The sequence below is a fragment of the Hylaeus volcanicus genome, chromosome 2 (genome assembly GCF_026283585.1).
Source record: "Hylaeus volcanicus isolate JK05 chromosome 2, UHH_iyHylVolc1.0_haploid, whole genome shotgun sequence".
Lineage (NCBI taxonomy): Eukaryota > Metazoa > Arthropoda > Insecta > Hymenoptera > Colletidae > Hylaeus > Hylaeus volcanicus.
This window is the reverse complement of record NC_071977.1, coordinates 24507232-24753321: the sequence shown is the minus strand read 5'-3', so window position 1 is coordinate 24753321 and position 246090 is coordinate 24507232. Positions and strand designations below refer to the sequence as shown.

Sequence of the window (246090 nt, the reverse complement as noted above, 5' to 3'; positions counted from 1 at the left end):
TATCATCCGAGCGTTCCGCATTATCGACATAGCAGTCTGCGTTATCGTCCGAGCGCTCTGCATTATCGACAGAGTAATCTGCATTATCGACCGATGGTTCTGCATTATCGACAGAGTAATCTGCATTATCGACCGAGCGTTCTGCATTATCGACAGAGTAATCTGCATTATCGACCGAGCACTCATAAATTCATAAATTTTTGTATCTGTGATCATTGCGAAAACCTCTCCGGTAGTAAAATGTAAGGGGTTTCATCGATTTCATCGGTTTCAGGCCAAACATTCGTGAAATAGTACGTTTTTTGCGATAAAAAGTGATATAACGTGGTAAAAAATAAAACAAGAACAAATGTTTTGTTATGGGACCAAATGGCAAATGCTCTTTCAGATGCAAGAAGTTTCAATCTGATTGGTCCATCCGTCTCGGAGTAAGAAGCAAGACAATGTTTCTGTTTAAAAAATAAACGGGTAAAAAATGACAAATCACAAAATGTTTCTTTTACGCGACCAACGGGAAGAAATATTCGACAAGATGCAAGAGGTTTCACTCCGATTCATCAAGCCATCTCGACGTAATCGATGAACAGACATTAAAAAAAAGAAAAAAAAAACATACATGTCGAATTGAGTAACCTCCTTCTTTTCGAAGTCGGTTAAAAACAGGACGATGCTCGGATATTCGACATTTCGAGTATGTTCATAAAGCTGAAACATAACAAGCATCGTTCGAATTTATCGAACGAAACGAAGCATTGCAACTGGATATATCTGGACCAGTCGCGCGTGGCATCCAATTCCAAAACGAGTCGAAAGTTCATACATTCGCGAAGACTAATTGGGAAACTGACAATAACACAGCGATAGTTGAACACGATAATTTATTGGCTATCCTGCTGAACGTAATAGCTGACGAGAATATATGTAACTAGTATGTTCCACAGTCAACCATAACGAATAAGTAGGGGTTGAAAATACATTGTCGTACTCTTATTTATTTACGTTAAAATCCATATACAACAGATACTCCTGTATTGCTTAATAATATTACAAATGCTTGGGTATAACTCCGAATAAGTAAAGGAAATATAAAAGTAAAATAAAAATTCGCAAATTAATTAATTCAATTTGACGTTAAACAGTCGAGGGGTTTAAAAGGGGGTTCAAGATGTAAAACGAGCGTTTACCACTCTCAAAACCGAGCGAGAAGTGTTCACTCAACGTAGATCGATATCCATGCAAAAGTTAGAAGTCTCTCTCCCGAGCTTCATCTTCAACCGGAGTACCAGCACTTTTGCGTCCCTCCGAGATCTCTCTCAGGGAACGCAAATTTTCGTTTCCCAATTTCAAATGTAGGACGGTCGATTCTCTGCCAATCTTGCGGGTCTGTCTGCAAATTTTAGCGTCTTTTCGCGATTCGACGGAGCCGAACGAAGTTTTCGTAGAATCCAACGTAGCAACTTAGAATCCTGCATCTGTTCTAAATCGAAGTATTCGACGCGATCGACGTCTCTGAATTCGTAACACTCGAATGTCGGATAGCTGCCCCAATCTACGATGACAAAGGGGTTTAAAGTACGGAATCCAGTCATTGTCTCCCGCGTCCGACGACAATCCGAGCCTTTTAATGAAACACGAAACAATCGTGACAGTCGTTAGAACAGGATCCTCGGAGGGAACGGCGGAATGCGCGAGGGAAGTGCTGTAACGAGGAAAAGAAGAAAAAAATGGATCGGAAAGGGTAAAGGCCCGAAGCAATTCGCGAGACTTGGTCGGGGGGATAAGAACAAATTTATTTAAGAACCCCCTGGCTGGTGCAGGGGTTGCTCTGGTAAACTTTAATTCTGTTCTCTTTAAGCAAACGTATCCACCTAGCCAGTTCTCTGTTTCAGAGATACCCTCCTTTTTTTTTGCTTCTATGCTCGGCAACAAGCCGCTCACGAGGTCAGTAGTCGGCGACCCTTCGAGATTAAATTTCGAGGAAAAAGTTGATGGACCGGAAGATTTTCTTTTTTCAAGTCGGGGCCCCCCCCCCCCCTCTCATCCCGTGCTCGGGTACCACTCTTCCGAATTGCAGCGAAAATATTTTCGATATTTATCCTACACTGGCTATCCCTGAACGTGGGGTCTATTTTGCCCATCGTATTCGAAATGAATGCATCTTCTAAAGTGCACCTAACTACCCTTTTCGATGATTTAACTTAAACTAACAAAAGTACGTATATATTTCAATGGAGGCAGGTCACGTGCTCCGCTCACGCGTTGCCATCTCGCTTATTCTCGGCCCTGAATTCGAAATAAATGAATTACCTTAGCACTCGCGCTGTGGTTATCCACAGAACTCGAGTGAGTACGATTGAAAGAATTGGCTCCATCTCTCGTAACCGCCCCCCCCCCCCACCCCCCACCACCACCACCACCCAAAAAAAACCAGTCGCAACGCTTCATCGGATCCACTCCGTATACTTTCTCGTTCGAGGTGTCCAGAGAAGACTTGGACCTTTCGCAACAAGAAAAAAGAGCAATCTATCATACAAGTGGGTTCTGATGTTAATTAAAATTTCTTGCGGCCGCCGTGGACACGGTGGTTCATTCGCGACGTGGTCGCGCAACGCGAGTGCCATTAATCATCGGGAGTATAAGAAAACTGGTAGATGGTAGCCAAGGGGAGGCGGTCGTTCTTAAATAATTCTTCAATCTGTTCACCATAACTTCGAGGGCGTGATCCCATCGTAAAATTCGTCGAAGCAGAAACGAAATTGGTTGGATAAACTGCGACCACTCGGGAAATCGCAATGACCCCTCGATCGGGACCAAAGCGGATAATAAATCCATAGACTTTTATTGGTGGTTCGCAGCGGTGCATTCGTCTCTCGCTTAACGTTCAAATATTTACAACGCAGGAGTGCATCGGCCGATTTAAGCTTTCTTTAACGCGACAATCATAAAAAAACATCGATGTCCCGATGTCCCGAGCAGCATAATGGAATGTTTAATAATTTCAGTCCCGACTAGCCCACCATCGTAACGTCTCGTTCCATTATTCATGGGACACCTTCTGAGACGTTCTGGCAGTTAAAATCGCAAAATTTATCGCATTCATTTACGAAGGTGTAACCGTCCTTTTCCGGTTAAAAATTAAAATATTTAAATTATCTCCGAGGACTATGCTCCGAATACTCTAGAAGCTCGACAGACGTGACTTTGAAAATTTTATAACATCCAGACGGATGTCACCCCTTAACCGTTTAAACAGATTCTACAAGCTGTCACGAAACGTGGTCTTATCAGAGGGGAAGAAGAATCGAATCTGAGGTTCCGATTGGAGGCGTTAATGGAAAATTCAAGTCGTGTCAGGGAAGTTTCCAGGAGAATGGCTTGAAATTTATCAGACACTCCCCGAGACTGTTTCGTTCCTGACTCAGCTTTCGAGCAGAATTTTGAGCTCGAAGGAAGCAACACGTAGGTAGCAATGCTGCCAATAGTAGACTGATGTAGATAATCCAATTATTGCCACCTCAAGAGGCTGGACTCTCGGTTACACGTTTCACGAGTTTTACGAAGTTTTCCATCGCGCTTCCTATGATATTTTACGGAGGATAAGTGAGTTTTTACATTTATTTTCTACTTATCGTGTTACTAGAAAGTCCTCTAGGCAGCCTCTCTTTTTTCCGATGTTGCACGTAACGAGATTTCGTGCCAGTCTCATTTACGGTGAATGTAAAGCACCGTAAACATCCGCGCACCCGGTTTCATTAGTACGTTCTAGCAAACGTAATGAAGAATTCATGCGAAAGAGTGCACTATGAGCGTGCACGGACGGAGATTACAACTATTTTATTCTGATTCTGCGCGTTACAAAATTACGCCATGTTTCACTATAGCGACTTTGATCTTTTCTTGTATTTTCTTGTTGGATGTATGCTTTGCCTGAAGGCTACCATGGTTTTGTTAGCGTTCTAATCGATAAGGATACCTAGCAGGCCTTTCTTTTCGACTCTGTGACGTTCAGAGATCGGTTGAGAAGTTTATATATAGGAATCGGAGGTGGATCATGTAAGGTAAGGTATTGCTACCTTGCTTTTGTCTTCTCTCGGCCCAAACGAAGCAAATAAATTTTCCTTTTAAATTCAGTCTCCCAAAAGGGATGCATCGCTCAGGCGTTCGTGATTAGCTAATTGAAAAGCTTCCCGTGCATTTGTTACACAAAGCCCCCGGTGTTGTGCAATTCTCGCTCATCGAAGAAGTAATTATCGGAACGAAACACGTATTGGTAAATATTTGCCCGAGAACGATCGATTTTTACGTAATAACTTTCATCCTCGTCACGTGGGAATGCGCGCACGCGCTGCATTTAAAATAACAGATCGAACAAGAGAAACGGCAGTTGTTGCCATCATAATGCCATTGTTCGAATCCTTTCTCCAGAAAATGGATTCTTCTATATAATTCGCCCCGATCCGTGCAGCTGATTCGTTTCCGAAACGAAATTTTTTTCTATTCGTTTGAAAAGTGACGTCGTCTGTCGTCGATTTGTATGAATCTTTTCTTTCTGCAGAAACGACTGAATGCAACGAACACGCCTTTTGTTTTTAAACAGACAAAAATTCAATCCTATTAATAGCGTAATTTCTGTTTGTGAAAACGAGTCGGAATTGGCAGGCCATCGATGCGTTGAAAGCTTAGACCGCTAGAGGTTGATCATCGCGCGTTGGAACTCCGGTTATGGTTTGCGGTAGGCAACGACGTCCGCCGATACTGCTGTTCCGCGTTGCCCACGATAACACGGTCCGTCGGCGAATCACGCACCACTTGAATTATTTATAGTTACAATTTATTCCGACGCATGTGTCACATGGAGTCTAGTTCGAAGCGATCGATGAGCGTCGTAACACGAAAACGTTCTCTCGTCGAATGCTTTGACGCCACGAAATGTGTCCGCGAAGGTTCCAAAAATCCGTCAAGGAGCTTCTGCGCTCGTTACGTGTAATTGCACGCTCTGTTCGAGCACGATTCTTGCGCTGCATTATTAAACACACCGGGAATCGGACTCGATCAAATTTTTGCGTTATCTCGGGGATTCGATTGCGACTAGATCGTATTTTCATTAATTAATGCAGTTACGGACGAATAAAGAGTCTCGACTAAGGCATCTGTAATTTCGCGGGTTTGCATAAACGAACGGTAGGAATTTTATCGCGCTCATTACTCGGGAAACTGGGACGAATTCACGCAAGTGTTGCTAACGGTACACGGGGTGCGTGAAAGTGTGAACGATAAATATTTTAGGGGTGAAGTAATTTCTCCTACGTCAGAGCATGGATGATAAGGGCCTAGGGTGGAAATTGAACAAGGTTTGGGGTTTAAAGCAACGACGATCGTACGCTATCGGAAGGGTACTCGCGATTCTTTTAACTGAAAAGTAAATTCTTTTAAGTAGGGGAAATTCCACACACTGGAATTTAACTGGAAGCACTTTAAGTTAAACGTCTGTTTTTACTTTTCACTTAAAAATCTCCGCCTGTTACATTAAACGAAAGTTTCCTCTGTTGAAAGGTATCGGCTACCATTTATTTGCAGTCCCTTTGAACACAATCTTTAGAATGACGAATAGCTTTTCATCTTTGATCCGATCGGCAACGTACGTGATACGAATAAAAAAAGAAAGCTCGCTGAAATCGATTCGAGAGAACGCGTTCTATGTAACACGACGTAGGCGTCGAAAAAAAAACGATGATGTCCTACATAATTTTTTACGCTGTCGTTGGTCGCGTCACGGAGACCAGAGGGTGGAACGATAAGCCTAAGAGGGAACCCATCTCCCACGGACCCAGGCGTGCATGGGCCAAGATGGTAAAACGCTCTGCGCTTTAAAATGCTTTGACCTTACGTGGGTGGTCCAGAAGAGATAAGCAAAATTTTTGTCTCGATGACAGAAACTTGGATAAGGTATTTGCTCGATAAAAAGTACACTAACTCGTTTTTCTGGTGCATTATTTGTTTCATGAAAAATACAATTAGAATTATGAAATTAAATTGTCTACGAATAAAGGCTGAGTAAATGTTGGATAGAGTACAATTTTGCCACGGTACACAACGGAATCGTTGATAACGTTTTAAGTCTGTTAGATCACTCCCCTCGCGTTTTCATTTTTCGAACGAAATCGTTGTATTCTTCTTTTGACTATGGGGACGTATAATCTTCAGCTTTTCGCTGCATAATCCGCTTTCAAATGAAATTCTGCGTTTACTCGCGGATGACCGAGAAGGAAATTGCGTTCGCGGTGTTATAGCGTTAAAAAAAAAGTTGCTTGAAGATGAGACACAAAACACAATGTAAGCAGCACGACCTATGGAAAAGCATTGACTTTTTACGTTTGCGTGCTGCAGTTGATGGTTCTTCGTTGATTAAAAATAATGTATACACCTAGATATTTGTATTTCGAAAATGGCCTATGGCTCGACGTCCAAACGTAGACGAATCGAAGTTTATTATACTTGAAGTGACTCCGAATGTGAGTTCATATTAAATGGTCGAACTTAATCGCGTAAAATATTTGGTTGTGAATTATTCCCGTCGTTCTGCGTTGTATGGCCACAGCGCGGGTAATTATTGAAATTGACGGAAACGATGTGTGCGCGCAGCATCGATAATTGTGTCTCCAGATTAGCGAGCATCGAATAAAGCGTTATTATTGCAATATGCCGACGGATGCGCGTTAACTGTCTCTCTAGATAAATAATAGAAATATATATCAAACGGGATTACGGAAGAATATCAAAAGGCGAAGTAAATGGCATAATTGTAGAGCTTAAATCGCGTTGAATAAAATTCAACGAAATATTTGAAAAATACGGTTCGAGTGACGTAACTGACGAATTGTAATGGTATTTCGTCAAGTACATTCCAGCGTGCCTTTGTGCCTCGCAATCTCTGTGTTGTAATCAAATGTACCATGAACTCAGAGTTTTTCGAATTTTAAAACTGTTTTCCAGAAAAATAAACAATTCAACAAATGACATTTTAACAAGTTTTATTTAATTTAAATTATTTCAAATTTTTCAGTTTAAACTTCCTACGCGCAGTTCGCAAATATTAACGCTGAACAAAAAATATCTATAAAATGCTTTTCGAAGAGGGGCTTTGGGATTTCGTTTTTTTTATAAAACACAGGTGGTACGGAATACACTCAATAGTTTCATTTTGAATAAAGGTATACGGAATTACAATAAAATATGGAAAATAGAGGTCGAAATGTAATAAACAATATCTACGTTTAACTTACAAAATAATTTATTACAGAAAAAGCCGTAAATCGTGTTTCTTATTAGCGATTGCACGAAGAAAAAATTCTTTTACATTTATCGTAGCAAGTGAAAGAAAGCCATGAAATTTGTCGTGATTTCCAGTAGTAGCGAAGTACGATTTCTCTTACGCACGCTCGTTCGCATGCGTGTAAAGCATAAAAATTTGTCACATCAGATCTAACGAGATCTCACACCGAGAATTTACTCCTGCAGATATCTCTGGGATATCCAGTGGACTCTTGAATCACGTGCATCGAAAGGAGTCGGATCACGTTCTGTATTAATATCTGTTTGATTCGGAATGTCGTCTTTAACGAATACGCGGAACTTCTGAATTCGAGGAAAACAATTGCCCTGATTCTAACGGTATATGATCAAATTGCAAAATCTACAGAAAAAATGAAAAAAGTAAATTATAATGATAAATTTAATAAAAAAATTAAATGAATATTCAATCGAACTATTCGTGTCCATTTTCGTCTCGGGTGAACTTTCGACCAACTGTTGCAATAAAATGATATAAACATGTTTCTATTTTTCAATTCATCTTTGCAGCGGAGAAAATAACTTATTTAAATTCTACGCGTATTTTTTCATGCAAACGTATTATTGCTTAATTTATATACAATGGAAGAATTCCCGATGAATAATCATTATGTCTCTTAATCGACAGTCAGGAATAGATTGCTTCAATCATTCCGGATTTAAAATAAATTTATTTGCTACAATTGGTATACGAGACCGTTTCAAAACAAATACAAAAATTACGAAACCAAACGTGCGCAAGAGAGTTTCGCCTTTCACTTTATTTTACATTGGAGAAGTTTTGTAACGATTTGATTTGTTTACTACTGCTCTGAAGGCAATCGTAGACTCTCAAAATTTAAAGGTTTTATTTCGCAGAAAACCATTTACCGAGCTGGCAATATTAATTTCGTTTCATTTTCGTTGGTTTCCAATAGTGTCTAATTTTCTTTGATATACATTATTTACGTATCCGTTTGTCGCCAAAAAATTCAATTTGTAACGATGGAAACCTACGGAACGTGTATTAATTTTTCTCTAAGTTGGTACGCGTCGCGACAGAAATTATTCGCAGGTGAGTATACAATAAGCTCGTTGTACCGCGGGTAATGCTCTTACCTCTTCGTTTTAGTTAAGTCGGATTTCAACGAATCCGTGGCGTAAATAAACGGAACTCTGCTCGGCGTTCACTCCGGATGAACCAGCAATTAATCCAGCGTGAAATAATTTTCCTCCCGTTTCGTTCTTCGTTCCTCGTCAAGCTCGCGTCTCGCTTCGTCGCTTCGTTATTCGGCCGAGAATTTTCCTTCTTGCGTGCGAAATGAACGAAACACTTTCGCCTTAATGAAAAATATTCCACCTCGTTGTTGCGTCGCGACGCGGGCCGTCATTCACAAAACAGAGGGATGAAACGAGAAATCGCTGGCAACGTGGACGTTTGTCGCGTCCAACGTGAACAGAGCACCGAATAGTTCGAAAACTCTTTCGCTCGAGGAAGCGACTAACGAATCGAGGTTTCATATCGATGCGCGCGACCTGGGGCCGTATTATGCGATGAATCTGAAAAAATATCAGAATTGGTCAGTGTCCTTTGCCGCGCAAAAAGGATCCCCCAGGTACTCGAAACGTGCAACCCCGGCAAAAAGCTTTTCGGTCAAACGAATAGCGACGCAAGAATGTGAGAACAGAAGAAATTATTTACATGTACACGTTGCAGATGGAAATACCACTGTACACTTGTAACAAAAAATCGAATGGAAATGTTACATCTTATTCGAGGAACGAACACGAGAAAAATGTGACAGGTCTGTTACTCGCTTAAAAAGCATGGGACTATCTTTTTGCTGTTACTATTACTAGGTTCTAGAGATGACTGAATACCAAGAATGAGCTCGCTGATAGCTCGTTTTAGAACATTTCTATAGAAAACGAACCATTTGTTTCAGCTGGAGGCGTGCAGTCGACTTCTGTGCTGCGTGCAGAGGCTCCGCAGAAGCGGAAGTGCAGGGGAAGACGTCGAGCAGCGGCTCAACAGGGGTCGAAGGGGCGCACAGGCGGGCCCCGAGCTGGAGGGCCCCTCAGGCTCGGAGGATGGCATCCTCCCTATACCCGTCAGCCCTAGTCCTGCATCCACGTCCTCGCAGGAAGATGCCTGCAAGCCGCCGCCGCGAAATTGCTATCGTCTCGTTATGCTCGGTAGCGCGCGGGTCGGGAAAACCGCCATTGTAGCACGGTAATTATATATCCAGCGCGTCCCATCTCACCTTTCATCAGATTTACCTCTGCATGTCACTGTTTCCTGGCTAAAGCACTCGCCATATGCTTGAAATCGCAAAAGCACGAGTTTCCAGCTACGGACACAATCCAGAAGGACTCTATATCCACGCGTGTTAGGTTATACACGCGATCCTTGTTCTTTTCGTTTGCTAGCGATTACCACATGATAAATCATAAATGAATTAATTAGTTGATCAATGGAACAATCAGAAATATTAATAGTCTGGAAAGTGGAACAACGAGAATCGATAGCAGCGGGTTGCTTCTTTTGCTTGATAATACTCGAATAAGTTTTTGTTAAATGTCACATTATGTTGAAATTTTTAATCGTATCAGAAGATCCCGATCTTCCTATTGCACCCTTCAGCCCCATGATATCATCTCGTATTATGCTGATACATCGAAACAAAGTTAGGTTAGCCGTCGTATTACATGAATTTGGAATGACTTTCAAATTAGCTAATCAGAGTTCAAAACAGTCTTCGTGGAAGTCTGATTCGTAGTACGTAGTAGTACGTAGTACGTACAAGGCGGGCAGATTGATGAAGGTCCACGAACGTCAGAAGCAGACTTTTGGGGTACGGGCTACGGACGAATGAAGCGGTTAGAATCGATTAACGGGATTAAGAATGTTACGGTTGATACCGTTTGAGACTTATGGTTCCACGGCGCGTAGTTTCCCAGGATGTTCCGCTGGTAATGCAGGGATAGATCCATTAGGGCATCCTAGCTGATTAGGACTGTAATTGGTTATTGATGAACTGTGACGTCAGTATGAACATCCTTAGATTGACTACCGTAAGGTGTCCGCCAATGTCGATGCTTACAAAATTTACCAATGCAAGCAATAAACAGTATCATACAATTAATCCTATAAATATTCGTTCCCTCTATGTCTATCGAAGCAGTTTGACTAAATTAAATAATAGTTTTAATATTACCAAATAAACTTTTCAAGCTTATACGTGTATATATTTATATATATATCAACATATTTATATAAGCATACAGTTGGAATCATCAAACCTGCTATTTAATTTAAGCAAATTTCTTCAATAGACATAGAGGCTGCAAATATTTATGAGACTGACTGTTCATAAATATACAATAATAAAATTCGTAATTCCATTTAGAGATTAAACGCAAGTGTTGCAATTCGTAGAATTACTCTATTCCCAGTGTCGACACCCACTCTTCGTGTCTTCGCTTCTAACTACAGTTTGCCTCGGTTTGTACCTATACTCGCTATGCATAGTTAAATATTTTGTCGAACCAATAGAGATCAATTGGCTGTTCCCTACTATGAATCAAGCCCGAATATATCGATTCACTTCCGTCCCCGAAACCATAAAAGCTTTCAACAGGGTGATATTTTTAACCTCGATAAAGGGTAGGAGACAACTGGCAAACGCCTGGCGACAGACAACGTGTGTCACTGATTCTGCGGAATGTGTCGCGTCTATATTGAATTTTGTCGAAAATCCCGTCAGTTTAATCAAATGTTCCGCAACGTTCGCGATGCGTTCGCTCCACCCATCCGCAGGGACTCGTTCTGCTTCGAAGCTTTCACAGATAATATTCTCATATATATTTCTGACGTGGCTCAAAAGAACGAGATTTTTCGACCGAACTTTGCCCAGACCTCTTCGGAGATACCACTGCAATTAAAATAGATATCTAAAGTAACGTTCAAAGAAAAAATTAGGAATAATATAAGTAAATAAAAATTTGTTACTTTTTTATATTAAGTTGCTTTATGGAATCAATCGTATTCCTTTGTTTGTGTACTTTATGCGGCATCATGATAACTGCAGTTGTAATTCTGAATCTGCGAGCGAAACGCGGTAATCTTAGTAACAATCCATGCAACGCTGGATGGATATAATGTGCGTCCCATTGTCTCGGTGTTCATCAATCAGCACGTGTACCGACGTGTTTCGAGGCAAAGTTGCTAATGGACCCGCGGTACTAGTACGCACAGTTTCGCGTCCAATTTGCCCGATGATTTCATCAACCACCGCGATCGTCTTACATTTCGCAAGCTTCCACGCCTAATTTTCATTCGAAAGTTTATAGCGATGGACGCTGGCCACGAGTTAGGAACTCCAATCGAGCGAAAAACGCGTTCGCGCTGCGTCATTCTCGCTCGATGGAGTACCTACTAATTGCGTTTCGCGAGCAGTTGCGCGAAAGCTTTTCCATCGTCGATCAGCGAGGATAGTTTCAACTCGACTAGACAAAAATACGTTGTAACAAATTCATTGTGCACGCTGCTCGCTTTGCATGGTCCTCCTCTCTTAGGATTCGTCAACTGAAGAGAATAATTAATACATTTCGCACAGAGTCTTTAGTTCTCTGCAATTAGTTTGATTATATCGATATTCACAGCGGAAAACACCACGTGCGTTTTAATTTTTATCTTTCGTTATTTACTTTGGGTTTCCGCGTACCGAAGAGGATTGGTCATTCGGTTGAAAATATTATGGGATATCCGATATTAAATATTGTGTTCACCATGCGAAAACTAAACGTCTAAAAACAAACTGTATACCGCAATTATTGACGTTTCGTGGGTTGGGAATTTTCGACGAACCGTGTGGAAAATGTTTGCACAATGTCGGAAAATGCTTGGCTCGAGAGGATCGCAGAAAATTCGTGTACGCGTATTCGTAGCAAAACGTCCAGCGCGGTCGGTCGTCGAAGCGGGTTTCGCTTCTGGAACCCGCATGGTTCGATCGCTGCTAATGGGACAAACAATTTAATTCCATGCGAAATCGGATCTGCGGTGTTGGTATTAGTGTGTCGCGTTTGTCGTACGAGTTGTCGAGTTCGCTAGGATCGAGATATTAGTTTAATAAGGGAGGGTTGCCTAAATCCGACAACCACTCGAACACTGTCTAAAATTATAACGATAATTATAAACGATAACGCTCGTCATTTCTCTATTCCAAATTCTATTGAAATTGCTTGTATATTCTTTTGTAATGATGGTGATCTTTCACGAAAGATAATGTATTAGGTTGTCCTGAAAGTTTCTTTCGCGAGTTGCACTTAATTATTTTATGTGGTCGTGTTTATATAAATAGACAATCTAATTTCATAGATATTCATGTTGTAACAGTAATGGAGCAAAATGAATCGTGCACAATTCAGTAATGTAACATAAAACATAAAATATTGTGCATGTATTACTTATTAATAAAGCGAAAGAAACTTTTGGGCCAACCTAATAAAAAGGAGTGCTTTTGATTTAGATTTTTGTCCAACAAATTCGATGAAAGTTATACACCGACCATCGAGGACTTCCACCGAAAACTGTACAGGATTAGAGGAGAGGTCCATCAGCTTGACGTTCTTGACACGAGCGGGAACCATCCGTTTCCCGCTATGCGACGATTATCCTTCTTAACAGGTAAGTCTGTCAGCTTTAATCTATAGAAACGATCGCACGGTGCGAGGATTGAAAGATAACGTATCACCGCTTGCATCGAACTGCTCAGTTTAGAAGTCAGTATGCCCTCCCGAACCGCGCTTTTCTTTTTGCTTAAAATAAACGAATGTAGGTCGTTCCATTTCAAAATAATCACCTTTTGATCTCACCGTCGAGAATTTTTGTGAAATTGAAATACGATGTAGCTCGCCTAAAATTACAGGAAGTTTAATTCATCGTTTTCTTTTTGCTTTTTACATCTAAAAAATACGATTTTACGATTCGTACCTAGTCGAGCGAAAACGCGCACTACCTGCGAATGGATTTTTAACTTCAATCGGTTTGGCTAGCCATCGAATCGACTCGTTATTTCCTTTTTTACTTTTATCGGGAAGGATTGGCTTTTCGAACTGAATTTTCGTTTGGACGGAAAAGTCGTCTTTGGAGCGGAGAAAATTGTAAGCGGTATAGGTGTATTTCTTGAAACTTTTTGCGCAAAGTAAAGTTAACTCTGTACAAGAAACACGCTTATACTTTTTCGAATTTTTCATGAAAAAATTCATTCCTAGAGCACGTTCCCGTTTACATCGACTACTCAGCCCCATGATTGTGCGTGATTTATATCGTGCTTCAATTCCCCAACGGAATCCCTGACATTCGACTATAAAAACTGATCGATTTGGCGAGAAATAACCCCTGCACGATCATCGTGACCGCGCATAAGTGAGATTAACGTGCTTCATTTGAGAGTTAATGCATAAATTTGATCTTTCATTCCCTCACGGTTGATCCAAATCGTGAATCCCAAACAGTAAGTGTCGCTGAGTAGGGGAGATTACGATGGATTCCCTGAATCCAATTCGAAATTTGATTTTTCCCTCGAAGTCTACGGTTGGGCTACGTTTTCTCAACTTTCGTCGTTCGAAAGACAATTAAAACTCGAGCTACACAAGCGTTAACGTTAGACTTGGAATTTCGAGTAGACTTTTCAGGATTTTATTGCTCTGCCAAGAGTTTAATTCAAATTGATTTTCCCGGTTTCTCTGCCACCTCTGGACGGCTTTCCTCGTAGCGTTTCTCGTTCGTTCCACCCAGAAATTTCACTCGTCCTTCTCATTTCCCGTTTTCCGTGTCTCCCAAATGAAGATTGCCCGCTTTCCATCGCGGCGCGGTTCACATCAACTCACCGTTTGTCGCTGATACGTCAACTGCGAGTACCACAAACAGAAACTCCGTGCCACGAACGGTCACCATCGCGTTCAATTGCGAACCGTCTCCGCCTTCGGGCTGAAAGCCATTTGCTTGTGTTTCCCGTTTGACGGTTATTGCACAACTGTTTCGTGATACGCGAGCTACTCCCCTGAGAGATAACACTCGTGTCCGCGAGAAACACTTGGACGGCACCATTCGTGTTCGTAAATGTTGATGGAGATTTCGTAAATTATTTATGTTTACCCTGGCGACTGGGTAAAGTTAACGATACAAGCACGGGAATCGTCTATAACGGCACGTTTCCATTAAACAGAAATGCCACTTTGACGCCGACATGACAGAGGATGTCGTTGCGAAATTTTAATGTCACCAAGAATTGAACACAACTCCAGCCATCGAGCATTTATTATTTATCGTTGTTCTCGACCTCGTTGTTGGTTATATTAATATATTACATCGATGAAACATCAATTTAGTATCCGAGTTAATTATCCAGACATCATTATTTACTTAGAAACGAGGGTGGATATCACACTTGCATCGTTGTAAAAGAACAAAGTGTTGTATCTACGACCGATAGACCGTATCACTGGATTGGATATTTTCCTGCATCGGTATTTTCCATCCGCATTTGAAAATGAGCTATACCTTGTCCCAGTTTCTGCCCAGTTCCGGTATTTCCCGCAAAAAGCTCAACTTCCGTGTGCAAATATTGACGCCACGCGTCTCACACAGAATTGCAGAGGAACGATGAAAACGTGGCGTGCATCGGCGAGCATGCCACGTATAGCCGTTGTTGCTGGTGGATTTTTATACCCATTTGGAACGAGCCACAGCGAACGGAATCCCACTCGAAAAATAGTAACGATGTGGGCGTATCGCGGAAGGAAAGGTAGAACAATCCTGGATTAAGGAGGAACGTGCAGAGATTAGGAAAATTCCGATCAAGACTTTCCTCGTATTTCATCCTGTCGAGACACTCCCCTAAAATTGTTCGCTCTCGTAGTCGAGCATTTGTTAATCCATCTTTTCGCGAACCCTACAGAGGTATAACGCGCCATTGAGCCTTGCGTGGTTAACCCTTAGCAGTTCCATGTCGAGCGAGGCTCGACAAAAATGTATTCAAATCGAAAAGTATGGACCGCAAAAGGGGAAAAAGATCGATAATCTCGTGAAAAGACGGATTTAGCTGAGAATCGATTCGCGATCGAACATTCCACTACTGCTGCCAGCGACTGGAATTTACGTGGTAGCGATATTTCGGGAGGCATTGGGGGTCAATCGAGCATGGTCGAAATTCGCTGGAACTCCGTGGAAGCGAGTCAGGCGTGGTATCGAAGAAAGGCTACTCAACAAGTTGTGGATGGTGACTTTAACAAGAAGGGGTGAATGCGGACGGGATCGAACGCTGATACGAGAGCCATGGGTAGCATGCTGAAACGTGTTTACTCGACAAAGATGTGATTCACGAGCTCCCGAGTGACGTCGTCGTCTCGATGAAACGTGGGCGACGATTCTGAATGGAGCAAGGCTATTAGGATCAAAGTCGAGTTTGATAGATATCAGATGTCTGTTAGGTAACCTCGTTTTTATTATCTTATCGCTATCGTGGCAATTTTTTTTGTAAATAACGATAAATTTGTATATAAGCTAGGTGTGCATTCGTTACTCTCGTTGTTTGTTGAAAAATCACTGGAATGGTTTTACAAACAAAAAACAGACTCGCAACGCGGTGTCTCACTTCAACACTCTGGAAAAATGCATTTCCATCACGCGTGTCGCACGTGACTGACAGACGGTAAATAGGTGCCAGTAAGTGATGGTATGCGTAAGGGTATCGATCATTCGATTTTGAACTACGCACACGCATCACGTGTTCCGCGTACACTGCGCAACCACGTGAAATACTATAAAAAAGGAATATTACACGAGTCGTTCATCCTTTCAACGGAAAAGTATTGGACTCGAAAGTAACGTTTAGAATCCACGTTGTGGTAAAAGATAAAAAATGAAAATACATGATGTCGCGGTATCGTAAACCTGATGGAGTCGCGAATACAGGCAATGGTCACAAGTGTATAGCTCTTGGCACGAACACACGCGTGCAAAACACGCTGTAATGGACTTCGATGTGAGTGATGTCATCAACTGTCACCATCCGATGGCGTATAGACGACAGTTTATTTCCTGGAACTTTCCATCCGCAATTTCTCGGAGTCTGCGTCTCTTTGGTCTTAAACAGCTACCGCCAATATAGCAAAAATGGATCATATACCTAAGATAGTAGATAACTCATTGGAACGACTGTTAAAAAAAATAGAGATTAGAATTTTCGTATGGAGACTTTTCAAACAACCTGAGTCATATTTATTTGTTATAGGGATGCGTCGGGCGATTTAAACGATTCAACCGTTTAAATCGGCACAGGTGTTTGCATTTTATGAATCGTTCACCATTGACTAAATATCCAAACCTAACGCTGCGAATCAACAGCAATTAACTACATTCGTGTAAACGCTTCTTTGGCCAGATGAGAGGGAAATTAAAATTAGCAAACACGAGCCAGTTCGTAACATTAGCGTTAGATCCGTGCCACGAAGCCGCGATTTTCCAGGTTCAATTTAACATTCTCGTTTTTAAGCATCATTCGCTCGTGATTAATGAAAATGTTCCAAGGGGAACGTTTATCTGCTCGTGAAATATCATCCAAGACGCTGAACGCCCTGTTTCACAGTGAATTTCCGTGATTATTGCGCGTAACTAATTACCAGCTTCAGCGCTCGTAGCCCTGTAATAAATAACGTTTAACAAACGCACGAACGACTGTGCAGCTTGTCGCTCCATCCGCGAAGAGATTAAAGCGTATCGCTTCAAACCAGACCCGAGCAGTATTTCATTCGAATAATACGTGATGAATAAAAAAAATCTTTATTTCATCGTGAAATTCAGATTGTAATTTTTGTTGGACGAATAATTCATTCGAGATTGTTGATTTATTTATAACTTCGCCACCGTCTCCCATGCGAAACTAATGTTCTCGGATCTGGAATGCTCGGGCGAAATCTATGGAAACTTCTCGCTGGAATATTGATCCACGCTGAAAAAATATCCCTGGAAATCAACGGATTGCGGAACAGACCTCGCTATGACTAAATAATACTGCATTCAGCGTTGAAATAGACCAACCTCGGGCTTCGAGTTCGAAAGTGTGTTTCAAAGTTCGACCATTTTTCCATTGGTGTTGCATTAATGTCTACCGATCCATCTTCCGCGGTGGAATATCATGGAGATTCTGCTTTGAAAATGCAAAGCTTCCAGGAAGTTTTTATTCTATTTTGTTCGACATCTTCATTGCGCGAGCCCTTGTGCATTCTATGTGGAAGGTAAACACTATTAACCTTCTATAGTCAAAGTATTCGTGGATTATAGAAAAGATTCTACGATGGGAACATTGATAATCATTAATAACAAGATATAAAATACCGAAGAAATCTCGCTGTTAGCAAATAAAACTGCTTCGAGCGGTAAAGTAAACTATTCGCGAAGTAAACTAAAGTTGAAAAACATCGTAGAGATACCGCTTTGAAAATGCAAAGCATCCATAAAGTATATATTGTGTTTAACGACTTTATTACACAAAGCCCTGGGGTGCATGTAACGTAAACGTTATTAAAGAATATAACGTGTGCGGAGAGGTAAAGTGCAGCTGAGGCTGTTGCGGTGTTATTTCTAAACCTAACCTGGATTCTTAGGTAAACTATGTAAAGGTGTTATTTCCCTTGACGATGTAATGCGTAATGCGTTAAGAAAGGTTTACAAAATTCCTGTCTGAATACAAATTTCGAATGATAAATGAAAGATAAATAACCATCCACCCATTTCTCGTTGAATGAAAATTTCAATTTGCATCGCAGAACGACATGTGTCACGATGGAAAAATAAAAACTGGAATATCGAATTGAACATAGAAATGGAGACGATGGCGAATAAATTCAAGATAGTTTTGAATTACTGGGCGTTGATTCTATGCGTTTGTCAATCGCAAGCCGGTTTACAATTTTTAATGATTCAAAGTTTGTGAGAATTCCTAGAAGATCGTAGATCCCACACAGTCTACGCGTCCTAAGTGCACCAACTCCTAAGGGAATTTCAACTTCCTAAACTTCTTAGGTGTTCAAACATTTAACCAGTTCACGTGGGTCTACATCTTTCTTGCGCATACGACCAACGCAAACACGTTCCTCGGTTATGTCAGAGTTCACGAGAGCGAGCGTTACGCGTAGAAATAAAAAATATTTAGGAAAAAAGTCTTGGACCGTTAAGGGTTGAAATTGACAGCGCAATCCAAGCTATCATCTGGTGGGCTGAAATTTCCTTGGCTCCTAGAATGGAGGACACCTGCCGGCTGCAAGATACTCTTCGTAATTTCAATTAACGGAATAAATTCAGAGCGGGCAACGTTGCAGGAATATTTAGAGCACCTGGCAATAAACCGCTTCGTAAACCGAGTAGCAAGACGAGAGGACAGCAGCTCCAATTGAAACGGTGAGAACCAATATGCCTGGAAAGTGGCACAATGCATGAGGTGGTAGTCAAACGACGTACCGAACGACTCTGATTGCTGTGACCTGGCCGGTTTATTGTTCACTCTTCGTTCTCCAGATCGTTCTCGAAGCATGAAATCAGCTGGCCGTTGAATACTAATTGATTTAATAATCATTTATGAATAAGAAAACAGGAAGAAAACAAGGTGTTTCGCGAAAAAGACTAACATGGAAAGGGTGGAGAGGAATAAATTTCGAGGATACGTGTAGTATACATTATACATTTCGTTCAGTGAATGTAAGTGATATACTTTCTAGCAAAAGTGGTTTGATTTTTCACTAATTTTACGTGAAATATTCTGTTGCTGCGTAATTTGAAAATTTTCCTATTCTAAAAATTGGACGTCCTCTAGCTCTATCTTCCATCGAGCAAAACGCGACGACATTTCGTTGAACTCGACAGAATAAACGAATAGAGGCTGCAGCGTGCAGTAGGGTAGCATGAAATGTAACGAAGAAGGGCTGGAAAATGTATTAAACGAAGGGTGAGTAGAGGTTATTGAATCCATGGGGAGACTCTGGAAAAGAACAGTGAGGGCAGGGAAAATGGAGGGACCGTCCCCTCTACCGGGTCAAAGGCCGCAAAATGAATAAATCGGGCGCGTAAATAAGCAATAAACTTACTGCGAGGTCGAGTTTGAAAAATCGTGATGTAACTCGAAACGTATCGATATCCTCGAACGGGAAACCAAGATACGGTTGAAGTGTCGCGCTGTATGAAGGGACGTTTCGCGCAGAACCTGGCTTTTCCATGAAAAATTCGATCCCGACGAGTCGTACGAGCAACCTACGTGCCTCGCGAGCCTTCGTACAATGGACGGTCACGATGCGAATATTTGCGAGGCGACGCATGAACGCTCCACGCTATGCAAAATAGGGGAAAAAAGAGGTCTGGTTATTAACTTGGCCAAGTCCCAGTCATCGAGATTACGCTGCACGTGAAACCGTTATTAAAGTCGGTCTCCGGATTATGATTTCCAACTTCGTAGAGTACCGATACCAGATAACCGGATCGTTGACAATGAGTATTTCATTGCCGTGGTAAATTACTCTGTACAGAAGCAAGGAGCTAATTTACCGCTAAAGCCGACTCTGGCGTAAGATTGATCACCGCTTTCCCTGCAAAGTTCGCTTCGAGTAGCTCAATTTCAAAGCCCATACCGAATCGTAGCTTGGCATCTCTCAAACTTTACCCCTTAATAAATGAACACTTTCGACGCACCCTCTAGGGTAGAATTCAATTATTATTGTAGGAGTCAACGAAAAATAAGGCACGGAGATTCTAACCCACGATCCTCGGATCGACTGTCGACCGCTTTTCGCACGCGACCAATCCCGCACCCTACGATTCGCGTTTTCCTTTCATTCCTTATTCTTGACCATAGGGGGGCGCGATATTACATTATTTATTCGATATCCTAGAAACTGTTGCTTAAACATTTACTCAAGAATTTATACCGTTACGCTTCGAGAACTCAACGAACACGTCTTTCTCTGACGTTACGAGATGATGTTACAAGTATTGTTTACTAATATTATAAAGAAGTAAATCTTGTTCGTATGTATGTAGGGGGTAATCTCTGGAACTACTGAACAGATTCTAAAAATTTGTTCAGTAATAAAAAGCTACACTATCCCCTAGCTAGAATAACTAAAAATTAATTTCTGACAATAGTTATTAACAATATTTGTTCAAGCAATGATCGAGAATATTAACTTCTAACCAATAAGTAACTAGTTTGTGAATACAGTCACCAACCATTTACGTTTCTTTTGAGTAACTTCGTGTGCGGATGGCCTAATAGTTTCCGAGATATTGGACCACATAATAAGTTTTGTACCGCTAGATCGCTGAAATATCACACTGTGCGTCGAACACGAACTACATAAAACAAATAGTATTTTACACGGGTGAAACTGCAGGGTGCAGCTAGTTTTTAATGAATCCTTGCATGGCATGTTGGACATCGCTGTCGTAATAAGGTTCGTCAACCCCATCGCGTACGAGTTGTCTTGAACAAGCAGTACGCTTTGGTACACGGACGGCGACCCGAATTCAAAGACAATGAGAATCTCGACGCCGGCCGAGGTGAGAGACGAGGAATCCTTTCGATTCAGGAACACAGACTTCACGGTATAATGGCTGACACGTATTTCACGGACGCAACAATGGCCAACTGCTGCGTCGTTCCTGGACGGAGCGAAGCATCCTCCCGAGGAAAGTTCGACGCCGTGGATGCGAATCCGAGTAAAAGGATCCCTCTTGTCGACGGAGCGACAGGTTAGTGTACATTCGGTAGCGTAAAAGTCGTAATGACGTCACGGATACACGCAATAATGCAATTATTTTCATCGTGGCGTGGAAGGAGAAGAGAAACGTTACGTTGCAAGGAATTGCAACTGTCGTTTTACGGATTTCGAACGGATACATACGAGGGATACGAATTAGTGAATTTAAAAGAAAAAGATTATTACCAGACTGCGGATCTTTGGGCATTTATAGGAAGTTTGAATGTGCAAAAAACTATAAAATCCACACAGTATGCAAGAATATAAAATAGCATTGAAAGCGAAGTTCATATTATAACATTTGCAGAGTAAAATAAATTCCTGTTTAAGTTCAATTTTTATGAGTACGTTTACTAAGATTTTATATTGCATAGAGGTACACAGTCTAACTATTACATAAACAGTGATGTACTATAGTCCCAAATCGACGTCACATATTTCTATGTACAGAGCTATTGCTCAATTCAATCGAACAGCAATTTATCACTGTTAACGATCAAACGAGTCTGAAACGATAGGATATCCGCGGCGCAGCATCGCCAGCTGCGCATCATCCCCCGTAACCATGTTTCGAAAACCCCCGTCGAAACAACGTTATCGACGGCCCGCGTCTAGTAATTTCGTCACAAGCAGATTCACCGCCAGCAGCGAGAACCCGTTTTAACGAATTCCTGCATTACGAACGGAGTCTCGTGCAATTTTCTTTCAAAATCATCATGCGAGCACGGGAACCTGCCCCAGTCGCATTGTTCCTCATCATTGTTCACGAGTCTCGCGTTGTTCCCTGTTTCAATTTCTATCCCAGCTGCGTTCTCTCCCTCGTTCGCAGAGAAATACCAAGCTCTCCGTTCGCGTTTCCAATCCGCGTTCTCGCAAGCTCGGTTTCCCTTCCGTTTTCGCGGATCCATCGACGAATCCCATAACAATCGCGTCCGCTGAGATCAACTTTGCGCTCCAATCTGCTCGATACCGTGATCGAATATCGACGTTCCTCGGTGACGAACGCTCGAAAGTGATTGTGGCGATACAGGACTGAATGGACCACCGGTTGCGTTCCGGGAGGACATTGTTATCGCCTCGGAACGCTCGTTGAAAAGTTACCTTACTAGCGAAGCAACAAGGTGCGCGAATTAGGCCGAAGCGTCTCCAAGTTTCGCGATCATATCGAACCGTTTGCGAATGGTTGGAGTATTTATAGGGATCGTAAAAGTTTTATCGAATTTTCAAGAAACCGTGGAAAAGTAGCGGGAAAAGACATCATGGAGCGAAAGTAGAATATAAAAAGAACGTGAGTAAAAAAGCTTCTGGTAGGTAACCTGTAGAGGGAGATCACGATTGTAGGTCAAAAACGTTACATACATATGTGTACGTGTGCGTATAGATTTCTGAAAGCAGTATACTTGAGTTTAGCTCGAATTTCCACAAAATTCGAGGATTCCTTTAATTAATCCTCGAGGATTCTCCACGTTTTATTAAATTTAAAATAAATAATTTTTGAGCAACTATCTTCGAGGCTTCGTACAGATTTTCAGGTCAATGTTTATTCCACGCTCCCGTTCCGAACACATCGCGCCTTGAAAGTTTGACAAGTTTTTCGCGCACTCTGTATAGTTTGCTCGTCGAGAGATAACAATTTCCTGACAAACAGAGGGACGACTGCCAACGGCAGAAAAACTTCAACGTCCGAAGGAGGATAAGCGAAGCTTGGGAAGACGTTCCAACGATCGCGGACTCGCCAATTTTAACCGCATGGCGAATATCGCTTCGAGAGGAAACGCTCGCTGGACGTCAACAGCTTTTTGCCCGAAAGCCCTTCAAATTTTCCTCAATTTTACGCAAGCAATAACTCCGACGAAGAGTAATTAGAATTTACTTTTGCCCGTTAAAGTTGAGTAATATTACAGGAGCGAAGGTAGCCGTTAATTACAAGTTAACCTATTTTTGGTTGTTGATAGCCTCGTGCAAAGCATGCCCCACTTTTTCTCGCGTAGGTCGATTTTTTAATTCAAGTTAGCCAAGAAAATATTATTAAGAAAGATGTCTAAGTGAATTTCCAGGAAATTAACGACACGGAATGTAATTCGTTTCGTTAAACGTAGGGAGCGGCTCGAAAGAAATCCGTTTAAAGAAACGTTCTGCTCTTAAGTTAATTAAAGCGGTGTCTCGTCGCGATTAATTGCAACGAAAGGCGATTAATTATGTTCAATTGTTTCGGATACCGGGCAAGACGACGATAATTAGTCGGAACAAGGAAACTGATTTCATCCAAGATTCCATTCCACCCGAAGTCCACCCTTTACGAAGGAGATTCCCTTTCATCGTATACAGGTTGACGTAAAGCTGAACGACGCCACATATTTGTACACCAAAATGACTATTTATTTTTTTGATACGCATAACGATCATTTTGTCGCGAAACATTTGGAATTCTGCTGAGAAAACGAAGTATATAGTATCACAATGGTTACATGCTTAAAACATGAGGACACGCTTCACAGAATTTTCCTTCAGAAATACGTACTAGTGTACATTCCGAGACCACACCTGAACATTCAGAGAAAGAGAGAGTGAGAGTGAGAGAGAGAGAGAGTCGTCTGCAGTTTACAATTATGCATGGGATAAATAATAAAAAAATCAGTCGTTTATTTTTATATCGCGTTAAAGCGCGCTGAATGTAACACGAGAATCGTTTTGCTCGTTAGTTTGCGCCGTTAACGTCGTGTTATTGTTACCTAACGGGATTCGTTATCGAGCCTGCTACGTTGATTGAATGCTATCATACTGGATTATTGCGTGTTGTTTCAAAGTGTATCGCAAATTATGCGGTACTTCGAACGCGGAAAATTGGTTTCTACGCGTGTGTTCAAACGAATGTTCATACCAGCCGGTGAATGCAGTGAATAAATCAAGCTTTGTGGAAACAGCGTAGTCGGAACGACGGTTAGACGGGCGAAACGCGGAACGTTCGAGGGTCGAAGGAAGAAGTTAAAATTCTGGTATCACCGTTCATGTACAGTAAGAAGAGAAAATAAGAATATCGTCCACTTGACAAATATTCAACCTGACAAATATCAACAAAATAATTCAAAATATTTCTCCTAATTAAAGGGAACATTTTTATAGCAACATCTCTCTTTATTTTAATGTATATGTATTTATACGTGTATACACATATATACTTCAGGTCTCCGCGGCCCAGTTTTTCGTGGTTGATACTAACCGAGGCTTCTAAGTGTAAGCCGTGTCCTTTAAGTAAGATACTAGCGGAGGCTTCCAGGCTTAAGCCGTGTCCTTTGGATAAGATAATCCGACGTTTCGCCAGCATCGCAGCTTGTTTCTTCGGGGTTCAAACGACACGCTGATATCAGAGTGCGTGGTATAGCGGTGATCTCTTTAAGCCATCAGTGTTCCTGTCACGGTTCGACGACTACCAATCACCGGGATGATGACACGGTTCAACGATCGTCAATAGAAGTGCCTCTTCTGATCGTTCAGTCGAACGATTGAGAACCTGAAATTGTGCGGTTCAGATAAGGTTCGCTGTATCTTTTTTTATATCGTTGAAGTGTCTCAAAATTTCCAAAGATTCAAGACACCTGTTACAAGCATCTGACATATACATGGAATGTTGAAGAACACAAACCTCGACGGTGCCTCGAACATCAGGTATACAGGAAAGACTTACATCCTGAACCCTCGGCTAGCATCCACCGCGGAGGTTAACTCTTTTGCGAGAAATCAATTTTTACGAGAGAACACGAAAGTACAATGAAAATATTAAAATGGTACCTATCCGAGAGAAACGTACCGCTAAGAAGGCACAAACGTTTGCTTTCGCATCGCGAAAACGGAGACACGATGCTGTTCGAATAACATATTCAAGGGAAACGCGAAGCAAAAATCCCGCGTTATGTATTCACGTCGCGTTCGCAACGATCCATTTGCCCGCGTTAATTTTTCTTCCGTGCGCATCGCCGACGGAAACGACACGGAAACAAGGCAGCTGACGTCCCGAACGAACATCCATACATATACACGGGTAGCGAATACCGTGGAGGAATAAGGTTTTACGCAGAAACACGTAAAAGGGAGACCGTGCTGGAAAGCCGAAGGATATTTCAGGATTTACTCGGCGCGAGTGTTCGGCGCTGAACGTTCACGATACCAACCAACCAAGTTCCGTTGGAAGTTCGGCCAAGATAAAAGGATCTAACGCGATCCACGTTCCGTTCTTGCCGCTGTTCCCGCGTGATCGGCGATGCATCACGGCAACGCTGATCCGCAAATAATAGAAACTTTCCAACCGTGCTTGAAACACGGGGACAGACACCTGCAACCGCACAGTTTCTCGTGCGCTCGGTTCCTGGGAGGCGTAAAGATTTTTTAGCGAGCTCCACCGACACTGTTAGGCTAGTCAATAAATTCGTACCTATTTCTGCGAAACTTCGAAACGAGGCGACTACAACGCAATTTATTCTTTCAATCTGCGACAGGTTTTCCCGCGTTGCGAACAACTCGCGACCATTTTCCTGGCGACTTTCTAACTCCATTTCTGTAGATGGACTCTCCGATTATGCTGCAAGAAAAGGTGGAAACTGCTCTTTCGTTTTCGTCTTTCTCCTTTAATTCTCTTCCTCGGAAAATGTTTTCGGAGAGTTGAGAATAAATGTGCCGTTCACTCCACAAACCGATTAACTTCGCTTTTTGAAAAATCTTAAATTTAAGTGTCAAAACACTTGGTATACTCATAACTTTTTATATTTATAACTATCTCGAATAATAAAGATTAACACCATTAAACGACTAAATTTTGTTGGACCTCGAATAATAAATAATTTACTCGTTATGTTCAGCATCGCCGAACAGTTAGCGGACACATGGCTTTTATGACTTGACCTGGGCCTACGTCAACGAGAGAAACTCGTAGCCAAAATTACAAGCTTCAAAATACAATGTAATCTGAATAAAAACTTTGAATCGTGAACAATTGCAATTATATATCAGACACAAATATGCAAGGTTTCCTTATGTATCGTTATCCGTGCAGCCTCGCTGCGAAAAGTAGACAGTTCCAAAACTCGAATCTACGAAATCCTGACGTGCTCCAAGTTCCCTCGCGATACACTGATAGGGTTCAGGGGTTTCCTCGTTCGATAAGCCCGTGGTGTCTGACAAAGTGAAAAAGTCCAAGCACCTCGATGTAAAATGCAAAGCCGAAAGTTCCACGGATTTACCAACTTGACGTCTACGGAGTTACAAGTGGAGGGTCGGATGACCATAAAAAGCGTCAATGTGTTCGTGAACTAGCGAAAGGAGCATCTGTTCGCACGGTGGATCGTCCCGGGAAAGTTGTTACATCGGCAAAGATTTCAACAAGTAGATCCAGCTCTGAAAGTGTTTTTTGTCATTTTAATGACACTGCCGCCGAGACTGCAATCAACGAGGACCTTTTCGCGAAGTTCTGCTCGGACTTGTCCGGCAAACTTGAGAAAAAGCTCGATTCCTCTGTTCGGTGAGAATTTTTACACGAAGGTAAACTCGTTAAAAGTCGATCGCGGGACGAGAAACTCGACGCCGAGAGGCGTATAAATAATCGTGTTCGTTGACGATAAAAATAGTCACGCTCTTATAAATATTCATAAATCCCGCGCACGCTGTGTATTATTCAGATGATCATCGGTTACATTATACAGGGTATATCCCTTGTACGGAGTTACGAGTTTTTTTTTCTCAGAAGCTAACGAAGATATCGACTTCGTCATTCTTACGGTAACATTTTATACGTAATACCCTGTATAATCGCATGTGCACCCGTTCGCGTAAAGTTACTCGAGACGACGTACGTGACAGGTTTTTTTACTACCACCATCTCGGACATTTTCAATTTTCAACGGTGCGTTTAATAAAATTTATTTAGACATCGTATTCCATCGAAAATTTCAAGCGGATACGTTTGATTAAAAAATTCAACGAGAAGATCGTTCGACCCACATAGGGGTTCTCGTATGTTCCGGAATTTATGGTCGAATATTTTTATACCCGGGATCGCTGGCGAACGTAAAAGGTACCCTTGCCTTAGGAGTTAACAAGATTCTGAATAATTTGCATGCAAACGATAACCAAATACAGATAAACGGTCCTTACGTTGAACTTAACACCGCCGTTTTTCTCGCGAAAGTATAACACTTTGAAATTCAAATATTTCAAGACGTCCGTTTCGTTAACAAACTTACGCTGATTTTATACAATGCGCCGAATACGGTTATTAAGTACGGCTGTAAATGTTCATTCAAACGAAGAAACCATAAAGTTTCTCGCAACGAGAATTTGCTCACATGCTAGCCTCCGTACGTTCTATGAAGGGAATGATCAAACAACACTCGAGAGTTTAATACCTCTTCCTTTGCTTCATACCGTGCGATCGCGTAAAGGGCAAAGGGAAGCAAAAGAGGGAAAAGGGTGGCAATGCGTGTTACTGGGAATGAATTTATTGAAATACATCGATGTTACGTATAAGTTCTCTTACGTTTCGATGAAATATACAAAGTTCCATACATCTCTGTTACAATATATTTAAGAAACTATTCCAAGTTCGCAGTCTATCGCTGAATCTTACCCCTTAGTCCGCAAGGAAACTTTATTCTGTCGAGTTCTTGGAATCTGGGAGGATCGAAGAGAAAGTATGTTTGCGGCATAATGATTTCTAATGGCGTAGACTTCTATATTCCAGTTCGCTTCATCAATCGTTCACTTTGACTCCTTCCGCATCCTTAGTTGAACAGTCTTGACTGAAAGATTCGCGAAATATAAAGGAAGATTGATGAAGCTTTGATTCCGTTTGCAAATCTCTCTCTTTGGGTCTCCGCTCGCAGCAACCTCCTCGTGGTGAGACCTGGTAATCGGTATTACTGGTCGCTATTGTCGCCATTAATACCGAGCTAATAGGCTGCGAACGTACAATAGCTTCTTAAATATATTACAGGAAATTTCTGTAACGTGTAAAGATGTATGGAACTTGGTACATTTGAGTAAAACATGAGAGCATCCATGTAACAGTGTTCTGGTTCGAAAGATGTATTCCTGGTAACACTATTTGCGAAAGGAATGGTATTCCACAAAATTTTATTTATCGAATCATTCGTCCTTTTTCATGTTGGAACGCAGGAGACCTCTTCGTGGTGGTGTTCAGTTTGGATTGTCGGGAGTCCTTCGAGGAGGCCATCAGGTTGCGAGAATCGATCCTGGAGACTAAAGTGAGCGCAACCCAGAGCGCTACGAAAAGCAGGAGCAAGATCAATTTGAAGGTTCCCATGGTCATCGTGGGAAATAAATCTGATAAGGACGTAAAGTACGTGCACTGTGCATAAAATCTACACGAGTAATTTAAAGTTTAGTTTACTACTACATACACGAGGTTCTAACGTTCCTAAATAAAAACATCTGCAGGCAGAGATGGGCAAACTTTTTATCCAGATACAAATTTCGAATAATTTTCATCAGTTATTTGTTAAATACAAATTTGAACTATACAGTATATCGAGCTGTTTTAACTCGCTTTCACAGAGCTTTCTGAAATTACCGACCTTTTTATTCTTTACCTCATCATCTAATTGTCAATATAGCGTGTCCGAAGATTTGCATGAGTAATGCTCGATATACACTTGACCTTTGGCTACCCCAGTTTCATACTCTTGATAGGTCAAAGCAACATTGCATGTAGGAATAACGACGCTGTTTCGCTAACGACCTTACAGCATTTCGCAAAGTGCCAAAGTAAATCTAGTTACAAACACGTCGCGCGTGTTTTCACAGAACAGTTCAGATAGAGGAAGCTGAAGAGTACTGCAATAGTCAAGACGATTGTTGCATTTTCGTGGAGGCTTCCGCGAAGAGGAACTTTCACGTGGAGGAGCTTTTTTACCAACTTTTCGTAGTAGCGGGCTTACCCTTGGAAATGGCACCGAATCATCACAGAAAGGTTCCCCTCACCTTTGGCTCCCCGACTATGTTACCACCATCGCAGGTAAGCTCTCAAATTTATCATATACGGCAAGGCGTTAACGAAATTAGGCGCGCTTACCCAATGCCAAATCGGTAAATCGGCCATTTCGAGATTTCCTAAGCTTAGAAATTCCATGCTGGAGATCGTTGGACGGCTGGCGATCCAAAATTAATTCGTTTTATACGTCCGGAGTTCGCGAACTGAAACGGTCAGAGACGCTTTCAAAATTTCCGTGGCAGTGGGTCAAAACCAGGTGCAAGCTGAAGAGTTTTGTGGAGACGTAAATAACGCTCGAATTCGGGAATGCATGAAATTGGACAGTTAGTAGCTGGGGCGTGCTCGTGTTAAGTCGCGAAAAGCGATTACCCTTTTCCGTCGACTCTTTTTATGAAAGTCTCAAACAGCGACAATTTGTTTCCAGCCGAAGCACAAAGCCACTCTGAGCATAAAGCGTCGGCTGAGCGACGCCTGCGGCGTCGTGGCGCCCAATGTGCGACGGCCCAGCATAAGAACGGACCTGATGATCATGAGGACGAAAACGTGTTCCCTCGCAGCTGGGGCGGAGAACAACACGCCAGGATCGAGGATCACCCTCAGATCCGCCGAAGCCAGAAAGACGTGCTCCATTCAGTGATATCTCTCAGAGGTCGTTCTGAGATGAATCTGAATTTGAAAAAAAAAACAACGGAACTGGTTTCGTGGGCGATCTTCGCTTTGACGCTTATTATCGCGCACAAAAGTCGTTAGGCGAGAAATCAGTGTTTCTCGCCACGATATTCGTCGACGGCGGAATGTTTGTACGATGTTAATTGTGAAAATCTATGGCATTTATACACAAAGTGTTTACCTAGTGGTGGATACTTTACGGGGTGATTCTACAGACCAAAATTAAAAACAGAAAAAAAGGATATCACGAACAACGTAATTGTGTTCGAGGATTTGTGTCCGAGCTATTAGTTGCTGTACGCTTAGGTAGGTATGAACATATACGTAGTTACAAGTATTTCTTATTTAAGTATGTTAATAGAAATAGAAAAGCCAACCCAATATTGTCATTTCTGATTTTCGTCTTAGTTTGACCTATAGAATCAGTCCCAGAAATAGTTAGCGCTAAATAAGACAAGAAGATGATCACAGATCTATGGCAGGGATGGGCAAAATTCACATCTAGAAACGTCAGAATTTTAATTATAAAATGAACTATTTATAGATATTTTGCCCATTCTAATCAGGGGGGGAAACCATTTGTCGTAGACGAAACGTTCTGTCGCAAAAATGTTTAAAGTTTAGAGTGAAAGAGGTGATACATTGCGCGCTGTATACGTTCGACCAATTAATCTTCCCTGAGAGGAAGTGCAAGAAAACGTGAATTAATGTTCAGTTTTTACGTTATCCGTTGAATGTCGCGGGTAACTGAAATAACATTGACGAGAAGTCGCAAGCGAAGATCGTCGAAGAATGAAAAATGTTTTAAACCGACCACGCTGCTCGCCTTAATTAATTAAAGGAATAGCTCTAGCATAGCGTCCCGGAAGTAACGTGTACTACTAAAATAAGATATAATTGGGGATCGAGTTGTTAAATTAATTAATCGACGACGATTAAAACGGGAAAAGTTCGGTGTAATTAGCTGAAGCCAGAGAAACACCGTTTCCCCGATGGTTTCTGGGGCTCTTGGTGAGCCGTCGGAACAGTCGACCGTTTGTACCCGAAGATGAGATAGTGTTACACATTTCTTTTAATTAAATCTTCTCAGCAGAAGCACCGTTGACGTTCAATTGTACCAAAGGAAACTTGACTCCAGCCAGATATCGCTATTTTATTATCAATCCTCCATTACGTGAATTTAATTCTACCCGCCTTCGATCAGCTCACCTCGTTATCTGTACAAATATTGGAATAAAAATGACATAGAACAGTTTTCGGTTTCGTATTAAAAACCAGATTAGTTTCGCTTAGTTTAGTTTCCATTTAAAGTACGGAAATCGAAGTCTTGTATTTTATTTTTGTTTTAAATATCGCTCATTATTCGAGGTGTATAAAATCGATGTTTGAGATCAGCACAGCTGTACGCTCTACGATGGTCGCCAGAATGGTCGACTGGTCGTGAAACTTCGATTCTGTGTAAGCATAATCGTGTCCAGCCGATACGAACCAAATACCGTATACATGTATATAGTTAATTTATTCATATGGAACGGGAAAGTACGCCATTGTTTCGACCATATATGTACGAACATCCGATGCGTCCATCGATTATCGCTAAGCTTCGAGTCATGTCGAATATCGTCCGAAATTGGGAGTTTCGGAAGCTTATTTAAACTCGAAAATTCAAATTTCGTTTAGTATTAATTTGTAACGAGGAATTAACAATTGTAGCGTCAGCGCCAGGAATAAATAATTTCAGCTTACGAGTGATCGAGTGAAAAATTAGGTAAATAATTTCTTCGTTTCGACTTTAGACAATAATAGACATGATGAATTCGATAAGCTACCGAGAAGCTGCTAATTTTCGAACTATATTCGATTCGTTCGGAGAATAAGGCTGCTTCTGTGACAAACAGTAAGGGCTTCGAATAGTGTTGTCGCATCACCGCGCATATGTGCTATTTAAGGTTAAGTAATCGTTACTGTAATAATCAAAGCGCATGGAAACAATACGTACGAAAAACGAGCTCTTCTCGTAAAACCTCACCCCTAATTTTCGGACCAAAAACGTTCCGTTTGTCTTGTAATAAATTGCGTAAACGATTCCGGCGTTCTTTCATTATCAACGTACCAGTTATCGCCGAGCATCTCGTAAGATACCATAATTACAGTCTCGTTTCATTATTAGAAAACAGATTATTGGATTTTCGTTGGCACTTCGTTGAAAAGAAATTAACAGCTCTGCGACTGGAATACTAACGATGAAGATTCTTGAGAACCGGGGAATTCTTCGCACGACGACGTTCAACGAGGTAACAGGAGCAACGTAATTACGATTCTAGGGGTGTGCAACCGTCAGGTATTTAAAATGCCGTGAAATTTGAATCGCCACTCTTTATTTATGCAATTGCGTGGGGGTATCGCTTTCAGGACAACGCCCTCGCAGCATAATGAAAAGACATCTTCACGGTACTCCCTGCAGATTAATTAACCTCTTCCGCTGCTGGCTAGGGGCGGAACAACCCCCGCAGGTTTTCCTAGGGTGAGGCCAATTACTCGACTAATACATTAATTAATTTTTCTGACCGCTGTAGCCTCGTTCTAGAATTGCGCGTTACTCGAATACACGTAGGTATCATAAATTGTGGATTAGTTATTCGTTGGCCTTTCGGACAATCCTCGTTTTGAATCCTCGTACAGAAAGGAACTAAGGTGACGTCGAACGGTTATATTTACATTATTTAAACAGATTTAGATTAAATTTTGTATTTTCCAAGGCGCGCAGTGCGAGGAAAGTTAGTTGAAAAGGATGAAAAGATGCTCGCGTGTTTGGTATTATCTTTTCACTAGCTCTAGAGTATTCGCGCCACGCTTTCTAAGGCCATCCGATAGCTAATCGAATTCCATCGTCCTGTAGATTCGATGGTCGATGTCTTATACACTCCGACGCCCTTTCAGCCGTCGTTTCTCCAGCGATATTTTTCCTCTAGACAGCTTTTACCGATGATTCGATCTGCCCGAGAGGAAATCACCCGCGGAAGCTACGATTGAAATTTATTTAAATCGAGTCTACGGCCACTCGCCTCTCCAAAGGTGTCTTCGATTGGCGCTCCCGAGCAAACTGGTTGCCGTATTTCCTAACACGCTTTTTACATTGGAATTAGAATCTGCTCTCAAATAAAACGATGGCATCGGTTGCAACAGAATAAATATGAACTTTTTAAAAATAATTATAAGAAAGCAACCTTCAATTTGCTTGTTCAGTCAACGAAAACAAAATTTATTATTCGTTTGATTTATTATTGCCGACAGAGGCCGAAAGTTTAAGGCCGAAAATATTTTAATCAATTTAACGCTCGCAAGAACAATGAATAGCGACGTATGTTAATACTATTTACGATTGCTGGCGATGGATATTTTAATTCACTTTAACGAATTTAATGAATTCAAAATAATGCGAACTAATTGACCTTTTTTTCATTACGGATTCACTTGGAGTCTATACAGAGGCGATTTTTTGTCGGCCTTAAATAAAAATGCATTATCCCTCAAGAAATATATCTTTAAATATTGTATACTCTTATTTGGTCTGTAGATTTCCTACTCATTCTTTTTCTGTTTTTAATAATATTTTGGTATCGTGCTGCCGTAGCAATCGAATCGAAGGCTGCATTTGCAAAGTAGAAATACTTTGCAACTGATAAAAAGGAAGAAAATATATCTTATGACGCGAGAACGCGTAGTCGTCGCGAATTAATCGTCCAGGGAAATCCAGTTGGACAAAGCCGTCTCCATAAACGAGGCTGTTTGCAGCATCTGTCGTAATTTCGCGAGACGGGGCGCCGATATCAGGGAAGTTTTGCAAGAGAGAAACAGCTGTTGTACATAAGAAATTCCAATTTTCAGGGTTGGGGGTGGACGAAACAAGGTCTGACAAAAAACGTCCAAGAGTGGTCGCGTCGGCTTTGCGGCGTCGGCTCAAGTATCGAGGCTCGGAACTCATTAGAAGGAGTTTCAGTACGGCGACGAAGAGGTGACCACAGAATTCCAAACGCGGGGAATGTTTAATTAAACTCCGCGAAGAAGCTGGGGAATTTCGGACGAGACGCCACAAAGCTCGTACATCGTGCGAGTGTCTCCTTTATCGCTTCCGACGAAATATCGACGCAACAATAATTTTTCCACGAACATATTCGACTTTGTGCGTTGCACAAATTTGTTCGAGCACATTGTCGTATCGCTTCCGAAAATTAAATGTGCTTTCGTTTGATTAATTAAGGGCGTTACATGGTCCTTTTACCTATCTGAATTAGCGAAATCGTGGAATAAAGAACTTCATTATTCAAAACGACGATCTCCCATTGGCGCGTAAATGGAATTTATCTGGCGTGAAATGATGAACGAAATGTTCGATTCTCTTATCTATCGCGAGAAGAATGGGTCGTCTGCGGAAAGTGTCTCGTTCACTATCGCCAATCTGTTCCCTTGACGTTTCACTTACGAGCGATCTTGGTAACCAAGGAAATAGCGATACGATTTCTGAATTACTATCCAATGAATTCGACGTTCCGCTAGACGTTTAGTTTGTACTCCTTGGATGTGAACAAACAGATCTTTGCTTCTCGTGCCTCGAGGACGAATCGTTCTCTCGTCACACGAGGAATTGCAAATTTCAGCTCGTTTCGATGTTCCGCAACACCTTGTGTACACGACTAAACATTTCCATAAATACTCTTCTCGTGGTCATCATGTTTAAACGTTCATCGTACAAATAAAGATAATAACGACTGTGTAACTGTGACATTACTCACATCAACGGTGACATCAAAAGTTACTTAATGGACGAACAAGTTCTCGAATTAATTGAAATTCTTGAGAAAAGAAAAATTATTTCCCTTGTCTCTGGAGAACGTGAACCATCCCGTTTCTATGCTCTTTCATCGTAAAGAAATCCAAGCTGCAGTCTAAAATTTCTCGTGAGGAGTTCTCGCGGCGTGCACTTGTTTGAAAAAGTACTCTCGCTGGCTGAAGAAAAACGTAAGAAAAATGAAACGTAGCGTGAATCACTTTTCGTGCGATCGACAGGTGAACGCTTGTGGGAACCATGAACCACGGGAGCTCGCGTTTGCGAAACGTAAGGGGTAGATTTCATTTTAACGGTGGAAATTCGAGAGCAGGTCTGCGCCCCTAACGAACTCCTGGCACGTGAACTCCCAGTGGGAAAATAAATAGGAGATATCTTGAAACGTGCAAGCGATAACCGCGAACGAGCTGTGAAATTTTGCACCGGTTAGGAGGTTCCAGCTTCTGCGTCAGAATAATGCGTCAGGGAATCGGGTGAGTTATGGTCGCTCTGCTACAGCCATGGCAGAAGATGGGGATTTTACGCTGGTAATTTATATCCCACGGTGTCTGTACTCTATCCTCTGTTTCTATTTCGGATAATTATCGACGCTTTAAATCAGTTCATTCGTTTCATTCGAATGCTTCCTGAAATGCAAATTAAATTTCGCAAATATGAAATATATATTTGTACAACATTCAACACTCATGTTAAAGTTATCGGTACTCTTCTACATTACACATTTATAACATTTATAAAAGGCATAACAACTTGAACATGTCTCTCCAAATTCAGATTGTACTCGCGTCCAACGAGCAATTGTGAAAATTATTCGTTTATCGTGATAACTTTATCTCGCGTACAACTTGATATTGTGACTTTGTATCGTCGCCATATAACGTTTTACAGTTTCTGATTGTCTCGTTTCATTGCGTAACTCACGTCTGATTCATACACGAAGTCGTCGCAACAATCAAACTGAAATTAAAGACGGTAATAATCTAACCTACGCTCTTTCAAACTCGCCCGCGTTTCTTATAAATTATTTGCAATGATAGAGCAGTCGAGTCGCTTGCGAAACTCGTAGACGCGCATGCTCGCGAATCATACGAGCTAGCTCCACCATCGACTTCTCGAAATACTGTAGCTACCGCAAGCGCGTGAACACGCGCAAGCGTATTATCAGCCGTGGGGCTTTTCATGGCTGAAGTAATTTTATCGGTCGCATCTGCGTTACGATAAAACGAGCTAAGACGTGGAACTGTGGCCTTCCGATCCGCGGCTCGAAACGCGTCATTCCAATCGGTGCTCGCGATTGGAATGCTCAGTTGTGCACTATCCGCGTAAGAGGAATGAGCGAAACGAGCCAGCCGCGTGTATTGACGAAGGCCGTCTTCTCGTAACGACGCTAAACGTGAGTCGACACGTGGATTTCTCTTCTCGACGACGTTACAACATTTTTTCCTCGCCAGAGCAAGCGTACTACTCGTCGAGCGAGGACGTGATCACTCGGCGTGCCACTCTCTCGGACATCGCGCGGTTGAACAAGCGTCGACAGTGTTCGCGAGGTATACACAGAATGCATCGTCTACTGTTTTCATTAACCGTAACTTCTTCGAGAATAAAGTACTTGTAGTTTTGGTACCACAAACGAGGGAAATGTTTACTTTTTTATTTTTTGTTTTATAGAGCAGAAACCTAACGTTAAATCTATGGAATATTAGTTATAAAGACTTGGAACGTTGCTTGGTTTAAAAATACTGGTATTTTTCATAGAAGTAGCAAGTAATAAACTAAAGTAATTGGTAGATTATCGACTGTGGAGCATACCTGTAGAAACTCCTAAGCAACTGTCTTCAAACTTTCTTCGACAGTTGTCGACGTTAATGAGAATTGTTTGCATAGTTAGTTCGCGGTGCACGGCGTGTTTCTCGGTGATGTTAATTAGATTACAATTCGCGAAACACTAATTTTAATCGACAATGTTCGGGTTGATACAGCCCCGAGGCAACCGTGAACGAAATTTATAATCGAGACCTGGTCACTCCGATTGATTAATTAATTTTTTTATATCGTCGTGCTGGATGAAGTTACGATATCTCGTTTTCTCGCGATGACATTTGCTCTTTTATCGATAATTTGCTCTCATAAAATAAAGTTCACAGATGAATATAAGAACACGTGTCGCACAATTTCTGCGATGGGAATCAACGAGAGTGTGAACTAACGTGATTGCAGTCATTAACTGAAAAAGTTTCCAAATCGCCGAGTTTGAACTACCTGAGGACAATGGGAGGCGGAACGTATAACAGAAGCGTTTTTACTTACGAAACGCTGGTGCATGCCATATCAGGGGCTGCGGTAAGTACACGTGATTTATATAAATATTGGAAACCAATCGAATCGTGAATACCATATTAATAAATAATGATTATTGTTCCACAGGGTAGCGTCGTTGCAATGGCAACGTTTTTTCCGTTGGATACCGTGCGAAGCCGCTTGCAACGTGAGTGTATTAAAATTATTTATACGCCATTTTATTCGTAATGCATAATTTATGATTGCCATAAAACTAACGAAGCTTCAGCTTCGAGTCAACCCATGAAGGCTTTCAAACGTTCGTTATTTATCTATTTATTAATTAAATTATTACTCGGAAATATAGAAGACAAATTTGTTTTATTTGTTTAAGAACGATACAGTTCCTCCAAATAACTCTCGAATCTTATTCAAAACTGAATATCTTGAAAACTTATCGTGAACGAAATTGTTGTAGTATCTTAAACCACAACGGATATGCTTGCGATAATCAATGGTAATCGAAACGATGGATCGGAGTACATTCAAGTGTTTATCGCCAGAAAACAAGCATATTACCTCAGTGCAATTACGCGGGGCGATTAGGTATACGGCACGTCACGCGAATGCGGTGACACGCGCGTATTTATCTAGTATACGGAGTACACGCGGTATTATTAGCACTTTTCTCGTAAATGATTGGCGTAAAAATTAATGTTTCACGCTATCCTGTGCATAAAAACCAATTACTTAAATCAGTTTCTAATATTATAACAAATTATGCTGCACAAGGGGCTCCTTCCTCCAACCGTGGGTAGTGTCTTCTACTCGCTTAACAGGTGACAGGCTAAACAGAAACGAGAATAATGAATTTTTATATTTGTATTTTAACAGGCTTCGCGAGTTCTATATTTAGCTTCCTACGCCCTATCGGAAACGCTTCTACAATGCACTCGCTGTACCGTCAATTGTATAACAGTCGCGCTTTTCTGCTTTTTTTTATAGTCGAAGATGGCCGAGATTCGAAGAATACACTCGCAATGATTCGCGAGCTCACCGAAAAGGAAGGACCGTACGTTGCATTTTGTAATAATTAAACCACATACGAGTGACAGAGCTTTTCACCGAGGAATTTCAACGATTAATTTTAAGGGCTAAGTATTAACGAAAACAAATCTGGAAAGAAATTGTAAATTTTGATGAGAATACAAATATAAATGTTAGATTCTATAGTTTTCAATTGTCTCGAGGCAAAATTTTAACCCTGTAGATATTTCCATGTGAATCACTCTGGCAGTCAACTTGTTAAATTACTTGAAACAGTAAGTGCACCGCGCTTGAACTCACCATTTACGTAAGGAACGTTTAACGATTATCTTCTTTCAAGGTACACCTTGTATAGAGGAATGGTACCCGTCCTCCAAAGCCTATGCGCCAGTAATTTCGTTTACTTCTACACGTTCCATGGCTTGAAAATGCTCAGAACCAGAAGAAATCAGACGGCTGGAAACGATTTGTTGGTCGCATCGATCGCAGGTACCTTTTCGCTGATACGGAAGATTAGATATCAGGGTCGACTAATAAAGTGTAGCGAATCGACCGTGGGAGACCTATTTTAATGATATAAGAAATAATTTTAGGTCCTCGTTTCCTTCTTTATACTTTATCACCACTCCTATCCAATTTCATTATTTAAAAGTGGACTCGATCGAATTGTTTGTTGTCAAGGTGTTATCAACGTTCTCACGACCACACCGTTATGGGTGGTGAATACGAGACTAAAGATGAGAGGCATCGGTCAAACGCCAGAGAGGAACAATAACGAATACAATACGTTGTATGGTATGTGTAGTCCTTCGTTTAGAAATTGAACGTTGTAAACGGTACTATTAATTTAAGACTTATACTTAAGTAACGTTTAAACGGCTGCAAACATTAATTGCATACTTGCGTGTTTGCATAAGCAAGGCCTACTACTTTCTTGCTCAATCTCGAGAACCTCGTCCCTTGTTCGAGTCTTATACTTCAGAAATCTCAGCAGACAATTATTCCGTGACGCGCAAGACCGAGTGTTTTCTCTCGTCTTAACGGTGTTAGGTACACACACCGCCCACCTTTTAAAATCACACGCTGCGAGGCTGGCATGCTTTTTCACAGATGGCCTTATTCACATATGGAAATACGAAGGTCTGAGAAACCTTTGGGCAGGGACCTTGCCGAGTTTGATGCTCGTCATGAACCCAGCAATTCAGTTTATGACTTACGAGAGCATCAAGAGGCGGATCAGCGCATCCATGGGTGGGTCGCAACCTCCTGCGTGGATGTTCTTCGCTATCGGCGCCATAGCGAAGACGATCGCCACTGGGCTCACTTATCCGTTGCAGTTGGTTCAATCGAAACTCAGGGTAGGCATTCAGTGTCTCTCAAAATAATAATTGGAATAATTGTTTATTTCTATAAATTGTTTATCCTAAATGAGTTTTAATGATTTAATTGTAATACCGTTTATTATCATCTTCAGCATGGTCACAAATACCCAACCCTTCCACCAAATGCTGGTACACTGGAAATTCTCCTCTACATTTTGAAGTGAGTATACCACTTAGGAAAAACGCTGTAACACACTGGCGTAAGCTAATAATAAATTTGTTGTCCTTATAGAAAACAAGGGATAGCAGGGTTATACAAAGGAATGGAAGCCAAGTTACTGCAAACCGTTCTAACAGCGGCGCTCATGTTCTTGGCTTACGAGAACATTTCGAGATTCGTTTTCCGTGTTCTCTTGCACAGGCCCATCTTGAGATAATTATTTTTCATTCTCTGAACAGTATTACTCGTTGATTAGGTCCCCGTGCCAAGTTTTATTTATTACGGTAGATTCAGGGTATATAAATATGTACGATTTACGAAGCAAAACAGTGTTTCCATGAAATGTAACGAGAAAATTATGTGTTAAAACGTTCAGATTCGATTCATCGTTAACCCTTTGTTATTATACAAATCTTTGTACGCTAACAACTACTATGTCATAACTAGATACGTACAGATTCAAAGAAATGTTCATAAATGTAAATTTTTCTGCTTACTTTTCAATTAAAACGAAATTTGTTAATGTAAGTTTTGTTATGCTCCGTAAAAAAAAAAAACACTAGACTAGAAATGGAGAATCTAAATTTTGTTATGTACTGTAAAAAAAAAACACTAAACTAGAAATGGGGAAGTGATTCTTTATTAACAACCGATCCAAGGGGCATTGAAATCTTCTGCTAGCGTCTTTTGTTTAACCAAGAACGACGCCGAAGAACGCAACGATGTGTTTCGCGTTTTCGTGAACGTCTGGAAAATGTGAGGTCAACCAACAGGAATACTGGCGAATTTCAAGAAACCTCGGTTCCGATTCCAGTCGCAGTTCCGTCGTAAACCTAATCGAACGACATCGCCTTCCTCGGCGCAAACGCGAAACACGACCTCGAAATGGAGCGATAAGCTGGCAGAACGAGTAACCTCCGTCGACCAGCAAAACTTGACGTTGAAGAAAATCGAACGCAAATCCTCGAAGGCGTTTCTAAGGCTCTGGTACAAATTGAAGCCAAGCAAAGGCGCAAGAAAGCGGTTAGAACCCAATACGCGCGAGTCGGTGGCTTCCGTGTAGGTTTCGATATGGAAATCAGTGCTGCATGATATTAAAGTAAATTAAATTTCGCAAATAAAATCACGCTGTAAAAGCGTTCCGCGTGTTTCGACTAGCCGTTGGCCTTCGAGCGAAAGCAGATTTGCACTGTATTAGACAGAGATTAGATTAAGTTGACATCGACTAGCGATAGAACAGGGGAAAGCTCTGATTTGTATCTAAAATATCGCAATATTCGTCAGATGGAATTCTAGTCATGTCGAGAAAACGATGAGCGCGAGATCGCAACGGGAGATAAAGGAAACATCGACGACCAGAAGAAGCTTCACGCCTCGTGTCACCGGGAAGAAACGTGCCCCGAAACCAGAGATAATTTTCGAATATGATGTCGCCATTAGCAAACCTGACTTACCGAATTTTCTCGAACTCAAGAAGAACGGCCGCTACCCGATGGTTAGTGGAGTTCCGCTTAAAAAGAGAGCCCTAAAAACTCGCGTAAGAAGCCGACTTATGTCAAGGAAGAATTTTCAGACAAGACCACGCGTACTCGGGACGAAGTCGAGTACCCAAAGAAAAGGGAAAGTACGATCTCCGGACAGCAAGAACTCGAAAGGCGCGAAAAATGCAATCTCGTCGCCTGGAATCTCCGACGAAGAGAAGAAAACCGGTGAAAAAGAGAACGTCATCGACAATGGCACAACCGACGGCGATGAATCGTCGAATTTGTTAAAGGTTTGCTCTTCTCCTTTCCGTGTATCATAAATTGTACTAACAAGGGGAGGCCGCGAACTGGTGGTCACCGATTTGAATCAGCTTTTTAACATAGTATAGTACTCTACTAGGAGAGTCTTTGAGCAAAGCAGCGAGCCGCAATACTTCGGCGTTTTTGAGAAAAAATTAATATAAAAAAACATAACGCCACTTCGCTGCTTATCTTCTGTTCAGTTAGATTTGTTCACAAGATGACATCATAATTGTGTGCGGATAAGATCGCTTGAATTGGATTCTCTTGTCCGGTTTGAATTTTGTGATTGAAAATCATTTACAAATAGTATGGATGCATATCTGAAAAATGTCACACTGACGTAATTTGGAACAGTCGACAGTATGGCTGCATGTCTGAAAAATGTCACACTGACGTAACGCTTGATAATAAAGATGTTAGAATAAAATTATGCTATTTTATGTTTTACTAATCTAACGGAACAGAATACAAGCCGATACAACGTTGTATATTTGAAATTAAATTTTTCGTAATTGAATGTGAAATTAGAACAATCCAAATAAACTCCAACAAACTTTATTTATATTTTACCAACATAATGAATTGAAACGAAATATATGTTGGTAAAATTGCGCCTTGTCGCTTTGCTCAAAGACTCTCCTAGTAGAGTATTATATTGTGTTAAAAGCTGATTCAAATCGGTGACCACCAGTTCGCGGCCTCCCCTTGTAAGATGTTGTAAAAGATTTATTATACATAGAAAAACAAGCCACGAGATGGCAGTAATGTCAACGATGCGATAGAAGCGATAAAGAACATTGATACACAACAAACTTCGGAGAAGAAACCGAAAGATGAGAGATCCAGCTGCGAAAGTAGTCCTGCAAAGTCGCCAGTACTCCAGATCAAGGGCAGCAGAATACCACGGGCAAAGATCCTCGCATTTCCGATTCATACGGTTCACGAGTTTCATTCGGTAGCTAAGAACTTATAGAAACCATGAGAAAAATAATAGTAGTCGAATTCTGACTGACAACGAATTACACAGGCCAAGAAGGTAACCGTAAGCGACAACGCGAAGGATCCAGCGCGTTCGAAAGGTCCCACGACGTCTTGCATCGCCGACAAGTTAGTTAACACACTGTTGACCGATCACAAGTTAATTCGTGTTTTCATGCCCAAACGTTGTTGACCGGTCACGAGTAAACTTGTGTTTTCACTTCCATTATCTATTTTAATTTATGAAACCCAGGGAGATATACAAAAATTCTATAATTTTGTAAGAGATATGTATGTAAAATATTTCGTTTCAATTCATTATGTTGGTAAAATATAAATAAAGTTTATTGGAGTTTATTTAGATTGTTTTAATTTCACATTCAATTACGAAATAATAGCCGGTGACATGAAGTCGCTTCTATGTAAAATTGCCGGTCAACAATGTGTTATGAAAGTAATCGTCTATAGTAGTAGTCAGCTAATTCTCGTTATAAATGGAGACAGTGACGAATCGACTCGACAAAACACCAATTTTTAGCGTCGAAACGCCAGAGAACGATTCAACGAAGAAATGCGGTAACCGAGCCACCTGCAAAGAAGAATGTTTGAAACCGTGTCAGAAAGATGCAAAGTTAGTTGTAACAGCGCACAGTGGGACAAAACTGCTCGCGGTGATAAAAAAACAATTTTCCTGAATTCGATAGAAGCGATAGAGAACATTGGAAATGGAAAAACATCACGAATGGTACAATATTGAACCACGAATAATCACAAATTTAATAGACAGTATGCCTTGTAGATTACAAGCATTAAGAAAAATTTACAGATTTCACGACGGGCGTAAGAATCAGGTGATTGACAATGAATCCAAATTAAGTGAGTGTAACATTTTTCAGATATGCTCCCATACTATTTGTAAATAATTTTCAATCATAAAGGTAAAGAAAAGTGGACGAAATACTAGGTTGAAACCTTAATTCGTCGAGTATAATTAAAGTGCAAATCTGTAAACATGGTTTGAGATCTCTATTTTTGTAAAATGTTCTGCACAATATGAATATTAATGAAAATAAACCATTAAATTTCGTTAATCAGATGCAGCTTGTAATTACTGTTACCTAATCTTTACCGATCACTTAAAAAATTAGTCGTATTATCGCCTTCTACATAAAATTATCTCATCTATAAGTTATTTTGCGATAAGATTAGATATATACATATATATATTATCTAAATAATTTATAAATAATGCTTTAAGAATTATTTAATATTAAAGTGTTGTACAGCTATTATCCTCCAAATTTCATTAAAGTATTTCCAGTAGAACTAAAGTTACAGATTTTTGATCGCCGAGAGCCATTTTGTCCCACTGTGCGGCGTAAACGAAGACAGATAGAAAAGCAAATATAGTTATTCGCGTATCACGCAGGGTAGCGTGGGACGACGGGAAAATTTCGGAAACAGAGACAGACGACGAGGCGGAAGGCGATCAAGATGAATCACCAATCGACAACGTCGACGACCCACGTGTGATGAACATTTTGAAGAATCTGAAACTGACTTGTCCCTGTAACTCTTGTACCGATCACGAGCCCCTTTCCACCAATCGACAAGAGGACGACAGCGACTCGAAGAGTTCGTCTCCAGAAGAATGCAGAAAAACGAAATGGTTGGTATCATAGTCGCTATAAACATCTTAAAATTTGCTGCAGAGATTTAAAGTTTAAATTAACGTGTACTAATATAACTAGGCCGTTAAAGCGTCGAAATTACGTCGACACGAGTTCGGAAGGGATGGATGACTCGTCCGATAGGAACAACGCGAAAAATCAAAAGAAGAGTAGGAATCGGATGAAAGCGAAGAGTCCTGTGATTCTTCAATCCAAGTCGAGCTCGTTGGTGAAAGGATCCTCGAAAAACTCGAGTCGTCACAGGTCCAAATTCTCGTTTTTCAACACCCTCTTCGACATCGTATTTTGGCCTTATTTATTTTTGAAGACGAATCGTTGATCACCTCCCTAGTTTCGTTGAATTCGTTATTTCGATATTTCTGTATTTTCTGAGAATTGTACAACTTCCTATGCAACTTATAAAATATTATAGGAAAATGTATGCCGAATAGAATACATTGGAACATTTTCAAGATAATATATTTTTCAGAAATCGTAAATTCAACGTATGTAACAACGTATGTGTACAACGTCTTAAAAAAGGGTTTAAAAGGAATGATTGCATACAAACAAATATTTACAAGATGTTGGGGACGAAATATTATCTTTTATCACAAGTTTCCGTAGAAGATATTCCAAAACATGGACTCCGCAATTTTCCTACACGCCGACTGCTGAAAGCATCAACAAGGATTATTAACTATTTAATCGAATAAAGGTTAAAATAATTTCACGATTACCTTTTTTCATGGGTGTTGTATACTCCTGCGGAGCTTCTTCGAGAAAAACGATAACGTCAGTTTGTCGTAAAGATTATCGATTTCGCTCACTGTATTTTCTAATATCTCTGTAAGAGCTGTGTCGTTCTGCACCAACGCCTTATCAGCAACCAAAGACATGTGCAAGTAACCCCGATAAGTTAACAACGAGCATCCGATTCCTGTGTAGCTCCTACAAATAATTACATAAAAAGACTAAATCAGGACTACTAATAATTTTATTTCGGTACATTGTAAAATAACTGCGAATATCGAGATAAGAATTGTGGCCTCTTATGTCTCTATCTTTACGAAAAACAGGAAATTTTTACCTGTTTGGTATCCAGAAAACGATATTCTTCAATGAGTGCCCTAAAATTTTAGCTTCCTGAGGGCCGACCAAGTTGCTAAACACCATAGTACATTGGCTTTCTAGCATCGGCCGCAGAAATCTCTCTGGAAGTACGGCTGAAATGTACTTCATGACTAAAAAGTTGGCCAAGTAGTCAGGACTTGTTCTCAGTGCGTCGTTCGCACTTTTAACGTCCTCGAGACGTTCCAAAATTTGCGAGTTCTCTCTTGGATCTGTGGACGGTTTGCCATTTATCTGAGAAACGCATAACGGCAATATACCGACCGAGAAATTATTCTGCAATGGAAAATTTTCGCTCCACTCCTCCAGTTTCGTTGGTAGAATAACGCTCAATTTATTCGGTGTAGGTTCGTTCATCTGCCCAATTACAAATTGTTCGATGAGAGTAGATAGAAACGAACTACCAAAACCAAAAAAGAGAAACCGATGGTTACATACATTAAGAAAGTACTTGTGCAGACTTGCGGACAGAGCAGCCAGGAACACGTCCCCGAATCTTGCACCCGTGATACTTTTTATGTTTTGAATCTTCGTGAAGAGCTTCTGATCGCTGGCGTTCTTGAAATCGTCCTCTAACCAGTAAGAGACTAACTTTTCCCCCGACAATCCTGCCCCGTGGAGAGCGCTGCAATAAAAATACAAAAGATGGCTCGCGCAACCTTCTACGGAACCATCTTCTATACAATAAAAGACCAAAGAAACCTTTTGTCCATGCTACGAAAAGCCTGTTGAACCAAACACGCGGGAACACCGACGAGAATCTTCGCCATCTTCAGCCATCTCTTCACCGTTTTCCAAACATCAACCAAGATGAAAGCTTTCAATCTGCCTCCTTCTTTTTTCGCGAGTGCTATCATTTCCCGTTTCAAATCCTCCGCAGTGACGCTCAGAAGATACTTCAATCCATGCCCAAATTGTCCCCTCAAGTATTTAACGACATCGCAGAAGACGACAAAGTGGGTGAACGGCATAGAAGCAGACATCAGGTCCTTTTGAAAGTACCACTGCAAACGTCTGTTTCCTATCTCGGGCACCGTCGTAGCGATCTCCTCCGTCCCCTCGTTGTTCGTTCTGAAACTCGTGTATTCCAGCTGTAGATACGTCTCTCGAATCGGTTCCCCGTCGACGATGACCTCCCTGAAGAACTTCAGCAGGGCCATACCGTCGCCCAGGGAATGGTGAACGCGAAACAACACGGGAATACGGATTCTGCAGGTCAGACGTTCCTCCAATCTTCGCAGATAGTGGTGGCTCGATCTGGGACAGAGTTGAACAGTGTTTATTTTGGATCATCATCGATGGTTCCTCTCGAATAGGATTAAATTACTGTTTCTTAAATGTAATTTAAGATTTTTGTAGGTTTTAAGTAGCTCCATATTTTTTAACTTAATGTTTTACACATTGTTTACCAGCGTGATGTTCAAGAATTGAATTACTGTATTCGTTCGAGTCTTCTCGGGATTTATTTAAAAGTATATGATATAAATATCGTTATCGAGTGACATTTCAAAAAATGCTTGTTTCTTGTCTTTAGAACGATCGGTACTCGTAACGATGAATTATGTTTTGCCCCACCACTGACCTGGGGCAACATTTTCCGATCAGAATCTCCCACGAGGCGGTGTGACCTTCGGGTAGGGGCTGATTGCAAACGTTCCAGAGAACCCTCTTCAGATGACCGCTGTAAATACTGTCGCAGGACCCGTCGCAGCTCGTACGCTCATATTCCAGCCATCTGACTCGTTCAGTTAGATCGATATCGTCACTCCTCTCCCAGAAATGGTAGCCAAACTTATTCCTCCTCTTATACAGCAGCTTTTCGAATGGGGAGGCGAGTATGCGATTCTTCGCCAGGTTGCGAAAACTTTCCAAAAAGTTTGCGTTCGAATGACGAGCGTCCTTTTCCAGAATCAACAGGATATTGTTCACTGAGAGGGCCGGAGGATCCTCCACGGCCCAAATTCGATCGGTTCCATCCATTAGGCCAACGTATTTATCTTTAAACTGTATCCACAACAGGACGTCCACCAAGCGTCGATAGAGGTACGAGCATAACAACACTAGGGCAATCGACGGAGCGAAGACGAAGGTGTAGATCGTGACGATCGTTTGCCAGATCTTCATGATTGTTCTCCTTGATTGTACACTTGTTGAATCCTTATCTGAGGTTCCTTATCTAAGTCATCCTCGTTACGGCTTTAACTGTGCAAATTTGTGGCGCCTGAAAATCGGCGAGGTATTAAAACATGCTCTATGAATGATTTTCGATACGGATGACAAACGGTGAAGCAATTGCTAAAAATAACTGGACTTACATGGCGATCGAGAGGAATCGAACCCTAAAGTGGTCTCGATGCTGTCCAGCACCAAGTAAGACGACTCTCGACAGAGTTGCTCTTTTTATAGTGAAGCACTACCCATCGATCGGGCCTAATCCAATTTGTCGTGACTCTTTTATCCGGTTATTACTGTTAGATAATTATATAATATCCTTAAACGTTGGCCCCACGTCGAGGAACATGACCCGTACACCTGGTCGTCTTCTTTGTAACCCTTTCGCTGCGTTAAAACTGACATAAGCGCTGGAATATGAATTCCAGGGAAGGAAATAGGTATCAAATAAATACTTGTATGGAAGAATATTAATTTATTATGTCTTTCTGAGTTATTTAGACAATCGCGATCACATTGCATACGATCCATCCGATACCTCTAATATTAACTTGATCTTACACTATTCGACACGCGATGGGAGTTAGGCCGTCCTTTCGAAGGAAAGGGTGCTGCTTTCGCTGGCATTGCACTCATGTCTCGCTTCCTGCAACAAAACTCTCAGAAGAGAGTTCTCGTAGGCTAGTCGATCGCTGCGTCGAGTTTCTCGAGCCAGCAACGTATCTTTGCTTGGAATCAAAGACATTCCAGACATTCCTTTTTTAGCCACGCTGTTTGTTTTTTTCAATGAATCCTAAATTTTACCACGAAATCTTTTTACTTTATTAGTTTCATATTTTCACCGACTATAACACGTTTATCGCGCTTATTCTCCAGCTACTCGAACCTGTAGCGTTTCGATGGAACCGCGTAGCAACATCTCCTGTTCGTCTTTTCGCTTTTTCAGACTCAAATACTTTTTGCAAATATTTTCCACGGCTTCATTGCGCTCGATAAGCTTGTCTCCGAGACTTAATAATTTCTGCTGAAGATCGTCGATCTAGAATTTATTATACAGATCCGTGAAGTGGAAATAGGTATACACTTATAGGCTTCGATAAGCGTACTTCGTTCCTTTTGTCTTCGAGAAGAAGATTCGCGCGCGCGATGTCATTCTTTAACTGCTCGTTTTGCGCTAACAAAGCGTCGTACCTGACGGGCCATTTGAATTAGAATGGTTCTCTTTCAATGAATTATTAATACGTGTAAATGTCTATACTTTTCGTGCCAAGTTCTCTGCACTTCTCTTTTCAAAGACTCTGGCAATGTAATTTCACTGCCAAGACGAACGTCTGTAACGCTTTGTCGAAATAAATCTATAAAATGTAATAAATTTGTAACAGAAAATAACATCGACATCATCTGCATCGCGCAATTAACACCTCGTGTACGTACTCAACATGCTTTTATTGCGTTTATTCGCTTTCTCGAGATCATCTGACACTACTTTATTCTTTGCTTTCAAAACCGAATACCTCAGCCATCGTTCAGCCTCCAAATGTCGAGAAATCGTCACGCTCTCCTCCAACGAATTTACGATATCGCGAATACCGTCTACCTTCCTAATGTATTCCTCTACTGAAATAACAACTTTCCGCGTGCGTTTACCATCCATAACTCTCTTCCCACACGCCTTGTTAACCAACGATTTAAAAATATTAACTGAAATCGCCCAGGAAATGGATAAAAAAAAAAAACACTTGAACACCAATATCTGACATCTTTATTATTAAATATTGTAGTGGCTGACAGGTGAATAACAGAGACTCAGGTACTAAGATATTAACTTTTATTAAAAAGGAGACGTTCGCATGGCTGGTCTCTATGACTTCTGTTACAGGACTAGCTTACGAAACTAACCATTCGTTCGCTCAAGCATCACAGACATTCTTTCTTCGCTCTCACATATCGCTTGCACTCTGTTCAAACAAACGCATTCACCCCAAGGAACATTTTTTTTTTTTTTAAATAACTAAAGAGATGTGGCTTCAGGTATTATTTACATTATAATATAAATAACATATCACATTAGTATCATTAGCGTAAATCGTGTTCAGTACATCCGCTTAGTCAGTCTTTCGATGGATTCAAATTGGAATCCAATTTAAAATTGTACGACATTCTTGTGAATTTGAACAAAATCCATGGAAGTCGTTGTGCAATGGACGTTTACAATTAAAGTGAGGCATTCGTTTGTTCGTTATTTGATCGAAGAGCACGGCTTCGCCATGTATCTTTTGAAACTCTCGTGGATAGACCTCAAATGATCGAGACAACAACGTGCGATTTCACTTAAAATGTCAAACGCCTCGTTCTTCCAGTCGGTTCTCGATTCAATTTCATTCATTCTTTTTAGAAGCGCCAAGTTTAACCCAGCAACGCCGTCCAATTTTTTCACCTTTTCCATGACTGTCTTGATCCGAGATTTTACTTGGTGCTCCTTCTTTCCCCTGAAAATAATTCGATAGCATTAATCAACGATCGATTAAATTTTACTTCATCTGTAATCTTACGATGTTTTGAGGTATTCGTCGCAGGTTTCGTACAGCTCCACACAATCGTAAAACTCCTTTGTGCTATTTTCCTTTATGTATTCTTTGAATATCTTCACGCCCTCTTTGTCTTCCAGAGTGTTCTTTATATTATCTGTCACCTTGTCTAAATGGTCGCATTTTAATTTGTAATTGCACTTTCCAATGCAGTCGATCGTTTGGCTCGAGGAGGAGGGCTCCATATTTAATGCTGCAAATAGAACAAGTCGCTTCGTTAAAGTAAATGCGACCAGATGCGTCCATTTTATATATCGATCACAACTGTCAGTGTATTCGAATTTATATCGAAGTATTTTATGTATATTTTCCCTTCTTTCGTTGAAAAAGAAATACATTTCAATCTGTCGTACAAAAGTGATCGATTTAAATGTACACTCGAGGAAGGGAGAGGGAAGACCGTTTCAATTTGCAATGTCTAGCATTGGAAACATGATGTAACGATAAGAAGAAATTTATTTAGAAAGAAATATTATCAACAAACGAAGTGAAATATGGGATTTTAGTAGCTATTGTGGTATCACGTGCGTTCATCGATGTGTACGAAACGACTGACCTTATATGTAGATATACTGATGAATATGAAGCAAGTCACCGTAACCAATGTGTATTTGTGTGTTATCTACGACTACGGTCACGCAACTATCGCGCGTTTCAAGAAATTCCCACGACCGCAGAAGGAAACACTAAACAATAGACTGTGCCAATTATGGTTTGGATATCCGTAACACTTTAAATGAAAAGAACTGTTCATCTTTTGTTAAAAATCCGAAATTTTTGTTTTATAAGGTACGTATCCACCTCCGGTGTACTTTTTCGTTAAAATTGCGAAAATTACTAATCCACGAAATAGATGAAGTCACACGCGTGTCTGCTACCGACGTAAACATTAATTTTTAAAGGAATTATTTACCCATTTCGCAGAATACCTCCACTTTTGCGATTCAGAGATGACCGTGCCAACCGAAAGAACGACATTCGTGTATCGAAAACGTGTTCACGTGTTCACGAACGTAAATGGGTTATTGGTGTTCACGAGCGAACGAGCGGTCTCAATTATGAGACGCACGCGAAAGTAGTGCTGTGAATTAGTTATCGGTCAATTCACAGTTTTTGAAGGCACGTGACATAGTTACACGCACAACACGAGGGACAGTAACAGTTGCTCTAACCTAAACAGAGAGTTATTGATCGCAACTTTTGCCAAACCGGATTCACAGTGGCTGGCTATCTTAATCGAGGGCTGCACGAGGTCTTACGCGCACAAGCGATATTCTCTATCGCCAACAGTTTGCCCGAACTTCTTAAACTCTCGCGATATTCGATATTCTTCTCATTTCGATAATAACGCAATCACAGTACATCAACTTGTATTTGACAGTTCACCTTCGGAGACAATCGTGAAGTAATATACGAAATAACGTTACCTATTTTCGTGGAGTTACGAATCACGACAACTCACTGTACTAAAGCGAATCCACTCGTTCGAGACACTAGATGTTTACGCGATGTAGATGTTATTTTTAAACGAAACGGAAAACACCCTACAACGTTACTCGTACAGCGCTGAACCTCGACTGTCTCGTGCTAGTGCGCTCCAAAAATATATATACGTATTCGAATATATATACGCTTCTTGGAAATACAGTGTGTACAGTGTGTTGTTTAACGAACTAAACATAGTATTTAACGAACCATTGTATTAAGCATATTAAATATAGACTTCCTTATTACTAGTTTCATTGGATCACTAACCGTTTCTTTCAACTCCTGAAGTTTAATTCCACAATTTGGTGGCTTAGCCAGGATGGAGGGTTGCAGTGGCGACTACACCGAAGAGAACCGTCGTCAGTGACGACGAACAACGATGACAAACGAATGACGGTATCGTGACGTGTTGATCGTGTTAACAGGCATATATGTAATACTACTATATGGCTAATCGTTCTATGCTACTTATATATTTCCCTCTCTTTCTAACCCTACACCGAATGATATGCGCATGAGTCAAATTGACCGTCTCAGCCAATAGGATAGTGAAATTCAAATTAATGATAGTCGTCTTTTTGTTTTGAAGCAGTAACAGGTTATAATTGCTAAAAGTGTGAGCTATACCTTGTAATCGATTTTCCTATTGGCAGAGCCGATCAGTTTGACGGATGTGCATATCATTGAGACACAGAAATCGAAAAGACGAACATTCGAGGGCGAATGTAAATTCAAGATGGTCGAGTGTAGTATCCGCGTCTTCCATACCCATCACTAAGGAGTCAAACGAGTATACGAAATGTAGGGTACGGGATTGACTGCGTTTGACTGTGTATACGAGAGTCGTGGGTTCGAATTCCCGTGCCTTATTTTTCGTTTAGACTCTTACAGTAACAAACATTTATTTGCAGTGTTTGACGAAACTATGTTACGCTTCGTATAGTAGGAATGTTACGGACATTTAGTTGAGTCCGTTCCGTGTACCTCGAATGGTCATTGTTATTCGAAGCACCGTCTGCAAAATAACTACACGTTACTTCGAATGCGCGGCGCATGCTTCATGTGAAAAAGCAACGTACAATAGAGCGTTTACGTAAGAAGTTGGCGAAGATCGTAAAGCCTATTTACTCATTTCTTTGTTACACGGTTTAATCTGATAAACATATATAAATGACAACTTCGAGTTTAGGAATACATTTTTTTGTATTTTTAAAAATTCACAAAAACTTTTCGCAAAGTAAATTCTACTATGCAAATTTGAAAATGACCCATATTTACGATTTCTTGTTATATGCACACGCTTTGGATAGAATCGTTATCGACTACATTGTAATATTCACCCCGCAATGCATTTTAAAATTACCGCCAGAATTTTGAGGTTTGTGGCTCCATCTCTATCAACGGAACTAGTGCAACTAACTAAATTTAACAGTTTATTACAGTTTCAATCGATTCCATTGGCTGGAACACTCGATATTCATGTTTATGTCCAACCAGCGGCCAGCAACTAGAAGGGGCACATTACATAAGTCCGGTTAGTCTCCAAACATACAGAGGCGTCTAATCATGCTATACCATATTTCGCGTTGAAGCCCGTTTTAATTCTCGCCCGGCGCTACCGACGGCGCCCAGTGTCATTACAACCACATACCATGTAATCAGTGACATACACACATGCGCAAACAACAGGATGGGTCCTATACATGTAGTATTTATACTTGCTTTCAAATTAATCTGAATAAAAAAATTATGGAAGGAAAAAAAAGGAGGACAAAGAATGTTTCGAAAGAAAGAATGATAAAGAGAAGGAAGATGCGGTTCGTAAATGATGTAATGTAAGCAAAAGTTCTTCCTTATGTACATTATATAGTTTATTATTTATTTATACTTGTATGTACAAAAAATACCGTCACAATCTTTCTCGTGAATTATATACTACTGAAATGATAATTATATACACAACTATAATAAAGTATAAACATTTGAATTCAGCGAGAATCGTAGAACCATGATTCTCGCTGTCTTTAAATGGTTATATCTCGTATATATTTATATAAAATCTATACAATAAACTCTACTTACACGCATTTTATACATTACACTCCACATACACACACACACGTGCATACATATTTACTTGCAAACTGAAAACATACAAACAAGTTACTGCCGGGCGCATTCACGATAGAATAAACTTACACAGAATATGAAATCAATAGTACGTAAAGAAGTGACACTAGCGTCGCCGATAGCGCCGGGCGCGAATTAAAATAGGCTTCAAGTTCATAAGAGTAGAGCTTGTCGGTCCTGGTATAGCTTTACTGATGAACCCACTAACAGACCTAGGACGAAATGCCTCCCACAAAGAATGTATGATAGAGAAGAAGAAGCAGCAGCTGTGGGCGCTCAGCACTCTGGACGAATCAATAATAAACACAACAAACCTTTATTTCTGTTAGTAGACCGTTTCACGTCTCAATTTCGTCTCTTCGAATATTTTTACGCACGTTCGATTCTCCCGCGCGTCAATTGTTTCTCTCCACTCCTCGGGGAGTCGTAAAGGTCGATCCTCACACAGTATGAATGTAAGTGACCTCTGGAGTTCCAAAATCAAACAGCAATTCAAAAATAGAAACGGAACAGAAGACGGTAAATGAAATCCTCTTCTGGATCGATAAAGAAGATACGGCTCACAAAGCGTCAAAGTTCAGGTGATAATCCACTGCTAAGTCGATAAAGAAGTAACCGTTTACCAGGTGATCGCCCAAGTATTATGTGAATGGCGTCATCTATCAGTAAGAAACGAAACTACTCGAGGAGAAACTTAGACGTTTCCCCTAATAATACGTTGATCATACTCTGAAAATAGTTCAGTATGTCACCGCTAGATGGCAACAGTAATTTCCCGCGGAAAATTGGAATTTCTTTATATTTAATTAAATTAAAGTTCATGAAGAGCATTTGTAGATACTGTTGAGTAGTTTAAAAGTCTTTTTCGTATAAATTAATACGTTAATCAATTTATGTTTCACTGACGACCTGTCTCGACATCGCCTGGGAGCACTTCATTTGAGTGAAAACACTAGGAACCTACAAGACAAACTGTGATAGTTTAAAACTTTAAAAAATAAGGTTAATTGTTTATAAAGTAATAGAGTACCTACAAAACAATTCGCAATGTATGTCTTCGATTCTATAATGTCCTCCGTTATTTACTTTTTGGAAATTCTCGAACTGTAACAACTTTAGTAACAACCGAATAATTTATGTAACGCAAGTGTTTCCGCATGCAACTGTTTGACTGATATTTACAGCTGAGATTGAAATACAAGGACGTTTTAGAAAATCGATTATGTAATAATACCTCGAATAGTATTCTGCCATGATTACGTATCACCTTGGCCACCGTTCCAGACGGTACTTGGAAAAATACAAAAAGCAATGTTCTATTTAAAGAAGTTCTTTAGCTAGTAACGAAGTGTTCGCTTCGATATTAGAGTGCTATCGGGATTGTAAAAATTGAAGCAATCTTTTTCTTCGCGAATCATGCCTACTTAATGATATTTCTTCCTCTGCGATTAAAGCGAACAACTGTGTTTAATACACGTACTGTGCATGAACGTCCACAGTCCACTTATGTTAACGAATATTGTAAACCTTAAGCCTTTACGAAGGATTTAATTCCTTGAAAATCATTGTGTTATTGATTTAGCGAGACTGGATTGTTAGAAGAACGTACCGATACCAGGATGGACATCGCGAAAAAGATTGGAAATTCTCCCGTGGAGTTTTTCGCGCAGACAATAGTGGCGTTTCGGGGTATCCTCGAAATTTCAAGCTCGTCTTCCTTGAAGCCAGAGGCTACTTCGCCCGGTGTCGTGTATTGAAGGACCCGGGACTGAGGCGACCCCGAGGCGATCCAGAAATGGAATATAATCAAGCCAGAGCTCGACGGAGATGGAGAACGCGTCGAGAGGCGGCTGGTAAAATGTCCAATAGGAAGCCAGAGGAGGATGGAGGGTTTTCGCGACGAGGAGGAACCGGAGAGGACAGAGACGAAGAAGACGGAAAACCATGGAGAGCGCCAGAAGGGGTTAGCCACGATGAAGGAACCACGGGGATGTGGGAGATGCAGAGGTTTCGGAGAACTCTCGTCGTGGAAGGGAAGAGAGAATTGAACCCGCTCGTTATGAAGTGATTTTAAATACACTGGATCTTGAGTGGGTAATGGTAATTCTGTAGAAACTAAAATGAATCGCGATTATTGATCAAAGCTTTGTTGATGTTTCCTTGTAATACTTTCCGCGTTTTTTTATATTTTGTTTTCGCTATATATTATAAGTCCTTTCGCTATTTTTTCTTCTGCACAATTTATATTATTATGTTTCTAATGTACGAGCACACGATGTGTCATTTAAATTTTTTGTATTCAATTTTAGAAGCAAATCTCTGAAGAAAAGAGAATTATCGGGTGAGGAAACAAGGGAGTTGAGGAAAGAATAAGACGGTCATGAGGAATATGACGGAAACAATAAGGTAGGAAAGTGCAGAGAGTGAGAGAGAAAAGGAACATAGCAGGGTGGAGCGTCGGTTCTCCGCTCAGCAGGTTCGAGGGATGACAGCCCGCGGCCCATGCTACCCTCAGGCGTCGCGGATATTGAGTTCACGGTAACCATGGAAACAGGGCCCGAGGCAATGACGTTTGTGCGCTTTATCCCTTATTCCCGCGGTTACGTGATCAACGCGGTTCCGAGCTCTTTTGCTCTCTCCTACTCCTCCTCCTCTTTCCTTTCCTTCTCCACCCTGAAAACCCTCCTACCTCTTCTATCTTCTCCTCGTATCCCTCTTCTTCTTTCGCCATGATACTCTACTTCCTCTACATTTTCATGTTGGGCTAGACAAATCTTTTGTTAGTTAAGGGGTTGTAAAATTTCTTCGACTCTGTCTTCTCGAGTCATTTTCAACCCTGTAACTCTTCTTCCAAATCGATTATTTTCTTACAAAACTCTGCCTTTAGTAAGAAAATCGTGGAAACAAAGGTTCGCGAAATTAATTTACTTTCAAGCGCGGAAAATAATTAAGAGTGAATTACGCGAAATTTATTCTTCACGTTTGAGCGCGGATGAAAGGACGTAAATTGAAAAATTAGGTTTTTCTTTAGGTTTCTTCTTTTTTTAATTTCTTTTTCGCCCGCGTTCTGAGAGATAACGAACTCCCCGCAATTATACGGCAGAAATATGCGATTACGAAACTCATTGGAGCCAAAGGTCGCTGGGTGCACGGGTTTGGACGCGGGTGTTGGGAAAAGTCGAAAGCAGATATCACGTAACCCGTTTAAAGCCTATCAAATTTTTATGCAGGAAAGCCGCGGAAACTGCATTGTCCGACTAATGATTTCATTCCGTCTGGTTGCACGGCAGATTTTATTTTTGTTCTCGAGACTTAACCGAACAGAGCCGCCCCACGGCGAACACTCGTTGCTTTTTCCCCCCCTCGTATCGCGAGTCGCTTTGCACGTTTCCGGAACAATATTCAACCGTAGCCTTTATTCGGCGTCGTTTTGCCCGTTAATACAAAAATTCAATGTTAATCGCCTAAAGCGTGTCGGCAAATTTTTTCTGAAAGTCCACTTTGAATTCAGTTCATTGAATTTTCAAATGTGTGAGTAGTTGCAGCAGAGAGTAACATTAGCGTTTTTTCTTTTCATCTTTAAGGTGAAAATAAATGACGAGTGGTGATAGGGTTTCCAGTAATAAACATTTTATTAAATCAATCGAAACGGTATTTATCGCAGTAAGTGTTCTGTCGATTAGAAACTATTCTTCTCCGTGTAAATCATAATATAACCGAAACAACCGAGCCGGAAGTCACGCGAGACTTCGACAAAGTCTCGATCACTCGGGATAATCTATCGATAAACTCGATCATTGGTGCTCTTCGATCGATCCTCTCGTGTTTGATTCGCCAATACTATGGAGACGGGAGTTCAATTTCTTCAAGGATACATCTACGTTTAGTGTTTTTTTTTTCAATTCCCATTCTGGCGTAAACACTTTATCAACGTTTTCAACGAGTCCAATTAAATAATTTTTCTTCAATCCTGATAAATTCGTCCTTGAAGAGATGAGGTCGACAAATCGATGAGATCAACGCGAATTAATTTCGTTGTCGAGCGTTCCCGCGTCCAAGTTTCGGCAATAAAGTACATAGAATATTTATATTTATATATATAATATATATCGCGGTATTTACAGTAATTAGTATGGCATTTAAATACATATAGGTACACCTTATTAAATAAGATCAACGCGAGGACCGGCGCACCCGAGGTTCTTAAGCATAAGTGGGTCACGTTCGTGCGTAATGATACCGTTCGACGACATGTAACTGCGACGATTTCGTTACCAAACCCAATATTCGCCGAGATATTGAAACAATTTTAACGGTAATTTCGTCATCGCGAATTACAGACTTCGCAAATTCCAGCTCTGCGTTACCGTACGCTCGAACTTCCGGTAACGAGAAACGTTTAGGCATTCGATTCGCCGGAAACCTGAATCGAGGGAAGTTTGACCGTGTTACGTGCATTATTTATAAATTGAGTTTCAGGCGATCTTGAATGCCCTCTAAGAACGCGATGATTATTTAATCTAGTCGTTCCGTCAGTGAATCAACCAGGTATCCAACAAAAACGAATAATGATACTTGACTAAATTTACGTACATTCACGAAACATGCATAAATGTATGTAATAAATGTCAAACTGGTATGTTTAATAGTTTTCTTAATCAGTCATCTGTGATTGACGATTATACTCGTCATGCGTAAAATTGATTTACCATTGGTTATTTAAGAGTATGTTTCACATATTAATTTCAGTAGCAGAAACATAAGTGGCATGCATTTTTGGGACGACCTGATACACAGCCATCTTTGCGATCCAATATTACTCTGTGTTTGACGACTATACCTATCGTAGCTTGATTCTCACGATACACATAGATGCGCCCTCTAAAAAGAGGACGCCACAGCCGACTGGTTAAAAAAAAATTCAAATATCACTCTAATTTTCCGGACTCCTAGATTGACTTCTTCATTACCTTTTTGAGCAGCTATCACGGTAGTGTAAAACCATGGGAAAATTATATTAACAATATAGTTTCCTTCTACTCTGTCGTAAGATTATCAAAAGGATCAAACAATGCAACATATTTTTCCTACAAGGAATGATCCCCAAACCATTCAGTCAAACAATTCTTTTTCCTTCCTCGAACTCATTCATAAGATACAGTCCCTTCCATCACCTGTCTCGACCTGGGGAACGAGAACAAGCGCACGATTGCGACATCAGTCAAACGATCCCCGAAAGCTCAGTATCGTCGCCAGAAACGATCGAATCATTAGCCCGTGACGCAGTCTTGACGAGTCTTCTCCTGGACAACTCACTCGGGGTCGTGGTCGCGTTGGATGCAACGAACCGTCCTCGAGCTCGTTTTGCGCTGGTGCGCAGTGCTCCGTCAGGTGTTGACGGCTTGTCGGACGAACAGGTACTCCGAGAACTGTTGTCCCTCGACGCCGCCGCCGTTGCTGGCCACCACGCGGAAACCAGCGTTCAGAAGCCTCGCGATGGCCTGGACGGAGTTCAGCTTGCAGTATCCGTTCAATGGGAACCTGATCACGTGACGGGCATCCTGTTGGTGCCAGGCGACTCCTGACCTAGCGTCGATCACAGCTTGGGTAGTTTCTGGGAACACCTCGTCGAGCAGCGCTCGACCTCCCGACAGCATCACTCGTTCGCCTAAATCTGGGCTGACGTGGAGGGCGACGCACTCGTAGTTACAATTTCCGTCGTTGTTGCGAAGCTTGTCGGTGTCCCGGTTGCAGGGCACCGTCGTGCACCCCGTTCCGCGGCTACCCAGTTGGTTGGACGGCGGTGGACTCGGCGAGGACGAGGACATCGTCGTCGTCGTCGTCGTCGAGCCATTTTTTATGCGCTCCTTCTTCATCTGCTCCAGCTGCCTGCACATGGCTGCAACAGAGGATCGTTGGATTGTATTTTGGGCTAGTTGCATAGTTTGGGAACGTCGTGAGCTAAGCTACCGTGTCTGTCCATGACTCGCTGTTTCTACTTGCATTAGGCCTTTACCACGCTTGAACTCGATTTGATTGTTCGAGTCGAGTCGAGCGTTTGAATTTCCGAACTACTTGAAATCGACGGACTGTTCGAAAAAAATGCGAACTACTCGAAAAAAAATCAAACGGTTCAAATATTTGAGCCCTCGTAAAACAAAGTCGATCTTTAAAAAGTTATTCTAAAACTTCGATTAATTACTTCACGAAGAATTATTTCCTTCACTCATACGTCCACAACATACGCAGATAAATATTTCATAAATTAACATAATAATACCAACAATTTATTTAGCACAAGTGCGTATCTTTTGCATATCCGTACCTCAAAGGCAAACTATGTTTACTGTATACTTCGGGGACCGAGTACCTTAAATAGCAATGAAAAGTATAACATTAGTTAAGCCACTCAACGTGTTTATCCCTAAATTGAAAAATTACCTTTGGAACGCCCAGAGAAAGTGGGGCATGTTGATTTAACGAGATCGAACGATACAACAGTTATTGCAATTCCACGACTACGAAAACGTTTGTCATGATTCCCCGTTATCGAGATATTGGCGTTTAATGCGGTATAATATGAATTTCCTGAGCTGCTGGTATTGCCGGTTAATGGCAGGAAAAATGATCCAAGGAGAGATTCCGGCGCTCAGATAGCACGATTTATCGACTTTGCACGGTGATCTTTCGCCTGGCTACAGAAGCCAAGGAAGTTGTCTGTCTGGCGCACGGTGTCCAGCAACCGTTCAGATTTTCGTCCGAGATTAAATAATAACGGCTTTTCTGGATAACGTCTTTTGTTCAATTTAACGGTATGCTTTCGTAAAATTAATTACAAAAAGTTCAAGAAATTTTCAATTGTCAAAATAAGATTATTCTTCATCTGTAAGATCTTGTTAATTAAAAAATGTTCTACAATTCACAGAGAAGTGTACGAATGATCATTTTTGGACAAAATAGATAGAGAAAAAGAAAAGAAATTCTCTTACGTGCAATGTCGAAGTACCGCGCTTCTTCCAGCAGCAGATCCAAATCGGCAAAGTTCTCCGGTATAAGGAGACGGGAGTTCCTCATAAAATTCAGTATGTGTCTGAACATCCCTCCGTCCCTGTCGATGAAATAGTGCTGCTTCAGGGAGTCTAGAACGATGGGGATGCTGCCATTGAACAATTTTGCTAACCTCGATTCCGGATATCTGCGAAAAAAACAATTAAAAACTTAACATCTTGAACAAGTTAATCAAGAACAAAGAAGATCATTGTTTTCTTAAGAATTAACGCTAGTATCCTCTAGGAATAGTAAATAGTGCTCCTTCTCAGAAGGATATCTTCACTATAAATTTACCAAGAGCAAACAAAAACAAACAACAGAACGTCATAATGAGTTACCAACTCATAAGGGGTATCTAATACAACGTTAAACCGAAGGCCTCCATTCAATAAATCATTGTTTTCTTATTCCTTTCGCAGTTGGAGTTATTGATTTCCTCAACACGTTCACATAAGTTACCCAAATGAAGCAAGACACGCGTACAATAATTTCGCGTTTATAGTTCCATTAATAATTCTTATATCCCTGAGCGAAGGAACGTTGTTCGCGAGCTTGTACGGCCCGTGGCATTTCGTATCGTCTTAAATCTCGTTGGTCGACTGGCAACGATGAATCACCAAGTTGTTTCCCGGAGGATCGAATATTCCGTGTAGCGACATATAAATTACGCTTTCGAATTGACGAGGTTCTCGTTGAGATGGGCAGGTGCCGATGGCCACCTGCCAAAATCGCTCCCAGTTAAAGACGACGCCTCGGCTCAAGGGTTCCGCAGCTGTCGCAGTTCTGAAATTTTTAACGAAGTCGCGTCCACGGTTCGCTTTAATTGACGATCACCGACACACCGGGACGATTAACGTCACGTCGTAAATGCGCCGTTTTGTCATGGATCGTTGCGCCGCTAAGTAAAGGGTATCGATGCGACGGGCCCTCGACTTATTATTTTATCGAATCAATGAAAATGTAATGGTGATTTCTTCAGAGAACAGTACAGTGTGTCTGAAAGAAAATGGCAGTTTCTCGTCGTAAACCAGAAAGTGATCTAAGTAGGGGGTTCTCACCTGCTCGCGTCGCTTTTTGATATTTTTCAAACTTCACACGGGAAGTACGGTTCCAATCAGGTAATACATATTCGAGCAGTGTCCCCTACTCGTACGACATATAAAGAGTAATTTTTAACCTTGTCGGGTAAAGAAAGCCCTGGGAAGAACGGGATCTTGCGAGTGAAACAAGAACAATCAAAGTTCTTAAGTTTTACAGTTAACCCTTTGGTCTACAACCACTAGTGAGACTCGCAGTAAGAAATCCATAAAGAATAAACACGAGTCTGACTCTTGGTACTTTGTTCGGACTTCCTACCTTCCTATTTACTATGGCTCGAGCAATCGGAAGGTAGCGCATTGGTCAAGGGGTTAAGTCGACTTCGAAGATCTGTATTTTTTTTAAAATGTCGAGATTCATGCAACGATGACTTAAACCCCTCCTAATTTTACATGGACTGCGTCATAATTGAATCTCATGAAAATCCTTCGAGAGAAACGGCCAATTTAATGAGGAATGACCCAGACGTCAAATGAACCGCAGATACGATCGTGGCGCACCGTGTAACTATTATATATTAAAATACCTTCGCAGCCTGAGATTATTACGCGCGCGATTTCGATCGCTCAATCCCGTGGCAACGATCGATTATCGTCATCGCCGGCTTCGAATTTCATCTCTTTATTGCGGCTACCACGCCGCGGGACTGGGAGAGACGTAGCCATCATTTTCGTGAAAGCTGGCGGATGCCTTCTGAAGTATACGAGACAGAGAAAAAACTGGCATCGAGGAATAAGGAGAAGCGTTGCGAGAGGAGAGCTTGTTGAAATCAATGAAAGAAAGGAAACGAAACATATGAGAAAAGAGTTAAACATTTTGGACTGGAAGTTAGACACCTTGGAAGGCTGGAAAGTGTCTCATCATCGATGGAACGTTTAAGAAACAATGCATTACATAACGCATTATCGTATTTGCATTTGCCCTCAGGGGCTGTAGCTATGTTTGATTGCAGCTACAGTACGGGTTTAGCAATCCCGAGGTACCCGAGCTATAGAGGGCCAGTGGGCCCCGATAGACTACTGGCATATCTAATGAGAGAATTATGAAGAGATGGTTGAAAGTAAATGCAAATACAAAGTTATATTAAGCAAGAATTACATGAATGTAAAGAATGAACAAATGTAACACTGGTACGTTAAGTTCCTCAAGTTATTCAACTTTGCACCCTTATAAGTAGAACTTCCTCACTGACTCACTCATATTTGCATGACAATATGCGTCAGATTTGTACAATTAAACAAAGCAGAAAGTGAAAAAGCAAAATAGATTACAAATAGTCGAGAAGCTCCCAGTTGTGGGCCAATCAAATAAAATAGTACTGGTTTATCAGTTGCCTCCGGGTCAAATAAAATCTTTCGAGGATTAAAAAGCATCGATGCAGCGGATACGGATATGTAAATCTAAATAGTCGACGTCGGATCGCGCCACCTTTTCCGGCTCCTTTAGAAAGTCCCCGTGACATTTTCGAGCGCGTTGCGTCGCCGACCAAGAGCTCGACTAGTCTCGCACTCGATACGTCGTATCTGAGAATTGCATCTCGATATATAATGACACAGAGACAGCGAGCGTTGCAACCGCGATGCATAGCTGTTGCGATGAGTTTCGTCACGAGATTAATCTCGCAATAAATTGACGCCAACATGCGTGAATTAATCCTAGTCGCGACGGGGAATGAAAGACGCGATACGATTCGCGCTCGTTTGAACTGCAAAATACGTTTGTGGGTAGGCGATCAGGGGTTCCCTGAAAGTGGATCAAATTTTAGTGGTATAACAGAAGGCAGACACACGATAAGATAGAGACGTTGTTGGCTCGATTAAATTTGATTTTTCTTTGCAAATTTCACGTTAATTATTTAAGGGGATAGAATAGTGAAAGGATTATAAGAAGAGAGGTATTTTCAGGAATTCTTTGTAAAGAAACCGTACGATGAAATGTTCTCAAATTTTCGTTATGCTTTATGGAAGATTTAAATGGACGAAAAGAGATCTCACAGAGACATAAACATTGGGTTAACGTTGGTGTTCGTAGCAAAAGTGCATATTCGAAATAAAGAAACGCCATGATGTTCCTCAGTTGAAGTTTAAACTTAAGGGTTCCCAGTGTTCCCACACCTGAAGTCCGTGGCTAATTTTTGAAACGTTTCTTAACTCAAAAATTTCACAGTGCCATTCCTTCTTTAACACATTAATCGCCACGTCACCCATATATGGGCGACAGTGCTTTTTGCTGAAGAACTAAAAAAGTTAATTCTGAATGTTGAGTGTGAAAGAAAATAAATTTTAACGAAATCCTTGAATTTCGATGAAGTTACAAATATAAATACCACAATAAATGTTTGATTACGTAGTTTTCAGAAGGCTGCAAAAAAAATGTAATCACAGTAGAAATTGTCGAGGGTATTGTCCTGGCAGTCAACGTGTTAACTTGTCCAACACTAAATTTATAACGAAGTTCCTCGACACCAAATTATCATTCTTCGAGCCGATCGCGAACTCCTGCGCTGATCGTGTCAATAGCGAGGAGAGGAGGATACATCGATGCATTTTTCGATACCAGCCGGCACGTTTCGCGCTGCGCGGCCGAAGGTCGTCGTAATTTAGCATATAATAGACGAGTGGCCTGGAAAAAGGACGAGGAGGACAGAGAGAGAAAGATAGAGAGGACGGGGGCGCTAAAGAGGAAGGCCGCCGGGAGAATCGAGCTCGGAGAAGGAGAGAACAAGAGCCCCGGAGAACTCGGGGTTCTCTTCGTGTACCTCGACGGTGCGTTATGGCACAACGAGGGGGAAATACCGACGTAGGTATCCGGTGCCCCCTCGGGCCGGTTCCCATACCTTCCACGGCGATAACATATAATAACGACGGCCTCGTGGAGCCCGTGGGCGATCTGACTTCAACGGGGTGGGAGAGAAAGGGAATACACCGCGGGGTAGGTACGACGCTATACGTGTACACAGACGAAGAGGATAATATCACGGTCCCTCTTTCTCTTTCGCTCTTTTCGATGCCGCGAATCTCGGCAGCGGACGATGAAAGCGCTGGTCGACCGAGAAAATGAAAATTCTACGAATCTCGTTTCGAAAACTGCGCTGTAAAAACACGGTATCAAATATTAGTCGTTCTGGAACCAGATACCAACCTGATTTCCTGCTCGAGCAGGCTCTGTCGCGGAAGTACTATGGAAAATACAAAGGGAGCGACGATTGGTGTCCGAGAGATATACACTGGACGAGGAAGAACGGAAGAAGGGTGGCAGGATGTGCGACTCGAACCTCGCGGGACCCCCTCAAAGAGGATGGCTTCTGGCGAACCACCTGTACTGGAATTAAATTGTCGATCGGGAGAAATGTGTATTTAGAGGTCATGTTTATTTTTTCTCAAATCTATATAGGAAATTAGAGGAACCTCAGGTTCCCGAATAGAGTGAAGTTGCTGGTCGAAAATTACCTTGAATTCAGCTCAACGACTTTCGATAAACAATTTCAAAAATAGTTACTTATTTCAAAGAATAAATTAGTAGATAATATTGTCTCTCTTCTCCTCTCGAAACGCCCTCAAAACATTAATCTCTATATCACGTGAAGTACCACAGGGCGCTAACCTCGAGTTGTTCGAGAAAGGAACATTGTAGCAAGTTTGGGGTCACAAATTGGGCATGGGTTCACCCGTCTACATAATCGCGGTTGTGTAAAGCCAGTCACGTAGGACACACACGTACGTGTGCACGTGTACCAAAAGCAGAGCAGGAATCTGAGTGATGTGAGCCGATCGTTTAGCGTTTTCCCATAGCGAGCGGATCTGACCCGGGATCGGACCTTGGTCGGTCGGTGGGCCCAAGAAATAGCCTGGGGTAATCACGGCGCTCGTCCTCCGCCCCTGGTACCGTTTCCTCCCCCGCACACCCACCCTATCCGCGCGAGGATAGCCACAAACAACGCGCTCTTCGCCTGCGAGCGCATACATCCTGCTCTTCCTCCCTTTTGTTACCCGTCCGTTTTCTCGCTTTTTTCACCTCTCAACGCGGCCGAGCCGCATCTATTCGCTGCCATCGTTCTTCGTCCTCTCCTTTTTCTTCCTTTTCGTCGCTCCGTTCGTCCTCGAACCCGATCTTGCTCTGTCAGGATCGTCCATCGCGCAGGATCGTCGGTATTAATTGCATTATACGAACACATTGGATTTTGGGTCTCTGCTTTCGACTATTAAATATGGCGGAAGTTCTGCGATGGCTTGACATAGTTTCGATAGGAGTGGTTGTATTTCTGCACAGGAGGTGCTGGGATGTTCTAGATCATAGATGGAGAACCTTAGGCTTGTCTATGTTCATTCTATTGGCTAGTTACAAACAAGATACAATTTTCTTTTTCTTTTTTCAAATGGAATCTTTCTGTAATATGGCCGTTACGGTGAATGTGAAAAACTGAGAATTATGCATAATTCCTACTAAAGTTGGTATGTTACTTAAAATAACCGTTAATTGAATTTTTAGTTTTAAATTATAAAATATTGTGATTCGCAGTCTCTCGCGTGATAGTGTCCAACAAAAAACTAGGACCAAACCCACTCAGACAGTACTTCCGTGTAGACAGCATATGCATTAACAAGTTTATCGCATTCCCCATTACGAGTTGGGGATTATCACCAACTTTAGTGGGGATTATGCATAATCACCGCATTGATCACATTCACCGTAGCATAGCTATAAGAAGTGGCAAGAAAATGTCTCGAATTTAGCCTTCTCCGATATTCAAATCTTCCTCCACCTAGTAACTACTTGTTGCTCTTCTCTTCCACTCTAATTCTTACCACAGAAACCATTCTTCCACTCTTCAACCCCTTCGCAAATTTCTCGTGCCAACACTCAAGACACCCCTGTCGAGAACGTTTGTTCAAGAAACGTTTCTTCACGCTGTTCTAACCACGCTCAGGTGCACCATCGACCTACTCTCCTCGCATTCCCAAATATCTCCCAGGAAATTTTCCAACAGGAGGTTGCTTCAGCCGGTAATTTTACGCGATCCACGTCGCGTACGCGCTCGTGCAAGCGATGCATAAAATATATGCCGGCGTGTTCCATCCGTGAGAGGCAACAATGGATGCACCTTGGGCGCGTGTGCGAGGCGCTCTGACCAATACAAAATCGCTTTGTCAGAGTCGAGCAAATTGCACGTGCCGGACCGAAGGGTGAGGAAACGAGGACTCTCGGTTGGATCTCCATGGGATACCCCGAGGGGCCCGGCGAACTCTTTGCCAGGACTTCGCAGGATGATCGACGACGTTTTAGGGATTACGCGATACCGGAAGCGCAAACTAATGATCGTCGGTTACGTAATTCCTGAAAATGTCCACGGTGAAACGACCGCGCCAACACGTAACATTAATTTCAGAACGGAATAACCCTTGAAAAGATGGCTAATACGATGATTCGACTTCGTTGCGGGTTTTATTAATGGCAGCCCCAACGGGTTACGTCGGAACGGACGTTTTCGCTGTGAAATATGAAGGGACGAACGAATGCGGATTCCGCGCTCCCGCGAGTGGTCTTCTTTTGCAGAAACGATTCTCTGAAGGGCGAATATTGTAATACAGTAATTCGAGACAGCCGCGTCGAGTGAGATTTATGTTACGTCGGATGATTTATCGAACGACGCGAGCAAATGGTCGCTTCTGTAGAACACCGTACCTTTGACGTACGCTGTAGGCATATGAAGTGGGTGTGCTCGCGTTTGTCAGTTTAATATTTGCAGTTTTACGTGGTTTTTTCGAGTAATTAGAGCGCCGTCTATGTATGTAGTTTCTTGTTCCTTATGATGCGCGGTGCTCGCGAAACTGCTCTGGCTTAGATGACATTTACCGTCGCGATCTCTAAGGCGGGACGTTGGTAATTAATTATTTCTCGCCCATTCATGTTGTAACGGTTGTTACGAACCGATTACCTTCGGGCATCGTTCTGGTGAATTACGAGAAGGTTAGAGCCAGAAGTGGACCTGTATAAGATCTCAGTAAAGATAACGCGCAAGAATAAAGGAAAGGAAGTTAAAAGGAGCGAATTGAATTAATCATAACTATTGTAGAATAGTCAAAGGCATTTGGCGTTAACGATCCAATTTGTATGATTACTAATGTACATTTCTTCCTATTTTGTTGTTTCCAAATTTGATACCATTATATTTTAATGATTTACAAATAATAGGAAGATACACTTTTATCTTCGTTTCTGCTGTTCCTCCAGTTGTAGCAAGAGCCTGAAACGCAGTCTAATTTAACTTCAACTATATTCAGTCCCATAAATATTCGTACCATCTAGATCTATTAACGAAATTTTATATTAAATGTAAAGTAAATTAAAAGTAAAGTCTATTTCTGTATAAATGCATAATGAAGTATTTATTTGAAAATATTAAACCAATCATTTAATTTAGACCGAGTTCTTCAATAAACTTAGAGTATACGAATACTTATTGGACTAACTGTATATCCATGATTTTCTGTGCCCCTTCTTGGGCCTTAACATTGCATTAAACATCGATGCCGCAAACGATATTGATAACGATATCATATCGAATCCCGTTTCTATTACATTTTACACGCGAACCTTTCTATCTCCTCGTTTTCTCGATTATTCATGACGCATCATTGTTTTAGTGGCACCGAGGGATTCAAGAATATTTTCACGATAGCTTGCGTTTCGCGACGTTGTAGCCTTATCGGTCCGCGATCACGGCGCTCGATCATCGTTATTATTGTAGCCAATTGTCGTTCGTTTCTCGAATGGCGTATAAATTCTCGTAGGTGTCTCGACGCCGAGGTACGAGTATCTTCGATGCGATCTTCGCCAATGTCGTTACGCGTCGGCGATGATTTACCCAGCGTAAATCAATTTCGTGAGTAACACGGGTGTGAGAGGGTGGGGCATCGTTTTGCACCGTTCCCCGGATTGCTAGATCGCTGTTGATAGCTGATACACGCATCTCCATCTCTAATTGAATCGATGATCCTTATCTGTTCGCGAGAAAATTGATATTTACTGCTTTCGTAGTCCAGTCGAGGGTTTCGAGGTCCCGTTGCAATTGCCAGGGCCGATTACACTATTTTTTACTCGGGTTTCCAACGCGATAATTATAATATTTCAGTCCTCTCTTATCCTGCGATATCCAGTGAAATGGATTACAAGAAATTATGGTTTCTTTGGTACAAGAACAATCTTTGGCAACTAGTTATGCGAATAGTTGTCTACCTACAGTTAAATATAAGAACATTAGGTACTTGAGAATTTAGATAAATTCTTGAGTTAAATTTTTTTGTTGTCACTTAAAGTGACGATCGTCGAATACGACAGTTAGTTTGTGCATGTGCTGTAATTACTTGCAGCAAATGTTACAAGCTTATTATCCTCGACGCGGTACAGTACTTCAAGTTGGTTACGACGTCTGATCGGAGTGGGGCGTTTCAGGTGCAATTTGTTTCGCAATCTAATAGGTGAAAGGTGTAACTTACTTATCATACAATGCGTTATGCACCGTAATGATTGCAACATGCAGACTTTTACTGCCTTTCTCCGCTACCTTTTTGCTCGATGCTTAGACACGTGTGCGCAATCCATTACTCTGCAGACAAATGATTAGTTTTTTTCTATGATTAGGTGTTTCTTCCACTCGACATTTCAAAATTAAACTTTTTGCTCCCCAGTGTGTATTACATATCCCAGCATAGCTCTGAACGTGAGTTCAATTTTCTCTCTATAAATGAAATTTCATGTTTTCGTTCAGAGTTGCAGCTTTCCCTAACCAGATCCAGTACAACTCGAATGTCTCCCATGTGTTACGCGAGGGACAAAAGAAAATTCATGTTCGTAAACTCTGTTGAACTTAAAGTGTTACGTGTAACGTGGTGGCACGAACGACACGTAGTCCTGGGACCGAAGCCTTTCGACTTAGGCCACATCCGCGCGATTTCCTCGCGTTCTCCGCAACGCTATCGAGAGCGGGACAGCAATCTCGCGATACTTTCGACAAAACAATAAGGTCGACGGCATGTAATGAGGGAGGAATCCGCAATCGAGCGTGACGAAGAAGACGGAGAGGTTGTCGAGGCGGTTTTCTACGATATCCGCGACCGACAGCTCCGTTCTCCTCTTTTCTCCTCGCTCCTGTGTCGCGACACCTATCCTTGCTTGTCATTTATCGCTTCCAGCGTTCCCTGGTACTAGAATCTGGACGATGCGATATATCTCGGTTGTAGATCGATTCCATGTGAAGCGATCCAATCGCTAGTTAACTCGATCAATTCCGTAAAATGTTAAATGATGGTTTGCAAAGATTCTGGTACTAGAATTTGGACGAAGAAACATCTATTAGTTAAAGATCGATTCGACGTGAAGTGACCCTATCACAAGTTGAGCTGGTACAATTCTGTAAAGCTCTAATCGACAGTTTGCAAAGATTCTGTCTTCTCCTTAATGGGTAGGCCAACAAATCAATCTCCCGTCAATTTCTCGAACAGTCAATTGTATGAATTATTGGAAGAAGCATCATTAGATGACCGTCCCACGTGGTTTATGCATGACGTTGCACGGACCCATTTCAACTACGTAGTCGGACAGTTCTCGAACGATTTTCTAACAGATGGTTAGGTCGTGCATGACCTATCGGATCCCGCCGTTTCTCCTGTTTCTTATCTCTCAACTGCTACGCTTATCTCCATACTTTATTAGCCCCATTATCGGATAATTGATACCAATTGCAGCGAAGCTATCGGTACTCCGCGACGCGTAAACCCGCTTAATTGATTGTAATGTTGCTATCGGATCGATTCGGAACACCGTTCGAATTTATTATCGCGTCTTTATGGTTCTTGATCGTTGAGGAGTCCTGGACGCGCATACTTGCCGCGATCTTATGCAATGGTGGATTTCGCAAGTGTAGTTCGCTCTAAACCGTTGGGTGTTTTTTAATCTGTCTAGTTTAAATTGTTGCTTTTGAAGATAAGGTTGCTGGTATGTGAATTTATACTGTTTGTTAGTATTCAGAACAGGAATTTTTTCGTTATATACCACTTAGGCGTAGAAAATATACTTAGAAGATTGATCCACCTGCAAATAAAGAAAAATTGCCAATTTATGTGAAAAATTCACTCACTCGTTGCCACAATTTTTGCCTAAAGTTTAAAGTACTTCACGCAGGATCCTGTCAGAATTTCCAAGTAGCGAAACAGTACTAACAGTATTGAACAATTACACAGTCGCGTGGGCAGGTCCGTTGTCAAGCGTTAATCGCGAATCCATTGTTTCGGTCGATTCGTCTATTGGTAACGGGACTGGCTCGTAAATCTTCGCAGGCTCATCATAGCGGGAATCGAACCCCACTGACAAACCAGAGCCCTCGGTGTCTCTGTCAGTGATTTCGTTAACGACGCAACGATAACGGGTCGTTGCTTGTCAATTGGAATTAGCTTTCCCACGGACGTACAACGGTCGTACCCGATCCTCCCGCGATCTCGTGCAACTAACGATTCTCTTAGCCGACAGGGACACCAGATATCCATTCACGTCGAGATTGGTTAGCTTACGGATAGTCGATGGTAACGAGCATCGACGTGAACGTCGCGAGATGACTGCGTAACTGTATCGTCGTGACATCCTGCGTACCGTATTACGCGGGCATCCTCTGCGTTCATCCTGCGGCTACCGTGGGAGTCGCTCGACCAGGGACTGCCGTACTCGAGGAAATTTATTAATCGGGAGCTGGATCGTTCCGATGCTGGACGGGAACGGTGCATCAGGGGACGAATTAAGCGACAATTAAACGGAAGAGTCTACAAGGACTACAATTTTAATTTAGGGGATCTCGTTGACGACACTACTCAACAATTTTAATTTTGGAAAGTTCATAAGATCCTCACTCCAATAATTAGTCATTTAATTATTCAATTGATTCATAAGATTCTGACTTTCACGACTTTCAAATCAGAGTAGAACTATCCTCTTTAAAGAAGTACACTTAAAAGCATTTCATTTACAATCAGGGTTTAGCAATGCCAGCGAAAACTTGAAATGCTTCCCCGAAAGGATGCTATATCCTTGCCAATATCTACTTGGCGTTTTATCATATTCCCCGAGTGCGTGTTCCTCTGAACAAAGCAAGCTCAATTAGCTCGGCTACGTTATCGTCGAACAGATTTTTGCGATCGAGCGCCGCTTAGATGGGCTCTGGGGATCGTTCGAGGAGATTAGAGTTCCGCCGCGGTGCAAAGCGCAGTTGTGCTTTCACGTTACGTCTCTTTTATGCATAAAGTGCACGGGTATATCGCAAATAGCCTTTGGACACTGTCGGGTATAGTAACGGTGTGCCTGATTGCGAGCGATATGTTCTGTGAGATATGGCCTACTATGAACATCCTGGAGCATTGTCGATGGTCACGTTTCCGCGATCCGGACATCACGCTCCCTTTCTACTCTCTCGTGGCAGAATTCTTCGCGAAACGAACAATGTTTTCGCGGGAACACAATACCTCGGCGCTAGAAATTAATTCAAAGACAAGATAGAGCGGTTTCCAGATCTCTTAGCAGCTTGATTTCGTAATCTCACGCGATCTCTCGCTTGTTTGCAGTCGGCCTCGAATTTTAACTCTGTTGCAATTGCAACGTTCATAGAGTCTTCAATATTAGGTTTACGGAGTATGATTTTCAAATTCAGAAGTATGTATAGAAACGGTTTATATCTTTCGCCAATATGCTGATATTTATGCATATTAAAAGAGAATCATATATCCAAATTGATTTTTGTTCAAGCTTCCTGATTAATTTCAGTAAATCGACTTCACTTGGCATTACTTCGATAATAGAAATCTGATCAGAAATCACTGTGAACCTAGTGTCAAAAAATATAAATTGTAACGTTTGTAGATCGTGAGTCATTTAAGAAGTACAGAGATCAATCAACCCATCAACACCGTATTCAAGATATCTAGCGAGTTGTCAAATTGCGCGAATCGATGTCGCAAGACGGAATTTATTCCTTCGTGTTGAAAAGTGGCCATCAATCTCGACCTATTCATCAAAATCACGGAGATCATAATTGTGTTATTCCACGTTTCTACACCTGACTTTGGAAAGCGTTCCCCGCGTCATTCGGAATTTATGCCCACAAGAAGTGCAACGCTCAATCATCGGACCGTGTAACGTCATTTGGACGCTTTCGTGCCGCGTGTCCGTAGAAAAATTCGCCAAGACCGCCATATGTCTTCTCCAAAGAGACAGCAATTTGAATTACTCAGGCTGCTCGCCGCGAACAGTGATAAATAAAATCCGTGTTCCCCATCGTAACGGAAATTCCAGTAATTTGTACGTAAGCACGAACACTCCTACTTTTTTTTGTATCGCTATACGACGTTGACAACAACTTCGGCCATCTCCGTTCAGTCGAGGTCACTTTTCTCGGTTGGAATTCCGTTGAATCGTAAATTGTTGGAATGTCTTTCGTGTTTCGAGTAACGAGAAAAAATAATTCCCAACTCTATCTGACATTCATTATCTCAGATTTCACTTTCGTGCGCGTAATAAATTAGAATGACAGTCGCGTGGTCGTTCTACGGCAGTGGTGGCTTTCCACGAGTCGCGAAACCGCGCTCCAGCATCTCGCGTGTTATTAAGCGTTTCGACGCTGGGTTTTCGCGTGTTATAAATATTCAGGTGAAACTCGCGAGTTGCGCGAGTGTGCGTGCAGCGTGCGTGTGCTTACTTCGTCAACGTTTCCAGCGAGGACGTGTATATTGTACCGCCTACGTCGATGTGAACCGGGGCCGTGTACCTGGAAGCAGCCGCCACGCAGGGTATTCCGGTCATCTTCTGGTTGTAGGCCGGCGCGGCCGGCGTCGGAGGCGTCGGCGATGAGGAATTCGACATTGTGGGCGACGTGGCCGGCGAACTGCTTGGCGACAGCAATCTGACAGAGATACTTTCGACATTAGCCACCATCAGGCACCATTCCCTCTGACGTTTGTAGGAAAAATGATGTGGATGCAGGTAACACGATTTTTGAAAAACATATAATAATTATACTGCGGATTTTTATGGATTTATAGAAAATTTGAATGTGAATGAAACTAAAAAATGCACACATCCCTATCGTTCTTCGTTTGAGATATCGAATAAATAATTCATCCAATTATTTGATCCACATTTTTGAAACTTTATTGGTAGACGTTTGTATTTAATATTATCTCGTGTTCTCGAACAAATCGCAACAAGCCTACTTGCATTACACGATGCATCGTGCGTCTCTTTTCAGCTATGGAACATAAATAAGGGTATATTTACCTCATTTTAATTTGAGCGCTAGGGAACATATTGCGTTGTGGCAGCTCCGCCTTCGCCTCCTTTCCGTCGGCCTCACATTTCCGTCTGCAATTAAAACACCACGTTACGTCCTGTGTATACAACGTAATTTCTTAGAGAAAAGACATATTAATTCATGCATTGAATCATTCTTATTCATTATTAATCCTTAAATGCCTTAATGTTACCATTGCATAATGTTCTTTTGAACAAAAGTTAAAAAAAAAATAAACTTCAGCTGTCAAAATTGTTCAAATAATAAATACATAGTTATTGTTTAAAATTTAATTTGGAAAATCAGGCTTCTAAGGGTTAAATACGAGATAAAATTAAATACGAGCGCATAACTTGTTTACCACAAGTTTCATTAAGGAACCGACTTCGTATAGGACAATGTGTAGGACTTCATACATCTATAACAAACACATCGTACCTTAACACTCATTTTTAATCATTGTACCTCTACCATAAGGCCAACCACTAAAATTCCGAAAGAAATACGAAATACGAAAGAATCCTACCATGATTAAATATTCCAGTGCTACAGAACGTCATCAAAGGTTTTGAAACACCTTCCAGTCCACCCCCGCGTGAAACTGCGAGTGCATGCGGTCAGCACGTGTTCCTCGATGCATTTTTCCCGGCCGATAATCCCGATTGTCCACGGTTCGCGCTCGGACGCAGTTGCAGCTGCCATTTAGAAGTCAAAACGTTGCTCGTTCGCCGCTGACATTAAGCACGGAACTTTCCCCTCTAACGAGGTCGCGTTCGCGCCGATTTCAATCGCCCAGAGCTTGATTTAATTTATCGACGCTCACGGTTGGTCGCTGGCGACGATAAGGCTGATTTAGTCGCGCATTGTTTTCGGTCGAGCCGACGACCCGTAACGACTCCGAAACCCCCCTCGCCTACTCCACCACGTGGTCGGTTTAACCGGAACATTAACTCGTAAATTTCATACGTATTAATAAGGCAATTAACGGGCGAAACAATATTTAACGAGCGTCCACTCGCGGCCGAGGGGAAAATCAAACTCGACTGGGTTCGAGAAACGAGAAAAGTGGAGAGGCCACGGTGGTTTAAAAAGATCCCGAACTCATTTCCAGCCTGTGTACACAACGAAAACTCCTGCGCTTTGTTCCATGGACGATCCTCCTTCCTGTGGCTGAGTCCCGAATTTTTCCGCTCGGGATGGCTCGGGGTTAGCTGGAGAGAGCCGGATGGAGAATTAGGTAAAGGAAATTGATTTGTGTCGGTTGACACAAGGAGTTGTACGAACGAGTTTCAGGAGGAGGAAAACTATGGCGCCTAGGAACTTTCGTTTGTTGACCGATTGTTCTCTTTCGGTAGAGCTAACCCCAAATAATGGTCGAGAATGTTAATACCCGGGCTACTTTTCGGGCTCGGTGGTGAATTTAGGCACGAGACTGCGGAGACCACAGCCTTAGGGTTGTACTAGCTACTCTCGTCGGGTGGAGGGCTCGTGGAGATTAATTCGAGGCAATTTGACGAGGTCAGGCACGAGCATGAAACGCTAGCTTCTGTGATGTCTACGTTCTAGTGGTAAACAAGGTTGTTGTTCGACTTTTCCATCTTCTAATGGTGAAAGGATCTTGTGGCCATTGTAGTGGAAGGGTCTCTTTGAATATCACCTCTTGCTTCTATAGTTTTACTTGAGTATAGATTGGTCCAATGTTTAGTTGCACTCGAATCAGTGGATGGCTATTGTTTAGATTTTTCTTGATACTGATTTGAAGATTGCTGGCTACGCAACGACCTAGCGCAACCAGCCAGTCCTGGCTCGAGCTTATGCTCTCGCGGCTGATCACGCGCTAATCAGGTCCTGTGATTTTCGGTAATAATTCAAAAATGAAGTCCCCACCGACATTTTTGCAAAGGAAATTATTGTTCAGAATCGTCTCAGCTACCCCCATTTCTGGCTCCTACGCGAGTTTTGGGACACCCTGTATATCGCGGGGGTATTAAATAATCGAGCCGAAGTACCGTCGACCACGAAACTCGATACGGAAAGAAGGTTCTCGTCGCGGCCGCGATATTTATTTTCAGCCTGTGAAGTCTGCGAGAGCTCCTGCGACGACGTCAACGGGGACGAAGGCGAGGGGGACTGGTTTCTCTTTTCTCCTCCTTTTTCCCTTCTTATTCGTCCTGGTCGCGGTGCACCAGCATGCGCCGTGGCGCATCGCCGCTGGGGCGACGCGAAACGCGATGCAACGGTTTTTCTTGGTCGCTCCCAGACGGAGACTGAGCGAAATTCTCGCGTGGATGAAAAATTTCCGATGGTAAACTAACAAGGAACGAATCTTAATCTTAAAAGTAGTGAAACGATGCATGGTTCACGGCTAGTTGGTCCTAATGTATGGATGAGTGAGTATCGTGGCTGTTTGGTACCATCTTTGTTCCTCGGAGAAATTTTAGTTAAATAGAGTAATAGACAAATGGTTTATTTGGAAATTTGATATACATATTCCAACCACCCAGCATCAACTCGCACAGGATTGATTGAGCCGAACTCTTTTCCTAGAATAGATAAGTACCACTAGGAAAATTAACGCGTAACACGATGAGAAGTCAGTTCGTCGATACGTTGCTCGAAAAGTGTCTCATTCGTTTCTCTTCTAAAATAAGAATTTCGATGTAAAGGTCTCTCCTAATAGAGCCAACGAAGTACCGTTCCTATCTGCGTGGCCTCCATAGCGTAATAGATCTCTAATGATCTATCTAATTGACCCACATTTTAATCTCTATCTCGAGCCACAAATAAAGAACGCCCGACACGGTGTATTAGACACAGACCCGCGAGAGAGTCGATACTGGAACGTTTGATAAATAGTCGAATCACAAAGATACCGACACGAAGAAACGTCGCAGCGATCGGCGCAGTAACGATCATCACGATTCGAATGCCTCTGGGCGATCGACTCGCGTGTATGCAAGTGCCACTAATAAAGATGCAGTATACCGATGCACGCGTAATTAACCTGGTATCATGATCGCGCGGCAAATCGCGTTCGAGAGTGATCTGAAAGAGGTTAATTATCGACACTCGGTATTCTAGATTTCATGAGTTTTTAGCTCCCGACCTGGTTCATTGGAAAGCAGGTGGATGTATAGGGTGGTCCGCTCGAATTGCCTTTGCTATTTTTAAATATTATCTTCAGTACTTAATACATATCGTGTAATGTAAATGATGTCAAAGGTGTCATAGTATTTTAATATTATTCAGCATCATTTTTAGACTTATGAATATTACAATTAAATACATTGAAATTCACAAAGTTGACTGCAAGACTATAATTCTCTTTTTCAAAACAAAAAATCATCATTTTGCTCTCTATACAAATTTTTATTCTCTACTTCTTCTTAAACATTGTTTGTTTCGAGACTTCCAAGTATCGCTTTTTATTACTTCACATAACGTAATTTCAAAAGTGGCCAGCTCTTTGACGTCGCATCGCGGAAAAGAACTGCGTCGCGTCTCGTGTAAGATTCGCAGCGTGGAAGCGAGGATCGCCAACATACAAAGATAGGACACGGTCGCGCATTACGATAATGAACGCAACGCCCCGGGGGCGTTTGCTCAACGACACTTTAATGCACGCAGATCACATCGTTGAAGTGCCTCGGACATAAAAGCAAATAAAAAAAAAAAAAAAAATTAACGCGATGAGGCGTCGCGGTGCGAAATTTCGAAAGCAAAAATTAAAACGGTGCCAGGCAGTACTGGCCAGCGAGATGAAAAATTACGGGCAGGTGACGTTTTTGTTATTGAAGGAAAATTGCGAAAAAATTTTTATACTAAAAGTGAGGAAAATAGGAGGTGTACTGGCTCAGGACTAATGTGCCTGTAGTATTAGAAATAATACCAGAGGGTGTTTGAAGCACTTGCTGTTTGGTTCCACGAATCAATTTTATTATTTAATAACATATCATAAATGTAACAATAGAATCAATAATGCAAACGATTCTACTACATATTTGAGTTATATAACTAATATCATTCCAATTTGCCAATACTTCCCGAACCAAATCAAATTCCACCTTCTATATGACTTTTTTACTTATTTTGTTTGCTCTACACAAGGAACAACTATCCTCGAATAATTTCAAACAATTCCAAAAACAGCTGAAAAAGTTATTCATCTTCGATACTGTATACAGCGGACTGTCCGCCCTTGTCCGTGCGAGCGTAACTGTAACCAAACGCGGAAGTAGAATGTGCCCGATACTGGGCAGACAGCTACGCAGTAGCATGTAAAGGACGAAGGCGCATTCTTGTTGCATAGGTGATCGTCGCAGTCACTTTGTCGCGTTCCTCTGCGACATTTGTGTGCAGAGCGGCAGCGTGTTTCCAAGTGACCAGCTGCATGCACGTGCGCCTTCAAGATGAGCGTCGCCCGAGGGTACGGACGAGGAGGCGTCTAACACGTTCTGAGGACACGCGCGTGTCCTCAGCGCGTGTACGACGTCGCTGGCTAGAAGTCCACCAGTTAAGTTAGCGTTGGACGCCGCAGAATCGCCGCGGGGCAGTCAGCGTATGCAAATTTGCCTGTTGTCGAGCGCGGGACTACGCATTTCCGGAAAACGTGTCGCCGCGCGTGAAAATCCCGTCGATCCGTCGACGATACCAACTGGAAATCGACGCGAAAAACAACGTTTCCTACGCAAAATCTTTGGTGTTTGCGTGAGGCTCGAAACCGTGGAAGAAATCGCGAATACTACTTGAAGGAAAGACTCGAATAAAACGCTGAAAATAATGGCTTTATTCACAAATTTATTACGAGTAAACGGTTCAATGAAATTATTTGAAATTTGTACGCGTTTGTACACGTAATTGAGATTGCAGGAAATAATTTCTGTATAAAAATTCGTTAGAGTTTTTATGTGGGTTTCGTATGGCTTGTTCTTTGAGGTACTTTGCGTGACGTCTAAGTTCTCTTAGAATAATAGTTTTTGAAAATCTAGAATGTTTATTTATGTAATAAATAGAAATCTATTTTTTTTTTCTTGAATCTCTACGTTTAAAGTCGAACGTATAAAGGCGTTTCTGGCGATTGAATTACTATTAGCGATGTCGAAACCCAACCCTCCGTTGCGTGAAATTTATATTACCCTTCGAATGGGAATTACTTCTTGGCGTACGTATACTTGAACTGATTAATACACGCTCTGAATACTAAGCGACTCGACACGAGTGCCTCAAACTGGGCCCATAAACGTATTTCTACCACTTCGGTGCTTGGATAACCAGATGCACACCGATGTCGATACTTAATTCTCTACTGCGTGAATTTTATGTTATTCATCGAATAGAAATTATTCCTCGGTTACTTATATCCGCGGGGCTATTACATATTCACGTTGGAAAACGGCGCGTGTAAATACTCGAATATTCTCTGAAAGAAGTGTCTATAGAACGATAAGAAGAGGTATTTCTTCGTGAATTTTTACCTCGAGGACCAAAATTTTACACATTTATGATATCCACAGCAGATATATTTTTGTTACATGTTTCAAGGAAGGAAAATTAGCGAGTCTTTAAAACTTCGTTTTCCGCGTCGCTTGTGAAAGTGTCGATAATTCCCATGTGGGTCAATTCAGCCACGCTTGACTCGTTCATTTCTACATATTTTGATTTATCGTTGCCAGCTAAGAGATTATTTTTACCTTGTTTAAACGAATTTGACGCAGAAAATTGAGTTTCGCTTACAGACTAACGTGTTTTTAAGTGTATCAATCTAGAACGGTGTAACACAGTTCCTCGCCAGTGAGGTTAGCAGAACTGAGATTACCTTGGACTGTCTGTTTCCATTTAAACAGATAAAAAGATACCACGCACGAATCGATAAAGAGAAAAATATAATTCGGTCTGCCCAATGGATTTCCCTTTCATGATTTTCGTTATGTTCGCCCAGTCACTGATCTTCTTTGAATAATATTTGTTATGAAACAGTGTTTTCCAGCTGCATGGGCGGTTTCCTGACCGCAACATTATCGTTGAAATTATTAGGCTCGCCGGTAGAATCCGCGAGATATCGAATTAAAGCGCAACCTAGTACAATGCTATCTATTTTCGCGTCTATTCAATCTCAAATGCTCAACCGTGACAGTTGAGACATCGTTAGATGGACATTATACTCCTTTTAAAACGGACGGAAATGGAACGAACCCACGGTTCTCGACTTTCTAATACCTATCAGCGACCATCGACGAAATTAGAGCCGCGACAGTGGATCGCTTTCAAACTCTCGTCAGTTTCACCGTGAATTTTTATTTCGTCAATTAAATAGAGAAACAAATTCGAGTTTTGAGAAAAATTAGCTTCAAATTTTCATAAATTATGCGGGAAATAAACTCGATTTCTGGTCATAAACAGTTTCAAATATTACAAGACCAATCCTCTGCCCTACGTTTCGTGTTCTCGTTTGACTCCTTATTCTTGGGTATGGAGGCGCGGTACTATATCTAGTTCTGTTCGATAATTTTAATTGACGTAGTAAAGGAGGACGTTGAAAATTATTTATAATTCCTCCAAATCAAAAGAATGATTCCTTATTAATAACTTCGCTGCCTCAGCTACCCCAAAATTCACCCCTTTTTAACATCATCCCTTATTTCAACTCTGGAGATTAGAAATTTGGAAAATTCGTGAAGAATCCCAGCGCACCGTGGACGATAAAACTTTCATATGTTAATGTTCGTCCGGACAAAAGCATTCGTGACTCTCCGTATGCGGTTGCGAGCCTTTCAGGAGCCACAGGTCCACCCTATCCGAGGACTTGGCCAACGCTTCAGGGTCAACGTCACACGCATACTGGGTGCGTGTACACAAGCTTACAAATTCAGAAAACTCCGAGCCTGGTCGCCCACCACGTGCACACGTGCGCAGCTCGTTGCCTCTTGAATTCGTTGCTTCAGAATTGTACAAGAAACCGTGAGCTGCGGGCTCCGTGAGCGCTGAGGACACTGGTGGCCCGCGGCTGTCGCGAATGCAAATTCGAAAATGCCTCATTTCCCTCCGTGGGTAGTATTATTGTAACGCCGTGGGGTCACGTTAATGCCAGAAGTCGAGACTCCTCTCGCTCGGCAAGGCTACGAGACTGTTTTTTCGCTACGAGGAATCGTGATAATCGAGAGGTCGTGGACGAAGACGCCGAGGATATTTATCCTGTTTTTCTTTGACTCTAATTTTAGTTTATTATCGCAGACGAGGCTCCGAGTGTCTGCAATTAACCATGGAACGACGGAAGGTAGCGCAAGAAGGAGTTGTGTCAGTTTTGACCCGTGGGGAAATTATTTATGCGGGATTCCAGGAATGAATACTTTTGTTAGAATTATATCTTAGTACTTTAAAGTACATTTTTCATTCGTTGGTATCTAAAAGAGTATTAAAATTTGCTATTGTAATAAAGAAGTACATTTCATGCCATATTTTTGTCTCTAGGAAGGAGTAGTAGAATGAATCTATAATATTATGTCATTCTCGCTTTTACATTCTGATAAAAAGTAAATTATATCTGAATACGTGATAATGACTTCAAGTCTTCATTTGTCCGAGATGAGTATTTGACATTTACAACACAATTTTTGTTGTAATATTATCAATGAAGTTCTAGAACGTCGAGTAACTTCTTTATCTTTTCTTGTGTAATGTACGTCTCCGGGGATTATTTTTCTGTAGCCTGCCTTCTTATTTGCCCTGGAGGTGCCTCCTGTTATTGCATTTTATTATTTCATTTGTTTCTTATTCGAGTCCGCCTCAAGTTACTTTTTACGTAAATGCATATCGTTTCCAACAAATTCGATATCTTACTCGCCGAGAATGTTCGATGACACTATAATTGTTCCTTCAAATGTGTTATTTAATAGAATCTCCATTGTAACAGTCCCAAAACAATCCTAATACTGAAATTGTTACTCATGCTCAGAGCAAAACAAAGCTACAATTAGGTCATTTTATATAATTTTCAAAACAGTCTCCATTTCCAAGCGTTTGACTATATACAAACGCGATATAGTTCGCGTCCTGACGAGCCTTGAGGAGCATGAAATTGCGTGGGCGTACGAAGGACCCCGGCGAACCACTCGACCGACTGCATAATGGTGAATACTTGTTTCATTTCAGGGTCTTGTCCTATACCTCGCATATTTATATTTCATTCGTACAAAACTCGCATAAATGCTTATCCTAGCTATGATCGTTCACCCTTCCGTCGAAATAACCACTTCTTGGACCATAAGGAACAAAATTAAAGTGGTATTATCCTGGAAACTGGTTTTTTAAAAAAAAGTGGTATTCGTACAATTCTTGCATATTTATTTAACCTCTCGACGGATGAATTATTAAATGGATTTTTTGTTCGCTTTAATCGAATATACATCATCGAAAGCAATCTTAATCTGTAAATCGATTTTGATGTAAAAATATGCTGTCTCATTTTAATATAGTTTTTTTTTAATTCTGAAAGGTATTGTGATCGTAAATAACGATAATTTTAATGCAAAGTATAGATACATATGTATGAGTATCCCTCAAGAGGTTAAAACTATATAATAATAGAATTCTTGTTTTTCATTTATTATTTATCGTGTAAAGACCAAAATCTACAACAATTTCCATTTGATAAAATTCCAAGTGTGTTTAATTAGCAGTTCTGTATACGAGTGATCCTTGCCGGATCTATGCCAGTTGCGCTGCCATTAATCAAACCATTAGAGAGATTGAACGAGTACATGGCACGTGTTATTCTTTTTTTTTTCAATTAAACGAATTACAAGTCAATGTCCGTATTTGGCTGCATCTCTACGTTGTAGCTCGTAGCTCGTTCCGTTCCCAGAATAGCACAGAAAAAGAAATAACGCCGTAACTGCAGGCACATCTGTCGATCATTAGCGCGTTTCATTAACGCTCGACGATCGCGAAGCGGCCTATAAACGTGCACTTAGCGGCGGACGCGAGAACGCCGTTCGAAACACTCGTGGCTCGTTAACTTCCTCTTTGCATTACGTTTGCATTGATTTTCAGTTCCGTTCGTCTGCTCTCGATGCGCAGCTGTGCATGATTTCGCTCTTCCACTGCGAGACACGGTCAATCGCACTGATTGCAATCACCCGCCAGTTATTGCAGTTCCCTCTTCGTTTTTCCAATTACTTTTTTTCCATTGTTCGAAAGAAGCAACGAATCACCTAATTCGGAGATGATAGGGGTGGGTGGCAAATGGATGTTCAAAAGGGGGCTCGATTTTATTTGTTGTGCACGCTGTGGAAACGATACAGTTAATACGTTGGCTATTGAGCTAAAATTCGTAAAAATTTCTATAAAATACAAATTTTGTCGTGAGACTATCGAAGATTAGATCGTTTAACATTTCGACGTAGTATCAAATTTTTGAATTTCGCCAAATTTACGAATCTCATCACGAATTGATCTTTTAGTTGGTTAATAAAAAATCCTGTTAACCATTTCTGACTGACGTGGCGGCCAATGTGTTAAAAAAGATCGTTTTCTAAAACATATTTTTAATGCAGAGCGTGCAACTTTCAATGATAAGTGGAAACTGGAACGATTCTATCGAATTGTTTTTGTTTCGAATGACTTCGATACAGCTGCTCACCGAGGCGTGAAAATGACCGCGATCTAGGATCAACGTTATCCATAAGTTCTTCTGCGACTCTGTCTCGTCGCTTCTGGAATTGTAGGCACATTGGACTGACGAAACCGATCGATTGCACTTATCGATTAATCGACCCTCTCACCAGCGACTGCTAACGATCTTTGAATATTAAAATAAGCTTAGAGGTGCGATCAACCTCGTTTCATGACTGGATCGAGTTTATTTCAATTAAGTGGCCCCTTTTTGGGTGACTCGCTTTTCCTAAACTCGTTTCTATTGCATAAAAAAACTAAAACAATGCTCGTGACGTTACATTATAGTTTGAATACCTTCCATTGAGCATATGGTTTCAAACATAAAAATAATGTACACATTTTCACCCAGTGGAAGCACGACGCGAAATGTCGGAGTACCCACTGGACCGCGAGACGCGTAAATTCAATTTCACCTATTTTATCCAATCAGCTAAATGAACAACAAATGCCAAGCTGACGCACAAACAGAAGAATAATTACCGTGAAGTGCAAACACGTTCGCGACCAGGCTTGATCAATAAACCCTTCGATGCGCATCAATCCCAAAGAGCGTCCGACCTCGCGGAGTGCGCACACGTAGCCCCGGTCAATCCCATTCGATAATTTATGATACAAACTGAAGTGTTTCCGTAACGGAACTTTCCGCGCTTATGTTGCGATAATAAGCGCGCTGCGGAGAATTAGATCGCCTGAACGTGTTTCGAATCTGGCGCCATTTTTGCGTACTAGATCTAGTGTAACAGATCACTGTTTAATTTGTCAGGATAGATTTAAAGATTGGAGGGTTATCCATTAGCTGACTATTGGACTCAAGAATCTGATGAAACTCTGTCTTTAGGGACACTAGCATTAGAGACACTTGCAAAGGTGAATTGTAACTAAGTATTATTGAAGTTTCAAGCAATATTTTCTGAGTTTCACTGAGGAGTCCATCGAGAATTCCTACTCCTGGAAGAAACACCAACTAGCATTGCAGCTGACTTCTTCAGAAGCCAATTGACACACTCATACCGATACACTGATTGCTACAGTACAATACTGACGAAATGTCTGAGTATCTTACTCAAAGGGCACGGAGCACATATGGAAGTCTGACTGATTAAATAATGGCTTATAGATGGATATATTTATACAAATATACGCTTGAAAACCTACAATTTAATTTAAATAAATTTCTTCAATAGACATAGAAGATACGAATATTTATGGGACTGCCTATACATATGTGATCAGAATCATTCTACGCATTTGTATCATTGTGGCCAAGTTCGTGTTTGGATTCATCCAACATCCTCGATCCGGGGATGCGGAGGACATTCCTCCGCGAACGTCCTTGACTGCTGGAGGGAGTCCCTTGGTGCGAGCTTTCGCGCTGACCCACATCCGCCACTCCGCGAGTAACTCGTTAGATCCGCTGATTGAAGATCGGACGAGGAACGGCACGGTAGTTATTACCAGGTTTAATAAGCGGCGGTGCTTTCGCAAGATAGATGAAGCCTTCTTGGCTCACCTTAGCGCAACGTGCGCGAAGGACGTAGCGTTATGAGGAGGAAGAAGAAGAAGCGGAAGGGAAATAGGAAGAGGATAGGAGCCTGTCGCGTGTAGGCGACGGCACTGAATCCGTGGATAATCGAGAGGATGTGAGACGACCACGGAAATGCTTGGATCGAACTTATCTTTGACGAAGTAATAGGACGTAAGCTATTTTAAGGAAATGCCAGAATAGAACTCTGGTTTTCGAGGATACGGATGATTTTTCACTTGATTGGAAGTGATAGGGATACAGGACAGACGAAATTTTTGGCATCTACAAGTACAACGCCATACTTCGAGTGCAACGGGTATTATTCTCTTTAGGGGAAGCTAACCTAACCCACATTTTTTAATTAAATTACACGCTTTAAACCCCCATTTTCCCGGTGGCGCTCAAAAAACGTTCTCATAGAACCACACAGTGTCATTATACCCCAAGCAAAGACGCTAATGGCGCGTTCGCAGAAGAAGAGGCCCGAGGAAGGTTTAACACGACGCAGGAACGCGATGTCACCGAATGTGTACCAGGCAAAGAATGTCAGGAGCAAGAGGGCGATCGCGTGTTCATTGTCCCTCGCGATTACCTGTACGGTTGCGCAAATAAAAAAGGCCCGTGTTGTCCGATGGCGCAGTGGGAGAGAACGGTGCGAGAGCAAAAGGAGGAGAACGAAGAAGACGCGAGGAGGAGAGGTTTGGCTCCTTTCTTTGGTGCATGCACGAGCTTCAATAGCGGATGGTCGAAGCGCGTGCCGACCGGTTTGGCTTGTGCTCGCAGTTACCAACGAACACTTACGTAGGTAGTCTGAAATTCATCGATGCTCGTGGCCTGGCACGTAGTCTCGGTTATCCTTTCAGAGCACCCGGAGTGCTTGTCGCTTAATTCTCGTTTAGAGAAGCTTCAATTAAGCAGCGATCCATCACGCTGGGATATTTCGTTGAGCAACCAATCGACCGTTAAGACGGATCAAAAATTCCCTTTTACACTGGTTTGCTGCGAGCTGAATGGCTAGTGCTATTCTGGTTTTTAATTGAATAGATTATGGATTAATGAAATTTAATCTAGCGCTGGTCGATAGTACAAAGTAATAAAGAATAAGTAGTATGATCGAGCATATTCCTAGTGAGTTTTCTTTAGGTCTCCTTCACTGACTGGATATCTATGAATAATGCAGTTATTAAGGCAGCTTCCCTTTTTCTCTTACTTGTCACAATACTAATAATTATTCTTTTGTGCTGACAATATTTATTTATTCAAAATACCGTGCTTCTAGATTTTATTTTTGATGGTTATACTTAGGAGTAAATACAATGTAGATAGCGAAAATCTTTATTCCTGAATGAATGTTTGTCATCCACTCATAATTATGATTTCATTTCAGCTTCTCCCCAGGAGTAAATTAAACGTGCAATTCACAGTTAATTATCGATGACGAAAAAACAAAGCAAGGGTTTAATTAATTCGGCTCCTTTTATTAATTGTTTGTGGAGCGAAGTTCCCCGAGTTCCCTTTGTTCCTCATTCACTAATTAGTTTCATTCGCGAGTGAATTCTCCCTCGTGATAAAAAAGATACGTTCCACGCGAAGTAACGCGAAAGTAGCGAAATTATGCGATAGTTTTGCATAGCTCTGCACGATAAAACGAATTTCGCAACAGTTTATGCCGGAGTTTCAACGAATTATCCCAGGTTAAGCTGGGTATCCGCTTGTGAATCCAGACTTCGCGATGCAAACAACTGTTGCAGTTCAACGTTAGTGTTCCAAAGGCCACTGTTACGTTATTCTTCCCGAATTTTAGTAATCTCTTATTAACTTGTTTCAATTACTGAAAGCTTCCATCAGTCGGATATTTAGTTACATTAATGTTATTGCAGATAAAAGCTCGATTGTTATTGAGAAAAATCCATTACTTACTTGCTCTCGGCATTCGCGTATATCCTACATCGATATTACGTTTTATCAACATTATGGGCTGTATTTGGATTTCAGTGAAGTTGAACAAAAATGATAACAAAATTGAATAACAAAATAACGTTGCGTTTCACTGTTGAATCGTAGCAATGACGATTACCATCCTACCGCTGACATTTTGTTTAATATTATAAACGTAATATTATAAATACATTAGTTATCGCTCGAAGTAATCCTGGAATATAAACTCTGATTATTAATATTATCAATATCTGCTCTGGAAAGTGCAAACTTTAATTTTTCTCTTTGCAAATTATCGTACTGTACACAAAATCGCGAATAAATCTTTGTCATTATCCAATTTAACTTGAAAAGCGATGCAACAATGTGAGCGGTTCGATGGAGCATGAATCAAAAGCTTCGATCGTTTATCAGATTCGCGCAGTCTTACAAGGCTCCATTCGATGAATTTAATTGCGTCGAGTTAATCAAATGGTCGTTGAAAATTTATTCGCGTCACGGTGACGATATTTTTGCCTGAAATCCAGAATCCTAACTGTCCGCTTCGCCTACGGGAGGTTCGTTTTATTGGCGAATAAATTCTACCTAGTCTTCTATATTTTTCATCCTCCACGTAGTCGCCGCGACGTCGCGTCCCATGCGACGTATTCGCGTGTGTGTAAACCAGCCATGACGTAAATCTCGCGGCTGAGGCTGGTGCTCGTCTGAGAAATCTTATTCGTCGAAATTCTAAACAAGGTAAATTTTCTATGCAAACAAATTTCACGTAGTGCTCACATTATTTGGAAATTATACAGAAGTTTTAAACAAAGATTTTAATCCAAACAGAAATATAGAAGTAGAGGTATAAAGATATTTGTTGAAATCTTAGTTGTGTATCGTGCTTGTTGGAATATTCTATTAAAAATTTGTTCCATTCTAGAATTTTTACGTCTCGGCGAGGCTCCCGTAGTCGTAAATGGTTTAAACCTGATTAATTATTATTAGATGACGTGCGTTGTACTGTCTTACTTTAACTCCTAACGAAGTGCGCTCATTATCGCGCGATTATATCGTCCTATCAAGGTAAGATTTCCTCGAACAGCGCCGAGGAGGAATCGAACGCGATTACCGTAATGAGAAAACATGCTCCACGCGTGTAATACCCTGTCACAATGAACTTTATCGCTCGAGTCGGTTATAATTCTGTCAAAGAGGATCGAGTTCTCGCGTGCCTTCCAACACGGTCTCACAAAAGCAGAGTCTCCTAAACGCTTGTCGCGTCCAGTCGCAGAGCTGGTTTCTTTTATCGTCGAATAAATCCTGTCGTTTGATTTTTCTGTATTTGAGCGTTTAAGGCCGCGGCCAGGACACGCAGGATATATACCGAGTGACTTGTAACACGACAGAGCTCTCTCTCTCTCTCTCTCTCTCTCTCTCTCTCTCTCTCTCTTTCTCTCTCTGTCTGTCTGTCTGTCTTCGGTTGTGGAGAGTCGGGTGTAAATCTTTCCCCGTCGTGCCTGGTGGCAATGCATCACAGGCTGCGCGTACCATGCCTACGAAATGTTCAATTAAAAACAATTCTCCATGCTTGCACAAAGAGTGAATTGTACAAACGTGTAGAATTGTGTGTGAACAACTGCGTGCACTTCGGCTGGATATAACTCTTGGGTTCTTTCAAGAAAGTGAAATATCCTTCCCTCCTTTTCTTTTAGTTATTCTGATAGGATTATGAGATTTAAATTGTTTTTTGGATTATTCGTTTTTGTTAGCGGCGCCATATAGATATGCTCTAAATGTAGTCTAAGACCATCCCATTCATACTGTCACTTGTCTATGTCCACTGTGTTACTTCCTGTACTACTTGCATTGATTTTAGGAGACCTAAGGAACTACAGTTTGAAAATGCTAGATTTTTAAGTTAAAACACACAAAAAGTGCTTGAACAAATAAGAACTCAGAACTTGATTTCCATCTGTCTTTGCTTATGGTTTGAAGAGTTAGGTTCGCGGTGTAAATCTCTCTTTCTCCCTCAGGGACTGTAGCATGCGTGTACGCAGCTACAGTACGGGTTTAGCGATTCCGAGGTACCCGAGCTATAAGGGAACTAGTGAGTACCGACAGACACGAGTGCTGAGAGATACTGCAATATTAAAACAATGTTAAGAAGGATGGGAATAATTGTAAATACTGACGTATGGATCAGGTGTAAAAACTGAACTTTTCAGTTACGCACTTCGATAAACCAAGCTCAAGCACAATCACTCTCTCTCTCTTTCTCTCTCTCAGGCCTGGTGGCAATACATCGCAGTTGGGTTCAGGTTGTATGCGCCTGCCTACGAGCGGTTGCACGCGTCGTTACTTACAGCGGCCCGATGTTGAAGTATTCAGCTACGTAGCCTGCCCACGTAACACGAGCCAGGCTCCGCACAGCCTCGCAGGAGGGCCGAGGAGGCACTCCCGACACGCGCCAATGCATGTCTTGCTCCATTTCATCCTCGCTCATTCCCACCACGTACTCTCACCTACTTACCCTACCAGACGGAAACTCTGACCGAGACGTTGGCGCGTTGCTGCGTACCCGTCGCGATAGGAATTTCATGCGGCGCAAAACATGCACCTATTGCGACACGCGTTCCCGCCGATGCGGCCAGGTGTGCGCCGCGATCGATCCATCGCGATGCACTCGCGACATTTTTCGGCCTCTGCACGTCGGATCTTGTAAAATGGTACAAATTGTCCCGCGCTATTGTTTATTATTATTGAAGCATGGTAGCAGTAGGTTGCTGTTTCTGGTTTGTTGATTATACCAGTTGGAAGATGGAAAACGGAAATGGTAATGATCGGTGATCGATATTATGGGTACTGATCGTTAATATGATGTTAATAGTGGTCTCTGAATGTTAGGTATTGTAAAAAGGTAGAGATGGTTCTATTCTTTCCTTTATTGACATTGGAGCATGGTAGCAGGAGGTTGCTGTTTGGGGTTTGTTGATGATAGCAGTTGGGAAATAGAAAAGGGAAATGGTAATTATCGGTACTGATCGTTAATATGATTTTAATAGTGTATTCTCCCACCAAGGATAACAGATGATTCAGGACTGACACTTTTAAGATTTCGATGTTTTAGAAGGTGAATAAAGTAAAGTGTTTATACTTTATGCCAGAGCATGAAGAATAACTAAATGAAATTTCATCTGGAGTGAACGGAAATAGTAGGAATTACAGGAAAATGACAAACATACTTGAATTTTTAATTTCATATTAGGGAGACCTGGATTGTTCAATGTATAAAATGAAATCCCATTTCTAAACCACATGTACAAAATAAAATAAAATTCCAGCTACAATTAAGAAATTAAGAGTGAGGTTCAACCATTTAAAGGATCCAATAATTCCACGTGTCAAATGTGTCGAGTGTTATCTATCTATCCATTAAAATCGTCGATAAAAATTTCGTTTTCTAGCGTAGAATTTCCAGGAGCAGAAATTCCGAAGAAGCTCTGTGGAGCGCATCCAGGTCGAAGTTGCGCGTGTATTCGTGCACGCGTGAATCGCGGGCCCGATATCTCGGACAAGGGAAAATATTTACGGGAAAATTTCGCCGCGGGTGGCGCGGCTTCATGAATAATTTCGGTCCGCAGGAGACCCGTCAGCCGTAGGCTAGACGCCTCCGGCGCTCGGTTCTAATTACGGCAACTGCAGAGCTCGTCTGCGCCCACGGCGATCCCCCGGGTCAGTTTCCAACCCCCGTTTTCCTGCCCCAGCACAATTTCCACAGAGTCCACATCCCTTCCATATCCGTTCTGAAATGCTAGCAGCGGCAAGCACCCTTCCTCCCCCGCTCTCCTTCTTCGCTATCGGTGGTACGTCGACCGACCGCCGCCACACCGTCGCCACTGGTAACCAGTTTGAAAAGTTTCCACCATCTCCGGTGTTTTCCGATTTTCGAGCCGTAGCTATCGCGAAATTCCAGATGTTATTTCAAATGAACCGGATATCCCGCGGATATCCCAATGAAAAACGTGTACTCCCGTTCGTTACGTACTTTTTTCTCCTCTCTGCGTCGGTTCGATTCGACGATGCCCGATTTTATTCCCATTCGACGTATTTTCCGACACTCCTCTCGCGGAACGAGCGTGAAATGGGATTGGTATTCATTATTAATGCGGGAAACGAAATTTTGGAGTTCTTCTCTTTTTTTGAGGATGGGTAAAGGTTCGAGAGTAACTGAACGTTGAAATATAGGATGATCTTATCGTGATACTTTTGGGAGACTTATTAATTCCATGCATGGTTACTGCGTTTCTAATTTTAGGTACAGTAGAACCTCGTTTATACGAACAAAATTATGTTTAGCCTCGGATATATGAACTCGTAGCTGAGCCGAGTACTCTCTAGTCCTCTGTAACTGATCCTAGTAACCTCTAGCCTCCTGTAGCTGAGCTTAGACCTCTACTAACTGGTATTTTTATTACTGGTAGCATAAGAGTCTCAATTAAAATTGGATTGATTGCGCAGATTACAGGCTTTATGTGTTTATTTTAAACCATTTTCTACTAGGAACCAGACTTACGAAAGTCCGCGAAGGACTTTTATCTTTTCATCCGATGATAAAGAGATTATCATACCGGCTTTCGTGAAAAGGCAGATGGGTGCGTGTAATTTATTCCTCGTATTCGACGAGCGATGCGAGTGTCGGCAGGCACTGTCGGAGGAATCGCGAATTACGATGTCCCCTCGGAAAATTGACGTTCAATATTTGTCATGCCGAGACGCAGTCAAATCCCACGGAGAAATTAAACTATCAAGTACTGGTCGGTGACATTTACTGTCTATAAACAATCCGTCCGAGGGATTTGCGTTTGCGCCAACCGTTTCGTTTCCAACCAGTTCCAAAGATATTTCAAAGACCGGTATTGAAGTTTTCGAAAGGTTTCATAAATTGATTTCAAGATATAATTATAGTTTCGCGTACTGGTTGGAAAGGAAACATCCCACGGGTCGATTCACGTCAAATCGATAGATTTCTGCTAATCGATGTCGGGGATCTTTTTGAAATTCAGCTGAGACGTTGTCTAGATGTAATAGGGTAGGGTTTAAGTCATCACTTTGATGATTTTGAATTTTTTTTTGAATTTCTGAGATTTTGGACCATTCTTGGAAAGAAAAAGCTGCAATTCTGAATTAGATCTTTCTGGACGAAAGGAAGCAAATAGTCTCGGAAATATATGACAAGTTCTCTAACTTATCACAATCAAACCACCATGGTTTACATGGCCTTTTTTTATGAAACATCGCTAAAAATTTCGAACACCGTTTCTCGAGCCACGTTCGAACACAACTTTCTAGAGCTGTTTATATTCCCCGTCGAAAGAAAACTAAAAAATTGTCAAGCCTCGCGAACGGACAGCGGAGCGGCCGTCGTCTCGAATTACTCGAACTCCATTAGCTCTCGAAAGCGGATTCCGCGCGGCATTATATGTCGCCGCGTGCAACGGGAGATGCATAATTGATCATAAGCATTGTTCGATGACGACGGAATGCAGTCTGGGATCGAGGCAACATCATTGTGTCTTCGGGTTTCTGTGAACTCGAGCCCCCTCCGTAGGCGGGATTAAATACTGCGAGTCGATTATGCTTCTTCCAACTGCGATGTCTCGAGGATAATCGCGTTACTTACGCCACGCATTCTTCGTTCGGTTAGATTAACCACAGAAACAAAGGTCTGTGTTAAAAAATAAGCATATCGAAAATTAGCATAAAATTCAACGAATAATGGCCTAGCTTACACCGAACTGTTGGAAATCCAGTCCATTTCTGTAAAATGTTCTCCTACGATTCTTTGCCAAAAATCATTGCTCCTTATTTTTTGCCATATTCTTTGATATTTCATATTTAAAATAAGCATCAGTTGTATTGGATTTAATTCCATTTAATTCTATTGCTGCATGATTAATTTAATTCTATTTTGGTACATTTTTCACAGTCTCATCCTTATAAATTTGAATTTCCTCTGAAGACATTTTCTTCTATTTGCTTGCTGCATCGTCAGAATTACAAATATAATCATACATGATGATGCATGTTCAATATTAATATCCATTTAGTTATTTATTAATATACTGTTATTTATTGTACACGCCACAGCATTCAGTGTACCTTTGCTATTTAAAAATCTAAACTAATGTGACTTAATACGATCGATGTAAACAAGAGACATAATCTAACGCTTAATACGGATCAGCTTGATAACCGTATCAAAAGTTTCTATCGTGTAAACTAAGCCATAATGTCGTTTTCCAAACCCAAAACGCCGCCGTTTCGCGTCATTATCGGAAACATTTTTCTATCTCGACGGTTTTCCAAGCAGCTCGATTAGAAAGTATTTCGTTACCATTTCCATTGCTCCGATATCGATTTGTCACGCGATATTTCGACAGCGTTCTCGAGGGAAACAGCACGATCTCCACCATTTTTTTCTTTTTCCCCTCGCGTTTCGAGCCTCGTTCGCCAACAGACCTAAACGCTCGATCCGGAAGTCGTTTCACCGATCATGATCGTCGGATCACGTTGAAGCCAGGGAGTTTTCGACTCGTGAAAGCTGCACGTTGCATAAAAATTTCGCTAAAGACGCGTTTAGCCTCGTTAAACGAGTATTAAGCTGCCGTTAGACTAGGAGAGAGGCACGACTCGGCGTTATCTGCTAACTATGTCTAGCCACGATAAATTGTTCACTAGGCAGTTAATTGCCGCGCAATCGGCGCGAAAGTAAAACGACTGATTAGATAAATCGTGACCAAACCAACGCTCCCCTGGCTTCTCTAATTGCTTTCCTCCGCGAATCCTGTCGCTGTTTATCGATTCATCTTTTTTGTTCTCGGCTAGCTCGGTTATGATTTCAAAACCACAAGTTGAACCGGACAACACTGTTTCCTAACACACACTGTCTCAACGACACACAATTTTTTGCATGAAAAAAGTAATAACAGTAATCACTGAATTCTGTGGTTCGGAGCAAGACTGGTACATGGTGGTATATCCACAAACGTCAAATTTTAATTTCTAATCGACTTCGAAAAGGAGGAGGTTACTCAATTCGAGAGGAGGTTACTCCTTCTTTTTTTTTGGGTATGTTCACCGATTACGCCGAGATGGCTTGACCAATCGGGATGAAAGCTCTTGGATCTCGTAGAGCATGTCTCCTAGTAGGTCTCGTACCTAAGACATTTTGCGGTTTGTCACTTTTGGAGTGTTTGTATTAAGAAACGTCAAATTTACTCCATCGCTACTATCATAATTGATTTACACCTCAGTGACGTATGCGGATACAATAAGGAATTTTTCTATCCTCGAAGAAGGCTTCATCAGTCCAAGGAGCTCTTTAATTGCTCCTAATTTCGCGCTAAAATTTGTCAAAATCTCGTGACCACGAATAATTCTTCTCCTTATCTCTGGTGAAGGAGAAAAGATGCCACACTCACCGTTTTTGACACGTGGGCTCCAGGTTGACGGTTGTTCTCGCGTCCACGGTTGGCAATCCACAATCCCTCAATTGTCAGCCAGGAACCAGAACACTACCTTCGAGCCACCGTGGAGCTTTCGCGGGAAGCTCGTGCTCGTGTGTCGCGCACAGATCCACGTGGTCACGGTTCACGTGTCTTCTTTCGAGGGGTGAAACGAGCGCGAGCCGCGCGCCACCGCAGCTTTAATGGGACTGAAGCGTCTTCCCTAGTGTCAGAGCATTCGCGCTACTCCTCCCCACTGAGCGCCAGTCGCGACTAAACCCCCCCCCCTTTCGCTTTAGGCTACCTCCACGTCGTCCTTCCCCGCCGTCCAATGCCGCCTTCCCGCTTCGACAGCTCGCGGTGTTTCGGTAAGCGCCCTGAGCTTGCAATCCTCTTGCGCCCAGCCTCGAGGTCGCCCCTCTGCTTGTGTGTCAATTGGCTTCAACCCCTCCTACGAATGCCCCGCGGTCAATTCGATTCACCTTTATCATTATTATTATTTCCAGCGATGCTTTCTTTTCCAAGAGCTCCTCTTCCGCAGCTAATTAGGCTCGCGACACCAACCCCGCGACGTCTTCACCACCAAGCAAGACTAGACTCGATGTCTTCGTTTTATTTATCGATTGTCTTAGCGAAGAAATTTATTTTCTTCATCTTTTCTTGAAAAGAGAAACTTAACACGTTGATCGCCAGACTGATTCACATGGAAAGGTCTGCAAAAATGTTGTCTAAAGTTTTGTCTCGAGACAATTAGAAAGTATAGAACTTAACATTTGTCGTATTACTTATTTTTTTATTCTCATCGAAATTTACGAATTCTGTCTAGATTTGTTTTTATTAATATTTACCTTTGGAAATTAATTGTTAAAGTTTCTTAATGAAAAGCTCTATCACCCACATATGGGTGACATGACGTGGTGTCAATGTCAATGTCAATGTCAATATCAGAAGTTATTAACCCTTTGAGGTGTATATCAGAAAATAAGGCCTCGAGTGCAAAGGGTACCTCCAAAGCATATCGTTTGTACTTATCTCGTACGTCCCTTGCAATCATTCCTATTGGACTCCAATCTCGATCCTTTCGATTTTGTTTGTCCGACGAGCAGATAAACATCCAGTTGGAGAGTGGAGCAACTTTGTCGAGATGCAAATGAAATTTAATCCTCGATACAACTCCATCGTTGGACCGCCCGAGGTGTAGCGGTCTCCCCGATTCGATCCCTTAATCCCGCGTCTAGCTTCTTTAATTTAGATTATCGCGTTCGTCGTCCTCTTCATCTTTCTCTGGCATGCACCGCCTATTCGCGGCGCCTCGCGGGCCTATGATAAGCGCCTCGAGCGTCTTTGAGTACCTCGGATACGCGAACCGCTAGATCTTCATCAGCGCACTCGTCGATCGGGTCCTTTTTGTGCAAGGGATGCCATTGGGAGTTCACCGAGACTAAATACTCGTTACTTTGTAACCGAGAGAACTGCACGAAGCCAGCTAAGTATGTAGTTCCATGTCATGGAAACTCGACATTTTCCTTACCACATACTTGTTGAAGACGTAAAGATATATATAAACATAAATATAGCGACTCGAATCAGTAGGTTTTTTACTTCGAAAATAATTTGCTCGATAGACAATTTAGATAAACGGCTCTATCTGTACCTCTCGTTTATAAGGTTCACACGTAACGCTATAGTAATAACAATAATTTGCGAATCCTCCTTCGAGTTAACTAATGAGATATTTAGTATGCACGGTATGCCGGGGCTACGTACTCATCCGTTCATTTACCTTTTCAGTTCTCCCAGGGGAGTTAGAGTAATTGCACACTATATAAATTATCCTGCGCAAGGAGCAATCGGCGCGCTTCGTTACAATGTGGGAGCGATATTGTCGCCGTTGGGTGAGATTCACGTGGAAAGAACGAGGAAGAGTTGTTCGAAATCGAGGAAAAACCTGAATCTGGAACGACTGGATGCACTGACAGATAAATTGATCGACAATTCTTAATCTTCTTAAAAACAGGAAGAAAACGATAGGTATATTTAATTTAAAAAAGAGGTTAAGGAATAGAGGAGGTTTAAGGAATGATGAATCAAATTTACCTGGACCCCTTTGTAATTTACTGTTCAGTGTTGAAAACAAACCGAGCGCCCACGTAACGGGTGTCCCGATTACGGAGGTCCCCCACGGTGGACGATTCGTTTCGAAAAAGCAATTTGTCCGACGGAAAGAAAAACAGAGGAGAAATAATGCACACAGAAGGCTTTAATGGCGATTCTCGAGGCGGTCTCGGCGTGGCACCTGGAGCTTTTCCAAGCGCGTCCTGCACGGCGCAGTCTTCGTCCTCGTAAAGTTACAGTCGGTACTTCGCCGATACGATTGGCCATCGGCCATCGAGAATAATGGGGCAGTTGGCGAGGGCCGATATAAAGGGAACCAAGCCTCGGCGTGGCTTCGGTTTCTGTCGTATTCGAGCCGCTCCAGGCTAAAACGGCCACGGCCGACAACATCGTTCTAGAATGCCTCGGGCACTTCCAAACCCAACGGACGATGCTGCTCGCATACGTAAACGTTAACTTCGTCAGGGACAAAGTGACGCTCGTATATACGGTTCCGGTCCGTGTTGTCCACGAGGAGAGGAAGGGATTGCTTCGATCATTTCGAGGCTCATTCGAAATGCCTCTTGATTTGGGCCTGTCTTTGTCATAGCGTTTTTTTGCGAACATCACTAATCATTCAGTCGAACGTCTTCGTAATGAAATTGATACGTGAAAAATACTCAAATTTATCTGGGAGGTGCAAATGTGGATTTACGAGTAGGTTCTCAAGAGTTGGATTATGCGTAGCTTCCCGAAGTAAATCGCCTGGGAGAACGTCGGGAATACTTCGTCAATGTATTCAACAAGGTTGCCAACAAATGTATGCAACACCTGAGATTTTCGAATGCGTAAGATCTATGATGAGACGCCCACAGGCTTGCATTCAGGTGAAAGGTGGTAATTTTAAGTAGCCGATTCGAAGGTAAATTGACACACAAGTGGTTTGAACGCTGGTGTGCCTATAACTCGGAAACAAAACGAGATGGGACCTTGAAGTATCCTTAAGACATACTCCATATTTAACGTTCTATTAGATATACCTATTCTACTCCTCCTTCTGAAAATACAAAAATTTTTGCTTACCTGTGCGTCGACAAATTAATCGATATTCGAACTAAATAGTATTAACACGTTGATCGTTACGTCGCGTCCCCCATATGTATATAGACGACAAGGACTTTCATCAAAGAATTAAGTAAATTAATTCCGAAGGTGATGTCTTAAAGAAAATAAATCTGGATAAGATTGGTAAATTTTAAGGAAATTGCAAAAATAATCACTACCACGAATTTTCGGTTACGTAATATCTAATTGTGTAGAATAAAATTTTAGCCTAGTAGAAATTTTCATATGTTATTTTGGCAGTCAACGTGTTAAGTCTGTAGCATTAATTTTCAATTGATTCTGTACCTGGACTAGTTACCATATGACTGTAAAAAGTCAGGCCATCTCTATCATTTGCATCAGCGACAACTCATCAGCTGCTCCGTTTTTTAGACCACTCTGTCCTCGAATCCTTAAAAAATCCGTCACGCGTCGCGAGTATAATTAATCGGCGAGTATTTCGAATCGTTTAACGAACACAGCGATCGAGAAGGACGAAACCGACGAGGAAGGATACCGCTGCGGTGCAAGCAAAGAGCAGGACGAGGAAGAGGAGGTCGAAGAGAGAAAACTAAGAAACGATGAGCGAGAGCAGGAGGGGAGGCGTAATGGTGGTCACATGCCCCGCGGGGTTCTCGCTTCGTTCGCGGCGAAGAACAAGAAAAGTGAGGAAGACGGGGCTAGGGACAACGATTCAAGCGAAAGAAAGAAGAAAATAATGTGATGTTTTTGTATCATACGATATACAGACTGCCGGCATGGCGGACCCGGTATACGCCCGAGGCGTCCAGCAGGATGTAACGAGGAGAGTCCGAGTGTTGCCCGCGGGTCCACATATTTTAGGGAGAAGCCTCTTTCCCTCCTCCCCTTTGCCCTCTGGTTTGGCCCTACGTGTCTTTGAAACGGGTCGTGTCGTACCCAAGGCGAGAGCCTCGGTTTGCCCGGCTCTATCCTTTTCCCCTTGCCCGTTACTCTTCGTTGCTTTTCTCTCCTTTCGTTTCGCTACGTCCTTTTACGGATAGAGGGCTTTATTGTACGAATCACAGTGGAAGTCATCCTGGGCAATTAAATCGAAGATGCGTCCCTAGGTGTGCACGCGCCGATCCCTTTTCGTCGAACCGTCGCTTCTAGACTCGATAACAGAGCGCGTTTCAACCGAAGTATGCTATAGTTTGTATAAAAAGGATAGGGGTTTAAGTCATAATTTTGTTGAATTCGAGGTTCTTTCAGGAATACTAGACTGTTCAGGAAGTCTAATGGAAACTGATTGGGGAGGTAGATACTTCCTTGTGAAGGCAATCTTGGCAAACATTAGAGGAAAGTAAAATTCAAGATGGTAGATGCGAGGGATTTTTATGGAATTGAGATATGACGTAGGCCATGTAGTATTGAGAGGGGTTTAAGTCATCATTTCGTTGGATTCGAAAGTATCTAAGAAATAGTATATAATGAACAGTCCTCTAAAGTTGGCAACTTTCGCAGAGCATATTTATCTTTTTGGTCGAAATTGGTGGAAACTGAAGTCGACGACTCGGGTATTCGGAAATGAAGGATATTCCTGAAATTGAAATCTGATATAGTTCCTCTCAAACTGGGAGGGGTTTAAGTCATCATTTAGGTTATTTTGAAGTGCCTCGAAAAGTACGGTTACTCAAAAAGAACTTTTACTCTCTGTTACTCGCACAAACCTCGAATTTTTTATATCCACAATTAAGAACTGTCTCTTCCAGTCACTCTGTCCAAGGCCGGACGACGATAAAAAGTCAGGAATCGATGCTTGGTCATCTTCAGGACTCCTCGCTCACCGGATGGTGTCTCACGCTTGTGTGCATTGCCAATTTCGCATTCGCGGCTAATTGCAAGCTTGATTGCGCGTGTCATAATGTTTCCTTTGCGGCTGCTGTGTAACGATGATCACTACCTTCGCGGAGCCTCGAACGAAGCTGTTCGAACCTCTGACCCTCGCGCGGCCAAAGGTCACCCGGAATGTCTGGAAAACGGAATTGTCGTAGGAAAAATGAGGGAAAGGTTGTAGAGGTAAAACGGAGGTCTAACCACCGCATCATACCGCTTTATCTCGCGGGAATACGTAGAAGAACCATGACACGGACAACTGGTTCTGCGAGTACCTTCATTTGAATCCCGTACCTGGAATCGACCAAGGGTACGCGAGGTCTCCGGAGCCTCTTGAAAGCGTTGCTAAACTCTGGACTAAATGGACAAAAAAGTATTCAATTAGTTGTATCATTTTGCTTAGGTAATTTGTAATATGTTGAGAAGGTTAGGTGTTATTAGTTTTATTGGTATTCAGAGGTAAACACATGGAGAGGTTTGATAATAATAATGAAATCAGTGGGAAGAATCCTTTCAGGTTAGTATACACTCAGTCCCATAAGTATTCGTACTCTCTGTGTCTGTTAAAGAAATTTGTCTAGATTGAATGACAGGTTTGATGTTTGATTGACAGGTGAAGTTTATTAACGTAAATATTTATAATGAAACATTTATTTGGATACATGAAACCAATCATAGCATTTAGATTTTCTTTACATAGATATAGAGGGTTAGGCAGTCAGAGTTAAAGGTAAAGGCAGTTTTGTATGGTCTGTGCATATATTATCATTATTATTCCTTTCAAATCCTTTCGATTTCATACCCGCGGAAGATCGATGATCGAAACCATTATTAATGCCAGTGTCGATGAATTGGTATGCGAAGACCAAAACAAGTTGTACCAGATAAATTTCTCTTTTATTAAAAAATGAGAAGATAGCGCCCAAGAAAATACCTCGCAGCGGCCCGGCGCGAGGAGGCCAGGGACCGCAGGATGCAGCCCAGCTACCCTTCCTCTTCTTGTCCTCTGCTCTCGTACGTAATGCAGCGAGCTGTACATGCACCGGCGCGCATGTATGCCACCGTCGTCGAAGGGAAAGGTAGGAAGGTAGCTCGAACGGTCTTTCTCTTCTTTGGTTACGTGACCTCTTGTGGGTGTATGTTTAACCTTTTCGATGGCAGTCGGCAAAGAGAGGAGTATATCGCCGACGGCCTCCTGCCCTCTCCCTCCGTCTCCTCCACCCACCCCAACCACCCCCTCCTACCGCGATCCCCGACGATCACCCACGCAAGCGAATGTAAATTACCGGAGGCTGTGAATCATTTTGAGAAGATTCCAGACAGCCCCCGGGCACCTTCTCCTCTCTTCGTCCACGGTGCCCCTTTTTCTCTCTTTGGTTCCCTGCTTTCCCTCTTTCTTCGACTGCGTCCTCCTCCTCGCCGCGTCGGGCCCGCGCCACGGTTCTCTCGGCGTTCAGGCTTACGTAAGGCGGAGAACGCTCCCTGAGAAAGGCAGGCGGCTCCCATAGATGGCCGTGGGATGTGCTCTGGGCCTTAACTCCCACCTAGCGCGACCGGGGCCCCGCCAATAACGTTTATTAAGCGCCCTCGAGGCGCCGTCCGCGATCACGAAACCCATCGCGGATATGTATATAGCTCGCTGTCGTTGGAAATACCTCTCGGACCACGGCGATCGGGGACACCGTTCTATACGGCGTGCTTACGGACCCGGGAACGATCAGATCGTTAAATTATGCGCGTTTCGTACGGTTTGTAATAATAGTAATATCAACGTGTCTTGGGACTTTTCGATGACCATCTGGAGGAGTCTGAATTCTTTATTCTCTCGTCGTCGTTCAGTTTTATGCGTTTTATTTTTATTTTGAAATTCACATCGGTATTCGGCCCTCTTGCCATGGGTTTTACGTTTCCTTCTTAATTTTTGATGCTGTCATTCGAGTCGATAATATCGAGGATTTAATATTTTTATGTTTTCCCGTTGTTTCAAAGATTTTTATGTGGCTACATTTACACTAATTTATTGGCTACAAAACTGGCATTTATTTCTCTTTTTTATTTCATTTTTGTTCACTTAAATCGTATACATTTTTATAATTCCACCTCAATTTTCGATATTATTATTTCATTCTAAATGTGTTGAAAAATAGACACTATAAAAATTAAATCGTACACATTAATTCCGAATAAATTGAGGCTGCGTTTGTGTACCCAATATCAAACAATACCATATCATTCTATCAATCCGATTACAATTTGGTTCACGAACTCTTCTATCTTCTATGAAATTTATGCCCAGATGAGAAATAATGATACTTCGATGAAACTTTTTGCAGGGTCACGGTTGTTTCGCGAACCGTTCTCAGCTTCCGTTGAATCGATGGCTCGAATCGCGTGAAGAATCGTCACGATCGTCGAACGCGGCGAATCGATATAAAATTCGTATCGCAGATCGGCGGAAGGGACCGTATAATTATATTATTATGGAAAGCGGACGACGGACGTATATAATTTTCGTGTTTTCGGTTACTTTTTATTCGCGCGTCGCATTAATAATTTACCGGCCATTATAAAATGAATATAAATATAATCGTTCGCGCGGAACCGCGGCGGTATATTGTTATTCGCATGCGAGGACCGGGGCTAATGACCCCATGAATTTCAATAACTCACGTTTGATATCGGGCGCATATTAAGCGCCGGTCTGGTTCGATCGAATTTCCAATAATCCGCTTCGTCGACCAAAAACGCTCGTTTCCCGTCGCTCCCGTCAGCATAAGGGTTAAAGTTGCAGGAGAAAGGCGGAAAGTTCGCTCGAGGTCAGTTAGTTCGAAAGTCGACTATCACGGGTCCTAATTCTCCTTCGAGGTTCCGTATTTCGCTCTTCGTTTACTCTTTAATTTCAAATCTTCGAAGATTGCTTGCGTCGACTCCCACCAATGTGAAAATAATTTGAAACTCTCCTCACTATTTTTAAGAATGTAGTAAAAGAGTAGTAAAAATGAAGATAATTTTGTAATAATAGAAAAAGAATTTTTGGTCTAGGTAATTTTTAAATGAAACTTCAGTTCAAGACCTATATATAAACGATTTCTCTTAAAATCGTTTCTTCTGTTTCACTTGACAGCATTTCCTTGCTCCATTCAGTTAAAAACTGAAGTTTCTGGAGTGAACAAGGAAGCGTTTTGGCCAAGGAACAATCAATTAACGGGCAAAGAAAATTACAGTGCAATAACGCTTGGGTTTATTTTATCGTCACCAACGGCTATATATCAATCCATTCGGTAAGTTTAACGAGGAGGCTTAGCAGCAATTAATTTCTCGTACTCGTCTAATAATTCTCCCATAACCACTCCATTAACCGGCACCAGAGGGCCACGCCGCGCTTTTAACTCTCGCAATACCAAGTCGTTTTTTCTTGCATGGTTTACCAGAGGGGGATACTTTGTGCCCACCTAATAACAATCTAGAACTCCTAACAACTGTGCGGAAACATCTGGGAATACAGTGCTTAAAATAAAGTACCAGATTATAAATGAAAACGCTATTCGAGATTGTATAGAATTATAGATAATCTTGTTAAGATAATAGAATTTTTCAGGACGTTCAACAATTCAGTCACATACACCAGTTTTGTTTTAAATACTTTCTCCTACCTACATGTATATATCTATCTATTCTACATTTTTAAATTTTACTCTATGTTCTTGCATAAACAGAGCTATTTTTGCATCGCATCTAATTTTTTCAGAACTTTTAAATATATTTCAGTAGGAATTCTCAATCCAGTAACATGGTGGGCGCAAAGTACCTCCCCCACTTGGTATTGCGAGGCTTAAACTCGTCCGCCTTCTCGCGCCGACACTTTTCTGCGCTGCAAACGAGATTTACATGCAAGGCGTCCAAGTTTCGCTTTTCCCCACCGCGGATCGTTTTCGCGAGCGAGTTCTACGGTGATCAAATAAGCAGAAAAGTTTCGCTAGCCTATTACCCGGATCGTCACGCCACGTTACGATCCTCCGCCCCCTTGCTCTCCTATTTAGTCGCCTCTCTGGAACCGAACGAACGGTAATTCCCCGCGGGCAGCCCTGGAATAAGATCCTGCAGGACCCCGAATTACAAGTATCCACTGCTAGACTCCCAATAATATGTTTAAGAGGACAGAGGAAAGTGACAAGCGAAATCTAAATTTATTTTTTAATCATTTAATGCTAGGGAGCAGTATTTATTTATTTTAGAGACACTTGTCCTCTTGCAAGCCCTTTTAAGACATCCAAAACCAAAAGTAAACGTAGTGTCGTAAGAAAAGTGAATTGGTAAATTAATTTTACGAGTTACTTAACCGATGGTATATATGTACATCATTTCTACTTGAAGTGTTAAATTTCCTAACAGGTTTAACATTCCATTTGATTTGTTACAGACCTGGTTTCCACACCCAGAGTGTACCAACATAAATAAACGTTAGCAGCCCTCAGGGGTGGTAGCCATGTTTGATTGTAAAACAATGTAAATGTGATATGCAGAAAAAACATATGTACACTGGCGATTCGTAACAAGCAAGCCAGGATCAATAGGTGCAGTAATCGACATGAAACAGATTACGTACCCTTATGAAATAAAGAAACAAACGCGAGGAATTGTAATGCAATTCCATCGCCATTGGAAAATGTTGGGACTTTAAAGCCTTACGCCTTAATTCCGCGCTTGTCCGCAGGTGATCGTTACACCTCGTAGCCCGACTTCTTAATAACGTGTCAACGTCACCCGTAAGATTCTCGTTAATTTAATCAATATCACGATCTGATCGAGCTATCCGAGCCATCGTACAAGTGGAATCGATGTCAACGAGCGAGGCGGCGCGATTATCGCGCGCGTTATCGTTTATTCCGAGATCGGTCCTCCGCGATAAGGTGATTGATGCCTGCGATTACAACGCGCGCACTGTTGGCCAGAATGCGAGAGCACTCCGGCGAATAAAAGGAAAACAGGTTTGTTTCTACCGCTCGGTACGCGGACTGCTCCCTTCCACTCCCGTCCAATTCGTTGGAATTTTTTCTCGCGGAAGAACGCATCCGTGATAATTTCCCTCCACTCGGGCGCACAATTAATGAACAACCGGCATGGAAAACCCGATAATTTCGCTGGCACGACAAACCTGCTTTGAAAATAAATTGAAAACCATAAAAAGGTTTCTCCGCGTGCAAGTGAACGTGTATGTTTTCTTTTCGATGCTTCGTTGCTTCCTGCGCTTATTAATTTGTCCCAATTTATAAATACGGGTTTCAGAGCTGATCAACCGGTCGAGTGTCACCCTGCTTCCTTCTGGATGTCCTTCGAGAGGTTGGGGCAGAGCCTCGTAACGTAGATCGAGAAGGTCCAAGTGTTTTCCACATGGAAACAGCGAAAACATGGAGAAATGTAGATATTTCCATCCCGAAAAACGGGAATAAGAGGACGGGGAAAACGCAGGGGAACGCGAGGGAGAGGGACGGCGGGTGAAAGCAGCCCGTTCCCTATTCTTCCGTCCGTGAAGTCCGCTTATAGGCAGCCGAGACCCGGGGCGACTCGTGGAGATCGTGAAGATCGAGGGAGACGGTGATACACGAAGAAGGCGCTGGCCCGTGTTGGCTCGCGGGGGCGTTCGAGCGCTTCGAAGCGCTTGCACACGTCGCGGGAGGAAGAGATAGAGGGACGAAGAGGGCGAGTTCGTGAACGCAGATGGCGAGAAGGGAGACGACCACAGGAGGAAGGCGAACGCGGAGCTGTGGGCTACGCTGGATCCTCGCGGTGCGACGAGGAAGGAGCGTCCTGGACCGCTCGCAGCATCGCTGAGAAGAGCTGGATAGTCTTCCTCCTCTTCCCCTCCCTCTCTCGTCGTCTCTCTTAATCCCCGTCGTGACCATCCCGTTCTCTCCTTCCAGCTTCGTTTGCCTCTCACTGCAATTAGGGAATTGCCCGGGGTATCTCGCATTCATCGCAATGCAACCACGCTGACATGAACCGCCGTAGTAAAAGTATGCAATGGGTTATTTTCATACATTGTTCGCGAAACCGCGGCGTCGCTGAATTAGCTGGCTGCTCTACGTGTCCGGGGGTGGCTGTGCATTATGTTTTTTCGGGGGAGGAATCGAGCCACCCAGGTGTCGAAGGTTTCGCTTTTTGTTCGATTCGGTTTTATCAGGAATCGAAGAAGCGAAACATTTTGAAAGGGATCGACGAACATGGTCGCTGGTAAGCAAATCGGATAATAACTTGGGGGAGGAATGTCTGTACTGTAGGAATTGTGGTTCGGCATGGTATGCAACGGAAGAAACAGCGGGTTGCTCGTGATTTACTCCTGGAACATGTGTATAGGTCGATAATACGTTGGGTTGTCCAAAAAGTTCGTGCCAATTTTTAAGAAAAATTCAAAGACAAATTTGACATGCAGACTTCCAACAAACCATACTTTTCTAAAATATCATGTATTTTTAACAAAAAAAGGTAACGACGTTGGTAATTTATTTAAGGGGTTCACGTTATACAGACACGTGTAAGTAATATGCAAGTCAACCGATTCACTCGTTACTTCGTAATATTGCATACAAGTTTAAAATACTGTTTCGAGGGAAGGTAAATGTTAAATAACGAACCATTCGTGAAACGCAATCGAATTTTTGAAAACCAAAGAAATGAGAATCGAAATTCTAAAGTACCCTTACCCTTCCGAGGACGTTTCCTAGGTTGCTTCTTATCGCCATAGTTTAGCGCAACACTGCCAATGGCCACGGTGATGGAGAGCACGGGATACGCCCCAACAGTTTACGTCGAATCGGTTCGAGAGGGTGGTTGTCGGGTCTGTCTTTGCCAGGGGAGACGGATAAGGGTCGCCGGGGCGAGTCGGTCGTTTTACAGGAGGTCGTAACAAGGATTGCGATTACGAGCGCGGAAAGTTCGCCGTTGTTTCTCAGGGACGAAGGTCGGTCTCTCCTCCCGTCTTTCGGTGTAATAAAGTGCACTACGGCTCGCTTGTACCTCCTCTTCGTTGCGCCCGCTCTATATTTGTCCCTTCTTTCCCGTGGCCCTCGCCCTTTCTCGCTCTCTACCTTTTCGCTCGCCTTGTATGCTTGCTCGGAGGGAGTAACGATGCCCTGAGGCAGGCCTCCGCGTCGCGGCGCGGCTCCGCGGTAACGATAAGCAACGAAATGAAATATTAATGAAGTACCTGAGCGCGCGACCATTTTTCGCGGGCGTCTCACCACCGACGCCTCGGGTGTCGAAGAAAAAGTCGCCGTGGCGGTGTCGCCGGGGATTTGGGGAGCGGAGAAATAGAAAACTGCGGGCCAGGGGGTGGTCGAAAACCGCCGACGAAGGCGCGTTTCGTTGCGACGGAAATAATTGATGACGCGGTCAGACTTTTGTTCGCGGGATCCTGGAGAGGATTTCATCTATCTGTGGCTATATGTTTTAGATAGCGACGAGTACGTTGCCCCTGAGCGTGAGACCTAAAGCAAGTTGAGGACCGTTCGATAGATCTTGCAGTTCTTTTTAGAGGTCCTTGTATTAGGCACGAAAGTTACCAGTCATCCTCTGTTGAATTATAGTGAGTACATGTGTGTGGATTCTAATTTGTATGTTTTTTTTTAAAGAAATGTACTCTACCATCGTTCTTTAACGAACAGTGTTGATAAACCAACATATTTTCCTCATTGAAAAGTGTCGAAAATGTTAAAACTTCGACAAGTACATATTCGATTATTATCTCAAATGAATGATTCAAAATTCTACTTTATACAAGCGTCATGTTCAATCAGCACGTTTGGATAATGTGCTAATTTTACGTGTCGTTTAATTGCATGCGTTTTCTCGGAATCATCAACCTCTGATCAACCTCTCGAATCATCTTCTGTAAGTTATATTTGGAAATAATCCTTTCATAAACGCGTCATTCATTCGTACGTCGACGTAATCGAGCGCGTCTTCTTCGATCGAGGATTGAAACAGTCATGCGGTGTTCCTTGATAGCGAAGGAGAATACGTGGCCACGCGGATGACATGTGACGTTGATTGGCGAACGTCGGCGAAGAAATAACCGAGGCGGGCGCCGACGCGCTTTTTCAACGACGATTCCTTATCCAGCCGCAATTACCGAGCGATATATAGACGCTGGTCGCTATGGAATCGTCAAGGAGAACATGGATTGCTCGTGAAAGAGTTAATCGATCGCGATATATCATTCGAGCACCTACCAGCTTGCGACGCGCGCTGAAACGCCAATCACCGGCGTGTCGAACGCGTTTTTGCGCGTCGACGCGTTTAGATTACAATTAAGGAATGGCAGTGGAATTTCCGACTGGGAAAGAAGAAACTCCATCCAGGATGTTCTTTTTTCGATAGAATTCAATGGAACGTTAGGGATTCCAAGGTATGGTTGTCGCATACGAAATGTCCGATTTTGTAGAAAAGATTTAAACATTTGCATTTTTATCACAAATTAATTTTACACACAAGTAACATCTGCCATCGCAATGACGTGGCAAAATGAAGATAACTTACCGAGATCAAACAATCGGACAATTCATATGCAACAACCTAATATTTCTCCAATTCGTACCCTTATAACTGTACCTTGATTACTAAAATTCACACCTGAATTTGCTGCCGTCCCCAATAAACATCAGTTTACTCCTGGGGGAGGCCGCGGACGTTCGCGAAGAATGATAAAGAATAGGGTGCACCTAGGGACCGAAGAAAGGGCTGAATGTGTGATACGAGGGGGTACAGCTAGAGGTGAAGGAGAGAAACGGGAGAGGAAGGAGGATAAGAGAAGGTGGAAGAGAAGCACGGTCCGTCGTGAAGTCGCCCGAGGGCTCACGGAGCGTATTGTCTCGCTGGATATCCTGAGGGCACCGTGGAATCCCTCCTCCGTGCCCTCGCCCGTCTCACACTGGAGGTAGGGGTAGGAGAGGGTGCAGAGGACGCGCACGAAGCTCGCCGCTATCTCCTCTCGTTTCCGTGCCCGCAGCGGAACGACCGTTGCTCCGCCGTACTTGGTGGTGGGGTATACCTCCGCGTCTGCCCCCGAGGGCAACTTCCACACAACGACGGAGGCCACGAAGTGGTGAGGGAGAGGGAGGACCTCCTTCTTCTTCTACGCTGCATGATTCCGCGCCTCCGGCCCCGGGGGCTAACCGAAACGGCTCTTACGCGTGTGTATACGTAAGTACGCGCACCAACGTGCCTGGCATCTGCCTGCAGCGCTCCGGGCACGGTGTACCCCTTCTTCATCATCTTCTTCTTGGCCTACGTACCTGGTATTCTTCTTCTTGATAATTCCGTTCCCTCTGCGTTGCCTCGCGGGCTGTCGCAGCCTCGAGCTGTAGGTAGGGGGGTAGGCGGAACCGGGAATGACGAGTGAGAGATGTCGTGGAATTTTTTTTTTTATATTAGTTCTGTTTGCACTATTTGTTAGGATCTTTTCATTTCCTCTGTTATTTAGGGATAAGTAGGGGTAGCGATACAAGTAACTAACGAAATTACTGTTATCACGAAAGCTCCGCGCTTCTCCTTATTATCATTTAATCTCCCATTATTAACTTTTAATCTACTATTCCACTTTTCCGACCAGTCCCGCATGCTTGAGTTTTTACCTAGAATTTTCCTCTCTCCTATATTGTGCTTTCGTACGGTTTCGGTGGAACGTTTTATATCGTTACCTTTCGGACCGTTCCGTCGCCTCGTAGCGTTAGCGTGTCTATATTTAGTGTCACATGTTCGACGTGTATCGCCGCGGGCAAGGTATCGCTTTTATTTTACTTCTTTATTTCCGCTTCGGTCGCGATTGACGTGGACGGCGATTCATTCCAGCGTTTAAAAAGACGTGGTCATCTCTTTCGGCCGTGTTATACGTTTACACGGGAACAGTTTACGGCATTAATTCACATCGATGAACGCGTCACTGTCCAGTTCCTTATCTCGATGTTCATACGCCCGACGATAGGAGCCCCGTGGCGTTAACTTCTCCTTTTTCCGCTGTGCTGCGCGATTCTTTGCGAGCGAACCCCTCGAGGGCTGACCAACACGGTCCTAAATCTCCTGTGCGTGCGTTCGCGCTCTATGAAACGCTCGAGCTGCATCGCCCGGGGCAACGCGTGCCCCTTCCATCTAATTCTTATTTCTTCCTGCTTCTCTTCATTTTCTTGCGCGTCCTTCCTGTATTTTTCAGTTCGCCCAGCTACGTGCCACGACGATGTTGATCGTTCTGTTATTTACCGAGGACGCCGTCAAAGAGAGAGAGATTAACAAGCTCTATCGTCGGCTGGATATATCGATCCGAGAATCAATTTACTTCCGATAATGATTTCAATCAAAAGAAACGGTTAACTTTTTTTTTAACGTATATTATTCATCGTTGGTAACCAGTTCCTCTTACCTGAACTTGTGGTTGGGGACGTTGAATTTTAAGCGGTGATTTCTGATTTCACTTTGCCATTATGTAGGATTTGCTGCACTTCAATTTTGTATCCCTCAATTTGATAATTTCTTAATCTATTTAAAATGTTTATATTCACATTCCTCCTATTTTATTATTATTCTAGAGAAAATTGTAACTAATAGGGCTTATCGACAGGTGTTGCTTCACGTAGAGCAATTTTATTTTTAAATCACGCTCGAATCTTGAACAGATTTAACCTAGAAACACTCTTGAGAGACGCATAAAGTGGCCGATTACACGGGTAACTGACCTCCGCTATGATTCATTCATTGTTCGGCGCAGATTACGATCTGCCAGCTATCTCTCGAGGATGTTATGTCACCGCCTGCTTTATCGGACGAAATACGTTCAGCGCCGCGATAACACGCGCCCAGATACGGTATCTTATTTCCGTGAGAAGCAGAAGCCGAGAATTCCCATTCTTGAATGAGTACATAAATCGCGCGCTCTCCTATCGGGTGAGAAGGTCGAGCAATAAATTCAGAATTCCTGAGCACACATATTTTATTTTAAATACATATTCGCCACGTAGGCGTGCAACATTTAACGCAACGCATTCTCGCACACATTCTTTCGTTGCAATAAATCCATCGCTCGTGTGGCAGGTTTACCGCGAGGAACTGTAAAGAATGCCCCTGACGAGTGTTCTTTAGCTCATAAATTGCGTTATTATAATAACAATTTTATCAGTTATTAATTCATTTGATCGAAGTTCTCGTTGAAATCTCTGTAATTTTCTTTTCTCTTACTCGTGAGTGGCAGTGTCCTATTTACAAGGCATACAAGGCATTGAGGAATTCCAAACGTAATTTATTTTAGAAAATTATTCTTTCTATTTAAAGTAAAGGATTTTTACGTATCATTTGCAAAAATAAAAAAAAAAACATATTCCTAGCCGTGTTAAGCATCGTATACTATATATACATAAAAATATATGATGTTTATGTAGTTGAATAAGTGTTTCAATGACGTAAATATGTACGATTCAAATTATGTTCCAGTCTTGAAAGAAGCAATAATTTATTACTAATTGTGTTAATCAAAAATTGCTTGAGCTTGAATTTCATCTACATTCTACTTTAATTCTTCGTCTGAATTTCATCCAGGGGCGTTCTTTGTAGGTCTTCAGCGTGCGTTCGCGCTATTTATCGTCGACGAGTTCACATTCGTGACGGATCCCTCGTGCCTTGGCAATTATCTCGCGGGGTATTCGATTTTTCATTCGTTCGTCGAGTCCTCGCCCTGTGCATGCACCGTTGTAATTGTAAAACCAATTAAGTGGCTTTTCCACCGTGCTGCAAACAGATGCAGCATGTCTGGGTTCGCGTTATTACACGCAACATCGCGAACGGACACGCCGTAGCCGCTTGTCGCAATCGCTTATGTTAACTTAGCTCTCCGTGTTCCCTTAAACTAACGAATAGCGAATCTTTGGCAATAGATCCGACGAATTTCTATTATCTATACCTTTTCAAACTGTTACTACAAAGAAGCATTAGCTTTGAATATAAATAATCGAGCCAGGCATCCTTCTCTCTCAGCGTTTGAAATTACAAATACAAAGGTGGAATGTTCCATTAAACTCCACCGTGAAACTATGCCGTGAGGTTGGAAAAGGTGAACAAACATTGCCTTAAACTAATGTACAACAGACTTTGTCGGCTGGACAATCGCTAACCAGGTTTTGCAATTTTTTGTTGCAGCTGTCCATGCATTCGCCTCCGTGCTGGTGGCAGTGCGTTCTGTGCTCCTTTTTCACTGCGGACAGAAATCACGTCGCTTGAAATAACGGGAAACGCGCGGAATGTCGAGGAACCGGTGAATTTTATTTTGAATTTAATTAAACGGGTTATTGCGTCCACTCTTATTTCGTATTTTGTTTTATTATTATATATTCTCGCACGTTCGTTTTATACTTTACTCGTTACCGCGTCGTTATGATACTCGATCTTTTTTTCTCTCAGTGAATTTATTTGATTCGGATGAATTCTCATGAAATTTCTACGAGTCTTTCTTTTTTAAACACCTCACTTTCATAATGAATCAATAAAGAACTTTGTTACCCGCATGGAGCTGGAATTGTAGAATAAAATATTTCAGAATAAACAGCTAAAAATTTAACCGTTTATTTCTAAGATTATTTCGATTAAATTTCGATATGTTGCTTTCATTCGTCATTTGATACTCGAATAAAATCTTGGTCATAGTTGTCAGAGCTCCGACAGACGAGGCGCCATGTTTCGTGAAAGTGCGGACAGTGACGTATGAATTGACTCGTCAGTCGTTCGAAATTCACGGCGCGCAAAAGTGAATCTCGAGAATGGTCGATTTGGCACAGTAGAAATTACGGGCGTTGCGTGTGTCCGGTACCGGGGAGCGTGAAATTGCTATATCCAGTGGTAGCGCACGGTTACGTTATCGTTACCGCCGCGTAATTACCATCGCTCTTGTGTACCTACTTTGCGCCGTGACACGAATAAACGAAAGCGTGACGTTTCAACGTAAACTGGCGTACGACCAATAACGGACACGTGTAACCAATGAGAAAAATAACAAATTCAAGAGGACAACAATTCAGGCTGTGAGTCTAGAAACGTCTCGTTTACGTTTTCGTTGGCACGATTCGACGATATGAACCTCGATTGTTGCAAGAATTGAGTCTCGGAACTCCTCCAATAATCGAGGGTTAAGTTACAAGCAGTGACTACCTACTCCATGAACCAGCTCTACTTGTCAATAGCATGCAATTAACGAGGTTCTTAGGCAATAATCGAGGGAACCAATTCAGCGGCTTGTAGTCCCCCCCAGTATATCCCCTCTACTGCATGTTGCATAGCATACATCCCCTCTATTTGTGGACACCACGCAAGTAACAAAATTCTCGGACAATAATCGAGGTTCTACAGTTGTTGCTTCGTTCACGAACGGTAACGAAACGTTAAGAGAACGTACCTACGCTGCAGCACGTGTCAGTCGATTGTGGACATTGTCCACCTGCCTGCACGAGTTCGCACATCGAGGAATCGAAACAGTTCTCCGGACGACAAACTCTTTCAGCAGCTACATACTCTGAAAACAGATTTATCACGTGTGGAATCTTTCGAAATAATAATTTTCTTTGATAACGCGGACTTTTTATCGAGTTTGCTGAATGTATTTAAAGATTCGGTGCTTTACCGGATTCTAAACAATTGACTTTTTTATCTGCTTAGTTTGTATGTTTACATATCAACTAATCTAAATGAACAGTGAATTAAATTTTGTCCACTTCCCTCTCAAAGTATATAGTATGGGATCGTAGGGCGGGAAGAAAGGAAGGGTTGAGGGGTCGGTTGGGGCGCATGTTTCAATTTACCGCGACGCTTTTATGCTGCGGTAAAGAAAGCCATTCGGTCTTCGAGCGATCAAAGGAGAACCCGTAGCTATTTTTGGGTCTGCATGTAGCCTCGTCGTGAAATCTATAATCCATAAAATTAAAGCTAAACGCCGAACAACAAAGATCGCGAGGGTTACACGGGAAAGCAATAGAAAATGTCAAGAGTTTTCCTTGAGATTCCTTCTTGTTTACAAGAAATAAATGTTTATACAACCATTTCATACAATAAAGATAATTAAACACACGGTGGTATCGGCGTTTCCCATCGTTTTTAATTGGATCTACGCGTTACAAGCAATCATCTTCGACAAATTATTTAATAAATTGTATAGTATTACCGTCTATCAACGATCAATAAGACTTTTATTTCCATATGTATGTAATACTGTTTGGCTTCGAGATTTCACAACGTTTTCCCACTTACATGTAATAATGATAACATAGACATAAATTGCGTAATTGATCATTTAGAATATTTATACTACGCATAAAAGAAGTTACCACTTATCTATATCTATACACTTTGTTACTCGATTAATTCGTACATTCGATACTAAATGGCATTTAAATTCAACGATAACGGAAATTGAAGCTGAAATCTTCGACTTCGAAGGCAGGAACTTTCAGAGGAATGAAAATGGATAGATGAAAGATTTCTTACCAATGGAATGCAGAGTGGCCAGCACGAGGATAGCGAGAACCACGGGCAGACAGAACTTGATTTGACTGTTCTTCATGTTGTCGTTGATGTTCGAGGTGCGCGTGTCTCTTTAACAGTCGACGATTCAATGGTCTCACTTTCCCGGCTCTTGGCATTATATAAACGTAAGCGACCAGCGTTACGCGACACGCACACTCGCGTGGGCCAAACACGCGCGCACGCTCGACGCCGTTTTGTCGTCATGCATTTCATTATCGGGGGAACCAGTGTACGAACATATTGTTAGCTCCGTCTTCGAGCACCTCGATCGATCGAGGTGATTTCCTGAACGTCCGTGCTTCCCCTTCGAGCAATCGACAGCGCTCGATATAAGGAAATCTCTTCGGAGAACGCAGATATTCCATCGCTATTACCGTTATGACGTGTGGTATCGAAGTGTTATTGCTCTGATGCAAGCGTTATCGTAGATGTTGAAAACGTGTTCCATTCGTGGGAAAACGATACCAAGTAGGAATCAACGAAGTATCGATACATTATTTTGTAATGTTCTAACATAACATCAAAGAACTTAATTCATCGAACGATTAGATGATACAGATAGATATGTAAAAGAAGAATTGCACGTCGGTTATTAGGTTGATTCGTTAATAATTTCAATTTCATACCTTACAACTTATTTCCAAACATATTACATGATAAATCATAATTATATAACTACTATCGTTTATTATCACTTGTTCCCATTTAGCAACCGAACTAAAAATAACTACCAACAATTATTTGTTATCTACAGCGAAAGTTACGTATGAATCAACCCAATATGTATTAACGATACACATTTTTTGAACCATTTCTCAGAATGTCATTCCACTGCTGAAAGCCATCAAGTCGATACGAGATCACGTCTGGCAGAACCTTTTTCGCCACCCTTCCCTCCCCTGTAAAATCCCCATCAATTTTCCGGCCATGTCTCTATGATCGAACCGGATCCATGCACTTCGCTAGGGAAAGATTAATGAGCTTCCTCTCGACGTGAAGCAATGTTATCCGAATTGTGCCGATAAAAGGTTTACCAGTGATTTATGAGCGTTCCGTGGTTTTAATGGAACTACCTCGTGGAGTCGGTCATGCCTGGCCAACCAACGATTGTTCTGGCAACCTTTTAAGATATCGACTTAGTAGGAATCCGATCGAGCATGGAATTTTGCTTTAAAGATACCTCTTTGGACCACTGAGTAGCGGTCCTTCCGTATCGTTCAGATATGCATTTAAGTGACTCGGGCCATTCGATGATTCAACCTTGTCATCTGTGGCTCCTTACCATAACCATCGAAACGTTTTTAGTATTTCTCTTTTTTCGGAACATTTTTTTAAAGGTGACTCGGTCATGCGATTAAAAGGACGTACTCCTTTTGTTTACCGTTTTTATGAAGCAAGTCGTTCACGCGTTATCTTATCCTTTTCTCAACAGGCAAACATTTTTCTTCAAAGGTAAACGGGTAACGTCGTTAACGAGGAAAACTTTGTTTTATCTTTGCTGGCCTCGTTATTGCGCGGTATATGCACACCAGTCTCGGGGACTTCCAGAAAAGGATTTTTTCAAGGGTGCGATGCAGACTGTTTGCGATGCGCGCATTGACTCGCTTCGACGTCCCTCAAATTCGAGGAAAGATTCTTTCCATGAACAATTGCAAGCGTTAATAAGCAAACATGGCGCGGGGCTTTCCTTGTACGTGATCTTATTTTTATCTCTGACTTATCTCGCTTTCGGTGAAAGACGGATTCGGTTGAACTGGCGGATAATTTTGTTTACGCCAGCGTTTTCTCAAGTTTATCTTTCTGTCGGCTTTTGAAAAGAATCGTGCTCACTTACTCGATCAGGTGCTAACATCGTCCCTGTTTCAGGTCACCGCTGGAAAGGTGCTAATGGTTGCAACAATACATACGCTTTAATCAGCGGGCAACCTGTTCTGCCATCGCGAGTCACCCAAATGGTAACAGATAATTTATTGCTTCCAGAGTACTTGTTCGCGCACCAATTACGCGTATCTACTACTTCCGTTCGACCAGTTCTGTTTTTGGAGCGCGGTGCTCGAAGACCAGGATCTCCAGAGGTTAGATTAAAATTTGTTTCATTTGCAAATATTGAATCAAGGTGTAGGTGCTCTAAATTACCTACTTACACTTTGCCTTACGATTTAATTTCCAATAACGCGCGCCATAAACGATAACAGTGTCGGTCAGACGTCGGGACATTCACGTCTCTGATACGTCTTGTTGATGTTTGGGTCGGTCAACTTACCACGTCTCTGACACGACATTGTAAGTGAAGTGGTTAAAAAGGATTTCAATTAACGTAACACGTACATTTGTAATGAATATAAATTCGACCCCGACGCAAAGAAAGAATGAATGTAGCCACAGTCAGAAAGGAATACTCGGTACTTTATTGTTAATCATTTGAACGTATACTTGAATCCATCTTAAGAATTACAGAAAGGTGCGTGCAGAGGGGAACGTTTGAACGCCTGACTCTGTTTTGGCACTTAACCAAGAGCGAACTCTAAACTCGTTTTCCCTTTTTTTTTTCTCTTTTCCTCACGACCAGCAGCGGTCCATCGTCCCTAATGGCGTCGAATCGACAAAAGTTGGTTTGCATTGTCGCGTTCAAACGTTCGTTCGCGGTTCGAAAAATTCGAGCAAGGCGCCAGCCTAAAACGTGTGTATCGATTTCTCACGAAGCATAACAGTCGCTACGTTCCCGCGAATCCTCGCCAGAGTTGGTCGATCGATCGACTAATTTCGTCGAGTCAACAAATCGATCAACCCCTTCAGACCTATGTACGTAAAATTGATTAAATCGACAAGTGTATATTTTATTTTTAGTTTGGTCTGCGACATTTTGCGCGTCAACGAGTTTGAAACAAAATAAAAGACACTCCTCGCGTTGATTACATTTTTTACAAATTGTAGCTTACGAAGAAATGTGCACACGTGAGAAACAATAGACAAATATTTGAATACACGATGAAAGAATACATTAATATTAATATACATGCAAATGTATTAATGTATTCTTTCATCGTACATTCAAATATTCGTCGGTTGTTTTCTATTTGTCTTATGGCCGGGTTTTTGATTGCAGTTATCTCACTCGATGCCACGTTATGTGCATTTTAGTGAGCGAAAGTACAAAAATGGACAGAAGTATTACAGTCGTCTGTTGTTTGCTATGGTATGAGTTTTGCGCGGCTTTGAAATGTGGTACATTTGGTCTGAAAAGGTTTAACGATGTTTTAGGTGTCGAAGACAATTGACGATTGACAGAAGAATTAATGGTTAAACTATTATAAATAATCGAGGTCCGAATATCACGATTTTTGTACTTTTCAGTCGTCATTATTTATATCTTTCTCTATCATTATTTCCCTACTATACTTGGAAATAGATTAATTCTATTTCAGTCCACTGTTTACAAACAGCATCGTGGTTATACATTTCATTATAAAACAATATTGCATGAAACTCTAATTTAAAATCAATCGACCAACGTCAACATTAATAGTCATTGAAGATTAATCATTAACCCAATCAGAAATGGGCCACAGCGAATAACGATTACTTAAACCATCGTTTAACCACCACTCCATTTGTCAATCGCGCACGACAACCAACGATTAACCGTTTCAATCGCCATCGTCGATCATTAGGTCGAAAATCTGCCCAATGCTGACATCTGCCCTTAATCGTAGATCAAAGAAGGAGCGTGGATATGCGTCGCGTTCCCGCGAAGAACAGGCTTACAGTCGGGTCTCGAGTGTCTACCGCCCGCTAAAGATAGTGAGATCTCTTCATTCTTATTTACTTTTTTTTTTCTCGAACGGAAAGGAATACAATGGAACGATATAAGTACTTTGCTACCTTCGAATGTACACAAGTGAGACGTAATTTTCATCTAGAGTCGTCCCGCGATCGCTTATAGGAACCTCGGGCGTTTCACCTCGAGAATTCGATTCCATCGAATCGATCGAACGCATATTAACGAAACTAATCCGAAAATCAACCGGAAACGTCATTCGATTCGACGTCACACGAGTCGTTGGTTGGTACCGCGCGAAGTCGCCAAATTTTCTTCAATTAAGGATTGCTTGTGCTTCGGGTTCTAGGTTGTGCAGTGTATTGGCACTGTTTACTTGACAAGGGTGTTTTATTTAATTTTGTATCTGAATTATTCAGTTTCGGTTTCGGATACGAAGGCAGTTCAAGTTTTCATTTATATTTGCATAGGACTGCATTTTTAAAAAAAAATTGCTATCAATCGAAAGCTTAATTAATACAATGTCTATATTCGTCAACAAAGTTTTCACAGTTTCGTCTAACATAATATCAACAGCCTAATGTTACCAGTTAAATCCAACACCTTGCCAGGTAAACAAAATGAATATTTCTCTCTACACAAGTAGCAACTTTACGCGACACGATCCAACGCATCGAGCATGGATCGACTCGACGAGGCGAGTGTGTGATCTCGTTTCGTTCTGAAATCGGTAGGAACGATCGAGCCCCCTTTCGAGGCACCAGCCGTCGCGAGAAGTTCCCTGCGTTTGCCTAGCGTCGATATCTAGATTCGTATGTACAAGTGGATAGACTTATTGGTGCTTAGCATCGTAGCGTACGCGTCGCCAGTCTCCAGAATACTGTATGTACATACACGATAGCACTTCTCGTAGGAATACGAAGGACCGAACTGACTAGAAAACATCGGAGGCGACGATTACTCGCACTCTCCGGCACGGTGTCTGCCCTTGTTCTTCCTGGACGACGTATCAGTGGCAGAAACCAAGAGCGAAATTTCTGTCATCGTCGCCTAGGACTGTCGACACATTCTTCTCGATCATGGAAGCGGATCGATGCTCTCAAAACGCATGCACACTAAAAGATTGTACACTTGGGAAGAGTTCGACTCGGGGGATCGGTTCGACTTCTTCGACGTTCGGCGTCAGCTAAAAGGAGATACTCCGTTCGTTATTATCACAGTTAACTGGGATTGTTTATGCACCGGGTCGGTAGTCCGTGATCATGTTTTTCAGAAACGTGTAAATGTCTTTGAACGTGGGTCTCGAGGTCTCGTCCCTTCGCCAGCACGAGCACATCATCCTGTACACCTCCTCGGGGCACATCGTCGGTCGCGGCAGGTAGATCTGAAACGAGCAGAATTCGTCAGATTTTATAAGGTGGTGCGATGGTATGTTGTATTTAAACCGCGATTAACGTTAAATGCAACCCTCTGTAGCGTGAATTTTACTCTGCTTGAATTTTTATTTTAATAAAGTCCCATAAGTATTCGCACACTCTATATTTATTAAAGAAATTTGTCTAATTTAAATGAATGCTTCATGTTTCCAAATCAATTTGTAATTATGAATACATACATGTGTGAAGTTTATTCATGCACATATTGATAATAGAAAGTTCATTTGGAAACATGAAGCCTATCATTTAAATTAGACAAATTTCTTCGATAGGTATAGAGGGTACGAATACTTATGGGATTAACTGTAAATACGTATGAATGAATCTATATTTTAAAATATTATAGCATTTTAAAAAAGTACGCTTTAAAATACATAACGAAGAAGGTGTAAGCTCAAGAATCTGATCTCTTGCCGTACTTCCATCGTCAAAAATTCTACTCAAGAGCTGGAGCAACCAAAGGAGCTTGGTTTCTCGCGACAAAAAAATATACCTGCAGCTCGGCTCCGTAGTACATGTGCTCAGCGTTCTGTATGACTTGATCGTTGGTCAGATGTTGGAACGGTTTCTCCCTGGCCAGGCTCATCACCTCCCAGAGCGTGACAGCGAAGGACCAAACGCTGCTCGAGCAAGTGTACCTGTCCTGGAATTCAAACGGGCCGCAAGTACGTTTCGCGATTATTCTTACCAGTGTCGCCGGGTGGGCGCTCGTTAAAAAGGAGAAAATCGCGGAACGGAGGAGAGGGTGAGCGAAAAATCAATTTATCCTTACCAGCAGAATGCTTTCCCACGGTAACCATCTGATCGGCGCCGGCGGTCTGCCGCCTATGTCACTGTAATCCTTCTTGTAAAGGTCACTGCACATCGCTATGTCGGTCACTTTCACGGTGTAAGAGCGTCCCACTAGACAGTTTCTGGCTGCCAGGTCCTTGTGTACCAGATTCTTCGACTCGAGGAACCTCATGCCCGATGCTATCTGCGTCCCCATGTACAACAGGCAGCTTTGACTGGCGACACACAATGTCACGGTTACGGTTCGTCGACGTTAACTGATCGAATCGCTCGTACGACTTTATTTTGATGTGTATCGACGCGCATCTGAGGGAATGCGTCTCATGGACCATCCACGGATAGGAATTTATTACCGATGGTATCGATAATTACCGGCAACGACCATTAATTACACGCCGCTGTCACTGATTTACAAGTTCCGGCATTACTTTGGCCAAGGGGACAGAGTTTTCGAGATTTACGAACGTCGACTCGTGAAGGTTTCGCGATTCTGTCAGCTGTCGTATCATTCAAACGAACGCTCCATCCGGGGAACTATTGTCAGTTCTTATTGGCAGATACAATTTAAGAGGCCTATGCAGGAGCGCTCATATCGGGAACAGGATTCTCGTAAATAATTCTGGAAGTACAATAGCTCCAAATGATGATTAATCACATATTCTGTGGCTTGGAACTTTGAGTAAATAGGTTCCAGAAATAAATATCGACAGAAATAAAATTAATAAATTCATTATCGATAGTTCATTAATTAGTAGATACTCTAATCGTTTCGCAACAGTAACGTAGAAAGGATCGCGAACCATCCTAATGTGACGTGAACCATTCTCTTGCTTCTAATCTCACTCACTACGAGCATTCTTTTGCTTCTTAAATCTAGAAAGAAACATACCCAAAGGTGTGACTGCCCCCAGTTGCTCTCAAAGAGATAACTAAATTAATTAACAAATAAGTCTTTCAGAATCGAGTCCTCGAAGCTCACACCTTGATTTCCAGATACTTTCATCTTCCCTGACACCGTGGCGTCATCCATCGCGGAAGTAACGACCGCGCCGAATCGAAATTTCGTCGAGCATGAGCCCCAGCCACGATAAGTGAATATTCGCCCGTGGAATTATTACAGTGATCACGGGACATCATCGCGATTCCATTTCGCAACGCTCGTAAGCGTGTATCGTTTTAGTATCTCTGTCATAAACAGCCAGAACCTCACCTAAGGGCTTTCAAATTGCAGCTTGGCCTAAGCGTTCCCGTAAGTGGCACACTGTACTGAAGATAATGGGCTAGATCACCGAGTTCCGTGTACTCGATGATCGTCCACGGCACCGGCTCCACCGCGCACACTCCCAAGACCCTGGCCACGTTTGGATCGGACAGACACGACAGAAATCGAACCTCCCGCATCTGATCCGTCCCACTGCCCGCTCGTATGTCGCTGGTGCAAGCTGGCACGCGAGCCACGACCAATCTGGGGGCGTCGTGCACGGTCTCCTCCAATCCGACGGTTTCGCAGACTATCGCCTGTGGACGAGAAAAAACGGGTTATCGAGATCAGAGAGGATGTATCGACTCCAGGAGCGGAGGTTGCCGAGTTGAAATCTAGTTTCTCGTTCGGGATGGGTGTTTGAAGTCGTGATGGTACTTTTGAAATGCGGAGATCTCGAGGGGTTGTATATTCTGAAGGATTAAGTAGATCCACGTATTAATTTCTAATGGTTTGACTAGTAGGACCTTTTCTTGGTTGGTGGAGGATTTGGGGGCGTTAGGTATGATTTTCAACCTTACGTGTTTAATCTATTTTAACTAGAGACCTCAATTTGACAGAGAGTTAAACTTCCTAATTTCAGCTTGCCTTGTTAACAGTCTTTAAAAGTTCATTCCACTCAACGACTTTCTGATGCCTACTTCATTAAAGTTCTAATTTCTGCATACTTTTCGCGCCATAATTCGCGTACTCGCATTAATAGTTAGCGGAACTACATAGCGAACGCTACACAATATCCTCGACGTACCATCGTTGGTAATGCTCGGGTAAATCGGCGAATCCCTCGATGTATATCGATACGGAAATCTGCGACTATGTACACATATTATCTGCGAGTAATGTACAGAGTAAATGCATTATCTTCCAAACCTCGTTGTCGTTTCTATTCGATGTTCACCGCGCAAAGTTTCCCGTGTAGTTTGTAGACGTTCCCTGTTATGGTGTATTGTCGAGTCGTAATAGTACCGCGTTACAACGCCACTGATATCGATTATCGGACAGGCTCGCGATATTCGGGCAACGATCCACGCTGTTCCACTATTGCAAAATCGTTATACAGAAAAGTCTACTCTAACCGTCACTCTTCGAGTTACACGATTTAAAAGCAAAATCAAACTCAAATAATTTCAATTATTGAGCTTAATTTTTTTTCTTTCAAATTGATTATTCTATCTTCTTCGAGCTGTCCTAATTTTTCACCATTTGACATAATTTTAGTAAAGACTATCCAAACTCAAATTTAAACGACCCATACCTGAGTGTATTTTGGCTAGAACAATTATCAATGACCAGGGAAGAAGTTAACTAATAAAACGAGAATTGCGTTTCTCCGTTGTTTGTTCGTACCTCGCCGATGCTCCTCGAGCCAAGTTTCTCTGTCGTACGCAGGCACTGTCGTGGTATATTGGTGGGCTCTATTTCCTTGCACTTATACGGTTTGTTCATGCTGGGCGCGATGTTCCAACTGACGACTGGTGCGGGTATCTGCGAACGTAACGCGGTTCGGTGAGCCGTGCCATAACTATTTGCCATTTTTCAAACGGTCTTATTGCTAGGTATATATCACGAGCACTAAGCTGAGATTGCAAGACTTGCAACGATATATGATACGTGTAACATAACTATATATCATTGGGAAGCTTGCACTCAGATACTAATAAATCGTTGACTGTAGTTGTCTTTGTGTTACTTGGCTAATGAGAATGGGGAATTTTAGAAATGTCTACAAGTAAAGAGGTAAAAGGAACAGCCTCTCAATTTTCATATATTTTTTCTCTATTTTAAAGAGTACCAAAATATGTATATGATACTTATGAGTACAGTCACTACGTATTTGGTTAATATAAGCACACAGGAACCATGTTATTTGATCAACCAAAAATATAGCAAAACGTGAGTAAATTTATGAAAATACATTATTTTAAAATAGGGTATAACCGTATATATTATATGTTATCTATTAATTACAATGATTAAATTAAACATTTCGAGAGGAAATAAGCCTTTGAATAAATCTCTTTAAATTTAATTTCATATTATGTCACACAGAAATACTCTATTCGGCTTTCAAAAGGGATTATATTGTTCTATTCGAGCGAAAGGGGTTGTGCACCACTGCTATAGAGGGCAAGTTGATGGTAAACTAACCTTGTGTTTCTCCTTAGGCGCTGTGTGCCAGCGTTTCGAGTGGATCTGATCGACGTCCCGTTGGTGATTAGACGTAGCCGCGATATTGAGTTTCGCAGTTGGACTGGTGTAACTTTGAAGGGTCCTGTAGTGTTGAGAATGACGTGCGGGGGAGTTGGTAGGCGACGAGGCGCAACTAGGCGGTCCTATGGTGGATTCTGGCCTCGTGTCGAGTCGGACGCTCTCCTCGGAGACGTCCTTTAAATCTTTCGGGGATTCTGGGGAGAAATTGATTTTTACCAACTTTCTCCATCGTTCCCCTACTCGCACGTAGACGAAGAAAAATCAAAAAGATTTAGAAAATATTTTGCAAGCTCTATTTTACGTCTGGATCGTTACTTCAGAACCTTCTTTGGAAGTCGCTTATTTTTTAAACAGCGAGATTCAGAAAGTTGAGCAAGGAAAGAATTATTCGAGCAAACACAAATTAATACTTGTATTTTTTATCATTTTGTCTTCTTTAATTTTAATGATTGTTACTTGCACTATAGAGATCTCTACATCTGTTTATATATTAATGTATTAAATTCGCTCCTTTGTGGATTCTCAAGATGATTCTAAAATAGAGGCTCGTGACGTCAAATAAATAATAACTTGTTCGAGCCTGCGCAATTATCATCCCTTAATTTGTACACACGGAAGCTCGTCCACGAATATTTCGGAGTATGATATTTGGAAGTTTTCGTTCGGTCGTCGAAGGACTGAAAAAAAAACATCAAAGACCCGGAGGAGTTTAGTTTTCTGCCTTTTCCATTTCACCACTTTGAGAACTTCTTGATTCGCGTAGGCAAATAAACGTGAAAAATATACGCGCTTCGGGTACCTTGCTTGCTTTTGATGACGCGAAAAATTTGTCCGTCTCGAAGAGACGAAGCTCTCCTTTATTGATCGAACGTTTCGCAAAATTGCCTCTTCAGGCAAGATTTGTAATAGAAAATTGAAAATATGTAAACGTCAAATTTACACGTTTGGCGAAATCGTTTAACCATGAGTGTTCGAGGAATATAAATTGTTCTGGTCCTTCGAAATAAGAAGTAGAATATTCCACGTTTAAAAACTCACCGGAAGTGGCGACTATTGCGTACGTAGATTTATACTGCGGGCTGACAAGGGGTGAATTGAATTGTTCCATTGTTAAAGATTCGTGCATGCTCCCGTCCTCTGGCATGTCCGGTGAAACGTGATTGGCAGTCTCCGTCAGCATCCCACCAGGGGTTAAATTCAGTAGGAGGCCCTGTAAAACATCGAATCGTTTGTTCCAATCGACTACAGAAGAATCTGTTGACCACACGCAATCGATAATAAATACTTCAATTTTATTCAAAGGAGTATTCCGGTTCAACACTTTGGAAAAATTGTTTCTGGAAGGATTTCAGTGAAATTCGTAATATAACATGACTAAGGCGTAGACGTCGAGTATACTACGTATATTGGAGGTGGCAAATCTTTTCAAACTTTGCTGGAAGCAGAACTACATGGCGAAGTCGTCAGTGCTATGGAAAAGTAATGCGACAGTAATGTATGTGAATAAAAATAATGCCATTCAAAGGAAAATCAAAAACTCAATTTGATTGCATGAATTAATAATTCTTTTTTTATTGAGTCTAAAACATACATCGAGGGATTTCTGTTTAGAATAGCTACGTGAATAATTTTTGATATTAATATACATCGAATTACAGAATTGTAGTAGTATTAAAGTATATGAATATACTTTAATAAGATACGTATCGATAGTGTAGTTTTAAAACCGATACCGTATATAATTCTTGTTTCATGAAATTTAAAAAGTGCTCCAGTTTTTTCAAAGCCAGACGAGGAATATTCCCTTAAATAGTTTTTCAAGTATTAATACGAAAGGGAGCAGAGAATCATCGAAGTGGGACCACCATTTCATAGAAAGGATTCACATCGATTCGTGTCACTCGAGGATGGCCAAGTTTGCGGACTTTTAACGGCAAATTAGAAAAGTTTGTGGCATATTTATGAGCTAGCTTTTACCTTCATGTTTATGGCAAATCCAAATGGATTTTTCAACACGGTCGGCGAGCTCTGAAGTTTTTGCCGTCGATTCAGAAGTAGAATAATGACGAACACCAGCAGAAGAAGTAGGATAATGGCAGTCAGAACACCTATTAGTACCTCTAAATATTCCTGACCCTCTCCAGCCGCTGTAACTATGCCAAACGGTCCTCTTTAATGCAAAACGTTCGCTAATCATACTGTACCTTTATCCTTTACCGCATAAATAGGCACTCAATTAAAAGAAAAACACGCGAATTTCAATTCCTCTCGAGGATGCTAAACAAACTTGAAATAGATGTTAATTTCGACATTGACACAGATATGCACCATTGCAACTTTACACGTCACTATTTATTTATTCGCGACTCTGGTGATTTTTTCTTCTACGTACATATGAATTAATGCAGCAACAATAGACCAGTGCTTCATTATGTGTGATTTGGAATAGTTAGGCCTGTTTAACGCATTTTATCTGTAAATTTTTAAACAGTGTTATACTAAAGCGTTAACAGAAATGTACAGTGGCGTAAAAATCAATCCAAGATGAAAGGAATGTTTCAAAACCAACAATTAAGACATGTATCGAAAATTCCTCGTTCGTTTAAATATCGTTGTAACCGAGTATTATAATAATCTGGAATTTCGCCAGAAAAAGGGTCGATGAGCGTGTACCGATTCCCCACAATTCGTATGGCCGTTCGAAATCGATCCTTCCGAATCACACCGGCGAAACTGTTTCCGCCGGAAACGGTTTTATTGGCCATAAAGGACACAACGCTCTTTGAATGCCTCTCTTTACCCTTTCGCGTCGCTTAAAAACCCGTAGCGTTTTATCGCGACGGGTTGAAAAGGCTAATCGACATTTCGCTGGGTGAAACAAAAGGATCGAACGGAAAAGGGGACGAGGAAGCGGAGGATGAAGCAGCAGAAGAAGCGGTGGAAGAAAGGAGAGCCAGAAGGGGACGAAACGCGAGGGCCTCGATAAAGCGACTTTACAATACGCCGTTACATTCTTCTAATTTTTCACGTCGGTCGACTGGTGTTTTATCGGCGGGCCTCGAGCATGGCTGAAACGGAAGCGACGTCACGACGTTGGCTTTACGAGAGAAATAAATAAGAAGGCCGAGTGGCCTCGCGTGGCGATCAAGATCTCGACGTCGGCCCAGAAACTCGGAGACCGATTTTCCTCGATCGAGCCACAGCACAATGGCTCCAGACGCCCGAAAGCTGATGGAGAAACGCTAACGGATTCAATAAATAAAGACCCTGTATTCCCTACCTAATCGTTTACATCGCTCTATGATTCTTTGATGCTTGGAACAAAGGGCTAGGGTCAAAATTCAATCCACCGAACACTTCTTTAACGTTCTTGTTATTGTTTACAGGGAAGCTTTCAGCTCTGGAAAACTCCTTTTAAAATTACAAGGAAAACCCTAAAAGGTACCTTCGGCCTGTATTTATTCGAAGCAATGATTAATGGTGTCAGTCAGGTGGCCCCAGTCGGATTGGCGTGCTTTTACCGTGAACTTGAAACCCTGAATAATGAATAAAACGTGTACATTGTTTTTGTCGTGTACTGTTGGATGTCGAGGAGCAAACAGGGATAAAACTCTACATTTTCTTTCACTTAGAAGGAGAGAAAAGGTGGAGGAAGTGCGTCGCAGGAGCGAAAAAGGGTGACGGAACGAAGTAGCGGGAAGGGCAAAAAAAAAGTGGAACGGCGAGGGGGAGTGGAAAGGAATTAAAAGCCCTCTGGCGCATCCCTGTCTATTTTCTTTTTTCGGATCCATGGAAAAGAGATCGTGATTTAAAGGGTAGATTTTCCGGGTCGACTCGCTGCTAGGTCCGCGGGGACCTCCGCGCTCACGCGAATTAAAGTCGAAATTGCAGAGATACGAAGGTGGTGGCTCTCCCCCGCCCCCCACGGTTTATTTTTCCGCTCGAACGACGCCCAGCGCCGCAGTGATGCTGCACAAGGATCTCAAACGCTCAAAAAAATGGCGAAAAATCAATTTTATCCGCTGTTCAGAAATTTCTATTGCCGATCATTTAATGCCGAGGATAAAACAATGCTTTAGAAGTTGCATTTTCTGTAGAGGATGTCCTGCAGCGAGTGGTACGAAGGGACGTTGGAACGGAGAGTGGGAGATGATCACTCTGCATAAAAAACACTGGAAACGTGCATTTCGATTCTTCTACTTTCGTCCACGAATATTTAGTCATTTATTAACAAATTTTTCTTGCATGCTACGTCCTCTTTTCTCATTTATGTTCGATATTTTCCGTATGCAATTGCAAACAAAATTCGTTTACTATCCAGATAGAGCGAAAATGTTTCGATAAATTTTACGTCTAGAGGTTGACGAACGATTCGTTAATTACATTTCAAATCGAACGATTGGAGACTTCCCTTGAATATTGCAAACGAATCTCGTGTCGTTCTTATTCATCATCCGTTATTCGAATAGAAAGTTCGTACAACTCTGACGAGACCCAAAAAGAAAACTGTACACGGTTTTTGTCGTTCCTTTTCTTTGCTGCAGAATGTTTTCTTTCCGAGCTCTACGAACGATAATATCAACAGGCATAAACAGCACTCCGTTTGTATTGTTTCTGTACGAGTGCGCGCTTCCATTGGCTTTTCGTTGTTACGTGCATTTTTCGTCCTTCTCTCGGCTCTTACGCCGCTTATCTCTCGTTTCCGCGAGCTCCCTTTTTTCCAACCCCCATGATCCACCCGCGTGTACTACTATCGGTTGCGTCTCCTTTTTCCCCTTGTTTCCACGACGTCGCAATCGCGCGTCCGATTTCTGTTTTATTTGCAACGATTTCGTGGGAAACAAACCTACGAAAACGGCGTCGGAGGATTTGCGAGACCATCTCCCGTGTCCAGGGAACACGCGATTACACCTGGGTGGATCTAATTAACCCCTTAGACGGGACGTTCGAATTTACACAAACGAGGGAACACAGCCTCTAACACAAGGACAATGAGAATTATTGGACGACGAATTTCCGCAAATTTCGAACGAATTGGCAAACAATAATTCGAAACATTTCTTTGTTGAACTTTTGTTATTGCAACGTAGTACTTTAATTAACCCCGTAGGGGTGACTTCTGAATTTATACAACGAAAAGAATTTTTTAAACTTTGCACGAATCGTCAAACAGTAGCTCCAAAGCGTTTCTTTATCGAACTTTAGCCATCGCAACGCAGTTCTCATTTCTACTTCTTGACTTTCGCCCGACTAACTGTTTATTCTACATTGATCAGCATTTCCCTGACTCGAACGTTAATCCTGCTCTTTATCCAGTCATTAAGCACCTCTGCTATCTTTCGCTTTCTTTCCCTTCGTTTTGTGGAGGAAGTCCTGCGGTGAAAACAAACAGTCCTGCGGATAAAAACTCTTATTCAGGGCTGTTCGAAACGGTCCAGGAGAAAATTGTTACGGAACGAAGATTTCATCGTTGGAGCACCCACTGTTATTTAAAAGTCCTAGAGTAAAGTAGAGTAGTGACTACATTCCGTGCCGAACAATTTACGACTTAATAACAAGCAATTCATTGACATCATTTTGCGAAATTCTAGATAGAAATTTATGATAATATTTATCATCACAATCTTTGAAAGTACAGAGACAAAGCTTTGTCGATAAATAGTTTATTACTCATCGTTACTCTGTATTCATCTAAACAATGTTTGTATAAAACATGTTCAATTTCCTCCAGTATTTTCACACATTTTCCTAGATTTCGATGTCTCAGGTAATCGGGAAAAACCGCCCCCAACGCTTTCACTTGGAAACATACGTTTTCGAACTTGTCTGAATCGTGCACGGTTTTCACGCTCGTCCTCGTTTTTCTTTTTCTAACGGCGAGTATTTTTCCGCCTCTTTGCGCAGGGAATGTTCAAAAACCGGGCTTTCATATACCTCTCTCGTTACGGCCGTGTCTAACGATGTGCTTCTTTATTTTCTCGACTGGATAATCGCGGCCACGTGCGACGCAGAAACTGCTCCTTTATTCGCGACGGTTCAGAGGAAACATTTAGCGTCGAGCTTCTGGACACACGGAATGGAAGATGAGATTCCATTATTTTTTCTGGTCTTTTAGCAACTGCCTACTTATGTCCGTGGCGTTCGCTCGTGTCCTTTCCCACTTTCTCTTCGACGCATAGTGTGATATTTCAGCGATCTAGCGGGACAAAACTTATGTGGTCTAATATCTCGATAAACTATTAGGCCGTTCGCACACGAAGCTACTCAAAAGAAACGTAATTGGTTGGTGACTGAAATCACAAATTTATTGGTTTGTTATGGTTTTGAACATTTTTAGCATCCACCACTGTTCACGCGCTGTATTATTACAGCAAGGCCATATTCTCGGGAGACTGAATGTTACTATATGCATTATAAATATTCAATTAATTCCGAAATGTACATATTTAATGCCATTTTAGAGTTTCAGATTATTATACCAATGTTTTTCGAGAAAGTAATATTTCCGAACATGAAAAGTTGAGAAAATGTACAACTCGACCAACATTGACAATTTTATTTTTTACTTGCAAATTGAAAATATCTCTAGGCTCCGAGTTAGATATCGTTTGATGAAATCGATTCGTCGGCACTGGTGAAATCGACGCCAGTTCTTTTCAACTCCTCAGCCCCCTTGTGTCCCCCTTTCCTTGCCTCCTGGATCACCCATTTAATCCGACTAATTGTTTACGTTACGACGAAGTTGCTACGTGAATTATAAACTATTCAAGTTCCCCTCCCCTGCGCCGAGTTCGTCGTGACTCCTAATCGTATCCTCTCCTCGGCAAAGAATGGCGGCCTGGTTTCGCTAATGAAGTTACTTCGTCGGACAAACCTTATGTACTCACAAAGTGGAAGAGGACGAACTCTATCGCGGGCTTATTCCGCTGTATAATCGGACGACGGCTACGAAGAAATTGGGAAATTAATTTCCCGACCCGGTATTGGCAAGCCGGGAAATTAGATCGCCGCGAAATGGAAAATAGGACAATTGGATCATTCGCTCTTTTAATGCGCAACTCGATTACCCCTTTGGGGAGTGAGGGGAGTTGAAATGAAACTGCGTATACAGCTTAAGGAACACCGTGTGCAACGAGGAAGTCCGTAGCACTTAACGTTTTATTATTCAGGAATTTTTTACCCCCTTTCGCAGCGTACAGCACCTTCAATCTCTCGAGGAATGAATTATTCCGCGCGATACGAACAGAAATTTAAATTGGTATCGAACCCGTCATATCTTTCAATCTTGAGACGATGTTGCTGTTTTGTGTTACTGAACTTGATTTGGATAAATTGCGTTATGTTACATCTTACTTGGGAGACTTTAATTCCTTCTGTCCCCTATACAGCGACAATTATTACTTTTTAGTATTCACTCACAGTTGCAGCCTTTATTTTCACGTTAGTGTATTTCAAATCGCTTCAAAATTAAACGTGCATATATGTGTTAATGTTTGCTAGGTTGCTTCTCACGACCGCGATTAGCAACTTCTATTGTCGTATTAGTAAAAATGCATCGCAATTGCGTAATAAAATCGTTGTTCGTGATTAGTTAAGTTCGTGCCCCCCACTCGACGCGGTACGCTGGATGAGAAAGATAAGGAAAGTTTCGAATGCCCCGGGTGTAATTAACTCGAGATTGATACGAATTAAATGCGCCGCCGTCGAGTCACTTACTTGTTTGCAAGTTAAGATCCACCTCGGGGTTCATTGGGATTCCTCGGTTACTGATCTCGGACGACGACTCCTCGGTGGTGTTTTCATAGGGATTGACTGGAATAAGTAAACGAATCTTGTGAGTCACGCTTAATCTATTTTGGCGGAAATACGCGTCTTCGCCTAGGTCCATTAAAAATTCGTGTAAACAGTCGCGAACGGCGCAAAATTATTTAAGAAAATTGCTCGAAAAAAAGGTATGGGAGGGTAGGTATAATTTAAAAAAAAAAAGAAAATCAACCCATAGCAATTGTTGGTAACGTTCAATGAACAAAACAGTTGAATTTTTAAATAAAACGTAGCTGCTATATTCAACGTTGTTGGTTTAATTTTTCAATTAACCATCGAGCATACTCCACGTTTTAATACATTTTAAAACTGTTCATCAGGAACTGCATGAATGTTTTACAAATTTGTATTTAATTTAAGCGGTTTTGTATTTTTTAATTCGGAGCGTTTATACGTTGTTTACCCGAAGCAGTGCGTAAAAGTATATGTGGGAAACATTGGCAGATTTACACGGTTCTGTTTGGAATTTATTTAGTACCGTTTAATAATAAATTAACTTCGTGTGCACTGTGCCATTTACAAATTAAAAATTTACTGGAAGAATGTAACTGTACAAATAATAACAGAATTATGGAAAAGTACTCGTAACGGGATAATAATTCCTAAATTAAAAATACTACGTATTAAAACACCTGAGTACCTGCAAAAAAGAAAAAACAACTCCATGAAAAGGAGAACAGCAAAACTTCGTTCACATATCGGAACGTCTGTTTTCCTTTCGCCGAGTCCCATGGATTTCCCAAGGGGACGCAGGAGGGGAAACGATGGCTACGTTAATTCGAACGATCATTAGGATCGCGCGATGAAATTGGAAGGATGGGCGGGCAGAAGATACTCGAGGCGAAGACGTGACGAGCGTTAATAAAAAGTTACAGTACGTTCGTGGACGCATACGGAACGAGATAATCCAACTGTCATTATAGGTTCGTTCATTACCGATTTAACAAGATCACGGCGAGATGTCGCCAGCCGTGAATGGTAATTAAGCGCCTCCGTTCGAAAGTTACCGTGATTTTGATAAATCCCAACCCAATGATCGCACGAGTGTTCTCCAATTACGCGCGGCACCGCTTCGAGGAGCTTTCCGCGACAAGTAACGAGCACGAAGGTGGGGATTAATCAGACTATTGCCTCGTGACAGGGTCGAATTAATCCTCTATTGTATAATGTATCCAATTGGGAACAGGAGGGAATCGATCACTGGAAAGTGAACTGGAGATGTTTTACGAGATGGCGTTTTCGTGGTGAGACGTCTAATAGAAACTAGTCGTTCTTCTCCAATTTTAAAGTGTTAGGGACAGTATTTGAATGTTCATTATTGTTTTCATTATAAAATAAAAATTAGGTTTCTTTCTGAGGGTGTGGGAAAAATTGTTGATCCAACGCCGTCTCGAGATCGCTCTTCGAAGGGGGACAGAGGAAAGGGGAGAGTGATCGATGGAGGCGTAAATACAGAAGGAAACTTACTTCCGTCGAATGTCACCTCGCTGATTATGATCCATCGGGCGGCGAAGTACAGGTGAATCTTTAGAAATTTCCCGTAGCGGTCGTGTAAACTTATGGAGACGTTTCGTGCGTTCTCCAGGGCGAGGTCTGGTATGTAGGAATAGGACAGTGGTTCCTCCTCGTAGGTGACGCCATCGGGGCTGAACCAGACTTCCGCCTTGGAGAATACCTGGTACATAGAATAATCAGTGTCCAGGTGCAATTTTAGATAAACGTAGGATCGTAGAATGCTCTTCTCAAAATAATTGATACCATTCGTTAGCTATTGAGCCACTTTCTCCAGTGAATCTTCCTCCCTCTTAAATCCCTCTTAAAATATTGAAAATATTTTAATATTCTAAAGTAAGAGGATTACGACACGTAAAAACCCCATACCGCGCTATTAAACAAAGTAAAATAACAGTGATCAGAAATACTAGCCGCACGTTTTCCAGATAATTGCATCTATATCGACGATAGTTTTCCTTCCCCCACAAGCACTAACGATAACCCTGTTATCGTTACTGACTGCGATTGAAACGATATCGAGCGATTTTCGCGAATCGATGCAGCTCCGGGTCGGTTCAAACGTGGCAAAGTAAGGTTACAACGTTTGGAACAATATACATAGAACAGGTCGCGCAATATCAATAGTAAACGATACCATAGCCCCAGAAATGCCTATTAAATTTCAATCAATAACATCAGCTCAATTGTACGTGAAAGTCAATATCCCGCGTTCTAGACCACGATAATCGACAAATTAAATGGTGTATTAATTACCGGGCAAAGCAATACCTCGCGTAATCGAGTAACTTCAATCGGTATCATACCGGGGTGGGGGTGGGGGGGGGGGGGGAGCACGGTAACGAGCGTGACGTTCCTCTGTTGGTTCTTTTGAAATAAATAGGGTACCGCGTTTTTTTCTTTTCTAGCAGTGGGGCATTTCCACTTACTAACAGGCCTGCGTCTACCCTGTGCTATCTATGACATTTTCATAGTTAAAACATGAAGCTGATTCGTGAAGCTGTTCACGAAGATTCACGTCTGATAACGTAACAATGTCTCCGCACGCGAGATGAGCAGTTTTCGCGCAGCCGAGGAAAGAAGAAGAAAGATAAACGCCTTAATAGGCGTTAGTTGATGGACCACTCGTTCAACTCACCGTGTAAGCAATAACCGGTACTTAAGGCCGACTCGGTTTTAATGGCGCGGCCTTTCATCCAGATGAAAGGAGATACGAGCGATCCATCCGGTCTATCGCATTGACATTTCACTGTGCCTGCATCGAGCAGAGTTCAGACTTGATTTTTAATCCGTCTCGGTCCACTTGAGCCTTATCCGCGCCCCGTTGACAGGACATTTTCCCTGTCGACTTATTTATACGTCATCGAGACTTCGAAAAAAACCGTAATGGATTCTTTACATTCGGTGGCGCCGATACTTGAACGCGACCTTATTGTACGTAAATCATTTCGTGCTTGTAATTCACTTTATCGAGGATTAAGTAGTATTTTTTAACATGGAAATATAAGTGTAAACCTGGGTTGCTCAAGCTTGCGTAAGACTTTGAAATAGGGCACCGGAAAATAAATAAAAATAAAATGGAAGTCCTTACTTTTGAAATACTATTTTATATTCTATGGATCATTTGCACCTTTTCGAGTCAGCAAGCCAGTAGCAACCAAATGTAAACCACCCTCTTCGATACTCCGACTGCATATAAAATTCGTTCTGGTCCTTTCAGGTGATCGCGGGCGATTCTGTCAGGACAATTTTAATCGCGGGGGTCAGGATATGGCCTCGTAATCTCGTCCTTTGGAAAATATCGCGGGCGTCTAACGACGGGAGTGGGTCATTAAAAGTTTTATCTTCGGGCGTCGGCTGCGAGAAAGGTTTACGGGCGCGTCGCGAGACGTTCGCCAGAGAGAATGCATTAAAAGATTACCTGCACATCGCGGGAGAAATAATTATTGGTATAGATGTGCACCGCCTTGAAGATCCAGGTTACCTCGAACTCGAAAACGAGCTCCACGTAGTCGTCGTCGAGGCTGTCGCACATCCACGCGACCCAACCTGTGCCTGCGAGAGAAAGAACGAGAAGAAAGAAAAAAAATGAATGCATCCGTTACCTGAGCGCCGGAATTGATTTACCGCGGATTCATTCCGGCCTCGTAGACAACTTCGTTCTGGAGTGAATCGAAGTTAAAGCCCCGAGCACCGATTGATCTATTGTTTCTCTCGTTAATTGAATTGATTCCGTTCGAGGTAACTTCCGGGGGGTGCAAGAACCTTTCCTGCAGCGCTTTCAGCCCCTAACCCTCTGTTTTGTAAAGCGTCGCTCGCTTAATCTACCCGCAGTGTCTGTTTGCAGGTGTCGAGCAACGATAAGGACTCGACGTCGTCGAATGCTAAACGCCCGTCATTTGGGTTTTGCGAATAATGGACGATTGCATTGCTTCTAAAAGCTGAATGGGGGTAGTTTTGCGCGGGTGACGCTTAACAAAATTTTCTGTGTACTATACAGGGTGCTCCCATTTTAGAATTCTGGGTTTCTGAATATTCCTCCCTCGAATCAGAAAAATATTAATATTTTCCCCTAGTGTTTCCATCCATTTTCACAATTAAAAAAGCCTCCCGTTTAAAATAATACATATTCTTCTGAAGAGATTTTTCTTTCACTACCTTTTATCTCTGATACCTCCCTGAAACCTCTTTCGGATGGAGGGCTGAATGCTCTCCTGGCTGCCCGCCCGTCGCTTACCTCTTCCATTCCCCATGTCCAGCTTGTAATTATCCGCGCCCACCTCTCCATCGACCAGGCAGCCCAAACCATCGGTCAACAAGTTGTCCTGCCTTTTGCCGTCGTACGAAATGTCGCTGAGCTCTGGGGTAGGGGACTCCGGCACGGTGTATCTCACAACACCACCTGAAACATGACGAAGTTTCGGGGTGACAACTTCTCGGAGACAATGCTTCTCCTTTAAAGCAAACTCTATTCGGCCGACTTACGCGTTGTTCCCTTGCCTAGAGAAACAAAGAGAACGCGAGGGTGTCGCGAGCTGGGCGAAGAAAAGGAAGAATCACCTGGTCGAAGGTATTGTTTCGCCATCCAGTTTACTTTTCCATGCCCAAACGATAGGGGATTACTTCGAGAACTCAAAGAGACTCCCACGGTGAACTTTTGAGAGGATAAGGAGGGGTTCTCGGTGGCGAGTTTAAAAAATTGACTTTCTTTTCGATTGCAATTTGCGAGAGTGTACTTGACAGTATGTTCTGTGAGCGTTACAGGGATGTATACGAGAACCTGTTGAGGGTACTGTTGGTTCGTGAGGAGAATGTGACAGACTCCACCTGTAGGAGGAACTTTGACGCTGGTAGTGTCTTTAAACGCGTGTTTTGCTGAATACTATTGATCAAGAGGGGGAGTGGTACTCTTCTCGCGCATTGACTTTAGAATACTTTAAAAATAGTGGTGTCTAGACCGACAAATTGAAAATTTTAACTCGTCCATCTTTACTGTAGCTATATTGCTATTTACATAGATTTATCAAATTAAATATAACTACCAGCTACTAGCTCTACAGAGCTCACTCCTACTACTATCCCTAGCGTATACCCTCCAAATCGAAGCACTCCATACAATTCTACCACACATTTGACCCACATTCGAAAGCTTCTCGCTAAAACAGAATCCCTGAGTAAAAACTCCAGGCTCGAATAACTTATCCCAATCGATGGACAAGTTTCGCAACGCAGGATTCCAAGAATTATTGAACAAGTTGTTCCGCAAGGAAAAGGGAGTGGGGTCAGTTGTCAAACGGGTCACGGATATTATTATTCGCGCGTAGTGTCGCGAGCGTGTCGAGGGGTTGAGTGCTCGCTGTGAGAAAATTAATAATGAACGGGCAAAAACGACGCCGCGGCCACTTCGCTGTGCCGTGCTCAGAATCGCCTAACTACTCTTAATATTTCACGGTGCATACGTCCGCGGTTGGTAGACCGTGTCACGCGATGCGGTCAAGCGAGTTTCGGGGCGTCCGTTGGCTGCCGCGCGAAGAAAATTTCGAATCGTAACTCTGGACGGAAAAACCGGCCGTCTTATTTGAATTCAGGTCAAACGGAAGTTGGCGAATGCATGCATCGCATGGGGGTAGCTTGTTAGGGGATGATGCAGAAGTTCCATGATACAGAGCAATCTGAATTTTTTAGCTTGCGAAGCCAGGGTTCTTCAGATGTGTTTAAGAGGGTAGTACTCTGGGGGATGGAAGTGCTTCACTTTGAATTTTTTTATTTAAATTATGTTGATAATGTTTGTTGACTTGATTAGGCGATATATTAGTTTAGCGAGTTAATAGGATGCTAGTTGAGTAAAATGATCAAACAAATTTTAATAATTGATGTTCGTTACAAAAAACAATGCTATTTTTCTTTGTTAATACGTCTTCTGTTCTGATATTTTGTATTTAATTTCATTGATCTCAACGTTCTATTTACATTATTATATTGTGTAAGACACAAGTAGTTGTGATAATAGTCGTAAAATATTTTGATATTCTTCTTGCTGCTACAAAGCTACTTAATTAAATATCAACACAAAGAAGAATATTCAATCTATTTTAATAAAGAGAGCTATTTCTCCCTCGCTGTCAAGTTAGAACGAAATGTTTGTATTACAGGAACTGTGTAGCGACGTTAGTAATCTATCGGGACAAAAGCCACTGTTCCACCAAAGTTCTCGTGCAAAGTCACCCCGTTTGACGTTGGTGCGCATAGGCACGGCACTGTTCCCTACTTTCTATCAGTTTCGGAATCCATTAACGACCCTGCCCGTCGATAGTCGACCAATTTTCGCAACATACGTATTAAACGCACGCCTCGCGCGAACTCCATACCCGGCGTTACCGCGACTTTACTCTGTAATTCGGGAATTCGCTAATCTAATCTACGTTGGCAATCTTCCCCCCGCGGCCGCCCGCCCAAATTATTACGAAGTTCCATCGAGTGTCGTTAGAGCAATTTCCCGGGAAGTCGCTCTCAAAGGCGAAAAGTGCACTCGTAACAAGTTTCGAAATCAATCCGCTCCTTCAGCGTTCCTCGTTCGCGGCTGGGTCATTTTCGACAGCCACTTTCGCCCCCTCGCCACCGTTAAAAACGGGGCGTGTTACCCCCGTCGCGGCATTCACTCGTGAATGGAAAATTACTGCAATTTGCGACAAATATTTTGTCGAAGAAACATCTTATAAGACAGCTTTGTACCGACCAGTTTTTAACCCTTTGGGATGTAAACGTGAATAAATGGGAATGCTTTATAACAGTAATATCAATAAAATTTAATGTCATGCTCCTAGCTTAGGCGCGAGCCGATTGATTCGGCAATACATGTACTCCTCGATCGGAGGTTCTGCCGATCGCTCCTCCGACCGATGTGCGGTTCCCGCGACATCATTGTTGACGGGCCACGAATTCGTTCACTCACACATACCCAGGCCTCTGTTTCGGCACACAGTCCGCCACAACCCTTTATAGGGCAGAACCAGTGACCTGGTTCTCATAAAGGGTTAATGTTGCGTACAATACAAATATGCCCACGATTAATTCTAATTTTTTCCCCAAGGAACGCTAGGTAGAAAATAATCACCCCATAATTTTAATTTTATTTTTCCTTTGCTGTTATCGCGCTTACTCTGCTCGCGAGTGAGAGATGCGAGTGGGTTTCGGCGTCGAACGTGTTTCCACATTGGTGCCCGCGTTTTGGGAGTAATCGTTCGTGTTCATTGGCCGGAGGCACGGCGTTGAGCGTTGTTTTAACCAGATGTCGTGCACGGCCCCCATAAATCCGACATTCCCGCCCACTAGAGCCCGATCTCACACGCTCCGAACACTTCTTATAGCGCTAAACCTCTCGTGTCGCCTGTTTCGAGCTAGCCCTCCTTACCCCTCGATGTTTTCGCACACGTTTCTCGCAGCTTTTCACCGTAGTTGTTCTCCTTAAACGCTGCCGACCCGTGAGAGTCATTGGTGCAAATGTCATTCCACCGATATAAATGAAAATTGCTATCGTGCTCTAGCTGCCGTGACTGGGGCCAGAAATCATCGACGGTCGGGGTCTACGGGACTTTCGTGTCGGACAAGACTGATAGTCGGTGTTATCAGACTTTCTCGTAACAAGCGCAAGCGTTTTAATTCACACGATAACGAGTATTTATTAATCTTCAGGGTCGAGAGATTATCACTTACCGCCATCTATATCACTGTAAAGTTGCTAAAGTTCCAATTTCTTCCAAGAAATACTTTATTTCTGCTCTCAAATATCATCTATGCAACTCTTTCTCTTTAATCGCCCTTGGTAAACTTGACAAATCCGAAAGCTTGTAATGTTCTCAAAAAATTCGTAAAAAAGAGTGCACTTATTGCATTCATTTCTAAACCTGAACACATTCTGCAGCGGTTGAATGAAAAGAGAAGGACCGAAAATGTTCCCCACACAAAATAAAATGCTCGACCCGCGCTCGCGAGGAATGTAAATCACTCGACAATCTTATTCTACACGGTGGATCCAGAACCGTAGAGAGTTCTACATCCCAGGGAGGTAAACCGTTGCGGTCGTTCTCCTCTTACAGAAGTCGTTTCCCCCTGGCAAAAAGTAAGTACGTGGCGGAAGTACGTGTTACGAGAACACTCCGAAATCGAAGAGATTTTCATGATACCGAGACGATAAATATTGAAGGGATGTGTGCGAATTTGTTCCTTCGGTTTCCTCTGTGTATCTTCGCGTGTGCCTCTTTCGTCGTTAAAGTTTGCGTCTCGGGGGGATGGAAGGGCCCACGCCGCTTTCCAGTTTCGAACCGAGCCCCCTGTCGGACCCGAGCCGAAAGTTCTATGGTGTAAGTTTCTCCTTATCGTATAAGATAGATCGTAGTTGGCAGTGAATGAGTTAAAAAATCAATACTTTTGGAGTAAAAAATATTCTCATAGATCGCGTAGATTACAATGGATATCTGGTTCGAAAGGGTTGAATCCTCTCTGCACTGGATGATAGGAGTAAAAGTTCCACTAAAGAATCGTATGGTTTCTGACATAGAATAGTTTCTGTGTAGACCTGTGAAGGCTTCACTTTTATAAATGGACAATCCCTCCGCTTTTTAGCGATAAAATTGGATACTGGAACACACCGTGTGTTGGTTAAAAAGCAACCCCTGAGTGAAACGGGAACAATTACAGAGTTTCATTTTGTTTGACTTTTTACTTCGGTAAGTAACAAACAGGGGTGGAGAGTTTATTTAATCGTGCGATAAAAGTGCCCCTGCATAAAGGAAACTCGTTACATGCGACAGAATCGCGAAACGGCTGCTTTATGTGTTGCCGTTCCGATTATTTTTCGTCAGATTGAAACGTCAAAAAATAGCTTTCGGAAAAATTGTTATCCACCACGGAGGGATTTTAGTTTCTAAATATATATATATTAGAGAGAGAGGAGGAGGAGGAACAATCAAAGGGATGGGACGAGGGGAAGAGACAAGTGTAAGGTTAATTTTTGCGCGATAAGGACGGCGATGTAAAATTGAAGGACTCTTTCGCTTTTATCTCGCTGCTTCGCGTCTTCTAACTCGTGGCCGCCACTATTGCTCGCTTTTAATTAGCATTCATACTTCCCTATTCCACGGCGACTTATTAAATACAGCACTCCACGAAAATTGTATTTAATCTCGGTGTATACGTGTCGTTCATAAATATTAATACTCGTTGTACGCGAAATGTGGGTCAATTGATTCATCGTTCGAGGCTTCGCTCGTTTGAAAGCATTGAGAAAACACTCAGCGTTCGTGCGTCTCAGATATTACGCGGAGTGCACTGAAAAAATGTGCCTTCCACCCTTTGAAATCTTCAACTTGCTCTCGAGATGATTCTGTTTTTATCGATAGTCTTCGATGCATGTACTTTGTCGAATATCAAGGTTGCACTTTTATTATTACTGTCTAGGCGTTTATTGATAAATATTATACACTTACGTTCTTATTTTACTTGGAATTTGATTCGAACAATTAAGTAATTAATAAATATAAAAAAAATAGCGGAAGAGCAATTTTCTGTTCATAAAATACAATTCAATTTCTGGTATCGTCAAATGGATCCAAACAATATCGAGAATTGAGAACCTAAAATTACAAAATGTAGCTACCCTTGCATATTTATTTTACATATTTATTTATTTATATTTATTTAGTTGTTTATTTATTACCTGTTACCTGCTCCTTTACCATTTATTTTTAATACTAGACTCGACTCACGCCCATGTCGCCCCCAGTTCCCTTATTACTCGACGACACGGAATTCTACTCATAGAAGCCGCGGTATTCAGGCGTCGTCCGATGTGGAGCGGACGTTCGAAAGTTTTCAGAGTTGCGGACACGCTGCGTGCACAGGATATCCGAGGAATTGCGTGGCACTAGAACGCGACGCTGTCCGTCGCAGACCTGTTTCACGTTCGGAACAATGTCCGCGGCATCGATTCCATTAAACGCGCTCAAGTAGCAGAAGTGGGTCGAAAATAAATGAACAGGCCGTTCGAGCGGGAGGCAGCCAATGATCTCGCTCTCGTATAACGTTGTTAAGAGCGTTAATGGGAATCAGAGTCGCAGTCCGACTCCGCGGCGCCCTAGATTCCCTTTGCAGTCGTCTTGGCGGCCAAATTGAATGAAATTGCAATTTGGAAATTAATCGCCGACTGTCCAGTACCTCCACCTTACAGTGGAATTGCAAATTTACCGTGGCACGTTACTTCTTGGCCTTACCGTTCGAATCTTTCAGCATTTGAAGTGACTAGCGTGTCGTTTCAGAATAAATGCTTAGAAGTGAACTAATTCTGAGTATTTATTTATTTATAGAAGGAATGTACTTGTATAAATAATACTAAAGAATGGACTCGTAAAAGATAAATTTATTAGACGCTCACCATTGTCCTGACAACCTCTCAGCTCGATTCGAAGGCACACGGTCCGCCTGTGCTCGGAGTAGGGCAAAATGCGAATCTGACTGGCGAAGATCGGCGGCACTAATTCATGGGACACCACGGTGGCGGTGTCGTTGTTACCCACCAAAACCTAGAAAAAGACAAAGAAAAATATCTAGAGCGGTACTTAGTCGTATCATGCAAAGCCGACTCAAAATATTACAAGATCCATATCCCAATGTTCAAATTAACTTGCATTCTAATTTTTAATAACCCGACTCATCTGCAAATAAATCCAAAGAAAATAACAAAATACAGAGAGCTCAGATTTTCTGAAAATCTGTTTTCCATACACACATCGACTCTGCTGCTTCGGATGAACAATAGCGCGGAAAATGAGGCAAATTAAAAGATCATCGGGATTCTTGCGATAAAATATATCCAATCAATGAATCGTAAGTAAATCTGTAGCCGAGCCGTGTTTCCACGATATATATACCCAACGCCGTATAATTATCGAGGTAATTGCGATAATTCAGCTGATTTAATTACACAGCGGGATTAATGGGCCCGCGTCGCCGCGAGTCGAGTAACAGTTTCCGCAAGAGCCGCCATACGATTATTTTAGCCCGAGCGCTCGTGAAACGATTTTGTATCCGACCAACAATAGGCGTCGATCCGTCGTTTCGCGATTCGCGAACACCCGAGAGACGGCGAACGCGATTCACCAACCTGGGAAATGTCGAATCGACGTCGATGTTAATCAACTTAGCTTGGAATCTCAGGTCTGGCGCGCGTCCGCGTCGTTTAGACGTAGATCATGATTGCGCCGGGACGAAGGTAATGCTACGGTTGATGCACCCGTTTAATACGGATTGCATAAATTATCCGACTACGACGTCACCAGCCGTGAGTAATATCGGATTGATCGGTTATAATCAAGTGTGCTTGTTAGACGTTTCGACGATGGTCGAGATCGGAACGAATTCAAAAGAATTCGGGTGCAATTGCCCAATCTTGATGTAGTCTTGTGTATACATGATGAGATCGTATTCTAATCTAGTCTTATGTAGAGACCGTGGATGTTCAAATAAATTCATAATTTGACAGAGATAGAAAAAGAATTGAAACTTAAGAAGAGGGTGCAACTGCACTTTTTGGGTGTATCGTGGCGTTTGGATCGTGATATATAAACTTCGATTTCCGTGACAAATACCGAATATTTACTGTTTGTTTCGTTTACATAAATAATTGCTCGATTCAAGGCGCGTTATACGGGCAGCAATTCAAAAATTCTCGAAATGTGTATTATTCCAATTTACCTGCACACGTATATTAATCCAAATTAACTTCCAATTTCTCGATCAACAAGCATCCAATTTTAAGTTAAACATAAAAACACAAGAATCTTAGCAAAGTGCATTTCCACCTATCAGTACTCATAATGAACATATCACATTACCCATATATAAGTCAACTATTTCTACATTTTGTTTAATTTGTGATTTAGGTTTCCTTTAGCATAGTTTTGTACTGCACGTAACCCTTTCTTAATAGAACTAAGTAACACAAACCTCAAACCCCTCAAAACAAATATCTTCACGTCAATGAAACTAACAATGGAAAAAATGAAGCCAATTATTTCGAAAATACTTCGTTGTTTATACCTCCTTTAAAATTTGTTTCTACATAAGAACTTTCCTAATTTCAACCGTGGGAAGGCACACGAGAGCCTCACTGACCCACTTTGATCGCGCCACGTTCAATTTGCCAGGATCGCTTCTGTAGCGGTGAACAAACCCGTGACTAATTCGCGAAAGGAAAATAAGGGGGACGGTTGATTGCGGCCACGTTATTCGGTATCGTTCGACTTGACTTGTACTTCTTCGCCACTGTCAACACACGTCTGTACCCCACACCCTGTCACGTACCTCCTTGTTATCCCAGCGCTTATATCGCCGCCACTCGGTGAACCCAGGACGTCGATACTCGAGGGTGTACTTCTCGACGTATTCCAGGCCACGGCCGTGATCGTAACGACCCTGACTCTGTACACCGGTGATCACGTGAGGTCCTGGCAGATCCACTTGGAGCCACTCGCGAACCCCTCTCTCTACCTGGCTCTTCGGGCACCAGCCACCACCGGCTCTCTCCTTCCGCAATCTGTTTTTGACACAATTTTTCGAAAAAATTAACACGAGGTTACCCTCTTCTTGGAAGAAAGAATAAATTAATTATTGCAGCGAGAGCAGAAATCTCGAGACTGTGGGTTCGGGTTCACTAAAAACTTCGCGGAGCTTTGAAGTTTAATCAGAATTTTTTCAAGGTTTGGTCATGTTATTAAAGGGATACTATACGATTATAGTTCAACTTCTTTAGTGCTTAAACGGTTCAGCTCGTTTGGGGCAGTCGTGCATAGCCTTCTTTTTCGTTACTGGGTCAAGTGGTAGGAAATTTTCTTGCGAGCGAAGTTTCAAATTTAGTGTATTTCTGTTTGACTTAATTGTGAATTTATTTAAAGCTATGTACATTCAAAGGTTTACTAAGCTTTTGAGTGATAGAAGTTGAGAGCATGAAAACGACAGTTTCGTGAATCTTATTATCGACGAAATTTTCTTAAAATATAAACAGTTTCGGAATCGGTGGATGAAACGCGTAAAATATTGATTCGTCCGGTATCGAGAATTAAAATTTCAGCGGCGATGTTGCTTAAAAGAGGCATGTAAATGCAATTTCCATTTCCATTGAAAATTCGTTTCCCATGGAGAATGGTTGAAATTGCACAATAATAATCGTACCGAAAATGTAGCGACGTCAAATTCGTCCGCGCTCGATTCACGGATCGTTTCACCATATCTCCCGTTACAATGACCGGTGGTAATTTTTCCCTCGAATTGGACAGACATAATTAATTGATATTATATTTCGGCTCGCGCCCTGGGCGAGCCTGGAGCGGTACCACTCGTAAAAATAGATAATACTTGAGCTTTCTTTTTTGAAGTTGATTACGTCACGTACCAAATTGAAAATTTTTGTGTTAAACAGCACACTCGCGAAGGTAGTATGTGATTTTGTTCATACGATTTGATCGAATAATAAACCAGTTATTATTAAACCAGAACCGTGAAAATGGGGATTGGCGGCTCATCCAGTGATTCCTAATGAAAAATACCAATTGATTAATTACTTTACTAATATAATTCTACCTCTTAACACCTTATGTGTTTTTTAGAATATTGACGAGTACAAAATGCGTTCCCAGTTTTGAATTCACGTAAAGAGTAGTATTTGGTACAATGTAAATTACAATATTAGGAATGAAAACTTTTTATTATACCATCAGAAATTGATTATACTTCGAGAAAAATGTATCCTTATCGAGGAGTTAACGTTTCATAAACTCATCGAGCGAATAGGCTACCTAGTCACAATTATAACCCTCCTTGGGCATTAAGAAATCGTTCGAACAGGGAAGAACAATTCACCAGGCCATTCGCCGGTTTTAAGAACTTCTCCGACTCCGAGGGAAGTGTACTCAAACACCGAATCCGGGATTCAGTTCTTTTTCATGTCTCTCTTCTCTGTTTGCCCTCCGCTAGCCCCTCGGTCGTCGATGTTCCACGTTCGTCCTAAATCGATTCGACCGGAACTCCGCTAAACTTTCACGACTTATCGGCCCTCCCATTATTCGTACCTAATAACGAAGTTAACTTGCCAGCTGATCAGATACTCGCCCTGCGTTTTTCCTGCGTCTATTGGCTGAGTAGTTAACACTTAGTACTTGTTACTATACTTAGTACCTTGTATTCGTTGGATGATTAGAAAATTGTTTGATACATGTTTTAGGAACTTGGACACTGAAACAATCGCGTATCTTCATAATGTTGAACATTTTTAAGGAATTTACTAATTGAATATCCTAATCGTTTAATTAGAAATTTATTAAGTATGCATTTATTGCAATTCAACATTTCCGAGTAGTTTCACGGTTTGGTTACGACTTACGACAGCGTTTGACGTGCCCCTTGAAGGCTAGGTTGTTCGACTGGTGTTCGCTTGCAAGGCGCCTTCGCCTGTCTGACCACAGTCTGGTTACTACTACTGAATTCACTGGGGATCGTGTTCAAGTAGACGACGTTCGTATCAATCAGACACAGGCAATATATTTCATTCGATTAATAGATGGCGAATAAAACCAACGAGTAACAACCTATCCATGATGTTTATTCGATTAAACAATTAAATTTCTATTAACTCACTTAACCAGTATTTCATCCTAAACTTGAAATTCTATTTTTATTTTACTCATCTCGAGACGCAGTCACAATACAATTAAGTCATGTAACAGAAATCTATTAATAGCATTGACAAAATTCCTATACCTCGGAAAGGTATAAACAAATATACATACAAAATTAAGAATCGCCACGTTCATTAGTTTCCTCGCTAAAAAATCCCTTAAGTGTCCCTAAATTTTCCAAACCTCTCAAGCGACTATTCCATTACTCTTTTCCCTCTGTTGTCACTATCGATCCAGCACTACATTATGATCGTAACCCATTATATACCGATTCGTTTCACGTCCGTAGGGTATATCGTTGCCACAGGCTAATAAATACCTATCCATCTATCCAGCCAACGATACATTCGGTTATCCACTTGGATACACCGTTGGGAAACATAGCGCGACGCGGAATCGGAGCCAAAACCGTGTAATCGCTCAAACACGAGCGCGAGTCCTGTTTTCCAGGGAAAATCGGCGAAAAGTACACGTTCAGCAGGCGAGCAAGGTCGCGCTCGATACTCGATCACGCGAATTGCATTTGTGCCGCATTTACCCAATAACAACGCAATTACTGTGGGATAATATTTTTCCCTCAAAGCTGCCAATGTCGCGCGTTACTCCGTTCCGAGGGTGGGCGTACAGAGCTCTTCCTCTACCAGTTTTCGCAGACGTCGCGCGAAGCGAGGCGGCGCCGGGCCTTCGATTAATTTCATCCGTGAACGCGTCGACCATGATTGGTCGAACACGATTAAAAGCAAAATTAACTGCACGCAAAGTAGTCGAGCTAGAAAATTTTTATTCGAGACGAAGAATTTGTTTGTCACGTTTATTTGACGAAATTTGAGGCGAGATTTTGTATTCGTCGGAGGTGAAATATGTGTATTAATTTATGTCTCTGATTGCAATTTTTGTGGAACAAAGGATTCCCTTTTTAGTTGTATTTTGATGTTTGTATTTAAATACAAATTTTGTGGACGGTCAAAATAGTCTTGGAATTGAAAGAGTGCCGACAAGAGGGAATTTTTGATGATCACGCGAGATGTTTAATCTAGTTCTTTTATATATCTGTTAAACGAAACACACTTCGAATAATATTCCTCGCAATTTTCGTAGAAAAATGTTGATCGCCATGGAAGACACAAGCGTCTTCGTGCTACGATGCACCTGGGAAAATATTTGATACCCCTATCATTTAAAAACATTCACTCCAAACGCCCGTTATTTTAAAATAAAAATTCATCCGTTCGTGAACGCCGTGGTAGTTGAAAGGTCGAGTCGGAGAAACGGCACAAAGAAAAAGAAGAAAAACGAGCAAACGGGGGTGGAACGTGGAGAAAGAGGAGCAAGCAGCTTCCGTGGCAGACAGTTAATGTGGAAAGCGTGTCTGTCGCGGGCCGGTTTGATCCGTCCTCTTGGCGGCGACACGTCGGAAAGTCAGTCGCGACGTCGTTTAATGCGCCACGTACGGACGTGGCCAAATTAATGTAACGCCACAAGAAAAATCACACCTGAATAAAACACAATCCCTCTAAAAATATGTTTTATAAGAGCAAAAATAATCAGTGATGACACACCAAATGTGTCGCTCATGTTAATGGAACTTTTCAACCTAACATTCGTTTTTATTCATATATAAATATATGTTTCACGATTCTAAATATCTGTTCGAATTTTGGTCCCACTTTCTGGACATCTGCAAGATTATAACTAAAATGCACACATGTTAAATATATTATTTTAAATTTATCGTAAACTGTCATGTAGGGAGGTATACATGTGTGAATCAAGCTTTCTTGAAAAAGCTTGAAAAATACGATGAAAACGAAGTCGTATGTAAATAAAATTGTGAAAAATGTTTTGGAGCTTCCAAAGAGAAATACTATCCAAGATACTTAACACAAATACTCACCTGGCATTCCGTGGACCCACGTTCGCCACATACGACGAGGACGCCGTGATGGCTGAATCCGGTATGCGACCAGACTCCATCCCCAACGATTGGTTGCATGATCCTGAAACATACCATTTAATTCTCATTTTTTCATGTGATTTATTATCAATACATACCGAACGTATCTTTAGACTATTTACACGAAGTGCAAACCAATTTCAAACAATTAAAGTATGTTACTGTAGATATAGAGTTTCTGGGTTATCCATAACAAATGCAACTAATTTTATTCGGCAGCGAATGGGTTAAAAGCTGCCTTTTGGATTCGCAGTGGAATTGGGTACAATGGACGGACGTTGGTGGGTGGAAGAGGCGCGGGGAAAGGAATCGGTGCCCCTCGATGACGTTTCGCGATTCTGGCGCACAATGCTCGCGCGCCGCGGAAATGTAAATTCGAGAGGTTAATAAGGCTCGGGTATTATAAAGGGCTTTCAATCTTTCGATCATACTCCTTCGTCGGTCGAATCTATTCAGAGTAATGAAATTCAATGATCGAGCTGGCGTCGTCGACGCGAGAAGCCTCGATATACAGGGTGAACCAGTAAAAACAGGACACTTTAACCCAGATAAGCCTCAATCTATTTTGCTAATTTTTAGAAATATTAGAATTATGTGTACAAGACATACAACTAGGGGAAAAACAGTTTCATATAACATCAATAGAGTCCTTAAATGACCCTTTATTCTAGATGGGCGTTAGTCTGATCTATGAAAATAGAATAGTTCGAAAGTTGAATTCAATTCTTAATTATTTTCTCTTGCCGAAGAATCGATTCTTCCGAGATGCTGATACTTTGTTTTTGTCCTGGTATTATTCGATCACTCTGTATATTTGGCACCGCAACCAGCTCGCGTTTGTAATAATAATATATGTAGATGAATATTAATACGGTATCGCCGGGATCGATATTTCGAATGGAACGGATATTAAAGAACCTCGAAATTGGAATTTTTGTTGCTCTTTGCTGTATTGGATTTATTATACTTCGATTCTGTAGCGTTCAGCGAAATATTTGACATCTATAGCGGCTGGCTCGATGAACTCCTTTCTGAAGACATTTTGTCGCGACAGCAAACTTCCATTTTGAACGGCATACGATAGCACTTCAATGGTGAACTACCTTGACACTTTCTACGAGAGGCGTGAATTCGTGAATGAGTCGCTCGGTATTGCAAAACGATCGGGAAATTCGTACCGTAGCAGTTAAAAATATTAGATAAATCATTTTCTTCAATCTTGGTTACATATTGCCATCGAGTATTTATTAAATTAGTGTTTGATTCGCCATTTTAAGAGCAGTTTTAAAGACTCTTCCTCATTAAAAGTACGATTCCTTACTTCCTATCCTCAGTTACATTCCAATATTTTGTTCATTAACCTATTCGCTTCCATCGGAGTCAGTGACTCAAAACGAAGACAAATAATTATTTTCTAATTACTTTTCCAATCGCTACGCTTATTAGTCCGCCGACTATTCCGTCGGTGTTTCAATTTCATTCGAGTTTGATGTTCCACGAGGATATTCTTCCGAGTGCTATAATCTTCCCATTAAAGTTTTCGTTGGACGTTAAAAATCCACGTTAGTTGGAACAAGTCCGCGGAGAGACGGATGTAATCCTGCGCGAAGGATTAATCGGCGCGAATAAATTTACATTATCGAGATGAGAAGGGATCGACGGTCCGATTGCTTCTTGCGGAAGACGCATTTTCAATCGTTTCGGGATCAATCGTGAAATCTTCCAGCGAATGGCGAGTCACGCATCAATCGTTGTTGATCTCAAGAATACGAGCCTGCAATTTTTATAAATATATTATTACCTGTATTCATAATCGAATTATTACCGTCGTGCCAATATATAGCTTTCATCTTATTTTAAAAGGTCTGTCTTTGGGAAGTTCAAATAAAGCATTGAGATTTTATAAATATTATTCTCTATCATTTATGAATAGAATAAATAATAATGCACTAATAGGACCCATGGGGAACCTCTGATTTTAGCTAAAATTTAACAGAGTCGGCCTTGTACGTCCTCTCATTGGCTTCAGTAGCCTCGCTATCGCGAGCTCACTTCTGGTCGATTAAATCGTCCCCCTATTTTTCCCTTTCAATCAATCCTCTTAGGGAAATCCTTCCGAGTAAGCCGTCCTGGCAGGTTAAGTCGTTCCAACGCTTTTGCTCTCCGCGGAAATAAAGCAAAGAATCCTGGCAATAAACATCGCTACCCTTGTGGAGATTGATGGAAACCACCAGTTTGTGGATACTATTAAGGTTCGTTACTAATCCATCCGTAAGAAACATTAATCCAGCTATAGGAATATTTATATGAGTACCTCTTAGTATCCATCTATTCCTCCATTTGAGGTTGAAGTCGTTCACCACATTTTTTTATATATTTTTTATTTGCCACATTCGTTCATTCTTGTGTACAGGCATCGATACTTTTCAATTTCAGTCAAAGTTCAACCCTTATCGATCATTTCGAAACATTTTTAGTCGACACATAATGGTCGTCTTTAAAAATATTCTTTCCAAAATTCGGAATATTCTGGTGCACATATGTTCAAAACACCAAGCAGCATAAAAACGCTAGATAAAAATCAATTTTTGAAAAGAGCCATCCCTCCTCGATTCACTCGATTCACGTGCTCCACGCATCCTGCTCTTCCTCTTCTCGCGACCGTAATGGCTGCCGCTCTCGGAAGAAGATACATCGCGGATTTTAAAGATCTGCGACGAAAACAGGAATACGAGATTCAATTTGCATTGAAACGCGATCTCTTTCCCTTTTTACATGTTCGTTGGATACGCCCGCGATTCAAGGGAACAAATATATCTCGCGAGTCGAGGTAACCGCTCCGAAATTGTAAGAACTTTCAATGAAATATTCAGAGTCGAGTCTTCGGGCGGCATTCATGCGTTCCTCGACCTATCGTTCGGAACTGCACGTGTACGCGGTGAATTACAAGCACTGATGTCGCAAGCATCCTTGATGATTTGTGCGCTCCTTTCACGGCGAACGGCGATTTAAAGCACCTATGAGTGGCCGTGCACTCCGAGCCAACGATGACTCTGGATGCTTGGGACGGTTTGCAACAGATGGGAGGAGACCTCCGCAACGGAATTCTTGTACGCGAGCTGACGTAGAGATTACGTTTACCGTAGAGATAAATTCCGCTTTGCAATTACATACTGCGCCCCCCCTCCCTTTCCCTCGGAGCACTTCTCATACAAACCTTGGAGTGCGCTAGGATTCATTCGGATCATCTTTTTAGTTCCAGCGTCTGCGAGGAAACTGTCGTCTTTTAGTTCAATGGCACATTTTAACATTTAATTTTTAGTTTCTGGTACATCTGGGTCATCGAGTCTCGTGCGTTAAGTTTAATTTTTATTTACTTTTCAACAAAGTTGTTGAAAAACTTGGTTGGATTAAAATAATTTTTCCCAAATTCTTTCTTATTGGAGAGATTCGATTCGTAATTTCATCCTTAAACCTTTCTAGGTCATTTCTAGTCACCCTTGAAGATCGTAAGAAGTATCTGCTGGCCCAGGTCGAAACAGATATATTGGGAGTATGTCTGACCATAAGCAGGTCACGTTCTACTGTCCATTCACGTGTCAGTCACGTCGAGAGCTTCTGATTGCTATTACTGATATGAAGCGGGTCGGTATGTTTATTTGGGTTTCCAATCTATCGAATACGTTATCCCAATCGAGTTAAGCTGGTTCGACAACCCTTAATACAATATTAAGACGAAGATGTTATCGTACAAAGTATACATCCTGGAAACCTCTGGAGAGTACCGTTTACAAATTTTTATACGTATAATAGTAAAAGAATTCTCAAAGATGGTTTAAAGATTTAAATTGAGTAATGTAGCCTAACACAAGTAAATGTTTATACGTGTTTATATTTTCAATATTATGTTGTATAAAGTAAATGTTACATATGATTTTCTTATGTTTATTAATACTTCAGTGATAATTTGTACCAAACAGTCACCTTTAAAGGATTCATAGCGATTAAATTTAACTACTGCGTGATTTTCATTTAATCTTGCAAACAAATGAAATTATTTCCTTCGTGTGCGTAATTTTTCTCTCAATTTTGCAACAAATTCAGAAATTATCTTCAGCATTTTCGAATTTAAATCAAGCTATTAAATTATTCTGCAATTCAGTTAAATATTAAAAATGAATAAATTTTTAGATAAATATTCATGCAACATTAATTTCCTAGCACACAAAATATCCGAAATTTCCCATCCCCGTATATATTATTCCTCGAGCTCACCACCCCTACAATATCTTCGCACAGAACATTTTCGTTACACTGTATCACCTAACAAAACCCCCCAAGATATAATCGATAAAAACACTTTCGATTCGTTAGTCGGAAATAATTACCAAGAAACGTCGAACGCCACTCGAGGGAGCCATCCTCAGAAAATCGTATTCTAATTACGCGCGTGTCTATATGCACAGTGAATAATACAGTATCTTCGAGGGGTTCCTTCGGAGCGCAAGCGACATCGGAGCGAAGAAAAATACAGGTTCCGCCATTCCATCGGTTGCGTTCAGACGGAACAGGTTGCACGACGCCAGGACTGTCGCGTTAGAGCGAAAGGGGGCGCCGCGCACCCCTGTACAACTCACCCTTCGTCGTCAGCTCGCTTCACCTCGGAGACACATGCAAATCACATAGTCGTTTGAACTTCCAAACGTATTCATAGAACGCCACTCTGCCTCCGCCTCCTTTTCACCCTCTGGCCGTTGCTTCTGTCTTCGTGTTTCGTTCGATGCCTGCCAGGTGATGGAAACGGAAACGGGTGGATGGGGCTGGGGGGACGCTCGAGTCACAAGCGACATAAAATAACGCGAGCCTCGGGGGACGCGCGTACGTTCCCGACGTATGCTCGTGTTCGTTCGTCTCGATTCACCCTGTACGTGGTTTCACGACTCGAGCAACCCTCTAACGCCACTGAACGCGCGAACGAGGAGTCAGGATCGACTTCCACTGAAAACGAACGCTTCGTTTGGGCACAATTCGCACGAGGGGTGCTTTGACAAGGTATGGAAAAATTCCCTAATTAACACGTTGACTGTCAGAGTAACATTTTTGAAAATTTCTACGGCAATGAAATTTTTTGTACAGACTATTGGAAACTACATAAACAAACATTTACTGTGGTACTTATTTTTGTATCTTCATCGAAATTCAAGTATTTTATTTAAGTTAATTTTCTTTGACACTTAACTCTCATAATTAATTCTTTTAGTTCTTCAGTGGAAAACACTGTCACTCATATATAGGTGACGCGGCGAGCAACGTGTTCATGGAGATAACGTTATTGCTATGAACTAGGCAATTCAGTATTCTAAGTGTCATTGTATACACAAAATGTCTCGAAATTTTCTATTTTAAAATTGATAATAATTGAGAGTCCCACGGCAATTCTCAAACAAGCCACAAAGTGAGGATTTCTCTGATGAATGAATAATTAATAATTGAAGATTTCGAACGTATTAAATTATTATTCGCGTGGTATCCAACCGTATAATACTCAGGGTTCCAGCTACTCTGGCGTCAGCCCTGCGGGGGAGGCTGGCAGAGGGTCCTGAAGGAAGAGAAATGGGTAGATGGTGCGAGTACGCGACAATCGCTAAAGTCGTGGCCCCCGTGCTTTAAAACGTCGAGCGCTTTTGTATACTGGGAAAATTTGCTCCTACGTTTGGGCAAATTGCGCAAAAGGGAGCACCTTTTCCCCGTCTCATCGCCCCTGTTCCTCCCGTTCCACTGTTTCTCTCACTCGGTCTACCGTTCCGCCCGTTGCTTTTTCACGCAACTCCGCCGTGTTTCCGTTTCGTTTTTCGCCCTACCATTCTCTCCCATCGAGTCCCTGGGCGTGCTTCTTGAAAGGGGAGGGTCGAAGGGAGGAGAGACACGGCCGAGCACCTTCCGACAATTTATTTTCTGTACCGAATTAGAGCGCTCTCAAAGTGCCTTTCTCTGCTCGCGAGCCAGCATCCGGAAATGCAGTTGCAACGCGTCCGCGATTCTTTGCTAATTTAGGGTGCATTATGTCCACGATGTAATTCGTTCGAATTATCTATTGTGTGTGTAACGCTGGCTGGTGAGTACCCCCCTCGCCCGGGTGTCGTGGAATTTCGCGTTGGCCTCGGAATTAAACCGAAGGCGAAGGAAAGGAAAGCTCGAAAGTGGCCAATTTTTGGCGGTGGTTGGGGGAAAAAGAATATTTATTACACTTTTCATTCATTAATTGTTTGAAGTATTTATTGGGTGCTCGTATAAGGTTGCGCGTAAGGTGATGTGCTGGTTCTGAATCTAACACAAGGGAGACTTGATTATTTAGGCAACGGAAAACGTTAAGGGATGACATTCTTTATTTGCTTTTCTCTTCATGCTTCATGCTTTCCCTGTTACTAACACCTTTTTTGACGTTGATTACCAACAATTTTACGATGAAATCGAAGTTTTAAGAACTCCCACAGCAGAATGTACCCCATATATTTTCTAAATTTCAATAATCTTATTTTCTTCGCGTCCCTTTCTAAAGATTTCTACATGCTAAAATCGCAACAAAAATCTGAATATTCAACGATCCTTTGAAGGCTCTAGTATCGAGTGTGAAGCGTAACCATTTTCGAATACCTCGGTCCTTTATTCGCCCTGCTTCTGAATAATTCGACCATGGGAACGAGTGATGCAGGGGCCAGATGCAGCGACGCAACTAAAATCTAGAGAATTTTCTCCACATTGTCCGCCGTCGGACAATCCCACCGTGGACGGGGTTTAGCGAATCGGGTGATCCGTGGAATTCCGTGAAAATAAAAGAGCGGTCAAGTGCGGTTCGTGGAATCGTTTCTGCGCCGTTGGCCACGACCTTTGGGGTCGTTCCTGCAGTCCCGTTCGAGTTCAGTTCGAAGGATTATAGCCGGGACACCTGACGGCGCTCCCATCGCTTCAAAGGAAGCGAAACCGATATAAGCGAAACGAAATAAAAAGGCGGAACGAAAGGTGGAAAAGTGAAACAGGGAGGGAAAATTTACCGTGAAACGGACGGGAAGAACGTGTATATAGGGCGTCGTATTCACCTGGCGTGGACGTTGCAGTCGTCGGAAGTTGAAGGACGGACGTTCTTATTTTAAGGGATTATGCTTTCATGGCGTCGAAACGGACCGTATTTTCACGAATTTTCTACTACGCTACCGTAAGCCTTTTGCAATATATTTTATTTCCGTGAATAAAGTACACGGTGGGGTTTTAAAAAATAATTTTCGACAACAGACAACTATATCCAAATAAAAGTACAAATTAAAATAAGAGTGTGCTTTGTATTATACACGTATACAATCTTGTGTATTATTCTTCATAATTCAATTCTACAGATATAATTAAAAATACTATAAAGCATCACAAATATTTATATCTTACAAGCTAATATGTAGTAAGCATTCATCATTTAATTAGACATACCTGTTACTCTAACTTTGACTATTCCATATAAATAATACGATAAGTTCACTGTGAACATTCTATGTAGAACCATTGCGGTTCATTTTTCGCCGCAAAAGTGGCATAATTCCTCAAACGAGGACGAAGGGAATAGGAATGGAAAAACGAGACCGTTGTTGTCCGACGCGTCCGTGCTTGAGAAACGGACCAAAGCCGATTGTTCGAGAGTGGCGCGGGTGACAGGAAAGTTTTCAATCCGGATTTTCATTCATTAGTAACGCTTACCAAAGTGGACCGAACGACACAGTGCATGCCTCGCTGAAACTCTTGAGTGTTCTTGCGCGTTGTTTTCGCCGGAAAAGGGATTCTTGGCGCCGCGAGGATTATTCGGATAGATGCAAGTCACCTCATAAGAACTGTCTTGTAAATCTCGTCGAATAAATAGGGCATGGTCTTCGAGAAACACGAGTCTGACGCTTAGTCTCGCGCATTAACTTTATGGATGAGTGTCGACAAATTTATGAATCCTCTTCAGGTACGTACAGGTTGTAAGTAACTAAAATAAAGAAGATAATGCAAACATAGGCAAAAATGGACCAAAGGTATACACGAGTAAATAGAAAACAAAGTATAGAAATGAAAATACAAGGGCAATATATTCAATCCTACATAAACTTACTTAATAACCTTAGTATTTCGTTTGAGTCCCTCAAAATGGTAAATTTATTTCCCCAAACGTAACGTACGAAAGCAATGCAATTGTTAATGACGCGCAACAAGTGGATAATTTGTTTGAACGCGGCAGTGGTTCTAATAGACAAATTGAAAACTAATAATTTCGTCGAATTTCTACAGGACTAAGTGATTCGAGTGTTCGTCAGAGACGTTTAAAGGAAGCTCCACGGTCGAGAAAAGAACCTAACCTCCTCCTCGATTCTCCTGATTCCGTCCTGCATTCGTGTATTGTGCATATACGTATATGCACAGGGAAGTATATATGAAAACTTTTAATGGCGTTCTGCAGGCCAAGTGTTTCGTCAACATGCGCAACGAGAAACGGGCGTCGCGCCGATGGGAATGGACTTTAACAAGGTGCACCGGAGGAGGCCCAACCGGAAATATTAGAGAAGTTTTAAGAAAATGCAACCTTAAGCGCAAGCTCGATGCGCGCGTGGGAGTAGCCGCCTCGATAAACTTCTTTTAGAGGGAACGCCGGCGACCGGGTGGAACGAGAAATCGCATTGGATCGTCGACGGAACAGAATGAAAGCATTCGTCGAATGCAATCTTCTTGGAGAACTCGTCGAGAACCGGGTGCAATTGTGATTTTAAACATCGTGTCGCAAAAACTCGTTCCGTCGACGTTCTCGCGTCCCTTTAAATTCGAACCGCCACGCAATTTCCGACGGAACTATTTTGTCATCTGCTTCATTTTTTTTTACAGTGGAATACTGACGAACGCCGTTAGTGACGCGAGTTGGAACGATCATTATTGTATGGGCCATCGAGGGAACACTATGTTTACAGAGAATAGATTGAGATTTACATAGTTCGCGAGCTTGTAAGATTTAATTCATACGTTTATTAGGAATTTGTTTTGATGAGAACCAGAGTAGCCTATGTACAAAATTATGGTACTGAGTCATAAAGAGAAATTAGTAGCTATGATTTTCATTTAATTATTTCTATGTTGCCATTTGTTAATGATTGAGGAAATTGAACATACGTCACGTTGGTTCCATAAAACATCCTATCAGCTATGCGTTTTAGGCCATAAACCAATTTAAAAAAAAATGTTACTTAAGCCGCTCTGGTTCTCAAGGCCTCATATGTATCGCATAGGTTGCTCTAGCATTTCTTATTTAAAATCGTACTTAAAATATTTTTCCCTGATTTATATCTAGCTGTAGATACAATATCTCATAGATTGTAAAAAACTCCAAAATCAACGAAACGATAACTTAAACCCCACCTAACTTTTCATTTACTACTCAATACTTCACCTTAAAAGAAATTTTTCACTCAATTCATTCAATTAACTACTGATCCCTTTAACCCAAAACTCAAAATTCCCTATCTCCCCAATAATCTGCCCTTCCCAATAAAACGATGACTTAAACTCCCCTCAATTACATTCGAACAATACGATATTTCCCCGTTAACAAAATCCATGCCACCAATCGCAGGAAATAATCGATCTCAACGTTGTCCTTTTTGGAGGAAGCGTGAAGTCGCGTGCGCGAATACATATGCAGGATCCAGCTGTGACCGAAGCGTCCGGATTTCTGACAGTCGCATCCTCGGCGCCGCCAAATTGCATGCCACCTCGTAAGACGAATAGTTCGACGTGGAATGCGTCGCAATGAATCCACGAAACGTCTCGCGTACCGCGAGCCTCCCGCGTCGGGATTCTCCTATTTCAACAATAGCGCGAGAACTGTTACTTAGCGACGGCTTCGAAGACATGCGAGACACGCAGCATACCGATGCTTGCAAACTGAATTAGAGAAAATGGCGAAGGCGTGTGGGGAGGCTCCGCATTTGAGGAGGCGCAGCGCGAACACGGCCGAATGATTGTTCGAGTTCGTTTCGTAACTGTTTCCTCGTTTTCCAGAAGAAAACAAAGGAGGTAGTATTTTGTTTACATAACAGAGATTCTATAGGATTTTGTAGGATTCAGTTATATATATATTATTTAGAGTAGATATTGATCAATTTAGGAATGCACGTATAAGCAGGATATAATTTCTTTTTTGAGAAATAAAAAAAAAACGGGTCTTAGAAGGTTAATAGTGACAATGATGTTATTGAATATATAATTCTGTTGTTTAAACCATTGATATAATAGTGAGAAAAAGTAACGTTAGAGTTACTTAAAAGTAACGTTACAATCTGTCTGGCCAAAGCAGACCTATTCTACTGCGACGTACTTACCGAACACAACCATGATCTCTGCCAATGGAATGGATCAAATTGCTAAAATACTAAGTTACACAATCATTATAAATTATTCTACCAGACTATAATCCAACTATTATTCACATTTCGTATTTAGACATACTGACCGCCATTCTAAATGGGATAAACGTTCCACTACGCGACGCCCCAATCATTTTCGCGGCAAATCAAGAAAATTCATGTCGCGAGAGAATTGATAGCCCAATAATTCAAGGTATTATAATTTATTCGAATCGGTAAATACCGGTCGATAACGAATAGCAGTTCCAAATACGCCTCCCATAAATTTTTTAACGCACGGGTGCTGGTAAGAACACGTATGTAGGCGAGGCTCGCGCGAGAACATAAGAACGCTATAATCCAAAGGGAGGTAAATCATTCCGGGGTGCTTAACGGTGTCCTCATTTTCACGAAGCTTAACCGTCGGACAAGAGAAACGGCATTTCGGGAGGACCGCTGGGGCAATGTGTGCGTCACATTTAAAACAAAGAGGAAAAGAATTCTTTGGAGATATTTAAAGCGATACTGACCGTGGCGTTTCAAAGATAAAGAAAATGTTCGAAAGTGATCATTCCTTGTAGTTCCTATAACAAAATTTACGCAGAATGCATTAGGGAGTTGGTTCTTTGTTTTCTTCTGTGTGAGCAACGATTTAAATTCCTGCCAATTTTGCATGGACATAAATTCGGAATTCTAAGACGCAAGATTGTTTAACACGAGTTCGAACAATTTCAGCGGTTTATCGAATAGCAAGTTCGCTTCCTCGCCGAGTTCCAAGTCCATCCTTTCGGCAAGTTCCAAGGTGTTCTTTTACCGAGTTGTGAATTGTTCTTTTACCGAGTTCCAGGGACTTGTAAATTATTCTAGTCCTAGTTTCGAGTGTAACTTCTAACGCAAACTGATGTGCCTCCGCCCAGGACTTTTCCGAAGGGTTGCGGATGTGGGCGGGGAACAATATACGCGAGCCAATAGAGACATTCGCGGTGCTTCCTAAATATTTCACGCGTCCTACAAAACTGTGTCACGTAGAGATCGATCGACTCAAGCTCTTTGTCTCCCATTTTCGGAAAGGATTGAGGTGGAGGAGGCCCTTGCCTTTTTAATCAGATATCCAATGGTTCTTCGCGATTCACACCTTCCTTCATTATGAGGAAAACTCCATAGAAATGCTTAACGCAGTGATCACTCACACTAATATTAATCGCGATATACAGTCCCTGCGTGAAAATTATAGTAGATAGATCTATAAATTATCTTCACAATTAAACTCAGGTTATATCACGGTCGATATTAGTATCGATTAAAACTAGTATCTATGAATTCTGGTCGGCGAAGTCTGTTTCAGTCATTTTCATGACACACGAACCACCCAGAAATGAGAAAAAGAAACCCATTCGAGTATCGGCGATCGATGTCACGTAAGAAATTCACCTAATGGTCAGACCACATCCATTTACGACGTAAAATTACTGCTAGACTGATGGTTTCTCCGTGCGACGACGATCCCTGCGCGTTGGTACGAAGTCGCGCGAACCATACATATGCATGCGCCGTGTATTTCCATATGGATACGTTTTCGTCTTCGAAATGTTCCCCCGCGAGCGTGGTCGACGTCTCCCGTTGTGCCACGCCGTGCCAGTCCCTGTCCTTCCATCGAATTGCCAGGCCGGTTACGCGAAAGGACGGAAACGGCCGCGACGTCGTTCTACTCTGTGTCGTCGACGTGCTCGCGTTAACGTCTCCGAACGGTCGATGCCTCGGAACCGTCCCCTTTCCTGGCCAGACGTTTCAAGTAGAACGAGCCGGGAAACCGTATCTGGCCAGACTTTTCAAACAGAATACGACAATGAAACTGTATTTAGTTGAATATTTCAGGTAGAATGAGACGGTGAGACTATACCTGCGGAGATATCTCAAGTAGAATGGGTTCGTACCTGGTCGGACGTTGAGAGTAGAGCAAGACTTCTGGAACTGGTCAGACCTGGTTAGATGGTTCGAGGAATATATGTGTAGAAATTATTATATTTCTCTATTTTTATATTCGATCATTTATAACTCTAGATTAACCCTTGAATGCCCTAAGTTTCCAATTTCATACCGGACTTTTAAATCGAATTGTACACTTGGAATTGGTTTGTTTTAAATATATGGCTGTATGTATGTTACCATTGACTATGCCTCTCGTACGCGTGCGATTTGGATGCCTTGGTTAACCTGTCTGACTATGTCTAGCTTATTCTACTAGCACTTCCGAACATTGTGCTCATCATGTGAAATATACTTAGCACTCGATCGTCTATAATTCCACCTTTATGTTTTATTCTAGTCTAAATTATTACTGTTGGCTTTAAAGTTCTTTTTTTCTTCACTTGCAAACAATCAACTGGCGTTAAGTGAGCACCGCCGCGAGCGTATTATCCCACGGTCAGCGATGGTTGACAATCGCGGATTATTCCACTTACGGATGCAAATGGGTTAATCGAAGGAAACGACAAGACTCATCCATGGGCCGTAAATTAATCGGTGATCGCTCGATCGGTCTAATTGCCGTTCCCGAGGCCGCTTCTGCATTCAGTCCCGGAAATAAATCGATTTCAGGTCCCGCTCCCGAAGACCTAATTAGCGATTCAACGACATGCAACAGGAACCTTCAAAGTTCGCGTTCTGTCGAAGACGTCGTTCAATTAGCGTTCGACCGCTTTCATTATTATTTACGAGCTCGGCGCAGCCACGACGACCGAACCAATGTTGAAGTTGCGAAGTTAATTCTACGATACTCGGGTATTTTCCAGTAATCGCGGGCCGAAGTGTGCGTGCAAGGGTCGCGGGACTGTCGCGTCGTGGCGTTGGGGAGAGTAATTTCTCGAACAATCTTTCGAATTAGGAGGTTTTTTTAAATATCCCGCGGTAAGTCTGTCTGTTTCCCTCAATTTTCAGCTGGAAGGATGAGAAGAGATAGCTATGGAAATCTGTAAATTAACCCTGATAAAACAAATTCAAGTTCTTATGACGTCTTTAGTCGATTGAATTTTTGAAAATCTTTTTATAATAAGTGTCTTAATTTACGAATCTTGAGTTTATTAAGTACCAAGCGATGATTTTTCCCGAATTGATGTTGGTCTTCTACATGTTCTAGATCAGAGGTACTTCCACATCGTTTGATAAAATACGAGTCAATAATACCATGTTATTCTCTTTTAAAAAAACGATACCTACCAAAACTGCCTACATACAATATCGTTAATGTATTAAACACCACTCGTCCCCTCGATTTTTGAAAATCCCCCACTACGGAACTCCACAAAAGGCATACAGACTCGTGTGTTTTTCTCATCATCGACTACCAAGCGTGGCGCAGGAACTCGTCGGCCCCGAGGTGCATGCGCGAGATCAAATATTTGCCACGGCAGCCGGGACATTCGAATTGGAGGGGCGGGGCGTAACCGCAACCGAGGTCTCGCTTTTCCGATGGATACACACGGAGTCCTCTTAATAAGAGCCCGGGACCGGTCGTGTAATTGTTCCTGGCCACTTTGCCGGAATATTAAAACCGGCAGTGCGCTCCGGAGTGACTTCTGAAGCGTTCATCGCGACGGCGTGTTTATTGTAACGAGCGAGTCGGAAGAACGTCGTAAAGTTAAAGAGTAGAGAGGGAGAAAGAGAGAGCAGAAAGAGAAGAGGGGAGGAAGAGGGTACAGCCGCGGCTCTCTATTACACGGGGGAGGGCCGCGGGTACAATGGAATTCCAGCCGCGGTCTTGGCGAAGCAATTTCGAAGCAGTTTTCGCCGGGGCAGTTAAATTTAAACAGGCAGCGGGTCTATTTTACGTCGGGTTATTAACGTTATTCGCGGTTAATTCCACGCTCTTTCATAGAAAATGAATACTCGTGCCCGCCAGTGGCGGTTACCCCGGCGGTTGATGGAAAATCACGGACGAAAGAACATCGGGACAGAAATTTATTGTCATTACGTTAACGGACGAATTTCATTTGGTGTGTGTATCACGCCGTCGGCCATAATGACGAATGAATGTTTAGAGTGCATTGAAAATCTAACCGGGGGCACCTGGTGGCCCTGTTTCCCTGTGCTTGAGAAAAACATTCGTAGAAAACACAGTCTTCGCTTTTGGTCGGTCTACCAGTATGTGAAGTTTCATTGAAAACTGAGAGGAGGTACTTCGCTTTAGTACGACTTGAATAATGTGTCTGACGTTTCGTTTAGGTATTATTTAAATTAAACCATTTAAATTAAAGCAATGGCGAGTCACTGAGAATGTTTGGAAACGTAACTAGAATAGGCAGGAAATAGTCAGACACGCTAACCAAGTTCCCCAGCCGCACGCATTCGAGAAGAAAGGGTCCTATAAAAACAATGTTACTCTATATTCGTAGTGGAACGAGCATTGAAAATGAGACTTTGTATAGGAGAATGAAACATTTCACGATGCACAAATAGATTGAATTAAATTCCGTCTATTTCTGATTTCTCTCTCTCTAAGATGCTCGATAGATTTCGAAGATGTCGCGGTAAGAACGAGACAGTTATGCCATATTTCTGGACATAACAAGAAACCTTGGCTAGCGCAAAGACGAGAAGATAGCGAGCGTAAACTCCAGTCAAAGGATAGTAAAGTTTCCCTCTAATGCGGCGAGTTCAGCGTCCTTTTCACCTCTGACATTTCCTGTTCCCCGCTCCCCCCCTCCCCCACACCCGACCTGGCGTCTTCCACTAATTTCCGAGAAAAACTTGCAACCAGAGAGATAACAACGCGCTGGACGAGTAAACAGGAGATTACTAATCATAAAGTACACAGTACAAATTCAATTTCCCAAGGTTGCCGCGGAACTAGGGCGCGCTCCGTGCTCCGTTCGGTAAACAGAAATTGTTCCAACCGGGCCGAGCCAACTCTTTTTCCATCCCTTGCGAGCGAATAGACACGCGTTCGAGCCGCGATCTAGAAAGGACGCGACTGAGATGGAATAAAATTATTCCGTAACGACTAATACTCTCCGCGTTCGTCCCGACGATTTCGTAACGCAATTTACTTGTGTCCACGCACTGTTTTTCCATTTTAATTGCTCAGGCTTCAAATTCAATTTCCTGCTCGAATTAGCTGGCTAATTTTATTATCATATTCTTTGATCAATTTGTCTGCGTTCACGTTGCATGCTTCGAATTACGAGAGTCGAGTCTCTACCTCTGGGTTTCCCAAACCATTTAACGCTATTTTCAAACAAATGTGTCTATGTTCAAAAACTTGTTATTCCATTTAAACGGTCGAGTATTTCTTAATTTTTATTTTCTGTTTTTTTTTTTTAATATCATTTATTAATAGCTCCCATCTTTAAGTCGATCATTAAATAATGTAACGAATAGAGTTTCGTGTTTCCTGCTGTGCCAGCAGGATCAACGGAAAATTTAAGGAATACCTTTTCGATGAAACGTTGTATTGATTCTTCGAACTCGCATACTGTTCCGGATTTTGTAAATAAATCGGGAAGTACTTTTGCATCGGTATTCGAATATTCGAATATCGGGATATATAAAGGAAATTACTGGCACGAAGGACATTGTTACTGTCACAGGTTGTTACTGTCATGGTTACAAAATGTTCTACCTCGGTATATTGTCGAGTAAATACAACGATGCGCGATGATCGTGTATTTTAAAATAAAAGTGTGTAGAATAGGGGTGTGTTTATGCGAGTAATATAATATTCGCGAAACAAGAGGTTATTTATTGAAAATTAGCTGTACAAAGAACGACTATGATATCGCAAACCATTATGTCCATCATTATGACGTGGGCTGCCTCATTAGCGTGGGATAAGCTCAACCATAATGCCGTGCAGCGACGTGAAAGCTATTTTTCGATTCATTTCTTTGTCGGTTTGGCGTCGTTTTCGACGTTCTCAACTCGTCAGGATGAAAACTCGCGGTGACATCGAAAGCACTGTCACTGTGGAGAGTGACAGAGTTCCAACACTTTAATTAGAACTGTCTGCAGGTGAAATCAGTAGCTAGGATAATAATGACTGATGAGAGGACATCCCATGACTGAAATAAGTATGAAATATATATGTACACAGCAGTTATGCCAGAGGGAATGGGCGATGTTCAACGAGAGCTGTTTTATAACCAAACCCTTAACCTATAAACCTCGTTTAAAAATAAGATGGACGTCGTAGTGCTGCTAGAGGGTGGGAGGTGAAGAAGGGAAGGATTATGGGCGGTTTTACGGATTTTTATAGTGTGTGGTAATAAGGAAAGTATGAAAATGTGTGGGAGACATGTGTTTCTTTGAATAATGTAATAAATTCAATAAGGGAAACCACTGCTAAAATAATTAGAATAATGTTTACTAGAAATTTTGGATCGATCTTTTCATACCGTGGATCTACCTTAAATATGTCGATCAAATTATATATAAATTTTTTTGTTCAATCCTCCCTCCTTCCCCTACCTCTATGCCATTAAACCATTTCGCGCGTCGACTAGAAACCGCGGCATTTTTATAGGGTCCTCGCGATCATTTTTCCATTTCTCCGTCTCTCTTTTTTTTTAGAGCCTCTTTTCCTCTTTGCAGCACGTCGACCTGATTTCACGAGCTAATGGACGCGACTAGTCGACGAATCTGGAGGCTTGGGGAAAGAAGGTTAACTGTAGGGGCAGTTAGTATCCCCATATTGGTATGGTTGGGAGGGAGGAGGTGAATTTGAGATAAAGGGGGCTTGAAAGGTAGAAATTAGTTTCGATAACAGTCGAGCAGAATTCGTGTTGGCCATACAATGCTCCGACGATGGATACCACCAGGATTTACGTGCAGGAAGCCCTCGAAGGGTTAAGGAAACCTTCCAAGTGTAAATATTGCCCTGAGATTTCCACTGGAGCTCTCATGCACTTGAGGCTCAAGCGTTCGATATAGACCGGGTTTCGAGAATCTTCCGAAGCGGGAGACACGTTATGTTTTTTCTGCTCCAATTGGACACCGAAACGAGTACTCCCTCCCACGAGTATCGCAGCCGTGGCAGAATTAGTTTCACCGAGTTCCGAGTTATCCTACAAAGCCGGGAACGTTGAGAGAGTTGAGCGTAAAGGAGTGCAAATGAGGCGAAGTATGTTTTTAATGAGTGTTCAGGCCGGATTTGTGAACCCAAAAATACCTTCGAGCTTGTTAGCCTTCACAAAGTTCGCGGAGCCGAATATACAGGGTGCCCTAGAAAGAAGTGACCGAACTTTGGCAGCTTATTCTACTTGCCGCGACCGTTTGCAAAATTCCGACTGAAATTACACTCCCGACTTTCGGTATAAATTAAACGTTAATTTTTTTCCACCATTTCATCCCCCTGTCCTCCATTCCCGCTCATTTACCGCTCCACTGACCGTATTATTATCGTAAACATTTCATTTAATTGCTGACTCGAGCCAGCATTTTTCAAAATTCTCTGCTCAAAGTAGAATAATAAAATCACATTTAAAAATTTTACATTTAAAACGTATTTGTATTCATTTCAAAGGTTCTCTGTTCTTGAAGTAAGCATCGAACAAGTTCTCCACTAAAGCAGGTTTATCGTTAATTACCTTTGGGGTGTTTCAAATTATCATTTACAGAAGAGGAAATGGAATGAATAATAACTTTTCCAAGCATTCATACTGATCTATTCGCGGCTTCAAACCCAGACGAACTCACAGATGGTTAATAATATTTCACCGTCCCGTCATGTTTTAAACAAATCGCGTAGACACGCTCGTTTATTCTCCGCGCCCAGAAAATTTCCTGCGCGGGCATGCACAAGCCCATCGCCGCAAAGGGTGGGCGCAATTTGCCTCGGTTGGTCCTTCGTTGGCGTTATTAATCACGGGGATGGCCGTGAGACGATTCTTATCGCGTTTAAACAGCCGCCATCGCGGGCAAATTTTTATTCCGTGAGAGGACGTCGGAGGTCACGGTGCGCCGTAAATTAATTCTAAGCGATATCTTTCCGAATTTCTCCCAGACACCAGGGGTATTCGCCCGGGAGGAGAGGGGGGGGGGAGCATTATGCTCGAGCACGCACGCGACATTTTCCCGCAGCCCGTTTTCCGCGACAACCGGTGAAATATTCTCGAATATATCGGTCGGGAGCGGGGTCGACGAGAATTTTTTACGCCCGCGAATGCCATCCGCCCTTGGGACGTTCGTGTGCCAGGCTAAATCCCGAGGAAATCTCCTCGATCTGAGTATCAGCAGTCCTATTAGGCTCGTCGCATAAACCTACAGCAGCCGCCTGAACATACTCCTGCGCACGCTATCTACGCTGGAACGGGTCGTAAAAAAATCTGCTGGCGTTTATTTCAAACGCACACGCTTCCATTTCATTTTCCATTCGAGGCGCTGGCCGTCTCATTGTTATTACATTTTTCTTTCGCAAATTTGGCAGCGTTTAAATACGAGCAATTTGAAATTTGAAGATTCGGGAATGTTACAAGCGAAACATTTTAAAAGTGCTTGTACGAATATGCAGTCGCGGTGCAAACATTTTTACTTGATTTAAATGGAGTCGTATATTTGAACACTAGAACTATCAAGACATACTTAAAATTTTTTTTTGAGAGTAATTCATTTTTAACGATGGTTTTACTGCAATTTTTTGGAGGGCTACTATTGTAACAGAGAATTAATTTTATTCATTAGTTTGCTCCTCCTTTTAATTACAAAGGCAGATATAGTTAGAAATAGTCAGTCGTATAAATATTCGTACCTTCTATGTCTATTAAAGAAATTTGTTTAAATTAAATGGTAGGTTTGTTTAATGTTTTCAAGTGTATGTTTGTATAAATATATTAATGTATATATAAATATATCCATGTATAAGCTTGTTCATGTACATATTTATAATGAAAAATTCATTTGAAAATATCAAAACTATTATTTAATTTAGTCAAACTTCTTTACTGTTACTTTTAGTATAGAAACATAAACATAAAAATTCCTGGTCAGTCAATATGTTTAATAGAACGTAATTTACTTCTTTTAGAGTCACAATGCGAAAAGCAACGCCCTACCCCAAATATCAACAAAAAGGTTATCTCTTTTGGACGAAGCATTTTATTGATTTTCTCAGCGCGTACGTTGGCCTGGATGTTGTAAATAAATTGCAATGTTCCCGTCAACGGAGAATCGATATGTGGTCAAATATTTGGGAACTACTGGCACATATAGGAAATATTTGAATATTCCCGTGAATGTTCTAAACTAGTTTGAATTTCCCGTGGAATATTCAAAGAAAATTAGTGGCGCAAAGTAGATCCACGCTGTCACTGGATGTTACCGTCACGGTTAGAAAATACTCTACCATCGGTATACCTCGAATAAATTGAACGATTCAGCGAATAAAAGTCTGTCCTGAAAAAGCCGATGTCTTTGGTAAACAATACACACGTCGCTTCGAATTTTATAAAAATAGGATACTTAAGGAACTCGTCTGCTATTCCCAGGCGATGGGAATATCCACACACGACGAGCAAAAGGTATCTCTGTCACAAAACACTGTAGCCATTATTATAACGTGCCCTGCCTCATTAACGTCGGATAAGCTCGACGATAATGCGGAGCAGCGACATGAAAGCAGCTTCCTGTTCTTTCGTTTCTTTTTTCGCTTTTCGTCAAGTTGATATCGTTTTCAATATTCGCGAGCCGTCGTGGCTGAAAAAACCTCGCGGTTACATTGAAAGCGCTGTCTCGCGGAGAGTGACAGACTTCAGACACTTTAATTAGAACCGCGTACCTGCAGGTGAAATCAGTAGTCAGGATAATAATGGCTGGCGAGAGGACATCCAGTCTGACGACTAATAGGCGTCACCGCGTTGATTACGAAGTTGGAAGGAGTGGATGAACAAAGTGACAGGAAACGCCATTCCGGAATGGGTTCTGAATGCAAACCCCGATCGATAATATCGGGTATAAATTTTTTAAGGACAGCCAGGTAGAATCAACCACGTCGCTGGTTTCAGCTGGTTTCCTATTTTTTCTGCTTCTTCATTTTTATGCAAAAAAGTTTCATCATTTTTGAAAGGATAAATTGGTATGAATAACGGTTAGGAAAAATGTTCTAAACTAGTTTGAATTTTCCGCTTTTCCGGGCGTCTCATCGTTGCATTATTGTTTACACTATGACAGGTTGGTGCAGCCAGATGACAGCACGTATACATACATAACATTGTATATGACGCGTACTATAGTCTACATACGCCACTGAAGATGAATGCATATTCCAGAGCGAGGGGAAAGAAGAGGAGACGATCTCACGAGACCTGATGCGAGCGACGAGAGGCAAATTTGACGGCTTCTTTACGAGCCAATAAGAAGGAAGAAGAAGTATAATAGAATGATACCCGATCCCCGGGCAAACTTCATTTTTCTATTTGTTTAACACAGGATGTTTTATGGGTACAGTAAGATACGTGTTTGTTTCAATATATTTGTTATTGTTTCGAAGGAAAATCAAAATTTGGGTGGTTAAATAGGGAAAAAATTAGAGTATTCGACTGCTTATATGTTATTCCAGGTGATGCATCTTTCAGAGAAGACGAAAACATGTTTGATAATACCAGAGACTAAATTAAACCTATATAAATAAAGCATAAAGATAAAATTACCCGCACATCAAGCATATCAATTTTATCTCATATAACATTAGCTATAAAACCAATCCAAACCCAGCAGCCAAACCTGATTAAAATGATTTAATATTTCACTTCAACCACCATTTCCCCACCTTCTCTCATATATAACACATATATCCCCCCTCGATTCCACCCAGGATAAATCTCGCAATTCTATTTCCCTCTGTTCTCGAAAACTTTAAAGAACAATACCATCGCGGGGGCCGTTGAGCTTGCGAGGTCGGCATCACCGTGGATTCTGGTTGCGTTTACGTTCATTAGTCAACGCTGATTCCTTCTCGGGTCCCGAAGACGCGCCTTTGTTTACACCGCGATTGTTCGCGTACATATAATATTACGGGCGTCTGAACATGGAGATGGAAAGAGGAAGCAAACGAGCCAGAGAGAGAGAGAGAGAGAGAGAGAGAGGAAGAAGAGAAATAATAGTTGAAGACGGATTATGTCGTCGAAAGGGACTCAAGTGCTGTTTGAATGAACATGGCGCTTTTTACAATTCAAGTACGAGCATAACGTGGAGATCGAATTGTTGCTTGCCATAGAACTGATGTGTTATCACAGAGATTTCATTCATCTCATACTGGCATTAATCGTTTGCGCTCGAAAGGTGACTCTTAGTTACATCTTAACGTGATGCTATAACTCGAGAGGTGACTCTCGATCACCACTAGATCCGACGCAGTTAATCAACAAGCAATAATGTTTGTTTAACTTTATTTTTTTTTGAAACTCGAAGTGTCAATAAAATGATTGTCGGCGAGGAAAAGGTGACCTGATTTTCAAATCTCAAATTATAGATCTCATCTTCAAATTCAATCTGAGCTTAGCATTCGTGGTAGTAGAATGCCAAAGAAACATCTCGAGTTGTTGGTAGATACCAGAAAAAAAGTCCTCGAGTGCAGAGGGTTAATCCGGGCCTTCTCATCGATACGAAAGTATTTCTTTCCGTAACTCCAATTCAACTACAGCCAACACCTCAACTGATTCAACACTTGCTTCCTGTAAAATTCCAAGATTTCATGCACCTCTATCAGAACAATTCTCATCCACTTTACTACGTATTTTCATTCCAATCACCCTTGTGTCTATCTTCCAAGGGTGGTTCTTCGCAATAAACCTTCGTTTAATAAGCGAAGGCTCGCGGAGACTCTCCACGACGACATTCTATAACTCGAATTAAAATTTCCCTCGTCCCATAATAAAGCTACGAAACGCAGACATCGCGGTGCAATCGTTCCGTCGCGTAGAGACTGGGGCAGAATCAGAAGCCGGGTGGAGAAGGTTGACGAGCAGCGGAGAGATAGCGAAGGGAGAAGGTAGGAAGGCACGTCGTGGCTCCTGCACGCCGTGGAAGCCCGATTGTTCTCTGCAACCGACTGTGTCTCATTACTTCGAATTGGCTGGCCGTAGACAATGCCAGCGGGTAATACGGTTATCCGGAAGATGGTTTTCAGCGGCCTCCTCTTCGTTTCACCGTCAACCTCCCTCCCCTTTCTATCCAGCCTTCCAGCGCGACGCCCTTTTACGCTCTCCCGCCCACCCTTGCCGCCGTATAAACCCTTTTTCTCCCCAAGTCACGTTAAGAGGTTAGCTGCCCGCGCGTATCTGGTCCTGTAACCGAAGGAGAACCAAGAGAGACGGGAGGGGAACTCTGGGAACCGAAAGAAAGATGCTGACCGAGAAGACAATGGACCATCGCGAGCCGGTCTAAGCTGGCTTCTCGGACCCTCGCGATGATAAGAATCGAAGATTAACCCGCGATACGGCCACGGAGAGGCGAGATGACCCCGTTGGGTCCCCCGAGCGACGCTGGGATGTTAGATGGCTTTTAGCCGTTCAAACGATGGCCTCCTTTGGATCTGGAACTGCGATCGTTTCTTCTCGAACACGAGAGGTGAGAAACAGGGTGCAAGAAGGCGATTCAATTTATTTGCTCGCTTTGTAATAAAATGGATTGGGGAGTTTCTGGCGCACAGATGAGTAATAGAAGATACGTCATAATGTCATTACAACGCCATAACTTTTGTTCCTCCTGGAACCTGCCACTCCTTTGTTTTTTTCCCGTTGCACCCATCAGCAAATGGTTTGAATAATTCTGTTGTATCTTACTACGAAGGTCGCATAAGGATCTGTATCCTAGAGTATTTGACCCTTTTCTAGTTCATACTAAAACCCCAAACTGCCAAGGATTGATCTGGATCCTCACCCTGGAGACCGTTGAAACATTTATCGCCAATTCAGTCGCTAGACGGCGTATTCAGCTCGCTGAGATCCGATCTCAAGGTTCCCTTTACAGAAGGTAGTTTCAGCAGGATCCCCTAGAGAGGACTCGTTGAGTCCTTCAGTAGATGAAGAACGGAACGTCATAAGTTTTGTGTTGGTTTACGAAAATTCTACGATGGGATTCTAGGTATCATAGGGTTGAAACTCGCTACGCCAAAGGGTTACATGGTTGAACCAAGCCGGGTCTAAGATTTTGGCCTGGCGGGAAACTGGTTCGATCGAGTCATCGTTTCTAAATCCCTAGTCTGCTAGCATTGATTAGATTAGGTTTGATGCGATGAGGCATACTCAGAGAGTCTGCGGAGCTTAGAGTCTATTAGCTCCTAGAAACCAAAGAGGCATCTCGATAGAATGTATTCAGACCCTGTGTAGCGTGTAAGACGATATGTGGAAGATATATTCTGTGAAATACTGTTTGAAACCACTTTGAAACGATTTATTATAATCGTAACTGCAGGAGATGATAATTTCAAGAATGGAAGGTATAGAAAACTTTGTTCATTCGCGTTCAACTTGACATTTATTGTATTGCCATATTAATCATAGAATTTTAGTTTCTGATAATAGAAGTAGAGTCAAGAATTCTGCTGCCCTTATGAAACACTATTTTTTCGCTGTAATATACATAGCAGTATATACAGAAAGTCTCGAATAAACTACGTGGTCTCACTTTTCCTAAGATTTCTCTAAAAGGTTGTTGTAACATTTTAGGTGCAAATTTTGAGAACAACAAAAAGCAAAATGCTAATAAGTAGACGCATGATTTTCTCGAGTCTCTGATAAAAATGACGATATATTCCTCGCTGGGTTCAGTTGAATTCTGCTAGATACAGTCGAGTCAGTATTCTAAAGCATTGAACGTCAGCTTGCGTTCTACTGACAAGCCTGGCAGTGTTCCGGTGGTTGCAAGAAGTTCTGTTGAATTTTGTCCTGTTTGAATGTGTTACGTCTCTCCCAACGGATCCGTATCTTGTCAGGTTCTATTAGATTGGCCGAGATCTGCAAGATGTCTACGTACAATGGCATTGTTGATCCCCAATTTCTACCTCTGTTTCATCGGGCTCGAGATGTAGTAGACAAACATACAAAATAGGTAGTTTGCACAAGCCTTATTAGTTAATACTTGGAATAGTATCGTTCGAAACAATAATGTTTGCACTGGATCCTCGGAACCATCACAGCTCTATTTTGTAGTACACAGTGTCCAGAATTGGATCCAAGCATTTTAGTAAAACAGCCTTAGTGGAACCAATTTAATGTTTTGCTTTGGTTATCTCAAAATAATTTACTTTTAACATGTGTATCCAGTAATTCGACCAACCATTGTGCAAACGACTGTAAATGCAGTAAAAGTAGATCGCGGATTTTATGCATTTGGTTATGCTAATATTCAGAATACATTTGATAAATTAACAAAATAATATGAATATTTCATTCAGCATAAATACACATATTCTCCATTCGTTCGGCATATGTTTAGTATAAATCAACGCAATTCACAGTCTATAAATAAATAAAGGAACATTTATATACTACGTATCTCTCAGACTTATAATTAAGCATTTATAATGCAAATCTATATTGATACACATAAAAATACGCCTAGAATATGTATTCCAAAAGAGGGTTTAACGTTGGATAAATCGAGTCCTGCTTTTATTGTTTAAGAGCTCCCCACCCACTCGAGCCGTAATTCAGCTGTGATCTTCATTTCAAATCAGCCTCCGCGGTATTATATCACCAGGAAAGTTTAATAAGCGAAGAAAAAAAGAAAGTATTCCCCGCTGGAAAGAAAAGATCGGGCATCACCGGTCGGATAAGTTTCTTTCATCCAGGAAGAAGATGAGAATCGAAGATTAACCGACGACACGACTTTGGGATCGGACAAGACGACGTTTCCAGCTCGGCCCCGGGTTTCCCGAGTCGAGGAAAACTGCTCTGCATTTCAAATCCGCGAAAAGCCGGGAAGCTTTTCGTCACGGACGGTCGATTCAGTTGGCTGAGAAGAAACTGCTCGGGGACGGGGTTGCTTGGACAACGACGGAGTCGTTCTTCTCTGGGAACGATATACAACACGGTAGCTAAGCCCTCGAATGCAAACTGGCCGAGTGACCCTTCGAATTAAGCGATGTGTCGCTACGAGACGTATGCAAATGTCGAGTGCGATAGGAAAGTAAATATTTTGATAAATGTGGGCCTTGTAAGACGAAATGGATATAAGTGTAACTTTTGGGAAGTTTTCAAGGATATTTAGAATGCTTGAGGAACGATAGTTGATGGAGATGTATGTATTAATTAATGGGAGTTGAAAGTATGGAAATGAGCGAAGAAGACTTACGTGTAGGGAGAAGAGTAACTATATAAGTAAACAATATAAGAGACTGCCTACAATATAAGAGTCTTGGAAAAAATTGAGAATCACATAGAGTGCACACACATAACCACTTCTACTTGCTTTTCGAAGCAATATAAATCACCACCAATGTGCATCAACAATAATGACGACCACAATAAACATTTTTATCATATTCCTCTCATTATTTTTATTATTGTCAATCTGATAAAGTTAATAACAAAATATAAAGAGAATATCGGAGGGGGAATTGAAGCACGACCGCACGAAGCTCGTCCGCATTCTGAATCGGGAAGTTAGACGCTGGAGCTAGCTGGCTGGAAAATGGGAAAAAGGTCGAGAAGGGCAGCGAGGGAAAAGGAACGAGTTTTATTCAAGTCGTCAAAGTCGTGGCTGGGAAGACGTCTAGATTCTAGTTATCGACGTTCCGGCCGACGACGACGGTGGAAAAATTGAAGTTTAATCGAATGCAAAACCAGCAGCTGGAAATAAATTGCAACATTACCCGCTATTGTTTCGCGCTAACGAGCACACAATACCTCCATAATTGCCGTTACGTTTGTCCCTCGTTCATATTCAATTTATTCTTGCGCATTCGGGCGCGACTGTTCGTCGAATATTTCGCGCACGGATTTCATTATTAATTGCACGAAATTAGAATCGCTACCGCGTGGATCTTAAACCGCCGAGATGGGTTCATTTAATATTTAACCATTCCATATTCAACTCAACAATGACGCCGTTATCCATCCGAGGTTTTAATCATACTTTAAACGTATGTTCAGGTAACAACGAATAAATTCACGTTTGGTGACGCGGTTATGTATTTATATTATATTAGGTTGTCTAGAAAGTTCGTGCCAATTTTTAAGAAACATTCAAAGACACGTTTGAATTTTTATATATATTTATTGAATTATATATGTACCATTTCGTTCCACAACTTTTCCACCTTTTAAGGGGATGTCCACATGTTATTTGTTTTCAACCATTCCGATATATTCAGACCTGTACCGCCTACTAAAAATCGGCATGGACTTTCCATACAACCCAATATGTTTTACGATTCTAGTCTCAAACTCGTTCGACATTCGTTATTACACGAGACTGACCGTATTTGAATCGGAAGTAGCGAAAATAGCGGTCAGAAAAGAGATTGTCATGGGGACGAATTAAGCATTCGACCCAGGGAATCATTTATTGCCGGCAGTATCGTAAACTGGGACTCTTGGACAGCAGCACACCGCAAGAACCTGGAGTCTGACCACGGGTCAGTTTAATCCGAGTTCACTTCCAGGACAATATGCTCGGGGAAAATTAGAACGCTTACTCAATAAAATAAGCGTTATGGCAAGCAAGGTAAATCTCAGAATTTTCTACCTTCTGAATAATTCAGGTTACACTAATCTGGTCATAAACTTTGATAAGGGCCCGGATTTATGACAAAAATATTTCATTCTCATGAATGGTTCATGTCGGACTCTCCTCTAAATTTAATCTATTGATCTTAAGCAGTAAAAATTCACTTTGCCTTAAGGCTTTTTTCAGTAGCATTTAAATACATTCGCCGTGGTACGAGCCTGAAACATTATAGCATCTATGACACCGAATAACAATACACCTTCCTTCCTCTGGAAATTTTCTCATTTATATTTTAACGATCAAGAATATTTTCTATTGCAAAACGTGTCCAATATGATTATTAATGTTATATATACACTAATATCTGAAATATTTATCTAAATGCACTCTGTGCGTGTTTATTATTAACACACGCTATTAATTCATAAAATCCACAATCAAATAAATTTTATCGTTACCATAAACCTGATACAATAAGTCTATCATCGTAAACTTAGATAAGATTATTTTCATGTCAAACACACTTTTCCGAAGATCCTATCGTTCCGATCATTATTTAAAACGTCGAAGTTTCGTGTTCGAGAGAGAAATGGCAGTGTCAATGGACACTGGGGGGGGGGGGGCTGGCTTTCGCGAATATACGATCGGGAGTCGCGTTAGAGGTGTCCAAATCATCGCGAAGTTGAATATCGAACTTGGCTAATTTGTTATCAGCCGGAAAGCTGGAGCGGGACGGGCAGAAATCTTCCACTCTGACCAATTTGCCCCAGTTACCGAACTTCTAACATTGTTAACCGTCTCGGCTCGACTTATGGGAACTCTTCGCCTCGAAGAGAATGTATAGATCACCTTCTACCTCCGGAACGGACCCAACGTCTATGGCAATGGACGTCGAGAATAATAAAAGGCTTTTTCTCAAGTTCCTACGAAGAGAGTTTACGCGGTCCTAGCGCGAGTATCTCGACGGAATATTAAATCAGGGAGGGGTCACGTGGCAAAATATTTTCATGGGATACTTACCGTGCGTTTTTCATAGAGCACGGTGTGAATGGTGGCCGAGTGGAAAGGTGATGCATGTACAAAGTGTTTTGAAACTTTAAGGAAAGGTTTGAGTGGTCGATAAAATTCATAGAGGGAGGAAGAAAGGTTTTATTGGCGAGGCGATGGATAGCTGTTTCTATGCCTTGAGTATACTATGTTCCATCCGAAAAAGTGGCTTATAAATAGATTGCGAATCCTGATGCATTCGTGGCAAATGAAAGTATGAAGGAATGTTTAAGAACGTACACAAAATGGGAAAGTATATAAACTACATGTTATACTGTATAGAAGATAAAACACTTTCATTTAAGTTTCAATTATTTTTCTGGATTTGCGGAGATATAAATTTGCATAAATATTCGTAGTCTACATGTAAATAAATTCCACAGGCACTCAACCTACAGATGCCTTGCATGAAACGTATCGTTACTTTTCTTTTTTTTCGGATGATTTCAGTCTTCACAGTTGCAAAAACCTAACGACAGAACTAATATGTCGATCGTTTTTCACCCGACCGTAGGAGAGGGTTAAAGTTCTCCAATCTAAATCCTCTCACATCTATCCATTTAAAAACATATTCGATTTCTGACATGTAAATCTGTTTGAATTTCAGATAACAAGTGGTTACAAGCATCCCCCCATACAGCACTTCCTCATTTTAATCTCCATGCCAGCTACAAATTCTCATAATTCCTGTAAGAACGAATTTACGCAAACCCAGCGACATCGCCCCAGGATGAAACCCGCAAAAACTTGCAAGCCCATAAAAACCATGCACTTTCAAGCTCGTAGTTGCATCCAGTCGACGAAGCTCGTAAGTTAAGCGGTCGTTGTCGCGACGTCGGCGTCAAGTTTAAGGATTAACGCGCAAACGCTGGATCCGCGCGTTGAATCTCGCCGCACCCTTTGCCCCCGCAGGCGGTGTCGCCGTCTATTCAGACACAGGAACTCAAATATGATACATTAACCACCTATCTGCGCTTTTGTCATTCAAATCGGTTAACTCGGGAGCCAACGGGCGCTGAATCCACCGAGACGCCTACGTTTCTCATACGTTCGCCCGAGTGGGCGCAAAGTAATCATTTTCCCTGGAACAATGGCCGCTCTTATGCATGTTTCAGCAGTCACCCGGAACCCGACTGGACACCTTTCGGAGGATCAACGTCGCGGGGTTCGCGGTACCGCGACGAGAACGGACAAAGAGAAAGGCCAGAAGTCCTCGAAAGCGTCTCGAGATGGCGGCCGGGTGCGTCCCGTGCTTGCACTTATCTTTGTGCGACTGTTTGCCCAACCACCAAGACAGACCATTTACCATAACGAGGGAAACGTAAGCTTCAAGCAGAACTCCTTGACGCCCGACGAAAGCTCGCAACAATGGTTGTTCGCCCCTGAACTCGCCTTCCACCCGCGCTGTCGACCTTTTCCGCTCCCCCTGCTCTTTTCGCTTCTGCCCTTCTTTCGCTTTCCCTCTGTTTTCCCAGACCCCTTTGACCGTCACTGTCACAGGCCTTTCTGTACTCGCGATTTTCTCCAGACCGAACTGGTCAGTCGAGGGAACTTGATACCGAGCAAGTTGAATCGCTGTAATGCTTGCCATATTTTTTGTTTGTTTATAGTTGAACGTATTTGAATTAAATTTTGACTTGATGTAGGTTTTATACAGTTTTTTGTTTTTAAGGTTAATGAATTGTTTGGAAAGTGATGTGTGATTATTTTAAATCTAGGTTACGTCTGAGGAAACGAGAGGCATGGAATTAAAACGAAATGGAAATGAAATGGAAGTGAAACGAGAGCTAAAAGTCCGCACAAAGGTAGACCTAGTTAGACAAAACAAACGAAGCAGGTCTGACGAGCCAGACATGGTCAAACAAGGCCAAACGAGATTGACAGGAGAGACAGAACAGACAGTTTGTGTAAACTGTAAGATCGTGCAGGTCCAAGAAATGTATTTTTCAAGTTTTCTATTACATTCCTTGCCATAGAAAAATATAATAGACTTGAAATTTAATTAATGCTTCATTTTTCATATCTTCCCACAACTGTAATCGCTAGAGTACCGTGCACATTTGACTCGTTGATTGCTCCCAATTAACTCACGAATCGTTAAATTTTTCCCAGTTCTCCCTAGTATCCAATTAAGAAAAGAGTGGACTGTGTTTCTCCAAAGTCGTCGAGGATATTTCTCCGAAGTACCTACGTAAAGGACGATCTTCTTGAAATGCGATCCTTTCGGATGGAGTTTCACGGAACGGTCCGGGTGTATCGACGTCAGCGTTTCGAGGCTCGCCTAGACAATTGATTCCATTGGTTCCTGGAGAGTAATCAGTGTCCCCGGCTTTCGTATCGCTCGGAAAACCAATAGGATCAAAATGGGCCGATGTTGTCGTTCATCGTAGAAACGGCATGCTCCAGATCGCCGGTAAACGGGAAAAGTATCGCATGATTGAGGCCACGGAAGACCTGTTCCGATTGAAAATGTTTTCCCTAGCATCCCCTCTCTCGCGATTCAACGACCGTGCAAACGCAAACGTCTGACCGTTCCTTTCCCTCTGGAAGTTGAAAGTTGAACGTACATACGTCGGGGGTTGTTTCGGCACGAAAACAATTTCTTTTACTCACTTTCTAACGTTGCTCGCAATTAGGTCGGTCAAAGGGAAAGGCGCTGTTGGCATCGGACGGACGGAAAAATACATTGTTACGCCAAAAGCAGGCGTCATTTGAAAGAGTTACCGCTTTTAAAGCGAACGCATTGTGTAGGAGAATGTACGTCTGACGCGCAACAAAAGGAAATTCTTAAATGGTCTTTGAAACGAGTGGCCTTCCAAGCATCTTTGTGTAACTCAACCTACATCTCCCCAGTTCCCTTTAATATTTCATTCGAGGGGGGGAAGGATACAGCCGTCGATCTTCCGAGCAGCTGAAACGCGACAGTGGTATTTAATATTTCAATTTACGAATTAGAATTCAAGATCCCGTTTCGCGACCTAGGCGAGTCTTCTTTTTTTAGAGCCTGGTATTCTATTTCATGTGCCGCGTGTGTACTTTAATTAAGCACGCGTTTATTTAAAGTAAGATGATCTTGGTTTATTTAAATTGCGATGGTCTGGATTTAAATAAACCAAGAACGTCGCGATTTAAATAAACCTGTGGTATTTGAGCTCGCACTAAAAAGCTTGATTAAAATACTACCACTCGTAGAATTATCGTTTGACACTTAAGGGAAGAGGAAAAGGAGCAAGAAATTGATCAAATGTTAAATATTATTTGGCTCGATTAGAAAAAAGAAAAATAGAAATCATTGCGAAGAAGCTAAACACACAAACTGCAAGATGAGAAAAGCGAAGGTTTGATCAAAATATTAGGAATAAAAATTAGAAATTAATTCTGTCTTCGTATTCACTCGTCATTTTGTCACGATAGAGTACCAACCTATCAAGTCTACCTAATCACACGACATAGTTCGCTTTGGAAAGCCACCGAATTGATTCTTACACCTGATACATCTAGTTTATCCCAACGAGCAACTGATTACTTGCTCCATCGACAACACTTGATCCCAAAATGTTACATTTACGCCCAAAGAACCCATCGCGCGAGAGGAATATCGATAACGCGGGGAATATATCGAGCAGATTTCCGTGGGAAGATTGTAAAATTTTCCAATAACAATTCCCGACGTGTTTCTCGTTTTCCTGTTTTCGCTCGGTCGATTCACCCTCGTTTCCCTCTTCGCGCCGCTAATTCTTCCCTTTTCACCAGAAACCCCATTCCGGCGCTCGCGTAATCGAGCCGATTCCACGCGAAAAGGGAACAACGCCTGTATTCCAGGGAGCTAGGAGTTTCGTTTTTTTTCTTCTCCCCCTTTTTTTTCTCTCAACCCTCGACGCCAGAACGTTTACTTTCGTACGTCGAAAGTCGAGCGTACAGTTGCGGAATACATCAGGAGTTTCGAGGCACGTATAAAGTCTATTTTATGGGCGTCGGGGATAAAGAAAAGTTTCAATGGTTCGAGTAAACGTAAACGGAATTTCGCCCGATCCGAAGCGAGGGCAAAACGGTATTCCAGGTATGTGACGAGAGGCTGAGACACAGGAATACTTCCAGACGCAGGCTCTTCGTTACGGGTGCCGCCGCGGAAACACCGATAATCTTGAAAACTTGGAAAGTACTTCGGAGGATTCATGGGGAACCACGTCGCTCCCTCAACCGATAATCGCCCAACGAAAGGAGTTCGTCCACTGAATCTTGGTAAATTTCTTTTGGAAATTGTGGTGAAAGTTCGGTAAGTGGCCCGTCTAGGTCACGGACCTGAAGAAGGCTGAGATTTTTTTTAACGGAAATATATCGAGAAAGTGAATTTCCAACTCTGCACGTGTAGTTTTTCGTGATTTTTCTAGGTGTAGACATTCTCTCAACAGGGAAGTTTTTCAATAATTATTCAAAGCAGCGTAGGAACGGTTCTTGGCAAGAAATTATTAAGATTGAATCTAAACCTGAATCTAAATGAGCTAAAATCAGAAGAGAGGATGAAGTGTAATGAACAATGTTATACTCGACGTATGATAGTATATTCAGTGTTATAATCATTATTTACGAAATAACTTATCCCCTCACTATCGTTTCATTCGCAGTCCTTACTTCGCCAATTTTTCCCAGGTTAATATACTAGTATTCCCAACATTAAAAAACGTAAGAGTTTACGAACAACTCCCCCGCAATCTTGTATTAAATTTAGAAATTATTCATGCTTATACCGTTCTCGCAAAAAATTCTCCAAGGAACAGGTACCTTCTCCGCGCTGCCAATGAGAATATCCCGTTAATATTAAAAGTCGAACAGAGACCAGGAAAAACCGATAAACCACGCGAACAGTAGCTTCCAACTGCGCGTAATATTGTACACCGATAAATCATCGATCCCTCGGTGGCGCTGTTTAAAAATCAAAGCTCGTCCCAGCGAGAACCGGCAACAGCCCGGCGCATTTAATATACATAGGATGCCGACAGAGAGTAATCGATGGGACTTGCTTATTGGCAATTTGTCGAGCGATGAGATGGGATGTAGAAACCTGATAACGAGGAGGTTGTTTTCCGAAGATGAGGCTGCCTTACAGGCGTAAAATCATCCCTGACCGTCGACCGCGTCGCAGGGGACGCCGCGGTAGGCGTCACCCATGTCAGGAGAGCGAGCAACACATTCTGCGTGGGCTGTGAGAGCTGAACGGCTTCGAAATGAAGGAAATTTTAAGATTTTGACTGCGAATTCAATATACTCATGTCAATGTTTCGTATATCTTGGTAGGATTTAAATTGGAGGACAGCTATGTTCAGATAAATGCAGTTCCACTGCAATAACAAAGTAATTTGGTTCATGTTCTTGCACCTTTTGAACAGGTTGCAAACTAATTATTGGGAGCAGGAGGTGATGGACTCGAGAACCTAGGCGCGAAGAAGTGTAACAGCACCCCTGTGCAGACGGTTGCGTGGGCGCCAAGGATCGGGGAGGGGACGGGCGAGACTCTTCCGCGGGATGCAATTTATCCTGTCGCATTAGATTCAAAGTAATTGATCCCCCGGGCGGGTGCAGAATAGCGAGTCATTACTTCAGACTGATGGCACCCCCATCGCCGTAGACTGGTCGGAGGAAAATAAAAACTCGGAGATCACCTGCTCCCGATGAAAAATTTGACGGCCGCGGGCCCGGCGCAGGGTGGCAGGGGATAGAAGGGAGGAAGACAGAAAGGAAGGCTTCGAAGGGGTTACTTTCCAGCCGAGGAACGCGCTCCGCAGCCGCAACACCCGGGGAAATTCGTTGGTAGGAACCGGGGGTGAGCCTCCATCCCTCTTCTGACCTGGTTTACGCCGCGAAATTCTTATTCTTTATGCAACCGAGGTGTTCGTGGATTCAATTTCGAAAAAAAAGGCCCGAAGGGGAAATTGAATTCGTGAAATGTAGCTTTGCACCTCGAGAACCCGTGTCTGAGGGGTTAATTCGCCCTTCGTGGGAGCGGGTAGTGGAGCACGTAGGTTAGTAAGGTCTACCTTGTGGGTGAAATCGAGTTGAAGTCTGTTCAACCGTTTCTTCTAATGCCAATATCACAGTCGTGCAAATGTAGCGGGTACCTTTTGTTGTCGTATGTAATTAATTTCGTGTTCTTTCGTAGAATGAAGAAAAGGAATTGGTATTTAATAACATGTGATGCTTATTGTGAGATATAAGGTGTTCTATAGTTCGATGTACTTCAGTATTTGATACAAATAGTGCAGTGGAAGATACTGTTTTTTTGAATGAATACATCGCCAATTAAAGGGACTATATCTTCACAATTTCAAACGTGATACAGATCACTTAATTACTTCAAAGACTCCAATTGCTGTACAGTTCAAATTCCCAAGACGTAGTCCAAAGTAAAAATTCATACCAATACAGTTACAAAATGTTCTTAAAAAATTATTCAACTCACTACTTGAACGCAACTACGTTTTTGTTTTTATTTATATACGCCAGCGAGCTTCCACTCGAATCCTATCAACGTTTTCTTGGCAATCGTAATTTCTCCAGAAAATATCGCGACCAGAATACCGAAATTAATTCTTACACTACAGTTACGGTTAACGTATCCATTAATTATTCGTAAATTTCATAAAGCGTTGAACTATTGATGAAATTCACGCGACGAGGCTCGAGCCGCGATACGGCCAGCTAAATCTGCCGTAATAATTGAATCCGGTGTCAAAATTCACTACACTTAATAGATATTGTCGAGCATAATACGTCTCGTGACACCGTTTGGACGCGAGAGGAGAGCCGGTGTCGTTTCAAATGAAATTCTATCCGCACGACGACGCTCGCTTTCATATTCATGGACTATTAAAATTTGCCAACCATACGTAACAGTGAGCCGGAATGATTGAAATCTGAATAAAACACGAGCGCCGTATAATTCTATTACTGTATCGCGGGATACCGTCCGAAAGTAAAATATTCTACGGCAATGTGAAACAAGTCGCTCACGTATATCGAGTGCTCGGGCATCGCGAGGCGGACCGAACAGCGTCAGCAGTGCACAGAGCTTGGCAATTATTGGCAGGCGATCAGTCTTCATGGTCGCTGAGGGGTGGTGTCTTCATGGAACCTCGTGTCGATCGCCTGCAACACAAATTATCGCAACACATGTACTTTCGAGATTGTTTGATCTTGATCAGATTTGTAGAGTCTTAAATAGGGGGTGGAATTTGCCCTTAAGGGACTGTGGCAGGGTCATTGTAATAACTAAACTAGAATATACAGTAGTCTTTGGCTATTCAAGTAAAATCAAGCGAAATATTTTTCAAAATAAAAATCAAGTAGATTGCATTAGTAACCCTTTGTCTCTTGATAAATTTTAATTTACGCAGATAGAATCAAATGCAAACGTCTGAGGAAGTATTTAGAATTAAATATTTAAACGTGTCTTTACTATATTAAAGTCTGCGTTTAATATTATTTATTAGTCGTAATGGACTACAAGTAATTGAGCTCTCCCTTGCAAACCGTGATAAATCATGCCATTAAACCTTCAGGGTAACTTGATCTTTCAAAAATAAATAACCTTCGCGCCTCAATATACATCACAATACAAAATACCTACATTCTTCTCGCAACCGTCGATCGTAACAGTCATCTATCTCCCGAGATACCTCATCATCCCTTCTTTATTCCACGCGACACGCGCACAATTCAACCTTCATCGCGCCCTAACAATATCACCTTCGCTGTCCTTTAGACTCGATAAAAGCATCGGTCGTTCCTGTGTCGAGTACAAAAACCAGCCCTCAAAAATGTCAAACTACCTCACCTGTTTCTTTTAATTCAATATAATTAATTTTTCGTCCCTAATTTAATTTCAATAGCAATAATTCCAAAGAATGGCCCGCCATACAAAAAAATGTCTTCGAACGACTAATGAAAGAAGTAAATATCGTATAGACTATATCTACAAACTGTAATTTCAAAGTCTGGGGTCGCCATTTTTCTTTGGACACGAGAATCTAATGACGGTAGGTGTGTAACTGACCCGTGTTGGCAAATATTAAAGTTGACGAAAGGGGAGGCGAATAAAAAGTCACCAGCGGCGAACGTGTTAAGGGTGAAACTGCGGGCTGTGGACATTTCTTTTGCTTGGCACGGTCCTGGCAGACCAGTCGACCCCCCCCCCCCCCCCACCCGGTGGTCTCCGTGGTACGTGTGTCGCCTAGAGAAACAGAGAGACTGACTCGTAATCGAGTCCCCGCTCAATTAGCCCAACCATGCACTTTTTTCGTCCTTCGTGTCGCCAACGCGAAAAGAGCTAAGAGGGGTTGGAACGACGGAGAGAAAAGGGTGGCATTCCTTTGGCTTTGCTCCATTTTTACCGCAGCCGGAAACGGCTCTTACGGTCACGCAGCTACTATTCGACTGTGGCCACTCGTCTCAACTATCGTCGAAATAAAGAAAGGAATTTCGCTCGAATCGCTTCTGGAATCTAGACAAAGCGTAATTAATGGTGGGAAACGTAATTGATTGCTGGGGGAATGTCCAGACGATTGTCATTAGCCGGCCTCTTTTTGTTCTTTGGGACACATCGGTGTCGGCGACTGTATCGGAACTACAAGGGACTCCATACGTTCCGCTTTGACCATTGGTCCTTTTGCGGAGGGATGAACGTATGCGAGGAACGTTTACCCTTGTGTGTATTCGTTACGCCTCTCGCGACAAATTAACCCTCGAGTGCTACGGCTACTAATTTCTGACACGGTTCAGAATTGAAATTTTATTCCTCTCTTATTTATTTCTTGTGCGTTGAGGATTAATATGAGGATTAATAATTTGATCACGCAATGCAAGCCCCGAGAAATGATTCTCGCACTGTTCAATTATTAATCTCATTGTTTGAGTAAATTAATATGCTAATTTCCCAGAGGTTTCGTGTTCGTTATATTGGTCCAATTCAGTGAGAATGGTGCGATCGGCCGAGTAGTAATTAAATGTATACCAAATAATTGCCGAACAGTCCTTACTTGCACGCGATTAGTCGAGTACGCTTGAGGCTCGTCGATTGCTCTTTCATGGACTCCGTTGATAGGCCATGTAGTTATAGGTATGTACATGTATATACATCTCGTTTAGATGGGCACGTTTAAAGGTACCCGTGCCACTACGATATCGATCGTTCGATATGACGGCGCTACCTCGTTATCTTGTGTGATATGTTGATAGTACGTAATACACTTCATCGAAGATATTTGGCGTCATTACCATAATGCCTCGCTATAAAGTTCGCGTTTAAATTTACCAACTAGAGCGCGTTTAATGTCCCCCTCGATTAAAACTATTGGTGTCCTTATGATCACCATTTCCAATCGTTACATTTATTCCAAAATCATGTAGAATTTTCTAGAGCAGATGAGAAGTGGTTTATATAATAATTAATTACAATATATGGTCCATACAATAAATAAAAATAACACCTAAAACTAGTAATTGTATATATTATAAATAATTTGAGGAATAATATTCCTTAAATATAATAAAATGATTCTTTACTATAGTATATCGAGTATAGTATAACCATAAATGGTTCAACGTGAAATATAATTTGACTTTACAAATGAAATTTGAATTTTCGTCGAACAAATAACACTTTAGTCGACATTTCTATCCAAAGAAGAATTTAAACCGTATTTATGTCTAACTTTCGTCTCGCCTACCCCGGTCGTCCCTCTTGCTCCAGAGAGGAGAACAGGAGATACAGAATTAGAAGGGTGACGAAGTTAGAAAGAGGCAGTGAAGAGAAACGAGCCCGATATCGCCCAGGAAGTTTCGCCATTAAAAGAAGTCAAGAACGGTTTCGTGGAATTTTTCGACTTTTACCAGGGCGTAGTTTCAGAGGACTTGCCCCCCCCCCTCCCCCCGTAATGACGAGGTCTGCGGGGCAATTTCTTTCTGCTGCCGTTGCAAAATACATTCGAGATTTTATGGACTCCCCGGCCAGAGTCAGTGAAACTTGCGGATTGTAGCAGCTCGAATACCACCCCCACGGAATCCCGCAGGACAGATCCCAGGCGATACCTGTTTCGGGGCCGGGTTATGCGTGGCGAGATAACCGCATTGTGTTTCAAACTTTTCCGCCGAAATGCAACGCCTCACTTATGCGCGTTTTACGAGCGGATTGAACGGTCGACGCTTAGGTGCCGAAACATCACGCTCCTTTCATTATCGAGTCGTGGAAATTTATTATTTATTTATTATTATTGTGATATAACGAACCGATGCGTGGTATATTATTATTTCTAAATAATAGGATCACAAAATGATGAGGTGGCTAGACGAACAGATAAATAAGTGACTCAATGAACAATCAACCAAATACCTACGTACCTAAAGTGGTGAGGTGATGTTACGTGCATTGATGAATGCATCAATTCGAAGGCCAACTTCTCCCGAATGATCCATAATTACGAACCAGAGACGTTCATATACGCTTCTTATAATCGAATTCACTCAAGTCCCGTATTATGGCAACTACGAGTTCGAAGCTTACTCGACCACTGAGTTACCATGAAGGTATAATTCCCATAAGAACCCTATTTACACTTTCAGTGCTCATTCATTCTAATGCTGCATATGTAACACACACAACCCTTTCACAGAAGCAACAGCTCGGTGTACTTTTGCTACGTACGAGCTGTCCCATAGAAATTTCACAACACGGAAATCCGTTAATGAAAATCGCCGGACACGGCCAGATCTGGGTCACTTGGAAGATGATGTGGCTCCACTCGTGTCTCTCGAAATTGGGTTAGGTAAATTTCATGTGGATTGAACCAAAACATGAGGAGCTATAGAGAGATCACAAACACGTAGGTATTTAAGGTTAATAAAACTGCCGATGGGAGGGTCAAGATTAGTACTTACCAGAGATACTAATGTTCGTACCAAAAGGGTATAAATATAAAAAGTTGTGACTATACTAAGTGCGTTGACACTTACAGTGGGTGTAGAATGTATTCGTACATTGATCAATTTCCCAAAAAACTTTTGTGTGAAAACTTTTGTAGTTTCTTAACTTCCTTTTTTATAATCAATGATATTTTACATATTCTCGGAAGTCTCTAAGATAAATGTAGTCTAAACAACATTTACTAGTTAACATAATTTGTGAAATAACAAAAAAATGCGAAAAGTAGGTAAAAGTATAGAAGAAATAAGTATTTGTACGATTCTTATGGCGAACTATTTACAGTAGAGTTTGTAATGTAAACACATTAGTTTATTGCTCCGTACGTATTAGAAAACATCAAATTTCCAGTAAAGTACTTTTAAACAGTTGTGCGAATACTTATCGCTTCAACATTTGTATCGATTAATTGTTTTTTTCTTGTTAATTTCACAAATTATATTAACTAGTAAATGTTGTTTGGACTATATTTTTATACATTGTTTATAAAAAAATGAGTTAATAAATTACACTTTTACACAGTTTCTTTTGGAAATTGATCGGTGTACGAATACTTTCTACACCCACTGTACATAAGATTTTTCAAAAATTGGAGGTAATCGACTCATTTTCTGGTTTATCACACAATCCTTCCACAGTCGAGGGGCAAGATTAAATACACAGAGCGATAAGTATTCTGTTACCAGAGACCACCCTCGCCAGGAGTTGAATTTTAGTCTTTTCAGGAGCACCCTTCGAGCAAATTACCCGCGGTAATAGCCGATACATTCTGTCGAGGCAATATTGTTCCTGGCAATTGTGAAATCGGAATCCTGCTGCGGAAGTCTATATGGCTACTGTTGGTTGCTTGTCCGCCATGTAAGACGTACACCCAGGGGAGTTTTCGTCCTGAATAGCTGGCAGAACAGGGCCTATCCCAGAGGACCTATCGCTCGCTATTATCGCGTACCCTGCGGTTTTAAGCTATCGCGGTACATAAGAGTGCCAAGAGAACTTTCACCCTCCCTGACGATCCTACCCTACCATTTTAGGTATAGCCACGAACCCTTGCCGTGGAATATCCTCCCAGCCGCATGTCCTGCGGCTTTCTTGCGTCTATCTCTTCTGTGGAGATAACGGCAGCCTGTTTATATAAGGCGTTAGGCTCCCTCTCCGTCCCTCCATGATGTATTCTGGCGTACCGCTAAATCTTTGGCTTTGGGGTTTCATGTGAGCCTATTTATCAGCGAGAACGACTATGGAACCATTTTTGGGGTAATTACCGCGGAGCACATGACTTATCATTCTTGGGTCCTCGGGAGAAGAGGACACTTTGAGATTGATAAATTCAGTCTTTGAAATAGGCAATTCTTCTTCTATAGAAATACAAGGTACAGTGTACTTTGTTATCTTTGCTATTTTGCTACTTGTAATCAAACTGTAAGCTTAGTGTTGAATGATTGAAAGCGATTAGACATTGTATAAGATGTATAACTGGAAATTAATGGGAAGTGGGAATGTCTGCACAAGTAAACGTAAAGGAAAGACGAGAACAGGGCAGAAATATCAAAGAAGTTAACTCCAAAATATTTACTACACGTAATTTTCACTGAAATCAGTCACTTTGAAGACTGGAATGCTTCGAATCATCTTTGTGGCGCAGTGAATTCACTTCAGCGCACTGTGAGACACCGACACTCAACTCGGGAGCGTTATTCTCTCGACGATTAGGAGCAGGTGGAATCGATGCGGCTCGTTCATTCACTCCCGTCGGTGTCGTTCGCCGATGTCTAAGAATTATCTAGTCCTCGTTGCATCGTCGCGCTCGCGGCATTAAAAAAGTATCGATAAACGATATTCTCGATAAGTCCTGGCTGTTTGTCTTGAACCACCGTGGCGCAGCGTAAGCGCCAGCGCGAGCTCGCGTTATTATCCAAGCCACCAGTGCATCTGGAACGATCGTCTCTTTCTTCCCCGGAAGGAAAACAAAACGAGCGGATCCGCATTCATTCCGGCACGCGAATCACATCAGGCGTACGATAATTAATTAATACTCGCGAGCGTTTATGGAGTTCATTAAGCTGGAAGCTCCTCTTTGCAAGCATTCGAACGAAGTGGATTTAATACCATTTCCACCATAGCGATATGATCTTTTTCCTTCCTCAGACATCTCACGAGACGTTCTTGATTGGCGATTTTGATTAATAAGCGAAGTTGTGCAGTGTTTTATTTTGATGAGATGTAGGTGCGATGGAGTACTTGTAAATAATTAAGGAATGGAAGGTAGTTGGGTTTCTATTTAGAAATTTTATTAGGAAGATTATTCTTAGTTACATTCCTTTGGCTAGCAAAAATTGTCCTTAATTTGTTCCTAAATAGTACAGAGTAGATCTCAAGAAGCTTTCTAGCTTTCTAGCTTTCTTCACATCAATTTTTCAGAAAAACTCAAGCTAAGAAAATATAAAATTACTAAAGTATACTCAAGAAGTAATAATTAAATACCAAATTTTGTATTCTTCCTTGAAAAATGAGAAACTCTGCTTCCACGAATTCAAAACAAAGCCCCGCGATACATCAGCTCTTCCCAACCAAAGAAAATATCCTCTCATAAATACTAAGCTTCGTGCCAAGCGGATAATTAATTCCATTAATTCTTAAATTCATTTGCGATTCTGCTGGCAACAGTTATCGCGCGTTTTATCTCGTTCTAAATAATGCAGGCCACTCGTCGATTGTTTTTACAACGACGCTGTGGCGCTCGGTCCACAACAGGAAGCTGCATCGTTCTCGCGTTTTCCATCGGTTATTCATAATAGGGATGTTCTCCTCGTCCGACGTGGAACCGCGCTCGCACGGAGATAAATAACTCGCCTGGGCTACACGTCGAGAATGGTTTCGACGCGCACTCGGCGGGGTGCCTGTTGAAATTTTCACAGCCTTCATAAATGTCATTAAATATTTTACGCTACACCGGCGGCGAGCTTTCGCGATCTGACCGCGTGCCTCCAGCTGCGCTTCACGGCCTTTCGAGGCACGAAACGCACGAAACGATCACGGATTCGTTACACGAGATCCTGGATGCGTCGCAACGCGTCCATTCGTTGAACGTGGCGTGCGTAAGTTAACATTTAGTCAGCTGTTTGTTGGAATTTTCACCAGTTAGTCGTTATTAGTCGATGACAAGTCGTAGATAATACATCGTATTAACTCTAAGAGGTTATCTAACAATTAAATGATCAGTGCCAGAAGAAAGCTCTTGTGAGTGATGCAGAGAGGCTCTCCGAGGTCAAAGTGAAAGTATTAATATTAATTAGTTGTTGTATTTAATGTGTCAAACAGCTAGTGTCCGTGAAGAAGGGCGCGTTTTAGATTTTTAGAGTCCAAACACAAGGGACCTCGTGTCCCCATTCCTGCACCTAATTGTGGGTTCTCCTTTAAAAATTTAATTTCGTAAACTATAGAAATTATAGAATTAGACGTAGGAAATAAAATGTCACAATGCAAAGTAACTTTGTGCTTCCAATATAAATTTGATCGACGAAACATGAAATCGAAGGAAACGCATGATCGAGTGGCGAGTTAAAAAGTGGGTTAACGCAATTAAAGTTGCTTTTTCGTCACGCGTCACTAGAATTCAGTTACAAATACGAGTGAATGGCAGAAACGAAAATGAAGAATAAATCCAATCTACAACCCTTCCATCTTGAAAACGTATCGCGCGATGCGCCGTGTTTCAAAACTAAAGTCGTGTATTTTTTGGTGCATGAGCAGACATCTTTAACCAACAAATCCTGACTATCCTGCTATCTTTGACTGTATATTTTCATTTGGTCTCATTTCACATTAAAAACCAAGTAGAGACTGTTGGGTGCTTGGTGTCACAAGAGGAACATGGTTATGTGGATATCAAGATATTATTGCTATCATTTAAATTCGAAATTATCATTCGTGGGATGAATAATACATGCACAATATTCGAAATTAATTAACAGTTCTCTGAAAAGATAATCTCAAATATGACCTTCCCTTAATTATTCAAAAGATTCCTAGTGTAGGGAATTAATCCACTGTCCATTAAATTCGACTGTCCATTAAGCATAACCAATACCGAACAGGGGGGATCCTGTGGGAGACTCCTGGACTGTAAACGGGTGCATCCGCCGGTGGGAAGAACAGTAGGAGAGACACTCAAGCGAATGGAACGCGATACACGCCGTTATCGCGATGATATAGCCCGCCACTACGGAGGAAAATTGTACAACGTGCATGCAAAACGCCGCCAGGTTAACCGAACAACGTAACGAGTCTCTGTTTCAACCCCCGTGCACACCGCCGACAATGTCGACAGCGTGAAACGTAACGGGGTCTTCATTAGCTGTTCGGCGCAGCCACCCTCCCACGCATGGCGTGCGCACGACGCGTTGAACGCCTAACTAGCATGAACCGACGCATTGTTCGACGGCGATAACTGCGATCTTTAATTCGCCGAGAAACTGTCGGGGGCTTTGGGTTAGTGCAACCCGTAGAAAGCGTTTGATTCTCCTGGATTACGTTGATTCCTAATTTCGCGAGTTTGTAATTAGAAACTGCGCTGAAAGCACGTGGCACATCCTGCGGATCTCGCGGAACAGTTTGCATAATGGTGGCGACGGTAAACGTGTCGTGGACAGTGCTGTTTTAGAGCTTTGAGTTTGGTTCATTGAGAATTTTATTTTTTAATATTTGAGGAGTGGTACAGTTGCGGTGGAAACAAGAGAATTTTTTAATTTTTATGTAACGTAAAATAAACTTCACATAAATTTTTGAGTCTAAGATTAACAGAAAAGAATGGAGAGTAATGAATTCACCAATTACGATACATATTCGAGCATGAGATTATTATAAATAACTTATTTATTATTAATCTACACGAAAGAATACATGCATGTATTTAGGCATAATGAATTATTCTAGAATAGTAGTTAATAGACGATTACATCAAGGTTACACTGGTCGGCGTCAAGCTATGTAAAGCATTCCACCGCTCCGCGATCCTGATACCAGGAAACTCGAGTCCGCGTTTCAACTTATAATCACCGCCACGATAAAAAAATCTCAAGATAGTTGCAATTTAACTTCGAAAGTTTTATCTCGAATTACAGCTTCGGGGGTGAAATAGTCGGGAATAATGTAAAGAAGCTGCGCGAGTCGTCTAATGTAATAAAAGGCACTCCCGTTGTGCCCCAGATCCTACGTTCAGGATTTAAATTTCATATTTTAGAAATACCTATACAGCTTCACCGAGTTACGAACTTCCCTCTGTTTTAAATTCCAGAAACCTTTTGTCTAAACTTAATATATTCCGCGATATTAGAGTAAAACATTTTTAACCCATATTTTGATGGGTAATTTCATCCCTTAAATATGAATCCCAGTTGATGAGAAAAATACACGCCGAATATTTTTGTTTTACGAATCTGGAGAGTTTCATTTGTACTCGCTAGGCTACGCTGGTTCATGTAAATTCATGTTTTTTATAGGTTCAGATGAAGAATTGACATTTAAAGAAAAGTGCGTTATACATTCTAAACAGTGTAACGTGTATTTTACGAGTTTTATTATTTGACATTTCATATATTTTTGCATTTATACACATCCCCGTACATTTTCTCACATTTTCACTTGCAATAAATACACAATCATCCGCAGTCTAGTAATCACAATATAAATGAAAATAGAAATACTACTGGCAGACATATTTTTGTCACATATATGCTTCGTAAAATGTTGACCCATCAATATACTAAATTCCACGAGCTATTATACTTTGTTATCATGTGCATTAGAAATTCAAGAAAAACTGCTCCTTCGCGTAGCACGCTAAAAGTAGCGAAACGTTTTTTTCCCCATTTTAGTGTTTCCTCGCCCCGCTCACGTGCAAGAAAAACGCTCGGGCAACCGAACAACCTCTCCCCTGGTGCATTCTCGTAAAATTCCAGATTTTATCGGCCCCGTTTCCATTTCAATGACACCGCGCGCGGCGTTCAGCAACGAAGAAATCCGTTTCGGCCACGAACGTTGAACGCGCACGGTCGGCGCGCTCTTATCGCCGGCGCCGATACGGCCGCGTGTGCTCGTATCCGTGCAACGATGGTCGGAAGCGACGTGCATACGTTACGGTTCGACCGCTCCGCGAGCACCGACGACGCCTCGAACCGCCAGATCTGAAGTTATGATAACGCGTGAGAAACGCGTGCGACATGTTTCACCGTCGCGTTTTGTCCGCCTTCAACCCCCTGGCGTCGCCTGTAGTGTTTTATCGTTACCGGTCGCGCTGGCGACGCTGACCCCGACGTTCCGTTTACGCTCGATCGTTAATGGACAACGTCTGTAAATTCTGTCAGTAAATTTCGCTCCGATTCCGCGAAACCGCTCTCGCAATTTATCAAACATATTTAGTACTGTGTTTTTAGAGGAAATGAAGAATAGATTCTTTGGTATAATAGATCGTTAGTTGAATTTCTGTAATTTCTGATCAAAAATAAAAATGTTTAAGTATACTGCAAGAGAGGAGGAAACTATTATAAAGTACAGTTCCGTACGAAACTTTCTGGACAGATAGATTTTGCACTTTATATTCCGAAAGGATATCACAACTTAGTAAATATGTAGTTCTGAAATAATAGATAGTTTATTTTGCAGTGTTTTCTTTCATTCGGCACACCTTGGTATCTAATATTAGTAAAACATACCCTTGATATCGCTTTCGGAATATTCAGTGAAAAATCTATATGTCAAGGTGCAACAAAGATGGAACCACTAACCCAGACCTAACCCAGAAGTGCACTAGTCACGGAGGAATGCTAATTAAAGGTGTACTAGCATTCAGTGGTCCGTACGCGTACCCAGTGGCACACTAAGTACATAAGGGGTGGTAATCATTTCATTAATTCTTCCTCGAGGGCGCGCTTAAGATTTTATCTAATACAGTAATTACTCGAAGATTAAAATACCAAACGGAATATCCTATAGACGAACGCGTTAACGAGCATTATGGCCGGTAATTATTGACAATTAGCAGTCAAAGCGATTCCCCGATAATAGTTTTGAGAGTGGTAATCAGACGCAAATGCGATTTAAGGGGATGCAAACGAATGCTCGAACCGGTGAATGCGCGTTGTGAAGGAATTTTCAGAACCATGTATGAGCGTGGTTCGTACAATAGCGTACCTAAACGCGTGCGGAATATCATAGACAATACAAATAAGTTTAAGTAATTAATTTCACCCTCTGGAGACCGATGCATTTAGGCTGAACAAATAACAGCTTATTCAAAGCAGCAAAACTATCCTCCGTTCGCTTGAGTAAATACAAGCTTATGTGTGGAACAATATCAGTCAAATTCTGATCAATATTTACTATCAATGTTTTTTTCTGGTACGAACCCTATAATAAATACCTAATACGAACGAAGCCTATTTCTGTCTTACCAAAAATTTTCGATTTTTATTGCCTCACAAATCAAGAAATTAAACGCAACAATCTTCTCAGACTATTATACATGCTTTAAACAAAGGGATTCCTTTCAAACAGACCCTACGATAAATTGCGTCCCAAGGGTCCAAGTATCAGACGCTACGCCAGTGGGTGCGTGCGTAGCGTTTCGTGTCGCCACGCTGTTAAAAAAGCCTGCTCGCCGGAAGCGGCGTGCAATTTACTGGAATTACGTTTAATCATTAATGCCATGTCCGCGTTCAAGATGTACGTACCTGATAAACTCTGGTAATGACCGATGAATATGTTTTATCGACGATTCATTGTTTTCCCTCGTATCCGTCCACCAACGGGAATCCCTTCGTGCGCGTACTTCCGACGAGCGTTTCAACGATACGGCTTATGAATTCCGTTAATTTTCAATGGGAGAGCTAAACGTTAAACGGCACAATCAGAATTGCTCGATTCGTTTGAATAGGGAACGAGATTCGATTTGCGGGCGCCAGGCGTGTGCTGTTCCAGTCTTTTTTTCCGGCGTGGAACGCTCGCATCGACGCAGTCGCCGTGTCATTATCGTTCCACCGCGACAGAAATAGCACGCATAAGTTACCATTTAGGGCAGAAGTAGTTCGAGGAACGCGCGCCGCGTCATCTCGAACAGGCGAATTTCCCTCGCTAGGAGCGGCCATTGCGATAAGATGCGAGAAATATGCTCCCGGAACATTTTGCCGCCATTGTTGTTACCACCTCTATCACCCCCTCGGCTATACGTTGGACCTCTTTAAACGATCCCGTCTCTACGTGCCGCGTAAAGATACCATTCTCCCTTCTCCCTTTCGAATTTTTCTTCATCATAAAAAGTTACCGCGCCTCAGCGCCCGATTCAATTTTTCAGAATCGTTTATCAGAATTTCTCCAATGGCGTCCAACGACGGAGTCGGTGACATTTTTTCACGCGAATATGCATCCCATTATAACCATGCGTAAAGTTACAATTTTACTTAAATGTACTTCTCTCCAAGCAGACCCTATTATCTAAAAAGTTGTTAACATTTTGACTTACTTTATGCATTGAATACTATCTATACAAATCTAGTAAACATTATAATTCATTTAAGTATCGTCTTTCTGAGCAAAGTTTCTTAGAATCGTATATTGAAGTCAGAAGTAATATCGTAAGCGTTTTGCTTGGACGAATTTCAACTGCCTTTGAATGCGCCCCACAACAAAACGGAAGCAAATATAAAAAAACGGATTGCACTACATTAAAGAGAAATTTATCATCTATCGATTTACATAAACAGTTTTTCCATTTTTCGAATTCACGAAAATCGATTTTTGATCGCCGAAAGCCGTTTCGTCCCACCGTACGACGGGCTGTATCGCCGTCATTTTGTATGAAAATGATAATAAAAAAATTGTTTTTCGTTCTTCAATATGTGTTAAATAAACCTTCTGAAAATAAATTCTATTCCATTTGTCACACTCTCAAAATAAATGATCAAATTTAGGTCTTTCTTCTGCCTCTAGAGTGGTTTTACACCTTAATAAATTAAAAAATATGTATGCAGCTGACATTAGAAATAAAATCACGTACAAATAGATATACAATGTACAATACAATTTTTCATGCGACGTTTCGTTTTCCAGAATATTGATTTTAAAAGTTCATCGTGTATGCGTGCGATCGAGCGCGAACTCGACAGACGCGTCTGACCATTACTCGCTATTTCTACTTCCCCTGGCGTCTGCAAACATTGACACAAGTATTATACCTATTTTAACTGGTTCTAGCTGGTTAGCAGATGATAATATCGATATTAAACAGGTGATACGCCATCTCCATCGATGCTGGTGGTGATAAATGCCAATGTTAAAGTAGAAATAACGAGAAATGGTCAGACGCACCAGCCAAGTTTCTGTATCGATTTTCTCGAGAATGGAGCCTCGAACGGAAAAATGTTATTCTACGTTTTTGATGTACTCTTATTCGAAGAATCGCCCTGTTTCACTTACATTCCAGAATTTGCCTCGCTCTGAGTACACGGACGGAATTAACTGTTATCGAATTTAATCAAGATAATTTTGTATTTTCAACATTTCACACGACGTATTAAAGGTACTTCTGTATTGAAGAAACACATGGCGCAAGATCAAAGATTTCAGTTTCACGAAGTGAACTATTCTTGAGTGTCCTTTAACGGGTACTCTTAAAAACTATTCTTCAAATCTCTTCCACACCTTCGGTCTAAAAAAGAATAATCGACATGAGATTGCGTACCCTCAAAAGCCAAGCGAACTCGGTATGAATCGTTTGTATTTCCAGTATTATTCAAGCTACTCAGGTGTGATCCAAGTCTCCTTCACTGTACACACATTATTTACCTGTTTCTGCCTGCACTTAAATTAGACAAAAATTTTGTAAAATCTCTTAAAACAGATGATCAAACCCTATGGACATTCCAGTCCCATAGTCAGCAGTTGTAGCGACCCCGTTCCTCCCATGCCTCGCGTCCCGTTGTCACGCGTCGCTTCCTAAACATCCTCCACGGTGTCGTAAAACGAAAGATTCATAAAATCTCCGGTGGCAATATCACGAGCTGGTTTGCACACCGTCCGCGGGAGACGGTGCTCTTAATTTTATTTAATACGGCTCGCAATTCGCCCTCTTAATTCGACTGTCGTCAGCTCGTTTAACGCCAACGTTATGGCTGTAAACTAGACGCCGCATCACGATAAGATCGCTGGCGTGCGAGCGAGCGAGCGAGCGAGCGAACGCCCACTGATTGGATATAAGAGCCGTGGGGTTTTGAAGGCAGAGGCAGGGGGGCTAAGGAAGAAGATTACCGTCAAGATGGATGCAGAGGAGGGCGATATTAATTGAAGCATAGGAGGTTACGTGGATAAGGGAGAGGGAAGAGGGACGGTTGCTAAAGCGAAACGTTTGATATCCGAGCTCTCTTGCAGATGAAGCGTGCACCGTCGTTTCATCCGTCGTGGCACCGCTGATGACGCTGGATGTTACTAATTTCGAGGCGCCACTCGCAAAGCTCAGCCCCCAGAATTCAAGCTGCGCGCTCGGCAGACGGGAAAATAGATTTCCCGGTGCACTTGGAACAAGTGCGACTTCGAAGGATCGGCTCCCGCCGTCGTCTCTCCGGTTAAGGCTGTTATCGTGTTTTCTTGTAGCTGATTGACGCGAATTTCTAGTCAGATTTATTTCTATTACCTTCTACTTCTCTTAATTTTTTTCTTCTAGATTCGTCGAACCCTTGCCCTCATTAAAAATTCTTGGGTTCATTAAGCAATGTCACTTGAAATTGTAGTTTCTATTCAGGACTTCCTGTTTCCTTTAGAATCACGTGTGTTTATTATAAAAACTCTTGAAACCTAGCCCCTAAATATTAGTGTTTCCTAAAAAAAATTAATTGTTCAATTCTAAAGCAAAATATACCCCAGAGGGTGCACAGATTTTTAACTTGCCACTCACTTGAGATGTATAAATTTTATTTTCCCAAGTGTTTGAGAACAACTAGCCTAGACACAGGACCGTAAAGGGTTAACGAACCGCTTAATTTCGACAGCTGTACCGAGGGCAAGTGGCGTGCTTTCTAAGATACGCTCGTGCACGAACGGAAATTAATTTTATGGTGTCGCAGTCACGCTCGTGCGCGCGCTGGAAAGTGAGGGAATGTTTTCGTCGTCGGGGGATCCATCCAGAATGCCAATGGGGCATACGCGCGGGTAGTTGTTTCGCCGTGATTCGATTTAAAATCGCAACTCGACGCGCGTGGCAAATTGCGACCGGGCGTAGATTTCAGTGCGGCTCGTTAATGTGGCGGAAATTAGGGGGCTAATGTAATATGCCGCTGGGAATAACTCGGCAAATCTTCATAACATTCGACGAGATTTTCGTTATAATTATTGGCTAATCCTCTTTTAATTCGATTAGGTTCTTTCGAAGGATGGAGGAAGCGGAATATGTTGCTTAATGCTTTCTGGATTTAAAAATTGTTTTCATTGTCGACACAGTATATAAATTCTACAATAGCAGGTTATACAAAAAAAATAAAATACATTAAGTGGAGTCGCGTTAATACATTTCAACTTAGTGCTTGTTGTATAATAGAATTCAAGAAAATACTGTGGCAAAAAAAAATGTACTTCAGCAATAATATTAAGACTATATTCTGATTGATTCTAAATCCCCAAAACACAATATCCATTTTCTGGAAATATTTCAAACACAATATTCACAAGCTACTGTAAGTATCCGAAAGTAGCAAAGACAATCCTCGTCGTGTAAAAGAATTAATATTCTTTGTAGGTGTCGGGCGACGCAAGTTTTGCGACACTCGTGGAATCGTCGCGTCGAGTGGCCTCTAAGATCTTAAAGGGTCTAGTTGCCGTCGTCCGTCTCCCTTTTTTTTCGGACGGGAAAGAGAAAAGCAAGACAAGGGTGAGAAGTATCAGATCCCAAGGGACGCCTGGAGTGCGCTTATATCAAAGTGAATAAACTCGGCGCAACGTTGGGGCGGGAAAAGCGTTTCTTTAAAAAGTAAACGCCACACCTTCCCCTTTAAAGTCTTGGTCCGTGACAATTAAATAGTATTCCTTTTCCCCTAAAATTGTTCCAACAAAACTTCTAACGTGTTGCTCGCGCTCGAAACGCGGCATTGGGAGTTTGTCGGGAATTCTAAATTGCTCATAATTTTCTATTCAAGTCTCGCAAGTTTTCCCTGAAAGGAGAGCAAAGTATTAATAGAAACGTTGTGTTTTGCATGCTCTGCAAAATGTTTGGTTCAATGTTCTGGTCATTTGCATAAGTTGCTTAAGAGTGAGTCTCGAAATGAAAGTAGATCGAGGCTACGAATGCTTCTCGAAATAAGTGTTGGGGTATAGTGAGTATTTAGTAATTGGTGTATGTAAATAGCCATTGAATTTTGTTTAGATAATTACTTGAAGAAATGGAGGTCCATCGATAACACATTTTTAATTAACAAACCTAGACTAAAAATTTGAAAATAAAACATGTCTCTGCATCTCTCTAATTACCAAAAATAAATCCTCCTAATTATTCTTTATCCAGAGCAAAGGAGCATCATCGTCTTCGACTAATGACAAATGCTCAACGGCTAGAAACACGAGTTCTTCTCTTCCACGAGATGCTTCTACTTTGCACCGGTAATTTTTGGATACATCCGCTCATACGTACTTGCATACCTACATGGATACGTTAAACCGTGTGCAACTTTGACGAAGAGGAAACAAAAAGGACGGTTCAGACCGCGGGACGTAGAAGAGAAGCGAAATGTTGTGAAAAAAATGGGGGATAAAGAAACGGGAACGCGGTTTCCCGCAATGCATTTCAGTCCAGCAGCGGCTTTTGAAATTCTAACGCTTCGTCAGTTCCCTTTGGATGCACTCGCGGAGTGGCATTATCGTCGTTGCAGTTACGAGTGCATCGCGCACACGCTTTTTCCCGGAGAGTTGCTGCGGCCGGAGCAGTTTCGGCTTCTGACGTTTCATCGTCGGCAAGTGGCCATCCCGCGCATAGTCGCGCCTCTTTTTAAGGACCACTCTCTGCAAAAAGTCCATCGCTACCCTTTCTCTCCGATCCTACAACCTCCTCTCGCCCGTTCCCTTTCTCCTTCGTCAGCTCTTCAAGAGTCACGCCACACCGTCGGCCATCGAAACGCGTTGAGCGCTTGCAGCGCGTCTGAACAACCGAGACGCTTTTCCATGATACTTTATTTCGAAAAAGCCGATAGTTCTGAACACGCCTTTCGAGCTTAAGCGATCGACACTTTCAAGGGACGAAAGTAGCGCCCGCTGGTTGCCCGAAATAGGAAAAATGCGGGGAACATGCGGTTCGAGGGCGCTGCGAGATCCTTGGCCGTTGAAAGCGGAGAGCGGCCGAATGTGTACAAAGTAGTTGGACAACTCTGAATGTAAAAAAGTATTTCTACTTGAAAATATTTGAGAGCGCGCTTTAAATATGTATTAATATACAGGCATAGTTTGGATTTGATGTACTTTATAAGTTTCATTTTAAAAATTCTGGAGTATCATCTGGTATTTAAAACGATACGGTAAGGAGACCTCTGAAGGGGTTGGCAAGGTTGCATTTCGTGTTCAGCAAAGCTGCTAACTTTCTTTAGGAATTCTTTGACACTGCTGGATAATATAGTTCGCAAACAGGTTGAGAATGGATGATCGCTACAGGATGAAAACGTGGCTGAATAGGTCGGGAATCCTTTACAAGACGTACGATTACGTGGGCGGCGACAACCCCTTTCGCCAGAAGAAACATTTTGATAATTAATACGCTCCACGGAACGGTAATTGTTCCCTAAAATGGCGGCGACACAAAGGAGCGGAAAGTAGACCGCTGTAAAAATGAATATTTAATGAAACTGCCAGTCTGTTACTCGAAGAAGACTAAATTTATAAGGAAACTTCGAGTCTCTTCCTGAATCTTTCAGAATCTTTACGAGGCCGTTTCTCACCCTCAGAATCTCGCCTATATCTACTATGTACTCGATCTCTGATTTAATTCCACTATCAATACATATCTATTGTGATTGTAACACAATAGAGTGGTTTGTGTTGCACCTTCTCGAACCAGAGCGCATTCAAATTTCTTGTTAAATTTATATACCATTCTTCCTGTTCGCCAATGGTCCCATCGTGGAATTTTTCGGAAGTCGACGAGTTAACGAGCTCTTACTAAATCCAGATAGAGGCGTAGTCGACGGGAAGCGGGATCGAGGACGGCAACAAGTTCAACGGAAGAGAGCCGACGACGAGCAGGTGCACGACAGCGTGCGACGTTACCATGCCGATCAGACATTATTCACATTCGATCGAGCAGACCGCTCCTCGTCATTGTCTCTCGTTTTCTCGCCTCCACGCACATCGTGAGCGCGTAAACGCGCGCGTACTCGCACCCGGCCCGCCGGCGCATTATCCGCCTCTGTCGAAGAATATGAATAAAAGAAGGGAAGAAAGGTCGCCGGCTCGGTCAACGTTCTTAAACGTTCCGCGCGGTGTAAAAATATTCGTATCGTCGCTCGCCTTTGCCGACGATCTACTAAGCCTCTCTTCCGAGTCGCAAATTTAATAATCGATTACCCCTCAGCCGTTAAATGCGACTCGAGCACAAATTAAAACACGTTTTTCGCGAGGCTAGGTATGGCGCAGGGATACACTCCATTGAGATGGAAACATTCTATGGACTTTTATGGGCGTATTTACGATTAATAACTGGTATGATTTACCTACAATTTTATTCGATCACTCATATATGGGTAACAGTACTTTTCACTGAGGAACTAAAAAAATTAATTATGAAAGTCGAGTATCAAAGGAAATGAATTTAAGCAAAATTCATTAATTTTTATGAAAGTACAAACATAAGTACCACGATAAATGTTTGATTTTGAAGTTTCTAATAGTCTAAATAATATTGAATCCTAGCAGAAATTTGCAAGAATATTTATTCTGCGAGACAAGGTGTTGTATCGTTATATGTGAGTTTGAAAGGAAATTAATTTACTTTTAAATAGTATTACTAAACAATCCTGAGAAGGACCATTTTCATGTTGCATTACAAAAATGACCAAATCATCAAGACATGATTAAAGAGCAGTTCTTAATATAGAGGGGCGCCATATTAAATTATATATTCGACATCTCCTAGAATTAATTAAATACGTCACTCGGAGGAGGGGCACGTTAAATATACCTTCCTTGGCGAAACGTAGACACTTAATTAAATATCTAAATCCATCCTCGAGCCGCACCATGAACCAGATACGTTCTCTAAATTTACCTTTGCCTGCGCCCCGTGCCAATTATCGTGTAAACGGGAAGTTCGTCGATACGAAAACTTACTGCAACGGGATCAACAGTTTCGGCACAACAGTTTCCAGCGGATCTCCGATGTTTCTGGGAAAACCGCTAATGCGATTCATCGCGGCACGATAATTAGTTGCCAGGTATCTCGTAATGCGTTTAGTCGTATTTATACGTTTACGATGAAACCACGGGAAGTCGAACGAAGCCCCTCGCGAACCGCCGCTTTATTAATTCCATATCTCGCGAAGCGAGGAGCGCAGCTGCGGTCCCGATAGTCCATAACGCCATCCATTCTGCGGACTGGGAGGAGGGATGGAGGGATGGAGGGGGCAAGCTGAAATGTTTACGTACGATCGAACTACCATTTGTTACGCGATAAAGTATCAGGTACGTCCGAACGCGAGGAAACTTCGCTAAGCGACCGCTCGAAGGACCCACGAATATCTACCGTTGATATCCAACCGCGCCCCATTTCCATCCCCGTGGGCCATTTTTCCATTTGCACACGTGGAAATTTTCAGGGATTCGTTCGAACGAATTTCCACCACGGGAACATTGATCCACGTTAACGGAGGACAGAGGATACCTTTCGAATTCGGTATTTTAATCGGGGAACAATGTGGTTTACTTCGCTTTGAAATTAATTAAAAAAAAAGAAGGAGCAGTAAGCTCCCTCTGATAAAAATGTTTGAGAATATGTTTAGTAATATAAATTTGATCTATCATAAAATTCATAAGAATGTAGACAGATTTATCATATTGGGGAAAAGTTATTTTTACTTTGGAACATCTCCATAAACATGAATTTGATCTGAAATTCATGATAGTGATTAAAGGTTTAAATATTAACTTTAGGACGATATTTTATTCCTAATTCCGTGTCGGAGTTTTTCGAGCTCTATTTTAAGGCAATCCTTCAAGGCTCGTCTCTTCTGCACCAACATAAATTACCACGTGTTCTAAAGACGTTCAATAAATAATGAAAAACGGATATCCAAACGCGAGTTTATCGCGATTCAATAATATTTCTAGTTTCCAAGAAGGAAATACCGCGGAGCACGGAAGCATCGATAAGTCTCGATTACTTTAATCTTCGAGCGTCTAGTTTTCAGTTGTAAAAAGAGTAATATACAACGAACATTGACATTTTCACGATAAGGCGCTCGCAAACTGTCGGACGAAGTGAACGCAATTATTTCCCTCCATCACGGTCGTTCATGTCACTCCTGGTTAAAATACGAACTGCAAAGTTTCAAGTTGCCCCGCGACATTTGCAAATTACAAAGTGGAAGTTTTCAATTTCATGGAAACACCGTGTAATTCCGTTTACGTGCGCGACTCGATTTCAAAGCAGATACGTAGCTGCCTTCGAAAGGTGGTGGAGAAGGCGAGAATGATCGAAGAAACCCTTTACGGGAGGGCAAATTACGCTTACACTTCGGGACAGCAATTCATTTGCTCGCGATAAACGTCGAGGACCGCTGTGTTACGCTGGGAATAGATGCTCGAACCGGTTAATACCATTTGCCAGTCTTCTTTTATGGTACAATATTACTGCGTTTCGGACAATTAGTCTTATCGCTCGGGTACGCCACTCACGAAAGACATAAATTCCCTGTCGCTGGTGTTCTCGAAACGAACATTTCCCACCCTAACTATCGAACGATAAACTCGGAACGGTCAGGAATTCATAATTAATATCGTTCGTTATGAAAGAAAACCACGCGAGTATGTAAATATTCCGGTGTTTTTCGCTTTTCTCCCCCGAAACGGGGAGAATTCATATATTTATAATAAACTGAGAAGCGACCTGAATTCGAAAGTACCTTCGTATTTCTATGGAATCGTTGGCTCAAGTAATCGGAATCAATTGCATCGGTGTGACACCACACTTGACTTTTACTCAAGCTAAAACTCTCCATTGGTCCAAATTTGTACAACCTCTCCCTTTAATGTTTGCATGACACATTTACATTTGAAGACTCTATGCACCACGATTTCATCTTTCACGATACATTTAACTGTTTGCATTCGGAGCCATTTCGTTATCAAAAACGTTCCACGAAAGTGCTAGGATGGCAAAGCAGACAGAAAAACGACAATGGAAGCCGGTCAAAGGCGGCGCGTCGGCGGTTTAGCGCGATTAGAAGCGTTCAACTGAGGATTAGGGTGTTCGGATGAGGGGGCCCTCTTCCCGGTTGGCCCACTTTTTACGGCTAATGCAAACACAGGTCGTGGGGATCGCAGGATCAAAGGGTCCTTCGGCACCCTCGTTCCCCTACGAGTGGTTAACTCGATGGTAGGGGTGGCCGTGGTTTGCCGCTGCCGACAGTGGCATAACCACCGCCATCGCGCCACCAGTAAATTATGCAGCATAATGGCGAGAGGGAGACCGAGGTATTCAGACTAAACGAAAGAAGCAACGCGAAAGGGGGACAGGGAGAGAGGTTACAGAACGAGAGAGCGAAGGGGAACGACCGACGGGATTGGTTGAACGTCGAGAACCAAGGGGTAAGAGATACCTTCCTCCGCTTCATTCGTCAATGTCGCGATCTATCTGGCGTTCCTTTCCAAAGCACCGCCTTGGGTAGTTTAATCGAGCTCACTAATTTGCTTCTATTTATTTTTCCACGACTTTTGTTCCCGCAAATGTACCGTGAATGAAAATGTAGCCGGGACACCGCTGCGATCAGACCGACACCGTTTCCTTGGCCCAATTCAACGCCACCGTGGATCCGCGATAGCGCGAAACGGAGAATGGGGAACTCTTTTATTCGCAAAGATCACGAGAACTCGTTCGAAGCGCTTGCGTCGAGACGACAGTGGTCGGAGGACCAGAGGGAAGCTAGATTTGGTAATCCTGGCCAAGGGATGAAAGTCAAGGTAACTTCGGAAGGTAGTCGTGACGTTGATTCTGTTTATACTAATTGGTCCGAGCTGTCTTCCAAATTGATTTCTATTTCTTTTCGAAAAGCTAACAAAAATTGTGTTCATTAAAGAATGAATATTTTCCATGTTTTTAAAATAAACTTCTTCAGAAAACCCTTGAGTGTTTTACTTTGAAACTGAATTAAAATTCATTTCTGTGAATATCTATAGAATAATAATATAGAAGAAAGATAATAGGATGTTTTGAAGTAAACTTTTCATCTATTCATGTTTACCTTGCTTCAAAAATGTTCATCGTTTATTCTCGATCAACCGAAATCAACACGTATCTCGAAAACCTTCTTGCGAAATAGACTTACACCACTCCTGTAATAAACGACTCAAATATTTACCAGTGTCGTCGTCACGGCGAGTAAATTTTGCAGCAAGAAAAGAGGGGACAGAAAGAAAGCGAGAGAGTTACAAAGGGCGACAAGGATACCTTTTTCCTGCTTCATTCGTCAATGTCAAGCCCTCCGCCGTGTTCCAAAGAGTTGCTTTAGCAGTCCATGCGAACCCGCTAATACGAGAGCCTGTTTACTTTTATCCACGCATTTTTCCGCTCGACTTTTCATCCCTCCGCCAACGCCGTCGCTCGTGTCATCCACCCCCGGACCCCCACGATTAATTCCTCCTTCTTCTCCATCGACGGAGGGACGCACGAACCCCCGCGATATCGATTGCCCCGCTCCATTTAAGGCAAATTTCGCGGCGAAGGATGTCTGTTATTTTTCTTGGCGGCCTTCTGCATGATTTATGTCCCCGAGTTATGCCACGTACCTCGAATCGCGCACGAAGAGCCTCGACCTTCGTCGGTAATCGGATTTCAAATCTTTTAACCTCGGGAATCCTTGAAATTCACCAAGGGGCGCCTCTTTGTTCCACGTGGGGTCGAACTCTTTAAGATCGATTGGAAATATCGCGAGTTGGGGGGTTGTCTGGGCGTTTAGGTCTGTGACACAGACGCTGAAGAATTTCCTTTTTTTTTTAAATGATTTGTTTAAGGCCGCATTAACGTCTAGGTTACTAGCGACCACATTTGGCAAAGCGAGTAGCTGTTTATGTAAATGTCATCCTCGTACTTGGACCAGTAAATTGTGTCTGTTCAATGCTTTCGCAAATTAACGCTGAAAAATTGTTGGTTGGGTTTACACGACTTACTTTTTTAATGACACGCCGTAATATAGACTAGTACACCCTCAATGTAGGCTAGTTTCAAAAAAGTTTAATTGTTATGCTAGGATATTGATCGTGTGTGTTCCTTTTATGGAGTATGTCATAACATTGAACCACTACCGCAACTATGTACAGAAATCAATATACATTATATTTTTAACCCATTCCTCTTCCTGTAACTTACTATATGTTTATGTGAAAAAAAAGGAATACCAAAATTTCAGTAATTTAACAAACATACTTTAGTTGCCCTGTGTTTTTAGAATTCAATATTTGTGTGGGCCTCCAAAGCGAGGAATCTCCTTCATCATACAGATTTACAAAAGCCGATGACCTCATTGAATGGACGAATAAATAAATAAGGTTTAATTTCGACTAGCTTGAAAGGGACGAGACAAGAGACTGTTCTTCCGTTTGATCGCGGAACGCTGTCACCGTTCCCATGAAATTATAAAACCCAAGTCGATAGTCCCGGGAGCCACGGAACGTCTTGGTGAATAAAACGCTTGTTGCCTCTCGGGTTGCTTCGACGCGGAGAAAACTTTCTCACGGTTACAAGCGGGGAGTTGCATTTCCTGAAGAATATCATTCGGCCTCTCACGCAAGCGACGGGGCGCTATGCATCGTCCTGAATACAATTTCCCCTTGAATATTTAAAGCGCTCCGCGTTGATCTCAAAGGATCAACGTGCAATAAAGATATTGCATATTTATGCTTGATGGACCCCGCTCTGCGCTAAAAGGCGAGAGAAACGATCAAGTTCGACGAACGAAACGCTACCGTGACAGCCGCTCGTAACATCGACCAAACAATGTCTTTCATAATTGTACACAACAGTTTAAGCGATACGATGTTGCAACAGGAGGAGATCATTTGTCAAAATACTCCTGTAGGCATTCAAAACATTCTGGGTTACAAGTATTTGGTGGAGATTGGCGGAGCACTTGAATATTTTAGTGTTATTCGAATTTTATTTCAATACGTTTCAAGTGTTGGACTATTCAGACACTAATATAATGCTGCGCTATTCGAGTACTAGCCGATTATCGAACTGTTTCAACTCTATTCCAATACTGTTTCAATACTGAACTACTCAAATACTATTAGAATTCTGTTTGTACATCGAACTGTTAATGAAACCATTCGAGTACCACAGGAATATTGAACTTCAATACTATTCGAATAGATCAGTCCCATTTTTCGTGGTTTCTTCTCGAGGCGTGTTTCAGGTGAGCAAGTGTGACACCGACTCGCGTGCGTAAAACGAGCGCGATTACGATCAATTCAAAATTCGTGCTCGAACACGGGAATTCGTGTACCGTTCCCCCAATTTGATCGGTATGAGCAGATAAAACCTGCCTGGCCGCGGCTTAGAATAATGCGATTCGCTGGAAATATTCGGCCGCTACCGCGACTATAAAATATCAAGGGAGGACGTTCGCAGTTAATAACCTATTCGGGAATATTTATCGTGACTTTTCCGGTGTGAAAATTGCCCCCGATCTCGAGCGAAATGAGAAACAAAGGGAGAAATCTCCGTCGTGGTTTCAAATGTGAAAACTCTACGAATAGTATAGTCTTTGGTAGGGAGTGGAGAACTGGAAGACTGAGGAAAGCGAAGACTGTAACTGAATTTTAACATTGTAATATCGTTCCAGTTTTATCAATTGTAATATAGATCGAATTGAATAAGTAGAATAAGACAAATTTTACAAAATAAGTTTATTATAAGATTTCGATTCGTCGTATAAGACAATCTTATTTTACTTATCTTATTCTTTCTTATTTTGTGTATAAGGGTAGTCTTCCATAAGTAGTCTTAGTAATATACTGTGTGATATAAGTAAGTAACTCTTACTTGGAGAGTACAAGACATTTTTAATTGCGAGAAATGACATCGTAAAAGTGCTACTACTAAGCTACGAATACTAATTAAAATTGTATAGAATGTAATGGGTTAAGGGTGCATGGGACTCAAAGAATGGAAGTTCATTTCTCTTTCGTTAATTTAAAATTTGATCTCCCAGCAATAATACATAATAATCTCCCACAACGCAATCATCCAAAATAATGTGCACGATATTTCAAGAGTTATAGAATACTCTCTAGGTCAATATTAAATACTAAATCAAATATTTGTCTCTGTCTTGCCAAGCACATCAATCACAAGGTTGTCATGGAGCACAAGTTCACATCTCCCATCTTACAATCGCCTTACAAGACTCATCCAAACGAGTACAATGCTTCGAGCCATTAAGAAGCCTAAGTGACCAATTTGTCAACGTGAACAACGTTCAAACGTGACAAGTTCTATTAAATCACATTCGCCTGGTCTCTCATCGCGCCTAATTCTGATCCTCGCCATTCAGCCGCGATATCACTAATTAATGACGCGTACACTCGCGTGGGAATTTTCCTGCGACTTCGTTTCTAATTACCTCTGAAATTTCGGGAATTCCTCGCTACGGAGGGACGTGTTTCAGCATCAGGAGGGAAGGGAGGTGCGTGATTAATTTCACGAATGAAATCTCCATGCGCGTCGACGGAGATACCGCGCGTAGTGAGCCGACGCACGCGTGTATACGATACGCGTCGCGATTTATGCCTGGCCACTTTACCCTGGCTAGCTTGCGGGTAGGGATAATTTGTTTCGCATTTAAACACCCACCCGCCATTATTGGACTTCCCGCGGTTTCTTGTCCGTGGATTTATAACAGTTTTGCGCGCACGACGAGACTGCTACACGTAAACAAAATTTCTGCTCGTGGGGCACGTACACTTCCCGGTTTATCTCTTATCATGGACGTATATTCGACGAGGTGACGTTGACCAGCCAAGCTCCGCTGTCTGTGTCGTTAAGATGCCTGTTTAGGTTGGAAATTAAAATAATTCAGGTGTCCTTTCTACGTTTTCTTTTCTGAATAATTTAAATTGTATTCAACGAGGCGGAGCGATAGATTTCAATTTTATAACTGATTCTTTTTTTTTTACTCTACTGAAATTTCGTTGTATCGAAGCCTTTTGCGATGAAAAAATTTATTGCTAAAGCTATACAGTCTCATATGTATTCGCATCCTCTATGTGTATTCAAGAAATTTGTCTAAATTAAATGATTCATTATAAATATGTACATAAACAGACTTCACACATACATATATTTGTAATAAAAATTTTATTTAGAAACATCAAATCTATCAGTTAATTTAGACAAGTGTCTTCAATAAACATAAAAAGTACGAATACTTATGGGATTGACTGTAACGTTATTTTTATATTTATAAATTTCGTATTCCCTTATGAACTGGACAATTCCAAGTATTTCACATGATCTTGGAAAATGAAAATCGAATAACGTGTAGGACCAGCATATTTTAATATTTTTATGTCCCTGAGGAATACCATTATCCCAGAGCAATTTCTATCAATCTATCTTCCATCTGGAATTATTTTTCGATTAGACTCTCGCGAGAGGGCTCGTTTATTTTTCCATCTCGCGTTTAACCGTGCTTTTCACCCGCCACCTTTCACGGCTCCGCCACTTTTTCCCTTACCTTTGTTTTTCTGTGCAATTAATTAGGAGAGTAATATCGGTAATTATGAGCCACGGTTTGTTTGCTCGGCGAACACAAACGTAACCAAAGGAAATCTAAAATTTCTTCTGCGCGTAATGCGGATCCCGCGTACGTGTAACAAGCATGTTGTTTGCGCACTAGGAGACAAACAAACCAAATGGGATTGCCTTGGAGGGTCAACAATTAATTCGCAGATATCATTTTCACTGTGTACTGGTTCTTAGGCATTCAAACAAGTAAAATTTGTAGCTTTATATACATACATATACTCGAATTCTAATTAAAATGCCTTCTTTATACTAGTATTGATTTTATCGCCTTTTAGATGAAGAGCACGTTTGCTACAAATAATTTTCTTAAACTATTTAACTCAATTGAAAAAAATTCTTGGATATATTGTTTGATTTGATCAATAGAGTAGTTTTAGATTTAATTTAAGAGAATACCAAAGAATTCTTCCTGGCTGAGCAATCATTATTTCTGTTCACATTCACATTTGTTTTTGGATAAATAAACTACGTTTGTCAAATCTCTGTACTTCATTTTCTCGTAGTTTGAGTATTACTTAATATTGGCAACACATATAATATGCTTAAATTACCTTTCTTCCCCCAATTGCTTTCTCCCAACCCTTGACTCTTGTTCGTGCACGGCCACGAGGGTAAATCGTACTCCCCATTAAGAAGCTCGGAAGCCCCGATGGTTTTCCCTCTGCGGAATCTATTTCTTGGGATTTTCAACGCACGATTTGCTTAATCGTTCCCCCGTTCTTGTTGCAGAACTGACCTATAAGTTTAACGACGTCCGCCACCGATTATGCCGTTACGAGCTCATTAATTTTTCCTTCCACCTTGTACGTCACCGTGTTCCATTCCGCGACTTTAACCGCCTTCGCTGTATAATTAATTTCGGGAATTATGTTCGCCGATCCCTCGTATACGCCGCAATTGTGCGTGTCAACGCCACGAACGCAATCAAGGAAAATATTTGTTCCTGGATGAAAGCTACCCCCCAGCTTCTCGTCTTCGACTCCAGTCTCGCTTACAGTGGTCTCTGCGTTTAATAATCGAGACAACGGTTATTGTCTTTCAGTCTTTCTCTACCGTTGTACGATGCAGTCGCTTGTCTCGATTGCGAAGCTGGTTCAACTCCAGAGTTAATTTGTAGTCGTGCCAGCGATGCGAAAAGTGTATTCTTTTACGGGCTTATTGTTTGATCAAACAAGGCGTGTAGTAGATTAAAAAAGTTCTGTACTAGGTAAGTAGAATATTCTAATAATTTTTAGTGTATTATTCAAATTACCTTATTTCTGTTTTTTAATCATTCACGAATAAAGTTTCGAATTAGTGTTTCGAGTCCCAGAGAATTTTTAATAATATCTCAATTTTTAGCTGGATATTCTTACAAAGGCCACGTGAATTTACATTTTATATTAATAGAATCTACTTGAAAATGAATACGTTGTACATCTGGAATTCATTTTTGAAAAGTTCATTCGGTCTCATAGGGTATTATTATTTCATTAATTTCGTCGCATTTCAGCTGTTAACAGACGAGATTAGAAAATTTGCAAGCTCCAGTGGGAAATCAAATACAGTTCGGTCCAATTACAATTGTGCATAACTTTAAAGCAACCAGGAATGAAATGTCCAGAGCGTGAATTATTCTGATTCGTCCAACATTTTGACAGAATTTCAGTTCTGGCAGTAACAGTAATTAAATTCGAGTTTCGCAGTTAATTACGCAGAAAAATTTCGAGGAACAAGTAAAAACTAATGGCATAAACTATTACGTTACACGTATAGGATATTATTCCAATGTATAATTATATTATCTGTCATTTATTCAGTCTGTATTATTTCTTATACTTTGTAAGCGGGTTTGATGAAAAAAATATTTTTTCAAATTAAGATTTCCCTTTCTGTAATACTCTAAATTTACGTGATATAATTTCGTGAAAAATACCGACTTCTCACGAAACCTGAAGTGGACTATTAAGTTGGAGAACGTCGATGCTTTGGAGGACCACAGATGATTTTCTGTCATTACGAATTGTTTCTTGAAAAATGTTACGTTTTATGAGAAACACTTCGCGCGATATTCTAGAATTACTGTGGTCCTATTGTGTTGGTGCAACCTATATTAGATCCCAGCAGCACCTTCGTTGCACGAGATTAAAAAAACGAGAAGCAAGTGGTGGTTCTCGTTTCCAACAGTCGCTGATATCATTAGTACACGTCAGAAACCGCGCTACTCCAGGAGAGTATTTGGTTACGACTGTTTACCTTTCCCGTTACGCACGTTACCACGTGAAACGATTAATTCTTTCAGAAATTCGACGCCAGCAAACAGCGAAACCTCAATTTTCGTCCGTCATCGACAGAACAACGCGAGATTCTATTTCTGCGTCGAATCGATCACTTTTTGCGGTCGATGCCAGGGATTTTGGTGAAATTGAAATATAACGCAGTCTGCGTAAAGCTGGAGGGAGTTCCAGCTATCATCGTTGGTTTCGGATTTGTTAAAACGATACAGGACGCTGAATTTTGCGATTCTCGTCTATTCGAGTCAAACAGAGTTGCACAAATATATTTTTCGATTCTAAACTAGTACTCTTGAGTTCCTAATGTTCAGTAAAAATTTTATATAGATAGCATGAAAAATTGCTAGATTACGTATGCAGTTTTTTCTCAATCTTTCGAAGGAGAAATTGTTGGGCTTGCTACTTCAAACTTTTGATTCAATTATAAAACAGCCACCTGAGAAATAACTTTATTTCGTGGAAGTTCCTTAATGTTCACGCTGCAAATAAGGAGTTCCCGAGTTGAAAAAAAATTCGATAGCACAGAGTCGTCCCAATAAAATAAAACAAAAAACTCTGTACTTCTATAGCGTGGTTTTTTAAATCGCAAAATTCAACGTGTCGTATTTTTGAAACAAACAAACTCAGGAAGATAACTTAAACTTCCCTTAGTTATTCATGGACTACATCACACTCTAATTTCTGGAAAATCCCTGTCACCAATCACGAAAAATGATCGATTCGTAGTATATTGTTGAACCAGAGTTTCCAACCCCAAAGTCCTATGATACTCTTTTCCAAAAGTGACCTATAGAAAAGTTAAGGAACAACATTTCCATGGGAAAAACGATTCCGAAACTAAGAGAAACTGTCTAGTTTCTTCCAGCGACTCTGTTACTCCATTTCGTAATTAATTTATGGAAGCTGCGAGTATTACGAGAAAATCGTGCGCAAGCGTAGACGAGCAACAGTACAGAAACGAATTCCACGACGAATGTCGGGCGAACGAATCGAGTTTAAAGTTTCGACGTGTCCTCCCACGGATATTAAGTCCGTCTAACTAGCGTTTAACTCCCGGAAGATGCGATGGCTCCTTCCTTCCGTCAGATTAGAGCCGCCGCGAAACATCGAATTAACGCCACGACAGTTTCCGCGTCACGTGTTTCGCGGTCTGATAAATACCCCAACGCCGGCGTTCCAGTTGTCCCCGTCACGGGTATCCGCGGGAACCGACAAATTTCACGATGCACGAGTCGGCTGCCTTTTAATTGATTCGGTGTCGTCCCGAAAGTTCTGGTTACAGCGTTGTAAACTCGCGCCCCTCTGCGTCTTCTTACTCCCCTGGCTGCGTCTACCTGGGCGGGGTACCAGACATCGAATTAGAATAGTTTCGCGGCTCAAGTCTGAGTAGCGTGACTGTGGAATTTAATGAAAGGAGGAGTTAAGTAATTGAAAGCTTACCGCGAATTATGCATGCCAAGGGGTCGGGACAACGCCGGCACCTTCGAACTCGCTTTATTCCAGGACAATAACGTGGAGTGGAGCTTCTTGTGCATCGGGTGTGATTCAGGGATTATCTTTCTTAATTCTTTTATCAATGAGGGATGATTTTCACTTCAGGAAAATTTTTAGAAATATTCCACGCTACACTTGAATTTAATAAATAAATGTACGAGAGATTTTCGGGAGATTGTGATTGAATATAATATTGAAGTGTATGAAAGGCACATGATAAGGTATGAAAGTGTATGTATCAATGTAATTTATATAAAATTTAAAAGATGTAAGGTGTCTGGTACATAAAAGTGAAGTACAACAAAATGAAGTAAAATTAATGATGTAAAAAAAAAAAAGAAAAACGGTTCTTTTGAAGAAGCTATTCCCTATTCAATAAAGTGAACTTTGGTTTTAAAACGTACTTATATCACGGATGGAAGATCGTCGCACATCGCCCACAGAGCGCGATACTAGAAATTAAACGGTCAAAGTATTACTTCCAACTTCCAGACGGAAACTATCGATAGAAGATTTTTAACGGAAAGAGCACCACTCGCGAATATCGAGTTTAAAGTTTTGACGGATCGCCTTCCACTTCTCTCGGAGAGTCTAAGTTTGCCTAGACAGCGCTTATTTTGAGGTCGTTTCGTTGACTCGATGCCTACCGTCGTCCAGTCAGTTTCCCAGCACCGAGCATTGGATCGAGTCCAATTATCGACTTTTATTTCGTGCCTTAAAATAACAACTGGCCCTCATTCCGCATTTATTGCAGCGAGAATGCTCCACCGTCGTTCTCCCCAATGATCCCCCTTCCAAGTTCGCGAAATTTACATATTTCATACTGCCAAACTTAAAAGCCAGCTCCGGAACGATACTTGGCTCGTGGAGACAATTTAACACCGGCGAGATAACGCGATTGGAAATCCGCGGGCCTGTAAAATTTCTGGAACAAGCAACTTCTCCCAATTTTACAACGACCCGGTTTTCTTCAAAGAAATGTTTCTCACAGAGCACGTTTCTGTTGAGAATAAATTCGTCACAGGGCACCTAAATTGAATTTACATCAACGAAATGGAGCGTCGCTCGATCGTCGTGCAACTTTCTTCCCTCTAAATATATTTCGAATTTTACATTAACGAAACGGGCGCATCGCGCCCGGACTTTTCCGTCAACTTCTTTCCGCGAACGCTTCTCTGCTCGCGCGGCTAAATTTCGTCAAAGCCACGCGGGGTCGAACTTCCATCCACGAGAGCAACGCGTGACCTGATTATTTCGTGCCAAGTTATTCGAGCAAAATTTACAAGATAACGATTAATGAGAGATCTTCTTTTTCCTAAATTCGAGGAAAGTTCCTTGTAGTCTACGATTGACGGATCCATAATGAAAATTTCAAGTCGCTACGGAATTTTCTTTTGCGAAGCAGCTATCCAATTTATTTTATCAGCGAGCACGTCAGAAAAAAAAGGATTCGCACTCTTCATAGTTGGAAATTAAACTCTTTATCAACCGCGATGCCTGGAGAAATTTAACGTAATAACATCGTTCAAGGCTTTTAATAAACTTCGCTAGGTTACAAAATTGGAGAAGATAAAATCCATTCTGTATTACTGAATACGAATAGAGGTCGAAAACGTTCTGTATTCGTTTTTAAACACTAATTAGCATATCAAAATAATTCTATATGTATTTAAGAAAATGTTTGGTCTAGAAATAGACAAAATTGGTAATAACACACCGATATTCGCGTTTAATTTGAAAGATCGCACGAGGTTACAGTGAGGATCAGGTGACACCTCGTCTCCAGCGTTTCATTGGGCTACAATGCGTATATTCGAAGGGATCCGTCTTATCCGATTCATTGTCCGATTGTTTGTCTTCCAAATCCTCGGCTCGGCGAACGAAACCACATATTTCCGCTGTCATCGCATAGTAAACACGCTCGCGTCACCCTTTTCCCGTCTGATTCATTCGCAGCAATAGCTTCTCTTTAATCCGATGAAGCTAACAGGCTGCGATTCGCAAAACAGTTGAAATAAACGTCCTGCCATCGGACAGTGAGCTTGTTTTTACGAGAAATCGTTTAAACGTAACACAGTTAAAACGTAAAACCGATTAAGAGCGACGTGCCTGAATCCGGATACTTCAATTACCATTTGGGTTTACAACCTCGTGCAATTTTTACCTCCTGTGTGTGCTCATTTCATTCTTTGTGGCTGTATACACACGCGAAAATAACACACATGCCCCCTGACAACCTGATGGCCTATAACAGTATTTTTTTCAAAATTCATGCTTTTTCAGATCGCTTTGGCAAAAGCAAACCTGTGATGGAACCTGGGAGCAAAATTTAAGGTTTATTTGTTTTAAATGTACACTTGAATTTTTCATGTTCATGCGGTATCGTAAATCATTGATTCTAATTTTTATTTAACGAGCAACAAACTAATGTTTCTTTTATTCGGTATTTGAAATTTTCAGCTAGGCGAGAATTTTTTCCACCCCTCGATTCAACCCTTATCACCTTTATCAGTTTGTTTCCGACGGAAGCGGCGCGTGAATCGATCCGACCGGACGATTCTGATTCTTTCGTGGCCAAAGTTAGATCTCGGCGCCGATAAAACAGCTGCCGACTTCGTGCCGCGTCGTGATTGTTCTGCGAAGATATCGGATTTATCTTCTCCTTGGAACGTGGAAAACAGGAAAGAGCAAGCACAATCAGCGGAGGAGACACCACCAGGTGTTTCTCTGTCTGCGGTTCGTTCCACCGGTGTTTGCTCGAGCTTTCGAGTACGCTGTGATTTCGCTGGTGACAAAGCGTGGAGGATGGAACACTATCTCGAGAACAGCAAAACATTTAAGAAATTATTGATACTTCATACTTCTTCAAAAAATATACAAGGTATTGGAAAAGCGATGTTTAAACGTGCAAAAATACCAGAAGTCCAATTGGTAGTGATTCTATTTTAATTATGATAAAAGGTAATTAAACCAGTATCAAACTTTTGTATGAAAACGAAATGAAATACTAAGCGAAACACGAGAGAAATAACAGTTACACGATGCCATTTTATTAGAGACTTTCATTCGCTTATTATCCAGCTCAAATATTAATTAACTCGCGAACATATAAATACCCGAGAGATAATTTCACCCTCGCAGCGCAAAAAGAACTCCACGGGATATCGGGTTTCATGCGCGGATATATCCAGTAAATTTCTGCTTTCACAATTTTCTTATTTTCAAAGCCGTTTCTTGGTCTTTCGAAGTGAAATCTCGGATGATCGAAAAACCACGCCGCGGACGTTTTGAAAGGCCTCAATTCAATTTCAGCAAGATATCGCGCGCGTCTTTTGTCCATAATCGACTGAATACACCGTGGTTGCCCGCGATTAATGGAAAATAATTCCTAATGCCTTTCGCCCCGTCAACCTTTCGGATTTGCATTTAAATAGTTCATCCGACGGATAAGCGCGGTTCAATGCGAGCGCACAAAATACATGAAAGTCTGAATTCTTCAAACAACCCCTCAAAGCGTCCGGCCAAAAAGGACGGAAGAGCTCTTTTCACGGAGCCGAGTAATCCACTAACGACTGATACCGTTTTCAAGAGCCACAGACCACGTATAGCTCCCACCCCTCCTGAGCGTATTCTATTAAATGCACTAACTCGCAAGACACTTTTCGTCCAAGGAGTCTCTTTTCGGTCGAAATTCAAAGAGGATGTCCAGACGAGCCTCGGTCTTCAATTCGTCCTGCTAAACATCGCTCTCGATCCAATTTTCTTCTATCGACTAGGTGCTTCACTCTTTCACACACAGACATTAGATATTCTTGATCATTTCATCGTTACTTTCATGCAGTATTACTCGTGGGATGTACAATTTTGTCTCGAAACTGACTTCAAGAAATTCATTGTTTATATTCCTTGGGCTGGGAAAATATTTTTGACATATTTTTATCTTTTTGTCTAATTTGCAATGTTTTATTATTTTATATAATGTTCAACACTTAATTATGTACCATTCTGTGCAATATGTTTTGAGAAGGTTCCTGCGTCTTACAAATACGTAATAGTTCGAAGGAGCAAATAAATTCACCATCATATGTAGTCTCATTAGACGAGGAGCAACCCCATATATAGGACATCTATAAACATCGAAAATGTTTAACACTACAGTCCCTAATCTCCAGTGAGAATTTTGTTTCGACCAAACCAAGAATGACTATCGTGTACCTATCATCCACCTATGTGTCTTCAAACTTGTGATTCAATTATCGATTACGTCGCCATCATCGTCGCCGTTCAAGCGTCGTTTTCATATTTAAAAAACTATAAGAGAGAAGCATACACCGTCGTGTTTCCAGTCCCAAGCATCGATAACAGCGAGAATCGGTTGATACAAATTGACCAATTCCCTTTTATGGACCGATTTCAAGGGTCCTCGCGAGCTGATTGCCTGCCAGTCGCGGCGAATGCTAGATCGCTAACAAAATTAGGTCCCCGCCCGACCAATAGTTCGGCGTCAACCGTGAAATATTCCCCTCTCGGCTCGAGAGTCCTCGTCGAGAATGAAGTACAGACGAAAAAGGCAGAAAGGAAAGGTGGGAAAAAAAAATAAAACGTGGAAAATCGAGGCATTAACGCTCGCAAGCGGCCCGATTCCGCCGTTACGATTTCAGCATTTTTCAGCGCGATTGATATCGAGTTAAATTTAATGCAATTTCACGTTACATTATTCCGATAATCTTATCGCGCGTCATTGCCCATTAGACTTACGGAAGGGCTTTTATCTTCCGTTCGCTTGTACCCTCCTTCGACGGTTCAGTTATCCCATTATTTCACGGCCGATAGTTATTAATCGAATACCGATACCGGCCCGAATAAATAGAAACTTCCGGTCGAAATTGGAATTATCGCGACGCTGGAAGAGGCGTCCATTAGTTGGATACCTGAGGGTCGTCGGTTTATTTATCAGACATTCTCGCGCGAGTTTGTAGCTGCCGTAATCGAACCGATATAATTGAAATTTAATGGATTTCTTTGTTCTATCGATCATCCTTTCTTTTTTGTTATTTTTTAACCTGAAGCCCTCGTTTTATCGAATGCCAAACGAAGGGAACAATTAGCTGTGGTGACGTGAGCTCCATTTTGGTGTGCGTCGAAGGTTTCCAGTATCGGATCAGTTTCGGTAGCAATTTGTGAACGGTGATTACTTGAATATTTTCGAAAATAATATCAGGACCAAACCGTGGACAATTATTCTTCGCAGACATAGAACCATATGATAGAAAATAATTTATTACTCCTTTCTAGAATTTTCTTTTAATTTAAATTCAATTTACCTTTCATTTTTATCCAAGATATTAATAATATAAACGTATTGTATCCCGAAAATGTGCAGTACAATAAAGAACGAAACAATTTTCATAGTATCGTTAAAATGTTCCTTTTCTTTCTCCAGATCGTGAACACGAAAATCACCAGTACTAATCAGAAGTTGGAAAACTTCGTTCGTCATATAGAATGTTAAAACTTTCTCCCTCAGCGGAGAAAAAAAAATTATTTATCCACTGTCCCTAGTGGGAGGTGGATTCCAAGGCACGAGCAGAGTGATATAACGATATCGTTTCGAGGCTTTATGCGCCCCGGCGGAAATATCGTTGTTCGATCGTAAGATAGAGCACTGCTTTTCCGATATGCATCATTCTTCATAAATTCTGACCTCGCCCACGCCGGTGTATTGATGCATGAATACGATATGCGAATACGTCAAATCAGGGCAGAAAATTCTCTTTAGCGAGCGAGATGCCTTGGATAATATTTCCCAAATCCTTCCTTCTCCTTCTCCTTTTCTCATCTGTTGTCTTTTACGCATCCCGTTTTCTTGCGGGTGTTTTCGGAAGATTGCTCGTCCTGGCACTGGCATTATTGTTGCGATCGTACGAGCGCAATTGGATAATAAAATTACTTTTTATTCCGCGACGTATGTTTCTCTTAGTTGAATACAATTCCCCTTTCCAGGCGAGGCTCGAGAGCTCCAGTTTGATAAAAATTCCTTTCCCTCGTCGAGAAATCTTGCCGCTCGCTCGGGTTCATATAAGCCCACGGTGCTTTCGTTGAATTTCATGCGATACGTCCCCAACAATCCTCGCCTCGTGCAGTTTGCTGTCGTAACGTAGTAATAACTTCACCACTCGATCCATTTCCCTTCTATGGCTGCTTATATTCCATTATTCCCAATAAAACTGTGGACGTCGGGGAGGAATTTCACCGTCACTACGTTAACCGAAAAACTCCAATCTTATGCCCTCTCGTGCACGTCTACATGTCAAGATCGGGGATACTTTAAAATGACTTTTACGAGCGGCTGTTTGGCGAAGGAAATTGAACGTGTCGTTAGTCCGAGCATGCCTTCGTTAAATTCAAATTCAGTCTTATTAAGTAATAATACTTAACAAGGACGAGCACAATATTTTACACATTTCTACACCGTTCTCCTTGAATGTCAAAGAAAAATGATCATGCTTCACGAAGCATTTTCGTTTGATTTTTCAGCACTCTTTGGTACGATTTAAAATTAATTTTATGTTTACATGATTCCTCTGCGGCACAATAAATCTAAAATAGATTTTGTATTCGCCCGTTTCTCTCCGATTCGATGAACCAAAAACAAATTTAATATTTACGCGTTTCGTGTAATTTATTTTGTATTTATTATACCGAAGCGTTCCACTGAAAACGTTTCACTAAATATAACGTATTTTATTCAGCTAGCGGTTCGACTCATCTTCAACATCTAAAATATTACGTAATTGCAATCACTGTTTGCTACTGTTTGCTAAGTTCAGGAGCTGAATTTCTCCGCGTGTTAAAAGCACCATCTGCTAGTAACGTTTAACGTGTACCTCGATCATTTTTCGAGTTTGTCCAATTTAAAATTTAAAATTTCTTTCAGAAGTATTGCATCGATCGCTCCGACGACTCCATCTATTATTTGACACATAGCGAAATTACAGCTCTACTAAACTATGATTTACCATTACCATCTTCATTTACGCATACCGCAGATGAACGCAGCTCAGCATCCACCGACAAGGTCCCTACCCGGAAGAAGGTCGACGCTCCCTCGTCTCAAGACGTGCACCAAAGGACATGCACGCGAATACATCAAAGCCTCGCAAACTCCAGGTCTCAAGCAACAGCGCATTATCAGTCACGAGTGTTAAGCAGCTCGTCGCCTGAAACCAGCTCAATTTCCACCAATTGTACACAGTCCGCCGAGTTTGTGAATTAAACACGTTTCGTCCAGCGAAGGGCTGTCGACGCTCGACGTCTCCCCCACCGAAGCTCCAGAAACGCCGACAGGATGAGTTGGCGCGTCAGGCTGGCGGAAATGACGAAAGTCCTTTTCCAGAGCAGCTACGTTTAATCACAACGGTCCCCCGCTATCCGTATCGACGCCACGGCTCGCATTAGTCCCGACACGGAATCGCTCAGGGGCTAACACGTCGTACGAGTCAAAAGTGCCGTCGGGCGTTGGCCGTTGGCCAGATTGCGCTGACGAGTCGTGAGGCGAGCATATCCCGCGTACACGTCTCCGTCGAGCAATCCTTTATGTCCTCTCACGGCGTCCCAGGCTGGAAACAGTCAGGTGGATGCGAATAATCCCGAAAGCAATTTGGCGGCAGCTAGCGTTCAATCTACTCTCCCGTCCGCTACCTTTCCAAGTAGCGACGGCTGCCCCCGCTCAACAGAGCTTGGATACCGTCTAGCTGGCCCCCCTTTATCCGCCATAGCTTTAACGAGGCGGACGAGCCCACCAGAAGGAGCCAACTTCGACATTCTCGAGTGGACTCGAAAGTCGGTTTTAAGCCGTTATTAACGGATGCGTATCAACGGCGGCTCTGGACTTCGAGAGCTTGACCACTCAAGGGCCAGCTGCTCCTTCGGTGAAGTCGAAGGATCCTCCAGAGGGCGAAGTATTATCATTATTGGCGGCGTCTTTGTTGTGCTGGTGGACGTATATTGTTGCATCGGGAGTAACAATATTTTGGAGATCTCGGAGCATTTAAGCTTGACGTTTTTGGCCTCTTCAGTGTCTGTTAGATCCTTTACCCGTAGCAACAATAGAGACCCAAGGAATCGTTATATACTGTCGAGTAATTCGTTTAACAATTGAAGCAATATTCTCAGAATGTAGCCTATGTTTTCCATTATTGACCCTCTCCTCGTCGATTTGCTTTCCAATAAATCTCAAGAGACACAATCCAAGAATTCTTCGTGACCCGAGGGTTGTTATGCGAAACAGTTACAGTCTGCCTTTCCAAACGTTCGATTACGACGACAGTGTTGACTGAGTGTAATGGTTGATAGATTTATGGTCAGTCTGGTTGGCTGTAATTGAACCTGCCCGAGGGATCGAGTCCCGTTCAAACGACTCTGCGGACACGAAGTGTGTGGAGCCCAAGATTGACTGGCTGAGACGTTAACGAAGTCAAAGTGTGGCGACACGATGCTAAGTTGATTAAATTGTATTTGTACAGGAGGATATGTTAATTTGCGAAAGAAATACTCATTGACAGGGCGAGTAGCGTTGAACATTAATACGTGGATAATAATTTTAGACGCAAGAATTTTCATAGCGTCGATATTATTATACAAATTTTTAACGGCTATACAATTAATATTTTTAGCATATTAGAGCTTCTAATTATCTCTTCCTGAATTAGCAAAGTATGCGGGTTCGATGTTCTGCTGCTTTTATATTTGGGCATCAAATTCCTCTATCAGCGTGGAATTTATCTGGACATCTCGAAATATTCCGCCTAATTTACCGTTGGTATTTCTAATTTATCTCGTCCCGTACCTCTCTTCGACGTATGGTGATTTAGTCTCTATGTTTAACATACTTTAGACACGAGCAAAAATTTATTGCAATAATAGATAACGATAAATCCCGACGTATGGCAATTTATTTATGACGTTTATCCGATCGAACAGCTATCTCTATTTGTTCACCGTGAAATATTTCATTCTATAATTCAGGTTTTGTTTTTTATGCAACCGGTAACTGATAAAAAATTGTTTATCTCTTGTTCGTTCAAAACACCAGACAAATTCAGTCAATATTTTGATCCCCCAGCTTTTTCCCTTTCCATATTTCGTTTCTGCAACAATGATTATTTTTAATTCAATTAGGGACCACAAGACAGTAAGTGCAATTATATTGTGACGATGGTTGAATTATTGTATGTAATTGTTTTGTTATTACCATTCTTAGTCAATTAATATACAGATATGCATTTTATAATCGATCTTTATGTTTCATTTGCCTCCTGAATCCTCTCAATTCAGAATTAATTGCATTCCTTTTTCGTCTATATTCATAAGACTTTTCTTGCAAGTGTACCTCTATTTTCAAGACTCGTATTACGAGCGACCAGTTCAACAACGAATCCCTCTCATTCATTCTCGAGTGACGCCACGAAGTACTAAATTGTTACCCGTTTATGTACAAAGCATTAATTACGCTCCATCTAACAATTGTAGCGGCATGTACCAGCAATCGTAGCCCGTATTGTAGTTATAATGTTTCGACTAGACTTAGCGTAAGTGGATCTTAACGTATCATTGAACGATCTTAACGAGGCAGACGAGCAGTTCCTGCTCGACAGGAGGAAATTTCGGTATCCTCGAGTGCACTCGAAGTCCATCTTAAGCAGTCATTAACCGATGCGCGACGTAATGATACGTACTCCACGAGCCTGATCCTTCGAATGACGCCTCTACGCCTCTCAGCGTCGTCCAATAACAATTAACAAGCAATCATGAATTCCGATAATTTGCGTCTTCCCTTGCACGATCGATCGATCCACGAGGCAAACCGAAAATCCAGTAGGATACTTTTACATTATATAAACTGTCGGGAGCAGATTTTAACGAGAATTTATATTTTGTTGGGGATATTACGCTTATTGAATTTTAATTCATTTATTCCATTTACATTTATAATACACCATCAATTTGATTTAATAATGCATCAATATTATTTTATGTATGTATTTTGTAGAATTTTGAAGTTTTCGAGATAAAAGTTGATATAATTTCGTACTTCTTTCTCCTTTAACTCGATTAACTTTGATTCTTTAACTACTCGATTTCGATTGGTTGGAGGTATTCAAACGTTTTAGAAAATTCTAAAAACATGTAGCCAAAGGAAACAGACGTTCGAGGGCCAAGTATTTAGCAATTCCGTTGCAGGTTCGATATTTCGATCAAAATTTATTATATCCGAATGGAGCATCGCGGAACAGTTTTAACGAGCCAATCAGGCGCCATCAGTTCGCCAGAAGTTCAGCATTCCCCAGCGAGCCCAAAGGGGATTCTGAAAGCCTTAGTTGGCAGCGTAGGGCCAGGCCCGGCTATAATGGCTTTTCAAAATCTGATCGTGCCCGAACAAAGCATTCCCAGCTCCCACCTATTTGACTGTAGGAACGGTAACACGGGGAAATCCAACTGATTTCGAAATTCATTTCGCGATCCTCGCGATATCCGACTTTAATTTACCGCCTATCCGCGCCGCAGTTGTGCATTATTAAGGATATTGGTTTCTGGGCTTTTGCCTCTCGTAAAGCATCGCGTAATATCCTGTGGTGCGCGTTGCTAATGCACATTTGTGCATCTATATAGCATTTCAACTATTCAGATATTAGCGATGCGTGGGTATTCGCGTCGTGCTAATTGCCCCATTGCGCGAGGGTCGCCCCCTGAACGTTGTTTAAGGAATCGTTTTACTACCTTAGACGTCAATTGCCAAACGTAAACCATTAACGATGGCATATCCAATCAACTTTTAAAATTGATGATTTTGTGTTGTTAAATATTCGGGGATACCGAATTTTGGACAGATGCATTAGAAGTTCTGTGTTATTGTACTCTGGGATTCTTTAAATTGCTTTAGAAAGAAATTATAAAGTACTGAGGAATATTGACGCTTATTGTGTGTGGTGATCGCATGCGACTGAAATCTAACTCTAAATTATACCAATTTGGTATTAAACAGCAAGATTTTTTAGTCCGTGTGAGGATTGCTTCGAGTGCAAATGCTTAACGTTTTCTGTATTGTTATTCGAAGCTTTCTGACTAGGCTCCCATTACTTTTATTGTAACACTGACTTCCTAGCTTGCCCAAATAAACTATTCGCTCCTCGACGTTGAATATCCAGCGCCGCTAACTGAACATTCAAAGGAACTCTTGTACCAAGTACATCCAGCTCTTCTTCCCAGAAACTAAATTCCGATAAGTTCGCGCCATTAATGTGGCCTAAGAGTTTCGCGAGATGTTGTACGTTTCCAAGTCGGAGGTCATGGTTCAGACACGTTCCAAAGAGAATTGAACAGGGTAGAAGTAATCGGGAAGCAAGTGTTACTCCGGAGTCCGCTAATCCTTTCGTATTCAATTCCGTGTAACGGGAAGTGGGGACACAGAGAGAGAGATAGAGACAAAGAGACATAGTCGGAGATTGGGACGAACAGCAGAGCATCAACATCGCTGGGAATCGGATCGTGAAGCGACGAACGAGATACAGGATTATTCTCTGTACGCCGTGCGTGAAACTCTGGGTCAGACGAATGCGAGTAATTCCACAAGTGAGCTCAGCATATCAGTGTTCGATCTATAGATCCCTTGCTCAGCCACTATCCCCAGCGAGCTGGGGCGTCCTTTCTCTGAATAGTCCCGCCGAGCAACGCCGTTCTGGATCGAGCTAAATTCCCTTAATGAGGAGAAACCGGCTATTTCCGGATGGTAAAAACCATCTGATACCTGCGGTCGGGTTTGTTCGTGATCCCACTGTTCCACGACGACGGGAAATTTAACCAGGTACTCGACCAACTGCTGCCAATAAATGAAACTTCATCTTTTTCATCTCGCGCCACAGCGAACCCTGTTAATCAACGATAAAGTAATTTCTTTTGTCGTTGCGCGTGCCCCCTTTTCATTGTATGAATTATCCAAATGCTTTCAACACGAAATTAATTATTTCATAATTTAACACAAAAACCAACGAATTTCACATTCTCCATATTGTTTTTTCGTTTCAACTGAGTGTGTCTACTTTCGAAGTAACAGTAATTTTCAGTTTCGATACTAATTTTCAGTCCACATCGATATCTCTCAAATATTTCCGAAATATCTCTACTATTGCATGGAACGTACAAAAAGGAGCCCAATGATTCAATTAATAAACATGAATCGTGTTTAATGAATGTAAAAAGCTCAATTTTTTTATGAAAAATTGGTCGCCTGTCATTTTTGCCTATACCGGAAAAGCAGAGTCAGAAATTTTTTATTCGCGGAAAACCTCGTTCGGATATTTCTCCCCCGGCAAATATTATTTCTCGCGGAATATTTTCATCGTTGGAATAATCGTCGTTTGACACATTCCAGTGATTCCTTCGCGAACAGAATTTGTCCAGGTATGTGTAATATGCCTCGGCGCGGGGATGTTTATCTTTGCGGGTGGATGAAACTAATTTTGCGAAATGTTCCGCAGAGAGAACTGCGACTCAATTACTTCGTTAAAGTCGAAAAAACATGTCACATATGAAACGCCCTATTTTGGTTGCGCGCCGTGGATCCGTATTTTCCCGCTCGAGCATCTGGTTATTGCGTTCGAGGATGAGAAAGGCTTTTATAATATCACGTGTCACGCTCGTGTGGAAGTTTGCGCGAATTTATCTGCACGAGCACGGTACACTTAGGAAATATGAGTAACATTAACGCGAACGAGAATTCGTAATTGAATGAAAAGTAATTCGGAACATGAGAATATTTTCAGATTGCTCGTAGGAGTGAGAAATTTCACTTATATGATCAGTGTAAGAATTATTCAGTTTTATTTATATAAATGGATTTCTCTATTTGACTCAATTGTTCTCGATCTAGAGATTTTATATTTTACGTGACGAGGTGCACGAGGTTATTGCAATGTTACATCAGTTCAAAATGACCAAGAAAGGTAGACCGCAAACATGGGACGAGATAATTTCAATTCAAAATATCTAAACAATTACACTCGACCGATGCAATCAAACACAACCTAATTACAAAATCGACGAATGTTATTCATTTCATCAAAACTCCTATTACGAAAGGTATATTAGTAGCGATAATAAATACTTAACTAGTCAACTGCCATTCGCTTAATAGTCAGTTGTTGTAGCTACCTCGAGAGGTGAGAGAAGAGGATACAGCACGTGAGAAATGAAAACTCAACTGAGCACTCCGGCTACGTGTCGCGAATAATGAAAAAGCCCCGTCGACTTATTGCTTCTGGAGCGTTCTAATGACACGCGAGTCGAACTAATCATCGTCGTCTCATTGATCGATGGTCCGTCACCGGGCGGGGTTAGAAAACAAATTTAGAACGAACGTGGCTAATTAGCTGCGACTCCGATAATCCACGAGCCTTACGACAGCGTTTTCTTTCTAACCGCGTTCCTCATCCACCGCTTACCAAGGGAAACGTGACACGTTTGAAAACGTCGCTGTAAAATGCAACGTGGCGTCTCGACGATAACGAATGAATAATATTGCGATAGTTTCGTTCCTTCACGACGTTTGTATTGCCGATGATAAAGTGAGAATGTGGAGTACACCGTGCCAGTCGCGGGAGTTACGCCGTAACTACGAAGTGGGTAAGGACAGCCACGATCAGACAATGGAGAAATGTATTTTATGATACATAAGAGTATTATGGAAACGGAGCCCTTCGGAACGTGACGAATTTTCAAGGAGACGTACTTTTATGGAAACAGTTTTCTTTGACGCAGTGTACGGGGTGATCGAGAAAATGGATTGGGGAATCGCTGAAACAAGATGCAATTTTATTTCCCATTTCGGGTATTAAAGAGAAATGTTTGATATTGCAGTCTGATTAATTACAAAGACTTTTGGTTTATATTCCAAATCTGGAACGTTTTAATTAATGTATTGTAAACATTCGTGTCATTACTTATAGAAGAATACATACATAAATGGATAAACACAACATCATGTTTTAATAAATAAAAAATAAATGCAAATCTATATCTCCTTTATTTCTGATTTATCGAGAAGCTCATTAATGCTTTCTTTTCATTTATACAATCCAAGCATTCACTTCACAATTTTTTTAAAAACCAACAACTACGTTAATATACAATTGATGCTTTTCGAAGATGCACTACTCTTTCAACGTACCACCAACGATCCACACATTTTTATGTCGGATGTTTGGTTTAAAAATGAGGAAATTTCCCGGTAAGGAAAGGAACGCGAACCCTATTTGCTGTTCCTTTCGTCTGGCAGAAAAAAAAGGAATAAAATAAACGACAAAGTCGAGGGGGTTGACGTCGGAGCTGATGGATACCGCAAATTCGTCAAACATCGTTCGCAGTGTATCGATTGCAGCCGGCGCCCTGAACACCATTCCGTGCGTCTTGCCGACGGTAAATTTTATTTACGGCCCGATAAATTCGCCGTCAATAACGATCGCGAGGCATTGTAAATCGATGGACGCAACAGATGGCGTTTCTCGACCGAAAGTGAGCACACCTGACACGGGGGAACGCGCCTATGCGCGCGATACACGCACGCACGCTCCTATAACTCCCTCCAAGTAATCGAATAACGCTTCCACGATAAACTATCGCCACCCCAGACTCGTAAACCGGCGCCTGTTCCACCCAAATTATTTAGCCCCTCTCACTGTCTAATAAAATTAGGAAATATGATTGGGGAAAAACGATTATTTGGTTCGCGGTTGAAATTAGGTGTTCGAGGGTTGATCGAGGACTTTATGGAGTTGCGGCATATATGAATGTGCGAATAGAGGGTTGAATGGATGCGAAATTAATTGTTTTATGAAATACATATTGTATGGGTTCTGCATGTGCCGGCGATGAAAACATGTTTCTATTAATTTTTGTTTTGGTGGAGAAAAGTGTTAGGGAGAATTGAGTATTAACAATTGTAATAACCTTCTTTATTAACGTGTAACATTCGTAAACCCTACCTTTAAAAGATGAAGAACTTAGATAAATCATACCACACGTTTTCTCAATTATTTATACTGTATACCTAAGAGGAAAAAGGCTAGCACATAATCCTATCCATTAATACGTAATATTCCAAAAAGCTTAGTTTCATAAAATGAGAGATAATCTTTAAAGCACCATTATTTAATATAAGTTGCAATTTGTTCTAGCGCTTCGCATTTTCTCTTATCGAACACGCGAATCCAGCCCCCTCCCCCTCGTCGTTTCAAGTTTAATCGCACGCTTTTCATCTATTCTTTAATTGCTTTCGTGTTTGGCAATTATTCGACGTTCGAACGTGTTCTCTCTCTTTCGAAACACTCTCAAAAGCTCGTTAATGAATGATATCAACTCGTTGTGCATTATTTTCCAACCGACGTTTAATCCGTGTTAAACAATACATTTTAATTAAACCCGATTACACGCATCGAAGGAACGCGTCGCTGTCATTGTACCGTTGAACATTGTTTTTCAATGACTAATTACGCGTGAGTCGGATATTAATTACGCGCGATTCCTGGCCTCGTTCTCGCTCCCGCGTAAATAACCGTCAACGAAAACGCGTATCCCGCCGATGAACAATGTCGAAAAAGTTTCCGTCGCGATAAATTCTGATGCGATGAATAGCGCCGTGATTAACCGCGTATTTTTCGCGATCTCGCAACAAATAGAAGAAACGAACGAAGAAGGGAATAAAATTATTCCACGTTTCGTTTCGACGAGCTTCCAGCCAGACTTCTTATGCGCTTATAGGGAAGGTTAACCTTACTTGTTGACGCTGGAAAGCGATAATGAATTCATACTAATTATTGTACTGGTATAGGACCGATGATCCTACTCTCTTTACTTCAAAGCTTTCGATCATTGATAATTTTACTGTTCTGTGGTTAAATCGGATTGCTTATTAATTAAAGATACAGCCTCCTTAAAAATAGTAAATTTATGTTATCTATACCAGGATGGAAATATAAATATAATAATTCTGTCAATAGAAAGTAAATCGATAGGAATGGAAGTAAACAATTCTGATTCTGGTATTACTTTTCAGTACATAAAACAGAGAGAATAGAGAAAGAATGAACAATGTGTACAATAATTTTTTTAACACGTTACCCAAGGTAATATTGACCTCGGCTGGTCATACGTAAACAAGCGTGATTAATCGTGACAAAGCGCGACTTTTTCGACGCCGGTTCGTTTTATTTTTCGTAAAACAGCGCGTTTTTTGATAAATCATCCCCACCCTATAACCCGCGAACGCGTAGCGCGTGATTTATGTATCAATTGTTCCTGCGCTCCATTGAAACACGTGGATCACTCGAGGGGTGGCAACAATTTCAACGGAAGACGAGGGGACCGATGAATTTTACCAAACTTCGTCACGTTGTTACGATAATGTTCTAACCGTTTCAACGGAGCCGCGCGAAAGCCAAGAGGAACACGCTGGATTCGCTGAGTTTTCGGCGAAATTGGATTCAAAGTTAAAGAAGCATTAGGAATTCTGCTGGGACGCGAAACTTGCGCGAGATATGTAGGTGGAAACAATTATCAAAGATTTATTCCTATTTCATGGCTTGTCGTGTTTCCGAATTTTCATGAAATTGCGTGTTCCATTTTTAACAAACTATCACGCACCCCTTTTGTCATCCACGTTCGATATTTCCCTGTTTTGATCTCTGTTTCTGTTGAAGGTACTCGATTAACGACTGTTAAACAGCTTTTGCTTTGTTGTTTAATAGGCAAGATTCAGAACTAAGGTTACAAAACGAAAGTAAATTGGAAAGTAAGTTCATTGTTCCAAACAAATATGGACCATTTCTGTTTAAATTGCGTTTGAAAGCAGAACGCTGAATGACCTTTCAATTCTGTACCTCAAAGGCGAATAAATGTTTTAATCGTTAAATCCAAATTTTGGAAATTCAATGTTTTATTGGGCGATGGAAAATTAAATATTTGTTACCTTAAAATATTTACCTTGAATTCCAAGAATTTAGCTTACTGTACATTGTTTTAAAGTACTAGAGAATTCCAATACTTGTGTATGAATTATTTAAATTCTATTATTATTCTAGATGGTTTCTTACTGAAGAGAGCTGAAGTTAGAGTGCTTTCTTAAATAAAGAAATAAGTTTTAATAAACTCCAACTGAAACTCCATTATCAAGAAACTTTGAAATAGTCCATACATTTCCTATTCCCCCATTAATGTTCCATAACTCCTATCGTTATAATTATATTGTGAGTACATAAATTAGATCTGAGACTTTCATAATGAAACCCATTGAAAATTTCCTGTCAAGCTGCCACTGACGTGAATTTCTCGTCGAAACAAAATAACACCTTTCGTACGAAACACTCTCGAAAGCTCGCGCATTCCATCACGCGACAATGTCATTACGACGGATTTGTACGTGTGCACCGTCGGCGGCCGGGAACCGTTACTTGTCGCTCGACACGAAATCAAACCTTGTTTGCCCGCTGGTAGTCCCAAAACGGCGCTTTAAAGTCGCGCCCGGTAGCTAAAGCAAATTTCGCGGCTTTGAAAAGCGGTACCAACTCCGACCGGATGTTCAGCAATGAGTAAGCGATGCGTGAACCCATGCCGTGCCGGCGTCCCGCCCGGAAGCAGCCCCTATTTGTATTGTTGCACCGCAACGGTAGCGCATACCGCACGCTAATGTTAGGCCTACGCGCCTTCCTGAGCGTGATTTTATCGCCGTGGTTTCACGCGGTCCGTGGTCCATGATTTTTCCACCCAATTGACGACCTTCGGTCAATTTTCGATCCTCGAGATAAAGGAACCCGGCAAGCTTTGACTATAAAAATCGCTGTCCGTTCCAAATGAAATCGAAATTACTAAGCACGTGGCTCCTTCAGTATACGTTTACATAGTTTGAAGAGACATTTCTCTAGCTTTAGTTAGCTTTGTTCAGCGGAATCACGATAACAGTATCTCGTATCGTGAGCAAGTGGACTTCGATTTCAGATGAACAGTTGAAACGACCCAAATTTTTGTTAACGGGTAGCGAAAACAGCATCGAAATGAAAATGCATAAATTTTTGATAACTCTTCGAACGTAGTTTAATAATTTTCTTGTTGTACTTTCGAACAACGTTTTAGTTTGCTGTTTCTATTCATTGAAACCATGACATAATCGATCTGAAATCGATGGTGCGCAAGTTTTCAGACATACAGTTGACCAGAACTAAATTTTTCATTCATGCTAGGTAACAACAATGTAAACGAAAATTAATACATTTAAAAGCTCTTTGAATGTAGTTTATTGAAATATTTTTTACTTTTCCGAGCAACGTTTTAGTCAACGCTTTTACTCATTCAAAACACGATACAACAAAAATGCTAACCCCGATGCGGTACGCGGTGAATGATAAAAATAAAAATTGAATGCACAGGTAATGCAACCTCAGGCAATTACTAATTCAACATATCTGGTGGAAGCTTAAAACGAATATTATCATAATTTTGCGAGGCATAAAAACTTATGTGAATCAATTTGGACTACACTTGAACTTAAGGAGGCTACCAACCTCTATTTTTCCACGACCGCATTTTTATCGCTGATGCAACAATGCATCTGCAAATTACAATTGCAATGAAAATACTAAGTACATAGAGACAGTAATTTATACTTGTAGATCTGTTCAGTGGAAACTCAAGACAGGTGCACGCGAATGTTACTGATTTTATAGACTTATTTTATTCAATTTCAATTTCGAATATTTAAGATGTGATAATTATTCCTACTAAAATATTTTTCAGGTACTGTTGACGTTAACTAAATTCCAATATTTATGGACGTTACTTTTTGATTCCTGAACATTGTGCAATATTTTTTATGTAATTTCTTACAGTGTTAATAAAAGTGAGTACCTGCTAAATCACCTGCATTGGATCGAGGCAAGGACATGAAAAAGATGATCAACGCCAGTCCACGAGTATAATCGACCATGATCAATCGTTTCACGTCGTATGTTCAATCGTACGTAACCGTTTCGCAATTGCACACGTGTTAACGTGCAATGCGTCGTCCTACGTTATTGCATCTGACGCAGTGTAACCACCGAATTTATACTGAGCTTCCTATATGCAAATAGATGGCGAGCCCGATGCATCGTGCTTTTAATCGTAACTGCAAGCTTAACCACCTAGCGAATTCGCCGACGAGTACGACAATGAAACCGTTTCCATGTAGGAGGAGTTGCTCCAATTTTTGTATTATTAGTCGACGTAAGTTGAGTGGAAAAAAATTGAGATACGAGAAATATAGATAAAAAAAATAATAGCAGAAATTACCACAAAATTAGTGATATTGCATTTTTTCTCGTTAATGATGAATTTAAAATAAATTTGGATTTGGAATGATAATTCTACATTATAGAACTCCCTCCTTTTGCACTATGAGACTATATTAATTCTACGCCCTCATACTGATCCGACTCTTCATTCTACAGCTCTCTGGCTCGAACTCCGCTCGTTAGTCTTCAATTCTCGAACACTAATTGCACTCGTCGATCATTCATAACTCACTCACACAAACACGCGTACATTTACGTTCGTTCATTAACCCCTCCCCGGATAAAAAAATTCGTTCTATTCATTTTAATGATTCACCTCTTCAGACATGTTCCATGATTTTGCGTAGAGCAACCTGATCAGTAACCGGCATATCGTGTTATAGATTTTTAAAAATATTATTACTTTAGACAAAAATTTATAGAAAGTATTCAGTTTCATTTACTACCTAGATGGGTCAACGATATCCAGTTGACAGAACAATCGACTTCATCAATCCTCTATTGGAAAGGTCCTCATTTCTCAGCTGGGACAAAAATAAAACCAACCCTTTAAAAAGTTCTGTGAGGAAATTTTACAAGATTGCTCATAATGGACTCACATAGCATTCAATTCAAATACTAAATAACTCTCAATTGTACAAACAACAAATTTATCTTTTCTCGAATAGTATAAAATTGGAGGCCATTTAAAAACCAGCCAAGAAAATTAATAAATCGACCTTGGAGGGTCGAAACAACCCTCCTCCACTGCGAAATTAAACCACCGCCATCACGATCAAGGAACACAAATTTCATCGCGTTTTCGCTGGAGAACGAACCTCCAACGAGTTTCCTGCATCGCAACGCCGCGCCCCCGTGAAATTCCACGCAAACGTTATCCACGCGATGCCCAAAGTCTCCGCCAACCCCCCTGTAGCCCCGGTTCCACTCGCGGGGATCCTTACATGCAAAATCCGTAGTGGCGATCAATGGGTGGCGCGCCGCGAGGAGATTGGGGCTGATGGGCAGAACAGGCGGGCGAAGCTCGGCCACGGCATTCAACGGCGCTAACTCTATCCCGGCAAATTACATTTCCATCCCCCTACGTGATAGGTGCAGCAAACATGCCCGTCAACGTCCGACCGAGTTTCTCCCTGATTAGTTACACTCGACGCGGATTATATTTCCAAAGCGATTAATTAACAAACTTTCGCGGGGGTCACGTACGATCGTCGCGATATTAAGATTGGGAAGTAGGAAGGAGTAAAAATTAATTTTATTTCGTTGGAGGTAGATAAGTGTACTTTATAGGGAGTAGTTGTTTTTGAATCGCCACCCATTTTGACAATATTCGAAATATTTTGATTATTATAATTTACGCGATTGGGGATCACCAGATGATTATACAGATTGTTGATTTTTAGTGCTAGCCCATTCTTTTGGTAAACATCGATTTCATCGTCACGGAGTTACTGGCTGTTTCCCTGTTGCCATGGTTAGAGAATATGGATATTATTCTTGATATGGATCCAGAGAAAATATTTTTGTTAATTATGGAAATATTGAAAATGAATGGTAAAAGCCTCGAAGCATTCAATTCACCAAATATAAATAAAAATATTAATAACGTAGAACGTGTCGAATAGAAACACTTCGTACACCCAGCACTAAACAGTGATTCAATTTCAGAGAAATCCACGAAAAAAGAACGCACGCCACCTGTATTTACCTACGTTGCTCTCGCGGCGAGATAGACTCTATCGAAACGACCGTGTTAAAATTTTTAACCAGAGTATCGCGGGGTTAATGGAAACGTCACGATAAACCAGACCGCCCGACCTATCGTACGCTCTTCTACTTCACTCGAGCGCACGTACCCCGGGCGGTGAACTTTCCAGCTCTTCCGAGTCGTTAATTTCTTGCGTCCCAGTGACGAGGGTTGCGGCCTCTAATCCTGGTTTCTTAACGGGAATGAATAGAAATTGCATTGTCTAAGGAGGACTTAAAATGCGTGGGTATACGTGACGGGTGAGGCTTTCCCGCGTTTCGTCTGTGTCGGCACTAAGCTTTCGTAGTGTGAAAACACGCGAACTTGCCTCTATGGTTTCCCTCGCAGGGTGAATCAGCCCAATTTGCATGCAATGTTTATGTAATTTACAGGTTAAGTTTACCTAAAGAGCCGTGCGCTACAAGCGACGCGATATTAAATTTATTTCCCAACGACGTATTTCAATTTCGCCTGTCCCGCGGAATCTATCCTAACTCGACGTCCATCGAGCATTTTTCTCCACGTTTGTAACCAACGTTGATCAGAGGACACGAATTTCGCCAACGTAAATAATGGAAGAACGAATGTCGTCCATGATAAACTTGGCCGGTGGCTGACCCAACGGTAAACTCCTCTACTCGTTTCAAAGCGTATATACGAGCTGTCGGCTCGCGTTACGGTTTTACATCAATGGTTTTGAAATATTTTCGCGATGACCTGGATCGGCCGAACCTGGGGATCATTCAACTATGCAGGACTCCTGGGCGAATGTTCGCATTCGTTACGCGTTAATTACGAGCTTGTCTATCCCGACGCAGTGCTCGCGTAACATGACGCATGAGTCGGGACAAACATCGAATTATTAATTAATTTCGCAAATTAACACAGAACACATTCTGAATATTATTCTTCATGGTATACCCTCTTTCAGAGAAAGGAGCGTCCAAGGGTCACTAGGGTGTACCAGGAAGCTTCAATATTTTCAGTAATTAAAGCTTTCTACATTCTCTGTTCACTGCGTGAACATTCTCTTGTTAATCCTATATTATACCTCTGAAAAGAAATCACGCTTTCGTGGACACCAGACACAAAGGTTCCAATGCTCGCGGTAAAAATAGTTCCTTGAAATTCTCATCCACTCACCCAATGAAGAATCCCTTTTTGCACGGGGACAGCCGGAGCTGCCTGGTTGTTATCCTCGACGATAGCGCCTCGTTACACATCCGATCGTCGCTGGATCGTTCTCCAGACTTGTCTCGGAGGAAATATCTTCCTCTGCATCTCGACGACCATACCCATTCCGATGGTCCTCCACCAGGATTTCTTTACCGGTTACCAGCTGTCGTTCTCTCGTGTGTACGTGTACGAGTTTCAAACTTCCACGATCGCGGGACGTCACACGTGATCGACGATCCTTGATCTCGCAACGGACACCCGTTATCGCGCGTTGTAGACGACGATCGTCGCGAGAACGCCGATCGGCCCGTTGTGTACGCGTAACGTCGCGCGAGAAGGGGGTGGATTGAGCGGGGCGACGAAGGGTAAAGGCAAAACAATGCGATAAAGAGGGAGCGAAGTTGCACACGCGGTGGCTAGTCGCAGACTGAACTCGCGATCCGCGAGTAGCATCGATTTCGATGGAGGGGGAAAGGACTACGGGCTGAGCGGCAGGGAGGGGGAGTCGAGTACGCGGTGGGAGGGCGACGCAACGAGGGCGCAAGGGACGAGACCGGATGAGGCACTACGAGAGGAGCAGTCGGTCTACCCGCGTGTCTCATGGACTTCTATTTTGATTGCTAAAGATCCCTGAAATCTATCAAAGTACCACTGTATCAGACATGCTGTTTTTTTATATTTCTTGACGGTACAGTACATTTTTTTTATCGAGGTTATCATAATTTAAATGACGAAGAAATATAGATCCTACTTAGTGTTAATAACGAAAATTAAAAAATATAATTTCCATGAGAAGGTATGGGTTTGGTCTTGGTTAGATATGAGCTTTCCCATGATTAACAGAAAACATATTTTTCTTACCACAGCTCGTATTTCACTTCGATTTAATATTACTTTTTTATTTATTTGAACGGGATGTTCTCGAATGTACACCTTTAGAAAATTCTCCATGTTAGGTGCACTAGGTAGCAGGTTATTTCTTGAACGAGTTGTAGAGTGCTAGTCTCTACCTCAGGTAAGTATTACTTTCATCTTATTAGATGTCTTCGAAAATCCAATTACTGAAATGTAACATAATAACTCAAATCTATCTATCCATAAGAATATGTAACAACAAACAATATTTTTTTCTCTAACAATCGAAACATATAGAGGAAGTTATCAAATTAGGAAATCTAAAAACTTGTTATTCGGGCATTAATTATTTTCTGCATTTCCTTAACCTCGTTTCCTTGTAGATCAAAGAGTGAAAGATATCATAAATAATGAAAATCGAGTGCAGAAGTTCACACGATTGGACGCTTACGGATATTGCTTTAGGTTATTTCGAAGATTGGATTTTGATGTTGAACAAAAAAATACATTCGGCCAGTTTTGCGGGATTTTCAACCAGGCCAACTCCATGCTCGAATAGGCACCGATTCGAACCGAATCCGGGATGGTCCTCCAGCTCAGCGACTAGTTTGTCCTTTTGTCTTGTTCGACCTTAATCCGTACGCGTGTCCCCGTCGTTCCCGATTCTCCTTTTCCCGCCAATATTGGCCTCCCTGCGATTGCATTATCGACGAGGGATTTTGAGTGAATCTCGTTTGGCGAAGGGTCGACGGTGTTCTCTTCCGATGACAGCGAGGTAGGACATCCTTTTTTAACCGATAAAACGATTATTTGTCAATGGTTACAGCTGTGACTAACTTTGCGTGACGTTTCTTCTTGTCTCGCGGTGATTAGGGTATTCTAATTTCTAAGGTGACCGCATGGAAAAAAAAAATTCTCGTCCCTAAATAAAATTTGACAAATGATGACTCTAATTGCATTGAAATAAACATTATTTACTCGAAGTCAGGAAGTTAGGAATCACGCAGTGGACAGAAATAGCTTCCAGATGAAAGAATCAAGATTTCTTTCATGCCACAACTCAATATCCCCGCTGCGACGTATATTTTCCAATTGAATATAGCACCACCATCAGTGTATAAAATTGCCAACGGTTAAGGTCTGGAGTTACCATTAAGAACACATTGACTCGCCACAGACGGAGAACGGTGACTCATCGGCAAGATCGCATTCACCAATCAAAGAACGCAGTTGGACACCAATCAGTCGTTAGCAATTCAAAACAGTCTCATTGTCAGGATGCTGTCGCAGCGTGTAGCCAGTGCCCACTGTCGTTTGCAAGCACCTACATTTCTGTAGGTATTTCAATTGCCAATGTAAACATAATTCCAACGACAAATCCTATAGCCTAGAATAAGTGTTACGATCAAAGGAGGCTGATTGCAAAATGGTATAGCATTTTGAATTTTTGTTTTGAAGATTGGTGTGGAATTTAATCAAATGATCAAGTATTAACATTCAACTGATATTAATAGAGATAGAAATAGTCTAAAATTTATTCCTTTCCCTTTAACTACTCTCTTCCTGGTCTTTACTATACATTCTATCCTCTTTCACTACCTTATTGACGATTCTTGAATAGCAGATGGGGGACTAAAATCCCGGGAGCCATTGCCGTGCGTGCTAGACCGGAAAGTCTAGACTGTAAGGTACGCAGCACACAGACCAGAAGCGTAGAAACCATTCACCGATTTTCCTCAGCTTTCCCAAATGTCTGCTGCAAAATTATCTAATCACACGCACACTCTGGTCGAATAATATCATTTTTAATATCATTTCTTCTTGTCGGAAGTATATTTTTAGGTCTCTTATCCTTCAGGACATTGGTCGTCAGCCAGTCCATTACAGCAATGAATTTGATAGTGATCGATAATTTACCTCGAATTCTTATGCTCAACTCTAAGATTTCCCCGGAAGCTCTACGAGAATTGTAGAATTTATACAACACCTTTCAAGGTTGGCAACCACTGTTCCAAAACATACCGTGCCAAGCTGAGATGTTTGCCCCTGAGGAGTACATTCGTTGCACGAAACTTGCCCATACTACCACAAACGCACAGAGGGAGGTATTAGGCTTTCTATTGATAGAACGACATCAGTGACGTGTGTTCTACCAATTGGGAGTTGAGAAACCGTACGTACGTCTGTGGTAGTATGGGCAAGTTTTGTTTCGATAAGTATACTCCTCAGGGGCAAACACCTCGGCACGGTAACTCTCTTAGCGTGAACGATACAACGTTCCTCAAAGAAACCAACAACTATCATTACCTTCTTGAATAGCTTCGACAATGGAGATCATTTTCGAGCTACTGCACCGTGTCACGAATATGTCGTTGCCATGACAGTACACTAAACAGAGCTTCGATGCTGATGCGACGTCTACGAGTGTCACGAAGAGCAACAGTGCTTCCTCCCATTAGTATTACTGTGAGTAGTCGAACAATAATATGTAATTACGTTTTTTCGTATGGTAGATTCCTTCAATTTTCAATCGAAGAACTATAATAAGAATGAATTGATCAAATATGTCAGTAAATTCGATAGTAATAAGTGTAGATTCTGAAGTTGACTGAAAATCAAAACGTCGAAGCATGAAACCTAATAAACTTTGCACATGAGTCTAAAGGTTCGTCGTTATTTAACGATCGATTCCCAAGCTTCTCTTTTCAAATCCTGATACATTATCCCTTCGTCCTTTTATTTCTTGCATCTATTAACACGCAATCTAGTGTACTTTTTATCTGAAAAATACACCGAATTAAAGATTGTCCCGAAGATCAATGAACACCGAATTTTCCAACTTTCATTGCAAATGCTCGCTGGAGAAATCGTGGATTGATAGAGAAGGAGCACGCGTCGCGTTGAATGGTTCGCTAATGCCGGAGTTCGTCGGCTGCGATTGTGGATCGACGCACGTCGCCGACGATAATCGTCGATCAACGACGGATTCAACGTTACGCGTGGTCGACAAAGGCAAACAGCGGTTGTCCGTGATTCGTCAATCCGTTTGCAAACGTTACCACGCTGTCTCTGAAATCACAACGACCACGAAACCATTTCGTCGCGTCGTAACCCTGACCAGGCTGGAAATTCGTTTATTTTCAATCACGAGCTGCTCGGGCCAGTCTAATTTATTTAACACGAACAACAGAGCCTGCTTGAATAAATATTTGCGCTTTGAGAAATCAACATTAACTGCAACCTTCTTAGTAGAAATGTCTGGAAATTCCAGAGATGCAATTCAGGTCGCCCGTGAGCGATCTATGAGAATTTTGTTCTTTTTTTTTTTCAAATATTTTTTCATCGAATCGATCGTCGGTGAATTTTAACGGTTGAATTTCATCCTGCACTTCTATTGCTTGGCGCTGACACTGGATACACGCATATCGACGGGAGATACCGAGCCAATTTTGCAGTTTCCCGCCAAACGTTAACCGTTTGCTCCGTAGGGAGCGATTATAATGGAAATACCTTCGCGCGAAATAAGAGAACGGTGTTCCGTATATAATCGTGAGCTGCTCTGCGAAATTTCCTTCTCCACTTTCGCGGCGTTCGTTAAGAAGAGAGGAAAAATCTGTACCAAAATTGTAGTTTCCGCTTCCTTCGTTCGCTGCTCGAAGGAAATCTTCCTCGACTACGTTATCGTGGTTAATTGATCAAATGGAGTCGGTTTTACGAGGTAAAAGTTGAATTAAACGGATCAAGTATGCCAAGAGGAATGGATGTAGTGCATACCTCGTCTAACTAATGTCTGGTCGATCCATAAATTTGTACTATTTTTTTTTTTAAGATTCTGGAGGGTACAGAAGAAACGATTACTAATGCAAAGAAGTTACAGTTGAAGTCATAATATTCATTTCTATCAATTAAATATCCATCATGGATTAAGTGATCCTCGTCAGCCCTCAAAAAAATATAATTTATCACAATGAAACCATTTAGCTACTCATTCCAAGGAACAACGCAAATCGCTGCACTCTAGAATCTTATATTAAAATCAGAATTCATTTTTGCCCACACTTTTCTCGCAAGAAAAGTTCACAAAGAACAGCTTCCTCTCGCCGATGAGAATACCCTCTTAATTTGTCCGGCGAGAGCGCGAGTGCACGCGAGAAAATGAGTCGTGTATGTACTATACCTTCGCCACATGTGCAGGCGTCGTGTACCCAGAATAGGATATAATTGTAAATAACAGAGAACAACGAGGGAGCGATGTAACGAATCCCGGAAGTGCTTTCATTAACTCACTTAAACATCGGCATCCCCGCGGAGCATAAATTGACCGTGTTATTGGGGTGAAAGCAGGGGGACGTTACGCCTTACGTGCAGTTTCTTCCATCGCGATATACAGGGTGGGGCATTTAGGACCGGTCGCCTGAATAAATCCTTCATTTTTACTAATGGGAAAGAAAGAGGCGGTGGTCTTCAGGCTATACTCGAGACATAGTGCACAGCTTTGGAATGTTCAGAATACTTCTGATATGTTGCTTTCGATCATTCTAGATTTACTACATTTATTGGGTACGATATACCCAATACAAATATAGTATTTGTATTTAAGAATAAAATAAGATATAAAGGACATAAAGCAGAATCTTGTGACTACGTAGTCGTTTTATAAGACTTTGATAGAATAGAAAACAAAAGAAACAACATAATTTTTAATGCACTAAATCACGTGATTTAGGGACAAAAATCCATTTTTACTTTTAACGGAGGATGTCTTCTAAGAAGTGTTGGAGACCATTCTATAGTCAAATCGACAACTAGAAGAGTTTCTACCTGAGACACACTTTGCTACCCTACCCAGGTGATCCAAAACGCACCACCCTGTAGTAGGGCCAGTTGAGAGAGGGGACGACTGTGACCATGTTATTACGGGCGTGTGCATAAATTCGTTAAGAGGACCCGCAGGAGTACGATATCGCGGCGGAACGTTGGGATTTTCGTAAAAAGGACTGGCACAGTCGGCCGGTTCCAATTAAGCTTACAGGCTCGCTCGCTTCTAGACAAATATCAGGCGCCGTCCGAGCGTCCCGACGCCCTCCCACTGCCGTCGACGGCACGCTGTACTAAATATTCGTCATATAACGCCGTGGATATATACCTCGTTAGGCGTGTGAAAGGGCTGGACTGCTCCGACAACGGCTTGCTGACATTCTTCTTGCTTTCCATACTTCGGAACTGTCCCGGATGACGTTAACGTCATCCTGTTGCCAATGGTGCATTATCATATAGCCAAAAAAGACGCGTGCCTCAGGCTCCGATGAAATGGGGCTGCCGAAATCACTGTTTCAGAAACTCATTACTGGTGTTCAAAGAGTGAGTTTCTTAGAGTTAATGTAGAGAAGTAATTTTTATATCTTTCGGAGGGAATATTATAAAAATGATTGCTTTCGAGGATTTACTTTCTCATGCTGAAATTCTTTTACTGTATGAAACGTTTATTGTTATTTTATTTTGGCCCTCTTGGCCAAATTAAAAATCTTTTACTTTGTTTTAATATTGAGGTATCTGACTAACACATGTCGTTAAATGACTATCGATCATACAGTGGCGAGAGAAATTTCTATTCCACCGACGTTTCTACTACCTATGTAGATCGATTTTACTCCATCTCCAAACTGTGCTTTCATCAAACCAGGATCAAGATCTCAATCTTCGACGCTTTCACTTATCCTCCAATCGTTGCCAAGATGAAAATTGACGCAATTCTCATAAAATTGAATCGAACCAGGACGTTTCTTTGACTCAAAGAAAAAATAATACGCAAAGTCCTCTATTTCTTAATACAATTAGAGAGCCCTGCGCAAAGGGATATTGCAAATCAACTTCCAGATTTATTATCATTTCCACATCGCCCCCTCGACAAAAGCGTTTGCGGATTAAATCAACTGCCCTCCATTAATTCAAGTGAGTGTCTCGTGTCGCGTCTTTGCCGGCCGTTTCTTAGGGTTTTTCTTACAATTCGCGTCGACGAACACAAAGGGCTTCGTGGAAAGTTCCCGATCGAAATACTGTCAGCTCGGCCGTCTCAAGATTATCGTGTTGCCGATACCCTCGTTATACTTCGCCGTCTGACATCGCTGGGACACGGCCGCGCCTTAATTATTTCCGTAGAAAGCGAATTAGTATGTTTGCCGTCGAAAGTCAGACACGATAAATCGTCGATAAACACGCGATACCTGCCCGGAATAAAGACGGACATGAAAATCCGTGATCGTGAATTTCGCGTCATTTCGAACGCAAACAACTTAATACGCGGAACTGGTCGCCCTTCCCTGATCAATTATCGTCGCTAAACGCACGCATAATCGTGCCTCGCGGCCTGGAAACGAACTTCGACCATGAAACATCGATTCCCTCTGGTTTGAACCTCTTTCCTGGGGTGAGGTATTACCATTCTCGAGGGATCATTATTTCGTTAAATTGGTAGGTAGAATGATAACGAGATTGGATTTTTTGGGGGTTTTAATTTCATTCTGAGTATTGGGAACGTAGAATTTTCAAGCATTTGGTAGCCTGGTACGAGGATAATTATGATTACTGTCTAGACTGATATTGTTAAATGAAAATTGGCAGAAATGTTGCTCGAAGTATGTTTGAGTAATACACTTATGTATAAGACGTTAATATCAGGTATTTAGTATTGATAGAAAAAATTGTTAAATATCGACCCTTTCCACTCAATATCAACCCTGTACTGAAAACAGTCTTTCTAGGAAATTTAAATATAAAATAATCAAAACATAAACAAAATATTCTCCTAGAGCTCTCCTCCACTCGTCGACTCAACTACCTCGAATATCGATGGGAATGATACTGCACGCTTCAATTCGAATGGAAAGAATGATTTTCATTAGGCCTGCAATCACGGTTCCGTGTAAAATGAAGAGAACGAGGCGCAGAAATAAATCATGCACGGTATAGGCGCACCGTGTAATCACCGTGTAATTCGAGGATCGATACACCCAGCGGAAAGAGATGGGCCGGCACTGACATCAGACGGTCAATTAGACGTAATGCGAAGAAAATTGTATGTAATACCAGTGGCCTGCTCGGAGCACGAGGTAAATGCTTTACGACGCAATTGAGCGTTGGTTTGCGTCACGATTTAGCGGAACCGCAGGCGCACCGAGACTTGGGGTTCTCGAGTTCTTCGATGGATGAGAAACACTAATAATTACGAACTGGAATTAAAAACGTTTATCCCTGATGTTGTCGTTTTAAGCATCCCCAACAAGTAAGAATCTAAAAATAATCCTGAAAATCCAAGGGACTTGTTACTTTGGCACCTATTTGCACTAATTGCGCTACAATTAATGGGGATGGTTAAAAATCCAATCGTCGCAATGGCAAATCACGCATTCCGATCTGAAACGTACAATGCATCGGCTCTTTTAAACGCAAGCGGGGTCAATGTTTCACGAAAACGAGTTTTAAATGAAACAACGGCGAATAATTTTTCAATGGAACTCGGCAACGTTTTCATGAAAGTTTCGATTAACGATTGCATTATTGAAAATCACACCTAGCGGCAACGTTTAACTGGCCGCGTGATATTATTCGAAAATATGGTCAGATATGAATACATATCCGTTTCATTGTGCGGGTCGTGATTAATTCTTCCTAGCTGGTTATGTTTTTAGATACGTAATCCAAATAGATTGTCGGGGATATTTGCTACATTGTTTGCCTTTTTTCCGGGAACAAAAATGCGAGTACTTTTTATTTAGCGAATAATGAAATTTTTTACTACATTTCATACTAATTTCACGGCAGAGAAATAGAGCGAAATAATACTGGCTTTGCTCCAGCTGTCAATTGAACAATTTATTTCACGAAAATTAAGAAATGTTCTACTGAAAAAAAAATCGCGGCATAGGATTATTTTAGATATTTTATATTCGTAGTAATAATTTCCTGTTAAAGATACCTGGAATTTCGTCGACGGTACTCGACAATAGAAAGAATGGTTACGAAGATTCCAGAAAATGAATTTCAAATATCTGTCATGAAGTTAATTGTCTGCCGAACAAAGTTGTTATTCATCAGTCAAAAACACCACTTTCGAGAGAGGAGTTTTCGTTAAAATATTTTTCAACGTATCAATGCATCGATTCAGATTACACGAAATATTTTCCCAGAGCAACGACGTGTAACGTTACACGACGAAATCCTGTTGTTAACGAAATTCGGATATTTGATATTTCCGGATTCCACGTTGTTCATTTGTAACTAGGATACGGATGTAAAACAGTACCAATGAAAAATAAAACTGTAATGTAATTTAGGGACAGAAAGAAACCCTTACTGTATACACATGGTTACGTAGTTAAAATATCTGGACGAAACATTAGTCTGACTAATATTTTCATATACTTCCCTTAAATATTAATAACAATCACAGTTCACAAGAAGTATTCATTCGAGACATTAATCCTGAGAAATTTGTCCATATCTTTATATAGATTAACTAGAATAACTAAAAATTAATTTCTGACAATAGTTAAATGAATTATTAACAATACTTGTTGAAGCAATTGTGGGAAATATGATTTTACTGTAATATTAATTTTTCTCGAATTATTTTCTCGATGGATTCAACGACTCAAAGTCTGGATGAACAGTCCTTCGTCGCAAGTAATATCAAGCTAATGGCTGCAAACTTGTAATAAGATCGTTATACATAAAAAGTGAGTGCGTGGAATGCCGCGTCTTACAAGCGTAACTTCTTAGACACAATGGTGATATTTTATTAATTCTTTTCACAGTTGTATCCTTGTGGTACAATGCTTTTGTCATCACGAGTCTATTGTAGCATTTACAGATAATCTAAG

General features: G+C 41.7%; 9 protein-coding genes across 24 annotated transcripts in view; 3 read left to right on the top strand and 6 right to left on the bottom strand.

Annotated features, from left to right (window-relative positions):
* Nucleotides 1–31895, top strand: part of LOC128872235 (dexamethasone-induced Ras-related protein 1) — a 54319-nt gene extending 22424 nt beyond the window's left edge. The window contains exons 2-6 of one of the 2 annotated variants that reach the window (XM_054114699.1): nt 9276–9562; nt 12861–13018; nt 28306–28489; nt 28954–29164; nt 29565–31895. In XM_054114699.1, the coding sequence (XP_053970674.1) occupies nt 9519–9562; nt 12861–13018; nt 28306–28489; nt 28954–29164; nt 29565–29777 (810 nt within the window). In that variant the 5' untranslated portion in view covers nt 9276–9518 and the 3' untranslated portion in view covers nt 29778–31895. Of the gene's footprint in view, nt 1–9275; nt 9563–12860; nt 13019–20347; nt 21134–28305; nt 28490–28953; nt 29165–29564 lie in introns of those variants that run through there. The other variant, XM_054114700.1, reaches the window with a different exon arrangement.
* A 3914-nt stretch (nt 31896–35809) lies between these two features.
* LOC128885208 (peroxisomal membrane protein PMP34) lies at nt 35810–40121 on the top strand. Of its 6 annotated transcripts, none has more exons than XM_054139121.1 (10): nt 35810–36048; nt 36107–36202; nt 36873–36995; nt 37080–37140; nt 37827–38004; nt 38320–38468; nt 38661–38774; nt 39090–39337; nt 39454–39521; nt 39594–40121. In XM_054139121.1, exons 3-10 carry the CDS (start codon nt 36924–36926, stop codon nt 39736–39738), a joined length of 1035 nt encoding a protein of 344 aa, XP_053995096.1. In that variant the 5' UTR covers nt 35810–36048; nt 36107–36202; nt 36873–36923; the 3' UTR covers nt 39739–40121. The 6 variants fall into 6 exon arrangements, with proteins under 6 accessions (XP_053995096.1, XP_053995095.1, XP_053995094.1 ...); XM_054139119.1 differs by having other exon boundaries at nt 35811–36048; nt 36800–36995; nt 39594–40120; XM_054139118.1 differs by having other exon boundaries at nt 35811–36048; nt 36793–36995; nt 39594–40120.
* Nucleotides 40122–40311: 190 nt separating this feature from the next.
* LOC128885207 (uncharacterized) lies at nt 40312–44298 on the top strand. Of its 2 annotated transcripts, XM_054139113.1 has the most exons (6): nt 40312–41295; nt 42048–42263; nt 42336–42415; nt 42825–42917; nt 43716–43955; nt 44038–44298. In XM_054139113.1, exons 1-6 carry the CDS (start codon nt 40834–40836, stop codon nt 44294–44296), a joined length of 1350 nt encoding a protein of 449 aa, XP_053995088.1. In that variant the 5' UTR covers nt 40312–40833; the 3' UTR covers nt 44297–44298. The 2 variants fall into 2 exon arrangements, with proteins under 2 accessions (XP_053995088.1, XP_053995089.1); XM_054139114.1 differs by lacking the exon at nt 42825–42917.
* A 120-nt stretch (nt 44299–44418) lies between these two features.
* On the bottom strand, nt 44419–47464 carry LOC128885206 (uncharacterized). Of its 2 annotated transcripts, none has more exons than XM_054139111.1 (7): nt 47403–47464; nt 46670–47308; nt 45790–46344; nt 45526–45712; nt 45047–45444; nt 44697–44907; nt 44419–44630 (listed from the first exon to the last, which is right to left on the bottom strand). In XM_054139111.1, exons 2-6 carry the CDS (start codon nt 47209–47211, stop codon nt 44703–44705), a joined length of 1887 nt encoding a protein of 628 aa, XP_053995086.1. In that variant the 5' UTR covers nt 47212–47308; nt 47403–47464; the 3' UTR covers nt 44419–44630; nt 44697–44702. The 2 variants fall into 2 exon arrangements, with proteins under 2 accessions (XP_053995086.1, XP_053995087.1); XM_054139112.1 differs by having other exon boundaries at nt 44419–44627.
* Nucleotides 47465–47761: 297 nt separating this feature from the next.
* Nucleotides 47762–48935, bottom strand: LOC128884774 (uncharacterized). The gene is made up of 5 exons (XM_054138393.1): nt 48694–48935; nt 48518–48614; nt 48366–48450; nt 48146–48298; nt 47762–48052 (listed from the first exon to the last, which is right to left on the bottom strand). The coding sequence occupies exons 1-5, from the start codon at nt 48911–48913 to the stop codon at nt 47843–47845; spliced, it is 765 nt and encodes a 254-aa protein (XP_053994368.1). The 5' UTR covers nt 48914–48935; the 3' UTR covers nt 47762–47842.
* A 135-nt stretch (nt 48936–49070) lies between these two features.
* Nucleotides 49071–51784, bottom strand: LOC128884773 (uncharacterized). 6 transcript variants are annotated; one of them, XM_054138387.1, is made up of 3 exons: nt 51603–51784; nt 49812–50040; nt 49071–49748 (listed from the first exon to the last, which is right to left on the bottom strand). In XM_054138387.1, the coding sequence occupies exons 2-3, from the start codon at nt 50030–50032 to the stop codon at nt 49499–49501; spliced, it is 471 nt and encodes a 156-aa protein (XP_053994362.1). In that variant the 5' UTR covers nt 50033–50040; nt 51603–51784; the 3' UTR covers nt 49071–49498. The 6 variants fall into 6 exon arrangements, with proteins under 6 accessions (XP_053994362.1, XP_053994366.1, XP_053994363.1 ...); XM_054138391.1 differs by lacking the exon at nt 51603–51784 and adding an exon at nt 51391–51540; XM_054138388.1 differs by lacking the exon at nt 51603–51784 and adding an exon at nt 51275–51435.
* Nucleotides 51785–57083: 5299 nt separating this feature from the next.
* LOC128884709 (BTB/POZ domain-containing protein Tiwaz) lies at nt 57084–94768 on the bottom strand. Of its 2 annotated transcripts, none has more exons than XM_054138288.1 (5): nt 94540–94768; nt 73929–74012; nt 73351–73554; nt 60455–60660; nt 57084–59364 (listed from the first exon to the last, which is right to left on the bottom strand). In XM_054138288.1, exons 2-5 carry the CDS (start codon nt 73955–73957, stop codon nt 58853–58855), a joined length of 951 nt encoding a protein of 316 aa, XP_053994263.1. In that variant the 5' UTR covers nt 73958–74012; nt 94540–94768; the 3' UTR covers nt 57084–58852. The 2 variants fall into 2 exon arrangements, with proteins under 2 accessions (XP_053994263.1, XP_053994264.1); XM_054138289.1 differs by lacking the exon at nt 94540–94768 and adding an exon at nt 74468–74525.
* Nucleotides 94769–110283: 15515 nt separating this feature from the next.
* Nucleotides 110284–114436, bottom strand: LOC128884873 (uncharacterized). Its single transcript, XM_054138538.1, has 3 exons — nt 114127–114436; nt 113042–113158; nt 110284–111847 (listed from the first exon to the last, which is right to left on the bottom strand). Exons 1-3 carry the CDS (start codon nt 114200–114202, stop codon nt 111723–111725), a joined length of 318 nt encoding a protein of 105 aa, XP_053994513.1. The 5' UTR covers nt 114203–114436; the 3' UTR covers nt 110284–111722.
* Nucleotides 114437–116550: 2114 nt separating this feature from the next.
* LOC128872155 (discoidin domain-containing receptor tyrosine kinase B-like) lies at nt 116551–236779 on the bottom strand. 2 transcript variants are annotated; one of them, XM_054114565.1, is made up of 17 exons: nt 236324–236779; nt 183289–183423; nt 148100–148202; nt 143837–144068; nt 141909–142056; nt 135717–135881; nt 134901–135034; nt 132935–133142; nt 131360–131455; nt 125621–125796; nt 124682–124853; nt 123581–123837; nt 122780–122917; nt 121382–121689; nt 120152–120386; nt 119873–120022; nt 116551–119327 (listed from the first exon to the last, which is right to left on the bottom strand). In XM_054114565.1, the coding sequence occupies exons 2-17, from the start codon at nt 183377–183379 to the stop codon at nt 119178–119180; spliced, it is 2763 nt and encodes a 920-aa protein (XP_053970540.1). In that variant the 5' UTR covers nt 183380–183423; nt 236324–236779; the 3' UTR covers nt 116551–119177. The 2 variants fall into 2 exon arrangements, with proteins under 2 accessions (XP_053970540.1, XP_053970541.1); XM_054114566.1 differs by having other exon boundaries at nt 125621–125790.
* Between the last annotated feature and the right edge of the window lie 9311 nt (nt 236780–246090).

Coding starts and splice junctions, on each gene's coding strand:
- LOC128884774 (XM_054138393.1), bottom strand. CDS start 48,913: ATGGATGGTAAACGCACGCGGAAAGTTGTTATTTCAGTAGAGGAATAC. Junction 48,451..48,517: donor CAGAGAACTTGGCACGAAAA/GTATAGACATTT, acceptor ATGGCCCGTCAG/GTACGACGCTTTGTTAGCGC. Junction 48,299..48,365: donor TCGAAGACAAAAGGAACGAA/GTACGCTTATCG, acceptor AATAAATTCTAG/ATCGACGATCTTCAGCAGAA.
- LOC128872155 (XM_054114565.1), bottom strand. CDS start 183,379: ATGAAGACTGATCGCCTGCCAATAATTGCCAAGCTCTGTGCACTGCTG. Junction 142,057..143,836: donor AGCGCTGGGATAACAAGGAG/GTACGTGACAGG, acceptor GTCTTTTTCTAG/GTTTTGGTGGGTAACAACGA. Junction 133,143..134,900: donor ATTTCTCCCGCGATGTGCAG/GTAATCTTTTAA, acceptor TCTATGTACCAG/GTATTCTCCAAGGCGGAAGT.
- LOC128885208 (XM_054139121.1), top strand. CDS start 36,924: ATGGGAGGCGGAACGTATAACAGAAGCGTTTTTACTTACGAAACGCTG. Junction 37,141..37,826: donor CGTGCGAAGCCGCTTGCAAC/GTGAGTGTATTA, acceptor GTATTTTAACAG/GCTTCGCGAGTTCTATATTT. Junction 38,469..38,660: donor GTTGGTCGCATCGATCGCAG/GTACCTTTTCGC, acceptor TTTGTTGTCAAG/GTGTTATCAACGTTCTCACG.
- LOC128885206 (XM_054139111.1), bottom strand. CDS start 47,211: ATGAAGATCTGGCAAACGATCGTCACGATCTACACCTTCGTCTTCGCT. Junction 45,713..45,789: donor TTTCGTAGCATGGACAAAAG/GTTTCTTTGGTC, acceptor TTTTTATTGCAG/CGCTCTCCACGGGGCAGGAT. Junction 44,908..45,046: donor GTTTTCTGGATACCAAACAG/GTAAAAATTTCC, acceptor AATTATTTGTAG/GAGCTACACAGGAATCGGAT.
- LOC128884773 (XM_054138386.1), bottom strand. Junction 49,749..49,811: donor GACGAATACCTCAAAACATC/GTAAGATTACAG, acceptor AATTATTTTCAG/GGGAAAGAAGGAGCACCAAG.
- LOC128885207 (XM_054139113.1), top strand. CDS start 40,834: ATGAGCGCGAGATCGCAACGGGAGATAAAGGAAACATCGACGACCAGA. Junction 42,264..42,335: donor CGGTTCACGAGTTTCATTCG/GTAGCTAAGAAC, acceptor CGAATTACACAG/GCCAAGAAGGTAACCGTAAG. Junction 43,956..44,037: donor GAATGCAGAAAAACGAAATG/GTTGGTATCATA, acceptor TAATATAACTAG/GCCGTTAAAGCGTCGAAATT.
- LOC128884873 (XM_054138538.1), bottom strand. CDS start 114,202: ATGAAGAACAGTCAAATCAAGTTCTGTCTGCCCGTGGTTCTCGCTATC. Junction 113,159..114,126: donor GGCCACTCTGCATTCCATTG/GTAAGAAATCTT, acceptor ATCTGTTTTCAG/AGTATGTAGCTGCTGAAAGA. Junction 111,848..113,041: donor TGACACGTGCTGCAGCGTAG/GTACGTTCTCTT, acceptor TTCTGTCCGCAG/TGAAAAAGGAGCACAGAACG.
- LOC128884709 (XM_054138288.1), bottom strand. CDS start 73,957: ATGTTCCCTAGCGCTCAAATTAAAATGAG. Junction 73,555..73,928: donor AGCGCTCAAATTAAAATGAG/GTAAATATACCC, acceptor TATCTCTGTCAG/ATTGCTGTCGCCAAGCAGTT. Junction 60,661..73,350: donor TCGCTGGAAACGTTGACGAA/GTAAGCACACGC, acceptor TTTTTTTCGCAG/ATATCCGGAATCGAGGTTAG.